At 38.0% G+C, this 288,358-nt stretch overlaps 5 protein-coding genes across 18 annotated transcripts; 3 read left to right on the forward strand and 2 right to left on the reverse strand.

Annotated features, from left to right (window-relative positions):
- Positions 1-1,528: 1,528 nt before the first annotated feature.
- TG (thyroglobulin) lies at positions 1,529-155,007 on the reverse strand. Its single transcript, XM_072034290.1, has 48 exons — positions 154,848-155,007; positions 152,987-153,095; positions 151,813-151,910; positions 151,133-151,336; positions 150,689-150,848; positions 146,118-146,224; positions 144,483-144,626; positions 142,645-142,830; positions 138,936-140,000; positions 136,674-137,261; positions 134,877-135,119; positions 134,410-134,547; positions 133,736-133,813; positions 133,241-133,353; positions 132,461-132,572; positions 130,303-130,503; positions 126,345-126,554; positions 123,953-124,107; positions 123,372-123,528; positions 119,010-119,234; positions 113,644-113,793; positions 111,573-111,743; positions 107,309-107,431; positions 105,664-105,779; positions 104,901-105,009; positions 103,455-103,652; positions 101,587-101,748; positions 100,990-101,055; positions 100,171-100,251; positions 97,967-98,104; positions 96,557-96,733; positions 95,443-95,554; positions 94,821-94,900; positions 93,327-93,470; positions 90,154-90,219; positions 81,143-81,277; positions 79,880-80,044; positions 78,122-78,344; positions 74,529-74,622; positions 68,760-68,919; positions 63,264-63,463; positions 28,825-28,989; positions 27,881-28,048; positions 20,335-20,516; positions 16,565-16,672; positions 7,829-7,969; positions 6,866-7,056; positions 1,529-1,887 (listed from the first exon to the last, which is right to left on the reverse strand). Exons 1-48 carry the CDS (start codon positions 154,930-154,932, stop codon positions 1,772-1,774), a joined length of 8,319 nt encoding a protein of 2,772 aa, XP_071890391.1. The 5' UTR covers positions 154,933-155,007; the 3' UTR covers positions 1,529-1,771.
- Positions 36,975-58,015, forward strand: SLA (Src like adaptor). The gene is made up of 8 exons (XM_005010564.6): positions 36,975-37,192; positions 42,438-42,526; positions 48,161-48,260; positions 51,264-51,350; positions 52,707-52,810; positions 53,499-53,630; positions 54,994-55,126; positions 56,071-58,015. The coding sequence occupies exons 2-8, from the start codon at positions 42,466-42,468 to the stop codon at positions 56,288-56,290; spliced, it is 837 nt and encodes a 278-aa protein (XP_005010621.1). The 5' UTR covers positions 36,975-37,192; positions 42,438-42,465; the 3' UTR covers positions 56,291-58,015.
- An 8,886-nt stretch (positions 155,008-163,893) lies between the features above and the next one.
- On the reverse strand, positions 163,894-218,899 carry PHF20L1 (PHD finger protein 20 like 1). 12 transcript variants are annotated; one of them, XM_072034294.1, is made up of 23 exons: positions 218,876-218,899; positions 217,526-217,631; positions 208,569-208,740; positions 208,336-208,420; positions 207,439-207,527; positions 204,655-204,717; positions 200,961-201,168; positions 200,172-200,300; positions 195,303-195,385; positions 191,501-191,753; positions 189,340-189,525; positions 188,926-189,132; positions 181,632-181,850; positions 181,380-181,436; positions 179,989-180,093; positions 175,972-176,136; positions 175,366-175,547; positions 173,339-173,438; positions 172,086-172,172; positions 170,978-171,173; positions 170,214-170,583; positions 166,738-166,903; positions 163,894-165,586 (listed from the first exon to the last, which is right to left on the reverse strand). In XM_072034294.1, the coding sequence occupies exons 2-23, from the start codon at positions 217,606-217,608 to the stop codon at positions 165,444-165,446; spliced, it is 3,348 nt and encodes a 1,115-aa protein (XP_071890395.1). In that variant the 5' UTR covers positions 217,609-217,631; positions 218,876-218,899; the 3' UTR covers positions 163,894-165,443. The 12 variants fall into 12 exon arrangements, with proteins under 12 accessions (XP_071890395.1, XP_071890394.1, XP_071890396.1 ...); XM_072034293.1 differs by having other exon boundaries at positions 218,843-218,877; XM_072034295.1 differs by lacking the exon at positions 218,876-218,899 and adding an exon at positions 218,815-218,838.
- A 10,520-nt stretch (positions 218,900-229,419) lies between these two features.
- TMEM71 (transmembrane protein 71) lies at positions 229,420-243,051 on the forward strand. The gene is made up of 11 exons (XM_005010567.6): positions 229,420-229,559; positions 231,122-231,207; positions 232,668-232,725; positions 233,439-233,651; positions 234,437-234,606; positions 235,113-235,292; positions 235,823-235,898; positions 236,413-236,462; positions 236,646-236,718; positions 237,977-238,001; positions 239,432-243,051. The coding sequence occupies exons 2-10, from the start codon at positions 231,153-231,155 to the stop codon at positions 237,984-237,986; spliced, it is 885 nt and encodes a 294-aa protein (XP_005010624.2). The 5' UTR covers positions 229,420-229,559; positions 231,122-231,152; the 3' UTR covers positions 237,987-238,001; positions 239,432-243,051.
- A 3,223-nt stretch (positions 243,052-246,274) lies between these two features.
- Positions 246,275-276,445, forward strand: DNAAF11 (dynein axonemal assembly factor 11). 3 transcript variants are annotated; one of them, XR_011807332.1, is made up of 13 exons: positions 246,278-246,663; positions 250,153-250,320; positions 254,484-254,561; positions 256,975-257,147; positions 258,065-258,264; positions 259,400-259,588; positions 259,693-259,770; positions 262,227-262,292; positions 263,131-263,200; positions 264,042-264,137; positions 269,241-269,320; positions 272,227-272,369; positions 276,121-276,244. XR_011807332.1 is itself a non-coding variant. In XM_027452722.3 (12 exons), exons 1-12 carry the CDS (start codon positions 246,321-246,323, stop codon positions 276,305-276,307), a joined length of 1,728 nt encoding a protein of 575 aa, XP_027308523.3. In that variant the 5' UTR covers positions 246,279-246,320; the 3' UTR covers positions 276,308-276,445. The 3 variants fall into 3 exon arrangements, 2 of the variants coding, with proteins under 2 accessions (XP_071890402.1, XP_027308523.3); XM_027452722.3 differs by lacking the exon at positions 272,227-272,369 and having other exon boundaries at positions 246,279-246,663; positions 276,121-276,445; XM_072034301.1 differs by lacking the exons at positions 264,042-264,137; positions 272,227-272,369 and having other exon boundaries at positions 246,275-246,663; positions 276,121-276,445.
- Positions 276,446-288,358: the final 11,913 nt, after the last annotated feature.

Raw genomic sequence — 288,358 nt, forward strand, 5'->3', positions numbered from 1 at the left:
AGTTATAATGCATCTGTTTAATGGATGAAAAAGAAATTTTAATATTTGCTGAAGATTAAATATATGTATATCAATAAGCATGATATCAGTAAATATTCATAGAACTCTTAGGGTTAAGCTGAGGGATGCTGATGCTGTAAAAATTAGCTAAGAGTACTGGAGAGATCCACAGTTCTTTTACCCATGTTATCGTTAAATAAATATGAAAAACTCGAACTCGGCTCTGGGTCTTTTCAAGGCTGGAGATGTGTGCATGACTGCATATGTGAACGTATGCAAATTTATACCTGTTATTAATATAAGAGGTTTTGGCAGGGTACGGTAAGTTTTAAATAGAATCTGTCAGGCATCCATTTCCAGGAGCAGCCACAAAAGAGGAAAAAGTAAACCAGCCTTGGCCAAGGAATAAGAACTGCAGCATCTATAGTTACTGGAAAGAAAGTATGCACTGTTGAGCTAGATGATTAAGATCTGGGCTTTTTAAAAAGGCCTTAAATCTTTTCTTTTTTCCTTGCCTGTTAGCTATCATATAAAAAGATAACAATGGGCAACATAGTTTAATTGCCCCATCTTTACTTTTTTATACTGAACTAGTTAACAGGCTCCTTGATTCTTCTGTTCTTTTTAATTGTTTAATTGTTTATTGAACAGGGTGCAAGTATAAGAACTATGAGTGTTATACAGTTGTTTTTTTTTTCTAACTAGGTAAAATCCTTGGAAACCTGGATACATGGTAGGCAGCAGTAACTTTTCATGCACTGGCAAAAGTCCCAAGCAGCAAACAAAACCTTATGAGTTGTTTTATTAAATCCTTTCAACACTGCAGAAGAAATTTGTGTCCTGCTGAAATCAATGGGAATTTTGCTCTTAGATTGAGGGCAGATGTAACTTCATTTCTTCTTAAATATTATGAACAAGTGTGTGATATACTGCCAACTAAGGATTATCTATTGCCAAATGATCCTAGTAGTGGATTAACAACCTAACCCAAACTACCTTCAGAGCTTTTAGAGATACCCATCAATATGCTTTTCCTTTCCCTTCCAAAACTATTCTTTATCTCACATTCCCTTTATGAAAGATAAATGTTCCAAGGACAGGATGTTCTAAGCTTTAGTTGAAGTTTTGCGTTATCTCTGTTGTGTGCTGTGCTTTACCCAAATGGTCTTATACATATTTCCACAAGTGTTCATGAGCTGAATATAGCATGTGCATGCATCTGACTTCATGAGAACATTGTCAATTCACTCTCTTGAGTCTCTCTTACATCCTTCTTTCCTGAACCAACCCATCCCTATTCTGAAGCTTTTCCATCTTCTGCAGTGTCAAACCATGTTCCCACTCATATCCACAGCTTGTGATAGATATGATGAAAAAAAGGGAACATGTCAGATATGACACAGATATGAGCAAATTTAATCCTTATCAGGAGAGGGAATTCTCAGAGTTTCAAAGTTCATCCTTTTCTGGCTGGTGGTACTACAATGTATAGGCATTTGTGTGTGGTCAAGAAATAGAGTCCAAGAACTTTTGTTTAATTTTTGCAGCTTTTATTGATATGCCATTTTGCAAATTAGTTTCTTCTGAACTAAAATAATATCCGTTGGGCTTATTTTGTGCCATATTCAAAAGTTTTCTTGAAAGGCTACTTTCTTGAAAGGTCTACTTTATTTGTTCAGAGTGTTAATTAAAGAAGTTTGTTTATCTGGTGTGACACAGTTGCATGGATGTACAATTACATGGCAAACTCATCCAATAGGACTGTGACCATCTATCTGCTGTAAGCCACCTTGTCTCCCACTTGCTGGCTCTCCTGGGGGGTAACTCCTTCACTAGGGGCTTCACTGGAGCTGTTTTCTGAAGATTGTTCTCCATTACTTGCACTTCCTGCAAAGACAATATAATTAAGATTCAAATATATGTAGCATCTTTTATGCAGCAAGCTAGAAGGTATATGTGTTATTAATGGCACTTTAATAAGAACCTTTTTTATGCAGCTGTAAATGTTCAGGAACCTATATTTCTCAGTTGCAGTCCACTTGCAAAATGCTTTAGGGTAACGACAGATCACCTAATGGTAATTTGGTAATTAATTATCATGCTTCCAGCATGCTTTAAGTAACTGTCACTGAAAATAGTTTGCACTACACCTGTGCATGTCTAGTTTTCTTTTATTATTATTATTAATAATAATAATTATTACTATTATTATTATTATTATTTTGTTTATCTCATACTTACCTACCAGGCAGGAATTGTGGGGAGCATAATTTATTTTTTTTTTTTGGCCATCTGGAATGCATAAAACCCCAAGGACTCATCTCTAATAGACCTCTTCTTCCTTATTCTTTACCTTCAGTGATTTCAGTCTTCCACCCTATTTCAGAAGTGTAGTTGCCTCTACAAGACCAAACTGTGCCCAGAAAGTGTACCGATGGTGTTTATTAAATGTAAACTAGCCAGAGTGCTCTCTGTGCTGCACAGATGTCCCTCAGACTAAAGGAATCTGTTTTCTAGAGGAGATTTCCAAAAAGAAGGTGTGAATAAAATGAGTAAAAGATGAATGCTAACCACAACATTCCTGATTCGGTCTTGACTGAAGTCTGAACTATGAATACTGTTGCTTTGTTTGGACTCTTGCATGGCTACACATAGTGTCTCAGAGCTAATGGAGAAGTCTTTGGTTTTGTTAACCTCTGAATTTTCTAAATGTACAGGTGTGGTCAAATCTGGCTAATTTATACACAGATGTCTACATTTAGGCACATGCATTAGGCAGACAAGATTTCACTTTGGAGGCACTAAAGGTATCTCCTTCTCCACGGTGACATCATTGCTTATACAGGCACTTATTTTAGTAGGACTCGTTCTGCTTAGATACTATTTAGATGAGTAAGGGATATGGATTGGATCCCTGCTAACCTGCTTGGGATGCAGTGAAAGGTCCCTTGTAAAGTGACTCACTGTTATGCAGTGCAGTCCACCACACTATGCAAGGGGAATTTTTGCATTCAGACATACTGTCTGAGTATCCATAAACACTCTAGAGTTCCTGTTTTTAACTGAATTTCAAGTTGTTAACACATTCCCTGGAAAAAGACATCCACAGCTTTTTTCCACAATGGCCACTCTTCTTGTTTCTGGTTTTGATCATCCCCATGGAAACCATCATGATTTAGAATATAAATCATGTCTTTGGATTCATGCTGAAATGCAACCATGGGAACTCCACTTACTAAATCCAAACCTTTTCAAGCACTATCACTTTCATAATTCTCCAGGTGAACTGCCCCCCAAATTGCCAAATTTGCAAACTGGCTTCAGACAAAATTTCAACAGATTTATAAAACATCTGCAATGAAACAGAATCAAACTTTTCCCCATAACTTGTTAAGTCACTGCCAGAAAATACAATGAAGAATCATTGCATTTTTGGAATTACTTTTGGTAAATTATCTTCAATTACAACAACATCCATTTCAATTATAAGCCAGGAATAAATGACACATTCCATCATTAAATATTACAGTCTTATTGCATAATGAAACACCTACTTAACTTTGAACAATATTTTTACATAATGGAAATAAAATTACAGGTAACACTTTTGCTGGATATATATATATACAACAGAATCTAGATCTAGCAGTGAATAACCTAAAAACCATGTAACTTCATCTGTACAAGAGATTCTAAATAATAGAGGTTCTATTCCAGATACCTGAATTTAGGAGTTTGGGTGTAGCTCACTTTTCTATTGGACTGATGCCTAGGGACTAAGATATGGTGCTTTTAGCTTTAATCATCCCTTATTTGTCATTTTTAAGTCAAGGCATTTCACATGGATTCTAAATAAAGGATCAAGAAAAGTTTTTGAAACATCAATTGCAGTTATATTTTATGGCTACTGGCTCATCCATTTAATCACCATTTTACTGAAATATATGTATATATAAACATATATATTTTTCTTATAAATTACAGGAAATATATGAAGCTAGAAAGATGTTGATTTGAAGGAAGTGGTGAAATGGAAAAAACAGAAATCATCACAGTTGGTTGAGACTGCATCAGAACAGACTCTACAGCTTTGCACTCGGATGTGAAACCTGGATTGTTTTATTAGCAATGCCTCATCCTGCCATGCTTGTGAACTCCATCTATTTGGCATGAGACCACAAATTGCAACCTACAACAACTGGGTCTCAGTGGTCATACTGGACAGTGTATTATGCAGCCCAAAACACTATCACAGAGATTTAGAAATATAGAAAGGCTCTTTTTTCCCCATATGTGTTAGGTTGGATCTCACAGTAGCTGACTGCTGAATAGTTCCCCCTCAGGACAGAGTGCCAAATGCATCAGACAGAAATGGTTTGCAGCATTGCTGTCTCTGATCTATCATCAAACATAAAGGAAGGATCCCATATGATGGCCTGGCAGCTCTCCAGGAACAGAAAGTCTGGAGCAGTCATGTAAAGACAGAATGCAGTTCATCAGCTCTGAAGGGAGGTAGAGCAAGCTACCCCTTGTACAGGAAAATGATGCTTAGTGATTTAAAATAATTATAATAATAAAAATCTGAAGACCTTATTTCTCTTGACTGAACTGATCTGGACACATTTTACAGTCCTATTTGTCCATTCCTGCTGAGTGTGATTTATAGGATCAATGCAAGTGATCCCATATTTGCATACTGATAGGCTGACACAGCTTTGACATGCATTTCAGCACAACCTCCTCTCAAATGAAGTTGAGGGTGTTCAACAATCAGCATCATGCAAAGTTCATACAATTCTGATAGCTGAACTGATGGACATTAGGAGTTGTTTTTTAATAGGGAATTGGGCTTGAAGTATTACCCAAATGCCCACATCAGGAGTTTCTTTAAGTCCCCATCTTGTACTGAGGTCTTGAGCTGAAGTGTACTTGATGAGATGCCTATTTAAATAGAACTCATAGGAGAAGTTTCAGTATTTCAGGGCAAGATAAGATTGAAGATGACTATAGAAGCAAGGTGACAAGCCAACATTACTATGAGATGGAATTTAATAGAAGTGAACTGTGTAGCTGCATTACCATGGAGCTGAGGCCAAGCAAACACTGGCTTGAAGAGCAGGCAGGGCGTACTCACTTCTGCTTGCAGGATAACATGTTGACATGTACTTTCTAAACCTTCTCCTTGACAATGTGTAGTCCATAAATCTCACTGTATGTGTTCTTTTCCAAAATTTGACTCATCTTTGCAAGATTTTTCAGAATTTTTGTTTTCTCTCCGTCTCTCAATGTTTATGTTTAAGTATTTGGCTTTGGTTACTGACAAGGGAAGGATACTGAGCCAGACAGACCTTTGGACTGTCCCATATACAAATGTTGTTGTGTTCTCATGCCAGTTTGGACAGTTTTAAATTTTCTAGTTCTCAACAACAGTCTTCCCTGGTAGATATTTTCCCACCGTTGGTGGGATTTCCTGTAAAGGCTGAGAGTAGCCTCTGTCCGTGGTGCTCAGTGACTTCAACTTGAACTAGCATTACACAAGCAGAATGCTGGAAAATTAAGTCCCAAAAGATCTAGATGCTCTACTCAGGGCATCAGAACAAAATTTCAACCTTGCTTAACGCTAATAATCAGAGTCAAGGTATACAACCTAGGAATATCTTGACCAGCAAAAAGCCGTTGGAGAGATCAAAATGGTCCCTCTGAATTTGAAAGACACTGAAGGATACCAAGAAACTGATGAAAAGGCCTGCAGTAAAACGTTTAGTCCACTTTTGAAGAAAGACCAGAAGTGATGATTTAGGCTGTCCCTTGAAAAATAACATTTATTCTTTATGTTTGTATAGGAAGCACTAATTTGATGGTTCTGAGACGTTATAGTTTTATGTCACTTAAATATCATTCTCAGTCCATTTGAGATGATTCAGAGATAGCCTGGACAGCTCAGTGTCTTCAAGAGAACATTTTGTTCACCAAAATGCAACTGCCCTCCCAAATCAGAAAGGATCTGGACTGCGTTCACTGTAAAGATGAGTCCTTAGGACAAAAAAAACACTTGTAAGCTTGCAGAACAGCTCAAAAAATCTGAGCCTGCCAAAAAAGGGATAGTTTTGTTTGCTTTTCTTGAGGCTATCCAAATTTATTAACAACACACACAGTCATGAAGAGAAGTTTAGTTACCAAAATAAATTGAGAGTTCAGTACAGGGCAGCAGACTGAAATCTCAACTGAGTCCTACTGTTCTGAGAAATAAGAAAAAAATGGAGGAAAAATCTCACAGCTGCATGGGAATTTATGAATACAAAGGAGAACTACAAGGGGTGTAACCAGCACAACTATAAAAAAAAAAAAATCCAAAGGAATTTAGTGTGAAGTCAAGACATGCAGAATCCGTATTTCCATATTAAGACATATCTAAAGCCTCAGTTACAACTTAGCAGTGTATATAAGTTATTGTGCTCCTTCTCAGTTATCTAATTCTCACCACTCTTGTGTTACCTGCTTCCAGTAGACAAAAGAGGCCAGTCTTCTGGTTTAGGCAATGTCTATATTATGACTGCAAGTAGGGAGCAAACTATAAAGTATGGCTTCATCATTATAATCACTGCAGGAAGACTTCTTTCATTCTAACACCAGGACAATGAAACTTTATTACAGACTAACTACTGTGAAAGAAATATGTTCAATATTGCATGCTTTCCATGTTAGTATAATCCCGTACATATACCCTGGACAGTGTAAGATGTTTCATCTCTGAAAAGTCTTTTTCATGCTGACGTAACTATAGTATAAGTCTGGGGATCCAGACAAAAGAAAACACTAAACAAATAATTGATATTTATTTAATGATGGAAAACACTTTGCTCACCTGTGGATTCTTTCAGTCTTCTGATATAATCAGACCAAAAAGAACAGTCCTCTTTTTTTAATCCTTTAAGAGTTGGCAAGGAAGCAGTGAATTCTTTGTAGTTATCACCATCATCATTTGGCAGAAACATTGGCCAGAGTGGCATCAACCCTGACATTCTTCTCGAGAAACTGTGAGGGTAGTTTGGATTTCTAAGGGAAGGGGAGAAATGACTATTAGAAAACAATGATGTGAACAGTAGAAGGCAGAAAGACATCAGCGGGGTCAAAGAAATGTGTAACCAGTCTCTCTGACCAACAGGCTTCAGATTCAGCCCTGACTGCTGAATTGTTCATAGTGTCTCCTTTGACAGCCTTTTGTTAGTTTGGTTCACTTCCTAAAAACAGGTACACAAAGCCTGTATAGACACAGGATCATCAGCACCCTCAACAGCCCTCAGTCACAGAGCATCCCAAGGTCGTCAAAAGAGCATGTAAAGTTGTAGTTCCCACCATAGCTTTTTAGAGATACTGCTTATTCACATGTATGGCCATAACTCAATAAAGCTGAGGGTTACTCTCAGGGTAGTTGGCAAAGTGGTCACTGTGTCTTCATGTGCTTTCCTCCTTTTGGGAATAAGGGAACTCTCAGCCCAGATCCTTCAGAAATGTGGTCCCAAAACTAGGCTCTGTAAACAACATTGAGGCCTTTGTGGGCCGCAAATATATTTAAGTAGAATTTGCATGTGCTCCATGGAAATAAATTTCCTATTACTTCTAGCTACAAAACATACTACAAATCTTCAGTACCTGCTTGACATCTTGGCCATGACTTTCCAATAATGTTAACCAAAGATTCCTCAGTGGGGGTACAAATTGCTAAAGGAAATGGAGACTACCTGAATGAGGGCAGAAGGTGACCTATATTCTCTCTACTCTTTTCCCCCTCCCCAACCATAGCAACTCTTAAATGTCATATACTTACCCAGAGTTTACAAAATTGGAGATGTACTGCATAATTTGCAAGGAAAGGCGCTTTTCATCCAGAGTAAATCGTTCTTCATACTTTGGGTAGAAAGGCAGTCCAAATGCATACTGAACATCAAGCAAGAGCTCCAGACCTGAACTAAAAAAATATATTTATATAAAGATAATTCAAACCATCAGTTATGTATTTGGGGGAGAAACAGAGATAATTTAATTCAAAGAATAAAGCAGAGTTTAAATAATTAATAACCATTAATTACAATGTTCTGAACTGTGGGGCTTCTTCAAACCAAAACAAAAAAGAAGAACTATCAATAACATGGAGAATTTGCTGTAAAGGGTCTCTAACATATGCTATAAGAGGAAATTTTGGACAGCAGGGCACCTTTGATGAATTAACTAGGCATGTAACCTAAAGTGATAGAGCTAAAAAGTCACTTGGTATTCAGATTTTGGTTGTACTTGGTTATACAGATTTTCACTAAAATTAAATTCAAAAAGCAGAAGTAAATGGTGACATGGAATCTGGCAGCCATGATGGAAGGTTAATTATGGTTTATTTCACAAACTTGGAATTAAATCTTGGCCCTTCTTAATGGTAATTGGAGTTTTTCCATTGATTTCATTGGGGCCAGGATTCTGCCCCAAGTCTTTGGATAAGGAAAGATGTAATAGGAGATGTTTATGAAGATTTCTCTTAGAGGTACTTTTAATCTAATTTCTGTGGTGGCTGGGAGGGTGGTTTTAGTTCACGCAGTCTGTTCTCTCCAAGTTTTATATGGCAGTCAAGTCAAACCAGCTTGAAATAATTGCCTGGTTCAGATTTAAGAAAGAACCATTGTTGTTTACTTCCAGCTAATGATTAACACAAATAGTAAGTAATATTTTAACAATTCAAAGACTGGCCAAGCAAGACAACAACCTTTGCAGGACATAGTAGCAAAGGTTATAATAATACATGTCCTGCAGAAAAACAGCAGTCAACTTCTGATAATAAAATTAAAACTACAGTATGCTCAACATATAGCTTTTCGCCACAACTCAGAGCAAGATATTTGTGGTCTGGAGTCCAATTGTGTTGTTGGTATCATGCAATTAAACAAAGGTCCAATTCACTTGGTTAAATGCTGCAGGAAGGCAGACAGGGCCAGGGGACCTGGGAGAAGGAACAGATGTCTGTAAGGCAGAGACAAACAAATCCCAGATCCACTCAAAAGGATTTCATCTGCAGTGGCTGCAGAGGTTGTTGTTGAAAGGTGGCACAACTGAAACTATTTTATGTTTGGACATGAAATGCAACAGCATTGATATAATCCACATAGTGCTTCTCAGAGAACAAGGCTTGTATTTCAAGCCATCATGGTCAGGTGGACTGGAACCAAGGTGACTCCTTCACATTATACGAGTGGTGGGACTACCCTATCCTCAAAGCCTCTATTTTGAAAAACAAACACACAACCCTCTAAATGAAATACATCTTTGGTAGTATTTTCCTTAGTCTTATCATAATACCTCAGTAATACTTTGCATCTGGAAAGTGAATTATTCACAGATTATTCACCAAAAAAATGCAGAACTGAAACAAGATTAAAGCATATTTTTCTTCCCCAAATGTTTATAGAAGGATTAAGCAAGATCATAGTTTAATAATTTTTCTTTAAAAATAATTTGCTTGGCCCAATATATTACAGCAATATTTAACATCAGCATTGCAGCAAAGGTATTATGTACTTAAAGGAGCTATTATCTTTTCAATAAAAAGTCACTTTTGAATAGAAAGATGACATGAAATTAGTTGAGATGGATGGAATGAAGGGACAAACCTATCCATTTAAGGAAGTCACATGAAGGGTGACTTTAAATCTAAATCAAGTAAGGGTGTTCACCCAAATGCAATTGTGTTTTCAGCCCTCATGTTCCTAGAGGTAAAATCTTATAACGTTACGGCACAGATTAAAATTCTGCTAACTCTTGTACTGAGATCTTAATAGGAATAAAATTATTTGTACAACTATAGTGGATTTGATACAGAACACAAAGTGGTACAATCTGATGGGCTGCTTTCGATATACCTGGTTGGTGGTACCATATCCTGGCCAGTATCAGTAGTAAGAGAATGAGAAAGAAAACACAAGCCTAAGAGTGGAAAGAGGCACATGTATGCATGCACAGATCAGCAACAAAGTTAAGACAGCTGTGAAAGATTTAAATAGCAGCTAGATGGAAAATATCAGGGGAACTTTTCTGATCATCATCTATTAGTACCAGAGGGGAGGGCAAAGTGGCCCAAAACAAACATTTTGCCCTAAGCCCAAAACAAACACACAAAGTGGCCCAAACAAAGATTTTGAGTAGCATGTAGGATTTCTGAGCAGACAGAGAGATCTCAAGGTAGCATCAGGTAGTGACAGTGTTTTCACTGGAATGGAAGAAATAGAGAAGTGACAGATAAGCATGTCTAGCTTAGCTGTGGTACCCTGATAGCTCTGCATGGAGGCTGTTCTTTCCTAAGCTGCTCTAAACTGCACTCCCAATACTCCAGGGTGCCACGTAGTTGACTCATCGGTGTCAACTCTAAATGGGGAAATGCAGAGTCTAATGACTGATGGAGGACAGTTTGGTAAAGGGAAGGTCTGCAAAGACAGTGGGAAAAGGGATTTCTTAAGTGTTTCTAAGTAATAAAAACTTATATCAACTAAGAAAGTCACTTTTCAAGCAACAGATCTCTTTAGTAAGAACAGTGAATGTAATTACATGTAAGGATCTATTCTTGGTTTTGGTGACTTCATGGAGCTAGTACTTAATGCAAAAGATATTGCTTCAAATCTTCTGTGTATATATAAATATGTATATAAAAGGATGTCATAATTTTTAGAAACAGTTTGACAGTTCTGATGTGGCGCAGTGACTGATAAGGTAAAGCATGGAGAAGCTGAGAGCAAGACCCTGCCATTTTGCTCACACTAAAGTGAGTTCCCTTTGAAGGAGAATTATTACTTCACTTCAGGAGTCACTACTGCAGGTCAGTTATCCAGTGTACAGCAAACAGGTGACAAAATCCAAAACTCTGAAATTCATAGACAACAATTTAACATCAGACCCTGCTGTTGTGCTCAGATAAATTCTTCTCCTATTAATACTAGCAGATTTGCAGATAGAGATCGAGTATCAAGAGCTTTTAACAGGTACCATCTCAGCAACGTCAGGAGGAGCAGCCTGCCAACACTGCAGTGCCCTTTGCCTGGACTGAAATGTTCATTTTGAAGATAAGCAAAAATATTAAAGAATAAATTATATATAACCACCCATCTTAGAAAATGAAATGGTACATGATTGCAGGGTGAAAAAATACATATCACAGGATAGCTGGATATTTATAGAAATCTAATGAGCCAGTGTAAGGCCTGGTGTGAACTCTGCAGTTCTGGGGATACATTCAGTTCATTGTGTCTCCTCACATTACAAAGTCCTGCCAGACAAATGGGGGAAAGCATGTGAAAAACAGATGAACACTTTTCTTTCTTTCCTTCTTCTTTTCAGGAAAATCAGGGCATATGGAAAAAGCTTAACTCCTAGTGGTATTAAACTGCCAAGTTTATCCCCTTTTGTACCAAAAACGTCCTATAGATACGTGTTACTTGCAAAAGTATCCTGGAGTTTGCTGTCTCTTTTCCACTTGGTTTATTCCCAATACACGCAAAGTTCTACTTTGCGCTATGGCTGTGCCAATGGAAGAAAATAAAACTGAGGCAGCAGACAATAAATTCAAGATTCTGAAATCTCACACTAAATGAAAAAAATACACATATATCATTGATCTTAATAAAGGAAGGAAGCATTGTTATCATCTCAGAACTCCTAAATAACACATTACAGAATTTTGCTAGTGAATTACTGTATTAAAAAGCTAGCAATATGGATGTGTTCTTCTGAAGCCCCGGAGCAATACAGAAGGTCTCTCTACGTATATGGACTGTGGGCTTATCTGCTAGATTACATTTTCTGGAAACAGCCTATCCCATTGCAGCACGTGCAGTTCCAAAAAGAGCTTTGTACTTTTCTGAATTTTGATTAACATAAAGCTGATTTCTGATGCTTCTGAGTTTGGTGCTTTGTACATTTATGTCTAACTTCCAAGATCAGATCCAAGTACTAAAAAATCTGCTGAATGATAAAGGCCACTAAGCCACTCTGTGGGAGGAAAAAACAAGTTGTCTAGACTTCAAAACTTCAGCAACACAGATGCTGTCTACAGACATAAGAATGGCGTGATGTGGTTGATTTAGCGAGTGTTTTCATAGCTGCAGCAGGCATAATGCAACAGATAAAACCAGAAGGATGACAGGCAATTCCACCAAGAACAGAAAAACAACTTTTTCAGGGATGAGAGGGAGGACAGCTTTATAAACAGTGACAAGCTGTTGTTGCAGCAAGTTTACTACCTAAGGACATTGTGTTGCCTGCCCACGCATGGAAGCAGCAGGCATCGTAGCTATGCTTGTTACCACCTCTCTAGTGCCTCACCTGCCCTCTGTGGTTAGGTGAGTTCCTCTGAAGCCCAGAGACCTGATCTGTGCCTTTCTGTCTGCCTCCACAGCACCCTGATTAACAGTGGTCCTCCATACTACAAGGTGTTGCTACTCATGGACTAATAGCCACAGTCATGGGGAGAGTGTCGAGTGGACAATAGGTGGAGGCCAGATTAAAGGACTGCAGAGTAATCTGCCAGGGTTATGTTCATTATGAAAGCAGAAGAGATCTCCTTTAATTAAAGTGATATTAAGAGAATCCAGAACTAGTTTAGCATAACAGCAAATTAAAAAAATGAAAATACTTCACATAGTTAATGGATTTATACACATTTTTTTGTCAGTCAGGAGTTCTCATCTTCAGAATTACAGATTCATATAACGTGTAACCGCAATCCAGCCAGTTATGTTCACCTTGGCATGGAGCAGTCTTTTAACAGCTCACAATAACACACATAAGAGTGCATAGTCAGGAGGTGAAGACAGCCCTAACCAAAATGATTCAAAATAGACAGCAGCTCATTAATAGAGGAATCTGTACAGTGCACAAGAGTTTGAGTTTTGTAAAAGCTTTTGTGACAATTATGATGGTAATATTAATAAGATAGAGCCTCTTTAACTCTCAGGTTAGACTTCTCCATTGATAATAATGATGTTTTGCTGTCCTATGCAGCTGATGGTCTGGTCTCCTTAGTGAGGAGAGCACTGAATTTTATCCATCATCAAATTTAAGACAGCACATCTGGTGCCACAGTGTGACTTGGAAACTATGCTGGCCCAGAAAACAGTGCTACTTCATATATCAGTAGCATACAAAAATCACCCAGAAACCTCCTCAAGGGTTAACAAGGCGAATCTTTGTATAGTTCATAATATTATCTCTCAAAACATACTTTCTTCTATCACATTTCTTTACTATAACTAAAACTGTACCCCAGCCCTTCCCACTAATCCTAGGCAATGCTGAGCACTCACATTCCTCCTGCATTGTTTACAGTAAGTGTTTACTCCAAGGCCTAAGTGTTCTCAGAAAGAGAGTGACAAAATGGCATCTGGACTACATATATTTTTGCCACAGATCATTAATGCAGGAGCTGGCGACGCATCTCACTTCATTCAAAGAGGAACTGAAGAGTAAAGCAGACACTGTGCCACGCCAGGCTTGGGAGAATGCTACCACGTGGACGAGGATAGCTTGCTTGCTCTCTGCAAGATCAATTTATCTATATGACAACTGTCCGTTTATGGTTTTATGTGATTTTCCATGTATGCCATAGACTTCAGTCTAGAGTGGGATGTTTAGTCCTGTCCTTGCATCTGTTCATGTCTGAGTGTGTGTGTTTATTTTAGAGACATCCAGTTGTCACACAGGCTTTTGCTAATTGATTTGTACTGCTAAAAGTTCCTCTCTGTTTAAGAAATTTTTGTCTACTTTGCATCATTGCAGTTGGGTCTGTCTTTACTGGCTGACTTCTCCCTCCCTTTTGTTTATCTTGCTGTGAATTATTAAGGGACTGCTCCCTGTGAAAAAAGAGGAAATACCAGTACTTTTTCATCTCTGCATTTTAACCCTGTCTTCTGTCACACATTTGGGGGGGACACACATAAAGTAGGAGAGAGGTGACAGAGTAGAAATGTGTTGCTATACTGTGCAGTCGCCTAATTAGTGAATGGCCTTTTCCACACTCGGAATATTTTATGTAAGCGTAAATAGTTTTCCATTGTTATAATTATTATTTTAATGTATCCATTCCAGTACCCCTGTGAGGTTGTTAGCAGTAGTCATTATAGATATTATAGGTATTACTATCATCTTTATGATATAGGCAAAAAACACAAAGAGCAAAAGGCCCATATCCTGTGTAAACCGAGGTTTCTTGCAAATTTTAGCCACTGTCCCATGTGAAGCTCCTAGCTTCACAGTGTTGCTGCTTTGGCTTGCAGGGAGGCTGCTGGGCAGCTTGCAATGCATGTATGCTGTACGGAGGGGGAATGCCATAGGGAAATTGAGGGAGGGAGGTCACATGGCAGAAATGGGATGGAGAATAAGAAAGGCTTCATTTAAGAATGAACAACAATAATGTTTAAACAAAAAAACTTGGAGTATATTCAGCAACAGACCTAGTGGGAGGTCTTCAGGAAAGTTGTGAAACAGAGGCCTTATGGAAAACAAGGGTATAATTTCATAAATAGTCCTGTGATACTGTGAAAAGATGTCTGTAGGTATATGCACAAGGTGAATTCTGCAATTATTTTTTTTAAATGCTTGGATTTGCAACCTAAACAACATTATTTTAGCAATATTTGCAAGTGGCCTAGCCTACAGCATTTGAGCTTCTGCCTTATGTTCCCACAACACATTTTAGACAGTGGACTGGCTCTATTGTATGTTTGTTTGTTTTTAAAGAGGGTTATGTGAAAAGTAAACTAGCAAGTTCAGTACCAAAATTTAAATTAGCTTGGAAGATCACTGACAACATAAATTTTACTGAAATGTGTAGCTAAGTTCTATGTAAACTATTATTGTCCTGGAGAGTGTGAGGAGACGTAAATAACAGGAGCATGAGAAATATTTTTAATAGGATTAGATAAAAGAGGAAATTCACATTAATTTAAAATCACTGCCTCAAAACCAGTGACTCTAAATTGTAAAAGGACTATTTCATCTACATTCAAATAAGATGTTATCATAGATGACTGGGTCACAGTCATTCTCCAAAGCAAGAGAAAACTTGCTAGCTTTTTTTTGCGAATACTTCTTTCTGTGTGGTTAGATGTTTGGCATTCCATGGCTTGGCTCTTTTTGGAGCCTTGTAAAAGTCACTTATCTCAGCCTCTCGGTAGCCAAACAGAGCACTGTGAACATTCCCACTGGAGCTGCCAGCGAAATAATGGCTCCCAGAGGACTGAGTTCTCCACTAAAAAGAAAGCCAGCCTGTGTTACCACAGCATAATAGCCTTCATCTGTAACCTAGATCTTGGCTGGCTTCTTTCAAATGCTTTTTCACTATGCTATCAGGAAAGGAAAGAAATACACAGTATACAGGCAACTTCTCAGTATCAAATGGTGCCAGTAGGAGCATGCTGGCCCCCACCTTCCTAAGGTCTTCCAAACAATTTTGGCCCCTCATCTCTCCAGAGTACATCTCAGAAGGCAGAAAGGGTCTCAAAAATAATCTTGTTTGGACAGATAAATAGGGAAATACAGGGTGCAGGGGGCAAACACTGCTACTGTGTAAGGAAATGGCAGATCCCTCATGTCAAGCATCCCTGCGGGCTTTTTGCTGCCCTGATGTGTGGCTCCAGGGGACAGGAGAGGCTGCTGTCACTGCAGCTTCCGTGCACTCAGGCTGCGAAAGGAAGGGACCAGGAGCTACTGTGCTGTGTCACATAGCAGCACAAAGTGCTAACCACTGCCCACAGACCTCGATGTCTCCTCTAGACTTCTAGGAGGAGCTGGGTTTAAATAAAGCAAAAAAAAACCACCACCTTAATAGTCTCTGCCTACCAGCTTGTTCTAAGCCCAACAGAACAACTCATTTACACCTCTCACTAGCATTTAAACCTTTCCGTCTATATGATGCAACTTCTGAAAATTTTCCAAGCAAGCTGCTTGAAATGTGAAGGATGACATAGATCATCAGGCTGCAAATGCTCGCATGCAAAAATATTTTTCCTCCCACGAGACAGTCTGCCAGCTGATCAGCAGTCATGATGCTAGAGAGGGAAGGAATAAAACCCAGACCCTGACCACAATGAAGACCAGGCAGTGCAACTGTGATGCAACTGCAGTGACCTCAAAAGGGGGCAGTGTTAAATTAATGTTCAGTCCTTAGAAAATTTTACCCCACTTACCTTGAGAACTGTGAACTCATGTGACTTAGACAACATTCTGGTTTGTTGTTAAGGATTTATCAGATACAGAGAAGAAATCTAAAGTTCTAACTAAAACTGGCAAAGGTATGAAAGTTGGAAAAGTGAAGCCCAACTTAGACATCTTACTTGAAGTGCATCAGTTGAGAAAAGCTTTCCTATACAGTCAACAAAGAGGAATAATTTATCAGAGCCTGACACTTCCTTTGCAAACATAAATTGTTCATTTGAGGTATATGTATCTACCCATTTACTCCACAAGGTGCCGAAAGAAGCAGCCATGTTTCTGCAAACTGTAAATCTGAGAAAAACAATGAAACATATCTCCTTACCTGCTCTGTGCGGAGCTTTCAGGTACGTGGTACATGAAGACATTTCCTCTGGAGTTAGCAGCCCAGTGATTTGCCATGTTTATGATGGGACATGTTATAAACTGGTCACTGATAAAAGAGGAGGAGTAGGGAACAGGCAGTCACATTAAAGTAAAAGAAGACTCAAAAACAAAAATAAAAACACAACTATCAGGCATCTCTCTGCACTGGCAGCTTTCTTTAAGTCTTCCAGAACAGCTCATATCTCTGTCTTCAAGTGAACTGAAAGAAACCACATGCACTGTGTGAACCCTGTACATTTTAGAATTCAGTACAGTTTATCCATGGTTACAGTTTTATGGAGTGTTGAACAACGGGAATACTAAATACATAGAATCTGTCATGAAAGGAACATCCTGGACAAAAGCAGCCCCTTTTTAGTCTAGTTGATGGGGGCTCAGGCTTGTAATATTAGAAAGTTCCTTCCTCTGGCACTGGTTGGTTGCAACCATATCCAGTAAAAAGATTTAGATATTTCTGGGTTAAGGATCAATGCTATCACTTCAGTAATTAGATCTGTGTGATTTTTTGCAAAGTTTCCAGAGCTGGCAGAGGGAGGTAAGAGACCACTTTTGGAGATGTCCTGCAGGGCTTCTGGCAGGGCTCTGCAATACGGAACAGCTGCTGCAGCTGCATGTCTGGGAGAGAAAGGTTAAACAAGAGTGTAAGGAAGTAGATCAGTTCATCATTATGTGTTGCAATACAAAGGTATGAGCGAAGCAAATACATCCAAAACTTCCTAGCTGCCATTGCCTCAAAAAAAGAGGCTGGAAGTCTGGAAAGTGGGATAAGTGGTAGCTGGAAAGAGCACAAGAAGTTCAAGAGGGGCAGGAAGACAGCAAGACACATTACTGCGTGATATCTCATCATGACTCCTCAAGGCAATATCTTACATACAAAAATGTATCACCACTTCTCATTTTAAATGCACATCAGGACCCTCTTTGGGTGTTTATATATCCATAACATGAGCACACAAATGTATCTGCTGCAGAAGTGGGAGGTTTCATTTCTCAGTCGAGTGACTCTGAAACACTAGCTGCTCCTTCAAATTTGGTGGATAAAAAAAGAATGACTGGTGGCAAGAAGTACCAGAGAAGCATAAAAACATGTTGCTATATTTAACTAATATGATTCTGAAAACCACTGTTTGGGTAGCTATCTTGGTTCAGCAGAGTTTATTTTAAGCCCATCTCTGAGACCACAAGCTATGGGCCGACTGACCACAATGTTCTTTGACGGTTATGGTTGACAACACCCATACGAAATGAAAATTACCATTCTTCGCATACCTAGCAGCATGAGGTTTTACAGGAGCAGATGGCCTTTGAATACTTGGGAATCTATGGAGAGCATTAGTTCTCAAGAAATATTTTGAGATACATTCACTATTTTAAACTGTTTCTCATTTGGTGTTATGAGGGTAAAAAAAAAAAATAAATAAGGTCAACTATTCTGGGCAAATTTAAAAAAAAAAAGCACAAAAATGAAATGTCTGTTTCTTATAGGCATGGGGTACCAGAGTTTTTAAAAGAAAAAAGAAAAAAGAAAGGAAAAAGAAAGTGAAACTAATTTTATACCTAGGAAAAATATCAGAGAATTGTGGCTAAAAGTGGAAATGTTTTTAAACCATAAAATATGCATAATATATGTAATTTATAACAACTACTTATGTTGCTTTCCTCTTAAACTTCTTAAATTCGTTAAAACTTGAGCAACTAATAACTTCCCCACACAAAACTTTTCTGAGATTAAATATCTATGCTAGTGGTAAGCTTTTTGTTAAAAACAGAAACAAAACTATTTTGTCTATTCTGTACATAATACTGATGTAGGTGACTGTAATTCTGTAACTGCTGTCTCCAATCCTGCTATAGCTGAAGTTATTTCCAAATCATTTACAGAAAAAAAAAAAAAAAAAAAAAAAGTGTTATCTTCAGATGTCGTGGTTTCACTTCTAATCCTCCTGCTTGTTTGGAGTGACTCTTTAAGCTAATCACTTCTTTTCCTAGCAAAGTTATTTCCTTCATGCTGTAAATAAGCAGGTAATTAGGTAATTCCTACATCCATGAGGCTGCTGTGGGGCACTTACAGGCTCAGAGTCAGAAGAGCTCTTTGTATAGCACATCCTTGCTGCAAACAAGTGGTGTGCTACCTGCTGTAGCTTTGCAAAGGTCATCACTTGCACCACACTGAGCCCTGGGATGAACACGGATGACCAAATGTGGCAGCCCTGGCTTGTAACAGCTCCTTATAGAGGTAAGCTCTAGATGGGAAGATCACACTGCAGAGACTGGTGTCCTGTCCCTGGGCAAACGTGGCACAGTGCAGGACTTGAGAAATGGCACACAGCTCAACCCACAGCCTCCTGGGCTTGTTTACTCTCTGACCACAGTCCACTAGCACACCTGGACCACCCAGAAGACTTCCCAAACAGATTTAGTCACTGCTGTCTTAGATCAGATGTTTCCAAGTGACTCTTGGCTCCTATTCATCTTCCACTCCCCGAGGCTCCCCTGGAGCAACCGCTTGTGATTCTCATGGAGGACAAAGGCCTACTGAAAGGAAAGCCTCGTCTCTGAAGTCCCGTGGAGAGGCCCTTGGTGTGCCAGAAAGCTGTAATGCTGAGAGGACAGATACTGGGAGCTTGTAGATGTGGTGCCGCACTTGAAAACAGAGGTGAAATGGATTGGGTTCAGATCACCAGATTATAAAACACACCACCTTAGAAATGGAAAGAGTTTTTGTAACTAATCTGCATGCGAAACAGAGAAAAGAATGAGGAAAGTGTTTTCTATTTTTTTTTTTTTTTCTGAAGATCTGTTCCAGTTAAACATTCAGCCCCAGAGTTTGCACAGAGGCAGGAAAAAGGAGGTAAGATTTCCTCTCAGTTTGCCTCCTTTCAGAGAAATGATCTGAGACTACTTGGTAGCTCTCCACCTGCTGCTGGGTAAAGCATATCAAAGCCACTATGTGACCCAATATATTCTTCTGCTATGGGTAAAATGGAGATTAGCAAGAGGCAGAATTGTGCTGAGAGCCTATTTTCTGCACATTCACAAAGTGCTTTATGTTGGAGACTAATCTGCAGAAAGCCTAACATTTTGAAGAAATGTATTTTCCAAGTTTCATAATATAAGCCTTCACACAATTGTTGAAATCAAAATTTTCAAACTTGACCGCCAAACAAACAAACAAAAAACAGTAGCACATACCTAAACAAGCACTTAAAATAATAAAAAAAAAGTACTGTTTCTCAATATTTTTTTTTTCTGCAGTCTATAACAGCAAGTGTCATGTCTCCAAATTTCAAAAAAGTAGGAAAAAACAGCAAAATGTGTAGTTGGGTCATTGCTTTTGAACAAAAGCCAGTTTAAAGAAGGCTCAGGGAAAATTTGATGCAGAGTGTGCATACTACCAAGACATCTTTGATATGAAAGAGTGTAAAAAAGAAGCATTAGTAATTTGAATCCAACATATGGTTCAGGAAAACCAACTCAAACTTTTCACAAAGGATAAAAATTACTTCAGTTTCTGTTTAACAATGACTTTGGAAGACTTATAGAAAATGAAATCATGTTCCTTATTTTCTGTGCATTTGCATAAAAATTTCTCAAATTATTCAGAATACTAATGCACACGGAAGATCAGCAAAACAAACCTTTCTTAACCCTAATCATACAATTGCATGATTGCATATCATACAGTCATACATAGGATGAGTTTCTTACCGGGTGGCATTTTCCAAAGCTCTGGAAAAAGAAGAATAATCATCGGTTGAGTGTTCAAGGGAGTAATACCATGTAGCTGCATCTTCAATGAACTTATTAGAGTCTTCGCCTCCAAGAGAATTTTGCAGAGCTTGATAAAAGGCTGTTTTGCTGTTGGCTCTTCCTTGACTTTCTTCAAATTTCTGAGAACAAAACACATGGAATTTGCAAACAAAATAAACCCTTTTGTATGGAAAAATGCAGGCTCAGATCTCCCTTTGCTGGAATGAGTCCTCTGTATCATGACCTCTGATTTAGGGGAGGAAATAGGTGACATTCCTACATTTGCTTTCCCAAGATTTTCATGAGACAGCAGGATTGGCTTCCTCAAAACATACTATGGGTAAAACCACCACACTGACTCCCTAAGCAGATAAACCCAAATTTTAGGTGCAGCGCTGTGATGATATAGCTCTAATACTACAGAAACTCAACTGACTTTCACAGAAATAGTCCACAGAGATAGTTCCTTGGTGGAGATGTGCCCAACGTTGTCCTGAGGACTCATGCAGGAAACCTAAAGGGAAGACAGGGAGATATTTCTCCTTTCCTTTGGAAATTCGAGTGCTATCAGATGGGGATATCACTCTTCAGTAAACACCTACAAAGAAATGTGTTTTGTTTATTGGGGACATTTTTTAGGTCTCTCCTGGAATACTATCTGCCTTAGCCTTTGAAGAGAAAACCCACTCCTCTAAAACCCATTGCAAGTAGCAGACATGATCTTCAAAAATCATAACCCCCTACTGCTTTCAGTGAGTGAAATGCCCTATTCATTACTTTGAGAGACTGAAACTGTTCTTGACATAAAGGCATTTCCCACAGAGCAGGACACGTCACTGCAGAATTATTGATAGCAGGGGGACCATTTCCTATGCCAAACTGTTTATCTGACCCTGTTTTTACCAAAGTTAAAGACTGTGGGAAGTTTTCAGCACATCTTTCTCTAAGGAAGCTTTTTTTATTATTATTTTATCAATTCAGACTCTTAAATTTATTTATTTATTTAAAGAGATTTTATTTCAAGTTCAGAAACAGAGCAACTTCCTTAGAAAGAAACGAAACTGTAGCCTGAATGTTCCTGTGGATCAAGTCCTTTCTAAAGAGAGCACCTTACAGGTGAACACTGGATGAAATTTGATATTAGAGCTCCAGAGAGAAAGATCTAATAAACCATTTATATTATTTTGGGCAGCCAGTCTGAAACAAAATAGGCCAGTGTCTGCCCAGTTCGGTTAGCAGAGATGCTTTATTGAGTATATTATTTTGATGGTCCACAGCTGGTTTTCATCATGTGGAAGGTCTTTCCACAACCCTACACAGAAAGTACAGAGGGAATAATTACTTTTCAACAGATTCACAGAAACGAAAGATGGAAAATAAGTCCCCCACTGCTGATGCCTAGGCCTGTCTTTACTGATGCGCTCTAATGTTTTGTGCAGTGTGATTAAATGACTTTACAAGGGATTTCAAAACACTACCAAAAATCCCAATGCCCAAAAAGATCTTGGCAAGTTTCTTTGTAATAAATAATTCTTTTGCTACATTTTGGCCCATGCAAACTGAAGAGTCATGTAGTGCCAGTTTTAGTAGCATGGCTGTACTCCGAAAAAGGTCTGCAACTCAGAGCTGATACGGTATTTCAAGTGCACAAAAGCCACATATGAAACTGCATTATACACTTGCCTGCAAAATCATTCAGTTTGCATATGGCATGGACACATATATTTTTCTGCAAGAAATGGAAATTATCTCTGAAGACCTGACTGCAAATTCACTGATTTCAGAAGCAACTTTTTCATTGGCTTTGGTAGATTTTAAATCATGCTACTAACCACTGGAACATTGCTGCTGTCTAATCTGGAATCTTTCATTTGGTGATTGGGGCTGGTGGATTTGACTAGCAACTATAGTCAAAAAGACATGCTTTTCTGTGTCATTATAGAAACCAAGATTATAAATGTAAAGCATTTTTCATGAAATTTCATGTTTTAAAGCAATTTTCATGCTTTCATTTTGTTTGTTGGTTTTTATTTCTGTTTGTTTGTTTTTAAAGGATTTGCTACCTTTTTTTTTCTATACCTGTAATGGATAATTAAAACAGAGAGAGAAAGAAAGAAGAAAATAATTGAGATTATTGATTATGTATCGTAGGAACTGATCATTCACTGCCTCATCAACTGCTAAGCATCAAATAAACAATATGGTTGAAAAACAGAGAGGAAGGAGACAGATAGTCTGTCAGTGCATGGTTAAGCTGAGGAACTCTTTACCACATGGTGTTGGGGATATCAAAACTGGTGAAGATGAAGTCTCATGAGGAAGTTTACGGGGAAAAAAAAAAAAAAAAAAAAAAGAATCAGTTGATGGTTATTAAATATGGAGAGACCGATTCAGGTTAGGAAGTCGCTAAGCTACAAAGTTTACAGGTTCAGTGAGCATTTACCAAAAGTATCATATTTGCTTGCCCTATTCTTACAAACATCCAAGTCTTAGCCACTGCTGAAAACAGTGTTCTGTGCTAAATGGGCCTTTGATCTGACTCAGTGCGGTCGCTTTTAGGTTTTTAGTGTGCCTATGTACTAGTTTCTGTGATCTTCAAAATGCCCCAAAAATTCTGGTGACCTTTCTTAGCAATCTTTAACTGAGTGGGGTCCATGCAATGTGATTAGTCAGCTGGAAAAGGACTCAACAGGCAGAGCTGGATGAAAAACAGAACTGGCATTTTTAAGACATTTTGAGATTTTCTTCCCAACCAGCACTAACACTGCACATTCTGAAATATGATGTTTCAATGTGTGTTGCTTTTGATACTATACGATGTAATATAAACATCTGAATTTAACGTGATATCACCAATCAAAGCAATACAGTCAAAATAAAATCCATGAAACATTAAAAAGACAAACCATTTTAACTGTTCAGAAATTGTTTTGATTTGACCAATTTTCCATGTCCAACAAATGTTTCCCCTTTGAAACTATACAACCCAGGAACAGTTTTCAAGCAGATGCAACAGCTACTACCAGATTAGTAGAAACAGCTGCACATTATGTAAAATAATTTACACTCTGCTAACCTTTAAAGAGGTATGAACAACAGACCTCATAGTTATAATTGGGTTTTATATATTTTTTTAGAAAGTAGGTAAGAAAATAATTAAAGTCAGCAGGCACATTGCTTTTCACTGCTCTGGTTATGCAAAACAGTCATAAACACCCAAATAATGAGCTAAATAATGTTTACTGTTCTTGTGGCTGCAGGATGGCTTCTGGAGCATATGAGTGAATCTGGTACAGTGTTTTATTTTAAAAGAAAGTGTAGCAGTTTGGTAAATAGATGTTTACATTTTCCAAGGGGCATAACATGCTTTTCTGAGAAATTGGAATAGTGATAACACTAACACAGTATGTAAAGGTGTTAGGTCTTAAGTGTTTTTTTCTAATGTCATCACAAAAGATGCTGAAAAATCCTGCTAGCCATTCAGCAAAGTGTTTCAGTTACTCCAGCTAGTTGCAATATGAAGTAAAGAGCTGATATCAACCCATTCTCTTCACTGATGGAATTTATCAGAACACTGTTCCCCAGGTCATTACAGCTGATATATACACATCTGCCATCTGTTGAATACCTTTACCCATAAAGAAATTAACTGACAGTACTATAGTACAGGATAGAAGATCTGGTCTGCATAGATCTATTTGCTTACATGGGGTAAATGAACTGTACATGTATTTTTGTCGATCCACTCCCTTATGTCCTGGTTCTGGGTGCTGCAGCCAACTAGATTTGTACTAGGGTGAGAAATAAAACACACACACTGCAAACTTAGTCTTCCAGCTAAAAAGTATGTCAACAATCTTTGCAATATGGAGATTATGTTGAAGGTACAGAACATATGGAGGACATAAACAGGGCCATACTAACTTACATGCATATTCAGACAATCAGAGATATAGATCAACATGAGAGAATCTGTACATATAATGCCAATGGGAACTATTATATTCTCTCACCTGAGCATCACATTTAGCACAGTGGCAAAATTTTGCCCAGATGGGAATTTAAATAAATATTTTTAGAGTTTTCTGCTCAGCTGTCCTAATCTATGACTGTACACCACTAATATCCCTGAAGGTCTGCCATGGGAATTGTGATAACAGGTTAAGGCTTAACTGCTCTATATGCCACATAATAATGCATTATGGTACCACTTGCTGTTCCCTAAACAACCATTGTTTTGCTTCTCACTTAGTCTTAACTATCAGATGGCTATACTGGGGATGAGTACAACATGCTCCAGGAAGTGGTAAATCTATCTCAGTTCACATGAAGAAGTGTTTAAGTGAATGCCGTAAAACAGTCACTTCCATGGGCAAGATATTAGGCATGAATATTCAGCATACTCTCTGATACGTGCATCATCAAGTGACCTCAGCTTTCAATTAATATATATATATATATAGAGAGAGAGAGAGAAGGGCATTCTAGAAAACTTGAGTTTTGCTAGCACATAACTGGTTTCTCACATACCTTCTGTCATTCTTATTCATTTTTAATACTAGAGGTCTTACCAGTCATAAGTGTAGTCTTACAGCAGGAGTACAGATGCACACAACACAACCAAATGCCAGTAAGACCCCACAGAACAACACGGTGCCAACTGTGTTTCTCATCTTCAGGTCTAGTTGCAGTCTAGAGGTTTAAGTCTCACTCCTAAGACTTGACTGCTAGCAGTTTCTAAAACTTGCGTGCAACTTAAATCTGAGGTGATAAGATTTGCATCTTGTCTCAAGCTTGTTTGCATCTAAATGGGTAAAAGCGTCTCTTTAAAGAAAGATGATTAAAGAAATCATCCTAAAACAGATGGAAAAGAAGGACTTTGCCAATTCCATACACCTGCCACAGTACCCTTTATCTGTGACTTTTATCTGCCCAAATAAATGCACGGTTATTTTCACTATGTTATTGGAGCACATTCACAGTCACAGGTGGATTTTCTCCTTGTTGCAATATTGATTGATAAGAAGGGATGGCTTTACCCCAGAGACGTTTGATCCCCTCTTTATAGAATAGCTTGAATAACTTTGTTGTAGTCAGAGGTAAACTAGGATCAATGTCTTGGTTACCTGAGTTGAGCCTAATGGTTACCATTAGCCAAGCCACCCCACCTTCCTTAGCATATCAGTGAAAAAAGCTTTGGGTGTTCCCAGAGAGATGCAAGTCAGACTGACATCAAGGGAAGCCTCCAAATTTATAAAGTAGAAGAGTAGGACACAGTGTGGGTAGTCTCAAATCCTTCTTTTTGGTCTATTGTTGGAAGAGATGTTGGCACAGATGAAGGATCCCATTTGACATTATGACAGAGGAAACAAAGCACAAACTTCTCAGTAACAACCACCACCTGCACCAGTTTTTTTTCACTGTAGCTAAATGTGTTTGTGGCCTACTCAGGATTTTGTCATCTGACTTTGGTTGCAACCATGCATGGTCATAGCTATGATGTAGCAATGCTCAAATAGCTCAGCGATGCAGGAAATTTAAAAATTTCCTAACAATTAATAAAGTGCATGCACTAGGGAAAAATCAGGAATTTTTAACCTCACTGCATATCTTTAAGTAAAAATCTGAAGATAGAAAGACAGACCATTCAAAACAGTCATATTCCCTAAAGCCCTCAAAACATGAAGACACAGGAAGATAGAACTAGAGGAAAACGTGGCTTAAAAATTCAGCAATTTTCAGTAACAAGAAAAGAGCTTAAGGAAGTCAAAATGGAGAAAACAATATATAACGGCCTACCATGAATATTGTGATTTTTTTTGGAGCAGAGATGGAATCTGACTTACAGCAGTAAACCAAATAAGGCATGTAATATTATAATAGCCAGTAAAGAAGCTAACTATCCTTCTAAGTAAGGATAGTTAAACACTTTCCAAGGGAGATCAGGGGATCTCCAACAGTAAGAGATTTTAAAACAGGTCTCTTGGGTTAAGGTAGTCAACCATTTCTTAAGGCTGAGCTGCACCAACTTTGAGTACCCTTTCAAAATTATTTTCTGCAAGCCTTTAAAATAAAAAGATACTCTCGATTCTCTTTTTTGAAAGGCAACATTTTACTGTTGAGCTCTGATTAAAGTTGTTTTTTTCTGCTTTTCATTTCAATGTGACAGTGCTGGATGTTCGCAGTTGTGGGTTTCTTTAACGCCATGATTTGCTGCCTGACTTCCAGTACACCAAGGAATTTCATTTCTGTTTTACAAACAACTGTTACATGTGGAAGTAGTGGTAAAGGAAAGAATTTCACTTCCTAATCTTCTCACAGGACTTGTACTTGGCTTACTGAGGTTTATTGCTCTTTTACAGGGTCTAGATCAGTATCTGCAGCCTCAAGGATCACAGTCCATTTCCTCTGCCTGACTTCCACTTTTAATTAGTTTCAAGAGAGAATACATGAAACAACAGCAGAAAACTTCTGATGGAGACAAAACAATCAATATCAACTTTCTTCATATTGATCAAAAATGCTTTCTGTCACAGGGGCAATTTTGTCATTAATCCTGAAGTAAATTGGTCTATGTGCTACTGATTACCAGGAAAGAGAAGCTAGGATTGACCTTTCATTGAGAGAGGGATTAAATCCCCAGTGTTATAGAAAGATAGCAACAGATTTGCAGTTCATTTAGATAACCTTTAAAATAATCCCAGCCATGTTACGTTCTCCTATTGATTTCTTAACATATATCTGAGCATTTTTTGTCATTTAATTTAATTTAATAACGTTAAATGGGAAATGCTACAGTTCCCATTGTAGAGATATGCAAGTAAATTAGAAGAGGTTGATATGCTGTCTCAAGAACAGATAGTGACAAAGGGTTCACAATAAGTGCAATTCCTCCAGGAAGAACTTCAAGCTTTTGAGCACTTATGTCCAAAGTACAGCTTGGTAAGTACCAATTATTTTTTATTTCACCAGCTTATGGCCTGAAATCTCAGCTCTTATATATCAGTCGAGTGCTTTTCTTAGCTATACCTAGTCCTTATTCAGAAGCACCTTTACAAGAGAGCGTATATCTTATGGACAATGGAGAAAAAAGGTTATCACTGAAAAAGGTTGGCATGGAACAGATTGACTTAGCTGTGTTCCTTACTGAGGAACCTACAAAATAAGTTTAACATGAGCCTGCTTTCTTCTTAGTCTGGTACAACTGACATTGCAATACTAATAGGATTTTAGAGACACTAAAACATACTGCTCCATATAAATACATGTTAAATCATTGCTGATTTCTCATATTTTCGTATCTCCCCCAGAAGCATTTATCAACAAACATTATAATTCATTTAATCCATCTAAAGACTGGCTGGAGATGGACAATACCTTCACATATTTCCATAGAGTATAACTCACAAACTGTAGAAGCCAAAAAGCAGCTGTCCTGGCTGCATATGATTATTGTCATCACTAAAATAATAGCAATACCATCAGCTTCTTAGTCTCTTCCTACCTTAATTGCCTTAGCTCTGCTGATCAGCCCATCTTGCTGAGCACTTCCAATGAGAAGATCTACTTTCCGAAGTTGAGAGCGCTGCAGGGCTTTAGCTAAAGGTTCCCGGAGGTAAACTCCATCCATCACTGGACCCCAGTACTGGAATGGGCCGCTTATCGCTAAGAGCTAGGTTAGCAAAAATAATAATAATAATAATAAAAAATAATAATAATAATAATAATAATACAGTTAAATTAGCTTACCCTGGTCATTTCTGTTTTAATTATGTTTCAGAGAACTGAGCTGATAGCCTCAAAGTGAACATGTGATGTATTAATGTAAGCACAAACTCATCACTGCAAGAAGCAATACTTTTACTGACAGACTCAGTAGGTAAAATGAGCTGAAATAGGCCAAGAGAATTCATGGTCTTATAGTCATAGAAATAGTATTTCAAATTAGGGATTGGCTCTCCACTGGTCCTGATTGAGTAATGTATTGTCAGTGGGTGTTTTAATCTGTGGGTAAAGGACCCATCTCTGGAATTGCTTGTACTGCAGCTTTCACAAGCCTCCCACTTAAGACACAGCACAGATATCCCTCCCCCCTTCCTTTTCTGCAAGAACTGAGCTGCAGAAACATGATTCTTCTCCAGAGTAACACCCATGGGAAGATTAGAGGAGACTGAAAGAAGGAAAAAACTGTACTGGGATTAATTTTGGAAGACATGTAGTCTTCCAAGTAGAGTAAAAGGATTTCAATCTGAAGGAGAACTAAGCTGTGAGTATTCATAGGTCAGAGACAGATGTCATGGACATCACCACCACTCCACCAAAGCCAGTACGGTTCCTCTTTCACAAGGATTCAGCCCAATTTATATTTTTAGGTTCCTCAATGCTTTATGTCAGTGGAAACTTCTTGTTGATTCCTTATATGATTGCATATGTATTGCTGTGGTGTACCTTAGTCTGTGCATCATTGAGGACACGAGCAGGCAACTGGCGAAGGCAGGCTACAATTTCCCCATTTGTGGACGAAGAGCATCCCACTTCCTCAGCCAGGACTGCTGCTTGGGTCTGGGCTCTTCTTTTAGTAATAATGGATGATGGAGAAAAAGCTGAACCTCCCTGGAAAAGAAAGACAGTATCAGTCAATACATCCTGACAAAACACCTGGTTCCCTGGTGAGGGTAAGAAAGATGAAGAGTAAAATCTACTCGGTTGTAGAATGCAAAACACCGGTATTTGAAAAATAAGGAGCAAGTTCTAACGATGAAGAGGGGAAAGGAGAGGTTTGGCTGTTTCTCAGCTCTGTCATGGTCATTTCAGAGGATCTTTGAAAAGGCTGTCTTATTATGGCTATAACCAAGTTACACATCATCTGTGCAATAATTTTCTGAAAACTTTGCTGGAAGGAGACACATTCAGACAGGAACAGATAAAAAGGAGGTACTATGAGGCACATCAGAGAATGGAGAGCCCGTCTTACAAGAGGAGACTGAAGAATTCGACTTGCTTAGCTTTTAAAAACAAGGACTGAGAGATATTGAGCATGATCTTTATAAATGAACCAGTGAAGAAGAGTTACTTATAGCTTAGGACAATGCAGGTAAAAGACCAAATGGTCACTGAGTTATTCATATTGACTGTAAATAAATTTAGTCTAGGAACTCTAAGGTAGCTAATTCAAGGAGGAGTGAGGATCTAGAAGAGCTGTAAACAGAGGTAGCAGGATCAAAAGCCTAACTCATTTTACACTTGGACTTGAAGACATCAATAAAGTCAGTATTTGACATGGTATCAACATTACCCAGAAACTGGACCCAGCAACTGGAACCCATCTGGTTCCATGTTTCCATGAATTTATTATTTACTTATACTATGGCCAGACCTTTCACTGACTATGAAATATGCTGATTATTGTGACACGCCATGCAAACTTCATATGTGGCTACCAAATATCTTTCCAGACCTTACATTTTAATTCCACTGTTGTTTTTTTTTATATTGCTCAGCAACCCAGTTAGTTACATAAAAGGAAAGTGAACTTGTATGCTTTACTTACACTGCTTTTTTTTTTTTAAAAAAAAAAAAAAAAAAAAAAACAAAGAAAGAATAGAGTTTGATCTTCACATCTTAGGCTGAGCTTCCAGGACTATTAACAGAAGGACACTTTTTGGTAATTTATAGCTAGATCTTGACTTCAAGCTGCAGAAAATCAATCAGAGCACATTGAAATCAGAGCACATGGCTACAGTCCAATCTCCATCCCAGACTCTTCTCCTATCCTTCCTACAGCTGTGACAACGTGGGAAAGGAAATGATGGTCTAACATTGCTGAGTAACAAAAGTATTTATTAAAAATGCAAATTAATTAGCATAAATCTGATAAGATTTGACCTAGAACAGAAAGGCTGGAATAGTTCTGACATGGTTCAAATGACTAATTTCCAGACATTTACATCAGTTCACTATGCTAACTGCTAAGATGAGCTTCCGTCTTCTAAAAAAAACTTAGATTTATGATATGAAAGACCCTGATCTATTCAACCGATTAACTTATTTTTTACTGAATCTGCTCAAACTGTAACTATTAGTCTGAAAAAGCATAAAAACAGAAGCAAGTAAAAAAGAAATAGAAAACAAGTGGTAAAGCCTCAGTTTGAAATAGTCTCAAATCTCCAAGCCAGGAGATCACTCAGGATGTTTTTTACACTTTGAACAAGCAGACCCATTGATACTAACAGGACACCATAGCTCACAACTGTAGAAATTGGTTTAAAAAATAATTAATTAAATAAAATAAATAAAAGAGGTTATTGTTTTGATGCAGAGACAGTGGTTTTAGTTCACAATATGCAAGTGTTACTGCCTTCCTGAAAGGTTTCTCTTCCTTTTTAAGGGATCAGGGAAACAAGCAGTTATTTATTAGCTTAATTACTGAGTTGCAGAAGGTTTCAGATGAGCAAAAGAAAAAGCTAAGACTGTCAGTCCTACAGCACTAGAAGAGCCATCTCTGGTTTTAAGAGAACAGAAGGACTGAAAAAGAAGGAAAAAACAACACTTAGTCTTATTCTTCACTTCTGCCCACAATTTAGATTAGAACTTGAGTGAGCAATGGGCTTTATTCTCACATGGGACTTGTGGTGGCCTATTTTGTGTTTGTAAGGCATGATATTAGCCAGCTGCTGACTAGGTGCACTGACTCAGTTGATCATGAGAGAGAACGAAAAATATCCTTGATGAGAGCATCTGTGTGTGTGGGTGTGTCCCAAAGATGCAGAATGAGAATATTGTTTCTGTGCCTGGCCTTCGGAAGAGCATGTTCACCAGAACTGGGATGGGTGAAACTAGAAAAGGGATAACACTCTCCCCACATTGGCAGAAAAAAAATTTCCCCCAGAAAAGCAGATTCCTTACTTTCCTTGTTTGGAACAAGGAATTGCATGCCTCCTTGGTAGAGCAGTGAAATCACATCTAGGATTACACAGAACTCATCCATGAACTTTGCAAATGTATTACTTAATACTGAATCTGAAAGTGCTCAGCATGTTTTATCAAGTACCCAGTATCTCTAAGTAGCATTCAGGAAAAAAAAATAAAAAAATAGAGGGCTTTAGTTCCCAAATTCTTAAAATGGAAATAGTTGCTAAGTTAATAGATAAAGTGAGCACTGAGAGCAGATGACACACAGAGTCCAAAAACTCATAGGGACTAAGCGAAGATTTCTAGTGAATGCTTAGTTCTGAACTTGTCAAGGACTTTATAAGCTATGCAGAACTCTCCTCCTCTCAGATCTCCACAAACCAAAAGACTGCCCTTGGGTCAAGTACTGAGTCAAACAGCGATTGATAGAAGCATCCCACAAGTCACAGAACTGCAGAATCACACAAAGGTTTGGGTTGGAAGGGACCTGAAAGATCATCTAGTTCCAGCCCCATGCCATGGGCAGGGAACCTTCCACTAGATCAAGTTGCTCAAAACCCCAACCAACCTGGCCTCTCTGTGGAGGGAGAACTAAAAGCCTGGGCAGGCAAATCTTTGACTGGACATCTATGGAGTTCCATTAGATATGGCCCAAGCTCTACAGGTAAAAGAAAAATGCAAAATGTCTGTGAATATGTTTGCAGGATGAGGGGAATTCAAGAGGAATAGGGCTTGTTTAGAACCTTATTCTAGCTGTGGGTGTTTTCCCTTCTTTGTGTGAGTGGTTAGAACAAGCTTACAAGCTCTACTTTTTTTTTTTCATCTATTTTCCATGGTGATGGCCACTTCCTCCGTTTGCTTTTTTTGATAACATCCACATTCAGGAAGAATGTCTTGCATTCAGGGTTTGAAAGAGATGTGGTTTCCAACTACTGTTATTCATATTTATTTTGTATTGTGACTGGACACAGGCAGTAGAGAAGCTTGGGGCATCACTCAAGCAGTACTTGGAAGCAATAGCATTATGTTCCCCCCACCCCAATGCATCTGAAATGCTTTTCATGCTCTGGAAACAAGGCTTCTAGTACCGCAGAATTTAAGTAAGCAAAGCTGTACAAGTTGCCTGACTAACAAATTCATATCACAATTCAGGCTCGTTGTTTCCTGATCCTCATCAAAGCTAAAAGTCAGCCAAACAAAGAAATGACTCAGGAACAAATAAGTGAGAGCAGAAGCTGGATACTGCCCAGAATTAAATGTTTTCCTTTTTGAGTCAACAGTTTTTACATTAAGCAGAAATCTTCCCTAAATATGGGAGCCACATTAGAGGCAAGATCGGACACAGATGACAACACAGTTGCACTTAGAATTTCTTTTGGTTTCTTTCTCTATAAAACTATTTTTTGTGTGTGTGTGATTAGTCCTAGTAACCAATATTAAAGGAGTTGTGTGCTTAAAAAAACAACACTTTAGACAGAAGCAAAAAAAGTGGAGGGACTGTTCATTTCTATTACATGACACCCATATTACCACCAACATGACAGAATCATGAATCAGGAAACCAAAACTCATGAGATCAGCTCAAAAAAAAAAAAAAAAAAAAAAGGAAAAAAAACAAACAAACAAAAAAAAAACCACTGTGTTCTTTTTGTTGGTTCTCTTCTTTTTAACTCTTGGGAATTCTCTTGTACCTATAAAAACAAGAACTAAATTTTACATTTAAATTCAACAGCTGAGATCCTCACATAATACTGCAGAGCAGTTTTTATAAAGTAAACCTCTAAACAATAAAAAATATACAGTAAAATTGTGAAAAATAGCCATCATATCACCTTCGGGTACTTCCTATCTCAGCACCCCTTGACCCTGTGGAGGGGGCTCCATGGAATTTGACACATGCATAACTCTCGTTTCGGTTGTCCTTGCAGACTGACCCTCTACCATCAGAGGAAATTCTGATGACATTTTTGACAGTGACCAGAGGAAAGCACTCAGTACTGAACTGCTGAAAATGTAGCTGCAGCTATCTTGTGCAATCCCAAACAGCAATATTACGCTCTTCCTCGAAATTTATAGATTACTGGGAACATTGCAGAGAGTGTTGGGCAACAGAACATAGTGTAGCAAGCAATGACATTGCAAAAGGAAGGCAAAGTTTTCAGTACTGTTTAGTTTAGGGACCAGCAGCTTTACAAGCATTCTCTTTCCATGATTAGAGGTTCAGCTGGACAGAAGAAATTGAGATGCAAAGAAACGCTGCAGCTTACAGTGGTGAAAAGCTGATGAATCAAACCAGTATCACATGAAGACTAGTCCTTGCTTTGATGTTAGGCTGTGATCAGCTGAGCGGAGGCTGGTGTCTCTTGCAAACCGCTCTCTTGGGACATTGCAGCTCACAGATCTGCACAGATACTATCCCATCCTGCCACTTGTTGAGCACATCTAACTACTCCTGTCTAGGCAAGCCAAGTTTTCTGCTTTGGTTTTCTGACAGTTCAGGGACTTTTACTTAAATAGCACCCCTTGCCGCTATTCAGATGAGATTATAAATAAAAATAAATAGCCCACTACTGTGAAGATGTACCTCTGTCTCCCAACATACTGGGAAAAGAATATTCCCATACGTGCTGCAGAGCTGAACCTCTTTTAATTCCTCATTTACTCTGGAAACTCACTTCTGCAAAGTTTTTCAAAACTGATTCACAACAGATCAAATGATTAGAAACTTTACTGCAACTAGTTATCACCCACACTCTGTAAACCCCAAACCTTCTTCCTCTCCTCACATCATGATCTCTGCAAACTCTGCTTGAGCCAGGTTCATCTCTTTAATATGCCCTTCAAATTAACACAGTTCTGGTGCTTGTAACACTGCGGAGTCCTTTTGAAGCCCACTTCATTTTTGCCCAGAGGCATACTATGGACAATACAAATAGCAGTAACAGTTACATTACCCTAAAAGTTAGATTTAAATATATCTAATAAAAATAGTCAAACCAATGAAATGTCCCGATGCTTCTTCTTTCCTAAAAGGGTAAACTGTACAGCAATATTTTATTTGTTAAAGATTGTGTCCCCATACAGCTAGGCACTCTCCAGGCTCGGGTGCATGCAGTTCACAGCCAGAAGTATCTGTCAGACCATCTGCTTTGACCGCCGGGATGGCTGAAGCTCTTCCATTTCCTGGCTGCTGAGCTCAAGTGCTTCCTATCACTTAACACAAGGCTTACATTTGGCTAAAACCTGATCTTGCATAAGCTGGCTTCAGAGCCACCAAGAAATGGACACCACAATCTTCTCCTTTGCAGCTTGTGCCTGAAGATAATCACTCCATTGACAGAAAATGGCACCTTATTTATGTTTGAGGATGTCTTCAGTTTCAGTTAATAGCTTCTATTGCTTTCACTGACAGATTAAAGAGACTGTTTGTATCCTGTTTTTTTTGTTGTTTTTTTTTTTTTCTCCTGCAAAAATGAGCAAGTTGCAGCAAACTGACCACTAACTCTTTTTTCCATTTAGCTTTATAGATTGTTCTACAAAGACTAGATTTAAGGTATTTTCAGAAGTTGTTTTCAACTTGAGGCTTTTTTTTTGTTTTGTTTTGTTTTGTTTTTTCCTTGTAGGGTTGTATTTCAGCATCCTGCATTTCTCTTCTTTACACATCTAATTCTGCATGATGGCAGGTGCTCCAGAGCCACGCTTACAACACAGCCAGGTGGCAGGGCTGTATGTGAAGACATCAATGTCATTTTTTTCCAGGATTTCACACAAAGTCTGTCTTCAAGAATCTGGAGGAGTAGAAAACTTTGGGACTGACTCTGAGATCCTCTATCACAGCTAATGAACTATCTGGGAAAAATAACTGGCAGATGTGTGGCAAACACTACTGCACAAAGTGTGATAGGACATCAGCAGGTCAGTACAGCAATGGAAAGAGGAAATAAATATTTTCTTCCTCTATAGCCATCTATTGGCACAGTGAATTCCAGACTAAAAAGGGGGAAGGGGAGCAGGGAGGGAGTCTCTGTCTTTCATCAAAAATAACTTTTTGAAGATTTTCTTTTTTAGATATGATTCTTGCAAAATCCCTCTTTGCTGCAATAGGAGGGAGCCTTGCAAGCGCAATGCTCCCCTCTCTCAAGTGACTCACTGAGTGCCTGCCTAAGGTTAGTGACTTGAATAACAGGATATGAACACTTTTAAGATGATGCGTAAAGCCCCACTAAACTTACATCAAAACTTTCTTCCATTTAGATATAAACATTACCTTATCAATTATCTTATCATTTAAAATAAGGTAGCTGAATGCATCAGGAGTGTAAACTGGCTCCCATCACCCACAAAAGTAAATAGCTACCAGAAGCAGGCAGAAGTAAAAAGGAAATGGATAAATTTATTTACCATCCTTCACTGCAAACTCATCTGTTCCTCTAAGAGTTGGAAACAAACCACAGATGAGATTTATCACGTTTCTAATGGAGCACATTCTATTAAGCAAATCCAGCTTCTTTAGTGTGAGTGTCTCTTCCTCTCTTTTCTTCTGAGTTCTGCCCCACTTGTCAATGGATGGTGGCACATAACCTCACCCCTTGTAAAGGCACAAAGACCACAGAGACCACAGATATAGGTGAAAAGGTTCAGGAAAAGGCAGAGTTCTGCCCCAGCCTATTCCCATGTCTGGCACAAATGTCCCCCAACCCTTGCTCTTTTAGAAATTTCAGAGACATTAATACATCCACTCAGTGAACGCTGTTAGGGAAAGTGCATGCCGTATCTCTGGGATTTGAAGAAAGCAATAGGGTCCTAAACAAAGTTTAATTGGCTGGGATAGTGGTGTTACATTATGGTAAATCCATCTCCCCAGAGCACTGGCTATCACTTTTAGTTGTCGTCATCAAACAGACGGGCATTACAACGACCACTTGCTCAGAGCTGCTCCAGCATGAAGCAGGAACTCTACTTGTGTGTGTTGTTTTTGTTTGGTTGGTAGTTTATGCTTTTGTTAGTTTTTAATTTACTGTACAAAATAGCTTATATGAGTTTTTCAGAACATATCTAGATCATAACAGCAAAGGGCAAAACTCAATAAATTGCTCCGACTTTTTCATTCACATCTGCAATACTATATTCCCAGAAGGCTTTAGACATATTTGTATTTTGGTATCCCCACCTCAGACACTGAGATGAGAGAGGTCCTGGGGCTCCTGTTTCACTTTATACAACATTGATGTGAAAGTATGCTTCACATGGCTTTTAATCCATGTTCTGCCATTGCTGATATTGAGCTTCAATTACGTGCAGACAAGAGGTGTTTCAGGGTGTAGTGTAAAGAATAAAGCAAACCTTGGGTTCCCATTCAGGCTCAGTAAGAGTGAGAGACAAACTTTTTTGCCTCTTCCTGTCTGTCTGGGAAAAAAATAGTAATAATTAAAAAAAAAAATAGCAAAGCTACATAAAACAAAACCATTGGGAACTGAACATGACTGGATAAATAAACTTTGGAAAAGAGAAACAAGAAAGAAAAAATGCCTTTCTGTGTAAGTAAGGCAAAGCAGGTTATTTTGCTCATATATGTGTATATTTATATCTGATTAAACCAGTCCTGATGCAATATGCTGAAAACCTCCCTGTTTTCCTCAGCCCATGGCGTCTCGAGTAGTGACTTGCAACAGGAACCTCATCTGTTGCAAACACTTTGAGCCTTCCTTATTTCTCAGAGAGGAAGTATGTGGCCTGTTTGGCAAATGCTGCTCTACATGACAGCGTGAACTTCACAACACACTCATTCGCCCGGCTGCTCCTCGCCTTGATCAGCTAAACCTTGCTGGCAGCGTGAGAGCAGTATTATGACTACGGCTTTTTTGAGAAATACTGCAACCTGGAATATCATGCCCAGCATTTAAAGGTAATCATTCCTCTGATACATTTTAGATTATCTGTATATAGGACCAAATCTTCCAATGTTTATTTATGTAGAAGAGAGCTTTATTTCCTTAATAATGACAGCATTCAGACCATGGATTTCAAGTACCATCTAAGGTAGAAATAGAAAAGCCTGCCTTGATCCTTTTCACAAGGACTGGCACTAAGCATAGAAGGCAAAAGAAGTATTTCTGCTGAAAGCTGGCATTAAGAGACATGCATAGGACCTTCTTCTGAAGCAAACTGCAGCTCTCTGTAACACAAAACGTGAGAAATGTCTCAGACGGATTAATGGGCTTTTAATTCAAAGTGTTAAAAGTTTGCATAATGTGGCATTTGTGTTGTTTCACAGTACTCAGATTTTGCATGTGTCTGTGAATTACCTTGACTGCAACATTACCTTGCTCTTTCTAAGTGCAAAGATACAAGTGTCTCAAAGCTGAAAGGATGCTCATTTTGATTAATGACAAATTAAGGGAAATTCACCAAAAAGATACAATTTATTAAATCAAAACTGATTTTTTCCCCAAAATAAGAAATGACAGGCTGTTGGTGTTTACATTTTCAAGCTAAATGGGATTCAGATTTTACCTGTGAACATTACTAAGAACTAAATTTTAAGACCTTGAAGGTATAGATGTCAATGTCAGGTAGCAAAAATAAAATCAGGTATAACATCTCAGGAATGATAAATTTCCTCATTTTACTGGTCTGCAGTATTCTTTGTAGAATGTCTTTACTCGAGTGCTTATTTTGTCTTTTTATTTCTCATTATTTATGTTTCTTCAATATTTACTAATTTTAAGTCATTTGAAATAAAACTTTGACAAAGTTCTTATAAAGCAATGGAATTTCCTCTATGCCATGATATGTAAGTACTCCAGAATGACATTTTCTCAGAGAACAGATTCTGTGAGAGGAAATTATTGTTAGTGTGGTGCTTGCAGGAACGGAAGGTGTAAATTGTGCCACAGGTTTTGAGACACATGGTTTAGGTCAATGAGATTCCAGTCTTGAAAGGTGATGGGATCATATTTGCCGATAGCTCTGCCCCTGACAAATAGGACACAAAGCAGGATTGGGGCTGTAGATGTTTCCTCACCTTCCTTTTTTTTTTTTTTTTTTTTTTGGTAGCAAAAATAAAGTAGTAAAGATGACTAAATCCCAGTAGTTGTGGGTTTGCAAACAGTTATGGCAGCAGCAACCTGATTCCCTTAAATGTCATATGTGCAAATGGAAAGGGCCAAAGCTGGGGAGATTGCAAATGTGGCCTCAATGGTTAAAATCAAGTTTCCACACAAGCCTGAGGAGGTGGCCTGTAAACGGGCAAAGCTACCCTTACACCTATAGGTAGAACTGGGCTTGGTGTGCAGCCCAGCTGCTGCACTCCTCTGTACAACACCTGGGGTTTCTAAGACAAGATATCTATTACCTCACCTTAGTTCTTCCCAAATAGCCATCAGTGAACAGTTTTCTCAGGGTCTGGAGTAATTATCTGCTTGTACAACAGAGGATGCAACCTCTAATTGTATGCCAAACCCTGCGAACCCAGCAGATGTAAGTGAGACGCAGTCCCTGGAATAAACTCTCCATTTCAAAAGAATATCATCTATAAAACTGTCATTGTTCTTCTATTTACTGAAATGATTAAAAATGGGCTCAACCGCAAGATGCTTTACAGTTTCCTGTAAGTCTATTTTTGCAGAGTATCTCAAAATTTGATAAAGCCACCATACAGTTTATCGTATAACGATATAATGAATTTGGATTGTGTTGTCAATACCCACCACAAGCACAAGATACTTAAATGATCAAGATCTATCATGTACTTAACAGTCACGTGCAGTGTTGCTTTAGAAATACTTTGGACACTAATTCATACACTGTTACCCTAAAAACAGTGATATGAAATTGTCAGCGGGCAAGTACAACAAGCTTCTCGTCTGCCCCCCTTCAAACAAAACTTCACATTTCTTCCATTTCAATTCCACTTCCTAATATCTCAGAGTTAAGCCACACCTCAGGACATTCATTCCACCACCTTTGACTGGACTTTTATAAAAATTTAAAAATAAGCACTTTTACTCTGCCCAAATGCGTAATGACAAGTGTCCTTGATGGGAAAACCAAGTCGGACATGTCATTTTCCTTTTAATCTCTGGATTAGCAAATCAACAGCAGCAGTCACAGTTTTCTATTTGTCTTTCCTTTTTTTTTTTTTTTTTTAATTGAATACTTCTGCCTCGAGTCTAGAGAACATCTTAAAGCCTCTGCCACCTTCAAGATTTAATGCTGCCACCAATGGTAATTAGTGAGAGTGAAACTTGGCATGGAAAATGTTGTGAGGCAGAGCAAACTGTCTGTCACGCTAGTGACATCACAGTCCAAAATGCCATTGCTCTTCACTATTACTGTAAGCAACTTACAACATTTTTGTTTTCCATAAGTCAGATTCTTCCATCTCTAATGTAACAGCACTGAGCTGCGTGCTCCTTCATCTTGTTGACTTCAGAGGTCCTTTGAGGGGAGCAAGGTCATATAAAGCAACGATTTGTACAACAGAACTGAGCAGCTTAGTTTTGGATGTACTCTTCAAAAATACAAAGTAAGCACAAGGTTTTGTCCTGGACTTCTAGTCCTTCTGGTCTAGACAGCAAGCAGTTTAATTCCCAGCAGCATATCAGCAAACCTTCAAAAGCTTATCAGGTATTTTTAAAGCAACATTTAGAGTACAGACACTTAAATACCACCTAGGAAATGAAGGTGCCTTGCTCAAATGTGCCGTGCTTTTAGAAAGTCGGTAAGTACAAGGTAAAATTTTCAGAATTCTTTCCATCATGTACAAATGCTCCATCTCACTTTCCAACATGACTCAGGCACCCTTGAAAATGGTATCCACTGGATCTTAAGAGCATGAATAAAGCTTTTAAAAGCAGTCTGTCACAAGCCTGATCACTAATAGGATGTCTTGTTCTTCTGGCCCTCAAATACCAAGAAATCAGAATAAATGGGCACACAGAGGTAGGATTGCATTATTTTTATTTGTGTGTAGTTTTGTGACACAAAATGTAAGTGCTATTCTCATCTAGATAACAGTTGCATGTGTTAAAATTCTAATCAGGCGTAAGATATCCATGCGGCCATGCTTGGCACCTATCTGGAATTGCACAAGCCTTTAGTAACCGTGGCTTTGCGTCAGCTTAGCTAGAGCTGAACTGCCCTTTTAAGTACTGCAAAAATATGGTTACTACAGCACAGATCTCAGTGAAGGTTATCTGTCCAGGTATTTATTCCAGTTTTCTGGCTGAGCTTTTCATCCCTGCTGAGCTCTCTATTGTTGTGCCCAGGAAATTTTGCTGGCTAATTTGAAGATGCGTCATGAATGTCTATAAAACCATTCTATGATTATATCTGTAGCTACCGTATTGGCTACACTATTTCTGTCTGTACATGTTATTTTTAATGGTATATAACCGAGGAAAACATTGAAGAAATTAAAATTAATTCTTGTGAAAAAAGTATTCAGAGTTAGTTTGGGAAATTATAAGCCTGCAGGTAGACAGTGGCTACCAAAATGAATTCTCGGGTTAGTTTTCAAAACTCAGGTGTGTTTAAACGGAGAATAATTTAGTGTTTTATACCAAGGGAAGCCATTTATTATTTATCTAAATAGTTTATTTAAGGTCACTCTTGTAATATTATTCTAGATTTCCTATATCAAGCAACGGAAGAGGTTTTTATTCTTGTGAAAACAAATTTCAGGCATTTTTCAGAAAGACACTTGTACAGCTTTATCCTACAGATGTGTCACAAACTACTACCTGAATGCATACAGTGAAAAGGAGAATGAGCCCTTTGGTCAGCGAAATAGAGACTTTTAGTAAAGAAACTTTGGGAACAGAACTAAAAAGCTTGAAAACTGTATGAGGCAGAGTCAAACTGTGCGCTACCATCTGTTTTAGCACAGATCTACTTGAATTTGATAAGAGGCAAATTATTTTTTCTTTAGAAGAGTATTTTATTCTGTAGGGCATCTCCCTAAATTCTCACTAATATATGAAATATGTATTGTACTAAGGAATATACTCAGTTTTGCCAATCTTATTCCAAAAGACAATTAGTGATAAAGCATCACTGTTTTCAGCAGTACAGCTTCTCAAGCTAGACACCACTCTAACACCGCCAGGCTCTCGCCTATCATAAGTAAAGAAGAACATCCCAAAGACAGCAATCATCTTTGAAACATCTATGCTTAAAGAGACAGAAAGATAGAGATTACACCTGAGTTTAGTAGAAATGCACAGGATGCTGCCAGATCTCCTGTTATCATTTTCATGGGGCAAATAAAATAATCTTTAAAAAATCATTAGTTATTAGCTAGTGGTGTTGACTTTTTTGTTTTAAATTAAAATTTCAAATAGATACAGCTTATTTGCCTCTGCAAATATTCAATAGCATATGACAGCTTCCAATCCAAAGGCTACTTCTGCCTGTTCATGGACAATTAGGTTCATGGAGAATTAGGACAGGCAGAGGAGAATGAACTCTCCCTGGCAATATTTAATTTCATGACTGTCTGATGCTGCATTTCTTGTACATCCACCCTTTCCTTTGCAAGACACAATTCTGAAGAATTTGCACCACTCGATTGATGCAGGAGCGTTTTGAGATCAAACACTTTGAGGCAATGTGTTACTTTTAAGAAGGAAAAAAAAAAAAAAAAAGGAAAAACAGAGGGTGGGGGGAACATTGCCCACATTTGCTGAGATCTCAACTGCATCAGAAGAAAACCACTGAGCAACATTCTTACTGCTCGGCAATAAGGCAACACAGTACCCAGGGCTGAAAAACAGATACATCAATCTAATTAATTTCTTTGTACCTTAAGAGCTCCAAATGTTGTAAAGAACATTTTGTATCTAAAGTGACTGTACAGGCATGGCTTTGCTGTGACTTCCTATTGTGCTGAGGTACTGGTAATGGAAACTTTTACTACGCTGCGTTCTTCTGAGCAACTTCCCTAGCTGTGGTTTTCTGCTATTCCCCTGATAAAAGCACCAAAGTGGTGAGAGTTTAGCAAATATGTAAAACTCTCGCAAGAACTTGACAAAAGAGTTCTCAAAAACAAAACCATATAACATCGGAGACACCAAAACTGGGTCATTTCTTATGTGTTGGCACAGCAGGTGTTATTCTGAAGTTTAATTTCAATGTCTCCTTTGATTTAGTTCTGAAGAGCTTTGACAGAAGTGCACAATGGGAAATACTATGAAAATGACGAGAGCCTCTGCAGAAACAAATGTGGCGAGCCAAACAGGTAAGCACTTATTTAATTTCTTTCAAGAGAAAAAGATGTTCAAAATATATGGTACATTCATCTGTATGTCTTCCTTCATCTGCCTGACATAGAAAAAAAACAAGGGCATGACTTTGCTGTGGGAGAAGGAGGGCATCCTGTAGACAGTGTTTGTTTTTACAAATATTCCAGCGTGTTTTCTAAACACTTTAAGTAAAAAAATAAAATACTTTAAAACTATTATTTGCTGGTGCACCTTGAAAGATGCTCCTTCTGATTCAGAAAAAAAAAATGACATGCTTCGGAAACAAGAAGCACTGTATTTTGACAAACTTCCGTGTGATATTTTATACAGTTTTTCTTGAATTTTGGTTTTGCTTTTTTTTTTTTTTTTCTTAAGCTTAAAAGTCTTAATAATGTCATACTTGCACTGAACCTGAAATCCACTGTTAGACAGTTGTATTAAAATTAGCGTGCAACCAACTTTCCATGTCACTAGGTTTAAAAATAAAGGTTAAGGGAAATTATGCATTTTACAGGCCAAGCTTGCAAAGGGGCATCGAATACACTTGCCCCATGCATCCACACATGAAAAATATCATGCTGTACAGAATCCTGTGGGCTGGCAGAGATCATGTGTCTGAGTAGGAAAGCAAGAGAGTTTCATTGATCTTTTACTCCCAAACAGCGAGTAGGTGGAGAGTAAGCACAGCCTAAGATATCATACCTCAATTTGCCAGAGAGGTGGTAAAAGAGCTGCAATAAATCATTCCCGAGAGACGTGGAAGAGAACACAGTTTTTTCTTTTTTTTTTTTTTGTCTTTTTTTTTGTGTCTTTTATTTTTTTTTTTTAAAGGGTCAGGAGGAAGGTGTTAATCAAAATCTGTGGGTTCTCCATTAGGATGCTCCAGCTGTGCTTCCTGGTTTTGTAAGGATAGAGAATCAGGCTGGTTTCATCACTGCTTGAAGGAAATCCATCCCTGCTTATAGCATGGCCAAGATCTAGCTGACACAGGCAGCTGTATAGCCCTGGGTGCTAATAAAGCATAGACCAAACACCGATAATGACATATAACATGAACTGCCCATTAACTATTTATGTAGAGAACCTACGCTGATGTTCCTAACAACTGCCATCACAAATACCACAACCATCAAAACAGAGATATACATCCACTCAGAGCAGGACCTTGTAAGGGTATGAGGGCTTATTGCCATGGCCAAGATCTGAAGTTTGTTTTTTCCGTACCTGGTGCAAGTCATGATATAGCAGGACTAACGCCAACTGCTTCCCTTCCAATTACATAAATAAAACCTGTCTCTAAAAGGTAACTCAGTAAATGTTGGTAGCACAGTGATCTCATTGGGAAGTTACCAATACAGGAATTAAGAGCTCGATCTACTTGTGCTCTCCTACATGTCTGGCACTTGTAGAGAGTTGCTTTGTCAGATCTCACCCAACCTTCAGCTCTCCAGTATTAGTAACACCTGCTAAGGACACAGGGAGGTCTCAGACACTCTCACCCAGCTGAAATTGCACTGGATACTTACGTTTAATTAACCAAAGCCAGCTGCAAATGTCTGCAAAGGTCTTGTGATCTCTTAGTCTAGATCAGGCCAGTATCTTTCATAAGGGTTTAAATGTTGTAATTGAAGTCAGGCATAGAAGCATCAGTACTGTCATCCAAATCCAATGGAAACAGGTTTTTGAAACATAACACAGTACTAAAAGCATCTATTGTGGTTAATCAAATGATTTTGTATTTATTTGTCTCCCTGAGCAGATCAAACTACAAATCATATTGCCAAACACTGTTTCCCTTCAAAACCAGCCACCTTTTACTTTAAGAGAGGTAGAGGATCCAATTCACAGACTTACAACAGCAGCCCAAGCAGTTATTGGGAAAAGCAGGCTCATTTCAATAGAATGGAGGGGAAATAAAATAGAGGGGAAAATAAAAGAAATAATACAACACAAAGGAAGAGAATAGCAGATAATTGGAATTGACCCACAGTGTTAATGTACTTGTCAGACCCCTGCAAGTCCCTTGTGTGGTCTGAGAGCTGCACTAAAGGCATAACCTTGTGCTTTTCTCACCTCCACCACATCATTCTTGGTCATGGAAAAAAGAAAAAATGCATAACATGCTTTTCCTCAGGAGGTATCTGGACTCCAAATACGACTGCAATGCATCTGAAAGCACACTGTGTGGGCATCCCTGACATAACTGAGGTACAGACACCAGGGTAGTTGCAGCAGCAAGGCGTCATCAGGGGTTGTGTGCTCACCCCCTCATTTTTCCTCCCTTGGGACCCTGAATCAGGGGTCAATCCTTTTCTCAGCTGCATACGGCTGCACCTGCATAACTCTCAGTTCCTGAGCTGGCTGGTTTTGAACTAATTTTGGTACACGCCAATGCTACCCTGCAGCCACACCTTGTGGTTACTGCAGCACAGGCAACCACCCAGACACACATGAGTGCCCTCTTTTACCCTCTCTGGGATTCGCCATGCCATAAATCACAGCATTCACGCTGTGGGGCTACGCAGGGACCTGGGTTTGGATGCCATCCCGGTGCTCTCCCCTCCTCTCTAAAAGCGATTTGTAGCCCACTCACAGCTGGCCTCTGAATGTGTAATTTGGGGCATGCAGTATTCAGTCTCACACCTTTGCAAGACATCTACTACTTGCAGGTATCTAAAACTACTGTGTATTTCATATTCATCTTTTACTGCTCAAAAAAGAAAGGAAAAAAAAAAAAAAGAAAAAGAAAACTGATTCAGTTGAAATGATGGTATTTCAGTCTTTCCCTTCTAACTTTTATGCTGTTCCATTTTACCTGTAACATACACACTCAAAGTAGGGAGGAGAGGTTGTGTTAGAAAAAAACTCGGTCAATTCTTTTTTCCTTTGCAAGTTGAAAGTGTGGGGAGTTCATCAGACCAAAACTATCAGAAATTTAGATGTGGAGAAAGAGGGTAATTTGTCTAGTCCTTGCTTCGAGGCTTTTGTCTTTGAAAGAAGCTTGTATGAGTTTTGTGAAACATTGATGAGTGCAGTGGGGTATTTCACATGACCAAAAAACCCAGTGAGGTTTGATTTAAATACCAATTAAAATGAGGGCTTGTTTGTTGATTGGAAGACTTGAAAGGGTTTGGTTAGTACGTTTCCTCTAATATAAGTACACGCATTTTAAGAGGCAAGATTTGTATGGATGCTGCAGCCAACACTATGATTAATTCCTTCCTTTTCAGAACTACAAATTAACATGCAAAATTGAAACAAAAACAGACATAAAGATGAAAGTGTAAGCAAAATCGTGCGGATCTTCCTAGGGTAGAGAAAAAGTCATGTACCCCCCAGTGCATAATGAAATGCAAACCACCACATACACAAGGCAGAAAAAGTACTTGTTTTCCACACTTTCAGTATGGAAACAAAACATTTATAAATAAATAGCTTAAGTTTTGTTTCTTCGTTAAAAAAAAAAAAAAATCTAAATGCATTTTCATTAAGCTAAAAAACTAACATTGAATTGTACTACTCTCTAACAAACTGCAATGATAAATTAGATGATGGCACTTTATCCTCACTCTGCAGGTCTTAAAATGTACTTTCTGGCCTTTATGTCTTGTAGTTCTGGGAAAACAGATCACTATCTTGAAAAACATTCAGCACTACTACTGAGGTACCATAAGCCTCAGGTATTACAGTGCAGTTTCATAGACAGAAGATGTATAAGTGTTAGTGCATAACAGGAAAGCAATTAAAGACATATTTAGCATAGGATTTCTTCAAGATAGATGAACTAATTACAAACTGAGTTACAGTAGACTAAGCACATCAGCTAGCTGATTAATGTAAAGGTACTGGACTAGTTCTCTTTAATTCAGTGATGCTAATCAACTAAGAAAAACATGGTAATACTAATACAAAACACACTGACAAACTAATCCATGTCTACTCTAGACTCTACGCATCCATCTATCCATAAGGATGCTTGCTAACTGTATCATGAGACTACTTCCATGGACAACAGCCATCAAGACTAAACGTGCTTACAGTCATTTGGAATATGTATTAAATCATCTACTACATTGTATAACACTGGTTCCTACTTCATAACAATGAAAAACTACTCAAAATGAACTGAGAATATATTACTTTTTAGTACTTTTAAACCACAGATGTAGAATATTTGCCTTATCATATATTCTCACTATCACTACTGTAAGGATAGCTGGAAGTGTTAAAATTCTCATTTTGAAAATGTTCTCTGACTGTTTCCCTCAGCCTTTCATTATTATCATTATGAGTTACTTGTAAGGTCCTAGATGCTGGAAACACAGAGCCAGTCTCAGACTTAGTTCTAGATGTTTTTCCTCGATTTCACTTAAAAAAACAAACAAACAAACAAACAAAAAAACCTGACTTCCTTAAAAAAGGCAAGTTAATGAAATAGCTAAATTAAATGAGTAAATTAACAAGATAAAACGCATATCTATATCCCTAAGAAATTTCTTTATCTGCTCCCTTTAATTCATTCCTATTTTTGCACATGTTGAACTGCTCAGAGTGGGCAAAGACAGAGAGCTGTCCACCTCTGCAAATATACTGTTAGATGGTATTACTAAGGCATGGGAAGCTGATCCTGCTTGTGTCAGAAGGAAAGTTTTGTCTCCCCACATGGTGGTAGAAGGATGTATTTATTGCTCACCTCCAGCAATAAAAGTAGGCAGTACATTACACGAACCCTCTTGCCAGGACGGCCAAAAGCTCAAAACGCACAGCATCATACATTTCTGAATCTCCCACCCATCAGCCTTTCCTGGGTACCACAGGCTCCTGCTGGATGAGGAGCTCTTAAACATTTGATAGTCCAAGCTGTGTCCATTGCCCGAAGTACACTCCTCATCTCTTGGGATCCCAAGGGACTCGGTTCATGTCCTGTACAGTGTAGTGTGGCCCAGAGTCATCCCAAATGATGTAAAAGGCCTTATTATCTCTTTACTGCCCTCAGTTCTGCAAATTGCAGTTATACAATGATTAATTATATATTTTGTCTCTCATTAGTGGAAATGAGCATCAAGCAGTACCTCTAGAACAGTTTCCATACAAGGGGGGAGAATAAAGATCTGTCTGTTCATTAAACTGATGGCAAATGGGCAATAATAGCCATGCTCTCATTGACCTTAATCTGAAATAATTTCATACCTTCCAAAACTACCAGCAATGAACTGAAAAATTCAACATATATCTTTTCCTTAAAGGAAAGCATGGTTCAAAATTGTAGCTGGAGGCGTTTAGAGACAGGGACATTAATCAAACTAGGTTTCTTCCTGATACTATAAATACTTCCTCATTTTGATAGTTTCAAACTAAGTATGTCCTTTAAATATGGTAATTACTAGAAAAAGTGGTCTAAAATTATTTAGTTATAATTAGCCAAATGCCCTTTTTAAATTTCTAATATCTTTATATTCTTCTCCAAAGTTATAGGCTCATCTTTAGCTCTCTATGTTTACCAAGTGACATTTTAGTGAGATTTTTTCCCATATTACTTTCTATAAAATACAGCATAGACAATGAAAAATCTATTTCTGTTTCAGAACATTATCATCTTTGTAAGTGACATTTTCACCCTTCTTTAACAGGTCAGGAGAGTGATTTCCTTGCCGTCCTCTATGACTATCCCTCAGCAGACATAAGCCAACCTATATTTCATGTAGGAGAGAAACTGCGTGTGCTATCAGAGTAAGTTGATCCATTTTTTCAAATTAGGTTTTATTACAATTGATGCAAAGCTATGTTTTATGTAGCTTCTGGATACAGTTCAGCAAAACAGAGTTCAAACTCTGCAACAAAGGATGCTTAGCCATAGAGTAAATTTTCCTAGAGTCTAAAGATTTGGGATTTTAAATTTTTCTTAGATACTTGGATTCTTCTGAAATGTCTTCTCAAGCTGGATTCCTTAAAATAGGAATCAAAGCAGAATTCTGCTTTGATAAATGATTTTGAGCAAATAACCTCACATTAGTGGGAAACAGATTAAGAAAAAATAATTTGAATCAGGTAGAAAAGGAAAATGGTTCTGAGTTTCTTCACTTCAGGCCTCTCTGTCTTACCCTTTTCAATCTAATAGTTTCTTCATGATTAGGACCTTGAATTTTGCTTTACATTTGAGACACCTCTAATAAAATAAAATCAAATATATATTTTTAAATTCAATCTGCATTTTCTTAATGGGAATAAAAAAAATAAATGTTTTCCCAGCTGGTTCTGCTAAAAAAAACAATAATCCCAAAAGGAAGTAGGCTTAAGAACACTAGCTTAGACTGACCTTATGTACAGTATAAATACTGCCACACACAAGAATAAGCACACCTTCTAAAACAGAAGACAGTGGCCTTGATATTCTTTTATGCATAATTTGTATAAGCACACAGTGACCTCCTAGGAGTCACTCAGCCCCATGGCCCCTGTTTTTACAGCTTAAAAAGAAATGAGAGATTTCATTTTTGCAGCTGGCAAAGCAGATGGATTCAATGGGAGACCAAAGGCATTCATAGCAGAGATACCCTCTGAGGATTTCTAAATTAATGGCAAAAGTCTCTGGGGAAGTCAGAACATCAAAAGGCTGGAGGACAGAAGTACTTAAGAGAAATATCACAGATGCCTCATGAATTCTCAGTCTTCTCCAGACCACTGTGACCTCCTATGGCCTTTGTCAGCAACAAGACACAGAGCTATATGGACTCAGAGTGCCTGAATTTATGTTCTGCTGACATGCTGCTTTTCCTAAACCTGGAGATCACAAGATCTCGCAATACCACCAGAAGATTTTATTTTGCTGATGAGAGCTTCCCTAAATCTGGGGTGTTCTGTTCCAGTAATTTCTAGCCAATTAAACCTTGCTTATGCTTGTGTAACATTTAAGACATGGTACAATTGCCTTACCTTGGAAATCCCAGCTTAAAGCCTCACTCCTGACTTTCATCAGCTGTGGCCCCTCATAACACCACAGAACTACATCTACCCATGTCGTTGTGAATGATACATGCTGCATATCATGCGCATACATGTGGTGTATAGTATGACCTGCTGGACATACAGCTTCTAAAAGAACTAGGCTTTTGCAGCTGCAGTTTTTATCATGTTTGTCTGTGGTGCAGCTATCAAGAACTTCTGGTAGTGAACAAAGACCAAAGTAAGCCTGGATGGGAGTTTTCCTGATTTTGACCAGCTTGTGCACAGAAGAAAAGATGCTTCAATGCTCAATGCAAAGCACAGTATCCTATTCAAGGGCCTGTTCTGCCCAGCTGGTGTATGCACCAGTGTTAACGGGAACTATTTGCATACAGGCTCTTGCTGTACGTAAGCTGTGGTGTAATTTTTCTCCCAAGTCATTCAAAGAAGCAAAATACAGTGGAAGAGAAGAGCACCATGTCAATACCAGATGTACAACTGGATTTAGCTTGCACTAGTTGGACCTGCTGTTTGATGGACCAGCTCCAGTGATGTGCCCCAATCTACATAATTTCTGGGGCTTCTTCCCCAGAAGCCACTCTGGGACTTTTAATAATCACAAGGATTTTAGAGCATTAGTAGTATTAGAATTTGTAAGAAGGTAGATGCTGAGTATCTCAGATTTTTTGTTCTTCCAGTTCTTGTTTCTGGCTGGGAGAGTTGTGGGGAAAAAAATGGGGGGTATGGGGGGGGAGGGAGGGAGAGCGGAAGAAGGGGGCAAACAAAATGACATAAACTTCTTATGGGTTATTTCAAGTCAGCTAGAAAGCTGCAAACAAAACTTGCATGGCCTGAAATTTCCAGCTCAGTCTTCTCCTTTTCCCTCAGCACATACATTCTTGACCACAGAGCCAGCCACTATAAGCCAGGAAGTATAATTTAAGTGTTTCCAACTCAGCTGCCTTGACCTAATCTAACCAAGCATTGGGTCTGTTGTGTAGGAATTATTTGGGAGCATTAACTGCCACAAAATGAGTATTTAAACACTACTATTTGAATTCAAACCCTTAAAGAAAAAGGTGGAGAAAAAGCCACCAGTTATTGTAGTTGATCATTGCCATAACACCCTTTCACTAGTCACTAGAGCGCTGCAACATCCCTGTGAAAATTCTTGTTACCCTGCCCTCCCAAGGGACTCAAAAGCGAAAGCCAGTACTCAATTCAGCAAGAGCCTAAGATAGATCAATGAAAAAGATATGCCTGGTCACCTACTTTCAGCTATGAGGTCTTTTTTATTGGAGCTTGGTCAGCAACTGAATTAAAAGGGAAAGAAACTCATGAAGTAGTTACATTAGATTAAAAACCTGTTTGCAGGCAGAGTTCATTTGCTGATAATACAGGGGAATTACAGGGTTGCCTAGACACAGCATACTCAGCCACCATCTGAATGATTTGGATACCAAAGAAGTCTAGCTGTGGGAAGACAGAGCACAGCATGGCTTAACCACTGAGTATTTACCCTTCTTCTTTTAACTACAGAAAAAATATTTTATTACTTATGCAATTGAAATAGAACAAAAGCAGCTTATTTCTGTGTCCAAATTTAATCCTAATGTAGGATTAGAAGTGGAACTACTCTAAGTGAAAGAAACTCAGGTCCATTTCTGAATATGCAGATTCAAAAACACAGACAAAAGTCTACAGCCTAGGCTGTAGGTCTTAACTCATTTCTAAAATGAGGACAAGCTCTGAAAAACATCTGAAAATATCTATTCTCTTGCTTTCACACAGTGAAGGAGGTTGGTGGAGAGTCCATTCCCTTACAACAGGTCGAGAAAACTATATTCCAGGAAAATATGTAGCAAAGGTTTATCACGGGTAAGTAAATGCATTTCCTTTAGCCTTCCAACACTACTTTTGTACATATACCACACTGATTAGTGCTATTTGGTGTCATAATAAAAACAACACCAAGAATGAGTAGGCTGAAATTTTATTTGATAGCCTAATATAATTACCCACATCTCAATTCCCTTGAAAACTGATAACAAAGTAATATATAAGTTTAGAATATATGAAAATGAAAATCCTCGTTTTGAATAACTGGAAAAATCAAAAAGACCTCTGATGTCATACAAGATACTCAAAATACTTCTGCTGTGTGGACTGGTCTTTAATTTTAAGGCCATGGATAAAGAAATTCTGTTTACAAAGAACCTTTAATATTGACAAAAAGTATATTTCTAAGCCACAAATGCTTGTTAAAAAAAAAAAAAAAAAAGACCAATAATCTTTCAATCTTTCAAGAACATAAACTCTCACACAGGAAGAGCTAGGACTCGTTCAAAGGTTTCATGTTGCCCTAGACACCAGTCCGGAAGAAAAACATTAAAGCATACACTTAAAGCTTTTCTGGAAAAAGGTTTTAATAGCTGTTTAATTTTAAGCATATGAACTGTGAACTTCACTGGAATTTATACATGTGTTTAATTTTTAATATATTCTATATCCTGTTGGAATAGAGATGCTTTCCAAATTTTGGGGCACAGATATGGTTGTGGAAAAATACTGTCTGTTGTTTTCCCAAGACCAGATCAAACAAAACAAAGGAACTATTTTATTTTAAAGTACTAGTAACTCCTACACCAGCATGGCAAGCTCAGCTACATCATTACTCACTAGCTGTGGCAAAACACAGTGGTGCACTAAGTTATGAAGTAAAATCAGTAGGACTAATGCCACTTCCCTTTATCCAGAAATCCAATTAATTTAGAAGATTAGACTGTACCCTAAAATAATTTTATTTTATTTGCGGTATATAAATATATAAAATACAATTAAAACAATACAATAGAAGTTGCTTAAATGAAAGAGGGGGATTGAACTCAAGTATCTGTAATGCCACAGATATGCCATCAACATACCACATGGATATGTCCCTACCAATCTAGATAAAGGCATCTTGAAAAATTTCCTTTCCCCTAGTAAGTCTAAACCTTATTCGTTCTCGTCATAGTCTCACAAAAGTTATTCAAACTCAGTACATGAAAAAGGAGAGCAAGATTTTCTCCATAAACTGAGGAAATATGCCTGGACATAGTTGAGAGAAAACTACAGAAAGCACAGTGTTATTTTTGCAGTCACTTTCCTGGCTAATGCTGCACTTTCATGGCCACATGCTGCTCTGCTTCACTTGTGCCCAAATTTCAGAACTTGTGTTTTCCTGCTTCACAGCTGGTTATTTGAAGGGCTGGGAAGAGAAAAAGCAGAGGAACTTCTACAGCTTCCCAACACCAAGGTTGGCTCCTTCATGATCAGAGAGAGTGAAACTAGGAAAGGTGAGAAATATTTTTCCCCTTGATCTCAGGCATTAACAGTTTTATAACCTTTAATTCTCTCCCTATCCTGCTCCATGTGGATCACCTCAGATCCTTAAAAATGTATGTAATAGGAAGGCAAAGGCACTCAGTGCAGCATGCCAATCTTTCACCAGTCACCTATGGCACAAACAGTGCCGTAAGCTGGGTTGATGGCCATGGAAAGTTCCACAGGCACCAGCACAAACAAGACACAGTTGTTTAAACATTGTTATTTACTTTGGTTGCATGCAAAGTTTATTAAGCAGTGGGACTTTTCAAATGGAGGAAAAGTCGTAGCTTTGCCTTGGTCTACAAAAAATTGGCTGAAGAAGCCATAAAATACACACAAAGCAGAGACTATGTAAACAGGTAGTTCTTTCACGCACATTTCAAAAATTATGTCTAATATTATCAGGGTTGCTTTCAATCCATTTTCCACCCAGGCTGTATTTGCTCTTATGATTGCCCCAGTCCAGGAGCAGGACCTTGCATTTGGCCTTGTTATATCTCACAACATTCAACTAGAATGGCCTCTCTGTTTTGTCAGATCTTTCTAGGTTCTTTTGGATCACTGTACCACATCTGAAAGATACATTGGTTATGCTCACCACTTGACATGCAGAATTAGGACCCTACTTTGTTGTAATCAGTTCTCGTGTTTTTCCAGGATTATATTCCCTGTCAGTGCGGCACAGGGAAGTGAAGCATTACAGGATCTTCCGCCTCCCAAACAACTGGTATTATATCTCTCCACGGCAAACCTTTCAGTGCCTTGAAGACCTTGTGAATCACTACTCAGGTAAAAACTACTGCAACTGCAGAACAAATATATTTTCCACTGGAAACTTGAAAACTATATATCAAAGGTCCAGAACATGAAGTTTTCTTTATGCCAAAGACTTGCAGCTACTACTATAGAAAAAGTTTAAATCTAGATGCAGCTGTCATTTATACCAATATCAGTCTAGTGGATGGCACCTGTTTTAATGATTGTTTTCTGGATTTATGGCATTCTAACCTGTGCCAGAGATATGTTGGCAAACAACACAATTAAGTGGCTGCAGTTACCGTACATTAAAATGAGAAAATTGTAAGATGAAAGAGGAAGAACTGCAATAAATTAGTTGTATAAAAGTTACAAGAGAACAATAGGTTCTGTTTTAATTAGTAATTTAAAAAGTGTAAAGCCACAATGTTTGCATGTTTCAGGGGTAAATGAAAAAGCATGTTGGCCAAAGAGTATGCTTATAAACTGGAAAGAAAAAAAAAAGGGGGGGGGGGGAACATACTCACTTGCAAAATGCACAAAAGGAAATTTCAAGTCCAGTGATATAAAGTGAGGAGTAAGAATTGAAACAGGATAATATTTTTCTATACATTTCAGTTACCTGACACCTTTCTCCATTTAGAAAGAAGCAAACGATCAAACCCTATGATTCTCAAAGAAAAACACTCAACAATTTACATTTTTAATTGAGTTATATCTTTAAGAGCTGACATAGTGAAATTCAGCTCTCCTCATTCCCTCACCATTAGCTGATGCAGCATCTCACCCTGAAATAAGGCTAAGAGGTCTAAAACATCAGCAGTTGCCATAACATTCTCTACTTGGGCAGAAGAACATAATGTAATGTTTCTAGTGGGACAAGGAGGAGAGAATAGAGAGATGAAATACAGATGAATGCAATCTGAATGTAACATGAACACACAAACTTTGATTCATTTCATAGCCATGTTCCAAAGTAAAGTAGGTACACATACAATCCAATCTCAGTGGTTGCATCTTGCATCTATTTTGTACTCTGTTTGCATGACTATGATGATGGAAAGCAAAAGCAGAACTCACAAAGTACTCAAGAAACTTGGTTTTAAGTCCCTGCTCTGTCATAAACTTCCTTCTAGATTTTTGGCCAGTCACTTAATCTTTCTGTGTTTCAGTTCCTCAGTCATGTGGGAAACAGATTCCTTGTTAAATTAAAAGGGAAAGGTATGAGGAAGAGAAGTTAAGGCTGTGTTATAGTGTCCTTCCTGAGAATACACATTTTATTGATTACTACTACTAGTGTCCAGAGGTGTTTACTTGAGCACACACCAGGGAAGTAAAACAACAAAGAGAACAATGAGCAAGGATTAACTTTATGTGTATTCATTTCCCCATTCAGAAGTTGCTGATGGCCTCTGCTGTGTCCTTACAACACCCTGTCTTACCCAGTGCACTAACAACAACAGCGTAATGAATCAAGTTCCTCCTGTGGTCATGCGGAATAAAAACTTCAACTGGAGAAGCATTCACAGGTACCACAATGAACACAGACTGCCATAAACAACAAAGTCTTTTTCCAGCCTTGTATGTACTAGCACTTACAACACAGGAGAAACAGCCGTTTGCTTCTCCTAAAACCAGTTTCAAATATTCAAAGTTGCTGGTAGCATATGAACCCATGAGATTTGGATGTCCAACTCTCTGATAATCTTAGTGCTCTAACTTTTGGAAGTACAGTTAACATTAAATAATTTCTCCTATCTGGACATTACTATGGCTGTATATGCAGTCCCACTGGGACTTCTATGTACTCTCCACTACAGGGGCAGGAGTTAGAGGCAGGCCATAATCCCTTGTCAGATCCACCACTAAAGGCATACAAGCCCCTGTAATCAGAATTTTTTTCTGCCTTGTTCACCTGGTGGCCATACACAAAGCAACAGAATTGTAATGAACGCATTGTCACATCTTTCCTGTTGCCTCTCATTTCACACACAGCCCAAATGAAGGTTCATGAGATTTTTTTTTATGTCTTGACTGCAACTAGAGAAAATAGGTCAGGTTTCAGAAGCTGGTGAAATAACCACTTTCAGAAACAAAAATACCTCTTCCTTCTGAAGTGTAAACTTCCATCCATTGCCCTTCATTCACAAAGCGTTTTCATTTGCATACAAATGCAGGATTTTTTTTTTGCAGTATTGAGGCCTTTTTTTCCTACAAATTAAGAAACTATATACATGTTATTTTCCTTGCCGATGCTCAAAAACATTCAGATGCTACTGTTGTACTGTTTCAGAAAATCACTGAGACAGAAATGTCGGGTGACTTATGAGCCGGGAAATTCTTATACAAAATTAACATTGTTTGGTTTAAAAATTTTTAGTATTAGACTAGTTAGTTAGTATTAGACTAGAATAGTTAGTATTAGACTCTGTTTAAGTAGCTAAAACAGTAATTAAACTTTATTCTTTTAAAGGCTGGAGATGACTGAAGATACTGAAAACACACTGGCATCAATAGATGATTCTTGTCTCAGCTACGGCCTGAGGGAAAGCATCGCTTCCTACCTCTCCTTGACAGGGGATGACAACTCTTCTTTTGTGAGTGCCAGAAAGAAGAAAGCCCAGTCTCTTATATACACGGGGAGCAAGCATAAGAGTGCCCTTCACTTGCCACCTACATACTACGAAGACTGAATCTAGAGGGGTAAATAAAAACTGAGGGATTAAAAACAAACAACAACCAGAGCACCCTGTGGTCTTGCAGTCCTTCAACAGCTGAGAGATACAAGTGCACCAGCTGATGATCAAACGCTGATTATGCTTCTGCATTTACTCTTCTGAACATTAACCAGAGACCTTCCTAAAGGCACCATCTTAGTCATGGCAAATGCTAGGAGTGTGCCCAGCGCACCTGAAATATGACCTTGTTCATAAGCAAGACAAACTGAGACAAACTCTAAGTCTGGAGTCAAGTGAGGCAGAGGACTCTTCAGTAACGGTGATGCCCACCACTGTACAATGATGACTGCATAGGAAAGGACTATCTACAGCTCAATACCTTAATTTAAGTCTTAGTCTGGTATTTTCCACGAGGCTAAACCATGTTTACAGAACCTGAGAGAAAGACCTTTTTCTTCTTCACATGTAATCGTTCATTACTAGTGATGTTGGGTTGGAAAGTCTCCAAGAAAATATCAAATAATGGGCATCCAAGGGACACTTCATTACATTGACTCGATACATAATTTTTACATATATGTGTATACATCTGTCATTTTTACCTTCTAGGAGAAAAATGAAAAGTTATTGAATCTCCAAGTGGCTTTTAATTCAACTGGTGGGAATGGCCTGCAGTGTCACCAAAAGGTCACAAAATGAAAAAAAGACTTAACTCACAGAGAAAAGCAGTTCCTGCTTAGCCCTGAGATGGGAGTACAGGCATATCCAAAAGCAGAATTTATCTGGTCATAGTCTAGCAAATATTTGTCAAAGAATAAAGTGGTTTTTGTTTGTTTAAGTGAAAAGTAAAAGTTCTTAATATCATACCTACCTGCAAGGGTAGGCTTGCAGAAGTGTGACCTTTGAAAAAAGAACAAGACTTTAACATGATCTCCTGAAGGCACCCCGTATTTATGTATAATATTTATATTAATATCAGATTTTTAAATAATTAAACTAAGTGAGCAAATCAGAAATACTGGATGTTAAATAGTTTTCTGAATTTCTTGTCTGAAGAGAGTTATGTGAAATAGTAATGACATTTCATCAAATTGCTTAAAGACTTCTTTAGGCAACTGGGTCGATTAAAATCTTATAGATTATAACTTTATATATATATATGTACCCTTTGTTAAATTAAAAAGAAGAACAATGCATGGCCCTTTGAACTTCATTTGTGATTGCTTTCTAAATCAAGTAGTCACTCACACCTGGGGGTATAAGATGCTACAATTTATATACCTGAGTGGAGATCTTTTCAATCCATTGCTCTGCTATACCATTTTGCACAAATCTGAGTTTAGAGACATAGCCAATTGGGTATGTGTGTATATATTTATATATATATTTCTTCTGTAAATATATTTCATCGCAAATGTGTGCTATACAGATCTTATAATAGATCATTTGCACTAGCAAGAGAGCAAGAGAAGTTCAGAGATCAAAACAGTTCACAGCCTATTTAAACGTTTTTCAGAATTTAAAGGATGAATGTAATTTGGCTGATAAACCTTGAACAAAAGGTTTGAACACAAAGCAAAATGAACTCAGGAACTCTAGATGTTTGTATAATCTCTTTACTATTACTGATTATTAATCTGTTATTGTGGCAAGTGTATTTTAACCAGTGAAATGTATATGGGGAGCATTACAGATTTCCAAGTCACAACTTGTATTTATTCATTAAAATAATATCTAGTAGTTACTTTGTCTTGCTTTTAGAAAATCAGAAACCTGGCAGAAAACTGTTACAATCTCCCAGTCTTGCAATGATACACCAACAAGATATCTTTGATAGAACACAACAGAAGAATCCAAGAGTCCATGTAACCAGACAGCACTTTGAAAACACTCAGTCTCTACTCTGTAGGAAGGGGATAAGATGTGTTCTGATGACAGGTACACAGACTCACAGAATGGTTAAGGTTGGAAAGGACATGAAAAGGTCATCTGGTCCAAGCCCCGGCTCAAACAGGGCCACCTGGTTGCCCAGAGCAGGTTGCCCAGCTCCACGTCCAGGTGGCTTCTGAATATCTCCAAGGAGAGAGACTCCACAACCTCTCTGGGCAACCTCTTCCAGTGCTCTGTCACCCTCACAGTAAAAAGAGTGCTTTCTGATGTTTAGACAGAACTTCTTGTGTTCTAGTTTGTGCCCGCTGCCTCTTGTCTTGTTACTGGGCACCACTGAAAAGAATCACAGAATCACAGAATTGTCTAGGTTGGAAGAGACCTCAAGATCATCGAGTCCAACCTCTGACCTAACACTAATAAGTCCTCCACTAAACCATATCACTAAGTTCAACATCTAAACATCTTTTAAAGACCTCAAGGGATGGTGGCTTCACTACTTCCCTGGGCAGCCCATTCCAATGCCTAACAACCCTCTCAGTAAAGTTCTTCCTAATATCCCACCTAAAACACCCCCGGCACAACTTTAGCCCATTCCCCCTCGTCCTGTCACCAGGCACATGGGAAAATAGATCAACCCCCACCTCACTACAGCCTCCTTTAATGTACTTATAGAGAGTGATAAGGTTGCCCCTGAGCCTTCTTTTCTCCAGGCTGAACAACCCCAGCTCCCTCAGCCACTCCTTGTAAGAGCCTGGCTCCATCTTCTTTGCACCACCCTTTCAAGTGTTCGTAGACATTGACAAGATCTCCCCTGAAGCTTCTCTTCTCTAAACTGAACAGTCCCAACCTTTCTTCATAGCAGAAATGATCTAGTCCCTTAATCATTTTTGTGGCCTTTCATTGAACTCTCTCCAGTAGACCATGTCCCTCAGGGACTGGGGAGCCCAGATGCAGACAGCACACCAACTAGATTAACTAGACTTTTCTGGCTAGAAATAAAGTAGATTAATTCTGTAATCCTTGGCGTAATAGTGTCTACATACAGCCTAGATATACATCTAGATACATGTCTAGCTGTATATTCACAAACTTAAGGGTCCCTTCCAACTCAGGATATTCTATGATTCTATGAATTTTTCCACATTTATGTGAGATTGTACCAGTGTGAGTTTTAGGATGAAAATGCATATTTTTGATTATTTTACAGGTACCTGTCCAGCAATACAGGACAGCATACATGTTTGAGTTAATCACATGCTCTAGGGTACACATGCACTCATGTAATAACTAAAACAGGATTTATGTGGCAGAGGGTACATGCACTTTGATTGCGTGATGACCATTTATACAATCACTGTGTACAGGAGAGACTGGTGTGTGGGGGGCAGCTGGCAGACAGCAAGCTGCAGATTACTGGTACAGTACACTTGGGTTACTTTCCTTTTCAGAGCATGGTTTGAGGTATTCTTGAGTAAAGTAGTAGAAAGAATGGACCTTAGCCAGATGAATTTTCCTAGCAGGTAAGCCAACTGAATACAAAAATGTAATTAAATATCAACAGAAGACATGCTAAAGATTTCTCCTTTACTCAATCTAGGAAGGACTAATGTCACCTAGTCTGATCCTGACATACTTCTAGCTTGTTTCTGAAAGCTTCCAGTCATGACATTGCAATTGCAGGCAGATTCCTGGGCTGCTTCTAAGACCCCAGCCAAAGATTAACACAACTATAAAGAACATGATTAAATATGGCACATGGCATGAGAAACTGCCGGATATAAGTAACATATAACAAGATATTGGGGACCTTTCAGGAAGCACAGTCTTGCAAGGCCAACAGCACCTAGATGATTCCATATGTGTCTGACATTTCCTTAAAAAAAAATCAGAAATACTAAACTTGGGTATGGATGTAGCATGGATGTAGCAAAACTGGGACTAACGGAGAAAAATTAATCAGAAGAGGTTGGTTTCTCTGGGAGGGAATGAGGCTGATAAAATAAAAGAAAGGAAATAGGAAAATGAAGATGAATCATAGAATCATAAAATATTCTCAGCTGGAAAGGACCCAAAAGGATTATCAAGTCCAATTCCTGACTCTGCACAGGACCACCCAAAAATCAGACCAGATGTCTACAAGCATTGTCCAAATGCTTCGTGTACTCCTGCAGATTTGGTGCTGTGACCACTGCCCTGGGGAGCCTGTCCCAGTGCCTGACAGCCTCTGGGTGCAGAACCTTTCCCTAACCCCCAGCCTGACCCTCCCCTGTCCCAGCTCCATGCCGTTCCCTCAGGTCCTGTCGCTGTCCCCAGAGAGCAGAGCTCAGCGCCTGCCCCTCTGCTCCCCTTGTGAGGGAGCTGCAGGCCGCCATGAGGCCTACACTTGGCCTGCTCTGCTCTGGGCTGAACAAACCAAGAGACATCAGTCATTCATCTTGCCCTCCAGATCCTTTACCATCTTTGTAAACCTCCTTTGGAGGCTACCTAACAATTTCATGTCCTTCTTGTACTGTGGTGCCCAGAACTGCACACAGCACTTAAGGTGAGGCTGCACCAACACAAAGGAGAGCGGAACAATCAATTCCCTCAACCGACTAGCAATGCTGTGCTTGATGCACCTCAGGATATGGTTGGACCTTCTGGCTGCCAGGGCACACTGTTGATTCATATTCAACTTGCCATTGACTAGATATTTAATATATTTTTCAAGAGAAGAGAATGAACTGTTAATTGAAGCCTAGGATTAGGTAGAGACGAGGAGAATCAGGCGATTTCATCCTATTTTCAGATATGACACATGCTTCCAAATACAAAAGTCCCATAGTAAGTCAACAGCCCACCCAACAGCTTTTTTTTTAATATAAAAATTGTACTCGTATATAAATCAATTAATCAAAAGATGAAGTCAAAGCATGTTAATATTCTTATATTCTTAATTTGATTTAAATCAAGGCCATAATCATTAAGACTACTAAAAAAAATAATACTAATGAAAGATGAAATAATTTATTAAAGAAGCAACTCCTAGACAGTTATGTATTGATTTTGTACAATCTATTTTCAGATGAGTTCAAAAACAAAAACCATTACAGGACAGGTATAGGAAACTCAAAGACCTTTTGCTATTTCAGGTGCATCTCTTCCTGTTGGCAAAGCTTCCTAAGTCACACCTTTCTGCATACTAAGATGCAGTATCAAGGTTTTATTAGGCAAGACAAAGAACTGGAAAGGAGCACAAAATTATCTTCCACAGAAAAACTGTATTGATTCATGGGATTTTCCCTCAGGGAATCTATATCTGTTATATTTTCTCAGTTTCATAATTTGTTGTCTGTGTGCATCTCCTTTTCTACAGTAAAATTAGAATTTTTTGTCATCTTGAAAAAAACAAATAAAACAAGACATCCATTTACAGGAGGTCTAGTTGAGAAATTTGAGTAAATCAAAAGTTGCTTTATGCATCATTACATTAAAAAAAGTACATAGCTGAGCTGCTGCTATCATTTTTACTTTTTATTTTATCAGTATATTTCACAACTAAATCCATTGTGACACTGCATGGATTAACTCTTAATAGTACCTTAAAATAAATGGGCAATCCTGCTTTTGCTGAGACAATGGTCTTCACAGTTTCAGAAAGAAAATTGCTTTTGCAGACACTTAATCTATGGAAAGGATTGATATATCTGCCTGCTTGCCACTGTTTTTTACTGTTTTCAATGTTCAATATCGTGCTGAAGAGAAAGAAGTTCAAAACTTATTTTATAAAAAAAGAAAAGACGTAATGTGGAACTCCAGCGATAGTGTTAAGCAAAGAAGTCCTTGCAGTTCCCTTTCATCAACTGCTCAACTTGTAAATTCCACTACATCCTGTTACAACACTTACCAGGACCACATCACAGCCTGTTTTAAATAAAGGGGTTTTGACTTCAGAGAAAGAGTAGGATGGAACTGTATCCTGAGAGAAAAGGACTCTACTAGCAAATTACCTGCTATGCTAAGAGACGAGTAAAAATCTATGAACTGTGTGAGGAGTTACCTGAGACTGACATTAAAAAATAAAATAAAATAAAATAAATAAAATAAAATAAAATAAAATAAAATAAAATAAAATAAAATAAAATAAAATAAAATAAAATAAAATAAAAACTCAGCTGCTACTGTACTGTAATTTTTAACAATTTCCCTTGTTTTCCCAACTAATGATGTAATTAAAATGATCTTGTAGAGACATATAGATGAAAAAGGCAAGATATACTTCCTGGAGCAAAGGCACACTGACAAGAAATCAAGTAATAAATAGAGACATCATTATTTTCAAGGCAAGATTTTAATAAATTAGGCTATATGTTTCCTGGACTAAGAATTCTTTTCTTCTGCTCACATTTCCAAGTAAAGACTACAAGCAGATAGATCATTTTGTCCATGTACAGTTTCTGCTGAATATATAAAAATCTACTGAAGATTAACCTTCAGTTCACAGCACACGACTCTCATTTGAGGCTGTAAAGATCAATGGTAATACTGAAGCTGATTGAGCTGACCTATAGTCCTGAAATTTAGCATGAGAAGGGCTGTAAAAGTAGAGAACACTTGGGGTAGCTGTGAAAAAGACCTGAGCTAGCAGCAAACCCGTGGGTGAACAGATTTTTGAGTCTCTGAAACTTGCATTTTCTTTTAAACAAGATTTAGCATGTGTCATGAGATCAGATAAAGACTGGATACTTTAAACTTGCGGATGTTTGGCTCATCAGTTCTAGAGTCTAAAAACTGCTGATAAACAACTGTATTTATGGAATAGAAACTACTGTTGTCCCTGTAAGTTATGAAACAAGACTATTTATATAACATAAAAAACCACAGTGACGAAAAAAAGATTCTTAATATGACTAAATCAATCATTGAGTTGCATCTCTTGTACATCCTTGTGAAACACATAGCTCCTGGAGATAGCAATCACAGGTGAGAGGAAAAATAACTACAGCAACAACAGTTATATTAGTGCTGCCAAGGTATGAATGAAATAAAAGCAGCATCGCCGTTCTACATCGTCCTTACTTGTGTAACAACATGCTTTCAAAATGAATTTGAAGCTTACCATCAACAATGCCCTCCTGAAGAGATCCATATCGGCTGTATCTGTGAGTAGGTGAATGCTGACAACGTCCGCTCCACTGCGGTCAGCTCCTATAGACACACGGTTTGCATCTCCTCCAAAGCTAGCAATGTTCTGCTGCACCCACTTCAGAGCTGCCAACTGATCCAAAAGGCCAGCATTTCCACTCGCCTCAGAAGAGCCTGTTGTGGGAAATAAATAAATATGAGAAGAAATTAACCTAAAAACATTTGATTTTTTCATTAATGTTACATTTTTAGCAGCTCTTGCAGCTGGACCTTGATACCAGAGCATAAGAGGATGGCCTAGTCTCTTCCATAGTTTAAAAGTCTATAGAGATCTCTTCCAAGGTCACAGATGCATTTATTTATTTATTTATTTATTTATTTATTTATTTATTTTACAAACAAACAAAAAATCTCAACAAAACAAAAAGCTCTCCATGCTAGCATACAATGCTCTGGGCCTTGTTCAGTTAAGATACACATCTGGTACAGATCTGGTGAAAGTGAGAGATGATAGATGCCAGAACTGTAAACTTAAAATTTGAACTCATCTACCAAACTAAGGGTAGTTAACCATGCTTCTTTATTTGTTAAACCACTGAAATAATCATTGCTCCAGTTTTTAAGCTTCATTTAGATGCCTCATAGGAGGAGACATGAATCCAGGCTCAGGCTTAAAATGAATTAAAACCAAGCAAAAATCAGTGTTTGCTAAATTCATTTGACTATTTCTCTGGAGTACATCTTATTGCATCTTTCCTGTATCTCTTATGCACCTAGCCTGTCTTTTATGTCATTTATGTCACATCATCTTTGATTTCTTTAACCATACTTACAAGTAATACCTCTAATTTATAATATCTCAGTATGTATACTTTGAGATTGACCTATGTCCAACTGATAGAGGTATGAAGTGTAAGTATTCATATTTTTGTTCCCATTAAAATGAAAAATAATTGTATATTGTTAATATTTAGCCATCACCACTGAAAAGACTATCTTCTTTTCAACACCACCCAGTGGTAAACTGATATTTCAATTAATAGAAAACTAATGTTGAAAACATCTGGTTATGTAACCTCCCTAGTCCAGCTGAAGTTTATTTCAATAAAAGCAGAAAAAAAAAAAATTCCTACACGGTCTCTAAGAAAGGAAGACAGAATGATTATTCATTCACTATCTACTTCTTTTTAATCCACAATGAACCATTCATTCCTAATGATTCAAAATGATCCACATCTAAAACTAGAAAAAAAGCCAAGAGAAGACAGAAAAGTCAGGAATAGAAGCATAACTCAAACTATTTGTTTATTCCATTGCCAAGATCAAATAGCACACTTTTAAGGAGTAAACTCAAAGACCCAGTACACTAGGGAAGAGAAAGTACAGATAGTGGAATGAAAAGCTGAACCTTGGTGGACAGTTAACCCTTTCTTAGGTTAAGAATGATTGAAAGCATACATCCTGTAGAAGATATCCACACAACTACTGTAATGAATTACTGAGATATCACAGACTAATTTAGACTAGAATACAGAGGAGACCAGATGATTGATATCCTTGCAGTTCTTAAAGATACCCATATCACAGTAGCTGTCGCTATAATTGTCCTTTCAGGAGGACAGACGAAGTGAATAAATGGGAACTGCAACCTTCTGCCTATAGTCATAGTTTCAACTGATTAAGCCAAGCCACAGCAGTTAAACAATGGAGGAAATACTTTCCTTGCCTTAGTGCTTAGGGTTTTTTTTGAGTTTGTTCTGCCCACAGTGATCAGTTCCCACAGTTCTCAGTCCAGCAACGAAGCCACCCTGTGCTGTTAAAAAAAAACCAACTCATTTCAAGGGCTTGCTGCAGGCCTCACAAGAACTCCCCAGAGGAAGTGAAATCCATGTAAATGTTTTAGCCATATTTTGCCTCGCTACCAGTAGGCTAAACAGCAAGACCAAGGAGGGAAATATAAATAGTTCCTTCTGGTTCTGGAGAAAAAAGCACAGGTTGTGATATGTACCATGCTGGGGAACTGATGCATGCACTGGCATTCACAGTAGTTAGAGCAAAAGAAATGTATCTTTACATCTCAAGTGAATCATTTTTGTTCCTAGAGAGATAGCCTTGGATATAAATCTCTTTTTGCAGGAAAATATTACATTCCTGGGACCACAGGAGAATGAAAAGAAACTGGTATTCAGAAGGAAGCAGACAATGTCAAACACATGCATTTCTGTTATCACCAAACTGGAGAAAAACAATAGTGCTAAACTGAAGCAAGAAGATCCTGTTTTATATGACATCATGGACTCTTTTACAAGAAGTAGGCCTAAAAATGTGACCACACTCTCTATACCCTTGCCATCCAAATCACTGGCAACTCACCTTAGCTTTTCTGGATACAAAGCTAGAGGTAAAAACACTAGTAAGAATGTGACTAGTAGAATAGTAGAACTATTTGCAGCATTAATGGGTGACAGGAAATTAAATTAAACTCTCAGTATATTTAAAAGAATAAGTGAGTTTTAACTCCCTGTAAAAAACATGTCAATAGGAGGCCAAAACCACTACAGACATAAAAAAAATCAAACAAACAAAAATGAAATCTGTTGTGTTTTTTTTTTTTTTTTTTCACTATCCTTTCTCCCCAAAAACCTCAATTTAAACCCTTCATTTCCAGTTTTGCAATTTATGGCAAGTCAAATGGGAAGATTCAGCACTTTGTTTAGTTGGACAATGAAATCTATATCACTTAGAGGACCATAACTTTTGTTTGTAGTTTCAGGACCTTCTAACAGCCCTGTTCCTAATGTCCCCACAATCTTAAGTGTGAACTCCTTCCCCTTTGAAAATTGTAGCAAAGCCTCCAAAGGTCCAGGATTCACCCAAGATTTTAAGCAAAAATGAAAACATCCCTGGAATATCATAAAGAGTTTGGTTTCAATCTTGAGATTTGACCCAGCTTGATAAATTTCATTGAAAATCCCCAGTGGGTACTATTCATGTCCAGAGAAGAAGTTAGTGATACTCCATCAGCCTGCAGTGGAGCAAAGAATAAAAATTGCAGTGGGAGCACTACTTGCTGGAATTGGTATGACTGAAAATCCACATTGACTATGAGCCTGGTACAGATATATCTAACCCTCATGGACTAAAGGGAACATGGGGAGGCTGGAGTGTGACACTGAAAGAACGTTTAGGGCTTCCCATGAATGTGGTGCCTAGCCTGTTCCTTGAAAACTGTCACCTTGTTTGCTCCACTTCCCTCAGGACCAACAGGATTTTCCTAAATGCACACCAAGGATTTCCCATGGGGGAAGAGGACAAAAGACTGCACTTGTTCCTGGCCCCACCTCAAGAGTTCAAAGGAGAATGTTCCTGAATACTCCTACCCAACGCATGGTCCAAAGCTGCTGTAGCAAGCCACCTGTGAAATGGAGGTTGGAAAATTCCTCCTGCTCCCTATATTATGGACTTCAATATAAATGCTGCTATGAAATATTCAGCCCAGCTAGCAGTTTCCACTTAGAAAGAAAGCTAGGTGAGATTCACAAGGTTGAAAGAGGTTAGTGAGTAACGCGTGGGCAGTGCTGCGTAATGGAAGCTTGCAAAACATATATCCACACTTCATTTGGCTCTAGCCAGAACGTAGCCACAGTATCACTTTCATAAGCATCCGCTTTGCAGTGATGAAAACTGTGATTCTTTCCCCAGATACACCTATTACCAGCTTCATATCTAAATGACTAAGGAGTTTGTAGTTCCAGGTCTCTAGATACTGAATGAAGAACAGGCTTTGCTGGGAGTGAGCTTCGAACAAAAAAGGACAACAGAAAAGGGAAACATTGGCAAATAGCTGTATCAATAACCCCAAACAAGGCAAAATTCACCCAGTGTCACCAACAGTGGATATTCAAAAGAATTATGCTGCAAACTATGCTGCATGTATGCAAAGTATGCATGATTCGCAAGCATGGAAAAAATAAACTGCTAAAGGTTACAAAGCTACTAAAGTGTCTACTGGAGAGAAAAAGGATTGCCTGCCACACTGAGGAAGTCAAGCTCCTCTTGCAACTGTTGCATTTTCCCACTATGGTTCTTTACCTTATATTCCCCTTCCCTAGCCAGAACTAAAAAATGGTAGAAAGAAAAGCATTCCTACCTGCTTAAACAAGCATATCTAATAAAAGACACACACAAACACAAACACACACACACAAACCACACACACAAAGACCAGACATCACCACCAAAAAGGTTTAAGGAAATGTGAATATGCATTTTCATGTGAGCGTACCTCTTTGCACAATACAAAATACCCTGTACAATGGGAATTTGTATATATATATATTTTTAATAGCAATTGGCATATTATTTATATGCCAATATAATATATGCCAATAGCTATAGAATAGCAATTATTTTAGCAGATAACAGGACAGCAAAAGTGTCCTTTATACTGGATTATAGGAAAAGGGATGGAAACATAGAAACTGTGGATTTGCAGTCATATCTGTGACAGTAAAAGGGGCTAACAGAATTCTTATACAGAAAGTCCTTCAGAGGAGACACGAGGGTGCTAAATATGAGTACAATATACCGGAAGCACCGTGCTCAGCTCTGGGGCCCCAGCACAAGAAGGAAATGGATGTATTAGAATGAGTCCAGAGAAGGGGCCATGAAGTACCTCAGGGGGTTGGAGCACCTTTCCTTTGAAAACAGGCTGAGGGAGTTGGGGTTGTTCAGCCTGAAGAAGAGAAGACTCCAGGAAGACCTTACAGTGCCCTGCCAGTGCCTAAAGGGGCCTACAGGAAAGCTGGGAAAGGTTCAGTGATAGGACAAGGAGTAATGGCTTTAATCTAAAAGAGGTAAAATATAGATTAGATATAAGGAAGAAATTATTTCCTCTGAGAGTAGTGAGGCATTGGCACAGGTTGCCCAGAGAAGCTGTGGATACCCTATCCGTGGAGGTGTTCAAGGCCAGGCTGGATGGGGCTTTGGGCAACCTGGTCTGGTGGCAAGTGTCCCTACCCAGGGCAGAGGGGTTGGAAATGTATGGACTTTAAGGTCCCTTCCAGCCCAAACCATTCTGTGATTCTGTGATAAAGCATTAGCATAACGTTGTGGATGGAAAAGCTGAAAGTCAGAAACCTTGAAAACCACATCCACAGTAACACACCACTGAAATTATAAGTAAATGTAATACATAACCTATTTCAGTGTGTCTCCACAATACCTGGTATCCACAGTTTCATTTGCAAACAGAAGTCTAGCTCGATATAGATGTTTATTCTTGTCTCTTTGCCTCTTTGTCTCCATCCTCTCTTCTTTCTCTTCTGATCAAGTTCCCATAATTCCCCCCCCCCCAGTAAAGCCAAAGCCAAAGACTTTTCAAGTCTTAACCTTTTTTTTTTTTTTTTTAACAGAGGCGTCTAAGAACATAATTTAGCCCACAGTTGCGTTCTAGAAATCCATCACTTACCTGTACTGAGGAAGCCAAAAACCCCAACCCTGTAGCTTGCTGTTACAACAATGGTGTTACTGATTGCAGCGAGGTATGAGCCATCTATGGTTGTCTTTCCTGCTTCAGTGTTGCCACTCCCTCCGTTGTGGAAGAACAACAGCACCGACATGTTTTTGACCTGTAGTGATAAACAATCAGGTTGGTATCTCCTTTTGCAGGTGACTGATGAGAACACCATCTTCCCCTTAAAATTATCTTAGCCATTCATAACTCTTTGAGTGCAATGAGAGGATATTTGGCCATCTATCTGTAACTCGAGGATGTAACTGTCCACAATGAACTGCACACCATTTAAGAGCACCCTGAATCCTATGCCCAGTATAAAGAAGACCTAATGGCACAACTGTGTTGTTCCAATAAACTGCTCTACCAGGTTAGCTCAAGGCAAACCATCCCTTAACTGGCCACTGAACATTTGGTAGACTTATCTTTGCAGTAACATTTCTTTACAGAAACACTCATGACAAGTTCAGACAACTGGGAAACCTGAGAAGGAAAAGACCTGTTGGGTAGATCCTTTGTGTGCAGGACCAACTCAATACCTTTGCAGGGCTGCTTTCTCCTCTCCGGTCTTCAGCACTCAAACATTCAGCCTAGTCTCAAAAATCTCACTTGACAAGACCCTAGCCTTGTCCCTTCATAATTCCCCATGTAGACTTTCCCTTCCTAGATATACAGATGGATCCTGCAGGGAGGACTTGTGCCTGCACTAGAGAGATTCATGCCTGCACTGGAGGGTTTTCTGCACTGAGACAACCCAGCAGCACTACCAGCATGGGAAGGAGCTATAATGGGCTGCTGCTCCTTGCAGAGCTAACCGATTTCCCTCAGAAACAGAGGATTTTTCCCAAAGCAGGGCCACATCAGTGTGCACCCTTCTGTCATGGTTCCGCTCGAGTGGGCAGCTAAGCTCCACCACAGCCGCTCTCTCACTCCTCCTCCTCTAAGAGGAATGGGGAGAAAATATGTGAAAAGAGCTCAAAGATTGAGATAAGGATGAGAAAATCAGGCAGTAATTATTGTAACGGGCAAAACAGACTCGGCATAAGGAGATAGTAAGATTTATTGCTTATTACTAACAAGCTAGAGAAGTGAGAAACAAAGGAAAGAAACCAAAAGCACCTCCCCCCCCATCCACCCTCTTTCACCTCCTCCCCCCGAGCGGCACAGGGGAACGGGGAGATGGGGGTTATGGTCAGTCTATAGCGCTTCTTCTCTGCCACTCCTTCTCGGTCACTCTCGTCCCCTGTACTGTGGGGTCCTTGATGAACTGATCCGGCGTGGGCTTCCCACAGGCAGCAGCTCTTCCAGAGCTGCTCCAGATATGGGTCCGTACCACGGGGTCCATCCCTCAGGAGAAAACTGCTCCAACCTGGCTCCCCTACGGGCAGCAGCTCCTGCCAGATCACCTGCTCCTGCGTGGTCTCCTCTCCACGGGCTACAGGTCCGGCCCGGGGCCTGCTCCGGCAGGGGTCTTCCACAGGCGGCAGCCTCCGTCGGTGCAGGGCCACCTGCTCCACCATGGTCTCCTCCACGGGCTGCAGCGTGGAACCCTGCTCCACCGTGGTACTCCATGTGCTGCAGGGGGACATCCTGCTTCACCATGGTCCTCACCACAGGCCACAGGGGACTTCTGCTCCAGTGCCTGGAGCATCTCTCCACCTCCTTCTTCACTGACCTTACCGCCTGCAAGGCTGTTCCTCACCCCTTTCACTCTCCCAGCTGCTGTGTGGCGCAGCGTTTTTTCCCTGTCTTAAATCTGCTCTCACAGAGGCACAAAACAACATCGCTTATTGGCTCAGCTCTGGAAAACAATGGGGCCCTTCCCAAACATGGGGCAGCTTCTAGATCCTTCTCACAGAAACCACACCTATGGCCCCCTACTACCAAAACCTTGCCACGTAAACTCACTACACCTTCTCAACACATGCAGCTGGGCTGCTGCTGCATGACCAGCACAGCAGCAGAGCTGCCCAGAAGGCTCCACCAGATTACAGATCCACCAAGATGACACTCAGAAGAAATACCAGTGAAACATCCTAAATTTTACATCCAGCACTTTCAACCCCTATTGCCCTCTTTAGAACCATCCTGAAGGAGGCTCCTCTGCTCAGCAGCACCATCACACACATGTACACACATCCTGCTTCTTGCTTTGGCAGCTGGTGGTGTTTTTCAGAGAAGGGCTGGTGGCCCCTGCAGCAGCATCAAAGTACATCTGAGGTTTGTTTTTCCCTGCAGCTAGAAGGCACTGAGCTCTGCTGTCATTTTCTGGATGGAACTTAGCTAAATACAGCAATCCTGTCTGCTCTGGCAAAGGAGGTTTCCAGCAAAAACACGACTGGCTGTACAGGAACAGGAGCAGCAGAGAAGAGATGGTTGCAGCCTCCTGCAAAAGTACATGAGACAAGCTGTCCTCAGCTGCCCTTAATTTGTCACAATTCTGTGTGCTGAAATGGCATCCCTACCTCTCCTCACTCGTCTAGCTGGGTAGTTATTTCAGAGGCATCTTATGAACTCCATAATGTTACCAAGAAACCCCACAAAATTGCAAGCACTGAAATGTGCTGTTCTCAGGAACTTCTGATTCTGAAGAGAAGTTGCCTCATTCACTGCACCTTGCCACTGGTTCCCATTTCTGCACAGCACACAGTATGGACAAAAAGTAAAGATGAATGAAATGGGGAAGCAAAGATGAAAGAACTTGTTTTCACATGGAAATTCATTCTAAAATGCAATCACATCGAGCCACATCAGCGGAGTGGTCAAATGTGATGTCAAGCCTGCTCTGTCCCCCCAGCTCACCACTGTTAAGCCTGAGTTTGGAAATAGGCATTTCCTGTATGTCCTCATCCTGCATAACACCCTGACCTCCAGCTGCCTTGTAAGGCATATATTACAATATGCCAGGCAACTTTACTCAACACTGTACTGAAGAAAAGATAAGAAAGCTGAAAACAAGAGAAAAAAGTTAGAGGGCAAAACAAAGCCTGCTGCAACATATATGGAGCAATTTAGGGGAAGATGCAGCACAAGGTCTGTGCCCTGTGTTTGGAAGTAGCATCCCCATTTTTAGTTTGCATGAAGCAATGACAGACCCCTCTCCTACATAAAGGTAAATTTTCATGAAAAATAATTTGAGCTTTAATCCCAAGGGACTGCAGTCTCAGATCTCATGAATTTGGGCATTTGTGATGAAGGCTTTTAAAAATGACTGCCTTCCCAGTTCTTGTTAGGCTTTTTAACAGCATAGCACAAGTATTTTTACGCTGTAATTGAACTATGCTTCAGACAATGAAACAATTGATATCATCTCTCCGTACATATTTGGTAGCCTATATATACACATATTTACATATTTACTATACGTTAGCTGCTGGATAATTTATTTTGAATGCAAGTAGATTTCCCCCAGGTTCTCAACCAAAATTCAAGCAAGCACTGCAGTTAAATCCATGAGGTGGATAAGCTATCAAGGCAGAAGAAACCCATGGCTTTAATTAAAGCCTACTGACTTCTGCTGCAGCTTCTTCACCCACCATCACTTGATTGCTAACTCAGATGGAGCACCACTAGTGACAGTTCAAGGCTCCAGCAAGGCCCACTGGCCTCTGGGATGAGCAGGACCACCACATTCCTCACAGACAGGCCACAGTTGCCACATGGCTACTGCTCAGCACAGGGTTTTGCATGGTACTTAGCAATGAAATGCAGACGGATGCACTTTGAGACGTAAAATCTGTGCAAAGACTTCCAGCTGGGACACGGTCAGATGCCTCCTGCTTGCTTAGCTAGCAGGGGATTTCTTCTGGGGAAACCAGAAGCTCTGCTGTGGTCCCGTGCCTGCAAGGGCTTAGGCTACACGTGCTACCCCTCAATGGGGAGAAAGGCTGCAAGTCATCTCTAAATCTTTAGACTAAGGCTTTATGACATTCAGAACCATCTTCTCTGTCCTTCTATAGAACACTTAATGAGTGATAATTAATGCAGGGATCGATATGAACCAGGCAACCTGCAGTGCTTTTAACAGCCTACAGTATCGCTCTGTAAGGAATTGAGTACACAAGAGAAGATGCAATAAGGATGGGCATAACATGTGAGGTGGACAAGATAAGGGGAGAGGTTATGGTTTCTCTTCTTATTTAGTGAAGAGTTTCAAGCTTTAATCTTGTATTTTAAGCCTTTGCACATCAAGCTGAAATGCAGCTTTGCTCTAATAGTGTGACAGGTGGTAATGGTTATAGGCGGAAAAAAGTACCTCAGGAGTGCCAGTTTTATTTGGAAGGTTGTGTGGTACACGTAGCTATGGAGGCAAAATGAGGTGATGTCATTTGTCTTCTCCAGGGCTTGACACTTAAAGAGTCCTTCGGTGGCAGGAACTAGTGCCCAGACTGCGCTCTTGCTTAGGCTCAAAATGCTACTGAATGACCTCTGCGTTTGCTGCTCTCCAGGAGATTTTATATTTGATATTTACTAGCAATTTAACTTTCCATGGTCTGAAAATATGAAATTATAGCTCTCCATATGCGAGTTAAAAATGAAGCTCACCACAAAAAGAAACAGGAAAATGCCATGCCTTTTGCTCCCAGCTACTTCTGCAAAAACAGAGGTTTTGGTTCTCTCTTAGGCTAGACTTACGCATGTGAAACAGTGACTTGACCAGACCTGCTTCTACCTCACAACAGTACAAAAGAGAGGAGGGATTAAGTCCACATCACTGGTAACGAGAACAGAAATGCCTATTTATTCTATCAGATGGTAGAAAATACAGTGCTTTCAAATAAGCTAAATGGAGATGGCAAACTGCCTGGGACAGCAACCTGATGTTTTCAATAAGCAGTGACTGCACTCGACACAAAATGACAGTCTGGGACTGCAGGGAGAAAATACTTGGTCTTTCTAGTGATAAATGGGTCTTCACAGGACTGTGTGCTCCGCTGTCAGCTCAGTAGCTAGACCAGCTCTTTCCAGACGCATAGTATGACAGTCACAAATTTCTGTCACCTTCCGAAAATGAATGCTACTGCAGAAATAAAAACCCCATTCCTGTACTCTGGGCCCGCTCTTCAATGGGATTCACATGTTACTCAGTGTCATTCTTCCCAGCCCTCAGGGATTTGGCCGATCATCTAAGTCTGGCTCTAACTTGAAATTTTATTTTATATTTGTTTAGAATGAGAAATCCAAGAGTGACAATTTCTCAGATTGCATCATTAACCCAGTCGTCTTTTAAAGCTCTGTTTTTATGCTATGTGGGCAGGACACAAATTAAGCATTGCTTGCTACCCTCATTCCTTACCAGAGCCCCCATGGATGCAAACAGGGAATGGTAAAGATGAGGAGAAAAACCACCTTGTGCTGCTGCTCAACTGGTGGTAAGCATTGGTGTGATGAGTTGTGTTATCATCCACAGGACAAACTGCGTAATTTCAGGACATTTCTGTCCCTTCTTTCTTCTCCTTTGCTGCCACTTTCCTCTTGTGTTTTGTTTCCTTTTTTGTCTCTCATTTCTAGCCTTTTAATTTTCTACCCTTCTCATTACTCAACGCAGCTAAGTGAAAGCCCATAGGGAATAAGTTTACACCAGTAAAAACATCAGAGTGTTTAATTTAACTGTGCAGTGCTTTGTGAACATCCCATGAAAAACAATCATTCGTGCCAATCAAAAGTGCTCTGAAAAGGCACAATGCTTAGCTACAAAAATAATTCAACTCGTCTCCTACTTACTGTGGTGACAGGAACGAAGACATTAAGATATAAGCAGTCTTCACTGACAAAGTATGACGGCACCTCTCCATCCCCTGGTTGCCAGCAAGTTGACCTACAGAAACAGATTGAGAAAATTTCAACAAAAAGTCTTGTACTATTTTTCCACTGCTGCTATTTCCTTATATTTTGATGGATTGTTTAAATTTACAAAAAAATCTTTAACTCTGTAATTAACTTTAACTCAATCACATTTAAAATTATGCCCCCTACACCTCAGTAAGAAATAGGCAGGTTTGCAAACATATGTACAAATGCAAATCAAACAACCAACATCAAAAAAGACATCATATTTTTATGACCATAATCCTTCCCTAGGAAATCAGAACCATTTTTAAAAATTAGGACTATAAAATTACCTCCAGAAAGAGAAGTTCTGCTGAGGTAGACTGCACACCTATGCAATCCAGTCTTTTGCTGCAATGCTTTTTTTTTTTTTTTTTCCCTAATGTTCTGTGGCATACGTATGTAAAAATATGGTAAGAATAAAATTTTAAATCATTTTAAAAAATCTGTTTGTCTAGCAATGTTAAAATAGCCTTTCAATAGGAATTCAGCCAGCTGGCCACATGCAGAAAATCATTTTCCAGCCACCATCCATATGATATTCATATACTCAAGATCGCTATGATATTCATATACTCAAGATCGCTCCACAGCACGAAGCAAGTGGATGACTTCTGCAGTTCAAATGCAAGCTATTTTGAAGCCAGTTCCATCTCATTCACAGACGTATTTATATCATATAATGAATCATGTAAAAGTGTCATAAATTATTAGGGAAGGAGCTAACAAGAGGCTATGGAAAAGACAGTAATATCTCGCAGAATTATTTCTAATCGTTATTTTTGGCTCCCTTGTAAAATGTCATACTGAAGGTGAAATTTAATTAAAAATTACAAGGAAAAGGACAAGCATTAGTTTAATTCTACAAAGTCTTCCATAAGGGAGATTCTCCCTAAGGTGATGTTACTCAACATCTCTCATACTGCCATAGATAAGCACATATCTCCAACCAAAACTTCTCAAGTCATTTTAGGCAGACAAAAAACAAATCCTCAGGTAGAACCCCAGCTAGGATTACCAGCACAGTGTTCCACAGTGCAGCAGAACTCACCACCCATGCTTACAGCTATTTCTTTAATTTTTGGTATCTCATCAGGAGTCCCAGCACCACCAGCTCCAGGACCAACTCATGCCAAGACTGACTCCGAGGAAAGGCTGCTACCTGCTGAGGCAGGTCCACAGCAATTCCAGCAGCTGGACATTTTAATTTTTATTTTTTGGAAGTCTTTGATCAGGTTCAGGTTGATAAATATTTCTCTTTGGCAATATTCTAATGTGAATTTATTGTATAAAAATATTGTGCAACACCAATATACTAAGAAATATATTTGTCAATACTTTTTGTATACATGGAGGTTGAAGCGCCTGTAATTCTCCAAGCTAAGCTCAAATATATACATATATATTTAATCTTAAATAAATAATGCAAGGTAATAGTAAAGCATTCCACTGGCCTAAGGAAGCACTGAGAATTCAAAGGATAGAAGCTGACTAACCAAGGTCCCTATACTGCTCCTCACTGCAACACCAGGCATTGTCTTCAAAGAGAGGCAATGTAGGCAGATGAGTCTTACCAAAATCCTGGCAGACACTATTGTGTGTCTGCATGCACAAAGAGCGGATGGTGCATGTGTTAACATCACCATGCAGCTGAAGAAACAAAAGGCCACGATCTCACCAGATCCCTCCAACGTACACAGGTCTGTGTGCCTACTGTGGTTATGCTGTTAACACCCCCACAACTCAGGTGCAACCTGAAGGATGAGACCACCAAAGGGCAAATGCTCTTTCAGCTCCCCACGATAAGGCTGTAGGTCTTTTCACTTAGTCTCAGGATTTAACTAGAAACTTCTGGTGACAAGTCCTGAGTAGTGGAGGGACCAAACAGCTTCCACGTCTCTTAAATTTGTAGTTTCCTCAGGATGTGTTTCTACCAAAGTAGCAGTGGGTGATTTATATCAAGTCTGCAGAGTGCCACCCTCCCTCCAAGCTCCCTTGCAAAATCTCTCTCTTCTTAAGCATGTAAGCTTTTGGCCAGATCTGCTAGCTCATGTAGCTTGTCACTGATTATGTACACATGCCTCTCGGTACAGGGATTTGAGCAGGACTGCATGGCCAGCTGTGGCCAGGAGGATAACACAGAATCTCAGTAGACCTCAGGTTAGTATTCACTGTCTTGGAAGCACTTTGGTCAACAAAGCTCAGTTCTTAGCCCTAACTTCTGGAATCCCCTCTAAAAAATGTTCACCAAATTCTTCCATCTGCTTCTCTCCTTTTCACTGTTTTTCTCTTCTTTTCACTGTTCAGTCTGCAGTCTTGTTTTTTTTTTTTTTTTTTTTTTTTTTGTTTTTGTTTTTGTTTTTGTTTGTTGTTGTTGTTGTTGTTTTGTTTTTTTTTTTATCATTTTTTTTTCCTTACAGATCTTCAATCTTCCTGCCTGCTAGGGAACAGTCAGCTTTTTAACCGATAGGAATGTGATGAGCTATCAGCTTTCTTGTATCAACTTCCTGTGTACGTGCACAGCATAGCTTGCTCAGGAGTGTTTTGTATGCTCTGTATTTTGCTTTCTATGAGGTGCACTATGAGAAAGACCCTTGTTCCTAGCTATTGCCACATTTCTATTTGCTGGTTTTTTTTGTTTGTTTGTTTGTTTTTTAAATCCACAGTCCCTAGACATTCCACAGTGGATATATTCTTAGTAGTGTCACTCAAACCCTGTTTTCTTTCATCAAGGAATACACAGTCACAACTTGTTATTTCAGTTTACCAAAGCAGTGGCATTCAGACCCATATCATAAGACTAAATGAAACACAAACATGCACACAAATGCCATTTCCATAATATGTCTCCAACATAAACTTCGTAAACCTACTGAGCAGTGGTGTCAGCCCTGAAAGGCAGAGCTAACCACCAGGAAACATTAGACATAGGGACTTTGAAAAAATTTAGCCCATCCGCTAATGTGGTTCCTATGTCTTGTTTCCCCTTAATGCATTACATAAAATGTTCAGAGCTTCAGTACTTCCAGCCGTTTTTGGACAGAAAAGCCTATTTGAGTCCTGACCTAGATAAAACAAGGCTGAGAATACCTTCATTAGACCACAGCTTCTGGTTAAACCAGCATTAAAGTGCCCATTTGATCCAATATTCTACAAATTTATAGCTTAGCAGGAACAAAATATTATTCTTTGAATATAATACGTACTCAGAATTAAATTAGATTGACAGTATACAGTATGTATGGAGTTATTAATAGATTCAAGGGAATGTACTGAAAGTTGCCTTTTTTCTTCGGTTGCTTGCATGTGTTACCATATAGATAGAGAAATTATTATTTTTGCTAAACATAGTCCCAAAGTTCTATTTATCTGTATGCTACAGGTTCTTTTTGCAAGAAAGAACATGAATAACTTGCTCATGACTCCAGCTACTTTCCTACACCTGGGTGAAACAATTACTTCTGTGGATGCTCACAGGACTTCCTTACCGAGCCACAGTAGCGTTCCAGGTTTCCACCCAAGCAAATGGCTCTGGAGGATTGAAGCGTCTCTCTGCAAGGGGAGGTGCAGCGTAGGGAATCCCAAGGAACTGGCTGATATTTCTCCACTCTGAGCCGATGCGCACCACCTGGGATTTGCCGATCAAGTCTCCATGGGATGGAATGTACATGGATGGGGTTAAATCCGATTCAGAGATGGGCAGGAATAAATCTGTTGGATAGTGGGGAGGAACAAAGGAAAAATCATTTTCTTATTTAAGTTAGCATCATTTTATAAATGAAAATAAACAGTTATAAATTCAGGCAAATGGAATTAAGTGTCTAATTCATTTCTGTAAATGGAAGACAGATAGATTTATGTTGTTCTCTCCCTGTAAAATACTTCATACTGTGCTACATGCTAGCTACTGGATACAAACATGTAACTAATGTGCTTTCTAAACACGTTCTCAAACATTTCTTTCAGATTAGATATAACATTAGAATATACACATAAGAATTTTTACAAAAAAAAAAAAAAAAAAAAAAAGGTGATTTTCAGATTCTTCCCCACTCCCAACTCTAAAAAGCAAGACACTAAAACTCCAAATATTTATTTCAGGTCAGAGAGAAGAAAGGTTATTATTCATTTGGGCTGTCACCAGGACAGATTTGCATTTCAGTCTCCTTAATTTTAATTGCAGAAAATTAAGAAATATTCCTCAGTTTCATCTATTTTGTTTTGTTTTTAATATATGGATATCAACCATTGTCCATATATACAAATATAAAAATAAAGTTTTCGATAATGCCTTTTATTAAAACAAAGCTAAGTGATACCTGGTATTATTCCACTTTCAAAACAATTATTTGATAGGCAGGAACCAAATTTGAAAGCACAGGACTAAAGACAAAGCTGTTTTCATAAATACACCCAAGCTAGCTTTTGCAACTCAGTCTGTGATTTTGTTTCATTTGATAATGATAAATCCCTTTTTCTCTCATTGAGTTTGAACCTAGAAGCTTCTCATTGATTGTCAGTTCTTCACAGAAACCTTGGTGAGCAGAAAGAAAATATTTCTCCTGTGTCCCCTTATTGTTACCTGGTTTCTCATAAAAGAAATAATCAGTGCTATACCAGAAAAAAGCATTAAAAAAAAAAAAAAAAAAAAAAAAAAAAAACAGAACGAACTTTGAGCTCCAAATACGTACATTGCTAAACAACAAAACATTTAGCATTCCACACAACTTCTATTTTTCTCTGAAACTATTTTCAGTCATGTAAAAATGTTAGATGAACTTGATTTTTTGGGGGGTGTTGTTGTTTTTTGTTTTCCTCTAGAAATGGTCTTTAAGACTTTCAATTAACAGTGGGTTTTCAACATTATTTGTGTTATTCACAGCTTTTTGAAAGGAAGAACGTAAAGAAACAGCTACTGCAGATGACAAGGGAGGAGCCTGATTTTCATTAATTATTTTTTTTTGGTTGGATGGCTGGTTTTACCATTCTCCACTTTCCAAAACCTCTTGTATAGACTAAACTATTTTATGCTTCAGTGAGTAACGTTTTTTTTTTTAATAAAATCTATCCAGGGACAATTTTCCAACCTGTTTGGCTATAATTCCACTAAAACAGCAATGGACACCTGTCCAGGAGACTTCCATAATTCTTTATGTTTACTGAGTATTTCCTTACACTCCCATTCACAAGAATTGTGCTCGGGCCACCACCATTGAGTTCCTTCCATAACCTTAACCTGCTCTTACCTTGTCTCCTGTAGATGTACGTAGCTGGCTCTTTGAGTAAAACCTGACAGTTGTGCCCTTGCAGGCCATGTAAACATATCTGTGTGTCAGGGTAAAAAAGGCATCTTATTGCTGAAGGCTTGATTTCCAGTGTAACAACTGTACACGTCTGGTTCTTTGAACATGCTGTGAGGTGAAACATGAAGAGACAGAGCAAATAAAATGTGTTCTCAAAGTGTTTTGTATGACATTTATGAGATGCTTAAAAGAAAGGTTTCACAACAGGTCATGCAACAAGGATATGACTAAATTCTAAACTATAGCAATGGGAGATAAAATGTCCCCATAATTCCCAAATGTTTTCCAAAATAGCCAGAGGTTATATTGGCTTTAAAATTGAGCATTACTGCAAGAGAACTGCTTTCATGTGTTTTAAGAGAAAAAAAAAATCTTCTAATAAAGTACTGAGAATCTCAACTGAATTCTTACTGTCTCCAGGGAGCCCCCAGTGAAGGTTCAGGATCAGAAAAGTGACCCTCTTGCTCAACCTACTTTGTACTTGGTTAATGGAAAAGAAAAAAAAAAAAAGTCACACTGCTCACCCTCATAAGATGAGGACCATTTACTGCAGAATGTGATATTATGAGTATGATCTTCACAGAACTCTCTTCTGTACTACATGGGAACAATAACTTGACTTTTTCTTGTTTCTATCCTTCTGCAGCATTTGAGGATTTGCCATTTATAAACAGCTACAGTGCTTTGCTCTTTAGCCAAACTCCTGATTAAAGAAACTCCCTTTGCTGTTACTGCAGTCCAACTCCTGCTTCATCCCAGCTCTCAGTTAACCTGCCCTCACGCACTATAGCTACAAGTATTATATATACATTATTTAATGGTAGATGGTTCCACCATCTGCCTCACTCATGTCCAGTTACACAACAGTACCCCTTAACCCTTTAAAAAAATAATGGCATCATCCCTTAATTTGCTATTGTATTCTCCCAATTGCCCAATGACTGAAAGAGAGGTCTCTGCGCCCAAGAGGTTTTAAAAATTATCCAACCACTGTATGGCATTTTATGTTTATTGTAACTTTCATTAGATAAACTGTTTAAGTTCCTATCCTAAAATTCAAAACCACTTTGACAGTCTTTAAAATAAATAAAATGAATATACCTATGTTGGTACGGGGTTGAGGGAAAAGAGGAGTAAGGAAGGAAACATTCTTAGTGTTCCATTCTCATGAACCAACATGCCCAGTTATGGTGATTCATTTCTTACCAGATAGACAAAAGTCTTTGGCAGTGGTGAAGTCATTGGATATATCCCTGCTTACTTGCACAACTTCAAAGTTGGAGATAGATGAATCCATGAGAACAGAGGATGCATTTAAGGGTTGCCATATATCCAAATAGTCTGTAAAATGAATTGTAAAAAAAAATAACTAGAAAATTAATAAAAAACAAACAAACAAACAAACAAAAAAGAGGAAAATAATATAGAAGTAAAAGCACTGGGATGTTCTCTAATGAGAGATTTTCACCTTCATTTGCATCAACTGGGAATAAAATAAATATAAAATTAAATGGCTTCTGATTGACTAGATGATCCAGTCACATTTGCAGAAGTCATGTACAGTTAGGTACAAAGGTATTCAGTTACTAAGGAGGTAAACTGGGAGCAGTTCTGTCCAGGTCTTAGGCATGCAATTCCCAGTGATTTAAATAAAAGGTATCTGATCAAAACTTACAGGTATAATTACATTAAAGGGCACAGGTCCTAATGCTGCCACACAAGTGCCTGAGCACGCATAGTACCTAACTCCTCTGAAAACAAGTAGACATCCAGCATGTGACAGGACACTACCAGAACCTCAAGCAGACATCCAGGTCTACATCTAAAACAGGAGATTGTGTCCTAAGGTAATCTTAGTCTTAATCACCTACAATTTAAGTGTCTACATCTTAGTTAATTACACAAGACTCCTTTTATTGTGAGGTGGAACAGCTAGTTTTAGGATACAATATCTCCATCCTGGTTCAGATGTCCATGATGTCTGTAGAGGGAAACTCACTTTAATAGCTGAACAGAGATGTCTGCATTGCCTGTATAAATCTACATTCAAACAGCAAGTCCTGACCTTACAGACTAAGTGAAAATAAGACAAGAGTTTTTGCAAATGTTATAGTTCATATTTTCTTCCTTTACAAACGATCAGCAAAACTCCCAGAAAAGGAAATGCAATTTTCACAGATTTACAGGTGTTTCTTTTTAAAGCCACAAGGATTGTTTTGATCATTTTAGTTGGATTTCCTAGACAGTTAAATTAAATTTTATGAACTGTTCTAATGTCACATAAAAGCTACATAATTAAAAATTCATTCAATTTTACGCAGATATGTTTATACACACGTATTTATATACAGACATGCTTATTCACATATACATATATACATATGAATATATATGAACATACAGATTGACACTAGTATTCTTCAAATTCATCATATTCTGACTCACAATGAATTTCAAAAAAAAAAGCAGAGCACATTTTCTCATACACAAACAGATGAAAATATCTACAAGCTGTCAATTTTGCATACATAAGTTTAAAAAAAAAAAAAAAAAAAAAAAAAAAAGCTCAGAAAAGAATGTCTTTAATTATTTTAGTTCCTCTCATTTCAATGTATTTTAAAAGCCAAAGGGCCCTCTGCTGAGTCCTAAACAGGAGGCTGGCATTACCCTCTGTGTAATTGTAGGATGAGGACAGAGCTTAGTCAGCTACTACCTTGCTATTCTTGGTAAGCAGACCTTGTCCTGTTGCTTCAGTTCATTTACCACACAGATGCAACAGTTACGATGGTTCATTTCATTAAAGATTTCTTTTAGTCCTGTGAAAAACGGGTAACTTGCAAAGTTTCCTTCCTCTCCTTGCAGAGACAGCTGCTACCATGCCACTCAACACCAAATCTGAAGCTGGGGTCTCACAGAAGCAACCCTTGCAACCTCCTACTATCCATGTGATCTTTCTATTCATTTGCACTCTCGCTCCTGGAGGGAGCACTCAATCTCTGACCAGATTCATACTGATGACTTCTAGTATTGCCCCTTTCCAATCCTCTGCCCCACTGAACCCAGATGCAGATAAATGCAGAAAGACTAATGCTTGTTTTGATATAGAGCAGGACTCTGATGCAGAGCCATCCATGGCACCACCGGGGGCAGATATTTGTTGCAAGAAGACATTTTACCCATCGGTTGTTTCCTTCCTCCCTTTCCCCCATCTAGCAGCAGATACAGCAATGCCCACAGGCCACGCACACCCACTTCATTATGTGGACAAAACAGAGCTTTCTACATAGCTGACCTAAACTTGCCTCATCTAGAATTTGCTTTCACAAGGTATACAGCTTCAGCCTGGCACTGCCATACTGAAAATATATAATGCACCTGATGGGCTGGAACACATTTCTGGTTTATATATAGGTTCAGCTCTGCCTTTCCAAACCACATTTTGGCAATTGCTTTGATTGGATAATTGCAGTACTCTGAATCCAGCCAGCCCTGTAACTTTTATTGCAAAATTATAAATGTCCCATAAAGAGAACTTCTCTCTTCCAGATGTTCTTGTTTGGATAGGCAAGGTTTAAGACTGGATTTGCAAAAGGTCTCACACTGGTCTTACTCTCTTCCCACTCAAGTCAGAGGATCACAAGACTGAAATAGATTTCCTGGGGGCACAGAGTCCAGCCTCCCACTGTCACAAGCAATTACATTATAAAATCCCCTTCATAAAGTCAGCAAAACTTCCATCACTGACTGAAGTGAAGGCAAAGAGGGGTCAGTTCTCAGTTTGCTGGAAAATCTGACATTTCATACAAGGAAACAGAGATACAGAAGTGCAATAACAAAAGTTAAATTTAGAAGAAAATTCATAAATGTGAGGAGATACGTAAGTCAGACTAGGTTAACATGAAATTAAGGAGGTACATAAATCAGATTTTTTTGGTCCACTATGCCTGATTTATTTTTGAAGATAAATTCTGATTTTAATTCTGAAGTTCATAAGCCATATTTAATAGCCCAGACTCAAGTAAAAAACGTGCTCACAGACTGAACTCAGTGCTTCATATCCTTAGAAATCAGTAGTTTTTTTTGTTTGCTTTTTTTTTTTTTTTTTTTTCCCTTTCCGATGAAGGCTGTGACCCTGCCTGTTTAGCAACTATCTCTGGAAAACATGCATTGCCAACTCAGAGTGGACCTGCAGACAATGTAATTTTAACATACAGTCACTTCCCATTTTTGTCAGTCCACTGAGATTTGAATAATTCAAAAGGAACCATTTTCTTAAAACTACCGCATAATAACTATAATCACACTTCAGACAAGCATGTTCAGAACTAACAAATGAGTTATTTATGGCCTTTAGCAGTGAGCAATTGTGCTATGCTGATGTGAAATGCAAACTTTCTGCCTCCTTTGATACTGCCAATTATAGCAAAATGGTATAGAACAGTAATGTAATAATATAACTGTACCATATACTTATCTAGGTTTAAAATAACCTTTTAAAAAAGGTTAAAATCCTCTTGGTTACAAACAATTAAAACAAATTTAAGACCAAAGATAATAATTCTACACCAGAGTTCCAATACGTTGTACATAGGCACAGCAGACCAGTTTCTAGGAATGGATGAAAAAGGCTGTCTGTGTTTCAACACCAAAGATCCCTCTGATACATTCTCAATATCGTAGGGAAAACAGAAAAACAAATAATGCTATTAATCGTCATCCATATCCATACTTGTTAGGAAAAAAAAAAAAAAAAGAGAGAGAGAGAGAGATTTCTTAGTCTCACAAGCAAGACACAAGTTTCTGGGAAAGGTAGTCAAGTACAGGGATCTTCACCTTAACTGCAAGCAGCTTTCAGATGTTAACCCAAAGAACAATATTCGTCTTTGAAGCTTTCAGACTGCTCCAGAGTTCTGCTTCTCTAGGCAGCAGTTGGTCACAAATGTACTTGTGGTCTCAAGAAAGCCACAGGGAAAAAAATGAATGGAAATCTGTTGTTCTAACCCCCTCCAAGCTTTCCATTGTCCTCCATCACCTCACTGAGACTGGTATGGATCTTCAGGGAAAGTTCAGTTCAGCTGACTGCATGCTACAGCACCTATACTACTGTGAGCATCCCTGTTGAGACTGGAAATACCTTATGTGCTGAAATATCCTGATGGGAAATTTATTGCCATGTGGGAAAATTCTGTAGCCACTGCTCAGTCCTGCATTGAGGGAATTATGATAATCATTGAGGGATCACAGAAGGAAGAAACAGGAAGGATCTAACAGATCATGACTTCCATATATCTTGGTGGTTTCTCAATAAATTACTTAATTTGGGTGGAGTGGAAACTGAGCCGATATGATCCCTCCACATGTTTCGGTATACATTCTCTGGTCACGTGCAGAGACCAACAGTCATAATCTACTAGCAGTTGCCAGATCAAAGAAAAGTAGCTCTATCCTATTTAAAACTGAAGAATCTGAAGATGCAAAGAGTCATTAAAGTTTAGATAAAATCTGATAATAAAATACAAAAGCAGAAATTATACAACAGTCCCATTTCTCCCTTCTGCATACTCATGAATATTTGCAGGCTCTTCATTTTAAGTACAAGTAATTTTCTAAAAATCCAGGTAAGAAAGTTCATAGACCCTTTACTTCTTTCAGTCTTAGTTATAAAGAAAAAAATTTTCTTCAGCTCAAACACCTCTGCCAAAATTGTTTGAATAACAGTACTATACAACTGTGGGATACCAAGTAATATAAGATTTATCTAGAAAAAAAAAAAATAATTCTTATCTTTCTGTATCTTCAAGTGACTGCAGAAAGTTCCATCTCACATCTAATTATGAGACCTGGCTATTTTCTCAATTACTATAACATTTCTCCATATTCACAGGACTCAGCAGAGTTCTTAAATACTAGCATCAGTAAACCAAGACCGCAACATGACTATCTTAGCATTTTCAGCATGGGCAATCTAAAATAATAGCTGTCCTCCCATCTTTAAAGGTCACAGATCATACCTGAAACTAGCCACAGATGGTTCCATACTTACTGTCATCACAGCACATTAGCTTCTTCAGGGGAAAAAATGTTCCAAATGTAACAAGTAGGACTTTCCCAGTTCGTTCAATATATGTATTTTTCAAGCATTATTTCTCAGCCAACAGAAAATGTGCAGTAATCATAACACAAGAGCCAGAGCATGCTCTGCTCCATATGATACAGAAATCAAATATACAAAACTAATATTTATTATTTAGTTAAATATAACACATTCTGTGAGATATACCACAGATTAATGATGAAGGTGACTTGGAGAATTAATCCTGATGTCAAAAAGGGTATTGAAAGAAGATAAACAGACAAAGAATAAGGAAGCAATAGCAAAAAAATCAGGCAAAAGGCACAAACCAAACCTCAGTGTACACCTTGTCTGCCTCCTGGCAGATAACACTGACTTTTGGGCCATAAACATTTCTTTTAAGGAGTGTTCTCTAGCCTGGCTATTCAAGGGAAAAGATGAACAATTTTGACAGTTTTTTGTTTGTTTGTTTGTTTTAATCTAAGAATGACACTTTAACATCTCCAGGGAAAGGAGATTCCACTAGCTTTCCAGTGATGCTCAAATTTGAAGTGACATCCTTCCATAAGGGTAGAAATGGAGAAACTGATATTCAACAATGTTGCCTCTGGTGGGATATCCAGAATTCCTCGAAATACCTTACAGATACATAAGCCAGCAAACCACCAAAGTAAAGACAGCAAAGGAGCAAATAGTCCTATTAATTTGAGCTAGAAAAGATGAGGCATGTGTGAATGTGAGAGACCTTTTTTTTCCAGGATGAGTGTTAAAACAGCTTTTTTGTACAAGAAGGTCCTAGCCAGTTTTCAGATAGATCTAAAAGACAACTTGATAAAAAAAAGACAGTTTTGATCCAAGATGCAAGTCTGCCCATTTCTGCAGCCTGTTGAGGTCCCTCTGAATGCTAGCACACCCACCTGGCACCTGGTCTGTAATCCATGTTTCCAAGCTTTTTATTACCTAAAAACTCACTGCAAAACTCAAAAAAAAGACACCCTCATTCACTCTGACCAAATGTCCAGGTCATCACTGAAGATGTTAAACAACATGTTATGTGAGATTGCATTGACAGCCTTGCTGAAGTCAAGATCAAGAGTGTCCACTGCTCTCCCTTCATCCACTTAGACACTACGTGATCATAGAAGACCATCTGGTTGGTCAGGCATGATCTACCTCTCATACAACCACACTGACTACTCTTAAGCACTTTCCTATTTTTCACTTATCTGGAAATAATTTCCAGGATCTGTTGCTCTATCATCTTTCCAGGGACTGGGGTGAGGCTAACTGGCCTATAGTTCACTGGGTACTCCTTGCCCTTCTTGAAGACAGGAGTTTGCTCATCTCCTGGCCTCAGAAACCTCTCCCCATCACCAGGATTTTTCAAAGAGAATGGCCTCCCAATTACATCAACTAGCTCCATCAGCACACTTGGATTCATCCCATCAGGCCCCACGGGCTTGTATGTCCAGCTTGTTCCCTAACCTGATCTTACCATGCTAAGGGTAACTCTTCCTTGCTTCAGTCTTTCCCCCTGGTCTCAGATTGGGATTGCTGAAGCTTTGACTTACCAGGAAAGATTGATGTTAAGAAAAAACAAAGTACTTCACCCTTTTCCATATTCCTTGCCTTCAGATCCCATTCAACATCAGACCTTCATTTTTCCTACTCTTTACACTGCCCATAACACTTGTAGAAGTCCTTCTACAAGGCTATTTCCATTGTTCTATGTTCCTTCATGCCATTAACCCTCTATCAAGAAGAAAGATGAATAAAACAAGTGAAGCATGTACTTCCCATGAGACCGAAAATAAGCCTGCTAATTTGGGTATCTTTATAATATGTCAGATGCTGAAAACATGACAGATTTGGAATGGAGTAATGCTCTGTACCCCGACTCCAAATGTGAGGAAGCAAAGTGCTGGAAACTCTGTCCTGAGCACTGCAAGTTGGGTAGCAAGAAAGGGAGGTAGCCAAATGCATTAACTGTCCTTTAAAATATAGGCTTTACCTGGGTTTCAGTAAACTTGGACTCTACATCGAATATAATATTAACTTAGCTATTTCACAGAACCTTCTGGAAAAGTATTCAAGTATCTTTCTGATCTTTTGATGAAAAGTTCTCTCTCTCTATATATATGTGCTTTAATGCACACGCAAAACATGCACACAAGAATGTCATTGGGCAACGATATTTTCTCATGCTCATCATCTGGCTACCACACTCACAGGGACAGTAACAGGGACAACCACCTGCCTCTTCAAGAAAAATCTCTGTTCACTTGGTTGGTTACACAGACTTCTGCAAACCACAGACTTCACAAGTTGCTTTGTATTTGGAAATATGACCTGGAAATGGGTGTGAGAGAAAGAAGGTTTTTACTAAGGGTAAGATGAATACCTAACTTGCTGTGGTTAAGTTCTGGACAGCGTGGAGTGAAAATCAGATGACTGATAAAGGTTAATTTCCTTCAGTGTTGCTTAGTTCATTATTTTCCTACTTAAACACACACACACACACCAATAAATAAATAAATAAATAAATAAATAAATAAATAAATAAATCACAAAATGTGTACTAAACAGAGAGGGAAGAACAAAGCTTTATTAAAATAGGTTTCTGTTTTTCCCCGACTTTGCAAAGGAATAAAATTGTCCTACCTACGTGCTACCCCACTAGCTTTTCCCAGCATTTCTCTCACACACAAAAAGCTTTCTGCCTACTTATAAGAATAGGGGTTTTCCTTTTGCTACATTAAAGAGATCATTAAAAAATCATAAATTCTACTAACAAATACGAATTTTCTGAACACAAGCATAACTGGTAATCATAGATAAGACGATAAAATAGTTAATAATAAATTCTGAACTTGATGTTGAAAATGTTTTGCAAATATTAACCACGTAAGGCCTGTTGCAGCTGGTTTAAGGAAAAGTGGAAAAACAAGAAAATCAGTAAATTAAAAGATTTGTTCATGATAAACAGGTAATCAAGGGCAGAGAGATGGATGAGACTTTGCAATTTCAGTCTAACCCAAAGATTAAATCAAGTTGTATAATGACTAGTCAACCTGCTTCCTTTCTGTTAAACACAGCATTTAGTAGATATGCTGTGTATTTATGGAAAGGATGCATCAGGGAAGCATGTAGCTCTTGACAATTTGCATATGTTTTTAGGGTGCAATAAACACACAGCCCTGAAACACAGTGGTTAAGTTTCATTTATTAAGAGGATCCGCCCACTTTTAAAATAACACATGCAAGTATCATAAGATTTACTGCAAGACTGAAATAACTTTTCTTCCTCATAAAAAAAAACAGTACCATAGCACTTTACAGCATCTCTTAAAAAGTGGGACCCAACACATATCTGAAATACGACATTTCTTGATATCCAGTTCTGAATAAACTTTGAGATAATATTCTCACCCTTGTGGAAAACTGTAAGCAATGGCTGGAATTTATCATTCTTCTACATAAATTCTAAATGAATTTTTCGTGTCATTCTCTTGTTTTTTAAACAAAAAGCTTTAAAGGGGAAAACTAGATTTAGATTTTCTTTGCATCCCTATTGCAATTGTTTGCATTCCTCTGAAAACTCATTGTCACTCCTCACATTCAGGAAAATCTTCAGCACATATTTACAGCAACTTATGACAATTTGTCTAATCTGGCATTCTGCCCTTGCCATCCTGGTAAGCACCAGATGCTTCAGGGAAAGTGCTAGAAACCCCACAGCAGTCAACAATAACGCAATAACCAGCTTTTTAGGAGGTTTCCCTTGACAGAGCATTTCTGCATTGGCCACTGAGCTACAGTGTGAACACTCACATCCATTGAAAGTCACTCGACAACTGCATATATAAATGACAAATTTCTTTGTCAATCCTGCCAAATATTTTAGCTTAGTGACCTTGTGGCAGTAACCTTGAGATATATTAAACCAGCAGTCAGGCTGGAAAAAATTCTTCCCTATAAATGATACATGACTAATAAAAAGAATACATACAGCACCTGAATGAATAAACTCATGGGAAAAACAACCACCACTTCATTATAGTCTGATTTTTTTTAGGAAAACATACAAAGTAGATAATGTTTCCTTGTTTGTTTGTTTTTTGACTTAATACAGGAATTCACTTACCAGTTTCTGGCCTGAAAGGTAAACTAACAGATGGACACAGGTTTGGGACGGCATTCGCCAAGTCAACTAAAAGTAAAAAAAATAAATATATATATATATATATATATACATGAACAAAATTACACTTGAAGATTTAAAATGTAATCAATACCTCAGTATTTCCCATATCATTTCTGAGATCTGAATGTTGCATCTTCTCACCTTAAGCACCAAGAATAAGAATCTGAGCCTATTCTGCAATCTCACCCTTTTTGGTTTGTACATGAAATCAGACATCCCCCAATTTATGTATTTATAAACATTGCTACAAACACTTTGCAAAATGCAGTTATTTATGAATAACTCATTTCAGTAGTTTTGCTTTTTTTTCCATGCCCCACTCTGTATTTGGTTTCTTGAATCGGAAGAGACATGATATTTTCTGTTTCCTGATTAGCAAACTGGAATTTCTCAAAAGGAGAATTAGGAACAAGACACTTTCCAGCAGGAAATTTTTCAAATTAAAATTCAAATAATCATTCACATTTTCCACATATGAAGCTTCTCAGTTGCTAACATTTTCCTTAAACATTTTGCAATCTTAAGTAACAAATAATATCTTGCCCTCATGCAACCATATTATGCAAAACACTTCAACTAATCAAATGAGTTATAAATCCTCTACTATTACCATGCAACAGATGCTGAAGATGAATCTGATTTTTCGCTTCTTCCACTTTGTATTGTCCATGCATGCAACCAATACAAATGTCTAAATGCTCACAATTTTTACCACTCTCATTGACATTAGGATCCTGCATATAGCCCTAATTCTTCACTATCTCTTTAAAATGCTACTGTGCATACACCATTTACTGAACTGCAACCATGACTGTACATACCTAGATACATTGCTCACGAGCAGAGCTTTACACATGTAAACATATTATGAAATGCGGAGACACGAGCACTTTCCTACAAGCAGAAGATGGGGAATAAAACTAAAGACCCCACCTCGTAATAAGTTCCCACTACATACTGTAAATTCCTCCTTCAGATTTCACTCATTCTCCCTTTCAGCCTGAGTCTTCTTGTTCCTCTTCCTGGTTCCCAGACCCCCAACACACCAGCACAACTGATACAAATTTTTGTCTGCAAATATCTTTATTTGCATACACATCTGTGCCTTGGTCTGTGTTATGGTGGAAAAACATCTGAAGCTTCCTCACTACATAAGGAAACATCACCGTTTCTCCTAACGCTCTCCCTTTTGCATATGCCATGGCCTTCTCTTCATCATTCCTCTGTCTGTGAAGCAAGAAGCATCCTTTATTTTTAGATGTTTCTTTATCAGTGAGAGAAAAAAGTATTCCAAGAAGTGCAAGTGTATCTACGTGTCTGCCGACTCATCCTCTTCTCTTTGCCTTTCTACTGCTTTTCACTCTGCTCTCCTAGTTGCGTCTCAGCTCTTCGTGCCCACAGGCTCCTGACACTGTCTACCTAATCTGGGCTATTGTTTCCCTCCTATCATGCTAAACCCTCAGACTGCCCTCCGCAAGCCCACACACCGAGAATTTAACAAATCCTGTGAGCTTTCATGACAGTTCCTCAACTCTGTGCTGCATCTTCTCTTTAGCAAGGGTTGCACCACTAGAGGAAGAAACTGATGTTCTAGTGGGCAGAGTGCCACCGTGGGGCTTCAAATGTTCCAGAGCAAGTTCATATTTCAGACTTCCAGTGAGAATTAGGGTTTTATTTAAGTTACCAACACTGAAAAAATGAAGTGCGTTACAAGGACATCTGATTTAGCTCTAAAGGAGATGTACTGGGCATTATATACCCACACTGTATGCCTTCCCTTTCTACTCAGATATCAAAATCCTTCTCGACTCTACAACAAATCAGGGAATTTAAAAGCAGTAAAAAAAAAAAAAAAAAAAAAAAAAGCTCCTAATTACTGTCATTTGGCTCAAATTGTTTCCCTGATTCTGCCAATATCACAAGACCTGACCTCATGTGGCCTATAAGAAGTAGGAAGTCCAGTGTCGTTCAGTGGACTGTCCAGCCAACCAAAGCTTTCCATGCATTTCTTCTCTGATCTCTACAGAACTCATTCCTCTCAGTGTTTTAGACCAGAGACATTTCAGGATTTATGAAATTTTTCCTCTAAATCATCATATTGATGTTCCAAAATGTCTCCCACAAAAACTAAATAATATTCTCTTATGCCAGATTAGGCCAAATATAGATTCTGAAGAAAAAAATAAATAAATAAATCCAAAAAATAGGATCTGATGTGATACAGACCTTCACTAACTTTTGCAGCCCTCTTCAGAATACCAATTATCTTAATGAATAGTTAAATAGCTGCTCTGAAATGCACATTGCCTCCACCCTATGCTTTGCAAGATGCTACAATGTTTGTTATGAACTATTCTTTCACATCAGAGAAACAATAAGATATTTTGCTTTGTAAACTTCTTTCCTTTTCTTCACCCAGTTCACAAAAGATGTTAATCATTAGAATAGTAACTCTAAAAATCGTAAGTGAAAGCCATTTAGACATTTGCTGTCCATGGAGGTGTTAGCTAGAGAGGACAGGAAAATAAAATTTGCACTTCATCCAAAAATGACCATTCTACAGTGGCATGGTTACTACTATGGGCAGTCTTCAGTTTGTGCTCAGTTCCAACATGGAATGTGATGAATTTTATATAGGTATATATATATTGTTCTACTAGCACAGATGAAATAATGTCTTTTCCTATACTGAGATATGATAAAAGATATTTTCATGATAGCTGTCAGCTTAAAATTCTGTAACAAAACCAAACCTTTGAAGCAACCCATCCACACACATTGTTAAACCATAAGCCAAGCAGAGAGAAACAAAGAATGATTTCTTGACCAGGACTGTGAAACAGAACAGAGTATGTTTGGAATTGGAAGAATTGGCCACAATTCTCCCATTCAACCTGAGAAATTCTATAAAGGTATTCCTATTCCTTATCTTTAATATTTGAGATTAAAATATACTTTTCTTTCCCTCATACATACTTGTCTGCCTTGTCTGTTTTATGTGTTTGCAAATGGGTCTGTCACCTGAAAGCTGAAGCTTCTGTGCATTGAAGCTAATTAAGAGGATCCGACATGCAGATACCAGCTGGCAGGGCCACATGCTCTGCAATACTTACCAGGCTTTTGATACCAGCCAAATGGATGTATTCTGACTTCAGCATCTGGCAAACTACAACCTGAAATTTGCCAAGCACTTCTTGATTCCTCAGCACATGTCTGAATTCCTAGGCTGTTCAGAGTCAGGCACACAATCTTCCCTTCTGCCAAGGAAATAAATAGTTATAGAAATGAGGAGGAAAAATTCCCATGTTAACAATTTGCATGTTAAAAGAAATTCCACTGACTTGGAAATTAAATGGAAATACCTAAAACAGGCAACATTTTACTATTAGTGAAAATCCTGTCCCAAAGTCATAGTCTTTTCTTTTGAGCAAGCAGTCCATTCTGATTAATTCAATCTTGAAAATTAAAAATCTGTATGTATATTGAAACATAGCTCCTACTTAAATCAAAGATCAAAATTATGCCTTTAAAAGAGCTAATACAAATATTTTTCTACCAAAGAATTTTTGGCTTTGAAACACAAAGTTTCATTTAAGATTTATTCTAATTCATGTGAAAATTGCAACTGAAATTCATATTGAGTACAGCACTAGATGTCTGAAATGCTATAGATAATAAATATTAATCAGATTAACAAAAAGGTGTCAATTTAACTATGTTTAATGCTTTACAATCCTTAATTTATTTTTAGAACTATTTAAAGAAACTTAAACTTGTACTCAAGTGGAGAGAAAGAAAAGTGTCTCTAGAATAGATCTTAGATAACCAAAGCCTTTAATGATTCTATAAGTTGTGTTTATGTATGCCTCTGCTGACTATAGAAAGAGCATAGGTCAACAGTACCCTTAACTTAGCCATCTCAGGTAAACAAAATATGCTTGTTTGAGTTTTCGGAGACTCTCAGGTCACACACATTATTAAAGATTTATTCCATCTAATAGAAATGCTAACTTATGTTACCTAGATGTCTTAAGACTTAAGATAGCTTAAATACTAAGGGGTTGAGTACAAGCAAATTGCAACCCTCCCCAACCACTCTTCCTCACATAGAGAAACAAAATTTGGAAGAAGAAAAGTTCAGAAATATAAGAAAACCAAAAGTCTAAGCTCCCCAAAGTGCCCATGGACACTGTGTGCTTAACCTGCATTTAAACTCAGAGATATTTAGGTTTCTTATTGAGCTATCTTAGGCCTTAAAAAGAAATAATAAAACAACAGAAAATTTCACTAAAAGAAGTTGACCAGTATAATTGGAGAGGTGCTGATAAATAAGAAATAGCAGTTTCCTACAGTTTTATCAATTTGAGCATCATGCTTTTGGAACTGCCCCCTCTTAAGGACTCATTTTCCTAGTAATTTCTGCTATGGTGAATGTGTCATTGGGCTGAACTTCTAAGGAACAGTTGAGATCACTAAAAAATATGTTAGAAAGGGTTGGGTAAGATCTGCAAGGGTTTTTAAAGTTGCAGCTCATAGGAAAAGGATGGTAAAGTTTGTAATACTGAAGATTTTAAATATTTATTACAGTAATAATAGTGAATAAATACCTGACAACTGGGAGTCATTAAAAAAGCTGAATCCTGTGCAACAGGGGTCAGCATCACACCAACGCTCACACTCAGAAAAACTGGGAATAGAAAAACATTATTACTTTTTGTATCATTAATAATTTTTCTCTGTCCCAGAGAAGGGGAGATAGGATATTGCATAGGGGAGAAACACCAAGAACCTGTAGAGATGCTCTGCATGATAAGACTGCCTCATGTTTCTTCATACTGCATAGACACTTCCACGGATTTCCATTTTTTAGATGAAATTACATTCAATTAGTATACATCTACCAGACTACATCTAATAATTTACATGAATATTTTGATAACTGCCCTAAAAGTATCAGCATAAATTTATTTTCTTCTAAGAGATTTAACTGGCCAAGCAGCAATTTATGAGAAGTACTAAATCACACAAATATAATTCATAATTACACACCTTATTACTTATACCTCAGTTATAAATTTCCTTTAAATCATATGCCACTTTTTTTTTTGTTAATTATTCTCACATAATGCTGTTTTTGGAACATCTGATCCTGTTCATCTGCATCCCATTGCCTTGGTATTTCAGGCATCATTAAAATGCAGTAAAAGAAAAGAAATAGTCATGTCATACCCATCTGAAACTGCTTTTCTGCTCATGTCAGTCTTATTCCTCACTGAGATCCCCATTACTTTCTGGAATGGTACACGTGTGTAGAAGCTCTTCACAGAACTTTTCAGAGTGACTGGACAAGAAAAGAAAACCAAAATCAGGAAAAAATCACCTTTTCTTTCTAATTTACGTATACTGGTCAAGTAATGACATGGTAAGTATAAACAGTAAACATTGGATAGTTAAGCCTAAAGATGAACAAAATTCCAAGTGAAGTCTCTAAAACTTGAGCAAAGTACTCTGCCAAGGAAAGACTTCTAACTAAGGACTTCAGTTTTGGATCTGTATTGGCATTAATACATTGTTTTGGTACAAAAACTGGATCACAGCTCCAGATGGGAAGAGTCTAAGGTGTATGCTCATGTATTATTTAACCTGTGCTGTACTTTTGGCTCCCCCAAAAGGCACTGTTTAATCACCGAATTCAGTGGATCTCTACTTTTTTTTTTTTTTTTCCAGCAAATGTATAGCTTCCTGAACAGTGATAACAGGTTTATTTGTCTCAGTTTCCTCATGTGAGCTATATAAGAAAACTGCTGAAGTTCCCACACATTCTAAGAGTGGAGGTTAGAATCCTTGTCTATAACACTGGATTTCTTTTTTTTTAATAAAAAATAAAAATATACACTCAACAAGAATACATTTAGATAAATATACTTGCTGTATTGCTTAACTACCATGGAAATTTTGATGGTAGAAAATGGAATTTTTGTCATCCCTATCACTGTCTGGTTTTACCCACATTATAAAAACACCTAATACCTGAGACACAGATTATTTGAGCTACACTTGTCCTCTCTCAACTGGGAATATCCAAGGCAGAGAATTAAACTTGTAGTTAACATCACTGAAGTGAAATCACCAGCACTTTGAAGAAGACACCACTCAAAGAACTGCTAAATGCAGAAATGAAAAGTCACACCAGAACACCCTGGCCTTCACTTGCAACATCATTTCCCAGCACTAATTTATACATTCAGACTCTTTTTTTTATTTCCCCTCAGAGTCAAGAGTCAAAATACCAGCTTGCATTGCCAAGGTTACAGCACACATACATACAAATCCCATAACCTACCTATTTTTTGATACAATGCCTGTGGTTGCCAGGGTAGGATGATACGACAGTTTTCCGGTATTTGATCAATGCTGCCATCACAAATTTGTGCTGCTGGATACAAGGTACACACAAAGTATGTGTCTGCGGCATTCTGAAGATCTGCCATTTGACAAAATTCATCTTCTTGTGCACAACCTAGGAGGCAAAGTCACTAAACTTTAGACACAACAGGGTTTCCTTCCTCTCTCTTCAGTGTACTTAATGCTATCAATCAACAAACAACTAAAAGTGAAAATTTCAATTATTATTCTATTAAAGTGCAAGAGAAATGGGAACAGATTCTGTTTCTAGTTACAATGAAGAGCAAATTTACTTGGAGAGCACAGAAAAGGAGCTATACCACAGCTGATTGGAAAGATATCTTCTTCAGCTGTGACAAGCGTTAGTTCAGTCTATTGGTGTCACTGACACTGTGACTTGAAGATCTGTATTTTTTTTTTCTTTTTAGTAAATTCAACATACAAATTGTATAATCAAGAAAATCTCTGTATCACTTGTTGATCTCTTACTTTAAAGAATAAAAAGGACAATAAAGTTATTTATTTTCTAAAATGTTTTATGAATTGTTTGCAAACAATTCCTGAAATGTTCATACATAACAAAAATAAATATAACTTTTCCAGAATTGACTGTTCAATGCATTTGCTTGCAAAAATTTGCATTGAAATTTGCTCCAAGGTAATAAGGCGCTTTCAGAAAAGAAACAGAGTAGTCAAACCCATTTCTTAATTGCTGTGGCAATGACTTCTGTAAGCATGCGTGTCAATGATTAATTTTAGACAGGCATATCTCTACTGACTTCTTACAGTGATCTTTGTGCACTGTATAGTGCTCTCACTTCTGCCTTCCTGGTAATCAGAGCTCGAAATTCTTCTCCATTTATCATGGCAAAATATATATCATTAACCCCAAAACATCTGTATTTTTCCACTAGTTGGAAAATTATATTTCAAGAATAGAAAAGTATTGCCTATGCTGCCTCATCTTCTACTACTCTTTCCCATAACATATTTATAGAATATTAATAATTATTATAGAATCTATTATAGATTCATAGAACCATAAAGGTTGGAAAAAGACCTTCAAGATCACCTAGTCCAACCATGAATGATGGGTACCCTTTCTGCCACAGTGGATGATAATCATGAGGTGGCCCCAATAGCAAATTCAAACAAGGTGACTTCCACGAACATTTTGTGGTTTTCCCCTGAAAAATATCTAAGTCTAGAGTTTATTATTATAATTATTATATTAGAATTATTATAATTACTATTATTAGAATTATTATAATACCAGTAAGGAGATAATTAGCTGAAATCTTTCTATAGAATACTATCCTACAGAATAACTATCTGCAAGATATCTTACGTGTGAGACACCAAAGCACCGCTTCCTCCGCTGAGTACTTCTGCCTGAAAACCCAGTACTGCTGGTAAGGAATGGAATAGTTTGGGTTGCTTCGTATCTGGCTGTTGTCCATTAGGTAGAAAAGATCCTTTGTAGAATCTGAGATTCAAACAAACAAACAGCTCAAGTCCACAAAAATAAACTGAGTTATGGTCTGGAATAAATTAAATTTATTTACATATAAAATTTTGTCTTTCTTTCAAGTAAAGCAGCTGCAACCATTTTGTAATGACAACATCACCAAAGGTTCCAACCTTTGGTGGAATAGTCCAACCACAATTACTGATGTCTGTGTGGGCAATGCTTCCTTGTCAAACTGCACCGAACAACATAGCATTGCCAGAATAGTTCCACCACCAAAAATAAATAAATAAATAAATAAATAAATAAATAAATAAATAAATAAATAAATAAATAGAAATCACAGCTCCTAGAAATAAGGCGGCTCTACTCTGTCATGCAACACATCCGTCTAACAATGAAGTATGGTTTCTCAGAAGACGTTTATCATATCTTGATCAATCTAGCGTTATTTATCCAAAATGCAGCAGTTTTCTAAGTTTCCTTATATTTCCTTGGGAAGCTATTACACCTCTCAGTTACAAGTTTTCTTAACAAGCTTATTATCTATTTCAGGTATTTAATTGTATTTCTCCTCATTTATGTTCCCACTGACGATATTAAATAACTCCTTTGTCTTCTGCCTGTGATCTTTAAACATGTATACACTGCTCTGCATCTCTTCTGCTCTCTCTGAAACAATCACAGGTAGTTCAGGCTGTTGTAAAATTAATCCTTTTAAATAAGGGTCCTACAACAATATTCAGAGATATGGACACTCTTCACTGATCTCTTGCAGATTTCTTCACAAACACCTTTCTATTTATGAAATGTCATCAGCAGGTCTCATCACCAGGTATTTTCTGGTACTCCAGCATTGTGAGAGTTTCTTGCTGTTTAGCCATAGGTGAAATTGAAACAGCCAGACAAAAACGAATACAGAAAATCAAAGACATATAACTGCAGCTGAAATACTGAAGAATGTACTGACATGCTATAAGTGCACAATCATTTTGCATTTCTATCAGAAAACAGAAAAGAAACATTACCATTTGCTCTAAGCACAATCACCAAGTAATTAAACATTCTGTAGCCATTTTCCTAAATGTATCCATAACTTTTCTGAGAAGGTGATTTATAAGTCTCGTTACCTTTCAAAGTTCAACTTCAACCTTCAGTTTCCCTTAAAACTATTTTTGTCATGACTAAGCTTAAAGCATGGAGAAAGAAGATGCATACCTTGCATAACCTCAAGTTTTAATGATATCATCAGCCACAGAAAGAAAAAGGAGAGCCCTGAGGGCTCTGCTCATGCCTTGGCAGGTAAGTGCAAAAGAATTTCACCTACTGTATTAAGTGCAGTTATTTCTCATGTTGAAGTCTAGACTTTAAAAATACCTCTGATTGTATAGGAATGCCACTAGTTAAACAGACATTTTTGTTTACCTTCCATTCAAATTACAGGTGTATTTTCCATTCAAATTTACCTTCAATTCAAATTACAAAATAATCAATTCACTTTGTGCAATGATTTTACGTGTAATAAGCCATATGCTCAGGCATCCGTCAAGGCTGAAGGCCCAGAGGAATGCTATTAAAGTAATACAAATTATTTTGTACATACAAATCACTTAGTATAACCATGAGCAGACCCTGGAATAACAGAGTCTCTAGCTTTGAAGAAAGACTTGTGATTGCAATTTTGTCCTCACTTCCTCTAAGTGTCACATTTACAGTCATATCACCAACAGCAGTAGATATGCCCATGTACCTAGGCTAAGGATTTGATCCCTGGATTTATGCCTTTTTTTTCCTTGTCCAAATAATATTTCCCATGTCTTTACAGTTAATGAATCTAAGAAGATTTTAATTCTTTCTCATTTCTGGCCTGTGAAAGTAGAAAACCAGAAAGACAGGAGGTCCTTGCAGGAGGCACACTTTTCAAATATCATTCCCCAAAAATGTATCAGATTTTCTACCTAAAAGAAGTACTTTGTACTTAAATACCTACGTCATTACAGTACATATATGAAAATAAATTACATTCTTTGGTTAAATTCTGCACCTCCGTCTGCTATCTTCTCTATCTGTCCTTACTATAATACCTGATAATGTTAGATCATTCTCTGTCTTCAAAGGAGTAGCATCACACACAGAGGTTTTAGGCCGAGTGACCATATCGGAGCCTGAAATGCAACAGGAATTAAAGAACACAATAATTCAGTTCACCTTTCTTCCACAAGACAAGCCCATCCTTGGTTCCCTAACTTTATCAAACATTTTAGAGTAAAGCGTTCCACTTAGGTAAACTCCTTACGTAGTTTCTCCAACCAATGAATCATAAATGAATAACAGCATCTGCTTGTAACTCTATAGGCAGAACTTAACCTAAAATACCCTGTTTGGAGGATAAAAGCAAATGCCATACCCACAATCACTATGCATCAGCATTCAGATGCTGTGTGTGTTTCTAGAGCATTAGCCCAAATAATTTGTGCAGGTCCTGCTATGTATGCTGTGACATTCATAAAGTAAATTAACAATAACAAAAACAAAAACACATACATATTAATCATGTTAACAAAGGTAATCTGTACAGTTACTTGTAAAGGTCCAAATTATTGTGGTACCTTGGACACTTGGAGGTCAAAGGCGAGTGTTTCCACAATGTCATTTTTCACAGGCATTAAAAGCAATAAAACATATCCTCAGACAGAGGAATTTACCTAAATTTCATGAAAGCTACAGTAGTAGAATTACTCTAGATTACACCCTACTACTGGAAAAGATTTCCAAGTAGTGTTTCATTCTGGACAATACAAAATAAAGCAAGGCACTTCCAGTTTAAACAAGTGGTATTCATAGAACAGACAGCTACTACTGCCATTATAAGCTTTTGTAACAAGCCCTGTGAGATAACTCACCTCTCCACAGATAAACTTGTTGAAAAGTGGTAAAATTTCTCTCTTCCTCTTCTGCCAGTTTAGAAGCTAATAAAGAAAAAAAAAATGTGTCTTAGAACAGTTGTTAAATAGGTAGCACTGAATTGCTCAGAAATTACATTAAAAACATACCACTAGACTACATTTCACCTTATTTACAGTGCAAGACCCTAAGAAGGATGCAGTTGTCTGCATGCTAATCTGAGTCATGGGAACCAAGGCTTTATCTTGTTTTCTATCATTGCTTTTTGTGTGCAATGTTGGGCATATCTCTTTCCATCTTTGCTCCATGGTTTATGTTTCTCTAAGATAATGTACTTCAATCTGCCTAAGTTAAATGCTGGAAGTGTTACAGAGTAGAAGCAACACATTCTTGACTTTCCTTAATATTGCCACAGAGAAGTGTAAGAGGTCCTTCTAACAATGCACCTTATTAGGGAAGTCTTATACTCTTATGGTTGTACAGGCATGGATTTACTTGAGAAAAAAAGCACTGAAGTACAAGAGCAGGCTGGTGGAACAGGAAGACTCAGTAAAACAATTAAATGAAATGTAAATTGAGTAAATTCATTGACATACTTCCACTAAACACTTGCCCTCCCAGGGTGAAGGAAAACATCATCTCTTTTTTGTCATAGGTCATGCCTTTGCACATCCCTTCTCCAACAGGCGTTGGATTCCAGCTATTTTCATTGCAGATCAGCACATCTGGGGAGCTCATCAAACTACACAAAATGGTACCTAGGTTCAGAGGAAGAGAGAATTGTGTCACTGTCTTAAAACTGTGCATCTACACAGAAATTTTCATCCAAGCATCCCGATACTTTCTCTAAATGCCAATTGAACCTGCATCACTGAGAGAGCTACTCATTAATATTGACAACTAAAAACTGAAAATCAAAACCATGCTTTCAATTTGGGGTTCAAAGGTCAGCTATTCATACCTAAAACTAACATTTATAGCCTGTGTTCCATATAGTTCAAGCACGTACTATTATCACATAATAAAATATTACTATTATCTGATAATACCCAACAGGGTTGTCAGCACTTTGAGGCACCACAGAGACATGTTCAATCCTTTGGCAGTCTTACAGTCTTGGGCTCTGAACCAAGAAAGTTCTTCATTAGTATCTTTTTACTGGGATGTTTTCCTGGTTTGGTGCCTGAATTCAATCCGTACAGCCTGAGTATCCCCCAGCATCGCAGCACAAGTCAGGAGGACCAACACATTCAGAGATGAGGTTTTCTGGTTATGATCTGTCTGTCACCATAACATCTAGACAATACTCAACCCTTGCTTTGTTCTTCCTGACACAGCTTATAATGCAGTGTTGTTGGGTTTTATTTTTTATCAGCTGGGTACTTGAGATATTGAATTTTTGTGCTTTTTGTTGTTGCTGTTCGTTGTTTATGAAATGCTACTTCAACTAATGCATTCACCTGTATTATTGATCCAACTCTATAACATTTATCTTTCCACACCTCATTCTATGCTCACAAGAAGGGACGCTACAAGCATTTGATGGTAACTGTGTAGAAGAACATAACATTACAAGATCAGATAGAATATTTTGACGTAAACAAATATGAGATGTCAAAATGGAAAACATTTTCCTGAAAATAAATCCATGATTAGCTGCCACACAGAACTAAAAGAAGTACTTGCCACATAGCAGCCAGTAGCAGATGTTTGGGTTTGTAAGAGCCCATCTAAAAACTTGAGAAAATTAGAATGTCACCTTGGGACAATTAGAACTTCACCTTTTCTACAACAAATGCCCCTCCAGTAGGAAAGCTGTATGATCTAGAAAAGAAGCTACAAAAAGTAGGCACTGAAATTAAGTGCTTAAATCTGCTGGCAGAAATCTGGGCTCTGCCTAGGTCCCATCTCTGCCAGACTCTGTCCATGCAACTCCCACTTGCTCTGTATCTTAACTAGACACATTGATTTAGGAGATTATAGCTTTTCTGCATACAGTAACTTGACATAATGCTCTGTTTAGCATCCTATTTTCCTGCTGTAAAAGGGAAGCTGATTTACATTTACACTACAAGCACCTTGTAGGCACCATATTAATTCTCCCACCAGCTGAAAGGCACTAACTCTCAGCAACAACGCTGTATGAAGTAAGGAGAGAGGCATTTTCAAAATGATTTATCTCATCTTAATACAGATGCCTAAAGCAGGTCAAAAGAATTATCATTTCAAAATGTTCATTTCTCTCCAAGAGCAGCTTACTACTTCAGGACTTTATCTGTACTGCTCCAGGCCAAGTCCTGAGCATTACTCAAATCTGCCAACAACAACAAAAATGTGATGCACAGGCATGTGTGGAGCATTCAAAAATGAGCTCTACCCAGTGTTGGTTGATTGTTTTTTAACCTACTTGTCTGTGTTGGTTTTCTATTGCAGAATTTTTAATTTTGCAGTGTTTAGACAATACCTCCTTCAAGTGCAATCTGACTCAAGATGAAGCCGTCACAGCAAGAGTCCCTGCTGCAAGTCTGCTGGCAGAAGAGCTGAGCGTCCGTCAGAGATGTGCTGGCTGCTGAGAGCGCCATGGACTGATACACACCAGAAAGCACGTTCTGAAAACTAGTTCTTTCAAAGGTTTTGAGTCCCGATGAGTTAAATTCTTGTGCTGGATAGACAGAAGAGGAAAGAAATGTTCAAAAGAGCTCAGGAAGAGCCGGTTTCAGATTGCCTGCTGACTGGAGTTGGTTGAAAGTTTTATAATAAAAGCTCTGCCTTAAAAATCCTGTTCTGTACTTTGAGTTTCAAATGCAAGATAACATTACCAAACAGTTTGGTGCAATTACAGTTGTGAAGCTAGCCAGAATATATTGCCATTGAGGAATTGTACCAGAAAAGGTCTCCTAAATTCCTAAATCAATGTACAAAATAACGTTGGCAATACTCCAATTTCAGGCATTATATTAATAACTCCCAGGTATAAATGAAACAGACTTATCTGGGTAAAAATGTAGACTGGTATTTCACCAGTAGACCTAAATCTGCAATTAAGGCTTCTGCTGAAAAGTCACATATGTAAGAGGACAACTCATTTTATCCTGAACTTAACTAGCAATATCAACAGAAACATAAAGACCTAGTATCAATAGATTATGTTGATTATAACAAGCTCAGAGGACTTGTCTTGTTTCCGGTGACACTTAGCTCTCTACTCATACTAATAAATGACAACTCAGAGATCTGGATAGCAGTAAGAAGAAACCAGTGACAGCAGAGAGTTCTGACTCAATCCCTACCACATCCTGCATTCTGTTGTTTTGTTTCAATTTTGGCATGAAGCTCAAAGCTGGACAAAGATGAGATTGGATATGCAAAGATATCAATCACACATATATGAAAAAAACATGCATTGTCACTTTGATTATTTCAGATGAATCACTGAGATTTTACTGGAAAGCAGGGTGTATTAGGCTGGTGTATTAGTAAGACAATTTATAATAAAAATGAATGTAAATCGTTATTGATATACAAGCTGGTCAGTAATAATGCCTTACATAGTTAAGAAAGAAAATGTTCAGTAAATAATACATATATAATTAGTGCAGTTGATTTATACAATACAAATAATTAGTACAATGATTTATAATAGAATAACATATTGGATATTCAACTTTTTGTGGGACTCTCTGCTGAAAAGCCATCAAATCAACTTTCAAAAACTACATGCCTTATTTCTAGGGACCAAGCCATGAAGGAAAGATTTACTGAGTTTTTCTGGCTACCACTTAGTGTTAAGCTTTGAACAGAATGATGTCATCTTGAACAAAGATGTTCCTCCATGCCATCATGATTCTACACAGAACTACAAGCCTTGGCACAGCAGTCTAACATCAGATCACCGATTTGCATCTGGTACCTTTCTTCAAATAGACTGTCACTGTATCTCCTTCTGGATTTCTGATATAAAGCATGCAGCTGAGACGACCAACACGAGTGGCAGCAGGGTTCCCCAAAACACCTTGCACCTGGGACAAAACAGACATGCACAATAAATGCAACAGGACCTGTTTCCTCTACCAAAACACATTTTTCTTAGTTGTAAACAGAAGGAGGAATTAGCACACAGAGTTTATAACCACCACAGCTTGCTGTGGCCCAGTGTGGATGCTTTTCAGTCTGTAAAACTAAAACCTCAGCTCATCTTCAGTACCACTTCCCTGTGTTTAGATAGCAGTGAGTATGAAGCTGTTAAAGTGATGAAGAGCATATGACTTAAAACCTTGACAAGTGGAAAGGACTGAGAAATGATGACTGTCTCAGGTGACCTGGATTACTGACCTGGATATTACTGACCTGGATACTTCTAGTTTTGACTATTCAGATAAAATCCATTTTAAGTTACCCTGACTTCCAGACTGTGGGTGCTCAGCAGGTTTTAAGAACTGTTTGGTGTTTCATGCAAATACTGAGGCATTCAGATGCCACTTTAAGGAACATATAGGTGTAGCTTATTTATAAACTTTCAGAAAAGTTTTTTTTTCAAAAAAATAAACTGCCACAACGAATAACAATGTACTAGTAGTCAGGTAACCCTCTGCCTTTCTTCTATGACGTCTTCCAATTATATTGAACCTATAGTACTGTGACAAACACAGATATTTAAATATCATCATTTTTACCAATCCAGAGGTGGTACAATTGAAGTTGACTTCAGAGGCACTGTATAATTCACACACAGCTTCAGAACCAGCAGGGGTTACAGTCACGAAACTGCATGCTTCTTCCTTCTCACAGTCTGAAAAGCAAGAAATAAACCTTAAGTTTCCTGGCATTTCATCTGTATAATTTCTGTGCTGAATTCCTCTGTTTAGTGCATTTTACCCAATTTTTCATACCTCTATCAGATGGCAAGCACGTGAATATCATTAGCCAGATGAACCTTAACTTATAATTATTTTAGTATAGATTAGATTTTTAAGTTATATGCTGCAAAAACTTTTTTGGGCATTCTTCACCTCCTGATACAAACAGCTGAGTCAAGTCTAACCACCTATCCAAACACTTAATGTCTGCTGGATAATTTTGCCTGAGGAGGGCAGGGAAGACTCATACAAAACACTTAACATATATGCTCAAGACAGTAACTGCAAGGCAAAGAGGTTGTGATCAATATTGGCGTGATAGGAAGGAGGGAAACACTGAATTCTGAAATCATGCTGACAAGTGTAGGGGACCAAGCTGCCATCCCTTTCTATGGTTAGGACTGGTTGAAGATCCTTCTGGCCATACACTTATCGCCCCAACACCACTAATGCGCTCCCGAAGCTCTGCTCCTAAAACAGGAGGCAAAACTGTTTCCTTTATCTATGAAATAAAGATGTTACCTTTAGTATAAACTCCCTAAGTTCATGCCTGGAGTGCCTTGTTCACTGGCTTGCTTTTAAGGGTGTCCAGTTTCAAAGGAAGATGCAAAAAAACTTACACTAACTAGCTAGGAGATGATCTGGTGGATGAAAATCATTCTAGTAACACACACAAGGCTTTACAAATTCACCTCTTGGTGTGAAAGATGACTGATGGAACTAGACCAAGGCATGTTATACAAAGCCAGTGACTATCAAATATCTGTGGTATTTGCCCAGGCCACCTGTAGTATTACAGCCAGGGTGTTTTTATTTCGAATGCAACACCTCTGCCTCTCTTGACAGGTCTGAAGCACTAGGAGACACAAGGCAAGGCACCCTGACAGCAGTGCACTGATTCCCTGTAGTTTTAGATGAGAGTTTGAAAGACTAAATTTTGAATTAATACAAACCAATAATATGATGTGTCCAAATGCATACAGTACATGCACTGTAAGAATTGACAGAGGAATACTTTTGCACTGCTTACTATATCCTCCTGATGAAAGCAAGGGTGATTATTCCTCTTTTATATGCCAATCAGTTAATTTGGAAAGAAGCAAAGATCTTGGTTTTCACATGTGCTGAACACCTAATCCTTTTTTGTCTGCACATCTGGAAAATCTGATCAATGTTTCCTGGTCTGAATCTTGGCTCTCATCCATATCGTAAACTTGATTTAAACTCAGATGACTTGCCTAAAGTGGTACATAAAGTCAGAAGACTTCTTTTAGAAGAAAGAGCAACCTCTTGACTGAACCAAGGTTAGCAAAAGTTGTAAATACTCTGCAGTGAATTTGCACTGAACTGCAAGAGACATAGTTCATCTAGGAACATAATAATAAGTCCATCATACAAAAGGATTATAATTTTCTTTGGGGGTTTCTGTTTTTGGTACCGATTTTCTGAGAGTTTTCCTCACCTGAAATGCATTGAAAAGCTGGACCTGGCAGGTCTCTCCTGAGTGACTGAGGCTGAAGAATTTGAACATCTTCTGACCCATAAAGAAGTTTGGAAGCAGGAACTCTCTCAAATTTTCTGAGCACTAGAAGAAAAAAAAATATCCATGATGCAGAGATATAAAGAGAATTTACCTAGAAATGAAAATTCAAGTGTTTTATACGGAAAGGTGTTTGCTCATAAAATGATGTACCCAAACTCCAAAGATAACACAGGAAGCAGTAGGACTGAGGATATAATTTCTATTCCGCAAAAACAATATCACAAGATCTTTCAAAACCTGTTAGCCAGAAGTGGCCTGGGAGTTTATATTCAAGTGAGACTTCTCAGCCAACAGCAGACTCGTTATCTCCCATCTCCTATTACTTGTTCACGGCACAAATCCAACTACTGAGTCAACAGGGGAACCAATTTTCTGCAAATCAGTCACTGAAATAAGAGACAGATCTGACAGAACTTGCCTAGAAAGGAAATCTAGGAGCTTATTATTCGTGTAGAGGAGCACAACATCAGTGTTCTCCCCTAACTTTAAGCTCAGGGATGCGTCCCAGGTAATATAGCCAGCATGCTCCTTTTTGACTCCCTCACTGAACATTTAACTCTGGACTGTCGCTTGACTTTACTCTCTCTGACTTGGATCCACTGCACATGAGTGTAAAGAAGTCCAACAAGAAACACTGTTCACAAACTGGGAAAAGCTCATGAGGTCTAGTGATGAGAAATCCAAAGGTCACCAAATGGGGCAAGGTATCTAATTTAAGCTCCAGAAGGGCTTTGTCTGTGCCCTCAAGAAGATTACAGCTTAGTGAAGGGACACAGAGTAGCATCACCACCATCCTGCTCAGGTTTATATTACCTGTATTAGCAATGTTTTTTGGTACAGTGTGTCCTCCAGCTGAAAAATTAATACCTTTCCAATGTGCACAATATACGAAGGAGAAGGGAACAATGTGGTGACTTAGCTTCAACCCTGTATTGTCCAGGCTTCTGTTCAAAATGTCCCAAAATCATGAAGCCATAGAATCATCTAAGTCAGAACAGATCTTCAAGATCATCAACTCCAACCATCAACCTTACCTACCAAGTCCTACCACAAAACCATTTCCCTAAGTGCCACGTCCATATGTCTCTTAAATACCTTCAGGGGTGGGGACACCACCACTTCCCTGGGCAGCCCAACCTAAACGTCCCCTGGTGCAAAGTGAGACATTTTGCTCACGTCCCACCGCTCGTCACTTCAGAAAAGGGACCAACATCCTCCTTACTGCAAACTCCTTTCAGGTAATAGTAGAAAAGGATGGTGTCTTCCCTTCAGTCTCCTTTTCTCCAGACTAATCAAATCAATGCAGACCTCTGGCTCATTGCAATTAACACCTGGGCTAGACCTTAAAGAGATAAGAAACAGGAGTTTCTGATCTCAGCCTACTGGAGATGTCTGCTGGAGGCTCAGACCTTCACTTCCCTGACCACATGGGTGCAGAGACTCAGCCATAGGATCCCAGGCCTTTCTCCTTGATGTGTCCGGATAAACCGCAAAATAAAAGTCAGAGATAAGTTCTTAGAACAATCATTTGTACTCCTACAGCTAAACAGTCAGACTAAATCAGAAGCAAATGTCCACAGTTGTCAGGGCTGAGTCAGCAGGTGCTTTTGATAAAACCATCATTTCTGCTCAGAAAGAACATGAGGGCAAGCCAAACACAAAAAGTTCTTGCACTCCAGCTTAGCTGGGGAGAGGGGTGAATGATTGTATAAACAGCACTCCAGCTTAGCTGGGGAGAGGGGTGAATGATTGTATAAACAATCATTCTTCCTATGAATACAAAAGACCAAAATATAAGTAATAGTATTATTTTGCATTAAACTGAGTTCCTTCTACCTCTGCAACCTTCAGTGATGTCCAGTTGAGAACAGAGTTCACATATTTTCATAAAACTGAAAAGCCATATTTTTGTGCTGTTCACTGCCCTCATTTCTAATGAAAAATTGCAAACATTTTAAATGCTTTTCTTTTCTTCTGCTTTTTGGTTTGTTTTTAAATCCAAATACTCCATCATCCTATCCCTCCATTTTCCCTCTTTCAATAATATGGGAGAAAAGTAGAGAAGAGATAGAATGTGTAAGTAAACATTAAGCTGAAAACACTGCTAAACTGAACGGTTTCCTTTTTTTTTTTTTTTTGATTCTTGAATTTTTTGTCTTAACAGGAAATAAGAGGAAACAAGAAATGTGCTCATAAAACTATTTTATCAAAAATACGTAGCTGTTTGATGAAAAATATTCTACCAGCTTGCATTTTCACAAACTTGTTACTTGACATTGCCCTCTTCCCAACAGGCATATAAGTACTCATTTCACAAGCTCAGTGTGTGGCAGAAATTCTCCTTCATCTCACACATCACTAGAGAGTAAAGCTCTAGATCCCATCCCTGCTATTGCAACAAAGGTTAAGTGTGGCTTAAAATATAACAAGAACGAGAACAAGAATGAACACGTGCTGTTAAGGCTTATTACTGTGCATTGATAAAAGGAAATTCTTTCTCCCACTGCAGCCTTGAAAAAACAAAGAATAGTCAGATTATTTACTGACCCATCCCAATTGCCAACCTCCTGTCAAAGCAAGATCAGCCTTCAGACCCTTCTGTCTTGTAGCATCCTGAATTCATTTAAGGGAAATAGAAGAGACGGGAAAGTAAACTTAGAAATAATTGGTTTCAGTTTAAATAGTGCTTTCTGGGAATGCAGAAGGAAAAAAATGAAATTAAATCAGCCTTTCAGTTACCATAAAACAGGATTTCTTTGGAGTTTGTTGTTTTTTATTATTTTTTTTAACTCTAAAATTGTCAAGACTTACAACATTATCTATCTATTTTTAATGATCTCTTCTATTATGATCCATCAAAATAAGCACAGAAATCTGCAACCACTCCTTCCTGGACCAAGTCAGAAATGCTCATGCAGAATTGCTCAAGGTAAGTAACAGCTGCTTAATTCTTCTGTCGGTGAGCCCTCTGCCCAGAGAAACATCCCAATTACCCAGTGACAAAGTACTACAGGCTAACACTTCATGTTCATACCTACAATCAGTTTCCAAGTATACTTGGAGAAAAAATAGCTAGTTTTACTGAAAATAGTTTTGCAACCTCTTTACGAACAAGGGCTTTCATTTCACACTCCTTCCATTGATCACACTTGTCTGATTCAGAGCACACCATGACATCAGTTTCTAAAATGAATATTTCATAGAATTTGATACCAATTGTATAATGAGTAATAAAACCTTCTGGAAGGGTAATTTTTGGGCAAGGCAAAAGCTTTGGGGCTGAGAAGCATAATTAGACCTTACTGCGGGCAGTCTGGGGATTATTTGATAGATGACTTCTGTGATAGATCGCTAATGTATGCTTACATGTACTATACCCAGCTTGCTGAAGCACTTACTTTGTATCACTCTTTCTTTGGACTTTCAACAAATTGTTCTCTACCTTGACTTTGTGCCAACTGTTTTATTTCATTTTGTCTGAAGCCCAGTTCCACTGTTCCAAAGGCTCCCCCAGAAGTACTGAAGTAGTAAGGAAATGCTTTTAAGCAATTTCTAAGAATATTGTGGTTGGTTGTGTTTGTTTTTTTTGTCATTGTTTTTGTTTACATATATATATATATATATATATATTTACTTTGAGGGATTTTTTGCTGTTGTTGTTTTGTTTTCTACATTATTTATCTTTGGGAACTAGCACTTCACAATTGTCTTCAAGCAGAAGTAAGTTCTCTCAGTTTACAAGGATATGTTCACCAAATCAGATACCATACAGTAGGAGCCCAGACGGTGACATTATGCCACAGCTATGAGGTCATTGTAAAACAGTCTGTTTCACAGGAACACACTGACGAGTGATAATTTTACAAGGAAATTCATCATTCTGCTTCTTTCCCATTAGCCCACTCATTATTCTTGTTGGGTTTCCAAGCAGAGAGCAGGAGAGCAGCAAATGCTAAAAGCTGCCAGCCATCTGAGAGCACAAGAAAACTGTCTCTCTTCCCTTACAGGAAACAACTTCCATAGTGCAGTCAAGAAAAACAAAAGTAAGGAGGAATGTGGCTTAAGGCAGAGGCCACAATTGTGGGAAAGTAAGCTGGCAAGCCAGCTGTGGAGCATTGAGTCTTTTCATAAGCAGATTTCGCTTATGATGGATGACAACATATCCAAGTATTCTGGCACTTACATAGGCACTGGTTGTCTGTAAGGAGATCATCTGTTTCAGTCCATTCCAGTGCTGTTCCAAGGTCATCGACACAGAAGGATTTCTTACTGTCAGGGTCTTGCTGGGAAGGTTTGTACTGGCCTTCTTCATCACACTGCAAACCCTGCTTGTTGCCTTGACAGTAAGTGATACCTGTTATGAGTAAACAGGGAAAAAGAAGGAAGCCTGATGACACTGTCACTGGATTTCAGCGTACCAATAGGACAAAAAGCTCTAAGTACAGCAGAGACTTCACTGAAAATTAATTTTCATAGTATTTCATGCTTTGAAACATGCTAATTTCACTTCCTTGTTGTTACTGTAATTCGCATGCCAAGCATTTTTAGGATTTTCTGCCATGGAACCAATCTGCCTTGATCTAAGAATAGAAAAAAAAAAAAGAAAAAAAAAAAAAAAAAGAAAAAAAAGTAAAACAAAGTAACACACAGAAGAAACTATATTTTCATATCGGTTTGTTTAATGCCTGTTGTAAAGGATTCCTGAAATGTAATGAAGAACAGCACAAGAGCCATCACATCCATTTATCTACTAATAAAAATAAAAATAAAAAAATCTCTCTTTCAGTGGAAAGTATTGTCCTCACTCTATATTCTTAGAAAAAGAAAGAATTAATCACTTTGATTTTAATTAGCAGCATCTTTCCAACCACTTTTCAACATAGTTTATGATTTAGAAACTTTTAGTTACCAGGTATCTGGTCTTTGTAGGTAAAGAAACCTGTAAATTTGAGCAACATCAAAGGCAGCAGCAGAAAATCCCAGGTGGACTAAATCTGGCAGGCTTAGTTTACCAGTTTCATGCCCTGCATGTTATTTGGAGATGCTACTGGAGCAAGGGTGGATTATCTGTGTACAAAGCAACCACCAGAGACCAGAGACCAGTTATCAAAACGTGCCAGCATCAGCACTATTTCACTTCAATATATTGAGCTAAGAGCTAAGGTAGTTTAGGAAACACTTCTCATGCAGCTCAGGCATTCTTACCACAGAGGCATAATCTCTGGGAGAAAAATAGGGTAATAAGCAGAAAGGGAAACACACCTGTTCTCCAGTCTTCCTGTGCTATGTTTGCGAGTCAATATTTTATTTATTTATTTATTTATTTATTTATTTATTTATTTTTAATCTGACTGTTAATTCAGTAAACTCTTCAGGTTTTGCATGAAAACAGCAAAGAAAGAAGTAGAGAAGAAACTAAATGTGTACTATATAGCCCTTTGCAAAGGGCTGAGACTCAGCACACAGGTAAGATGAATACTGGGCAGGGGCTTGGCTTTCTCCAGACACTTGCAGTAAAGAAAACTACACCTAAGGAGTAAACTATAAAGCACCTGAGACCAATACCTACACTAGGAACACAGATATGCAAGTGAAAACTGACTACACAGCCCGATGTCTTCTTTAGGCAAAAACTAATTCATGTCAGGGTGCATTAACATAAATCTGTATTTTTATGTCACCCAAGAGAATGCATGGATTGAAATAAAACAAAGCAGTTCTGGTAGTCACCCATATAACCATGAAACTCATTCTTACTACTTACTTTTTATTTTTATCCATGAGCTTAACAAGTAATTTTCTTTATGGAACTGCATCCAAAAGTAAGTAATTTAAAATAAATACACCGACTTTAGTGAACATATCAACAGTTGCTCCAAGAAGTATTTATACTAAAACAGGGTCTTGAAAAAGCTGGACAAAACTTCTTTAGTCTTCATGAAAATGCCAATAAATGAACTATACGAGATGTTTCTCACTGACTGAATACCCAGATATAATTCTTCAGGACAATGAACACATTTTAAGGAACCACAACATCCTGGATGATATTGACCACTCATTTCTCATGCATTTTGGGTCAAAACACCAGACAGTTTGTTCTGTCCTTGAAAAATGTCTTCAAATGTATGCAGAAGGGATCATATTCATATAATATTTTTTTTAATTATTTTTTTTTAAATTTACAGATGAAAAATCCATTATTTATTTGAAGGCAGGATACAGAGAACAAGGACAAAATTAGCTCAACTTACAGTGATCAATGCTGAATGCCCCATAAGAGCTGGTAGTTTTACCCATTGGACACTTGATACAAGAGGAACGTCCTGTCTGGTACTGGTAGTAACCAAGAGGGCAGGGAATGCATTCACCATTCTGGAAATGACTGCCTGAAGGACAAACAACTGCAAAGAGAAGAACATCATTATTCTTTTGGAATTCAATCACTTCAGGCTTTTGCACACCCCTGTGTGCAAACACCATGTGTATATCAGGCTGCTGGTCTTGCCAAGACTTCAAGCTTTCAATATCTGTATTTCTAAGTGGGATAATACAGGTAAACACTCCTTAAACATTTATTAAACTCACTGATGACTGGAATATGGCTGAATACTGTCAAATCCATTTGTAATAAGATAACACGCTTTGTGGATGGGTCATGAAAGAAAACAAAGGAACCCAAGCTACAAATAGAGGAACTTCTAGAAACACTACAGACAGAAACAGAAAGACTCCAATGAGCATGAATTCCCAGAACATCATACATAAACTTACGGCATGGTAACACTTTCATTCAGAATGCCTGGAAATGAAATTTTTCGTAAGTGCTTCCAAGCTAAATAATAATGGCTGGATTAAAAGCCACTAGTTGTGCACATGACAACTCAAATACAAAACAAAAAGATATTCTTAGACTGAAAATACAATTATTCTGAAAATATAATTTTCAGAACAAATCAGAAATAATATTTCCAGATGACCTGTTACATATTGCAGAAAAAACCTCTTCGTCTTCTGGAAGGTCATGCAATACTGTCTTTCTATCCAGATCATTCAGATGATCATTAAAGCAGAAGACACAGACACGGTTGCAGGACAATACCTTTAGTTGTTATTTCACAGCTGTTTTCCAGACACAGATTTCCTTCAAAACACTATCAAATGTATATTTTGGAACTTTGACAACGTACAAAACTTCATGTTTGTTCTTGCCCTACGTCTTGACAGCAGTTTAAGCTTGTCTTAGAGAGAAACCATAATGGAAAATTGGCCGTCTCCACTACAACCCATATGATGAATTGCTGCTCTGGCCAGCACACTGGAATGTAAATTAATATAACTTAGTGGAGCACCTAATTTTAATGGACTAAAAATAGATCTAGGATAAAAATGATCATATCTTCTTTCACCTGCTCTAAATGGTCCAATGGGAAAGTCTAGGATGAGGCTACAGAGAGACTGAAATTTTCCTCCCAGATAGATATCAAGGCAATTGCTCTAAGTATAAAACATCTAAAATCCATTACAAAACCAAGAAAGAAAAAAAGAAAAAGAAAAAAAAAAGAAAAAAAAAAAAAACAGAGACAGGATTCCCATGCATATTACCTAATACCCAAGCGTGTCTGATACATTTTAAAGACATTTTCCAACCCATGGAAGAAAGATCATAAGCATTGCAAATGAACAGCAGTACAAGAAATTAAAATGAAATGAGTAATACATGCCTAAATTGAAGGCAAACTACAAAGGATGAGAGAGACTAATTAAGCAATTGAAGTTTTAAAAGGAGGAAATCAAGTGTTTCAAAGCACCTTCCTCTTTTTGTAGTTACAATCATGATGCAAATATAATAGCTGTATCTCCTATCCTCTGTCCTTTTCCTTAATGAAGTAAGATTGCCTTTTGTGCCTTTTGTTTCACACATTAAGTTAACAAAAGGACACAAAGAATAGCAAAAAATATGGTGCAGGGAACCATGTTTTATAGAATCTGTAACTCTTGAAGGCATGTGTCACATCAGCTATACATTACACTCAACACAAGTATGGGTAGATTAAGTTTGGCTCTGGAAGTCAGACAAACCATCAAGCTCAACTCTTTCAGGCTTTCATTTGCTTTAACTAGGTAAGAAACTGGAGGATAGCCACTAGGCAAAATCTCAGAGCTAACAACCAGATCCATACTTAATTTTCCTAAAATAACAAGGGGGGAAAGGAATAAAATTAGAATAATACAATAAAATTAATAACATTTAAATTAAATATAAATATATCTATTAAAAATAAAAATCTCCAAAAATAAATCCCCGGATGCTGCACGTGAGCATCACACTAAGCATGCTAAGAAAGTGTTGCAACTGGACATTACCTAATGCTTGCACTACTCTTTCCTCCCATCAGATACTGGAAACTTTTGGAATATCACATTATTGATTCAAATAATTACTAATGAAGTCTTGAGCTGCCAGTGTGACTATAAATCTAGCATTGTATTTGGTTTGGGTTATGTTCTGCTCAAAGCACTCCTGATAGAATTTACCCAGACTTCCAAATCATAAAAGAAACAAGCATAAAAAATATAGTAAAACAAAGGTAACTCACAAGCAGCCTTCAGGTTTTCCTCGTGAACTAAACAGGGGGAGAGGGGAGGAAAAGAAGAGAAACAGACCAAGACAGGATAGAAGACCCGATTATGTACACATTTACACATACAGAATGCATACAATAAAACTAAACCAAACAAAAAACCTGCATCACAGAGGAACCAGAAGCAGAATTCTTAAATGCCATGTTTAGATTAAAAACCATGGTCCTACAACATAAAACAGCATTCAGCAGTATGTCCATCATGGCATCTTTGAATAGGAAATCTCTGCCAAAATGTGAAGCAGGAACATCCTCCTTTCCACTTTCCTATGTCTGTTTTACTGAGTGCCTTCCTCTAAAGCTAGCTGATGCAAATGTCTATGAACTAACAAACAAGGCAAATTAATGCACTGCTTCCTAGAGGCCTCTATCCCTGGCAGGAAATATTTGGCACAAAGATCCAGTTCACTGCAAGTTCTTTTGCCCTGAGTGATGGATTCTGCTTACTAAATAATGATGCCTTAAATTAGTACAACAGTACATCTTGGTAAGTAACTAAAAGTTGTTACATGTTCTCAGTAGGAGTTAATCTTTTTCTGCATGGTGTGTATAAACAACCAAAATCTGAAGTGTTTCAGACCATGGAGATGAGCTGAAACTGCAGACAACTTACACTGAACGGTCTGACTTGAAAAGAGCAGCAGTTCAGAACTGATTCATGGGCAAGGACTTTGAAGCCCTTGCCTTAAAAGCATATGTTCAAAGCTGAAGGAAAGAAAAAAAGATATACCAACAAAATCTCCTGTCCAGTTTTCAATCTTTGCCTGCCCAGAAAGATGCGCCTGATAAAAGGCAAAGCAGCTCATCATTCAACCTGGTTAGACTCCCGCCTCTAAATTCAGGTGTTACCAAATTAAGCACAGCACACACCAACCTTCATATCTGCTACTGTTTTTCTCTTCTAGCAAATTCACATTAGTTAGAAATTACATCATTACATCATTTAATGCAAATCCACAAAATTCAGACATTTGGATGTATGGGAAGATGATTTAACCACTCCACAGAATTACTCATTCTCCTATCAATGGACCTAGAAGGCACCTCAGAAATCGTACAGCTAAACCCACAACAGGTATCATACTCATTCTCCTGAGGGAAAGAGAAAAAGCAGAGAGGCTGAGCACAGACATGTTCTTAGACTAGGGGGCTTCCATCTCAGCATCTTTTATCAGGATTCAAGTCACATAATATTTCAAAAAGCAAAGAAGCAAGTTTGCCAATATCCCTGCTGTTAGCAAGGTAAGATCTTCAATGCTTCACTGCACTATTACTTTTTGTGTTTCTTTTCTTCTCCTTTTTAACATATAAGAATCAAGAGAGATGACTTGTTTGGGAATTAAAAAAAAATAAAAAATAAAAAACTTGTTCTTATTCCAGCTACCAAATTAGAGTCATAAGGTACTATTATTTCATTTTTAATAATGTTAAACAGAACAATATGATGGCAAAACCAAGGGAAGGTATTCTCAGTGGTATTTTCTTTAGGAATAAATAACACTGTCACTTTTTTTTATGCTGTTCTCTCTGAGATCATTCCTACAAAGTAATAATAAAAATGACAGCTGAAGAAAGGTGCCACTGAGCTTTGAAAATAAGATCTCCTACATGATGGTTCTCCTCTGTAACCCTTTTCCTCCAACAGGAGCCTTCAAAGACTTTTTGGTGGAAACCAGACAGCATGCAGTGGCTTATGCACAAAGCGGTAATTTCACTTTGGGTACATCAGCATTTCAGCCACAATAATTGTACTGGAGTTTGAAAACGTATGAGTTGTTTTTATGCTCGCTTTCTGTTAACTGAATTGATATGTACATGAATGTAGTTGCAAGATCCACAAACATATATGAGCTCAAGCTGAGTTTCCCTAAATTGCTGCTAGCACTTAACCCAGTTGGTTTTAAGTTTACAGAAATACTTTTAAGCCAAAGAATAGGTCTTTCCTCTTTTCATTATTATTCAGATCCTTTGATGGCAGCAGTTGAAAATCATCTATTTTTTCTCTTGCAATCAGCTAAGCATCAGAATGCTCTCCTAACTTGAAGAGAACCACTGTACCAAGTAAAGAGCTAAATTCTTTTCAGGTGCTTTGAGTTTTCCTTAGAATCTCTCTAACCGATTAGTGTTGAAGGTTTACCTATCTGAAAATATTCCTTTTTGGGGAAAACTTACTCCATACTTGTTGCTCTGATACGTAGAACTGGCTCTTCTATTCCCCAAAATCTCAAAATGACATCAGAAAGGCACAGAATCACTCATTGGCTCATTGGGCCAACAAGGACAACCAGGGTTGCACTATCAGAGGGTTGATGTAGATAGAAGTAAGAGTGGGGAGGTCAAAGCAAAGGCTTTTTGGCAGCATGACCTGTACACAGCAGTGCCAGGCACAGCCCCAGGGATCCTGTGAAGAGGCAGGCTTGGCAGCCCTGAGCAGGATGTTGACAGAAAGACAGCCCATTCCAGGGAAGCAGACTAAACAGAAGGAAAGATTATGAAAAGAGGGCAGAATTTCAATCAGGTCTGGGTGTTGGCCAGCAAGGAGAAAGCTTCTGCATGAGCTGGATCAGACTTGGCCCAAGAATTGACAATCTCAGGACTTTTGACATTTTTGTAGCTAGGTTTCTATCCCGGGTGATGTAACATCATACAAAGTACTGGCTACATTATCTTTGCAGAATCTTCTTATCAAGTATCATGTATAATATTGAAAGACCGTCTAATACCAGACAGATCTAAAAAATCCCAAGAAATGTTTACGAAACCTTCCATTTAATGTCAGTGTCATGATGCCTACTCTATCTGCAATGAAATGACTGAACAGAAAGCAAAGCAGTAATTTCCATCTCTCTCAGATTTTTCCATTCACATCAATGCTTTATGCCTTTCACCTATTAAGCATAAGTTCACTAATGATTTTCTAACTTTATATTAATTCCTAACATCATCAAAGAAGGGAAAGATAAAGTGAGGCATACCACATCCTTGTGCATTTGGGATGGTTTTTCCAGGAGATGAAGTTCTTCGAAAACCACTTCTACATCCTAGCTGCACGCTCGGGGACAGATCAAATTCTTCATCCCGAGGAAAATCAATGAGCGAATCTGCTATGAACTGTTTGGAGTCCAAATACAGCAGAAATCCACCATCCTCAATCTCTTTAATAAATGCTCCAATGAGATTTTCTCCAACAATTGCTTTTTCTAAAGGGAGAAATAATACAGCAAAATAATATGAGATTTCTAATAGGGAAATGGACAATGACATAAAGACTGGTGAAGTTTAAATTAAAAACATGGGTGGATACAAATACAAAATACAAGGAAGTCAACAAACAATGGATGAGAATGAATCTGTACAGTGTCTATAAGATTAAAGTACTAATCTTAGCATATGTGGAGGGTGCTAAAGAAACAGTCATAAAATCACAGAGTATCCCAAGTTCATGGTTTCATGGGACCCCTGAGGATCATTGAGTCCAACTCCTAGCTCCACACAGCAGGACCCAAAAATCAAGCCATATGTCTGAGAGCATTGTCCAAATGCTTCTTGAACTTTGACAGGCTTATAGAATCATGGAATGGTTTGGGTTGGAAGGGACCTTTAAAGAACATCTCCCAGCTCCCCAGTGATGTGTGCAAACAAAATATAGTAAATTCAAAAATTAAAGCATTGAAGAATAAAATATGATATCTGTGTTAGAAACATTTAGCAGATTGATTGTCTGACATTCGGATTTGCTCCTCTTGTTTCAGTGGGTATCACTGAGTTCTTGTTTAGCATTTTATATACTTGGTTTTGAAGGCATCTGTAACTACATAATAACCAGCTTCTGTCACACTAATGATATTGAACATACCCACCTACCCAACAGACACTCTCTCCACAGCTGCTGAAGCTGGTGTTTAAAGCTGGAAAATAAGTGAGGACCTTTGCTACTTTCTATACCCTTAGTTGCCCAGGCAGCTTCTCCTTCTGATGACTTGCTCCAGAACAGTTTTCAGCATTAGAGAAAGAACAAATTCCTCAGTTTGGCTGCACCAGAAATGGTACAAGAAACAGTATTCCCAGAGGATTTTTTTTTTGTTATCATGTTCTGTTTATCCCTGCAGGCTTTATGGCATAGAACTAACTGTTGGTATGGTTTATGAGGACCTCTGGCAGCTACAGATGACGTACAGCCCAGCAAATGGGAAGCCCTGCATGCTATGTACTTCAGGTTTTGCAAGCACACCGATGACCTTGGATGTTGAATTTTCACAGGGAGGATGTTAAATACGTAAAGAGAATGCGAGGAATGTTACACCTTGCACACTGCACAAAGCTTATTTATGCTGTGACTGATGTGTCCAAGGCAAATAGATGAGCATACTGCTGCACTGTCACGTGGCAAGTTTCCCAACTTTGCTCTGAAGCCCGTGGGCAGTTTCTCACTTCTCAGAGCAAGGACAGAATTTCACAGCTAGGTACCAGGCTCTGACTACACAGTGCTGCCCACCAGCCTGGGCTGAACAGACCACAGCCCTACCGTGCTTTTCCTGAAAGATTATTCCAAACTTCTAGCACAGACAGTGCAGGTGCCCTCTCTGTCTGAATGTTGGTCTGTAGCTGCTTGCTGTCATGCAGATGTTGTTTCCCTCTTGGCAAAGGAGGAACTTGAGGCTTTTACACTTACGGACTAAAGAAGTGAACAGATCTTGTGTATAAGCAGACATCTGTGTCCTCGTGTTCTCAGTTCTCTGTTTTCTTCAGCTTTAAGCAATTTACCCTTCTGCTGCACTGGCACATAATACAATCAACAAAATAGCATTCCATTTTGTTCAAACCCAGGCCAAAATGATACTTAGCTCCTGAGGAAGTAATTGGAGATTACCACATAACCCATAACTCTTTGCAAAGGTTTTACCAGAAATTTTCTTGTAACTGGAAGCAGGAATAAGTAGATTAGCCTTTTATTCAAGCAAATACCCTTCTGAATTTTCTAGCTGTAAAAGAAGCAAAAATAACCTAGAAATGGCAGCTGGAGGGAATTCACGTGTAGAAAACAAGCAAAGAGTCAAGCCAGCAAGAACCCACTGAAGGAACTGAAGTTCTTTTAGTTAAGGATATTTCCCTGTGTTAAAATATTCTTAACACTGTCACTAAATATGACTCTCCTGTGAGGGTTGTGTTATGTGTCTATGTCTATACGGTGTCCATTGCAGGCAGCATATAATAACAAGTGTTTAGCTACAGTAAACATGTTCATATACAGCAAGCAGACAGGTAAATCTTGGAACTGTTCTCACGAGAGAGCAATCCAGCACTGTGGCAGACATCCCAGCCACAGACTAGCTGGTAATGTCATACACATATCAACCAGAGCCAGGAAAGAAGTCCTGAGCTGTGTCCCAGGTGCAGCACAGCTGCCTTGGTTCAACCCTTCCAGCAAGGCTGGCCAGCTTGGGGCCATGCTTACTGCCTGACGTGGGACCTGGCAGTAAATGAAAAGCTTCCTGGGACACAGCATACTGTAAAGCATGGCAGTGCTTCCCTGGTTTTGTTCCTTTGTTCCTTCTTTGCTGCACCATTTTGGCAATTTAAACTACTAAGTGTCTCATACTTCATTGCAAGAATACATAGGAAAAAAAAAAAAGAAGCTTAAAGTTTTGGCTGTATAAGGGACAGGGATTCATCTAATCTCACTGATAGGAACTGTTTACTATATGTTCATCCAGCAAAAGTTCACTTTTATAATCATTAGTATTTTTGTTTGTTGAACAGAAAAGAGAGAAATTTCTGTAAGTGCTCCTCAAATTTTTTAGAACTGAGGTCTAAGCTATCAAGCCAAACAGCATAAGATCCCTCAGGAAGGGATTTCCATAACCTCCGAATTTAATACATGAAAATATCTGTGAGAAAAAAAAATGTAACAAAGAAATCATGAATTATTTAGATTTAATGTTCTTCGTTGGAAACGTATGCGTGCTGTCCTTCTGTTTAGCAATTAGCAATTTTTTTTTCTCAGCTTCTTCACTGGGGAAAACACACACACACACATGAGACCTACTGGCCTATCCCTTATCCATAGAGAAGCTAGGAAAAGATCTAAGCAATTTTAATAATGCAGATTTTCAACTGAGAGAGCAAATTTACTCACTCATTGTGTACATACACCAGTGATGATGCAGACAATAACTCAAACAGAAAGACCCAAAGCTGTTTTAAAAGTAATGGAAGTTAATGGTGCCAAGAGTATACAGACGGCGTGTTTACAGTTGTCTGATCTCCCCAGACTAGACTTATACTACCTCTTCTGAAACCACACAGTCATTCCCTGAAAAGCAATTTTAAATACTGTGGGAAAATTATAGTGTGGAGAGGGTCAAAAATGCAGCGTCCTCAATGCAGAATGGTTTCAGAAGTAAACTGCTATATAAACCCAGAAAAACTTGCACTTTGATCCACCTTCTACAAACCACTTAATATCCATGTTTTCTTTATGATCTGGTACAACTGAATGGAAGTAAACACAAACAGACACTATAGCCAGGAACCACATGACCACTGCACACTCTGTTCAGGTCCTGAAGACTTTTGAACTTGGTTCTGATCAGGCTGTAGGGCACAACTCTCCATGCCTCAAAATCAGAGGGAAGAACATGTGCAGGCAGAGTTATTTATATTTAGCGCTGGGAACATCATTGCAAAGCTTTGTAACTAGAGAAAAGCTGGCATAAAGGACATTTCAACTTGGGATATGTCTTTTACTTCTTTTATTTTAAAGGGAAATTCCAAGTGTTTTGAAAGTTATTTACACTGTCTCTAACTCATTTTAAACCACAGTGAAGATTTACCAGTCAATGGACTCTGCATCTTTGCTCTAGGACTTACAAGGTAAAGGTAATTCTTTAGTGTCAAAGGTAATGTAATAAAAAGAAAAAGGAACAAAACCAAGAAAACCACATTTTTGAAGAAATTACTTATCTTTTTGGCACTATGTGAATTGTGTTTCTCTGAGTACAACGCAATAAGGAACACAATCTGCCCACTGGAAATTAACCTCCAGGACAGTTCAGCTCCTGACAGATAAAGTAATTTTCAGTGACAGTTAAAGAAGCTGGGAGAGCCAGTGCTATCTGAAAGCAATACTCAATTTTATCTGCTTTTCACACTGCAGTCACAGCCTGAAAAATATAACACCAAAGGTTCAGAAACACACCTCCAGTGTTATAAAGAAAGACCCTGTCAGTGAGCATTTGTGCTGCCTTTTTAGTGCCTCCCAAGAGCAGGCGGGGGGAAACCAAACTGTTAGGAAGCAAAGCAGGTTTGTTTCACAGAAACATTGGAGATAAACTTACCAATATAATGTAAGTCAGGGAGAGAACTTGCTGGGATGTTTTCCAGCTGAGTCCTCCACGTGACATTCACTCCCAGGCGGTCCACACTCAGACATTCAACATAGACAGAGGAATTGTCACAGACAGGAACTGAGATGGTATTTCCAAATGCATCTACCTTTAATTCAATATTAAATGAAATTAAGGTTAGTCAAACTTAGAGTCTTCTAGTTCTTGTCTTTCCATGCTCATTTGCACTGTGCTATGCTCAAGGCAACATTTTCAAAAGGTCCAGTAAGAACAGAAATAGAATTAGGAGAATATAACTTTAGCAGGTTATTTACTCACTATAAGAAGAGTCAAAATGTTCACTTTGATCAAAACATATTTTAATAAATATTGGACTGATGTGATATGACTTCTATGGCTACAATTAAACTGATCCGCCAATGTGGGGCAGTGAGTCTGAACATTGTACTTTCCTAGTCATCCATATAAGAGATTTCATAGTATTTTCTGCTCTTCTTTCTCTTTCGAAGATGCAAAGTTCTATTCTGTGTCTCAACATTTATTTATTTATTGAATAACAGAACTGAAATTACCTGGAGGTGACAGAAACCACGAGCCTTCAACTCATCTAAAATAAGTATCTGGAATGCCTCAAGTAATCCAGAATAGTCAGAACTACAAGTCTTCTGAGGAGGTAGCAGTAATTGAAAGTGTGTTTGAGCTTGGACTGTCTGAAATAATTGGAGCTCTAAAAAATAAATAGAAGGGCATTTATTAGCCTCACTATTTAACATAAAAACTGACTTCTGAAGTTACTTTGAGGAAAAGATGACATTGATTTGCATTTTTATCTTTCATCAATAACATCTCACCATTACTAGGTGAAAACAGTGGAGTTGTCCACAGTGAATAATAAGCAGAAAGAGTGCTTGATAAATATATATTTTGTGCACTAGAGAAAAAAAAAAAAAAAAAAAAAGACAATATATATAATACAGATACATTTTACACCGGAGCAGTCACTCACAGAAGGATACGGAAAGATTTGGACCACTAATGATGATTTATTACAAGCCTTGGCAGATACGAACATACAGAGAACTAGATGAAAGCTGGCATTATGTCAATAATCAGAAAAGAAACAGAAAAACAGGAATTATTGGTCTGTCAACCTTCATTTCTCTCAGCTAAAATCAGGAAAGAGCTGATACAGGACTTCTATTTAAAAAGAAAATGAATGGTTACAGCAATTAATACTAATTCAAACAGGCTTTCAGAAACCTAGCCTGTTAAATTAACTTGGAATCAAGCTTTGGGAGAGAATAAATTTAATTGCAGAATAACAGCTTTGACATGGATATCTGAGAAGGGCCTTCTGATTTTTTGAGAGCAAACCAGAGTGACTCAAATCACACAAACCACTGAGAGACCTGTGAAGTCAATCTCAAAATGAAAACCTATTAAAACAGTAGTTAGACAGGAGGGGAAAACAAAAACAAACAAAGTGAAAATTCTTGTCTGAGTTATACTGATCACAGGCTTCTCAAAGAGTTTGTTCTCTCAGATTCGGCACAGCGTATCCACCAGCCTGGAGAAGTGGCAGAGCTCTCCCCTGCTCCCTAGTTCTACAGAGCCTCACTACAGCACGCACAAGCATCATTGCTGGAGCACAATTCCCACTCCCTTGCTCCCAAAATGACTGTGGAAAGTCTGAAGAGAGTCCAAGGAGAGTGGTTGTAAGGACCAAAAGACATAAAAGCCTGCTTCTTCCTGAAAGGCACAAAGCCCTTTATCTGTTTAGTTTATCGTAGAGTAATTAAGAGCTGACTTAACCACAATCTCTAAGTGTACACATAAGGAACATGAAATAAGGTTTTTAAAAGTTAGGGTAATTATCCATTGGAACAAATTGTTAAGTGGTGTGGTGAATTCTCTATTACTGTGACATTCATTGAATGACCATCAGATGTCTTTTTTCCCCCTCTTCTATTTCAAAAACAAATTGCTGAGGGAAGTCTCTTAGCTTGCGTTAAACAGAAGCTTGTATTAGGTTGCCACACACTCCCCTCTGGCCTTATAAACAGTTAATCGAGCATAACAGGCAAGCATGAAAATTACCTCATAGTATGGTATAAATATGTACCAAATATGTTTAAGGGCAAACAAAAGCCTCAATCTGAAATTCAAGTTTCAAATTGTTTACATTGAGAATAGAAAGCTTTGGATATGAGTAGAGATGTGTTAATACAGGAGTTTCTAGAAAACATGTGTAGCCCATTCTGGAGATGAAGATCTGTTGCAGACAGACAATGAATTGACAGACTTTTCATCAAGATCTGCATTTCTCAGAGTTAGGCAGTGCTATGAAGTTGCTGTATTGATTGGAACTTATCTCTGTTTGAAATAATTGAAAAGACCGACATTAAATCTCAATTACACGCATTCTGAATAGACAACTGATTCTTCCAAGATTTAAAGGGTGTGTTTGTTTGCTTTTTTTCTTGAAAGAAAAATGGTTTGAAAAACACTACAAGCCATCTAACTGAGAGAATAATCCTAAAGAACAGATTGCTACAGAAAGATGCAGAAGTAACAGTGACTTGATTATGCAAATAAACATACAGGTTCTGCCAAATTCAAACATCTGGTGCTCATCTGTTCCTCTAGGGCTAAGTGTTTCCATCAGAACCGCTTCATGGTGCCAACATCTTCTAACTTGCAAAGGAAAATCTGCATATAGATTGAATAACTATTTATAACTATGCTGTTACAGAAAAATGGGACTGTTTCTGGCATAACCAGTCAAAAGACAGCGATGAAGATGGCAGAAGACAGGACTAATCTACTGCACCTTAATTTAGAAACTCCCATATAACTGTGTCCTATCGTTATAACTCATAATATAGCTTCATGATGAAGGAGGATTTTTGAACACCCATTTACATTGCTCTGTGCCCTTCCCAACCCATGGCAGTTCAGACGTACTTTGGCAGGCCTGGTAGAGCGGGGCAGCTGAGACCCATCGGTGCTGCAGCAAATCACACTGAAACGACGTGCTGGAGTAAGCGCTGTGGAAGCCTTGGCGACATATCAGACGGCACTGCTGAACGCCTGACATTTGCTCAGAAACCTTTTCGCAAATCACAGCTCCGTTGAGAATAGATGAGGCACCAAATGGCAGAGCACACTGGGGATCTTTAGGCAGGGGAGGAAAGAGATATATTAGGAGCATACTGCGAAACAGTTCTACTAAAATGTCCTCATAACCCCCACATAAACAAAGATAACCTAGAGAGCATTTCCTATGTATATCAACTTAGATCTGGTTCGACATCACCGTGGTCCAGTTTACTAATGCTGATGAAAAGACTTGTACTCATTTTGATGGGTAATGCACTGGGTACAGAAAGCTACGTGCATGGTTTTTAATAACAAATAAATTTTAAACAGTCATGAATAGATTTAAGCAGAAAATGAGAAGAAGGGTTCTTACCATCAACCTTCACAAAAGATATCCAGTGGAAACAGGCAGGGCCAAAAAAAAAATATCTGAGTTTACTTTAGAGTGGAATTTCAAGATCAAGAACTCATTATTATGGTGTCTTCAATAGCACCAGGATGTTTATGGTGACCCAGCAGATCCCTAGCTGTGATACACAGCTAGGAATTAGAGTGCAAAATCTACCCTGTCAACTCACTCTGTATCAACATAGTCATTTCAAACCTGCTAGCCCACTATAACAAACTATAGGCTAACTAACATAATTGTTAACTTCTACTAACCAGTACAAACCAACTGCTTTGTTCAATATTAGCCAGATCCCAACCTACTTCCTGAATATATCTAGTAATACTTAAGCACACTTCTCAGTTCCAGAACTACAAAACATAAAGAAAAAAAAAAGAAGAAAAAAAAAAAAAGACTACCTCAATTAAAAATAAAGAAATAAAGTTCTCATATCCTACAATTCATTGGTTTGGTGTACATATGGACTATTTTCCAAACAACAATGCCCAGAGCTGTCCCAACCTCCCTAGTTTCTGGAGGGCTAATATTTCTCTAATAACTCTGTAAGTGGAGACTCTATTCTCTTCCTCTTCACTCCTTGAATCTCGATCCAATCTTTTTTTTTTTTTCTTAGTAAAGATGGAAACCTGTCATTCTTCCTTTATGAATATGAAGTTTTAATAACTCTCCAGAGATTTTAGGACTAAAAGATATCACTGTAAGAAATAGGGATACTTATCCTGACCAATGCAAACTACATCCACTTCCTGTAAATTACATTATCTTTTTATTCAAAATTAATAATAAATATTAAAAATCATTCTGTGATCTCCTTGTTATTCTAACACCTTTTCTTTTCTTTTCTTTCTTTCTTTTTTTTTTTTTTAAACCCAGAAAATCAAATCCAGTCTCAGACATAAGCTGCTACAGTCTTGTACTGTCTGTCTCAGTAAGAGTTGGTCTGTAAACTAAAGAAAAAGAGAGTCCACCAAACACATAAAGGGGATGGATTATTTCCTGGTTTAGTTCACGAGTTTCAGTTCAAATCCCTCATCAACCAGTCAAGACAATTGGTAGTTTGTTCATTTATCCCTCTACAGTTATCACCTCCCTTATTATCATTATCAAGCCATTTTGTCATTCTATTTCTGCTTCAACTTCTTGGTCCTGTGGGAATGAACCAGAGTCAGGTTAAATATTGGCACTTCATTCACAGGTGTTTCTAAAGATTTCCAGAAGGAAAGTACTTTCTCTAGATGCTCTCCCCTCCTCTATCTCCACTCAGCGAAGTGGAAAGTAGGCCTGAGGATGGGAGGTGCATGTGGGGACTGCTAGGATATTTGGCATCAGTTCTCTGGTGTCTGTCAACTAGAAGAGCTTGGATTCTATCTCTGATGGAAATGATTAATCTAATGAAAAACTCATTGCAAGCTCTGGGCACTCTGAAGTTACTACTTGCTATTTACAGCTGTCTCTTCAGATGTTGCAGGAGAAGTTTATTGTACTCTCCCACCACAACAGCTTCTTTTGTTGACAGACAAGATATCCAAGATAGTGAAATAATACTCCCTTTTCTTTTTCCTGAACAATTATTAGTAGTTTCCAGGATGAGGCTGGACAGACTGAGGGGAAAAATAACTTTTTCTTCTTTATTCTTATCCTGTAAGTAAATTGTTTAGCATGAAAAAGTTCCACTGCTTTTTCAAAATCCAGAAAAATCATTAAAGATTATTTCAGTGGTATATATATGTGCAAAATAACAAATGGTTCCCAGTAAAGCCAAGTTTCCACTAAATTTTTGAAGCAGGTATCTCTCTCTCTCAGTTCAATCTTTTAAACATTCAAGGTAGTTAATCATTCAGTCACTACTTCCTCTAGGAAAATTACAGCATTACAGGGTCCCAAGAAACAGCAAATGTCCAAGCAGAATGCAAAATCGTCTGAGGGCCCTATCTCATTGTACGCCTACACCTTCCTTAGATCATATTTCATAAGAATCTCTTGGAATTTAGGAGGAAATCCAGAAAATGAGCTTTTGTGAAAATGAGAAGATATGAAAGACTCACATTTAAAATTAATTCTGACTTTTCTCTGGCATACTACAATCTCTTCCACTTTTCTCTGTTCATTTTCAGAGTTTGTCAGAAAGTCAGCCTGCTCTATGGAGTGTCATGCATCAAAGTGATTTCCTCCACCTGGTCCAAACAAATAGGTAAATAGCTATTACACAGTCCAGTGCGCCACAGAAGTCCTAGCCCTTAATCTGAAGGCAGGACAGCTGCAGCACTACATTTGTTAGACTAATAAGCTCTGCTTCTCCGAAAAGCTAGAAAGCTGCACGTGACTGCACTGCCCTAGCTCTGGAGTTCATTTCTTCAGAGCTTTGTTGGGCAACTCCATATAATACTACACTGTATGGGGCAGATATAACCCTGTGATCTCCCTGTGGCTTCTCAAACAATCATGTCCTCAAAGTTGTCTATTGGTACAAGAGGGTTCAAAGAAAATGATGTTGTAGGCTGTTTCCAAATTGGCTGAGGAGTTATCTAATTGATTGAAATGCTTTACAGAGAGTTAGGCTGACACCATCAGCTTGAGAAGCACATTTTGCTCATTATATAGCATAATCACAGAAGGAAACCTAAGCAATTTCTTATTATGTGGCCTCATTTTCCAAAATCTACCAACAGCTCTCATTTAAAAAAATGTAGGAACTATGGAAACAGTGGTGTCCTGCAGGCACTGGCTCTTGAAGGTTTTCTTTTTACATCTTTAGTTTCAATTAATCATTGCACTTTGGAGCATGGCCTTGTAGAAAATTTCATTTGTTCTGCTTCACTTCAGTGATGGGGAGATATATAAAGACCATTGGAAATAAAAGTTATCCAAATATCTGCCGTTTGGACATCTCACTGGAAACCATGAGTGAAATCCAGTACTCTGCAGCTCTCATAACACAGGAAATACTCTGTGAATATGTAGTGTTTTGGCACATCCTTTTCACAATTCTGACCACTAGCCAAGAGTAGGAATGGCAGAAGCATACATTTTTAAAATTTTATTTTAGTCAGTTGAATGGCTTTTAATCCCAGAGCCAGCTCACACTGGAACAGGTTCAAGTTTGCATCAAACTGTTCAGGTGGACTTTTAACAAAGTTTAACAGCCCTTTGATTTATCCAATTTTATGAACAAGGAAATGTCAAAGATCTAGACCCTCCTCCTTCTCCATGACAAAGTACTTGAATAAAATGGGATATCATGCCCAGATAGGTCTGAAATCTGCTATAATACAAAAATAATCATACTAACAGCAAAAATATAATGGTCCGATCGAAGAAGCTTAAATACAACTAAATACCGGAAAAAGTTAGCATCTGAGTCTAGTTCCAGACCTGAACTTGCACGGAAGCAAAATGCCTCAAGCATCAACTCACTTTCACATGCAGGTCTTCCTCTGCTTACTCGTGTCCCAGGCACCTCTTCTCCATTGTCAAACACACACCAGCAGCTTTCTCCATCCCGGCTGCACTGCACGGGTGAGAACACCCCCTTGTCTCCTTCACACTGTGGGATGTAGCCTTTACCAGCTTCTCGTAAACTAGTTTTGGACTTCAACATATTACAGTAACTAGGACCTTTAAAGAGAGGAAAATCATTGCAAGATGAAGAACAGAAGACAGCAAACTGAAGTACAAAATTGTCTAGACACTTCAACAATAGTGCTTTTAGTACTGCTAAAAATAAAAATATAAGGGAATACAAAATCACAATGTGTATCATTACAGAAATGTGTGAAATTTTAGTTCCACTAGGAAACATTTTGTTTGTTTCTTTTGTTTTGTAAAGACTAAAGTGCATGATATATGAGTTTGCACCAAGAAAATGGAGGAAAAACTACAAAATACAATATTGATTTATTTTGTGTTAACATCCTTTCTTGCCATAAACTTGACAGTGCATCACTTATAGGCTCACATTTTAAATTTAAACAAAACAAAACAAAATAAAATAAAATAAACATTCTGTTTAGTAAGAATTTTTGAGCAAGGTCATTTGAAATATAGTAATACTATGATTATTTAACATTTTAAAATAGTCCAAATGTCCCAGTTTAGTACCTTTGGAACACAACTCTATACATATGCAAAATCACACAAACCAGCAGTATTTATGGTTTTTAAAAAAAAAAAAAAAAAAAAGAAAAGAAAAAAAGACAAGGACATGTGCTTGAGGAACTATCCACACACAAGAAGATCCAAAAAAGTTCAACCCCCAGCTTGCATTTACTAATTTTGTTCATCCACAAATGCTGGAGTAAACTTTTAAACCTGCATGGTGATTCAGGGAACCAATGTACAATTGTCAATTCCTGAGTGAGAGTGCAGTTACTTATCCCCAGTCAGGTCTGCTGCTTGTCTTTGCCATACTTGTGTCATTAGACCATCAGCAAGCAGAGAAGAGCAGATTTGCTGGGTCAGACCAAGGCACCATCTAAGCTTGTTATCCTATCTGAAGAAGTGAAGAAATGAGCAATGCAGGCTCTGTAGCTGCCTGTACTACTCAATATAGCAGAGCCAGGGCCTTAGCTCCAATCTGGCACTACAATTTCTATAAGCAGGAGTTCTTCAATCTTTTGGAGGAACCATCTCTGTTGAGACCTCAGCAGTACTCTGTCTTTATTTGAAGGCGATATGAAGATAATATAGATTTAATCACGCTCCATAGAACAGTTGTGGACTATGTAAAATGTCCACATTCTGTTTCAGGCTTCACATAGTTCTGCCCAGCTTCCTGTAACAGTTACCTGTCTCACTCAGTAGCTCCTCAAAGACTAGCTTTAGGCATGAGAGCTTGTTTTCCTAAATGCTTTCTTTAGCTATGTCTGTCCCTGTCAGTTGAAGGGAGACATGTTCTTAAAAAATAATTAATTTAGGTCCCAAAACTTAATTCATACCACTGCTTGTCAGTGCTAGGTTAGAGGTTGGACTAGATGATATCAGAAATGCTTTCCAACCTGGATGATACTGTGCTTCTCTGACTCCCTTATTGCAAGTGGCTCAGTTGCTACAGCTCAGAAATCACCCTGAAAACTCATCCATGAGCCCAAAGCTATCACTTTGTGTAGACTTTGTTTCTGGTGTTGTGAAAGTAAAGGGTAATTATTTTCAGCTAGCCTTGTAAAGGTATGTGCTTGCACTTGTCACTGGAAAGTTAAACCCATGTTTCCATGTTCATTATTCCTTTTTTCTTTTTTTTTTTTTTTTCACTCAGGTAGATAATGATAGGACAAAGTGGGTGGTATTAAACTAGAAGAGAGGAGATTTAGATCAGATGTTGGGAGGAAACTCTTCACTCAGAGGGTGGTGAGGCACTGGCACAGGTTGCCCACAGAAGTTGTGGATGCCCCATACCTGGAGGTGTTCAAGGCCAAGGATGGGGCCTTAAGCAACCTCATCTATGGGGAGATGTCCCTGCCTATGGCAGGGGGGTTGGAGTTAGATGATCTTTAAGGTCCCTTCCAGCCCAAGCCATTCTATGATTCCATAAGATGCTACAACTGCCACAACAGGCTGCAAGTAAAGCATTACTCACATTCAGGATTGCCATCTGAATCTATGCTGCCACGCTGAAATACTTCTCCTGACAGAGGATCTACACACCAAATGTCCGTGTAGGATCTCTGTAGCACAGCATATTCTCCTGTCTAAGAAAAATCAATTACACGTCACTGCATAGCAATCGATATTAACAAAGACACTCAGAAATCCATATCCCAAAAGTGTGGTTAAAATATTTATTATATATACATTTGTCCATTATAATACATGTTAATGAGAAAAATGAAATGTTAAAATATAGGTTACCTAGTATAAGACTGAAACCACACCCTGAGAGAGAGTATGTAGACTGAAAGATGGGTATAACCTTGATTTGAAGTGTCTTTTTCTTGCCCATCTCAGGGCTCTACCCTGCTCAATGCCATGTTTCAAACATCATGGACCCCATTTTGGGATACCCGTATCCATCTCCCTCTCATCCTCACATTATTTCATACCTCAGAAAGCAAAAGTCTCCCAAAAGTCAGTTAATTGTGCCTTTTAAACTCAGCCCTGTGTAAGGCCTAAGCAGTTCCACCCTGCAGGAGGGAAGTGCAGGCAGGAACAGAGCTTCCTGTTCCTCGTCTTCATCTCAGAACTGTTTAAACTCTGCTTTATGGAGGGCATAGCCCCCTTTATGTTTTGTCTAACACCTTTCTTTCAGGTTAATAAGAATGCACAGGGGATATTTAGTGAGCACAGGCTGAAATACTATTGTCCTTTTAGCAAAACCAGGAAGGTTTTGTTTCTTCTTCCTTCATCCATGCTAAATTACCTCAAGGCAGTAGGGGACAAACAGATATGCTGCAGAAGCATCCACCTTCGAGCCACTCTGTCTCCAGCTGGAAATTAAGGCATTGGCTCGAGATCTCTGACATGATGTCTGGCCTGTAAGAGAAAATAAAACAAACAAACAAACAAACAAATAAACATACATGTATATTAAAATAAAATTGAGTTCTCAAAGCTAACCTAGAGAAAGATGGGTCTTTCTATCTCCTTCACACATCTACATGATAGAGCATCAGGCAGGGAACACCTGACTGGTGTTTGATAACAACAGTAGAGGGTTTGTTCCCAAATCATGTAAATTGAATTCATAAGAACTGAAATGAAACACACGAGCAAAACAAGCATAAAAGGCTCCTTTCTATTTTCTTGCAATGGTTCAAAACAAGACATGTTTCTTGCATATCTTACTAGAATTTTCAATAATTAATTTTTTTAAGAACAAGTAAATACAGACATTTAAGAAGAAAAAACAACTGACATTTAGGAAGTTCTGCTGAACGTGAGACCAAGGAATCCATAACATAATGTCCTCTTTCATCCACACACCAGCAATGACCTGCCCAGGGAAGAAAAGCAGACTTATTGTAGATGTTGTATTGCAGTATTCCTAGTAAACTTTGTTGCATTCTTGGAGGATTTTAATCCCCTGCAAGTGGTCAGTAAGTCTAAGACACAGTTAACTCTGGTTTCCAGAGATAAGTAGACCATACTTTGGAACTGTGATGCAAATGGAAATGTAGCAGCTCTGGTGAGAGTCCTCCATTGCAAGCTCTGTTATGTGGTGTATCACCTATTCCCATCAATTTAGTATAATCCACAAAGTTGCTGAGAGTGTGCTCTGGTCTCATTGCCCTGGTCATTAACAAAAGCATGAAATAATTTCCAGCCCCCCAAAATGACCTCTTAGGACCACTACTAGCAGCAAGCAATTCATCATCGATCAATTTTTGAGCCTTTATGAGCTGTCACTTGAGTCCCTCACTCCAGTCAATAAATATTTCACCCATCATGGAAGCCCACCTATCTATCTCTCTCCAGTTTGACTACAAGAATATAGGTTTTATTTTAAAAATAAATAAATAAATAAATAAAAATAATTCTTAGATTTTCTGTGTTCAGACAATGTGGAGTATTTTTCTGGTGACTGCTCACCTGTGCTCTCATAGCACTGAGTTGGCTCCCAGTTTCCCAGGCCATCGCACTGTGGGATGTAGGGATGAAATCCCAGCTGTGTTGCTTCTCCAGCAGAACCCTTCACAGCAAAGTGACTCCGCCAGTAGAAATGCAAGACTGTAAAAAAAAAAAGTAAGAGAAGATATTGGTGGCCAATACCAGAAGAGATATTTTAAAAGTACATGTTTACAAACATCTGATTTTTCCTTGTACTTTAGAAAGGAAAATAAACACTGCAGATGTATATCTGACCTATGCAGGGATCCATACATACAGAAAATCTGAAATCAACTGAAATCAGATCTTGGCTTAGGTTACATTACACTAATAAGTAACACCTGCTGAGTTGCACCTATCTTTCAGGAAAGCTGAGTTCCTTGTAAAGTACCCTTGCACAGATCCTGGGCATTAATCTCTTTAATTAAAATCATCTCCATTTCACTTACCCGATCGTGCAGCCAGTTGGAGGGAATAGTCACTGCTTGATAACAACTTTTCGGAGACCATCACCTCTGGCTCATAGAGCTGAGCAGAACGTAGGAGGTCACTGTCTGTGAGCTGTATTCCCTTTGCCATCAAGAAACTCTCTCCAAAAGGGAAATGGGAAGTGTTTGATGCTCGGATGAGTTGCTCTGCTTCCTCCATAAATTTAATGGCTTCTTGCTTAACACCTTCACATACCCCAGGACCTAGAGAAGGCATAGGAAAGCTGACACTTGGCCAGTCCTTACATACATCTGCAGGATTGGACATGGAAGTTCAACACACAGAACCAACCCAGCTAAAACTTTTCTGCTAGAATAACTGTTAATCTGCTTTATCCTCTCTATTTCCCATTTGCTCACAGAACAGGCTTCTCCAGTGCTCCTTACCCATTTGGGAGTTTGCAATTCATTGTTCTGCCTTTTCCTTCCAGCTAGAAAATTATGATGTGACAAGAATGGTTTTAGAGACTACATTTACAATATAATTAATCTGCTGAAATAACCCAAAGAAGACCCAATAGCTTTAGTGGAGATGCTCTAGACAGAGGGCTTACCACCAAACTCTAGTGCTGGCCTCACTCTTGTCCTAGTGACCTGTTGGGGATATCTGTTACTCTTGACTGAATAATAACAAACAGTAAAGCAAATTCCTCCTGCATCATTTTAAGGTGTTCTTGAAAGTCATTTACATCAGTTACTGTAACTGAATTTCCCACAAAAATCTTTACAAGACTGCTTCTAGCTTTAAAGTGTCCTTTGGTGTCTGGCTAAGTAGCTTCTGAAAAAACATTATATGTCCGTGGTCCAAATTATAAAGTCTACACAACCTTGTCATAGAACTTTATTCTTCCATACTTCCAAAGCTGAAACACTACTTGTTTTCCAAAAATGAGTTTCCCTGCCTGTGGTGGCTGGTGACAATGGCAGTATGGAATAATTAATGGAGGTGATATGTTGAGATGAAAGGTATGCCCAAATCTTAAGAGAAGGAAAACTGAGGAAAATTCCAGGGTGAAATGCAGTAGACATGCAAGGAATCTGTTCCATGATAGTCCCCTTGGTAACATAACCTACAGCCTTAGATATTGGCAATACCAGGGGAGCTTGGTGTGCTGACTCCAAGTGAAATAGCACAGAGGGTGGAGCAGGGTGGAAACACCATGGCCAGGCTCTGTGATATCTCTGCAGGGATGGGAACTTGATGGTACTATGGAACCGATAGACTGCATCGCCGTTACCCTAAGCAAGCCCTGAGTTGAACTGATAAACTGCATAGCCAGCCCTGAGCTGGCAGTTTTCCATTTTCTGTTGAAATCATGTCCTCTGGGTGAACTTTATATTATAACCTCATAATATTGCCAAAATCCATCCCGAAGGCTGTCTGTCTTCAAGGTATGATCACTCCTCACTGAGTACACACTCTGAATTTCTCTCAGCCTATAAAGCCTCTCACACCAGTCTTTAATCTACTAGACTGATGGTGTATCTTGCTATTTGTGCATCCATGATTGTAGTAGTTCAATGTATTGAATGTGGTTGGACTTGTAGTACAAATTAGGCATCACTCAGAATCTAAGACCAGATGCTCCAGCCCCTCTGATATCTGAGGACAAGCTGAAACAGCTTGGGTTTACTTCCTGCCAAACTTTACCCTTTAACACAACAGGCATTATCAATGATCTTTCCCCAAGCCATTATCTGCTATCTCATTGCACTTAAAAGTACTTTTTTTCCTGTGCCAGCAATTCTGCTACTTACATTTTGGAACCTGGTTCACTTCTGCCCTTGTTCCTTGCAGCTCTTCTCCTTTGTTATCAACACACCAACAATCACGAAGTTCAAAGTTGCTTAATGGAGTGCTGAAATCAGTGTAGGGTCCTGGGTAATAGGTCAGCTGCTCATTCAGAAGCTGCCAGAATGTATACGGATCCAATAAAATGTTCCCAGATGCATAGGTCACATTTCCTTCCAGCACCTCAGGTGGAAGATCAGCGAAGGAGGAATAGGTGGTGAAAGCTGGGAACACATTCTGGTGCCCAGCCTCATACAAAGCTTTAATAAAACCTGAAAAGCCTTTGGAAGAGGCATTTTTATAAACAGTTATGATGTTCAATAGATCAGAAACAGGCAGAGGTTTGCCTTCATTGTTCTCTGTCATCCACCTTTCATACCACTCAAAGGCTTGCTCAGGAGGACCGCTGCACTGCACCTGCCTCCAGGCACCGTCATCATTGCACTGGGGCACATAAATGCTGGAGGGCTGAGACAGGACACTTGGATCTGACAACAGGACTTTCACACTCTTTAGAAACTCCTGACCGGCTGTTACTTGGCAAGCACTGGGGCCTGGGGAAAATAAAAACATGCATACCACATCTTATGAATGCACTGAAGACATACAACACCCCTAACCTAAACATTCTTGCTATTATACTAACACCGTTTTTATTTCCCATTGGACTTCACCAGAATTTTCAGTTTATGTTGTTCTCCCTTCCTACCCTGTAATGAATATTGCAGCTGGATATAAAAATACCATCCTACAAGATGTAGGAGTGAGTGAATTTTCTTTTGGAAGCTTTTTCTGACACCTTCAGAGCCAAATCTTGTTTTGCCACCAAGCAGTTCTACAAACAGAGCAAAACATAGGAGCTCACCTCCTTCTGCACACCACAGCATTATGAACCTGTTTGTTTTTGACTGCACTCCAGATGGGTTGGTAGGAATAAATCCCTTACCAATTTAGAGCAGTGATGAATTCTCCAGTGCTTCTTAAACTGCTGCTCAGAAGAGCTCCTTTCCTATGTACCATGTACCTATGTACTTCCTATGTAGCTGGATACCCTGCTAAAATGAGAAGCAGGTTCTTCTTTTGGCCTGTTCCTACTGTTAACGTGTTGTTTTCAGTTCACAGAACCATAAAAGACAAATATCCCCAGCCTGCGTGCTGCCTTCTTCATTTGTATAACATTAATAGAAGAGCAGAAGAGGCATTCCATAGAACCATTGAATTACTTAGGTTGGAAAAGACCGCTAAGGTCATCGAGTCCAATCTATAACCTAGCACTACCAAGTCTACCACTGCACCATGTCTCTAAGTATCACATCCACAAGTCTTTTGAATACTTCTGGGGATGGTGACTCAACTAATTCCCCTGGGCAGCCTGTGAAGTGAAGAAATTCTTCAGTGAAGAAATTTTTCCCTAATATCCAACCTAAACCTTCCCTGGTGCAACTTGAGGCCATTTGCTCTTGCCCTATCACTTGTTGCTTGGGAGAAGAGACCGACCCCTACCCTGCTACAACCTCCTTTGAGGTAGTTGTAGAGCGTGATAAGGCTCCCCTGAGCCTCCTTTTCTCTAGGCTAAATAATCCCAGTTCCTGCAAAATGCAATGCCAAATTGCATCTGACAAGTCATTTGTGACTCACAAGACCTTTATGAGAAACCCATCAGTCTTTGAATCCATCTTCTATGTTCAGTCTCCTGTGATGGCCTACCAAGTTGAGGATATATTCTTGAGCTAAAAGACTAAAAGTCCAAGACTAAAAGACACTGAAGCTCTTCAGTTCTCAGAACAAGAATGAGCCAGTGACTGCCCAGGTTACTTGGTCCTGGAAGCAAAAGAGCTTTTTCAATTGGCAAGGGCACACAGATGCTCCAGGTCTCATGGGCACCAGCGATGTTATATATCCTTTACTACACATTTAAGTAAGACAGATGTCAATGACGTAGTCATTAACAAGGCAGGACCTCAGGGTCCTCTGTTGTGAATGTACCTACCCCATATACTGAAAGAAAAGGGGACTGTTTTTAAGACTTAGGATACCAACGTTTATGTACACTGTATTTCCCACTATTCCCCTGCACCTGTAGGGCTGACATTCTTATCTGTTAGGGGATAATATTGTTTGTATACATCATCCACACATTTCCAGAAATAACCAGATATGAAGAATTAAATCATGAAATTCCAACATAATAAGGAAGCATCTCTACATTCCCAGTTCCTGGAACTTACATTGCATGGGTTTTCCAGTATTTCCTCTTATTCCTGGAATAGTCTTGCCATTCAAGTCAACACAGAAACAATTTGTCCCATAACACTGGAGTGGCAGGAAGTCTCCATCCTTGGTACAAGAGGGAATAAAAAGATCTGATCCTGCAGGCAGGCTTTGTTTCAAATTCTGCAGGTTTCTCCTTTGCTTCTCACACTCAGTGGGACACCTTGGACGTTCACCTCGAACTCTTGAGCCTGGAACTTCCTTACCTGAAGTGTCCAAACACCAGCACTCTCCTGCATAGCACTGAACTTCCTCATACCTCCCCTCCGTGGTGCATGTTGGAACAAATAGGTCCTTTGCCTCCTCACCACAGTCTTTGGATCCCAGTGCTATTTTCACCACTTCACCTAAATCTTCAGCAATGCTTCTGGGGACAGAAATCACTTGTTGAAGAAAGGTAAAGAATGCTGGTAGTTCCAGGACAGAGGAAAGGAATTTCATCATATTCTGATTGTCCTGAAGAGTTACTGTGCGGCCAAAGCTGCCTACAAGAGGTTGGATCAAAATGGAGCTCCCCCTTGATACTTCCAATCCAAATGCTTCAGCTGATTCCAGAAGGCCTTGGCCATTATCCCTCCCTGTCACATTTTCCTCTTGGAAAAACCGACCAATGCTGTATTTGCCACTAGTGCCAAGTGCCCCTGTGAAGTTGAACTGGATCATATTCTTCAAGAACTTTCCTCCAAAGAGATTTTCTTGGAAGCGCTTTGGATTGGCCGTAAATTGCAATGCCACTTGAGCCAGTCCCCTTGATGGGAATATTCCTCTGATGGCTTCACTAAGGATGGATTCTAGCCCGGAAATCTGGCTGGCGTATGGGCTTTGCATGACTGGGGATGACAGTCCAGAGACCTGAAACAGCTCCTTGATGAAGGGAGGGCAGGGTCTTGAGTAGCCAGCTATTTTCTCTGACTGCACATCTGGTGTGGAAAATAAATCAGGCTGACTGAAGTACCCGGCAGGGCCATAAAAGATCCTTGACAATGCCTGTCGTCTCTCAGAGATGCATATTTGTTCTTCACCTAAACAAAAAGTAAAAAGTACAAACTTCAGAACCTCCAAAACATGCTATTTTAAGGACACCTTTCAATCAGTCTCAGCAGAAACCACTGAGTGTATTTCAATTTGTCTCTAGTTCCCTAACTAAGCATCAGGCACACTGATAAGGAAACTTAAACTGTTGCTGAGTGTAACCTATAAACTTCTTGTTGCTGAGTGTAAGAGTAAACTTCTCTATTCAAGACACAAACTGAATGGATACTTCCTCCAGTATGTCTGAATTTACTGCTCTGTGACCTTTTTCTAAATCTATTGTTTTCCAGTGCAAATCCCCATTCCTCTTCCTATGGTTGAAAGTATGAACAAAGTCTTTTTCAAACACATTCTCTGGTACGATGCCTGCTTCTAATGAAAAGCCCAGATGATCCAGGCGCAATATGTGAACACAAGAAAGGGAAACAGATTACAGAAAAAAAGAAATAGTCATTTTCACCAGTGCTCTCTAACGGAAAACTTATGGAGGCTTCCTACGCAGGCCACCCACATCCTGGGGCAAGCTATGCCATAGGTGTGCCTGTTTCCAGTCCAGTCTCTGTACATTCATACAAAGACATCAGAAAATGAAAGACTTCATAGATATAAAGACTTAGATATAAAGACATAGATATAAATGACTTCCTTAAGAAATGCTGAACGCAAGGACCTGGGTTCAACCTCCAGTTTGGGGATTGCATAGCCCGCAGGCAACAGGAGGACATATGAAAGAATCACTCTGCATTTCCCGTGTTTTTCACACTTTCTCCTCAAGCACCACTGTCATCCCTGATGGGGACAGGATGGTGGATGACTAGCTTTGATCTGTTTCATCATAGCATCCAGTGGGCTGACCCCCATCTCCATCCATTCTACTTCCAGGCAATATAATAAAACAGTCCTGAACCCTGCTAACAGTGAGGATAAAAGCTGGAAATCCTAAAAGCTTCTCAAATAGGGTAACAAGTAATCTGAGGCTCTGTGCTCAGCATCTTGCTCACTCCTCCTTTAGAACCCTTTCCCGCTCCACATTTCCTGGCATGCACTCAGGTCCCTCACAGTGGTTCCTTCGTGAAGGCATTTTCTGTAGGATGGGCCCCTTCTGTGTTTAGTGTTGGCTCTTGGTAACAGAGATGAAGAACATCGGTTTACACTAACTTATTGGTCCCTAGAGCACAATCCACAAGTATACAAATCCAAAACAAATGTAGGATCACAGACGTTGAATGCTCTCCCCTCCTACTCATTGTTGAATCAAAACGAAGTAGAGTGAGAAGGAAAAAAAATAAATTAATCAAAAACCAGAAAAGCACTGCTGGGGTGAATTTACTCTAGTATTTGTAAAGGAGCACATCCCCATCTGAACTGCCTGGTGCTCCAAGTCACATGAAAACCCAAGATACCCCTCACACCTACACCTCTGCCTCCTCCAGCATGAACATTGGTGGGGTAAGAGCTGAAGAAATCAAACAGAAATAAAACAGAGCAGCAGAGCAGGAGAAGCACATGGCACGTATCTGGCTGGCCACAGGCTCCAGCTATATCCTCATGGAATACCTTATTGGGAGTTAGTCTGCAAAACCCCCACAGAAATTTTCCCTGCTTAAATTTCCTGAGTCTGCCAATAAAAGCTGCAAGCAGCCTCATGTCACACCTCCCAAAAAATTATCAGGAAGGCTCAGAAAAGCACCCACAAAAAAACAACCAGTCCCAACACAGGGTGAGGCCTTCCAGAAGCTCACTTTCAATATCGCTTGGTGATCAGCCTTGGAGTCATGCAAACTTTTTCATTCAGTAAGCTTGTCTGTGCCTGGGGCACACTGAGTGACTTGGAACCATGACACCCAGGGTAGATTCCTCCCTTCTTTATCTGCATGGTACAACTGTGTCTTGTAGACAGAAAAATGAACTCCCCTGAAGGCATCTTTCCTTAAGACCTCATGCCCCAGCCCTCCAGTGCAATCCTGAATATTTAGGTAGTGCACTTTGGAGTCAAAGTTTTTAAACTTTCCTCCTCCCCTCTGGCCCTTTGACATTTCTGCTGTCATTTCCATTTGGGGCACAGATCTGATGGTGTTTACTTAATGAAAGCTCTCTCAAAGTGCAAACCCAGACACCTTCCCTGAATTGTTTTCTACCAAGTATGCACTGAAAGAAATGCAGGGGAAAAAAACATTCAGGATGAGAGAGAGGACATCTTTGAAGCTTGGCTTCTTCTGCATTTCAGCAGAAGAAGGTGGTAAAAACCCCAAAACTCCATCACCAGCTTTCTTACATTATCCCAGGTATTGTGAATTGATGCCCAGCTCCTGGAATCAAGACATAAATATTATGGCTGCAAAGGAAAGCCTCACCACCTGAAAAACTGAAAGGCTAAAGGCAGATTATAAAGGAAATTAATATAATATTTATTTTTTTTATATTTAATATTTTATTCAAATGTGGTTTTTAACTCCACAGAGGCTTTTGGATCCTGGTCCTTTAGGATTTGTTTGTTTACCAAAGACAAAATTCCCACGGCAGATGAAGGGTTTGGAGAGGGAAGGTGAAAGGACCTGGCTTGAACTGGAAGTGTACATGAATGTACAAGGCAGTGGTATTTGCCAGCATTTTTCCCTTTTACTTAACACATACCGCAGGCTGGAGGCTGTCCTCGTCTCTTGGTGCCCTGGACCTCTCTCCCTTTGGTGTCCACACACCAGCACTGCCCTCCCTGCTGACACTGCACTGGTGTGTAGCCCCCATCAGGGTCACAGGACGGCACGTAGGCATGCTGGTAGCGCACGGCTGCATATCGCTCAACCTCACATTTTGAGGGGCCTGGAAAAAAAAAACAGGAGGGAAAAGTTTCAGAGCCATCTCCACTTGATCCCATCATTTGCCTATTTTTGAGAAACCTGGAAGAAAAAAAAAAAAAAAAAGGTTTAATTTCCTGAAACTTCAAGCACCAGCCCAAGGTTAAAATTCTCCATCCTCTTTCACCTAAGGGAAGTGGTCCCATGGTTTTCTTCTGTAGGTACTTGTTTCTGAAAACTGAAAAGAAAATAAACCTAAACTCATTTTTCAGCTGTAGCCATGGGTAGCGATAAACAGAGTTTCTGACTCAATGAGCTGTTCCAGCGGCTAGGTGAGCTCTGGTCCTTAATGGAAATGCAAAAGTGACCAACAGAGAAATGTGATACAGTGTTTCTGGTGAGAAGAGGTGTTGCTCCTGCAAAAGGCTCCACATCTGGCTGCAGAGATTTGGTCTGGGACCACAAATTTCTTTGGCATCCTTCAGCGAGGAACATAAGACCCCATTCCTGTCAAACTGGCCAGAACTGATGAAGAATCTAAAACTCCACAATGCAAATTTTCTGAGCTATGACTTCTCCCATATTAGATTCAACCCTTGTGACAGAAGTTTTCCCTGTTTATATAACCTACAGTCCCACAGCCTAAATTTTTCTCACCTTCCACAGCATTCCAGCTTCATTCAGCCAAGAGACGGGGGCAGCAAGAGCATTGCATCAGAAACCCTTAGCACCTAGCATGCATGGCTTCAGGTGATGGGTAACTCACCCCAGTCACTGCCAGTGGCTAAGGAGCGTGATCGTGTCTCCATCTTGTGGCTGTTAAAGCTTCATCTCTGCTGACAGACACTGCCTCTATTTGCAGTCAGAGCCTGTTTCACAGCACTGTGCAGTGGGAAGGGAAAGATGCTTTCCAGACCCCCCTAAAACGATCAGCTCTTCCCAGAAACAGAGAAACTGTGTGACCTGTGTGACTGGAAGACTTGCATTGGTATCTGCTTAATATCTCTGGTGACGTAGCTCCTCTGCAAGGGTCAGATACCAACGTCAGAGTTTGGATAGGAGAATGAAGAATCACAACAAACTTCCCTAGCCAATTCTCCTAATCTCTGGCGTATGAGAAGGAAACACCTTACCTACTGTCCTGCAGAGTTCATTGCCCATAGGCTGAGAAACACATCCCATTTTCCTGCCCTCATCAGGGAGGGAACAGACCCAAGGGCAGATCCAGGAGTTCAGCCTTGCTGGCTCAGGCACTACAACCTCTTGTATAGTCTCCTGGGGATGGAATGGGCTGTGGCCAATGTAAGATCCTTCTTATTTCTGACTACTGTCGGAAATTAGGGAGCATTTTCTCAGGCTTTTAATACAATAAATCATCAGATCCATCTCCAGAATCTCAAAGCAAAAGATAGAGAGAATTCACAGGCTTTCAACTAACACAAACCTCAAGTGCATGGGAAGTTTTCATCGGAGGATAGGTACACTCTGCTGCTAAAAGTCTACAGCCCAAAGACTAAAAGTCAGCTGCAATGGAGGGACCTTAATTCTTGCACCAAAACTGCGATATTATAAGCTTTTAGTACAGGAGACTATTAAAACAACTCTCCACAATAGCAGCTGTCATAAAGATCTGAAATTATCATTCCATTTGCAGGGAATCACCTGGGTGCTACTTACATCTGAACCGGCCAGAGGTAGCCAGCTGCACACCCAGAAACCTCCTCTGCAGGATCCGATAAATGCTGGTCTCTGTGAACGTGCGGGCAGGCTCCAGTGCTGAGAAAATTGTGTCGTAAACTTCATCAAGCAGCAGCTCCAAGCCTGAGAAAGAGAGACTTTTAGCCCAGAGTCTGATTTTAAGACAGAAGTCATCTTCTTTGCACCAGAGGAGTGGAATTGGAAACCTACCTTGAAAAAGAAAACCAAGTCCTCTAAACTGGCCCAAGTGTGAACTTATACCACATAACCCAAATGCCCTGTACCATAAACCCTGCTGCTGAGTGCCCCCTGTCATTGGCTTTGCACTTTGACATGCACCAAAATGAGCAGAAGGAGCATCCAGTAACCCAGCACTGGGCTGTGGTTGCGTTAGGTTCAGTTTGCAGTAGTGCCATTGATACTGTGCAATTATATCACTGCCTAGTGTTTCCAAAGACCAATTCCTAACCATTTTGTTTGTATAACAAGTAAATGAAAAGTGCAGTCATTCCTCTGAGCACACAGATTTTTGGAGAATTTCTCTTAGGAACTAAATACAAAAGTTCTCATCTACCATGTAAATTTTAAGCCATCATGCTCTGCATTTTTCCCACGCTATTTGTTTGTTTGTTTGTTTTGTTTTGTTTTGTTTATTTTTGGCTTTATTTTTTAAGCAGCAGTATCTAAGGAAGAGGATCTGGAAGTGTTCTACCTCCTCTTTTTTGGGGAGCAACAACAAAAAAGAACAAAAAAACAGTCCTTTCCTTTCCTTTCCTTTCCTTTCCTTTCCTTTCCTTTCCTTTCCTTTCCTTTCCTTTCCTTTCCTTTCCTTTCCTTTCCTTTCCTTTCCTTTCCTTTCCTTTCCTTTCCTTTCCTTTCCTTTCCTTTCCTTTCCTTTCCTTTCCTTTCCTTTCCTTTCCTTTCCTTTCCTTTCCTTTCCTTTCCTTTCCTTTCCTTTCCCTTCCCTTCCCTTCCCTTCCTTTCCTTTCCTTTCCTTTCCTTTCCTTTCCTTTCCTTTCCTTTCCTTTCCTTTCCTTTCCTTTCCTTTCCTTTCCTTTCCTTTCCTTTCCTTTCCTTTCCTTTCCTTTCCTTTCCTTTCCTTTCCTTTCCTTTCCTTTCCTTTCCTTTCCCAAAAATGTCCCATCAACCATTAACATGCCTGAAAGGTAACCTTAGGCTACGACAGAATAGGAGGACCACCAGAATAGGATGACCACCTAAGCAAGAAGAAAATAGCTCAGCCTCCAGGTCCTTTATATTCCCCTGCATTTTCTGATTGGACATTGAATAGGATTCAGCTTTCAAAGGTGGACAGAAGGTGGACATTCCAAAATCTTATTGACCATTCCAAAACGGACAGGGTTAGTTCCTAGGCAGCGGCTCCTGCTGGAGCTCTGCTCCGAAGGGTGGGGTTCACATTGTGTGAGCAAGTGTCATGAGAGCACACCAGCCTTTCCCATACACTGGTCACATCAGCTGCTCTGTGCCCTTACATCTTGCAGAAATAAACCTGGAGTCCCAAACGAAGCTAAACACTGACACTTTTTACCTGTCCTTCTCCTTGGGAGTTCAAAGCTGCTGAAGTTGACATGTGAGGTGCAGGGAGGTACTCACCAGTGTCTGCTAGCTCTCTCCCCAGGCTGTCCGAGCAGTAGCAGTACCCAGAGACCTCCGGGAATGTCTCCCGCAAGGAGCTGAAGGTTTGGAAAGCTGCCGGGAGCCTGGAAGAAAAACAACCTCCTGTGAAAGGCTCAGGGAGGCCCATTGACAACAACAACAAAGCATTTGAGCTTCCCTCCCAGATTTGTATGGCAAGGATGTCTGCCCAGCACAAAGCCTTTGTGCAATCCTTCGGTCTGCTAGAGTCAGCCAGACTCTGACATGACCCAAATCAGCTATTCCATAGGGTAACAGGTCTCATGAGTTCCTTTTAACTATACAGGGCAATATCTCCCTTCAGACAGATTTTGGATCCTTCCTATGCACATACCCCGTCTCTAACATTCATTTTCAGTTCTGCTCCTACCCTTGAAAGCCTGCCAAAGAGTGTAAAATAGAGGCACATTGGCCTAATGTTATTACAATAGCAGTTCATTAACTCCTTCCACAAGTCTGCACAGGATGGCAGAGTGCCTAAACAAACAGGTTGCTTCCTCTCCCTGCCACGCTATGTATACTTTTTGCACTGAATTAAGCACAAAAGCTGATAGAAACCTCACTAATCTTTTTCGTTCAGAGAGCATGGCTCAACGGATTAAAGAGAAAAGGTTTTTAAACACATTACAACCAAGACTGACTTCCTACTTCTGGAGATCAAAGAGTTGCTAGTTCCCAGTGTAATGTTCTAGGGAGTGACAACAGCCAGATTCTAGCAAAGCAATCATTTAGGAAGGAAATTTATTAATGTCAGAGTTGAAAAGAAAAAAAAAATGTAATAAATGTGATCTTAACTGACAGACATTCCAGGGCTCCTGCAAACAAATACATTTTGTTTTCTGGATTGAGGCAATATGGCCAGTGGGACACGTTCATTCACCATGTTGCAAAATCATGTATTATTTTACAAATACATACCCTTAACCCTGAATTACGATAAAGGCCTGATGTCCCAGCTGCATGCGGCTTATTTGGAAATATCTAGTCAAAGGTAAGTGCCATCCCCTGCCAGGAGAGCTGGAGTGGTTGCTGCTACCTCAGTACTTGGAAGCACACCCTAAGGTAGCTCAGGGACACGTAGCAAGCCCTAGCAAAGGAAAGGACTGGCAACCTCTGGGGTCTCAGCAGCACTCCTGTCCCACAGCCTGCACATCACTACATACTGCTGCTCCTCTCTGGTACTTTCCCACATCTGCAAACTAAACACCTACTGACTCCCTCCACTTTGGATGGCCAAATCCAAATCCTGCTCCGCTGTTTTCATTGGTGTGCTAAAAGCAATCAAAATGTCATACTTCAGAACACAAAGAGACTCATGTCAGCATTAAAACAATGCAATTTTAGCTATAAACAACTAAATAACATCTTCCTATGGTCCTCTGTGGATATAAAGGGCTTAGTGGATTTCAAGAGCTTTCTGATACCCCTGAATTATGCACTGGTCATTGCTCAATCAGGGATACGATCTTGTCTCTTAGCAGAGCAGTGCCCCTACAGACTCAAAGGTAGCATCTTACACCACCCATGTCCTTGAAGCTCACCCCCTCAGCATCTTGACATCCAGCTTAGTGACACAGGTTGCCATGCAAAATAAATAAATAAACAACATCAAATGACAAAAAAAAATAAAAATCTGCATGCTTCCTTCTTTTACCCTCAATGTTAAGATGCCATATGCATAATTATACCACTTTTGTATGAGACAGATGTGCAGTCATACCCTGTCGTCCTGGTTACTTTTGTTCTAAGTAGGGAGTATAGCTAAATAAAGTGCAAAAGGATATAAATTAGGCCCACACAAACAAGAGGATAGAACTTCATCCATCATGCTTGGAAAACTCACACCTCACTGCTCCTTTTCTTTTTCTCAGACTCCTTATAATCACAGCCCTAGAGGTGAGAAGTCGTAACTCAGAAGTCCTCGTCTATCAGGCCCTGTCCAAAAAGAAGTGGCTGAAGCAGGGATGACTGTTTAAGTTGTGGATAAATTTATTGTGTATCCAGGTATTTCAAGAAGAGTGCTTGCACTTAAAAAAAGAAGTAGATACATGCATGGTTGCTGACCTTTTCCTCCAGCTGTGTCCCTGCTCTTGGCATCCAGCAAAGGTAACTCATTACTGATCTTCAATAGCAGGTTTGCAAATCACCCTTCTGTGCTCTGTCTGTGCAGCTGAACTCACAGCTGCCTTTCTCACTGACTACTCAGAAGTGGAGGGAGAATATCAAAACATGTTTTTTACACTACCAAAAAAAACAACACATGGGACATAAAACTGTTAGATAGTGTCCAAAGGAGGGCTACAAAGATGGTGAAGGGTCTAGAGGGGAAGACGTATGAGGAGCAGCTGAGGTGCCTTGGTTTGCTGAACCCGGGGCAGAGCAGGCCGAGGGGAGGCCTCATGGTGGCCTGCAGCTCCCTCACAAGGGGAGCGGAGGGGCAGGCGCTGAGCTCTGCTCTCTGGGGACAGCGACAGGACCCGAGAGAACGGCATGGAGCTGGGACAGGGGAGGGTCAGGCTGGGGGTTAGGGAAAGGTTCTGCACCCAGAGATGGTTGGGCACTGGGACAGGCTCCCCAGGGAAGTGGTCATGGCACTGAGCCTGCAGAAGTTAAGAAGTGTTTGGACAACGCTCCCAGACACATGGTCTGGTTTTTGGGTGGTCCTGTGTGGAGCCAGGGGTTGAACTGGATGATCCTTATGGGTCCCTTCTAACTCAGGATATATTTTGGTTCTAATCTAACACATAATAGGGCAAAACCTCCAGTGAGCTGACCAAGGTCTTTAGTCTGATGAATATTATAGCAAGAAAGTTAAAAAAGTTTGAGTTCTAGGTCTCTCCTTCACTATCTGCTATAGGGCTTTCTATATGGCTGCCTATCCAAGCAGGACCTGGGCACAGTCTGTATAAAAGAACAAACAGTAGTCCGGTCAAGTATTAGGGTAAGGCAGGAAATTTGGGCTTGCTTTCTTTGCAAAAGTCTTCCCCTTGGTAAAGTCTTAGGCTTTATTAATTTTTAATAAATAAATAAATAAATAAAATTTATTTATTATTTTCTCCATTATTTTTAACATATTTATTTTGGAATCATTGTAAAGGTATGGGGAAATGATATGGGAAGGGAGTTAAGTGACACATTTAGATTTCAAAAAACAGTCCACAGAGCCAAGAAATGTTTTCCCAATGGTAAGAACATGGACCCAAACCTTTAAAAAAGGGGGTTTAATCCCTATTTTGCCACCGTTCTTCACTGTGAAACTCATCACTTAGACTCTGCATTCTGGCCTCATGCTTATAGGAAAGGATAATGATAAACCAGGCAGTAATACTGTAAAAAATAAATATATTAATGATCTAAGATACTCAAATCATATGGTTATGGATTAAGTCTATGCCATAATTAGAGAGGTAGACAGCTGGGAGTGAAATGGTCCTGCTGTGATTAATTACATGACATAGACACAAGAAAAGGCCAATCTTGCAGACCTTTTCCAGACAAACCTCTCAGTGGGAGGGGAAAAATGGTAATTTAAAGCATTGCTTTCTTCTCTGTAATTTTTCTTTTAGAATTTCCACACTCCACAGGCAAACAAACAATATAGCCAGACTATTTTGCTCTTGCCAAAATAACCTCTCCCAAAGCTCTGACAAATCTGTACTGAGCATCTGGGCCTGCCTTTCAGTTTTGCTTAAATTAAAGAAGAAAACCCTCGAAATAGCAAAATTGACACTTACAATAAAATGCCTTTGCTGCTATAGAGCCAAGTCAGAACAAGACATTACATTTACTCCACTGCCCTCCTCTGGAGAAATGTGCTGATTGAGATGCCAAAACAAATGCACTTCTCAAGACATGAACCCTTTCTTCTGCAGTTCTCCTTTTCCAGCCCTTATTTCTCCATGTGAGCATTAATTCCTGATTCCTCCAAAGGACAATGCCTTTCTGATCCCACTGACAAGCATTTGATCCAGCATTTTGAAATCTTCCCCAGCCTACTCCAACCCATCAGCAGCTGGCCTGTACACCACATCCCACATCACTTGCTGGCTCCCCTGTGTGAGCAACTCTGACACTGAGTAGACGAAAAAAGTTTTCCCACTGTCACACAGAACTTGCTCTTCCTGTTGCCACTTGTCTCTCTGTCCTTCTGTTCTCATATTCCAAATGGAATCATCTTTCTTACCTTATATATACATCTGAATTTCTCTTCCTTTTGCACTGATCTGCTGTTTGGTGCCCGAAAGGTTTCCCTTGCTACTTTTCCAAATACAGATTCCAATTTGGTAACCACTACCACTACTGAGCAAAGGCACACTGATTAGAGCGCAGGGATTTTCTAGAAGAGTAAATTTAATTTAGGAAAAAAAAAGTTTTTGGGGGGGTTTATTTGTTTGTTTGTTTTTTACTTGGTCCATAGCAAGAAATAATATCAGACAGGGTCACAGAAAATGTGGAAAAAAATGCATTAAGATCCTGACTTGAAGCAGTGTCCAGCACTATCTCCCAGTTTCAGAAGCCTACACTCCTACCTGTTGTAATTATGAACGAGATCAAAAAACATCATGTCTGTAGTGTTGACAAACTTGCACTGGACAGGCAGAAACTCTCCATCTGCTGAGCACTGAGGTGGGCTCTTCTCCCCAACCCCATGCAGAATGCGACGGTCTCGGATCTCACAGGTCCCCGGACCTGACAAAAAAAGAAGTAATATTGATTAGTGCTTAACTTCCCACAAACCAGGCCATGGCTATGAAGAGGCTTAGACTCATTATGTTGAACGTGCAAATCTAGGTGCCTCATATTGTCTTTAAAACCAAACGAAATAGCCACTTAATTTAAATTTCTCAGTTAAGCACTTATACTTCTATAGCATAAGTGTAGGCTGCAGTGTCCAAGCTCCTGATCTACCACCTTTCATTCATACCAAACCTTCTGTCCCCACAAAACTTACCATTTTCTTGAATCTTACTTACACTGTGTTGGCTTTCCTCTCTGCCTGGTCCCATAAATCTCCATTCCTTCTGAATCTACACACCAGCACTGCCCCAGCTCCATGTCGCACTGCACCACATCAAATGCCCCTGAATCCGTGCACTGAGGGATGTAGGAGATGCTACTGCTGTTGATGTAGCGACTCACCAAGATCCTCTGCTTTTGCAGCTGGCAGAAGGATAAGCCTGTAGTACCAGAGCAGGCAGTGTTAGAGGAAAGTACTTTTTGGACACTAAATCATTTATTTTTTTAAGACAACAGCTGAGTTTTCTCAGATGGGGGAGTTCTGATTCTGCCACCCAGGTGGCATCATAACATTGATCATAACATTGATCGTTTTGAGGTCAGTAAAACTGGTATACAGAAACCCTCCAGAGCTGCGGTTGAGGATCTCCAACTTAAAGGTGAATACAATCAGTTTAGCTTACATTCATGATTTACATTATTGTGACCTTCATGAATACAGAGCATTCAAGTGTATCATGTTTCCATGATCAGCTTCAAAGAAACTCCAGAAATTCAGCTAGAAAGACACAGTAAATTACAACAAAATAGAGTCCACCTAATCCTGGGACAAACACATTCATGATTTCAACAGTTCAACTGAAGATTTAAATGGCTTTTTGTCCACTCTGAACAACAGTGGAAACATTTGACTTACAAGATATGGGATATCCATCCTGTTTGCTGCCAGGTACCTCGATGCCATTCTCATCCACACACCAACAGGAGAGACCATTTCTACTGCACTGAACTGTCCTGAAGCAGAACACGAGTAAGACATTTTATTGTTAGCTCCAGAATCCTCAGTCAGCATGGGACATAAACTATAGCAAGCAGGTTCAAGTATTTTATTACTGCAAATAATGGAACCATAGAGGGCTTTGTTTTGGGTGGCTCTAAATCATTTGGGTCTACCCGATGAGAAATCTTAATTTTAGTAATTTTCTGGAGTCTTCAGAAGTTGCCAATAACTGACTTGAAATCATTCAAGAGGCAAGTAATTTGCACAGAATACTGATACTTGGTATCTGAGATTTACCTTACGTTTTGAGATCTTTTCTAACTCAAATCTAGCATGATCTAGGTCCCTTATCCAAGGCAACAAAAGCAAGATATTAGTGAACATTACAATTTGTGCTTCCCCTCAGCTTTAACTTATTATCTTCTTGCCTCTTCAAGCAATGTGCTGTTTTCTAAACCACTGTTGTCCATGTGTTTTTTATTTCCTTTACTGCATTTAGGAGAAAACTCAACTGTGCTACTTAAAGCAGTGTGAATAACTTCTCCAAGTCAGCTTGGATGAACTATGTCAGCTGGCGTGCTGATCAAAGGTCTCATGCCTATGAGTGTGAATAGGAAGACAGCATTTGCATTACACAACATTACACAACCTCTATCAAGTATTCAATATGCAAATGATGCTACCACAATTATCCTATTAGTCTTAGATTAAATTGTAAACACAGAAATTAATTCCAGTAACAGGGAAGTAACCCAGAGAAGCTGTGGATGCCCCATCCCCGGAGGTGTTCAAGGCCAGGCTGGTTGGGGCTTTCAGCAGCCCAGTCTGGTGCAAGGTATCCTGCCCATGGCAGGGGGTTGGAGTTAGATGGTCTTTAAGGTCCCTTCCAACTCAAAAGGAAATTCTATGAATTCACTCAAGAGAGGCTGAATCTGAAACATAGCTCAATGAAGTCCATTCAGTCCAGTCCCCTGTGCCACTCATCCTCCGGTCTACTGATAGGAAGGCTCTTCAAAGCTGAAGCTAAACATTTAAATACTAGGGAAAAGTCACGGAGTAAACCAGCAGAATCAGAGCAGGGATGAATTACCTGAACTGGCCGTCTTCTGAGCACTGAGGAACATAGGTGTCTCCTCCTGCAAAAGCCTTTTCCCTCTGAAGCTCACATGGACGCAGTGGCTGGGAATCTGTCTGATATTCTGAAAGCATCAAGAAGGTAAATGCTAAATGCAGTTTCACTGTGAGCCTGTTTGTATCAAAACCCTGTTAAATGCCAGTGCTGTACAGTGAAAGTCCCAGGTTCATGAGCCCTCCATGCATTTCTACACAGGACAGCACTGAACAGACAAGCTGGGCTGCCAGATGTGGGATAAGCATGTGACGGAGGTCTTTCCCAGGCCTGTATTTAATTATCAGCTCTGTTCTGTACTAATACAGCATAATTTTCTGATATCTGAGTAGTTTTCTTAGAGTTAGCTGTGTTTACCTCCACAAAACAGTGTTTTGCCATAACCACAACTATTTCTCACAGGGAGGAACATCACTGATATTGTTTCTGTGAACAAATAAAGCTAAATAATTACTATTCAATCAAAAGGAAAGGTATTTACTCTTAATCTCATGAAAGACTTCTTCTTAAAATACCTTCTTAATCTCATGAATTCTTTAAAGGAATCAATGCCTAGCAGGTAGTGTCAGACTATGAGTCTTAATTTACTACTTCTTAATTTTTTTACCAGTACAAGTGGTTAGGTACGGAAGCCACCAAGCAAGAGGACAGTTTGCTCTTCAGTTCTTAATGCATTCAAAACCAAATTTTTAAGGAGTTTTAGGAGAACAATGAAATTCAGTAGTGATTTTTTAAAAATAATTTATTATTATTATTATTAATTATTATTATTATTATTATTATTATTATTATTATTATTATTTTCACAGAACAGATTAGTTGATCTGACAGATTCCCTGTCCTCAAAATCTGAGGAATATCATGCTTTTAATTCTGTTGAACAGTTCTAAAATAAATAAATAAATAAATAAATGCAGTAAACAAAGCCATAAATGCAGATTTAGACCATCGATTCACTAAGTGCAATATTTGATTTGAGTGCAACCATATGTATAGCAGTGTAAATACTTCATAAGTTTTCTGAATACTTTCAGCCTCTGATTTGCAGCTCTGGGACTTGAGCCAGAGGTGTTTTTTGTGCACTTCAGAACTCTCAATCACTTTTATCTGTGATTTTTTTTCTGTGTCCCCTTAAGCCCATGTAAAAATTGCCACGAGACTCTAAAGGTTTTTTAGGTTAGATCACCTATAGATATCTATATGCTGACAAACCTCACACCATTCTCAAACGCGACTCACGCAGTTTCTGTAGGGTGTGTGGAGATCCCTTTGTACAGTGCCAGAGGCAGCCTACTGAGGCACCTGAGTTAAAATGTTAATGGGTGGCTCAAACTGCTTATCATGCAGGACTAGCAAACTTGTTTTTTTTTTAAGCAGAACGAAGAGAGTTGGTGACAGCATTCAGACTATTCAATATCTTAAATTGGTGATACAGCCTAAATTAGATGATGGGACACATGAGCAGAAGATATAACCTGATGAACCTTAGCTTTGCTGTAGCAGCACCCTTTCCTGTCCAAGCTTCTCTACTCCAGCCTGTTCTTCCAGAAGACTTTGTTTTTCCACCCAGAGTCCAGGTGGACTTGAACTCAGACTACTCTAATCACAGTTAAATCCTCACAGCTCAGGATTTAACCTAGAGCTCAAACTCAGTCTGCACAGCACACAATAATCGCATGCCAACAACTCAAGATTATTATCTACATCTACCAATGATTCAAGATCAATACCTACTTAGTTGGATTAACGCAAAGAGCATCACAAAGATCACAGGAGCTGTCACTACTGGACATGAGCAAAGGAAAAGGACAAGCATACTTACCAAATATATTGGCTGCTGCTATGTTAATAAAGCAAAGAAGGGCGCAAACTGGGATGGAGCCCATCTTGCGATGGGAGGGCTCCATTCCCTGGTGTCACTGCGACAGCCCTGCACACTACATGTAGCCCTCGCCTGCCTTTTTATAGCAACCACTGTTCCAATAAATTCACTTATGTGCTGGTAGACTGGCCATGGAGCTGGGCGAGTGACGCATGTGATACTTCTGAGAAAACCACAAGGGGCCCCTTCACCTGGAGCTGCCCTCGTGGTTTCCATCAGCAAGCCCTCACCCCTCTGTAGGGAGCACTCCTGAGCCCAGTCACTGGAAAGGAGAATGAGCAGCAGCAGGCAAAGGGGGTGCCTGGGGGGACTTCGTTAAATTGCCACGCACATTGAGCAGATTGACATTGCCCTGGCCAAAGATCCTCTTGTCACCTGTGCAACCATTTGCACTGAGTTAGAGCTTTAAGTACGATATTTTGACTTTATTAAGACTTTGTGCCCCTTATTAGAAGCACATTTTTGGGGAGATTTCTAGAAAGCCTAGATGGCTTCTAGAAAGCCAGTATGGGGACAGGCAAGATGGAGGCTTCCAAACAGGGCAGCGCTATGAGCAAATACACCTCGTGGTTCAGTTGTTAAGTGAGAAGCGGGATAGATGAAGCTCCACTGATTATGAAGGGAATTGAGGGTCAGAGTCAAATGCATTCAACCTTCAGCTTCCACTTGCACCAAGCGCTTTATGCTGCCAAATATTTGGCTGGAAGTAGCTTAGCTTCTGAGGCTTCATCTTCTAGGTGTTATACGTGTATGACAATTAAGCATGTTAACACAAATCATTTCTTCTGGGAACTTATTACATGCAAGATCCTCAACCTAAAACAATTCAGAACTATTACTTCCTTGGTTCCAGAGTATCATTTCTTACTTGTCCACCTCTTATGACTCTTAGTAGCATCTACCTGCAAGAGAAATTATAAGAACTCACATTCACCTAAAGCTAGCTGGACAACCAGGCCCAGAAGAATTAGCTAAATAATAACAGAAGCACACGTTTGAGGTTGGAATTAGGCTGATTTCATGAAAAAAAAGTGACAGCAGCACTCTTATTAGTTACCCATGGGTACTGGAGAGTCTAGAAAGAATTCCATCGATACCCTCTTACAGACCATGACTGTGCCTATGCTAACAGTGATTCAAGCATCTTTCTGTCTGGGCTGTAGACCTCTTAAGTGCTACAGCATTTGATATATATAGTAAATGTGACCTCAAACAGCTGTACAAGCTTGCTTTACCAGGATTAGTCTTTTTCAAATGAGTGGGGCTATATTTGGACTTCATTTTCAAGCAGTCTATTCTGGTTTTAAGTCAGTAGTCAGCAGAAAGATCAAGCTAGGAAACAACGAAAAACATGTCCAGTGTAGAGGGCAGGCTGAAAAAGGCACCTTCAAAGGCATAAAGAAAATTTCTGTAACAGCCTGGATTAAGCAGACACAAAAAGAAAATGAATTTCTGGATTAGTGCAGCGTATGTAGGGAAATACACATGCAGATCAAAGCCCTCACACCAAACAAAGAACAGAATTAGCACTAGGGGGGTTGAATTGTAAAAGATTTTAAGTCTGACCATGAAATACATTCCACACTTTTCTGGATATTTGCTTCAAGAGTCTCAGGTTTGTGTCTGACCACCACTCCAGTGGGGCAGTTACAGAGGAGCAACAAGAGCCAGCACAGCTCCATGCCATGGGCTCTCCAGGGGCAGCAGGTTCTGTGCTTACATGTAAAACAATGGGGTAAAGGGGGAGCAATGCATTTATTTAATCCATTTTCTAAAGTTAGTCCAAAACTGTTATTCAGGCAATTGCTTTCAGGCAATCCTTGCACAGCAAATGGGGAGAGAGAGGCTTTTTATGGTAAATGTTCACTTTCCTCCTCCTCCTTTGCTGACTACCAAAGGTCATTAGTAGTTATAATGGAATAATGCAGACAGGAAACCAAGGCGGTCTCAAAGGGCTGTTATTAAGAGAAAGGAGCACAAATCTACAGTATCTGCATACTGTTGTTTCCCAAGACTGCTTTTTATTTCCTTCAAAAACACTCAGAAAACAACCTCTGAACTATGCAAGTGGGAAGGGCAGCCAAGTCTTAAAAGTCTCTTCAAAAGCCAAGTGTGAGAGAGTGCTGGCAATCCGTATCACTTAAACCACTTCTAGATGTGCATCACACCGCGATGGGCATTTTGGTACATGCAAGTTCAGTGGGATGCAATAGCCCATGGATCAAAAAAAAAAAAAAAAAAAAGTAGTTTACAGAGCAATATATGCAATCCACATTCTTTAGAGGAAAAAGAAAAAAAAGACACATGATCTGTGGCTGGTGAGACAAATTAAGAAAAAGCTCAGTGCATAACATTCCCTTCAGTAAAGGGACAACGGCATTGAGCTCTATTTTTAGCACTTGGGAAAAGATGGAAAAATATCTCAAATTAGCTCATCACTGATGGTAAGCAAAGAAGCAAGTGGAAAAGGTCCCTGCAGCTAATATGGCCTGAAAAGTAGTTTGTCTTCAAAATCATTGCTTTAGTGCTGTAAATGAAGGTTTTATTTGTTGTATGCAGTGTCAAAAATCAACTCAATCTAGATTATAGTTGATTGGGAAAAAGAAAAAATGTCAGCATGATGATACATGCTGTTGAAATCCCAGACCTTAAGGGAGAAGCAGTGATTTATCCAGTGTTCCAGTTTTGCATTTACTTTTTTTAGCAGAAAAATTGCACAGATTTGTGTAAGTGTCATGATTACATAGCAGAAAGGCTAAGTGCTACCTGTATAGGTATACATAAACATCTATATCCACAGAAAAGTTGCTTTCACACAAATAAAGCTTGAGCCTGAGAAACCTTATATTAATGAAAGATCTTAAAGAAGTCTCCTGAACATGGCAGCAAATTGGAAGTAAAAATTTTAAGAATGGCACTCTTTGTCACCCTATGCCCATACCATGTATTTAATTTACTTTTTAAATAACTGCTTTTCTGTTTTAAATAGGAAACAAATAGCGGCCCATCCTCTCCCACATTTTAAGAAAACCATGCAGAATCATAGACTCGTGCTATTCCTTAGTGGCTTAGCTTTCCTTTGTGAGCACAAAATATTTCATGTTTGGGACATTTCTTCTCAAGCATGAGACTCTTTCCCAGCTTCTTCACATGATCTTGGTGTAGATAACAATAACTAGATCTTGTGAAGCACTTGTTAGCTCTAATTTAATCCTCAAAAAAGGACACAAATGTCAAAGTGTGACAAAATTAAAAGATGAAAAGCATAGCCCCACCAGATAATACGAGTTCCAGTCACTTCACACTTTGTGTTCTTCAGATTGAAAGAATGATGGGGAAGCAGCTGAACACTAAAGTTAGCTGAGTCAGAAAAGTAGGCAGAAGACTTCTCAAATTATTATTATTATTATTATTATTATTATTATTATTATTATTATTATTATTATTATTATTATTATTATTATTATTATTTTTTGTACTATCATTCACCAGTTGGCAAAGTGCCTTTGGTGACAGAAGAACCTAAAGAAGCCCACTTAACAAAACTTGAATTTATTTTTACCTCTCCAGAAACAAACCATTCCTAGGATAGATGAAATGGCTTTTTTTTTTTTTTTCTTACATATTCTTATGTAAGAAACAAATCTTACATATTTTCTTACATAGCTAACAGGAGATAGCACGATTTTCCTCTAAGGATGTCTAACCTTGTCAATAGAAGGTACAAAAACATTTATCTTAATCTTATAGCATCTGGAACACAGACAGTTTTGAACCCCCAAGCAGAATTCTGCTCTGCAGTCAGCAGTGGAGTGATGGATGGATCTGCGTGCTTCGTAGATTCAGTATCTGGCAACTGCAAACTAATGCACGTGAGAAGAGACATCCCTAGTCACACAAGGATATCAACAAAGTGCTGAATGTCTGGTGTTTGTAGGACAAAATTATCTTTGGTCTTTTTGACAATGCGATACTTAGCCTTCTTTGAAATGAATGCAACAGTGTATATATAGCTCATGAAGACAGATTTCTCCTTGAACTTGCTTTTTAAGTCCTGCTGCCACACAAGGAAGCTGTGGAATTCATTATGCCACCTGAGGGTGGTGGAGGTATAAAAGACAGAAATTAATGAAAAATGATGGATTAAACAAACTCATGGAGAAGAAATCTATCAGCAACCAATAAAACTGATACATCTTCATAAAGATTTTGTTTGAGGTAACATTTGTTTTCCAGAACTGAAAGCTACATTAAAGGAAATACCAACTTGCACTGAGCCTTTATAGTCAATAGATTTCTGTGGATGCTCAACATTATGCTTCTGCCTAACATAAGGTACTGGATGGCTAGATCTTCGGTCTGATTCAGGGCTAGAAAAAAGTGTTTTAGATATTGCTCCAAGATCTGAATTTGGTCATCTCTCTTCAGTTTCAGAGAGCATTTTGAGATGGTGTCTTCAATAATGAAGAAAACATCTACATCAGAGTAACATTTTTTTTTTTTAAATATGTTCAAGATCATAGCAATTTTTGCTATGTGAACAACTAAACTATTTCTGTGTATTAGTGACTTGTTTAAACACTGCCTGATTTCATTTTTGCCCCAGTCCACAAGAGGGCTAGGACAGGAATATTCTCAGCATTGTTGGCTCATTTCCTACTACAGCACAATCCTGAACAACCATTTGTAGGCAATATTACAATACAAGAAATCATTAAAATAACCTTAAGTTGTTTTGTAATGACACCACACGCAGACACAAAACTAGATAAATGCTCTTAGAAGGCAGGCATCAGCCCACAAAGAGATACCACTGCAACTAAGTTGTCAAAAGACCCTTTCAAGAACCAAGTGCATTGCAAAACTCAACACTTGAAACTGTTAAAACACCAAAGCAATTCAGGAACAGAAAGTCTTCTGATTACTTCATTGCGCAGTAAGAGAGCATTTGTTACTGCAAATAATTTATTGTTTATATAATTCAGCTACAGGGTAAAATACAACTGAAGATCCCCTAAGGTTTTGAGATGTACACAGATAAAGATTATCCATCACTGTATGTAGTTTATTGACCACAGGCTAAACACGAGTGAAGTTTCCCTACTGCTTTAAAACAAAATAAAAAATATAAAAGCAAATGCTCACCAACTCACTAAAACTAAAGTCCACTGAATGGAAGCCCAGGCACATCATCTCAACAGACCTTTATTGTATTAGAATGCAGTCAACATTATTGCTATTATTAAAAAAAAAAAAATCACAAAAGAAAGTACTTTGCGTCTCTCGTAGATGTCATCCTAGTGCACTGCTGCCTCTCTCGGCGTGGTTAGTGACAATACACTGACGCACAGGGCTACAGCTGAACACGGCGGCTCTCACCAGTCTTACAGAAGAGGAAGCTGCTGTTTGAGCAATCAGCAGTTGAACTGGCTTCAGGTATTCACGGCTGGCTCGTCTACAGCTTACACAGCCCAGTGTGCGCATAAAGGGAAATCCACTCCCAAATAATTTTTCATGCTAGTTCGTTTTCTCCACACGCTCTCCAATTTTTCATTTGGGTTGTTCAGGCTGGTGCAGAGTGGCCGCCGAGTGCTCACTCTACTCTTTGCGCAGTGCATTTTCACAGTTGTTACATGCTCCGTATTTATTTTCCATATATAAACAGACATACACACAGTGTATAATAGTTATTGCTAAAGACAGATCCCTATAACTGATGCTGAGGACGTAACAGTATAATAAAAATCATTACTGAAGTATTTCAAAAACTTTGTAAAGTGATCACCTATAGCCACATAGTCTCAGTATAATGGAAAATTAGTAGCAGCTAATCAAATGCAAAGAGAGCAATGGATTAGAGCCTCTGGTTTTAATAAGCACTGTGAAATTAAGGCCGACAGACTGCAACATTTGTAAGCAGTAGAGAGAACACACAAGGTTCCAGTCTTTTAAATTGACACGGCAAAGGTGATTCCCATTCACAATGAGTGGCATAATTGCAAGACCCCCTTCACCCATCAGCACCTCCAGAGAGCTGGTAATAAGGCGAGGATCTCAAGATGGATGAGCTGCCCACTTCTTGTTACAAAGCTCCTGCTTGCAGTGCTTCTTGTCTCTGATTTTGTGGCTGATTTTAACATCACACTCTGGTTATCTCAGTGCAGGATCTGTTTTCTGTCTTTTAAAGTCTCAGTGAAAAATATTTGCAGTTTTCCTTCAAATACAGAGGAAAAACATTCTGTTTTGCAAGCATTAAAATACCTCTATAAATTCACAGCAAAGTCTAAGTGACTCCTGTACATGAAAACCTCCTTCTTGGTAAGTAGCTGGAGCCCAACAGAGCTAATGTGTAGGTTTTTTGTTTGGCTGTTTTGTTTTTGCAGAATTATTTTGAGCCCAGCTAAACTAGAAGCCAGATGGGAGCAGGAAGAGATCAACATTTGCACGATATCAGATGTGTACTAGAGGAAGGCAGCAAAACCATCTAAAGATTTTGTTGTGGTACACAAAATCTGACTGTACACGGCTTGTAGAACACTTAAGACATAAGAGAAGAGCAGAGGAGCCCTTTCCCTATAATCCCTTCCCCCAACAACCAGAAAAAAAAAATAATGGGCAGGATTGAAACCCTCCTGGCATCATGAAACAGGACAGAGTGCAGAAAACTGAAGAACAAAATGAGAAACAGATGCCAAGGTGGAAAACAGACAAAGAGCACATGTAGAAACTTAGATATCACATGAAGAGACAGGAGGATGTCAGCTCTACAAGAGGACTGCACCCCTGGAAGAACAGCTCCAATTCTCTGCAAGCCAGCAAAGAAAACCCATCAGAAAACCGAAACTCATCTTCTAAATAGGGTTATGGACTTCTGTGGCTGCAAATTACTCTATACTTGAACAAAGGTCTATGCATCTAAGGCCAGAATATCCAAAATATGGGCATTTCCTCCCTACAGCCACCCAAAAACAGTTAGTAGGAAGTATCTGCCAACCCATTCCCTGCCGTACAATTTCATGCAACTCTCATTTTAGAACTGAAACATAGGTGGCCCCTCATACACGTTATCTGATAACGCCACCGTTTCCCTTATGACTGTAATAAGGATGTCCTGCTGCCACCACTGCAACTGAAAACACAGTTTCTGATGTGGATGGCTATGTTACGGGCACTGGAAAAAAGGTTTGAAGCAACTCATTCCTGATACTCTCCATAAGAAAAAACAGTGTGGATGAAATCCAGACAAAAAGCTAGGCATTTAAAGGCTCCACAAGTTTGTCATTTAGCCTTGTGGAATCACAAGTATAATGTCACTTCCCTTTTATTACTTAAAAGTTAAAAGGTGGCTGCAAACTTAAAAAAAAAATAATATATGTATTTTACCTTCCTGAGCACAAGCATCAAAAACAGTTATTACAGCACCACATACTATTATTCCCTCCTTGAAGACAGCCTCCTTTGTCATACAGCACAAGAAAGTGCAATTCATAGCCAGGTAAGTGATGTTGCTAAGAGACTGTGTATAGATCCCTGGATTATTTATTGAGGAAGCAGGAAGACAGATGGAAAATGATGCCTACAGAACAACAAAAAAGATTCCCTTGATGTCAGCTAGACTTAATAGTATGAACCAGAACACATCAGGTTTGACTGGCACATGAGCAAAGCATTCAACTGTAGGTTATACTCTGTGCAAAACACTTGGCCTTTTATGGCACTTGACTTGTAAGTGTTCAAAAAAAAAACTTTCTCAAGTACTCAGATGTATGGGATGCTTTTGAAACCGGGGCCAAAACTAACATACATGTGTCACAGACTAACGTCACAATTTGAGAAAGTAAACCAAGACAAGTTTGTGAAGCATTCGGGCAACGCAAAATGAATGTATCATAACACTCTCCTTAAGAAAACTAGGATTATATTTTTTTTACAAGATATGATTGCTTGCAAGATTTTTTTCCTCTATTTATAATGATTGACTACACAAGAAATGAAGGTAAAAAATAAATATTAAACAGATTATTTGTTTTTGTTAGCACAGTCCATGCTGAATAAGGTAAGATCCTGAGGGATAAGGTTATGTACTCATGTAAATTTAGAGACTGCTGCAAAGAGCTGCAAGGACAACTCCAAGTCTGTCCTCATGACGTCCTTTTCAGGAAATTCCTCCATCCCTGCACTTCCCTTTCTCCCACCTGGAATCTCTCCGAACACCTCCACCTTCAGTAACATTTACAGTTATATTACATCACACACATGCACACACATTGCATAATATCGCTACAGTGTATGCTGTATAAATTAGGTAAATACACTCCACTTTGTTTCAAAGTAATTCACCAGGATTTACACTTCTGTTATACAGTACACACAGTACCACATTCAGGGATATGCAGCAAGTGAATAATATGAGTCTCACATATCAAAAAGCAAGTAGGTCACTCAGCTGTTCATATTGGTTTAAGCGGTAATTTAAGCATCCAACTATATAACACAGAGTACTTTATTTATTAACAGTTGCTATAAAAATGTCAACAACCCCTCAGCTGCTGTATTCTTCCTGTATTAGGAAGTTGCCGATCACGGTGCTATAATTGACTTCCATGTTATCATACAGATCTGTAATATCTCCTATAAGCTTGACATGGTAAGACTTCTTAAATAGCAACCACTCTGTAACACAGGCTTACATTTTGTTTTCGACATCAAGAGTGATAACTTACTTCAGACATGACAGACAGACAGGAGATGTCAGGGTAGGTATGTTTTAGCAATGAACCAGCCACGCTACTTTCTCAATTATGGTTTTATCATGAAAGTTCAATGCACAGGTTGCAAAGTCTTTCCCAGATAATCCATCTTTGGCACATTTTTTCAATTTAAAGAATCAAAAGGCAGTCCAGGAATTTTTGATTTTTGATGGTCTGTACATTATTGTAATCACATTTTACACTTATATGTAGATCAGGAAGAAAAATGGAAAATGTAGAGTATGCAGAATAGTTTTAATAAACAGTTTTACATACAGTACCTTACATATAGAACAGTGTGTTTGCAAATTTAAATAATTTTTGAATGTACAGTGGCTTGTACTCTTATCAAAAGGTAAATTCAAGTTTACCGTCTATCGGTTCTAAAATGCATTTATACAGATAACTAGAACTGATAAACAGATGCGAGGCATAAAATGTTCAAGTATCTTAATGTCATCAGTTAAATAGCCTCCTTTTAACAGTCATATTTTACAAATTTCAAAACCTGTACATACATTATTTTCAATTTTAGAAACTGCTTGTTAAAAGGTAACATTTCATGTTAACCACCAGTTCTTATAGTCTATTGTAATAAAACTAGACATGTAGATATAAATGTATATAGTATGTATATATGTACATGTGTATCTATACACATATACATACACATACAAGTATGTATGTAGCACTGGGTACAGCGGCAACTTAACAGCACAGGGAAAGTCCTGGGCTCAAAAACCAGCAAGAGCTAACAGAGCAACTAGGTTGCCTTTGGTTTCATGATGTTTCATTCACTGAAGCTGGACATTTTTATAAAAAAATGTGTAATGTATCTTGCAATATTTATCCTAGTGGTTTAGTATATTCACAGCCACAGACAGTTTTGCTTCTCTTGTCATTCCTCATCCCAGCTGAGGATGGTAAAGTTTTAGAGGGCACAAACCAGAATAGAGCTATCCAGGACCAAAAGGGTACTTTGAACTCTGAATACTGCCATATAACATTTAAAAAAAAATAAAAATAAAAACAAAAACCCACCTACATACAATTTGGGGTGGATTGCTGGCACCAAGTAGGACTTTGGAAAAAAACCTTCATGTAAGCCATAATAAAAATCTCATCCCAGTGGTTGTAAATATTATTTGGCACATCTGACCACTATTTGCCACTTATGTTTTAAAGGAGCCTAAGGGTGCTGTAATAAGGATTTCTATTTAAAAAAATACTTTAAAAAGGAGGCCATGACAAGTAGTTTCTTTCAAAATCAAAGCTAGTATGCTCATTTTCCTGAACATTCATGAGAGAAGGAAATAATCTATAAATTTTCTTGTAGAGAGGATACAGATCTCTCTGTGTCTATCTTTCACTAGCAAGATAAGAGGAATTAATTGAAAATACAGTTCTCAATAACTTTTAGTCAGTGGAATACTGAATTTAGAATTTTCTGCCAAAGGTTTCAAAATAGTAGCATTGTTCTTCGCAGAGTGTTTGTTCAGCTTTCTTGTACACAGAAGTTTCCTTGTTTATCATGTTAAGATCAAATCAAATTTTTCAGTGTGTAATACATTACATTTTGAGGTTTGGACATTGAATATTCAGATTTTCAGTACAACAGATTTCTTACTCTAGATTTCCTCTCCTTTCTCTAAAGCTTCAGGCTATTAATGTAATCAGCAAAGAACTATATAAATGCTCAGCTTTTTGCTGTCTTCCTGTCAGTCTTGTGGCTAGTAAGAAAATTCACCGTAGAGAACCTATTTTCATTCCTTTATTCTTCCTTTTGTCATACAGAGCAAAGCGTTGCTATTTGCTGTACTTTCCCCATGTCAATTAAGAGCTGTTTGATACGCCTCTTGAGCTGAGGCAATCTTGCCAGAGGATCTGGTGGCTCCAGTTCTCCAGTGAAATCCAACCAGCTTTCTAAAACTACAGAAGTAAAATAGAGAAGAAATTGGTTAGAATGAGTCTCTGATAAATAATTCTCATAAAAATTAAACTTTTCTTTCTATCTTATCTTTAATAAGAAGGGAAAAATATACTTAGGCTGTGATTTCTATTTAACAGAAGAAAACAGGGAAACGACCACTAATTCAGTGTTTCACTCAAACAATCCAAACATATCTTCTAATCTGATTATTATAAAAAATGTGCCTGGGAGAAAATTATACCCTTAGCTGACAACTTACTGTCTACACACACACACAAAAGAAACATCAAATTCAAAGCCTTCTTGCTATGACAGATCTGCAACAGTAAATGTAATCCTTGACACAAGGATCAGAGAAATTCTAGGCTCACTTCTGTCACTTTTACATGTTCCTAGTTGCAAGGTTCAGACTACAGAACAGCTTTCCAGTCTTCAAACAAATGTTTTTGAAATAATTTTTATGCTTCTAGAGACAGACTAGGGAAAATCTCTCTAATTCTAGAAATACTGCCTGGTATGAGCAGAAATACTGAAGGTAAAACTGCAGATAGGAGTAAGATGACTATTTGTCAGAAGATAATTATGGACTCCTATGGCTACACTCAAACTCCTCTCATTTGTAAGTTTCTACAACTGGTGAGTAAACTCTTGCGCTGTAATATTTACACCCATACTACAATCTCATGCATCTCATGCATGTTTTCCCATGAAACCAATTTATCTTCCTGAAACAAATTACGTGCTAATACAGCAAACCAAAGATGAAAGCAAAATGAACACACTTTTCCTTAATACTGTCAAGTACTAGAACAATCAGTCCAAAAACCTTCCAGCTGCACAAAAATCCATCAAATTTATGATCCGTATCTGGACAAAGACTAGGCAAATTATCAAAGCTTTCTAAAGGCTAATATCACAGACTTGAGCTAAATTGTCAGGGGTCCTGAGCACTTAAGCTACTTTGATGGACAGTAAGAAGCTTTGGAAGAGACCTGAGGAACCATGGGTGCAAGCTCTCGTTATAACTTTAGGTGCCAAAATTTGAATACAATACTCAAAAGTGTCAATCCTCAGCCTCTCATATCACCATCAACACATACTATGAAAGAAGCTGCTACTAGTATTAACAAATATCTGTAAATACAGTTACCATCAACTTCCTTTTCAATCAGGTCCATTCTGCTGGTGACTTCGTTCTGTACATTCTCTATATGGGTAAGGAGATTTAGCTGCCATTGAAGATGCGTGTCCACTTGTTCCTCTGAGCCTTTTCTTTCATTACAAAGAAACACAGTGTTTCCTTCAGCAGAACTCTTCTTCATAGGTGCAACAGAAAGAAAAAAATTGCCATTTAAGAGTGTCTATTTAATTTCTGGTGTTGATTTTGACACTTGAATCATGATACACTATGCTGTCTCAGAACTGTACTTCTGTCTACTTGACAAAAAGCATATTCAAAATCCATGTACCATGACACACCAATAGACTAAACCAAACAAAATGCAAATTCCATACAAATGAGCACATATAGCACTGGGGGAGTGAGAGGAGGTAAAGTTTACCAGCTCGAGCACTTTGTTTAATGCAGTAAGATAGACTGCATTTCTGCACCCTCTTAATACAAATCATGAGTCAATTCATGAAGTGCTGAAATGCGTCAGTGTACCATCACCAAAAATATGAAAAACCCTAAGATTTGTTTCAAATTTATCCAGAGAACGAAGGAATACTGCCTAAAATACACTAATACCCAAGATGTCAAAAGTAATTTTTGCATTAGTCACATGGTCATTCAACTGCAGATTAAAACAGAAGACTGCTTCCTACCACTGCTGTGATTCCCTGTAACTTACCACCACGGGTTCTGGCCAGAATTAAGTGTGTTTGGGATGGTTACAGGGGGTAACGTCCAGAGTTGTGCAAACATGTTATGCAACATAATATCTGAAGAAGATAATTTTTGGAATAATGAGTTTTTTCATTGTAAGTCAGAGATGGCACAGAGGCACCTCATCTTCCAGCTAATGGAAATGACCAAAGTAAGCACACCAGATTGAACACGTTAACTGAAGTGTTCGGTATCTTTGTTAATTAACAGGATTTGCAGTTTCAATTTTATACCCATTATGAATTCACATCTGATGAAGTTATTTCACTACTGATAATTCTATTTTAGGGATTTAATTTAAGGAAAATTCTGGATACACGTGCTCATAAATGTCACATGTCACAAATGTCACTCATGGCAAATGTCAGATCAAGGAGTGAATTTTATCATTTTAATACACTGGCTTGATGAAATGTTCAGTTGAAGTTCTTTCCTTGTCACTGACAGATCTTTAAGTCACTTCTTCAGCAAAAAATTAACTGTTTCTTTTGAAGACTTCACAAAAAAAAATCAAATCAAACTTAGACCATCCTTCTGGTAGCTTTGTGCGCAAGTCCTGGTGGACAAGTATTCACAATATTAATTAATATTCACAATATTCGTTAGAGAAGTTATTTACCAAAGATAAGTTTTTGAAAGTCATAAAAGCCTCTCAGCTCTAACACTTTACAGATATAATTTTTCACCTTGTCAGACATCAGGTTTGCCTCTTTAGTGCTTTCGCTACTCAAATTACATCACTAATCTTTATATAGGACATTTCCAATGTAAATGCTCCCTTTCTGACAACTTTCAGACTCTTGTACACCTACAAGAATGTTGCTTTTCCCTTGCTGTATGAGGACCTAAGTGCACAATTCTGAAGTCAAGATTATCTGTTACATGAACTCTTCACACTCCTATGACAGTGAGAGAAAACTAAGGGAAAATTATAGATGCTCTAAGAATTTTTTTTCTCCCTAAATATATTATAAAATATATTCTTCCTTTTTTTTTTTTTATGACCTCTGTATTTATTCAAATAGCCTATCCTCTTTCAAAAATAAGTTAAAAACATGATCAAACAGGTTCTCCTCTAAGCTGAGACCAGGAAGACAGATCAACACAGACTGTATCAGGGAGTGCTGGAAGAGGTGGTGAGAGAAGCACAGTACAGGACAGAGCTTCTGAAGGAGAAATAAACAGGACAGTCAGGCAGGGCAGGCTCATGCTTTCAGAAGCAGGAACAAGGAAACTGAAAAATGTTAATGATAATGTACAGTCCAAAAAGGAACCTGATAATAGTCAATCTGGACATTGGTTATAAGAGTAAAGAAAATCTGCAATGGAATCGTAGATTAGGAAAAGGCAAACCAATATGGAGGACCAAAATATTCAAGTCTCTGTGGGAAGATAGAAGGGAAAATATAAAGTCCTAACCAGAAGTTTGACAAGAAGCAGCAAAGAAGGCACCTTACAGAGAAACCAATTCATGCAAGAACACTGCTGCTGTCTTAAGATAAGCACAAACTAGCTCATGGAGAAACCAAAGAACACTTTTTAATACATGCTAAGCCTTAATATTACTCTGAAACCACAGTTAACTACTGACAATGACGAGCTAAGACGTCCCAAAGCAAAGAGGACCCTGAAACTGTCTCAACAGATTTCTTCCTGGTTTAGAGAGAGCACCTATTTTTTTTCCTTCGGAGACTAAATCATATATCTAAACATTGATTTCGTTTCACTGCTCACATATTTTCTTCTTAATTCTAAATATATTTATTATATTTAAAGTGACAATTTAAGGTTTGGTTGGAAGGAAAGTGTCTTTCACTGTTGCATGTCTCCTTACTATACAAGCTGAGTAGAATAATGTGATTTAGCACAGTTATTTCTAAATAGAATGAGCCAAAATTTTCCATTCAGAACATATAGTTTACATGAAATATTTAGAACTAGAATTAGAAGAAAAAGACATCTTACTTCTTCCACACCGCAAACTGTACCTCAAAAGGGGGATGAGTTGGGTGATTTATTCTCATGTTTGATATTGTAGAGAACAAAGGGTTGGTTCAGGTGTTTTTTTTTTTTCTAACTAATACAAAGCTAAAAAGTTTCAGCCTCTTTCCACGACGTAATAGGTTCAAACACTTAATGCAAAACTAAGAAAGAGATGTTTACATTGCTGAATATAATCCTGACTAGAAGTCTGGGAAAAAAAATAATTAGAAGAAATATGAAATATAAGACTGAAAAGAAGTTGCACACAACTTTTAGCTTAGTTAATCTGTAAACCATTACTTACGGAATTCTAGTTAGTATTGATATTAAAAGAAGAGTAGAGTAAAATAAAAAACACTATTACAAATCTCAGTTTAACAACAATTAAAAAACACAAATAGAAAACAGAATTGAGAGAAAAAAGGAAATTTGCCCTGTTTTCCTCACCTCTCAAAAAACACTGAAGTTCTGTTTCAAGACACCACATTTTAAGCATAGGACTTTTTTTTTTCCCTTTGAAACATTGGAAAGGAGCAAATACAAACAGTTTTAGCATAGGCAGTACTTTAACCATATTTTTCATTTCCTTCACCTATCCAAATACATACCGTTTACCTGAAACTATTTCAGCAATCCAACTTTGCTCTTAGTGATTTCTACTGACGTATTTGAAAAATACTTTTATGTACTTGAGCTTTATAAGATTGAACATACTCTTCTAATTTAGAAACTTCCCAGATGAAGAATCTACTTACCTGCTCATTCATGCCATCATCTTTAAAAGAATACTGTAAACAGTTTTTATTCTCTGAACAAAATTCCTGGTCTTCATCAAAACTACTCGTATCTTCATCATCCGAGCTCATAGGGTCAGTGACTGCTTTGCAGTCTTGACCAAAACTCTGTGGTTTTTGGTAACTGTGCTCACTTGTGATGTATGTTTCCTCCATCTTCTGGGGTAAACTAGGTGTCTCTTTATGGTTTTGACTGTGACACGTCCTTTCAGTCAGATTAACAGCATCTGGCAAAGTCACTATCTTTTTCTCTACCCCAAGAGTTATTTGTTCCTGTTCTTTCCGCATCCCTGAATAAGCCCAGAGATGAAGGTCTGGGTGATGTTTATTTCTACAATAAAGGGGAGAAAAAAAAGCACATTTATATAGAACTACCTCTTACAGCACTGTACTATCAAGCATCCACTTCAGCTAGACCATAACTTTTGATAAGTACCATTATCCAACATGTAAGTGAATATTCCTAGGTTACTTATCAATTCAAGATAAATCTAGAATGCCCATTTAACACAAAGTCAGCTATTAAAAAAAAAAAAAAAACACCAATAATAGATAGCGGATCTGCTGAGCACCTAACTCTACTGCAGCTGAGGGTAATCTACATGTTGCAATGGAACTATGTGAAATATTTGATATGATTATTATTTTTTAATATGATAGTATAATTCATACGGGAACGGGAATGTACAAAATGTATTGAGAACAGACCCTGGACCAATACTTACTTCAATATCCCAATCTTCAGCTGTAGTCCATGCAGTATTTCTGTTACACCATATACATCAGCCAGTAGGTGATGAGTTGACACAATCTTTTTGGCATTAAGATGAGAGTAGTTTTCTTTCAAAAATGATAATCCGCACATGTGTCCGTTGTTTAGCCAGTCTTTATCATAAAGATATTTGGCACTCCACCTCTGACCTGGGTGTAAGCAATAAACAAATTGAGGACCATATAAAGCCATAGTGCAATTGTATTTTTAAAACTAGAGTGCTATAATTATAAGCTCTACTCTCCCCTAAACACCTAATATCCATGAGAGAATGATTCAATACCTTGTTATTTTATTGAGATTTTAAAACTTAGTTTGCATGGATTTAAAACGGAACACATCATTTGAAAACAAAAGTAAAGCTGAAATCTCATAACCTATGTAGATAGCATTTGAAATGAAATATTACCTTTGCAATTAGAGTATGGGATATAAAAAAAGTTTAGCGTTGTCAATCTAACCACAGAAAAATCAGTTTAAATTGACATTTTAGCTTTCCAGTTTAAGTAAGCTCTGAGAGTTAAAAAGTAACTACAATACTGATAGAAATCTTATACAGTGGATTTTATATGGCTATATCCAAAAGGCCTACTTTGTTTTTGAAAAGCCAACAAATATTTTGTTTTAACGATGAATTCAGTATCTATTTATTGGAAGCCAGGAGAAGGCTTCATGAAAAGCTTATATCTCAAAGCCTTCATGAAAAGTAAACATCTCAAAGCTATCTGACAGCAGAGTTCTTACCCTCTCCTTTGAAGGGTCTTTCACCAGACACTACTAGACAGGATATCAGAGTGAGCGGGCCTTAGGTCTCCCACACTATGGTAACAGCTACAGTTTTAACCCAAGAGGTGTTAATAACTACTTCGCTAATGCTTCTACAGTAACTTAATTATGGAAAAAAAAAAAAAGAGACATTTACTACTTATTCCAATATTACTGTTTACAATGAGGTACCCAGACAAACAAACTGACTAAGATCGCAATATCTTACACTAAATTTCATATCAGACTATCATCATATACAGAACAAAGAACGGGTTGATGGAAGCCCTTCATACCTTTCAGGAGAATACCCTGTCTATCTCCTTTCTGCCCATTATCCCAATACACTTTAAAATACTGACATTGTGAATGACCTTTTTCTCCTGACATAGAAAGAAAAGAAGTAATGGTTAGGAAGGGAGAGAAGATAAAAATTAGGGACACAGTCTCCGTATAGCATGGGATAACGAAGTACCTAGTACAGTGCAGGGAAAGAACACAAGACAAATTAGTTGTTTTTAATAAGAAAAGGCTTGACTACTTAAAGAGTACACCACACAAGGAATTATCAGACATGACTTTCTACCATCATTTAGGTTCAGATTTGGGCAAATGGAAAAAGTCACATCTGTCCAGCTCTAATTTCTCAACTGGCTTCTCAAAATAATTAAAGAAAACTTATTTTTTAACTCTACATACAGTCTTTAGATTTAACTTCCTAAATTCAGAATGAAAGTAAATTTGGGGTTGTGGTCTCATGGCTCTCTTGAAAGAGCTAACTGTTAGATAAATAATCAGAAGACATATATATGAATTTGTATCAATTGTTGACAAATATTAAAAACTTTCCAAACCATATGGTTTTCCTTCAAATAACCAGTACGAAAAAGGGGCTTATGGAAAAAAAAACAAAACATTTTAAATCAACAGCTTTCTAATCAAATATATTCAGTTCATAAGTAAATAAAGTTATCTTATTTATTTTCTGTTTCAAAATTACCCTAATAATCTTAAGTTCAAAATGTGCTGTTTGTACACTATTGTTTAACATTAAGTGCTAGGTTTTGGCAAAGATTTTACATATTCAATCCACCTTTATTTATGCTATTCTTAGAAAAGACAAAGACTATGAAATCACAATTAATGTGAAATGACATCCACAGTATATTCCAGTGTAATGTGGTAAGTCCTTTTTCTCTAAAAGAATATTTAAATGAACAGATGTGATTCCAAGTATATGGAAAACAGATCACTGAACAAGAATGTTTAGTTTACAAAGACTTTTTAGAGTATAATGACATTAAAGGTTTGAGGGCATTAATTTTCATCAACTAAAGTTATGGTAATTTAAATAATGTAGAAGATTTAGCATAGCTGAACAAGACATTACTGACAGGAAAGTAAGTCTCTGCTCAGGGCAAGTCTTTTCCCAAAGAACTGTAACATATAAACACAAAACAGACAGAACTTTAACAGTTTAAGCAACGTATCACATCTCTGCTTAAAAATCCCAAGCAGACAGCCACAGATAAAGGAGGTTTACTCATACCTGGTGGGTCTCTGCAGATATAACAGATGTACTGCTCTGGAATGCTGTCCTCTAACAATCCCATGCATACACTGTGCTGCCAACACAAGCACTCTTCACACTGACATCAGAAAAACAAAAGCGAAAACTAGAACTAAGATAATCATATTCAAAAACCAGAAGCTCTCTCTTGTATCATCAAAATTCAAAGGGCAGTTCAACTTAAGTAACTGGCAAGAGTAAAACAATTTTATTTGGGCGATTTATGTTCGGGTAGGCAAAGACCTCAAGCTAATAAGTAGCTTTAGTTCTGAAAGTTACCTCAACCACAAATTCCAGACTGGAGAAAAAAAATGAAGACGCAATATTTAATAGTATTTTATTACAATATTATAACAATTTAGCACCTAAATATTTAGTAGTGTAACATAAGACAGGAGTATAATATTACAGTAAAGTAGAAAGATAATGTAATACATTACAGCATAACAGTGAAAAGTAGAAAACTCTTCAGTTTAATTATTTATATTTACAAAGCATCTCTCCAGTGCGCTAGAAAGATGTGTTTTTAATATCGCACCAATGGAAAATCTAAAAGAAAAAGAAAATGAAGAGTAAATGAAAGGAGAAATAAGAGAACAGGAGAGCAAAATAGAAGTGGTAAGACATGAAGGCCTAGAAACAGTAAACTGGTTGCTCTCAATGAGACGATGCACGAAGAGGAGGTAAGTGATCAACTTTAGCTGTCATTGGACTTTAGAAATGGGCAGCAAACTACCACTTCTAAGTACATTTTCCTCCTTTCCCAGCTCAGTGTTTGCCTATTTTCTAAATATCTGCTGTTTTACTATTGAAAATCTTTCCTCTGTTTTGACATGCATTTTGAACATCAACATATTCAGAACACTGAAGCTGCCTTTCCTCTTGTCACACCACGATAGCCACAGTTTCCTCTACTCTCTCCAAAAATTTCTACACCAGTCCATTTTTTCCATGTTATTATCGTTGCTGAATTCTTCCAACACAGCACTGCATTTCAGTAATGCATTCCCAGGGACAGTTTGTGTACTTGTTTTTCAGATCTTTCTTTCGTTTCCAAAAGACTATTAACAAGTCCATTAACAAGGCAGCTGACCCTTGCTTCCTTCAAATCTCAATTAAAATGGCTCTGTATTTTCAACAGAAACTGTACCACATTGATAGCTGAATACAAACCTGTCCTTTGAGTCCAAAAACCACAGGAAGTTCATCATCTGTTTTAAGTTATTGACAACTGACTTCCTCACTTGTGCTTGCATCTGATCTAATTGCACAAATTCCTTGAGACAATGACTTTAAATTATTCATTACTAGATGAAAGATGCTTCTTTCACTGCAGTACAAATACATAAGCAGCAGCAGCTGTAGTTTGTCAGCAGCTGACACCAAGTATTCTTCAAATGGCAAGTTTTCTCCTTTTTTTCCCCTATTCCAAATAATATTTAAACTCTTAGCAGCTTCTAAAATGAGCTAATCATTTCTCGTTTGAGAACTGCTCTTCTGAAGATGAAGCACGCGCATCACAACACAAAGATACTGACAATATTAACATCTGTATGGCAGAGAACTATATCAAGATGCACCAATCTTGGATAGAGTTGAGGTAAATTTACAGCAAGTAAAGTGGTGTCTACAAATAATATACTGTGAAGCACAAGGACCATACCAGAAGTGCTTGTATAATTGGAATGGCCTTTAGACAGAAAACAATGATTTGTGTGTGGAAAAGCATACATCTTTCCAATTTTATCAACTGTCTATAATGAAAAAGGTTACTTTTCCTTACAAACCTGTTCTACATAGCAAATTGTCAGCGGAAAACTATCTCAAAGAAAAAGTTCTGCATACGCTGGAGAGAATCACATGAAGTGCAGAACATAAAAATATTTTGTTATTATTAGTCATGTCTATTTACAACTCTCTACTTAACTTCAGTCTCCAACACCTTAGAAGAATATCTTCCCACGCACAAAATTCACATGGAAAATACACCCCCTCAATTTCTTTACCTGAATCATAAAGCCATTTTCTTCATCCAGTTCACAAATGCATCTAACAATTTCATTGAGAGCATCATCTTCATCCTGAGACTCTTCAAAGTTAGTTGAATCAAAATCCTGATTGTATTCATCACCACTAAGTAACAAACTCTCTGTAGAGGAATCATCCAGGAACTCAACATCTGAAAGATCTAGTAAAAAAAAAAAAAAAGTGAAATTGTGAGTGCAAAACATACAATTTTTAAAAAACCAAAAACTATTCTATCAATTAAAAGTCTTAACCTGAATATACCAAAAAAATCACCCTCAAATGTACTACTAGTATTTTATAATTTCTTTATGACCTCTGCAAAATGCCTTTAAATGTAATGTGATGGCATCAGAAGCAGAGTAGCAATCTTTAACCAAAGCAAGCACAATGCAGAACAGCTTGAGGAGTGCAAACATTTTGATTTAAATAGATGAAGCATAAATTAGCCACCATATTTATAGCTACAATCAAAAACTTAAGATGCTTTAAAAAAATCAAAGATTTTATAGCTAAAACCAATTTATTTATTATCTTTCCTACAAAACTAAACCTACAAACTGAAAGCTCTCACTCAGTCAACCTACTTTCTCCACTAAGGTCAACAGACAAGATAGCTCTTGGATACTGGTACGATGTATTCTTCTCTGAGAACATGCTGCGCAAAGTCAGAGAGCTTCCTGAGGACCGCGTTAATGGAGAAGAGCACCTGTCCAAGTACTCAACAGAACTATCTTCATAATCCGAATAATCTGAAAAGTTAACAACAGGATTAGCTGATGTTACAAAAATTTGTGACAAATGCAAAAAAAATTAAGAAAACAACATTATATTCAGATGTAAAGAACATCAACACTGAGGTATTAGGATGATAAAACCGAACATGAAATAGCAAATTTCTTCAAGACAGTTTTTCCAGAAATTTCCAGTAAGAACCATAATGAACCACAATGTATATTTATATATTCTCACTTGCAGACCTCCATCCTGGCTCAACCAGAGAGGAGAGCTGGATGAGGCTGTTGGTTATGTGTGTTCGTGTGAGCACTCCGTGTGCTTATACCCAGTGGTAATGCATTTTCAGCCTTGCTACTGATCGAATTTGGGGACAGGGAGCTGCAGCAACCTTGCCTCTCACCGGTGGCCAGAAGCAGCATGATCTGTTTTTCTCTAACATATAGCCTATTTGCAACAGTCTCTAGGAATGTTTCTTATGTTCCTTAGCACAGTGACTGAAGAATGCACCCACGTAAGCCCAATGGTAAGTAAGAGTAGCTATCCATTTCCTCCTCTTAAAACTTTGAATATAAGTGGTCATATTTCTGCATCTTCATCATTCTGTAGAAGCACTACTGCTACCACCTGTGTTCTAGCATTGAGTTCCACAATATACTGCTCTCCTCAATACTTTCCATTAAGCCACTGTTAATATTTTTCTCTGTCAAAACCACACTATCACATTTCCTTAAGCATTGAGAAGTCAGGAACAGATATGAAAGTATGCAGTATTCTAGCCCACTCGTTGAGTTGATTACATTGTACTTCAACTTCACTGACAAAAAGCAGAAATTACCTACTTTCCACAGGCTTTATATGAACGAGTGTGCGAGTGTGACTGAAAAGGCATATCAGTATTTGCAAAAAGACAACAGGAAATGCTAAGTACACAAAAGAAAACAAAAAATAAGCAGTCCTGGCTACTTCAGCTATAGCTCGTTATTAAAACATGACAGATTTACAGATTTAATATGCAGTTTTCAATGTGCCATCACTTTCTGTACAGCAATGTAAGTCATGTGTATACTAGGTGAAAAATTTTTTTTTTTTTTTTTTTTTTAAGAAGACCTGCACAATATTCATCTGAAGCACATATTGTGCCTCCACCCTCATCTTCCCGTAAATGCCTTAGTTTGACTTGAAAGGCACAGAACGTGCCTCACACACTTTCATTTCTGCCCATACCATGAAAGCAGGGTAAGCTAGTCCTGGAGAAAGAGAATATTGCTTCTTGTGATGGATCATTTTTCAGTGAGCTTTTTCAGGGTCAGACACTAGAGTCAGAACCTGCCAAAGCATTTTTCTTTCCTCTCAGTGAAAAAATCCAGACAGGATGCCTCTGGATTGCTTGCAACATTTTTTCTTGACATAAATTTGCATGGAAGAAAATGTTCAAGTTCTATTCACACTGCCTTTTGCAACTGGTTTTAAGATCTGTTTGTTGGGACACTGGGAGGTACATAGTTTTCTTTTAATATTTACAAGCATTGGATATGGCCCCTAAAAGCTGAAACCTAATCGTGCTATCTTTGTTAAGCTTATCTTTGTTAAGAATCACGACAAATTAGAAAAAAAAAACACCAAACAAACAAAGCAATAAAAAGAGAGAAACGAACAAAAACCTTACAACCTCCAGATGGTAAAACAAAAGAAGAATACTGGGGACAAGAACATGGCTCTGATTTAAATTTGCAAGAGGTACTATATCTCAATCAGTTTGAATCAATAAGGTTTTCAGAAACCACTGCACGTTGGAACTGTATGGAACCAAAGAAACACACATACCCCCGAACAGTGAGAAGCTGAGGAGTATCTCAAGCACATCCCTTTGCAAAGCTGCAAAGTATCACATGCTCACAGGAGCAAAATCAGTCTGACCAACTCCTCAAACATTTTATATTGTACACCACATCAGCTTCTTTTGTTGATTCACCTTAATTCTAGTATTCAACATCAAAAATGTCAGAACTTCTCTGCTTAACTTTCTTTGGAAATATCTGAAACAGAAGGTTCAGGGAAATACTATGTGGAAGTTCTTCAGCTACAGAAAATATATTTATAGTTTTAAACGCAGTTCAAATCTGTAGCTTATCTTGGTAGCTGACTATTAAATCAGTTCTGTTCCAAACACCTGTCAAATGCTGCAAGCATTATTTTGTTTACTTTCCAAAGACTTTTATAACAACACACAGTCTGCCATATACTCAGAGAACAGGAGAGCATATAAAAACATTTTTCTTACTCTTAATCAGGAGTGCTCCTAAGGATATTGACCTACACAAGGTACTGACACATTCCTTTTAAGTATCTTCTAAAAAATGGAACCTATGGAAAGCATTGACTTAATTTGCCATGTTGTAATACCCACAGATGAAACAGACCGAACTGATAAGGTGTTGGATTTTTCCCCCCCCCTTTGGCATTTGCATACCTAGATTTTCCTAGAGTCTTTTTGAAAATACTTAGATACTTCTCCAGCATAGGTAAAGGAATTCCCAATAGTATTCAGGTAAAATAAGCAACCAAAGTTTATAGTTGAAAATTATGTTACTCCAATACCAAGATGGTAAAGTATTTGAAGCCTAGATTACTCAGTTCAAGTACTGCATTACAGTACAGGTTTTAGATAAACAAAACTTTTAATCACTCTAGAGATAGGTAAAGCATCTTTATAGTCTGTGGTCAGAAGCTCCTGTTAACACCTAAGATTCTTCTACAGGCTTTTGAGGAATAGTTTATAGAAAAATCCATTTAATAAGTTTTCAATTTTCACCTTCTCATATTTTAAGAAATTTAAATTAAAGTTTCAACTGATACCTATTAAAACCCTCTCAAGGTACACAAAAGTAGAGCCAATTGGATAAGCACAGTAAGTGTACATTTTGGAATAAAGATGTTAAAAAAACAAAACAAAACACAACAAAAGAGAGAACATCACAGAGAAAAACAAGTAGTTTAAGACCTGAAACACTTTTTGAGGCAAACAGGTGTAGAACACAAAAAATAAAGTTTAGTCTTCGGCTAGAAGACAGAATGAGCCTGTATTTGCCCATGCAGTTATTCACATTGTCATGATTCTGCAGCCAAGGCTACGCTGAAATGCAAAAGATTTTATGGGAGATGAAAAGAACCAAAGGAGAGAAAGAAAACAGGAATAAAATACAAGAAGGGAAAGAAATGTGATAAAAGAGCCAATACTCGACACATTTTTTTTTTTTTAATAAGATAAACTGTCCAGTTTTTCCACAAGAATCACACCAAGGACAGTTACAGAAAGGATGGTGTCAAAACTTTTAACCTCATTCTTATGGGTGTTTCAAGGAAAGCACCCATAGAGGTGTTTTCCTCTCACCCATGAGAGGTTTTCCCTCTCAACCAACAAGAAAAAAATGTCTTAAAGATTTGTTTTTTACCGCAAAAAAATAAATTGTACTTTACAAATGTACAAACTGTTATGGATTCATTATTAAGAAGAGACTGCAACAGGCTTAATACTAGAATAACTGTAATGTCCAAACAAGACAAGGATTTTACAGAGCTTCAGATGAAGAGTCTAAAGAGACTAAATGCAAAAGCATTATTATCTGCATACCCTTTCAAGAATAAAGGTCTATGAAATGTCTAGGTCCATCATATGGACCATATACATATGGCCATAAATACAGAAATGAAGTCAGACTCTTGTCCTTTCAACATTAAGGACAAAATCTATTCACTGAAATTTATAAATTTTGTAATTATATTGTTGAGAAACAAATTTTAATATCTTATCCCTAAAATATGTCAAGTGGTTTGGCTCACTTTCAAAAAATGCAGATTGAACTCACCGTGCTGTTTAGATTTCTTCTTTTTTTTCTTCTTCTTTTTCTGTTTTGATTTATGATCTTTCTCCTTTTTCTCTTTTTTCTCCTTTTCCTTTTCTTTCTTTTTACCTAAAGTACAAATTGAACATCTCAAAACAACAGTGCCACTCCAAAATACTTGCTTCATTTGGCTTACCATAGAACATGACATTTAAATCCAAGCTATTCCTGTGGCCTAGCAAGATTCACAATTCAATTAATTTCTTGATATGTTGGGTGTGTCTCTTATTAGCTGATGGCAGAACACTTCAAATAACTGAGTCTTTCTCAACAATTTTAGGTATTTTCACATAAGATATCAGAGAAGAAGGTACAACAAAGCACATGAAATAGGTGATGTCATTTCAACAATTTATAACAGCTATTTAACTTACAGTTTATGACAAAAAGATATGGGCATGAGAGAAAGCTTTCAGGAGCGCAAGATTCCAAACAAAGATAATGTCATCTTAAGTCACTTTCTATAAGGGTGAAACATGTTTAAAGTAAATTTCAGTGTCACAAAACTCAAAACTGCTGATGCTGTCAGCACTTTCTACTGCACAGAGGCACCCTCATAGAAAACTGTTTCTGACTGAAGTTTATGGTATGTTTTTTATGCTGCAGTTCACTTACAAGCACTGTTGACATATGCATGAGGATAAGTATTTTGTTTTAGAAAAATTCTATTTATCCAATTAATTGTCCCCAGAGAAAATGTATCCCACAGCAATGTCATGCCATAATTATTTTATAAGCAACATAGCAAGCAATCACGGTAAGTAATGAGGAAGTTGACTTGTTATGGAAAACTTACGATTTAAGTTTTCACTTACGATTCAGTGTTTAAGAATTATTTCCTAAACATATATTGAATCTTACCTTCTTGTGGAGTACAAAAGCACAGTTTTTCCCCTCATGGAAAACACAAGGCAAATTCACATGTGAATTCTAGTCTGTCTATAATCATAATTTTTAAACCAGGAAAAATGAAAGTCCCCTTCCTTCCGATTTTTTTTTCAAGAATTAACTAATGTTTTGTTAGTAACACTTATGTTTTTTTTCCCCACTTTCTCAGCAGTCAATGCAAGGAAATAAATGCAGGATCGCTAATTCAACTGAAATAAAAGTTTTGGCTTGGGCTTCTCACAGGTACTATCTAAATCCTTGTTACAGGAACTTTAATTTTATTCTCTTTTAGTTATATCTTTACTGACATATATATGACAAGTTTATATATACAAATGGCTTTTAAGATCTAAACAAAGGAAATTAAGGTGGGCCCTAGAAATGCTTTACACTTATATCTGTACTTCAGAGACAGCAAGCAAAGACTTTTCCTTTTTTTCATAAAAATATCACTGCTCTGTACATACCATATGTTGTGGAACTCTTCTCTTCCAGTTTTCCTTTTCTTTCTATTCTCATCGCACCTGTAAGTTTAAGAAGAACACGAGACATTAGTGCAATGTTTGGCTGATGACCCACTATCTTGTAAAAGTCATTAGACTGTAAAGAGTTCTACTAGTATAAAATAAGAAACATACAAGCAATACAATGATTTTAATGTCACTTTACGGTTACTTTTATTCTCTAAAGCACTGGAAACAAAAAGCATTGTAGTTTACCAACTTCTGAATGCTTGTCCTTCTCAATCACGTTCTTTAATATTTTCTCCTTCAGACTCTCAAAACATTTCTCCTTTATGGGCACAGAGTACTGTATCTCTGTCCCTTCAGAGCTCACTGATGTGGAAGACCTCTTTTTTTTACTACTCCCTTTGGGTAACTTTAGACTATTGGTTAAAGGCATTTCCAGATGTAAGGCATGTACATGGGACGAGGGTGCTGAAAATAAGAAGACAGATTTACTAGGCATTCGGTAATGATTGCAGCCAGTGATCTGACCCACTAGCTGGGTCAGATCACTGAAACATCAAGTATTGGTAATAATATCATCACACTTAACACGTAATTACTGCATATGAATGCCTAGACCATAGTCTTACATACAAGATGATACATGCCACAGCTTTGTCTATTTTGAAACTTGCATTCACTTTTCAACTATTTTTATTGCTTAAAACATACTTTTGCTGCTATTTTTAAGCCTTTTTGTTTCCTTTCATTCCACTGTAATAGAAAACCATGTCAACACTAAGGGTAAAAGTGCTAATGTCGTCAACATTATTTAAGTTACCAGTCTATTATGTGAACAGAGAATCTATGTTCTCAAACATTTTTAGCACTATGTATTTACACTTTATTACATTTTTCATTGATTCTAGTAATATTTAAATTATTTAGTCTTTCATGCTTTTGATACATGTTTGAATTACATGCAAGTTACTACACTGGAAATCAGAATTATATACTGACAATTCTTATTGTAAGGTTTACTGATTAGTGGCAGATATTTAGGTGCCAGTTTCTTTACCTCTGTAGATTCAAATGAGGAAATAAACAACAAAGCTCTATAATTATAATTTCATTGCTGATATTTATAATCCAATAGGATAATGTAATTTTCAGATAACTCGAATACAAATGTTAGTTGTAAAGAACATTACTGGTATTGCAAAAACCTCTGTATTACTGCAGAGTAAGTAATTCATCAATATTGTGAGAGTGTTAAGTCTCATCTAACCATAATTAGGAAAGCCTAATCTTCATCAGGACACTGAGAATATTTGAGGACAATGCTGTACAAAAACACAGCTCTTCAAAATCTTAAGGGGCTTAATCTCCCTCCTCCTCCTCCAAAAAAGTCCTGAAGGAGACATGCTAGTAGTCAGGATGTTAAGCCAGGTAAAGTACAAAGCTGAGCTGATAGGTTCTCTGAGTTTTCTGCACTGCCTTTTTTTTTTTTTTTTAAGAAAAAAATATTCGGGTTTAAAAAAAAAAGCATTTAAACATTTTTTAAAACAACTTAGTAAATTTCATCAGTTATAATTCTGTGGGTAGTTAACAGCTTGGTGGTGGCTCCAAAAAGCTGCTTTCTAGGTTCGGACAAACCAACCCAATTGGTCTTACACTTTACATGAAACTTTCTCCAGCTCCTATGCAGTCTTCCCCAGGAAAACAGCCAAAATGCCACAGAGTGGGAAACTTGCAGGAGGAGCAAAAGCAATAGCAAGCAAAATCAGACCACACAGCATTTTTAACTGCCAGATGTTGCCAGCTGTAAGAGGTAAGACTTCACTATGCTATGTATTTTAGCAAGCAGCCAAAAGCAGCTGCTCAATTGCGTGCTGTTTTTGAACACAAGACACGAGCTGCACGACTACTACCTGAGCCTTTCCAGTAGCTTCAACCATCTCACGTGAGGCCATAATCCGTTTTAGTCTGGTCTACCAGCTAAGCTTTGTCCTCCTCTATTTCCAAGGCACTTAGCTCAGTGGCACATGCAAAACACTGTACCAAGTATTCCTTCCTTTGGTTTCCTAGTAAGCATTTCTCTCTGCTGCAGGACTGAACTGGTTTGCCACCTGTCACCAGTGAATACATTTTAGCACCTCAGTAAAGGACAGAAGTGGCACTTCCCCACATCGTGATGCTATCACCGTCTGGTCTCCTTTCTAAATGGAACACAAAAGGATCGCCCAAATGCACATAATTTGATTAGGTCACTGTTATTTTGATGAAAAGTTCAGCTCAGCTCCCTCTGAACAATTTCAAAGGAAAATTTAGTGCCAGATTGTACACTTTGAATAATTTAGTATTTAATTTTCATTATTGAAAAAGAAACCCTGATCTCAGAAAATCAAACGTGCTCTGATATTCCTAGCCACAAATTTTAGTATCTCGACTTTCAGCTCAGACATGTCTGAGAAAGTAGTCAGCTAGTAATTAAATAACTGTTTGAGGGAATATTCACAATGGGCAGAAATCTGCTAGTCACACAAATATCCACCTCGATGACACAGCTCTCTAAACTGCCTTTCTATAGTTGTCTGAAAAGAGAAATTATTATTATGCCTGCATACATATATGTATATTATTCCAGTCTTTTGCTTATACTAATATTACAGAAATCATGAATTGAGAATTCCTAGTTTCCAAATCCTAACGAAATGTTAAGGGTTTTGCAAACTCATTTGTAACCATGTCATTATTATGCCTTACAAATAACTACAAAATTAGACAAAGGCAATCATAGTCTGAAGGGCAAGTAACAAACAGAACATGGCAAATACGTGTTTATAAAAAAATGTCCCTTCAGTGGATGTTACGGTATATTTTTTAACTGTTATTTTTAATTGCCATTTTATCCCTGTTCAGGAGTCTAGTCAGGCACCTCCCACACAAGTGAAGCGTGGGAGGCCTGCAATTAACAGCAGAGAGAAAGATACTTCGAGATGAGACTCGCCAAACTAATGATTATGTCGTTGCTCTAAGATTGCAAGAAGACTGATTTCAGATGAAGAAGAAATGCAAACCACAGCTATTTCCAGATTGCTTTTCAACACGCCTCCGATGCTACTTCTCCTAGGCTAGCATGGTAAAAGCAGCACAAGCCTCGCTAGTGAGCGCAGGCAGAGAACAGAATGCAGTGGTACAAACGCAGCAGCACACAAGTGCTTAGTGGTGCTGCTTTTGTCTGTCCAGCAAATTAAAATAAATTAGACCTACGTGAAGCAACTTATTTTGTTGCGTGATATTCCAATGTGTGGCTTGTGATGTTTCAACTTTCCTGGCAACAAAAATACCAACATCTGCATTGATATGCAACTGAAATCGTACCATGGCCAACATAATTCATGGTTCTATTGCAGGCAGTTTCATGGTTTGAACTTCCAGTGCATAGGATGCTGAAGCTGATATCAAACTACACTTTACAATACAATAGATAATATAAAACCCTGCAGAAAACAATCCCTCTGGGAAGGATGTGGATGCAAGTGTTCTTGCCTTCACACAGCTACCCCAAAGAACCAGCTGGGAGCTCCAGGGCAGCGAGAATGGCAGAAGTCCACACTAAGGAGCAAAACTGACTGACAGTGGATATTTGGAATAAAACAAACACTAGGTACTTCTTAAAAGCAGCATAACCAAGAACACTGGCAAGAGTTTTAATTAAAAGTGACATCTTTTTTCTGAGAATTACACATATTTGTACCTTCTTGTTCCTACTGCAGTGAACATATTAATAAAAACATACAGAAGTATAGTGTTTTCTTTTTGGGGTGGGGTGGTGGATTTTTCCGATACAGTGGACCTAATGCTACCCTGAGAGCAAAGTCACCTAGCCTTAGCTACAACAAGGAGTAACAGACAACAACATTGTTATATTAAGACTGTTGTATTGATGTGTGTAACAATTTTTCTTCAGTGTAAGAACTGAAATCCAGATTGCTTTTTTAAAATATGTTTCCTCAGTATGTAACAGGTGAACTAATACGAAAAGGCACAAAGCTACAAAAAATATCACAATGAATTTAAAGAAAACTGGCATCTGTAAAATGATCTGAACTTCATGTAGTCAGAACTGGAATACCACAGTATTTTGGTTCTATGCAGACTGACTGTGAATATAAAGTCTTTTATAGACTAAGACAAAAAGTGAGTTAGCTACAGTTAGCTGGCAGACTGTCAAATGAAAGAAAAGATTCTTAATTGTGCGTGCACACTTGTAGGCAATCACAACTGGATCCATATACTATTTTAGCCAGTGCAGTACCTCAGTTTAAAAATTAAATAGTAGCATATCAGCTACTAAAGAACACAGCACTTTCGCGTAACCTAAAGACTGCAGGAATTGATCAGTTTTTGTGTTGCCTTTGTGAAATGGCAAGCTCTTCATTTTGAGCAATGACTTTGTGAAGGAATTTACATGTTAATACCATGAGTTTCCACTTCTGTTTCTGTATTTCACCATATCTCATCTCATCCCTCCCTATTATTTTGGTAATTTTTTTTTTCCTGTTTGCTTTTTTTTTTCTCTCTCTCTCTTCAGTTTGCTCAACTGATAGCCTTCATCAGATTTCTGAAATTCCAAAGTCACATCTCTGGGTCTAAACAGTACCTCCTTACGACTATGCTCAGAAGGGTCAGTTACCATAACAGGCTATTTCAGGCTAAACACTTACCTCCATAATTTCTGAAACTATTGTTATTTACCTCAGTTATTACACAGAACAGTAGATCCAACTTAAGCACAGTTTGCAAATTCCACACTACTGTCAAAATCTAGAAAACCAAATCTGTCCAGATTGCTTCAATATAATATAAACAGTAGAAACAACATAAAAGGACAGATTTAAAATAGTTCTTTCATGTTAAAAACCCCAAAAAATAGATAATTGCAGAGTAAACTGGATTTTACACCAGAGTTCTCAAACTGTATAGTCACAATATATATGGCTAAACAGTGTGATACATTAAATTACACTTATGCAGGCAGATGTTCTTGCATTATTCAAATGAACTTTGCTCAATACTTTAAAGCATCGCCTGAAATGATAAATGAAAGCTTTGGGAAAATTCTCCTTTATATATGAGATTGCTTAAAGGCTACAGGTGCTATAGCTTAAAGAGGTTCATTAGAAATGGAAAGGAAGCAGTAAGCAGGATAGACTCTATCCATTCTCTTGGAGCAGGAAAGAAATTAGTGTAATTGTGTGCTTAAGTAACATGAATTGAGAACCATTTAACAGTGCAAAGTTTAATTTCACAGGTTTCAAACCTGAACATAAAAACTACATTTGTTTTCATCTTCCTCTGAAAAGGGTATTAGAGAAATGAGTTTCACTGAGGCTAGAAGCCCAAGATGAACTCTAAATAAATATGAACTGCTTCTGTCAGTAGCAGCTCTAGAATTACCTTTTGTAACTGATCTCCAAAACTTCCTGTAAAAACTCTGAATTCAAGATACTAATTGCTTATATAAACCTTTCAGCCCACAAAGATTATACTGCTCAAGTGGCTGTCAGTTGTGTACTTTTCAAAGCTTTTAAACATTTGGACAGAATAATAAGTCCATGTGAAAGCTCAAGACAAAGTACTACTGCATGGAGAAAAACTACCAAAAATTTAAAAACACGTAGCTCTGTCTAGAAGACAGACAGGTAGCTGGGAAATCAGTTCCTTGAGAGCTTATAATTTTCAAAATTATGTAGAAATAGGACAAACTGTATCCCTCCAGCACATGTTGTAAATGCTTCCGTTTTCCCACTCTAGACTCAACTAGTACTATCAGAAGGTTGTGTCAGGCATGATTTTCTCTGACACAACATGCCAAAAAATATATGGACATGCCAAAAAGTTTTCAGCCATAAACGAAGGTGGCAACAACATAAATGCCAATCAGTATTACTAACTATGCATTAAATGATCCAAAAAACATGTCAGGCAAAAAAAATGCCAAGAATTTAAATTCCTAGTAACTGAAGCAAGTTCTTATGAATAACAAAGATAGTAGTTGGAAGTGGTTGGTTTCTTTTATGATCTTGTATGAGCGGTCAATTATACATCCACCAAAAGCATTTCTCCCTCTAGCCAAAGGCATGAGATTAAAAAGATCTTTGCAGAAGTAATTTTCGCAGGAACTCATGATTCTACCACTATACAATACGTCAAAGGCACACCAAGTTTGTCACAGGGTTTTCCCTGAGAAACTTAGTTTGTTTTTTTTAAAGCTTTAAAGATTTAAAAAAATTTTAAAGCAGTTCATTAGAAATTCCCATAGCACTCATTTTGACAAATTAGTTTAAGAGATTAATAGATTTTGTTGTTTGAAAGAGAGCGAGAGAGAGAGAGAAGGGATATTTATAACCACCTAATTTAATCTACCCAATATTGATCCAAGAATCGTACTCAGCCTTTTCTGCATCGGGTTAAGGAGTTATGCTGGAACTCAGGAAAGCAATCATCTTACACGGAGTCAATGGGCAGACACCCAGGAAGGGGCGTACATTAAACAAGATGTTTCACTGACCTAGAGTACCGCAGCTACACTGGTAGCTTAACACAAAGTTATTACGATTTATTTCTTCCCCTTAAACAAAGACAGTTATATTTTCAGAATGGCTTAATTATATACTTTATGGTCACAATGCCCCTCCTTTATTGATCACATTTACTAAGGAAGTTCTCCAAAAGTGCATAATTATTACTTTTTATTTAATTTCCCCACTTACTTTATAGATTAGTTTTCGCAGTAAAGTCATTTAGAACATGGTATCATACTCACCCATGTAAGAGGCTTGTTTATGAAAAAAACATATGGATACCTGACACACTGGATGAAAGGACTCATTTTTAGGGTCTGCAACTCACAATGCAATCCCTTCCCAAATCTCTTAATCTAAGTGATTTGAATAAACCACAGTGCCCACTAAATTGCTGAAGAGAGATGTAGCCCTTCGTTACAGCATTGGACTCTACAAAGGTGAACCAAATTTATATAAACTTTAGAGGATTTTCCAGACATATTTTCAATTAAAATCTCCTAGCAGGAAAATGACAAAATTTCTACTACAAAGAGAAGCAAAAGTAGAAAATAAAGACTACCTCTGAAAACTCTACTGTATTTAAAGCTGAAGCCACAACATAAATGAGTATGTATATATTTAGTATATATTAGTATGTTAGTAAACAACTGTATTATATATATATTATTATTAATATATATATATATTTTACAAGTTTTAATAATAGAAAATATTTTAGAAAAATACTATATCTTATATTCTATACTTCCTCTGTAGAGTTAAATCAGATCTACTTTAAGGCATGTTAAGAAAAAGTGCTAAAGCAGCTCAAAGATAGTGGAAGACAAAGAATATCCAGATGGATGGACCCCAGGAAGAGGCTTGCAAGCTTGCAGAAAGAAAGTTTATCCCCTCTTTTTGTGTGACTGAACACATGCATGTTTTAACCCTGCAACTGTAAGCCTAACTGGTTGGACACTGGATCTTTTTACCTGACGCTGTTGTAGCTACTCTTCCATCAGTTACTGCTTTGGAAGAAAGATATGTAATCATCTGAATATCTTCCTTGTCTTTACTGGGGTATTCATTACGGAAAGTGGATTCTGTGGATAATGGTGCTGAAACTTCCGAACTACGGCTTAAATCAAGAGGGAGACAGGGTCCACGCTTCTCAAGTGACATATGAGCAACATCGGGTACTACACAAAAGAAAGAATGTAATATTAAAAAAAGGTACAAAGGCCCAACAAACAACAGTTTGGGTTGCAGTGTTACATAACATACGAACAGCATTCAGCTTTAGCGACAATAAGTCAAAACGTCCCATTAGATGAAAACCATGAAAGGTCTAATTTTCATGATTCAATTTCTCTTGGGCAGTTCTTTATTAGATTAAGATACATTACCCTCCAATTTTGATGACTGTTGGTTTTGAGCACTGATGGAGAACACTTTTCCATCAGTAACTGAAGAGGGAGAAGAAACTTTTTCTACAGAATCATCAGGCAACGAGCAAGTGGCTAAACGTTGTGATCTTCTTCTCCGTTGACTATGTTTGTAGGATCTAGGGGAATTCAGTGGTTGTGATGGACCTAAAAAGAGATCTTTCAATGTTCATGAAGCAGAGAGAGATACGATCATCTTACCGCAGTATTTTAGAGTTCTAAAGATGGGAAGTGCTTTAAATAGCTCTTATCTGCAGAACTGGTAATCACAGCAGGACTTTTAAAAGTAATTAAAAACTGTGACTACCAGAAAAAGGTTATGCTTGAGACATGATTCTGCTTTTTGCTTATTCAACATTAATAGGGCGTCTACTTCCCCACTAATAAAGACTATTGTTTTAGGCAAACGGTGTATTTACCATAAGCAACTCCCCCATAGAAACCATGAGAGTAGGCTTATAAAGGAACTGAGTAACAGGATTTTACAGTAAACAGAACAAACGACCACAATTAAAAGATCTAAAAGTCACGGATACTAGTAACATAAAGCTTAAATAAAAAAGCAAAAGCAGTGGTTCATTTTATAACCCCTCTCCTGACCTGATATCAATACCCCAACTATCTTTAAAATGTTCATTGCCAATGCATGGCATAGTAAGAAGGCTCAAAAATCTCACACAAACAAAAACAAACAAAAAAGAATGGGGGAATTGATATAGGATAATATGGGCCTGATTCATTAAAAACAAAAAAAACCACACTCCCCTAAACTTCTTCACTTTAGTAAAGCTTTACAGACATTTGCCTTGGAAAAGACACATTCAAGTCATTACACTGTAAATCACCATTCTCTCTTTTTCTTTAACCATTTTTTCAAGTAAAAGGTTCACAAATTTAAAAATAAAGACACAAAAGACAAGACTTAAATTTCTCTCAGAGGTGGTAAAGACTTGGAAGCCAAAGATTGAAAGACAACACTAACAAGATCTAAACTTAAGTAACCAAATTTTAAATTGGTTCTTTATCCAACCATAATGCTAAGAACATCCTCAAAGAAAACTACTTACCATCTTGAGGGAAAGGGGAAGGAGAAGGGGAAAGACATGTCACAGTAATTTGTGGGGCAACTAGAGATACAATTTAAAGAAGTGTTCCCTGAATAAATAGATGGCTGAACTCGTACACCTTTCTCTCCCATTCACTTAAAGCTATCTGTGAGAAAATATTAGGAGAAACTATTCTCATAAGGGAAAACATCAAATGAATGTTAAGGAAAACATATGATGCAGGTATAGTCTTCCATTCTTAAGTCACTGTCCTAAAGCAAAAGAGGTACGAAGATTTTGATTTCCTATAGCCTGTACTTATTTTAACTCTTGACTCATCATTTAGTGTAAAACAGGCTGTTTGTTGCCTGAAGAACAAGGTCTGACCCTAAGCAGTAAAACCGTCTCTAAGAAATTAGAGAAATATTTCAACATCCACAAAAATTAGCATATTGAAGGAGGCATCGTAAATCTTTCCCTGTTCTGATGAACGGTATTCTAGTACTTTGCAAATCGATGCAACTGATGCATACATATTTCAGAGGCAATGAAAACTGAGTTATGTACTTTCCCACCCCAGATACTGAGCACATCATTGCTTTCATATTATATTTTCTGGGAAATAACACAAAAGGTGAAGAACGTCACCGCCAACAGGTATAGCACATCAGTCTGCCGAAGGCAACATTTCTCAGAGAAGGAAAGATCCACAACCCAAGTGGATGTCTTTTCTTTTTAATGAATCAGGCCCTTCAGAAGAGAGGTTCGACTTTTCCCTGTATCACTCCTAACACTAATGTGGAGATTTATGCTAGAGGGGAAGTCAGTCAACCATTAAAAGCTGTAACTCATACATAAATGTATTATTTCTTCTAGAGAAATTCATATGCCTTATTATCTAACTTGATTTTTTAAAAATAGTGAGCTACCCCTAATTCTCCCGTTTTGACTTTTTTTTTCCCTATTTTAAAAGCAGATTCATTTTTAAAATGCAATATCCATTTACAACGAAAAGTTATTTTATGTATATCTCTTAAAAGTAATTACGGTATGTTTTTTAAAATGTCTGTGCTCACTAGTTTTATTTATCACAGAAGAAGGAAGCTGAGAGACCAGCGTCAAATCCTCGACTTGTATTAATTCTGGGGAAAGTGGTGATTTAGGGGGCTTTATACACCCAGAAGAATCTCCAGATTCTTGTTTGCATTTCTTGCTGCGAGCCTTTCCTGAAGACAAAGTTGAGGATAACAGTGCAGGTTTCTGAATGTTGGCAGAACTGCTAATATCAGCTTCATTTTTTTTCTGACTTTGTGGTTTAGGTGAAATCTCCTGAATAAATAATAAAAAATTGATACTTTTATTTCAGTTTCTTCACTGTAGTTCTTGTATTCTATTTTGATCGTTTTAAAGCAACTTTAGTATTCAAAATACATTTTAAAGAAATGTTATTTTCAGTACAAATAAAAAAATATTTAAAATGCATCACATTAAACTTTTATTTTTAAAGGAGCATTATCAATTCTTTTCAGTATTCAGAACACCCTCATTCCTTACTATTTGAAATACCTGCAGAAAGACTGAAAATAAAACTGTTTCTCTGAATTCTCATTTCAAAATCCAAAGTCATTTTAGCTTGTCCCTTTTATCTTCAGCATACTGGGACCATGAAATGCATTATCACAGTGTAATTTGGAGAATACCTGTCATAAACTGGAATACATGCACCAATCTATGATGGTAACAGCAAATAATTTAACAGTTCCTTAGGATAACTGTCAAAATGAAACCTATTTTAAACAAAGAAGAATCTGAAAAAAGTTGACAATGCTCCCTTAAGGAAATGTCTGAAAACAAGAAAAAGTTTCCAAATACTGAACACACTCTCACAACCCCTTTCAGTGCTGGGAGTCTGGATTTCACCACATTATATGCTTGTGCAAACACATGAAGAAATCACAACTTCTAGCACCACAGGGTTAAATAGATTGCTAACTGTAGGAGGAAAAAAAAAATGAGCATATAGAGTTAAAACAGTTTTTGAAGAAAAATCGACGTATGATGCAGCTTTCCAAAATTATTAATTTTCACCCTTAGCACACGTATTTAAGTATTATTTTTAGGCAATTCACATGCATTGACAGACATTGTAGATTTTTAGTAGGAAGTACTTTCTGCATTACTGAATAAACTGTGCACGTGTTACACAACTTGCCCAATAAAGGCAAGTATCTGTACATTAACTTCTTAAACCTGTCCCCTCTCTCATCCCAGTTACAACACTCAGCACATTATCATCTAATAAAGCCATAATTATCAAAGTAGAAAGGTATTTCTAGAATGTGCACACCAGTTTATCCAAGCTAAAAAGAAATGTCACATCTCTGATTATTTGAGGGCTTTGGGTCTGTTTTTGTTTTTCTAAATAAAAAAATTACTTTCCACTGGAACGTGGAGAGTTCTAGTGGAAACAAACGTAAGTGCACATTTGATGCATGTAAAAGGGCACCCTTGAATGCTGTATCAATAGCTGGCTGCAAGTACCATGTAAAGATCCAGTGCAAAATGTCCCATTCAGCAGAAATCAGTTCTACCTTGAATAACTCCATAATACACATGTATTAAGTGCAGTTTTATTCATTTAAATAAAAAATTCCATGAACTGAAGAGTATACCTATGCTGGTTATGAGAGGTATTACCAGAAATTAATTAGAGTCGTAACTTGTAAATAAACAATTTTATTGTTCATCTTCACAGATGTGAAAGACATTAATTACTACAGCATCCATTACTTTCAAATTACAAAGTTATTTAAACAAGATTAAAAAAATTAAATTAATATTTTGATAAGGTGCTTAACCTCTTAACAGGACAAATTAACATTAAAAACCTTAATGAATTAATGTTATTCATCTAAGCAGATCTTGGTCAAAAGAAAATATAACATGACATACCCTAATACAGTTAAATAAACTACTGTATCTGCAACTAATTGTTTGAGGTTTTGGGTTTAAGACAATTGTAAACTAAAAATATATATATAAATATAAATAAAATATACTTCCATCAACAAAGTAAGTTTTCGGCTATTGGCCTGAATATTTCTACCATGTTCCGTATTACATTATTAAAAAACCCTAAAAGATATTTTACCCATTCAATTTTATAGCAGTAGCAGACAAAACCTCTCATTAAGGGGTGCCAGCTTTGCTATTGGAAAATCTTTTGGGGAGGTTTATAACTCGGCCATTTTAATTTGGATTTGGGCAGGAACTTTGTAAAACATAGCTTTATGCTCAAATTTTCCTCCCCTCAATCGTTTGAAAGCTTATGAGGTTTCTCTTTTTTGTTAGAAGTGAAGGCATATGACATTTTGGATTTTGATGCCTCTTTAAAAGAGCTTAACCAGTATTTAAAAAAATTATTATTTTTCAGACCATTAGCATGTAAACAATGACAGAGACATCCTTTTTTTTAATATCTAATCAACAAAACAGAAACAGCCGAGTTACTATGTCTAAGAAGTAACATTTTTTTTCTTTTTCTTTTTTTTTTTTTTTTTAGTAAATATGCACTGTAGTTTATACTGTTGCATACACAGTCTATGTAAACCACAAAGTCCCATTCATCTTAACGGGATTCTGCATGTTAAGATTTACATTGTAATGATTCTTCCAAAAAACAACATGCTGTAAGCCATTTCACAGTTTTTTGCACATTGAAGATATCACACACAGTAGCAGTAAAACCATAGCATATTTAATATGCAAAAATTTGAGAAATGGAATGTCATGTCAATACACTGTAAACCTTTCTGCAAAGTATCAGTCAATGCATTGGCACCGTAGTGGCTCGTACAGCCGTTACGGTGACAGCATTAAAAACAGAAAATCATGTTCCATTGACAAAATTCGCATCCAATGCAGCATCAATGGAAAAAACCACAGCAATGCAATTATGTTATCAGCTCTAAAGAACCAGTACAACCAAAATATCAAATAAATTTTGGGGTAGGGACTATTCAGAGTGTGCCGGGGCTTAAGAACAGAAGTGCTCTTTTAAGAAGTGAGGGCAGCAAGGCTATTTTATTCAAATACTACTTCTAAATGAAAATGAATACAAAAAAGCTGTATTAAAACTACATTAAGGCTCTGATTTAAAACCATTGGAAAGCAAAGATGTCCTGAATCAATACTACCGTTCATCCTTAGCTTGCTTTACCATGCTTAGGCATTCAGCCCTTTTAATGTGCAAGATAATGCACAACTCAGAGTCAAGCAATGCCTGAACAAAATGGAATAAGCCAAAGATAAAATGGCAGCTTTCAGGTCCTGCAAATATGCAGGTTTAAAAATCAGACCCTTAACATTATTTAAAATGTTTCTTTTTTGTATTTATTAAAATACACACCCTTGCAAAATGTATGGCTCATTGAGCAGTTCATAAAACACATACAAGCCTACAACACCAAATTCTTACAATATAAAATAAGCTTCTTATAAAAGAAGTTCTACTTGATGTCAAAAACCCTGTTTCAAACACAAATTGAATTTGTGTAAGGGCCTTCTCCTAAGCTAGTCACGGTTCCAGCTACAAATCTGGACCTCGGGATGCTGGCCTCCTAGCATTTGCTGCATGGAGGCCCCACTTATTTTTGTTGCAGAAAACTAACAGAATCTCATTGCTAAAATTAAGATTAACGCTGCATTTTGAGACAATTAACTTCCATACTTCTGGCTCTGCCAGAATTGTAAACATAAGGTCAATTTTCAGTTCCCTATTGTATCTGAAGGGGAAAATTTTAATGTTGTAAGTACTATATCTCCATGGCACACTCCAGTGGGAACCTTGCAAAAGAATCAAACTCTACCATTTCATACCTGCTCCAGGACTGGAGCTGTTTCTTTGTTGCCTTCCTTTTTTTCAGCACCATCTGCAACAACGGCTTTGGATGCCAATAAACCTTCGGAGAAAAATTGCAGAAATGTTTAGTTAGAAACTTGCAATAAGGATTTGTGGAAAACAGAGAAAAAATTATGAGACAAGAAATATGGTCTGCTTGTATCTACAACATAATTCTCCCCGAAACAGCTCAACACAAGGCTAAACGCTTTAATTAGAAGAAAACAGGTTGCTAACATGATGAAGTATTTCTCTGGCACTTCCACGAGGAAGATGAGTAGCAATCAATTGTAAAAATAACATCTCACCATCCACTTAAAGCCCAAGCGCTCGAGTTTTAAAACCATGGCTATGTTACTTAAACTTTGAAAGACCAAAATAATTTATAATCCTCTTCTACCTCTCTCTTTTCCAGTCTTTAAGAAATTCCCATCAGAATTTGTACTACATCTACTTAACTCTATTAAATGCATGCAAACCTTGCTTAGAATAGAATGAGAGATTCAGTTTCCAAATTAATATTCTTGGCAGTGGAGCTCTGAAGTTACCTCAGTAACAAAAACCATATTGGGAACAAATATATCAGCATACGATTATTTCCTTAATGAATTCCTATTTAGTATCACTACTACTGATAAAAGGGAAGTTAACATCAATATGAGAATAATTGTTAGAAATAAAACTGGTTAAAAATAAAATTGGCTACATAGAATCATAGAATATCCCAAGCTGGAAGGGACCCAGGAGAATCATTGAGTCCAACTCCTGGCACCACACAGGTCTACCCAAAAAATCAGACCATATGTCTGAGAGCAGTGTCCAAAAGCTTCTTAAACTCCGACAAGCTTGGTGCCGTGACTATGTCCCTGGGGAGCCTGTCCCAGTGCACAACAACCCTCTCAGTGAAGTGCCTCTTCCTGAGACCCAGCCCGAACCTGCCCTGCCTCAGCTTGACACCATTCCCATGGTTCCTATCACTGGTGACTAAAGAGAATGGATGGGCACCTGCCACTCCACTCCCCCTTGTGAGGAAACTGTAGGCCATGATGAGGCCTCCCCTCAGCCTCCTCTTTTCCAGGCTCAACAGGCCCAGTGACCTCAGCCGCTCCTCACATGTCTTCCTCTCTAGGCCCGTCACCATCTTTGTAGCCCGACACACGTAGGGGTAGCTAATTCTATTTCACACACTAACTTCAATTATTTGACTATAAGTGGAAAATTCTATGTCATAAGACAAAGCAGAACTGCTAAACATCTGAAAAATAAGAATATAAATTGAAGTTGCCATTATAATCCCTGGGAACATCAGTATTGGGGGGTGGAGGGTTTAAGTCCTCAAACTTGAGCTGAAAGATTCTAAGGGAGATAAGGAAGAAATTCTGTTGCATTCCGTGAAAAACTGGATATGCCCAAAATTAATTTACAAAATACAATGGCCAAGAAATTACACATTAGTGAAGCCAGGGTTCTCAGGAAATGTGCATGACACTGAAACGGGTTAGCTCTCTGCTGAAATACCATGCTGTTTTCTATGGACTTTTTTTTCCCCTAGTGTTCCACAAGAATAAAAGGCACTTCTTTTTCCTTCACTTTTTACATTCCATGAAGTCATGCTTTAGTGTGCTGAAAAGCAGTTATGTTCTAAATGAACTTTTCAGAACATTGTGTGTATAATAAGAGACACAAACCAATTGACTTTACCACTAAATAAGTTAACTGCAAAGTAGAAACTTTTTAGCTCCATTATATTAATGCAAACATTATCAGTTAAGATTTGACATTAGGCCTCACAAAAAACTTCGTAACCTTTCCAGAAAAAAGGAAAGAGATAATTATCCTTCATAACATACTACACACATCCTAAACCATTTGTAAATAGCTCCCTTTCATACAGTCTTTTTTTGATTTCTATGCCTGCCTTAACAGAAATACCCAAAGTATAAAAAACGTGTTTTTAAGAAAACTACTATTGCTCCAAATACTGTCCGTATCAATGTATCTGAAGACGGTTTCCTGTCTGACAGTGCTTAAACGTGTCAAAAGCAAGAATGACTCACATATATTATGCCATCATTTTTATTTCTAGCTAGATGCTCGGTGCCCAGCAAGTAAAGCCATGAAACCAACCTAAATTGTCAGACTTGTGAATGTATTTCCCTTATTTCCTTCTTCTCTATCCTATTAGGCATCTCTCTAACCAGTCACCAGGCCTGTGCAATGACAAAACAACTAACTCCAAAGCTTCTGGAGCAGCAGAACTAACTGCAAGTTCACCATCTTTGGTCAGTAACAACATGTACAAAAAAAAGTATGGAGGTGGCAGAAGTGTTTTGTTCTCACTGCAGATGTTCTTCTAGGTATCAGTACAGTAGCAGGAGAGGTGGAAGCAAGCACTCCAGAGGCAAAAACTAATTAGAGAAGACATTAATACATGTAATACAGAAGATTTCCTTCACCTTGGGGAAATGTAATTTCCCTCAGTAGTGAAAGAAAAAGAAGCATAGGGAACGATTTTATTTTGTTAAACAGTGAACAAAGAACACCAGGAACTGATGCAGCCCTTTGGGCAGACAGAGAGAACCTCCTGCAACAAATACTGACTGCTGAATTTAAATTTAAATCCAGAAAAAGAGTTCCTTTCAAGCAGCTGCTTACAGCCACTTCATTTGCTCTATGTTCCCAATGCAGTCACATAAGCCACTGTGTAAGGAATGTTTTCCTTTAGCTACTGTTTTATGATTCTTTTGTAGCCACTTTGATAGGTAGGCCAGCATAACCCAGAACCTTCCTTCAAATCATACACTAAAGCTCATCCCAGAGATCAATGACAACGTACAGATATTCAAGCACAGGAAATAAGCATGTAGGCAAGAGAAAATTTAGTCACCAATAGTCACATCTTCAATATGCTCCATTATAAGCAACAGTAAAAAAAACCACTATTACTGCAGAAGTGTGTTAACTATAGAACAGTTACACAGAGTAACTACCAAGCATGACAAATTTGATCTTGTAATTAAAGAATTAGTTCATTTTCATACAACAGTAATATTATCAACTGGAAGAGTACACTTTCACGGCAACAAACAGGAATTGCTTTGGAACTAATAAAGTCCATGGCAGTAAGGTGTATTCTGATTATTAAGTTCAGTCTGTATGCGTCCATTAAACTTCATTTTTTCCTCACAATGTTCCTTAGGAAAGGAAAACCTTTCCACTGGCACAGGAAAGTATCATTTCTAGAGCTACAGAAGTTTCAGCTAGTTTTGGTATCTTCTGCTACTAATGTTCCAAAGGCTATGGAAAGGAAATTTATCAGGGCTGTGTAATTCCATATATCCCTCTCTCTCTAGAGATAAAGAAGAGAGAGAGATAAAATGTAATATACCATTAGCACATAACATAGCCTTCTACTGCTCAGGGCAGCAATTAAATTGGGACTTGATTCAGTATGTACACCATATGGGCAAAGGAGCGCAGAAATGTGGTGGATCAATCAAGCATCCATTAACTAAACTCAGTACTAAATAAGAAGCTTTCCAGAAAAGGGAGTTCTGGAGGCTGAATATGAGTTTTTTTGAAGACCACTTCCTTTACACGTTCCATATCGGGCCATTTAATTTATTTACTCTTTTAGCTTAAAATATTGATTGAAAGACACTGAAATGGAACCATACTCATAAGGAAACTGACTAAATATCCTCAGCAGCTGACCTGTGAAAGGTTGCATCAACTAAAACAAGTTGAGAAAAACAAAAACAAAACACCCTCATCTTAGTTTAGTAAATCAGGTTAATTTTGCCTTTTCTTTAAATACAACTTTTTACATAAATGAGCTTGCCATAACTAACAAAAAACTTAAATCTCACCTGAAGCGTAGAACAGTTTGTCAGACTTCACACAAAATACTGTTTACTCAAAAAAACTGGAATGCATTTCTTGCCATCTGTCCAAGAGGCACTCTTAAGACAGGCTTCACAAATTTTTCACCTAGTTTTTGAATGTATTATGATACCTTCCCAGCCCAGGCACAAAGATATTACCTCATTCTAAATACTGACATAATCAATACTGGAAACACACTTTGCGTATGAAGAGGCCTAGGGAATGAGGCAAACAAATTGATATAATTTTTCTGTATTTAAGTTGATTTCCATTGAACTTTGGAAAAAAGATCATTTTTCAAATTTTAAAGATCAATTACCTAGTATTTGATTTCCTGTTGTATAAAATATTTTTATAACTATATGTTTTCCTTTAATTCCTTTCAGTAATAAAGTGCTTGCCTTAGGCATTGAAGAAAACCACAAAACCAAAAATTTAGCTCTTCATTGCTTCAGTTAGAACGTTACCATTGCATACTTTTACAGAACATACCGTAAACTTTACAGCAACAGTTTTACTTTATGGCAAAATGGATTATTCCACCCACTCTCCCCATCCCCACAAAAATTGTTAATTTTACAGTGGAGCTACGTTAACTCAAGAACACATTAAGAACTTGTACAAACACCAAATTCACCCGATAGTACAGAAAATGGTGTGGCTGGAATCAAAACAAATACACATGCTCAAGAAATTCAGAAGTTCAAAATGGTTACCTTTTCAAAAAGCTAAAATCACACACACCAGCTCAAGTCAGAGACCATACTCTCAATTTATGAACAAGGTAGATTTTTATTACTTTAGGTAATTACTTTAAAATTCAAAACAAGTAAAAAGACTGATGAATAACTGCCAGGTGGATATGCTTTTGTGGATCTACTTTAATACCATATATGGAAGCATTTGTATTTAACTACATTAAAACACACAAAAAAAAATATCAACAACAAAAAATATTTTACCAGTGATCTTGTTAAGACGAGCTCTCTTTGCCTGAAATGAGTTTCCTAGATTACTTTTCCTCTTGTGTGATAACGTGCTCTCTGCCTGTACAAAGGCCATCTTTGGAACATCCACTACAGGAAATCCTACTTTTAAACATAAAGAGAAATCTAAAACACACATTTCATTAACATGCAACCAAACACAGAATATTTAATATTTCAGAACTGGTATTAGAATTAGAATATTGGAATTAAGAACCCTTACAGCTATTAGAAAATTGAAACTGGCATATTCTAAAGATTTAGTATTATACACTGATTCATTGGATGTGGATTTGTCATTTTTACTCATTTTTGTAAGAAATGTAGTAATTAAAGACTTAAAATAAACAGATTCTTATCAAACCAGAAATCATTTCAGCCTTTCCTGCATATGGATAAATCATCAATACTGGATTTTTATTTATTTATTTTTTTAAACAGTATTGAGGGTTCTCTCACAAGTAACAGAAGATCCAGGTACATGAACCAGAGCACACAAAGCCATTCAAAAGCCTGCGTTGTCCTCATTAGAGGTGGTCAGAATTTGTGCGCAAGGGATAAGTGTTGACCTAACTTGAGTTAACTGATAAAAATTATTTCTTAACTGATTAACACTGGGTATCATTCCTAGCATCCTACTAATAAATGATACATACTCCTCTAGAAATACTAGAAATAAATACTTTATTGCAAAATTAAGAATGTGAACTCTAACTCAATGGTACCAAAAAAATCAACCTTATCTTTTAAAGAATCTCTTTTTACCAAATGTGTCACTAGATGTAGGCTCCTCTTCCTTTTTTTGGACTTCCTGCATGATTGTAGAGGTTGAGGTTTCTTCCTTTTTTGAAGGAACTTTTAGCCATTTTCGATCCTCTTTATCCTTATTGCTGTTTGCGCTGGTTCTAGGTTTACTTCCTGCTTTGTTCTTGGCTGCTGCTGCAGCAGCAGCTTTGACCAAAGCTATCCAATCCTCCAAAAAGGAAAAAATAGTTTAATAAGTATTAAAAAGTGTCTTAGACTTCAATAGAAAATACTTATAAACCCCGTGGAACTTCATTTAGAAGTGTTCGTGAACAGTTGAATATATTATTGCTACTACTCAAGGAGTGGTAAAAATTAGCTTCCCAAATTGCCTAAATAAACCTGAAGTATTATCAGTATATCAATATGCCACATAGATAAAAAAGCAAAAAGAAAAATACCTTCAAAAGAACGTTGCATAGGAATACTGGCTGCCGGTATTCTCTGCTACCTATTTTGTGTATCATAGCTTTAGAAACCCAGGAGCTCCCACACCCTAAACACTGCCCTTTTTCTGATACCTCCAGGTATGAAATACACCATTGCTATTGTTGCTCAAATTTATGTTATTCAAAACTGAACTTGACTCAAAGCATAGTCCAGCCAGTTCCAGAACTGGACAGAGCTCTTCCTGAATTACACAGATAAAGCAAGGACAAGTCTTTACTAACTGTATCTGCATTTCCAGAGTAGCTGTGGACAGCGCTCTTTTTGTATTACAAGTTTCATTCAGTAATTTCAATGCGCTATAATACAACTGAATTTTAGAATCCATTTCTAAAGGTAATAAAGTATGATTTTGGATAATGTCTTATCTGACCATATACAAACATCTAATGAATGAACAGCAGAAGTTGCAGTCCAAATTCATCTACCTTCCAGCATGTATATGAAGTCGTTACCCTATAGTCAACGGAGAGAACCCCCAAGGCCCAGGCAGCTCTTTCCATTAGTCTGAAGTGATCAGACTTCTGTCCTCTGTCTCCTGAGTGTCAGGGATCAATCTGATTGCAAAAATTGTGTGTTTATCTTCATTAAGAAAGTACTCGTAGAAATATTTTAACATCAAGGTATAGAGTTTTTCCATGGAGAAATGATGTGAAATGAAAATCAATAGCAATGTTCATCCTCTACCAGTAAGTATTATGCATATGAATGCAGTTTGAACATTGATGATTTACTACATTGCTACAAGAGCATTTTCAGATTTGCACTGACAAATATAAAAAAAACGATAAGGATTTTTTGTCTTTTTCCCCATGAGTTTTACAAATAGTAGCACTTTTCTTCCAACTTTAAATTAACCGTATTTTACTCTGGAATGTTTCCTTGTTAACATATGAGGCACCCAATGCATCTTGACTTTTGCAAATCAATCTCATTTCAATGCAACTTTTCTGTACTACTGAGGTTTGTCTTCTTTGATGTACAAGAGCACAACACAAATTACTAAAAGCATTAATTTTGCTTGTGTTACATTCTTCCTTCGCCATAACTTCGTATGTACGTCATTGCATGTTACGCATTGTGTCAAGCTTAAACACCAGGAGGTTCGATGCCTCCAAAAATAGTCTTCCACAACTGAACTGCCAATGCAAGATGCATACACTCAATCTAGATAGTAGCAGAATAGTTTGGAAGCACTTTAGCAATGCTTGCAAAAAACAGGCAGCTACCAAAGCCATTTGGTGACATGCCAGCCACAAAGAGCATCTCAACTGCCAGCTGCGTACTCAATCAAAGACACACATACCTCTTTTTTGGCCAGGCAAAAAAAGCACACACATTAGCTCCAGTCCATCCAGAGCCTTGCCCATCCAGCAGGACAAAGAAACGATTGAGCTATTTGTGCTGGTGAGGAGTTAGAAGACCTGAGAGTGGAAGTCTTACACTGTACTCTGGCCAAGGGATGAAGAGGATCAGTAAAATGGTTGGAGCTTGGATCTTACGATGAAAGTGCATGAAAATAGCTTCTAAACTCCTTTCATTTCCAGTCAAGCTAAAGCACCCTGAAATCAGAAACTTTCCAAAGATTTCAAGCTTCGAGGACCACACTGGCTAAGTAACCTGTTTTAATGGTAGCTGTTCTAGTGCAACACGAAAGGCTTTTGTTTTTTTATTTCATTATTCGGTTACTTTCCTTAAGACACAGAGCTTACAAAGGATGGCAGGACACAACTATGAAACAAACAAAGCTTAAACATTCAGAAGCCACAGCAGACATTAGTTGTGGTGATACGTATTTTTACAGGTTAGTATTTAAAGATGAAACTCAGTGGAGAGAATCTTGAAAGGGGGAGTGGAAAAGGTGATCACAAGAGGTCCCCTCCAACCTCAATTTTGTGATTTAGAACTGGCTGAAGCTCAGTGAGTTCATTTTTTATTTTGGCTCTGCAGTACACATAAGCACTGAAGCGACACAGGCAATTCCTGTGTTTTGTTTTTTTAACCTTGAACTCCATCTGAGCTGCACCTGTTAGGACTACCTAAACATCTGAGATGCTAAAGGTGACCATTTCTTTTGAATAGCACAGTAATTACAAACATCTTCTTGAAGCAGTATCTTTTTCAGACTTTTTAAGAGAAAACAAACAGTGAGAGCCTAAAGCAGAGTGCATTCTGATATCTGTCTCAAGGCTGTCGTAAAGCAACTACTGTCAATCACAAGAGGAGAACAAGACGTACCATAGATATCACACGCTAGTCACCAAATTTTAATAGCAGGACTTGCTCTTGGAGCCTTCAGTTATACACAAAGCCAAAGATCCAAACAAGAATATATATTATAAATGAATAAATAAGCTCCTCCCAAAAAAAGTTTTTTCTACTTGTCTATGGTGTCCTGATTTTGTCATTTTACAAGCTATGGTTTGGAACTGCACCATCCAGCCTGATTTCCCATTTCCCATGGTATCTCACTCAAGTAAATGTTTTTCACTTACATATATTTTTGAAAAACTTATATTTCCTTTTTTTATTCTAAGATTCATCTTTCAAGCAAGCTGAGACAACTGCAGGAGAGAAGTAACGGGACACTGTAGTTAGAAGAAAAACCAGTACTTTATCACTAATGAGAAAAACTGTCATTATACTAATTGGATTCACTGAATCAAAGCACAGGAAATTGCACAATCAAGAAATATGTTAGTAGAAGTTACCCAACAGCCTTGCATATTAATTGGCTAGAACGCTTGCATTTTAAAGTATTCCCTTGCATAATCTTAAACCTGCAAAAGCGGGAATTCAAAAACAGAATCACTTCTAAAATCCAACCTTTGTGCCAGTAACAATTCACATACATCACTCTCTCTTCGCCCACCTACAGCCTAGGTGTAGCCTTCTCTGTAGTCCTACAAATTCAGCTGTTTTCCCTCTCCTGACACGCCACAATTCCCAGCTGCCACGCATTCATACATACACATACATAAAACACCATCAACCTATTGACTGGCTGATTCCAAAGCAAGACTGGATTCCTTACCCTCACCTTTCAGATTCTAAAGGGTCTGCCCCACCTAGATCTTGGCTCACATTGTCTCCTGTCATATCTTCTTTTTTCCTCTGTCCCAATTGCAAATCCATGCTTTTTCCTCAGCTTCCTCTTCCTGTGTGCCAAGTCCCCTCCCTCTCCTTCAAACCCCTCCTCAAAACTCACTTCTTTTGGTTCGATTTCCGTCACTAATCTCAGCTCCGGCGCTATCTGCTCCCTCTCGCGCGCCTAATTACATCAAAGATAAAACAAAAAACATGAAACAGAAAAAGTAAGTTATCTGAATACTTTATATGTGCTCTAACAAGGGCAGTCTTAATATTCCCATCTTTTTTTTTTCTTTTATTTTCCTCTTTATGTTTCTTTATCCACAATTCTGTGTGATTTCAATAGATTTGAGCTTCTCTGCAGAACCCAACCTACAGTCTCATAGCATGGAACTACACAAATACTTCCCACTCTTCTTTGAAAACACTGTCTTTCCAGCCTCACAGCTAAGTCTTATGAAACACAAACATGTACTATAGCTTAAAAATGGCGTATGAGCATTAGTGTTTACAGACTCTTACTTTAAGACATGCCAAGCTCAAATAAAACTAGGTTTCTTGCTTTTGAAAATAGTATACCGCTACTGGCACCAACACACTTAAAATTACTGAAAGAATAAGTGTGCTGGATTAAGCATTTGCTTCTGAAGAGGATAACCACTGTTCCTGTTCTGGTTTTGTTCAGTCACACACTTTTAGTTAGACAAAGAACTAAAATATTTAAGAGTAATATTCACATAAAAATGGATCTTTAATATCTTCTTATAAGTACATTCTACCATGAATATTCACTTGCAAAGAATTTGATAGTCCTTATCTCTTTTCCTCCATCTAATCCAAATTCTGTGTGCTTAGCATACACATTCCAAATGGATCTTATATTTGTTAGACTTGCTAATGTTCTAGATCTTAAAGTAGTATCTCAAGCATCTGCTTGCCTCCTGAAATGAAACTTCTCTTTGGAAAAAGACAAAAAACATAGGTTTACATTAAGCATGAAGTGTTGAGTCTGCCAACTCCTTTATGTTCCAAATCAAAATCTATTCCTGATTTTTTCTTTTAAACCTAAATCACTTCCAATAAATGTCATCTAAAAATATGTAATGCATAAAATCAAAAGTATTCATTAAAAGTTCTAAGCCTAGACAAAACTTGGTTTCAGATTATTAAATTTAAAGAACTTAGATCACATTTATCTTCTTATATACCACAAAAATATCGCAAAAGAAACATTTTTGTCATAGCACAATGATGAAATAGACGTTGTGGAAAGTTACTTTTGCCTTCAAAAGCTACAGCTTCATGCCTACCTTGAATTTTGCAAAATAAAATACTAGAACTACAATCAACTAGCAGTACAGAAAGCTTGCTTGTGTTGTTCTTACTTCAAGATAGCTTTTAAAATTCTTAATCTTTCTTAAGAAGCATGAGTTTAGCTCACTTATTCTTTCTGAAGACTTCACTGAAGCCACCTACTACTGAGATGCATGAGACTGACACCTTAAGTTTCAACCATTACGCAAAATTAGAGATAACAAATGAGCTGGACCAACACTACGCATGTCTGGACACCAAAGTGGTTGCTAATCAGCATCTGTAAGGAACTGATTTTAAGTTTTTTTTAAACTGAAAATGTCTAGTGGTAGTAACCTGTGACTAGACATGGCTCCTAGGATAAAGTGCAGGATCGAGTAAGAGACTTTATCACTGTCGAAGGACTGTTTTAGTTCAGTCAAAACCACATTATCCACGTTTGCCTTTTTATGAAGGAAAATGAAATACTCTAGCTTCCTAACTTAGTATCATATTGATTATTATTATTATTTTTAATATTTACATAGAGCTACAGTAGTTATTGCAACACTACAGCAAGAAACCAGTGGTAGCGTGCCCATGGATTTCAGTTTAATCTCTTTAAGGAAAAGTACTTTAAATGGTACAAGTGTTGCCATCACAATGTTACAATATTCTGTGTAGAGATGATCAACTCAAGTATACATCCACCTGCAACACCTAGGCCAGAAATACAGAAACGTTTTCAGGCCAATTATATTATCTATCTGCCTTTATCACGTGAGCAAAATACAGATAGTTACAAGAGTAATTATGAAATATTGAATCGTATTCCTCAAGTTAAAAGTTATAGTCTGAAGAAAATTGGGAGTAAATAAGAACAATCTTTCTATATTTTTTTTAAATCTCAAATCGTTTCAGTGGAGTAATTTATCATTAAGGATGAGAACACAAGATAAACCCAATATCATTTCCACTGAAAGCATGCATCAGTTTTTGATGCTGTTTTTCTTTTTTGAGTTAAGATATGCCTAGTTACTCAATCATATCCTCTGCTTCACAGCCTTCCTCTGCTTCTGCTCAGCATCTCTACTTCAACAGTGACAGGGCACTGCTCAGAGATAAAGAAATATTTATCTGTTTGAACCCCTAAACGTTTTGATACAGGGGGAAAAAAAGTACTAAAAAGTCATGTTAATAAGAACATGTGGGCAAAAGTCTACCACTGTAGCAAACAACAGGGTAAAAAATAATTAAAAAATAAATCACCAGCACAAACCACTGACAAGTAAAAGCTTTTTTTTCCTGAAAGGCCACAAGACAAAGGAGAATGTCTCTGGATGTCCCTGCTTTTGTGAACCATGCAAGACAAAACTCTGGGAACAGATTAGTCAACAACAGAGTGTACAGCAGCTAGACGTATCAGATAAAGGCATGACTATGTGAGCAGCACATTCTGATATATCATCCATAAAATGGTGAAGCAAGACAGCAAAGGCCCTAGAATAAATATTAATTTAAAACTTGTTGTGCTAGACAACGTTCTTACGATCTCAAGATGTAAAAAAATCACTATGAAACCTAACAAAAAGACGCCTAATATTCTTACCTGCCCTTTTGCATCCTCTGGCATAGATTTGATATGCATCCTCTTAAGACATCGAATAACACCATCATAGAACTGTACTGTGAACGTTCCTAGAAGAGGATTGATGGAATCACTATGAGTAGTTGAGAAACAGACAACTCATTACTATAAAAGCTTTATCAAAATACTTTGCAGACTATATGAAAAAGGTAACTAAATGTTATCTACAGGCTTAATCAAGAGTTTTAAGAAAAATAAGACCCAAGCCCAATGAAAACCTGCTTTTACATTGCCACTCTTTGTCCACTTAGACGCTTTCAACCACATTTATGCTAACACAACACTTTTGCTTATAATTCATTGAAAGAATCAGGTAATATTTAAGCTGCCACACTGAGGTAAAAAAATCAATTCACAATCAAATCCTCATCTGACTTTTACTTATGTTCACTAGAGATATTACCCTATTAAGAAGTACTGCATATAAATTAATTTGTTCTACTTCCCAATTCCCATTATTTTTACCTCATCAATTGAACTTTAAAAAGACCATTTCCTGAAACAATTAAGAAAATTTAAATCTGTCGAGAGTAGCCCAAATCAGCACCAAGTACACTATAACAATAGCACTATGCAAAAGATGTTTTGCCCAGCACTGAACAAGCATTGAGCATTTTATCTTCCAGGATAAATTTCAATATTCTAATCTCAGATGGATAAAAGATGAACATATTACCTTTGACAGAATAGAAACATTTTCACCAGAATATTGAGGCAGTGAGGAAAACTTTACATGCATAGCTTTTTATTGTTGATTTTGTGTTTGGCTTTTTTGTTCATTCTGTTTTTAAGTTGACCACAGCAATGGTATAGCACATGTAAACAGTCCTTACCAGTGGACCAGAAATGAATACATACCCTCTTTATTAATTGCTTCAATCTTTGCTGGGTAATATCGACAGTCTGTCCAACGAGCTAGGACTTCTTCTCCAGGTTTAAAATCCTATTTTAAACAAATGGTATTAATATTTTGAACCTTTAGATTTTTTTCCAAAGAAGACAAACATTTAATGCTAGACAGATTTAATGCAGGAAATCAAGCAGGACAGCTTACCAAAATGAGTCAAAAACAAAATACACGTGCCACTTACAACAAATTCTTCATCATCTTTCAGCCCTTCTTTCCTTAATGCCGGTCGCTCCAAGGGTCGCAACCTGTTGCTGTCCCAGTAAATCCACTCATCGTAGCGATGACTCCAACGTTCAAAATGGACTAACATCTTCCCCTCCTCATAATCTATCTTCTCTATACGAGATGGATACCTTGAACAACAAGCGCACAATGGTAAATTCAGAATTTTTTTACAGGTTTGTTTTTTTTTGTTCTTGTTTTTTTTTTCTCCCCTGTTTATTTTTCTTTATGCATACATCAGTGCTTAAATGACCATTCAAGAATTTATATTAACACCTTGCACTGGGAAATCCCCAAGCCTGAAAAAGACCACGATACTAAGCTACATGCCATCCTACTATCAGTTTAAGAGCAATCTATACACATTAGTGATATCATCAGCTTTATCACAGATGTAAACCTGAAACACCCACACTGACTGAAGCGGGCATTAGCAGTTTGTGTTTTAACAATTCTAAAACCTGTGTTTATTTGAAGTGAATGCCTGTAGCAGTTTTTGTTAACTTGGGGATAGGTAGAACATAAAATTGTTTTTGAAGAGTACGTGCATTGCTTTTAACATATGAAGTGCTTCATTAAACTATCTGATTGATTTCAGACAAATCTGAGCAACTGATCAAACCCAGAGGTCAACAGAATACTTCTACCTAATGTAAGCTACTTATTAATTTGTAGATCAGCTTCAGTGATTGCTGCCATTAAATTTGATTCATATCAACTATGTTTTAGTAGTCATCTCTCTGCAACTGTGCATGCATTAAAATAAGTATGTCAGTTGAGGTATGGATCTTACTCTCAGCAAAGATGATATGTGCTCCGCAGAACTTACCAGGGCTGAGCTGCAAGTCTGAGGCATCTAATTTGGGGCATGGCAAAGATGCAACCTGAATTCTACTTTGTGAACCATAAAATTTGAGATTACATTTTAAGGAAAAAATGGTGAATTTCTCTAACTTCATCAACTACCATTCTGTCCATTTCTGTTTCACTGAAGTGATTTATTTAATAAAGCTGTAGTAGGGCAGGAAGTCACAAACTTACTACATTTTCCCCACCAAAAATCATTAGATTCCCTTACTTCCATTGTGAAACGCAGAGAAAACTGGAATGAGGCAGAATTCAGATCCTCCTACCCTTAACAAGAATATTGAAAGAGATTCAAAAGTGCAAAGAATCTGATGAAAAAAATGAATTTGTTTATCAAATTTTCTTCAGAGTTTATATTCTGGGTACCACAACAAAACAAGAAACAATTTCTTGTGTTCAAACAGCAAATATAATAGTAAAATAGAGGAAGTTACAGATGGCATAAAGGTAATAAAAAATGCATTGAAAAGAAAGGCCACGGCAAAAGGACAGCTGCCTTCCACTTTCATTAAGATGCAACCTGTTTTTCCAAACAAAATGCTGCTGTTGAGCAATAATAAAAGGGCAGAGCTTGAGCAACCAATTTCCAGTGCTACTGCACATTCCATTAGCCAGAAACGCATCTGACAGATACAGGAACCCTGACAACATTTTCCATTTCAAATATTTCTCTCCTAAACACTAAGGATGCTGATAAAGGAATGTTTAACACCATGTTCCAATTAAATATGGACATTTTCAGAAAGTCCAGACTTTCCTTCTTTCCTGGTAACTACAAGGGAAAGGGCAGTTAAAGCATGTCAAACTCAATTTGCTCCTTCAGCTTACTCATTTCTCCAGCCCTACTTTCTCAGCTGCACCAATACATACAGCTTCCCAACATCTAAACTTCTCAAAAGTGCAGAAAAAAGAAAACTCTGATTTTCTAGGTTATCACTGCAACTACTTCAGCTACATCTTCCTCTCAGATCAGAATGTATGGACTGTCAAACATCTTGTTGCATCTGTCTCATCCACACATTTCAGAAATGCAAAATATTTTCAGAGCCATCTCTCCAAGCTCCTAACATAGTTTTGCTAAAAAAACAACACCAAGATCTTAGCTTTAAACTTCAGACTCATTTCCCACCCCACTAACAAAAATCTTTTCACTGATAAGAAAAGAATTCTATTGGATATCTTTCAGAGGAGCAACGTGATCAGCCTCCTTTCACCTATAAAGTAGGTTGACAACAGTCAAAAAAGAGCAGTGAAACTGGAAACATATTTTATCAAAGCAGAAAGCAAAACCCATAGGTCAAAATAGGATGCCATTAGGGTTTAAGGAACTTCATTATGGTAAACTAGCATTCTGGTTTAACTTTTCTCTTCTTGAAGCCATGTTCAAAGCCAGCCACAAGACAGTTTCTCTGAGCCCTGACTGCTGACACTTCCATCTCCCAAAGACCTCCAAGGAAGAGACCCCACAACCTCTCTGGGCAGCTTGTGCCAGTGCTCTGTCACCTGCAGAGCACAGAAGTACTCCCTGAGGTTCATGTCGAAGCTGCTGTGTCTCACTTCGTGCCCACTGCCTCCTGTCCTGGCACTGGGCACCACTGGAAAGAGCCTGGCTCTGTAATTTCTAAGGCAATTTATAGTTACCACAAGAAATGCGTGAGTGACAACGTTACCTGAGACAGTTCAGCATAGAAGTAAAAGATGATATAGGAAGTATTTAATAGACTGAAGGAAGGAAAAACCCTTGAAAAGAGGACAGGGAGATCCCTTTGTAGGGAAAAGAGCTGAAGCACACAAGCCCTGAAGCTGCAGCAGTGACACAGCAGACACAACACTGGCGCTCTCACTCTACAGTCCAAAATCTCATGTTTACCAAATGCCAGCAAGAAGGGGATGCAGAACTATGGTTATGAAATTCAGCGACCATCAGCCAAAAGTCCGAATTCTCCTTTTTCTAGGCACGTGCACAGTAATAATTCCGTTATGGCACCGTGCTACAGCAGTTCTATTGCTGTATTTTTTGTATGGCCACTAAGTTTAAATGGTCATCAGCAGTAAAACTGTCACTCCAAACCCTGTGAGCAGACTGTGAGTAGACAAAAACTGTGAGGATAAACAAGCATAATATTGTATACTGTCCTGGAAAGAGAAAACTGGTTATGAGGGAGGAAGCAAAACCCAGAATATAGTTTAGAGACAAATATATAAGACTGAAGATAGTTTTAAGGAAAAATCAGCAAGCCAAGCATCAAAAGACTATTTTTATTTTACCTCCCTGTCTCTCCAATATATTAAAGGACAGCAAAGCTATCATCAGTTAATAAACAAAAGAATGCAAAATATAAAGCCTCATTAGAGATCACTCAGCAGAGAAAATCCAGGACCAGGTCTGTTCATCTTTAAGAAATATATTTTTTCCTAACAAAGACTTCTAAAAAACAGCTTTGCACTTAAGTCCACAATATTGGTTTTACATACCTAAAACTTCTAATAATCATACTACCATATGGTGACTTTATTCCAATAATTTATGCTTCTTCAATGTATGCTAGGATCATAGGATCATAGAATGGCTTGGGTTGGAAGGGACCTTAAAGATCATTCTGTTCCAACCCCCTGCCATGGGCAGGGACACCTCCCACCAGCCCAGGTTGCCCAAAGCCCCATCCAGCCCAGCCCTGAACACCTCCAGGGATGGGGCATCCACAGCTTCTCTGGGCAACTTGTTCCAATGCCTCACCACCCTCACAGTGAAGAATTTCCTTCTCATATCTAATCTAAATCTCCACTCTTTTTAGTTTAAAGCCATTCCCCCTTGTCACTATACCCCCTGACAATGAGTCCCTCTCCAGCTTTCCTGTAGGCCCCCTTTAGGCACTGGAAGGTTTTTATAAGGTCTCCCCGGAGCCTTCTTCAGGCTGAAGAACCCCAACTCCCTCAGCCTGTCTTCGCAGGCGAGGTGCTCCAACGCTCTGAGCATCCTTATGCTCCGGACTCATTCTAGTATGTCCGTGTTCTTCTGGTGCTGGGGACCCCACAGCTGAATGCAGGGCTCAAGGTGGGGTCTCACGAGAGCAGAGTACAGGAGGAGAATCCCCCCCTCACCCTGCTGGCCACAATTAGTGGTTTCAAGCTGAATAAATCCAAAACCTGCATTCAACTCCAGCCCTCAGAGATGGAAGATTTAGCAAATCTCTGAACTACTCAAGCTATGTATGATTGGTCATTAGGCAAACCAAAAATAACTTCGGATGGATTTAGCAACAAGACACTATCCTTGATATTCACTAAATTTAGCCACACAATGTGCCACACGTGTAGAAACAGAAATATTTCACAATGCTGATCCCATAGTGGAAAAAAAAAAACAAAACAAAGAGCATACAAGTTACAGAATTTACTATTGCACGTTTTATGCTGCACAGAAAGAGTCTTCTGGCATTACAGTTTTTGTACTTTTACTGAAAAAATAAACCCCCAAATTATATAAGTGTTTCGAAGGCAAGTATGTGTTTCCTGCCCATAAGAGACAAAATGGCAGCAACATTTTCAATACCAGGTTTTTAAAGCACGTACTCCACACCAAGGGATCAGAATGAATTTGATATACAGGGCAGATTTGCCAAAATTCATCCAGAACAAACTGTAAGAGTGCAACTGAACTGCAGAATACACTCAAATATTGAGAAAGTGGTCTTTATTTTTACGTAAAAACCACTACCACGCTCCAGCTCATTAATGAAAGTGTTGTTCCTGTAGTAAGGAATAATCTGCAAGGCTTGTTGGTTGGTTGTTTTTTTTAAAATAACGTGCAGGCATGCTGGAAGTAGCATTTCATAATCCCAAATAAAGTTTTATCCAATTATTTTTGTTTTCATTTTTTAAAAGACAGAGCAGGAAAACCATTACCACCTAACGACCTCTGCACAGTTTATATATTGCATGTTCTCCAGGCTCAGGTTCCAGAGATTCCACCTTGTAGGAACTCCCTAACATTTCTGTAAAGCTGTTAAACTTATATGGCTTATAAAATTTACAGTATGAAGCACAGGAGAGAAAACAATAATGCTCCAACATCCAAATATGAATAAGTAATGGGAAAACTCCCAGTTTTCATTTCCTGACGGTATAAAAATTCCCATTTTTTCCAATCCACCCAACACATCAGTGGCCACAAGGGCAGTGGTTTTCATTTTTCTATCATCTTCCTTTTGACTCTTCAGAAGTGACCAACAAGCAGCAAATTACCCTGAGAGGTGACAAAACTGTTATTCCCCACCATAAATCTGGATGTAAAAATACTGTGTAATTTGCCTAAGTTAAGTTACTTAAAGAAAGTCTAGAAACAGACACATACTTCCTGCCTTCACAATAATGGTATAAAAAGTGTTTCCTTCTGCCTCATCGAGGATAAAATAGCAAATGTGCTCCATTCTGACCTCTCCACAAATAGTCTTCCTGCATCTGAAAAGTCTGCAAAGCCTATTTCTACCTCCCCAGCTTCTAGCCTACATTATGGCAATACAAAGCAGAGCCTTCAGTCCTTTCAAATACCCCAAATACCCCAGTCAACTGAAATCCAAAGCAAGGACTGAAAAATAAGATTTCTCAAAGCCTTACAGGCAAAGACCTTCGTACTGGGGGAAGTAAATGAAGGAAAGTAAAAATAAAAGAAATAATGAAACATACCAAGTCAGATTGCTGTTATTCTGATAACTGACCTATCCTGGTGAGCTGTTTCCATTCCAGGTCTGCTGAAAGGGCCTATTCTACCTTCTTTACCTAACTTACGACTTAGATTTTTACACAAAATTAACGGAAATTACTGTCTCAGAAAAATAACTTTTTCAAAGCAATACCTGGCATTTACAGGACAACCAGTAAAGAGCTGAAGGAACAGAATTCACAAGAATACAAAGATAGAACTATCTTTAAATACATCAACTTTACACATACTGTGTCCTACTCACAGGAGGTGACAGCTTAAGAACCATTCTCACAGGTAGGAACATACAGAGCGGCAGTTTTACTGCTGTGCCATTTGTCTCGGCTGTGAGAAGTGCAGAGCACTTGTCCACATCTCACTATTTATACGGGTTTGTAGGATAACTCAAGATGTAAGGAACCTCATAATTCTCCAGTCCAACCACCCACTTGAGGCAGGGTGAGATACGGCATCCCAAAAGGTTGACCAGAGCTTTATCCAGCCTTGAAAACCTCCAACCCTAAAGACTACACAGGCGCTTTGGGCAACCTGCTCCACTGCCTGAATGCCCTAGTGGGGGAAGAATATTCTCCTTGTACCTAGGCTGAAACTTGAAGTGAGAGTTGTCTCTTGTTTTCTCACCTCCCCCTACTGTGGAGAGCTTGGCTAAATCCTCTTGATGATCTGTGTAGGTCCAGAAAGGCTGGCAGTGGGTCTCCTGAAGCCTTCTATTCTCCAACTTGAACATGCCCACGTTCCTCACCTTATCCTCCAGGTCCCTGATTACCTTTCATCTATCTAATAATTTTCTATTGACAGCCAATTCCATCTCACTTACTACTTGCCAACAGATGCTCACGTGGATTTTGTTTAGAGCTGCATTTCAGAGCTTGCTTTGCCAAATCCAAATTTAACAAGTGGTACAAACTCATTATCTCAGGTGACCTCCCCTGAAACAGCATACCGTGTTTTTTGGTTTCTAAGGAAGCAACTGCAGTTACCTCCAAAATGAAGCAAAACACCACCAAAAACACGCTCACTGACAGGCTGCCTTTGTTGATTTTTTTCCCCATGCTTTCCCCTGCTTGGTACTTGCACATGCCAAATGACATCACTGACCCAAACACTTCTTCATGTAAAGGTGCCTTTTTTTTTTTTAAGCAATACATAGTCCAGGTACACAAGATCATCTCCAAAATTTAAGAAATTCAAGCAGAACACTAGATTTCATGAGGTGAATTTAAGCAACTTCTGAAAATTTACCACCTGCAAAAATGTCTCAAAAAGCAAAACTCATATAGCAAAACTTTACTAATTCTGTTTCTCTACAAGCATTTCTTGATTAACGTTTAAAATTTATTATTATGGACATCAGGTCTTTACATGACAGAAGGCTTTACGAAAAATGAAAAGAATGAAACCCCTTTTATATGCTATTTTTGAGCAAGTGTTTATCTCACTTTGCTGCTTGTACAAAGAAGAAGGAGCTAAGCTACATTATTGCTCTTCATTTTCTGCTTTGTTAAAAAAAAACACAATGATTTCATGTACGCCAAGCAACTTTGTTTTCTTTGGAGTATGTTCTATTTCTGCATGCAGATGAGGGGACCGCATACAGCTTATATATAGAAAGGATTTAAAAAACATCCACCACCCCCTTATGCAACAGTTAAACAGCTAAGAGTGTGTCACCCTAATAACAACGCGACAGTAAGCCTTCTCTAGCAAGCTCTTTGGTTATGTGCATGAATGTTATTTCAGTTGACAAAGAGCCCTGTTTTAATTGCTACTGTAACTGCAAAAAATTAATATTAACTTCCTGCTCCCATGGCATCACAGATGTTTACACACACGTAAAACCTGGCCTGCCTACCTACTGGTCCAGATGGCAAATCGGTTCCTAGAAAGTTCAGAATAAATCCTACTCTGCCTGAAAATAGCAGGCACTCAGCTGTTTACCACAGGTCTGCCACATGGTCATACAAACCATGCACAAAAGTACTCCAGAACTGACTTGGGACCCTTCCTTGTGGAAGAGCTGGACAGATCTAATATGAACTATACGCTGGGGATATTCTGCATCTACCTTTGATACAACCAAGCTGAAGCTCTTTCTACATACTAACATTTGTTACCTTGTTATATTAGCCAGTTGCTTTTGTCACAGGAGGTTTTAAAAAAGGATCTAATAAAGTTATATTCTTTTTATACCACTATTCAGTTTCCTGATCTTGGCATTCAGTTAAAGAATCAGTCATTTGAACCCACCCTCCCCCCCACAGCAACAAATAAGAACAAGAACTGTTCTTTAAATCATATTTTCCTTTAGAAACTGCTTAGTAAAACAAATGCTTCTGCTGTAATTAAAGCCCTACAAATAAATGTTTACTCCAGTAGTTACATGCTCTGTATAAAAAAGTTGGGTTAAACGTGTAAATTATACACATTTCTGTCACATACTTTGGAGTTAGCAGGATCAGATATTTACATGAACATGAGAATCCTCAATTCTCCAAAATCTTTTCATCAGAGAAGTGGGGCCAGTCTCTCACATCTCCTAGCACTGATCAGTATTGACAGCAGCTAACAAAAAACTTCTGTATAAACTCCCAGTGTCATTAACTTTAACCAAGCCAGAGTTTTTTTTCAGACTGAAATAGAATGGCCAGCACATCATGAAACTTGCATTAAGTAAAGTTTGGCTAAGAATTTGTCTTTCAAAACAATGACTCCTTTGACAATACATGTGCCATGTAGTGGGTCCTCGTTCCCCACTATTGTGTGTCCTACATTTCCATTTTATACTCTTGGCTTTTACAAAATGCCTGGATGGTGCAGAGGCTCAGTTCTAAGCACGTTATTCCTCCAGCTGACTAATACAAATACAATCATACTTTACCTGTTCCATTAACTCTGTTTAAGGATTTTTTTCTTTTTTTTTTTTTAGGCTATATGAAGTACAATAACTGAACATGAAAATTCACTTGTATGCCCTCAAACTTAAAACAAAGCAAGCCTTTAGTGACAGAAGTTTGCCACATTAACACACAGGATCACGTTGTACACAACCCTGGCATTCCATGCTATGCTGGAAATGCTCTATGATTACTACGGCCACATAAGCAACTAAAAACAAACAAAATAAACAAACAAACAGAGATGTTTTGTTTGATTTCTGAAGAGAGGATATTTTCCTAAAGCCCAGTAGTTCTAAACAAAATACTCAGTCATAAAGTTCATATGCGAAACAGGCAATTATTAGGTGCATCATTTAGATAGGCATTAAAATATACAGTGTAAACAAAATAATTTTCCTCTTAACAAATACTGTGCAAGGTCTTCCATACCATTTTTGTAAATAATCCAGTGCCTCCAAACGAGCACCAATCTCAAATGTGATTCCAGGACGATTTGGAGGCTTTTTACTCATCTTGATACTTTCTTTTTCACTACCTTCAGAGGGAAAAAAAATATATATTAAAGTATGTACTGTTGTTTAAAATATGTCACTGACAACAAACACATGGCAGAAGTTGGAAACAGATGTGAAATTTGCATCCTGAGTTTCCATTAACTCACTTGGTTTTCAGAAGTGCAATCAAGTATGACAGAAAGCATTTAAAAAATTCCCTTTTATTCAGATTTCTCCCCTCCCCTAAAAATAATCATCAACTTTAAGTCTAACTTAATAATAATAATAATTTTGTCCATCTCTGAAGTGGTACTGCACTGTAATTTCTTGCTGTGTTTTTTGGAGCTTATCAATTACATAGAGTCTGCAGGGAAAATGACAAAGTTCACGGGGAATGCATATGGAAAGATAAACACGGCCTAAAAGATGAGATCAAAGTCGCAAAAAAAAACCACCAAAAATAATTAAAAAAGGGACGGGGGAGAGAAGCTATCTTCAACCTTTTTATACCATCTTGAGTGTTGTCCTTACCGCTACGTAAGTTTCCCTCGCAACTGCCTTTTAGTATTTCTGACAGCTCTGTCACTACTAGGAAATGTTTTTCTGCCCGACTGCTGTCGTTGTTATCGCGACTCCCCAAGCTCACTGCTTTCAAGACCAGGCTGGACAGGGCCTTGGCCAACCCGCTCTGGCGTGTGGCATCCCTGCCTGTGACAGGGGGCTGGAGTTAGAAGACCTTTAAGGCCCCTTCCACCCCACACCACCCCATTACTTATTACCACGGAGCAGCAGCCGGCGGGGAGGCAGCCTCCTGAGGGCTGCCAGCCTGCAGGGCCGGACCCCCCTGAGCTCCCCCCTCAGCAGGGGGACCCGGGGCTGGGGGGGGATCCCTGGCGCTGCAGGCACAAAGGGGGCTCGGCAGGGCGGGCCGGGGATGGAAAGAGCTGAGGGAAGGGAAGGGAAGGGAAGGGAAGGGAAGGGAAGGGAAGGGAAGGGCCGCCGTGAGGGGCCCGCAGGAGCCCTGCGCCCCCCCCCCCCCTCCTTACCGCCTCCTCCGAGCCCCGAGGCAGCCGGCGGGGCTCCGGCGCCGTCCCCCTCAGGCCTCGCCCCCCGCCGAGGTGTCCGGAGCAGCGGCGGCAGCCGCCCTCACCCTCGCCCTCCCGCCCTCCTCTGCCTCCCTCACGGCCCCAGCCCCATCCTCCCCGCGCCCCGCCGCCGCGTCACCGCTCCGCGACGGCACCGCGAAGCTCGCCTGGGCGCCGCCATCTGCAACCCCCGCCCCTACCCCCGGCACGTGATCAAGGAGCAGCCACCGCCGCCTGACGAGGGAGGGGAGACAAAGGGAAGGAGCCGCGCGCATGCGCGGAGGTGGCGTGGGGGGGGGTGGTGATTGACAGCTCGCTGCTGCCCCCCCCCCTTGAAGGGAGGCAGCGGGGGGAGGCTGGGGGTTGAGGCTGGGGGTGTGCTCTCCTAACTCACCTTTTTTTTCCCCATTTTTTCCCCTTTTTCCGTTCGACTTTTTAACTTTTTTCTTCTCTCCCCGTCCCACTGGGGTGGGTGCTTGGCTGCTGATGGCACCGACCCACCACAACGCCCGCCATGAGGCTGGGGAGGCTCGAGGCAATGGTACATGGGAGCCTGCCCGGCTGGATTTATACCCAATAAAGCTGGATTTGTACCCAGTAAAGCTGGATTTGTACCCAATAAAGCTGTTTCTTGCCAGTGCTGGTCGCAGCACTGACTTAGTCTCTTGCTTTCATGGTGTGTGTTAAACTACAGGGCTGCTGCTCAGAGCCTCTTGACAGCCAGTGCTGTGTTGCTTATCAATTTGTTTTGCTTTGCCTGGGAGGCCACTGATAAAAGCCCCGGCCTTGGGGCACGCCTGGCATTAGGGTCCTGTGTTGGTGCTGCCCCAGTGCTCCTGGAACCATCCTGGGGAGACAAATCAGCAGTTCCACCTTCCTCCTCTGCTCTGGGCTCACAGAATGACAATGGCTGAGGCTGGCAGGGCCCCCCGGGGTCCATCTGGTCCAGCCTCCTACACAACCAGGGCTACCTACAGCAGGTCACTTAGGCCCACAGCCAGGATGGTTTTTAAGATCTCCAAGGATGCAGACTCTACAACCTCTTTGGGCAGCCTGTGCCAGAGCTCTGTCACCCACACAGCTCAGAAGTGCTGCCTGGTGTTTGCAGGGAGCCTCCTGTGTGCCAGTTTGTGCCCATTGCCTCCTGTCCTGGCACTGGGCAGCACTGGAAAGAGCCTGGTTCCATCTACTTTGCACCTTCCCTTCAGTATTTTTTTCAGTATTTATACTTTCCTGTCCGAGCCTTCTCTTCTCATGGCTGAGCAGTCCCTGCTCTCACAGCCTCTCCCCGTAGGAGATGTGCTCAAGTCTCTTCATCCTCCTGGTGGCCCTCTGTTGGACTCCTTCCGATATGTCAATGTTTTTCTTGTACTGGGAGGCCCAGAACTGGACACAGCGCTCCACCTGCAACTTCTCCAGTGCTGAGCAGAGCAGAAGGATCACCTTTCCTGACCTGCTGGCGATACTTTACCTAATGCAGTCAAGAATACTGTAGTCTTCTTTGTGACAAGGTCACACTGCTGATTCATGTTCAACTTGGTGTCCACCAGGACTCCCAGGTCCTTCTCCGCAGAGCTGCTTTCCACCCAGCCTGTCCTGGTCCCTGGGGTTGTTCCTCCCCAGGTGCAGGACTTTGTTTCTGGGCTTGTTGCAATGGCAAAATCAGCATCACCGTGTACCTGTTGGTGTAACTTTCATATAATAGCTGTGTTCCCACAAGCTAACAAAAAAAAAGAAACACATACTTTCCTAGGCACATTTGAATAGATCAAATGGGAGATAGTTTGTGCAGCAGGCCTTGGGCCCATCAAGATGGGACCAGCTGTAAGAAACATCTCAATACCACAGCCAGGAAGCATGGGTCACCTGGAACTTCAGCAGAAAACACCTGGAGAGACGTGAAGTCTACCTCTAGGATTTTGGAGCTGGAATATAGAGGGGTTTGGGCTACTTCAGAAATAGTTGGCACAGAAGCCCAGCTCCTCTTGGCACCGTGATTATCTGTGGTGTAGTAGATGCTCATAGGACAGATCATACTCACTCCATATAGTGCAACATATACTACATGGAGTGAGTTGGTCATTAAATGGGCTCAGATGGGAACCCCAGCTGCCCATGAATCCTGGAAGAAACGGTGGTCTGTTCAGAAGGCAAATATTCCAAATATTCCAGAGCATTGCCTGAGGAGATGGCTCATGCCTAAGAGGCCCTACTGTATAATAAATAATCAGAAAGTGGAAGTCCATATGCTGTGTTTGTCAGTGGATCCTGTTGTGCTATGTGAAACCATCAGAAATGGAAAGCTTCTGGGTGGAGCACAAATCATGGACTAAATGAGCTCTAATGAACTCATTCAACTTATATGAACAATTGTAGATGGCCCATACATTAAAGGGATTATATTTCTGTATATGTCAAGGGATGAGAAGGGGGGTGGTGACGGATGGGGAGGTGTTGGATAGCGTGGGACCTGAGTATGGTACAAATAGTATGGTATGGAATAAGGGGGGGAGATTGTACTGGGTCTGGCTGGAAAGGAGCTCATTTCCTTCACAGCAAAACACAACACAGTGCTGTGTTTTGGATTTGTGGCTAAAGCAGTGCTGATAACACACCGGTGTTTTGGCTGTTGCCAAACAGTGCTTACACAGCACCAAGGCTTTTCATTTTATTTTATTTTTTTCTTATATATATGTATATTATTTTTTTTCCCCACTCTCCCCTAAGCATGTGGGCTCTGGGTGGGCAAGAGACTGGGAGGGGACCCAAGCAGGGGAGCTGACTTGAATTGGCCAAAGGGATATTGCCCCCCATATAACGTCAACTTCAAAAATAAAACCTGGGGCAGAGGAAGAAGAATGTTGGGGCTTTTGTCTTCTGGAGTGGCTGCTACAGGGAGACTGGCTGGGTCTGCTGGTGGGAGGTGATGAGTGATTGCCTTTGCAGTGCTCGTTTCTTGCTGTTGATTTTCATTCTTTTTCCTTCTTTTATTAAATGTGGGTCATCTTGACCCACAAACTTTATTGCTTTTGTTCGTCCTATTATCTCCCCTGTCCTGCTGCAGGGGGAAGTGAATGAGAGGCTGCATGCGTGCTTGGCTGCTGACTGGGGTCAACCACCAGCTTTGCTCAGTGCTTGTGAAGCTGCCTCCTATTTTAAGAGTTCAGAGAAGGGCTATGAAGATGGTGAAGGGCCTGGAACACAAGTCCTGTAAGGAGCAGCTGAGGGAACTGGGGTTGTTTAGTCTGGGGAACAGAAGGCTCAGGGGAGACCTTATTGCTCTCTGCATCCGCCTGAAAGAAAGCTGTGGGGAGCTGGGGTCAGCCTCTTCTCACAGGTTACTGATAGGACTAGAGGGAATGGCCTCAAGTTGTGCTAGGGGAGGTTCAGGTTGGAAATGAGGAGACATTTCTGCTCAGAAAGAGCAGTCAGGCACTGGGACGGGTTGCCCAGGGAGGTGGAGTCCCCGTCCCTGGGGGTGTTCAAGAAAAGGTTGGACGTGGTGCTTGGGGACATGTTTTAGTGGGTGACATTGGTGGTAGGGGGATGCTCGGACCAGGTGGTCTTGGAGGGCTTTTCCAACCTTAATAATTCTATGATGCTATGGTTCTATGCTGTGCCTCTGGGCATCCAGACCCTGGGGGCAACCTGGGCCTGCCCTAACACCCCAGAGGGTCCCCCTGGGGCTCCCAGCCATTGCTGTGCCCTGACAGTGCCCGCAAACAGTCAGAGAGATGTCCTGCGGGGACCAGCAGTGTCCCTTTGGTGGGGTCTTCCTGTAATAAGGTGAGGACGATGGAAAGGGGACCCAACTCTCCATCCCATCTGAGCCAGCGTGTCACCCAGAGGAGGCTCCTCAGCTTGTAAAGCCAACAAAATCCACTAGTGTGTTCCTCCATAAAGCCAATGCAGAGTACGGCCAAGACCTTTTTTATTTTAGCACAAAAAATGTCTCAGATATTTAGTCTTGTCTGTTAGGAAAATGGAGCTGACGTGTCTGTGTTGTCTGCTTTCCCTTTCTCCTTTTACTTCTGAAACTTCTACCTTACTTCAAGCTCGGCAGAGGGACAGAGAACTCATTTTATCATACTACCCCAACTTGTTTTGTTGAAATGGGCAGGGAAGAACAACTGTATTGACCTCTCTGTGACAGAGAGGCTTGGTGCCTACACTCCTTCAGACACCAGAACATCACAAGGCAGAGGGACGCACAACGGTGGATTTCATTATTTCTGCTCCTGACAAAATTTGGTGTTCGATCTTTTTCACAAGGCACATCGCTAGCATGGTGAATATTATACAGGAACTGGAAGCCAAACTGGATAGGAAATTTTATCTTGCCAGTCAGTGACTCACAGACTTGGAGGGGGAAGAGAGGATTTCATAATCAGCTGAGCATGAGCTCATGGTGTGCTGTTGATGCTAAAAAGACTAATGCAGCTTTTGCAAAGCACATGCACATGGAAATACTGTGTAGGAGTAGAGAGGTGACTTTATCTATGTACTTGTCACCAATATATTGTTATTAAAATAACCTACTGCTTTGAAAAGCCATCCTAAAACTGGAAGGGTACAGAAAAGATGTGGAAGAATGAGCAAACATCTGGAAAAAAAAATATGTTACAGTGAGAGACACAGACATCAGGTTATTTATTTTACCATCTATTTTACATGTGGGCAATTGATTAGTCCATAAAAGAATTGCCTTAAATATCAGATATTGCAATCACAAGGTGATAGACAATGGAATAAAACTTCATCTTTGTTTTTACCCTTATTATTTTACCTAAGACATGTTTAAAGTGACTGCTGGTGCTTCTATTTTAATGGTGCTTGCATGGCTCCAGTCTAGCAAACCTGCAGCAATACCACTGCCCCCTCTATTCATTTGTGTAGGTGGCTTAGTTGTAGCCTAGCTCTGCTCTGTCATCATCTGTCCCTTTTCTGCCACTTCTTTTGCCCATTTTAATACCGTCTGTAATTAGTTACTCTGTCGTCTTCAATTTCTCTGTCATTTTTATTTCATCCCAGAGGCGCCCCCCTCTCCAGAAATTCCTCCTTCATTTTGTGAAGATTTCCACTATCTCATCAACCATATCTTCTTTTTTTCCTCTTAAAGCCCTAAATTTTCCAGATGCTAGGAAGTAGGTGGCTGTTTTGGAGCACCTGACCTTGTATGAGAAAAGAAAGTTGCCAGCAGCCATTGCCATGGACACCAAACAAAATAGTAACTCCATGAGTCTGGACACCAAACCCAGTCTTTTCCATTTTTTCAAGACATTGAAGCTGGAATTATTTATTTATTTTTCTCCTCAATTGCTCTCTTGTTCTTTGCAGAACATACGTAATTCAATAAATTATTTCTCCCAGAGATCTGGCTATTTGCTGTACAGGTATTGCAGCCACAACACTGTATTTTTGTGCATGTTGGAGTGAAGCTATAAGCCAGGAATCATGTTCCCTTGTAGTAATACTGTATGTGAAATATGGTAAAGCTGAGGATGCTCAGGAGTGAGTACTGCTAAGGCGAGGTTAGTAACAAAATTTGAGGTCATGCATGTAGTAGTAACTTGAGTGAGAATCCCAAATCCACAGAAAGAGAGAAAAGAAAGAACAAACACTGGCTGTTGGTGGAGGATAAGGGAAAACCTGGGAGGCAGGTGTGGGTGGAAGGGAGCAGCTCTGGGTGATGGCAGCTTTGCTGAGGTACATTACATCCCAGCTGAAGCACTCTCTGTGCATCTGTTTGATGTTTCTTGTGGGCACACTCAACATTCGCTGTGCTCTGAATATTGTTTTGCAATGAATGTTAGACCTCTTGAGATTTAATTGTGTTTGTGCCTGGGAAGCAGTGCTGTGCAATGTGTTGCTTACTTCTGCCTTACATATTGCAGCCATATGTTTGGGGCTCTGTTATGGTTTTGGCGGGGCCTATAGATTGGAACACATCAATAAATATTGTATTGAACTTTGTGAAAGCGTTGGTAAGAACTGTACTTAATGGAAACTGTGCTAATACCTGCTCTGATTGTACATTGATTTCCTAGGTTATTTCACTGTGAGATTGAAATTCAGCGTATAATTTGTGGTGGATGAGCGGAGCACTTGACTCACAAGCATATCCCAGTGGTAAATTTGTCATGGTCTGCCATTTCTGAGAGTTGACCTCATGATGGGTGAGGGAAAGGGACAGAAGGAATGTCCTGCCAGGACAATGACTGTATTGGAGTCACTGAGGGCTCAGCAGCTGGATTTTTATCTCAGTCATGAAGACATTGGGGAGTGCTGTAAAAGAAAAGGAGAGATGGCTAAGTCACAGCAAAACGTGCAGAGAGAATTTGCAAGTTGGAGCAAAGTAAGGTATAACTCCAAAACTCACATCTGTCCAACCAGGTGGAGGCTGGCACTGAGAATGAAAACAAATATGCCACATCTGCCAGCATGCAGTACTGGTCGCTTTGTAACACTGATGGGATGTTTTCCTCTCTCCTTTGTAGTCCTGGGGTGTCTGTAGGGGCAGAAGGATGGTTGCCAACCCAACGACTAGCCCAGATTGTCCAACGCTGCCTCTAAATTCTTGTAAAACATTTGTTTATGGGAGAATTTTCTTGATACTTGGCCATTAGGGCTATTCTGGCATCCCATGGACATGTTCCTGGGAGTTCTGGTCTCTGTCCTCAGTTGCCTACTAGGTCACATTCAAATTCTTGATTTTATGCAGTGCTGGAAAGCTTCCAACCTGCAAACCCACTTCACCTTTAGTGTACTGTGATCCTCCATGGCATACCAAGCCTGCATGTACCTTTTCCTCTCCCTAGCAGTCCAGGACAGCACTTTGAATTCAGCTGGAAATGTGACAAGTAAGTACGGCACAGCTGGAAAGATTGCAGACAGTTCCAGAAAGTCCTGTATGTTCTCTGTACAAGCTTCACAAATTTAGATTTTGCTTAAATACAGGCAAAAAGGGACTCCGTCACCATCATTCTGCAGTGGTTATTTACATATAAATAGACAACTGGTAAGGGTGCTGTGTAAGCCACCATGTAAGACAGGCATTTTAAAGAACATTATTAGAGTAACACTGCCAGTTGCTATCTGTCTTCATTTGAGCATTCACCAGTACAATTTGTTATTGAAAGAACCATGACATCAGTAATGTGAGTAATTTGTCAGTGTCCATGCCTTAAGAACCAGTGGTACTGATACCTTCTCAACTACATATTTTCAGTATACACTGAGATTACTAAACCCTTTTGAATTATATGATGTCCAGAAGACTTCACTGCACAGCAGTGACCTTCCCCTATTATTCTGTTCCGATCACATTTTTGTGACAAGACTGTCACAAAAAACAGCCAGGAGCTCAGGTACACAGATCAGCGATACATCACCACCTCCAGAGAAACATTCATTTTCACTGTGGGACTCATCAAGCAGCAAGGAAACTTCCTACCAAAGGTTTAGATTGTATCTGTCTAGATGGAGCACCTAGGTGGTACTCCAAAGATGTGCTTATCTAGGTAACCTGTTCAGCTTTCAGACACCAAGATGCCACTACACATTTGGTCTGTCCACCATTACCCAAGGAGATGTGGAAAACAAGGAATGAAGGCAATCGAGCCTTAACCACCTCTCTAGGTATCTTCCTACTTTATGTACTTTCATAATCCTCAATAAAATTAAATCAGCCAAATGTTAGCAAAGATTTGTTTGTTCATTACCTGCCTGTTCAGCAATGGTCACTGCTCTTGGTAGATGGTACCCTTCTTGTAAGGAAGTTTACAAAGAAGTCTAATGAGGAACTGTAACTTCTTTTAGGGATGTCAACTAAACGCTGCTTTGACTGATGGATTTGAGTATTAGCCTTTCTCTGTTAAAATAGTTGTTAAAGAATCAGTATTTTTGGTTGCAAGGGGAGTTGCAGATGCTTACGGAAGAGCTTCTCTTCTCCCCATGTATGCTTTTCCACTGCTCTTGTATATTGAAGTGATATTGTAATAAGTTCCTCTCAATAGTATTTCTGTATCTGCATCAAGTTACATATCAACTAAACTTACTTGTGATACCATAAAATCAAAGAGCAAGGAGATGCAGCACGGACTAGTCATGGCTTTGCACAGAGAAGTATTATTGTGCATTAAAGGTTTGATAGATTTGAATCCTTTGTAATCCCTTTTTTTTTTTTTTTTTTTCTACCTGGACTCTTTGTGTAGGATAATACAAAAGTAACTGGCAGGTAAGCACATGTTGAGATCCAAGCAGTGTGGATGTATCAGCAAGCTCAGAGCAAATGTATGCGTTGTACTCCACCATGAAAATAGGAATGCTCTTTTTTTGCATGTATAGCAGAAGTGACTAAGCTAAAAGAACTAAGCTGGAAAAAAAGAAGAAAAAAAAAATCAAGCCTGAAAGCAAAGTTTTTAGTTAGGTAGTGTGGGATTTCCATCTGATAAAACTAAAAATGAATTTGTTCCTCTTTTCAAGCAAATTACTAAAGTCATATATAATGTGACATTTCTGTAAACTGCAGTGAAACTCTAGTTTTATGAAGGAACAGCCTTCTCTTAAAACTGAAATAAGATAGCTGGATTTGTGAGAATTAGGTTTTTCAATTACCAGGACAGTTCAGACATTGCTAATTGGTTCTACTGCATAAAGCAATACACTTAGCTTAAAAGGTGATGATTTACAAAGGTGAATTAAAATGAGTCTCAGTTTTCTCTACAGCAAGCATACAGACAGGAAGAGTTTCAGGGAAAGGTGTAAATTCTCATCCTGCTCCTTACACTACGTGTCTGCTTTTGGTGCCTGTGGGTGACAGGATAGTGAGCAAGATTGACCTTCAGTTGGACCCAATGTAGCTGCTCTGTGATTTTCTTTACCACCCAATCCTCTCCTAGTTTTCTGAATGTTTCAATTAGTTCTTAGATATCTCAGAATCTTTTTTGCTTGTTGAATACTCTATAAAGGGCATTATCGAAGAGCTGTGATTTGGGACAAATGGTTTGATATGAGGGTCACTGAAGCTGGAAAATCTGAACGTTGTGAACTTCACATTAAATCAATAATTGCCCTACACCCTCCACCACATTTACTTAATTCACTCTACTGGGCACTTCACTGCTAAAATACCCTTTCTGAGAGGAGGGCGGGTGAGAACATGAAGTGAGGACTCAGAAGAAGGGACATAGGAAAATGCAATGGTAAAGATATTAGAAGGGCTGTCTGATAGTAAACTCTCTGCTGGTCAGTATGCTGGTCTGACCATGCCCTGCGTCTGATCAGCACGGTCTGTTCTGTCTCCCTAATAAACTCTTTCCTCAAAAAGGGACTCGACTCTGCAGGTGTGTGGGGTGTGAGTACAGCAACAGCAACTGGGGAAACTGGGACCCAGGGGCAGCTACTGAGTAGACTGAGGGCCTGAGCCCTGCAGGTGGAGGCCTCCCACGGGCTGTCAGACCCAGCGTGATGTGTTTTCTGCTGGCAGTATGTTTCATACTGTATTTGTAGTGTTGTCAAAGGTACAGTAAGTGTAGGAGAAGAGTAGAAATGTATGTGGTACTTAGTGTTGTAATTTCTCGTTTCCTTCCTTTTGTGGGTTAAACTTGCAATGTATGCAACTGACCTGAAACTACTGCACTGAAACTACTGCACTGCAGACTGTTGGCATATTCATTTCCTTATAATTTATACTTACAAGGCTGAGATGCAGCTGGGGTGGGGTAGGTATTTTGAGGAACAACAGGGAGGGCAATAAATAAGCTATATATAAAGTTATATACCATATAACCATAAACCATAAACCATAGGCTAGCACCTACCTGTAAAATATTCACCAGTGCACGAAGTTCGTGCATCAAAAGCCTGTGGGATAGTGGCTTTCAGATATGAATGCTACTGAGAATTCTCCATTACTTTGCTATCAGTGGAAATATTTTTCCTTCTCCAAAGAGAAAGCGGTCATTAAAGCACATCAGTCATTCTTTACTAGATTTATGGTTTCTTTTTGTCAGTGATGCATGCACACATCAGGAGAGATGCATACCAGCATCTTTGTCTGTTTTTCTGCAGATGAAGTTTTTCTCCCTACAGCTGTATAGTTCATAGGTGTAGAGCAGTCTGGTTTAAATTACTTCTGTATGTAACAGTTCTGCAGCCAATCATTTTGAGTGCCAGGCCATCTTAGAAAATTCCCTTTTTCAAAGGAATTTATCTTAACATTGCATGATCTATATTTGCAATAATGTTTTTGACCATGGAACTTAAACAACTGTGAACTCTTACTAAATGCTTCTTCTGTACAATAACACTTTTGCAACGTATCTTGTTACTGTGCATGGATTTTGTGGCAGTTGTCTCACTTTCCTACATCAAACAAAGCCCGTCAGGCTCACAAGTGAGCTCACTGGCTCTTTCACTGGTCTGACTTGGTTATACCACTGAAGTTTTCTGAGTACGATAGAAAAGTAAAGCTGAAATTAAAATCTGTGCCACTTTGCTGTATGAGAAAAGGTTTTGTCTTTCTTCTCCATGTCATAACTGGAAAGAAATGTTATTTATCATCCGTCTGCCTGTGTTTCACAACGGTCTGCAAGTGTGTTCCCCCAGCTAATCTTAATCTTCAGTTTGCTCTTCAAAATGAATGCTTCTGGTGTGAGGCTACTTTACAGGAAGCATGACCTCATTCTGCCTCTGTGCTGCTGATTGCACGGGCTGTTTTCAAAAGGAAACAAGGGACTTCATAGACCTGCCTTTCCGAAGACCCAGTGCCATTCTGCGCCAGGAAGCTGCAGAAAGAGCACCCTACACTTACGTCTCAGAGGCTCTGGTGTTGATGAGAAACTTTTTTGCATGCATTTGTTAATAGTGAAATGGATTTTCCAGGTTTGGAAGATTTTACAAGTATTTATCTCTTAATACTTTTGTCAGCTGAGAAATAATTAAGCTTCAGAATCATTTATATGCTGCTCTTCGGGAAGTTTTGTATTTTTCTGAATGTTTTTATCATTACTTGCAGGGAGAGAAGACTAAAATGCTCTTCAGTAATGACTGATTTGTGTGAACAAATAAAAATATTTTTGTAGACACTTATCTTTGGTAGGTAATACAGAATAAAACTGGTTGCCTGGACTTCAACTATTCTACTAGTTAGCTCTGTATTTTGGTACATCCTAATGTAAATATTTACAGTGTAAACATGCACAAGGGCTTGCTGGCTATCAGTTCAGGACATAGTTGGTTTAAAGATTAATTTAATTTGGGGAGGGAAAGGTTTGGTTTGCACAGTGACTTTTTCTTTATATTATGACACGCGCTTGCAGGTGTTTTGAAATTCAAGAGGGTGTTGCCTTAAACTTCAATTTGGATTCTTGCCATTGTTTATTGCTATGTTCATCTTAGATTCACTTTCAGTGAATTTTCTTAAAGCTGTTGGCCTTTTCTCATGCTGCTAAAGGTTCTATATGGATGATCATTTTGTGATTTACATGTACTGCTGCTTCATTGTACAGTGGTGGTTCAAATGCTTTGTTTTGGCTTGCTTGTGTTGTTACTCTAGCTGCTCACACTGTTAATAGCCCACAAATGGAACTGAATATTAAATACAGCTAGGACTCTGTGCAGCATTGCCTACAACATGATGTTTACGTGCTTTCTCCAGCATTGAGCTAATTATGACATTCAAGAGCCCTCTTCACTAATGCATAAGCCACAGATTTTCATGATAGTGAGTGGAGAAAAAATTTGTTGGACTCCCTTTTACATGACTGTTTATAGAAGCTTGACATTATCATAACTTAAAATGGGTTAAAAGCAAATTACAATTGCTCAGAAACTGTTCTTTAAAAGAGAGAAAGTCATCGCTTCCCCAGTAATGTATTTACATGTGTATAGCTCTCACACTGTGTTATAAGCATATATTTATACACTATATTTTACCTGAAGATTGCCTTCAGTGGAAGCTTGCAGTCCTGCAGAGCCATACCTCACACACCTCACAAATTTATGAAGTAATCCAAATTAGCAGCAGCAGAATTGTGGTTTGCTCTGCTGCTTTCTTCAGTTTGTGTCAAAGCTTTCTAATGACAGCACTATCCGTATGTAAGCCACTATCCTTACAGTTGTTCTTTGTTAGTGGCTGCTACTCTGTGTTAGCATAAGTGAGAAAATCAAGTGCAATACAACCGTGATATGGCTGTCAGTTGCTGGAAAGAAGTTTTGCTGTCAGATTATTAGAGAATTGTAATAGATTTAGTTGATGCAGTTATTCCTTTCTATCCCTTTTCAAACACATTTGCACTACAACCAATCAGTTTTGTCTTAGTGAGAATATTCAGTGGACTGTATTATAACTAATACTGTGATATATGTTCACGATGGTATCCTTCCTGATTTTAAAACAAAGTAAAACAAAACATTCCTCTCTTTCTTTTTAAACTCTTTAACAGATAATCTATATTACCTGTTATCCCAAGGTGTATGAACTTTTCCAAGATGTATGGAATATCACATGTTGCATCAACACCAAGAGCAAGTAAGTTTGTGCATTTTTGCCTGTGCAAAAACAACCTGGTCTGGAGGCAATCCTGGGAGAGTGACAAAATTTGGGATTTAGCCTTTTTTAGTTTACATCCAGGTCTACTAACCACGTGTTGATTTTTTATTTTTTTTCTTTTAGTGTTCAGACAGATTTCTTTTTTTTTTTAGTACAATATTTTTGCATAATTGAGTATCATGATTGTAAGCATGATTTTGCCTAAAGTAAGAGAAGTTCTTTCAGACGCTGGTTGTGTGTGAAAAAGTAGGTCTACAACATGTAAGTCAGTAAAACACACATAACATTCATTTTGGGACATTTTGCTGTGTGACAATCTGACTGATGTTGCTTGACATCTTGTACCTCCACCAAGTTTCTACCAGTTGTCTCTCTGTAAGTTGTTTTTGCCAGGGTTAGAGCATAATTTTCCCCACAGTAAAGTGAAATGTGTTTGTTGGTGTTTTTTTTTTTTTTTTTTTTTTTATGTCAGAGAAACAGTATCTATGGGAGTAGGATAATAGGACTAATTTGCAAAAAATACCCCAGAAAGTTTTACTTCCCTCTTTGGCAACTCTGCTGGCTCCCAAGGCTCAGTATCCAGGCTGTGACTGACAACCCAGCTCCAAATGAGGGTAAACAACATTACCAAAGTAGGAACACTGACCTTAATGTCTTTCCCTTGCTTCAGCTCAAAATTGAACATTAAAAAAAAAGAAAAAAAAATCCTCTTAGGCCTATCTTCTCTCATAGGTGAGTGACAGGCATTTAATAACAGTGTTGTAAGAATGATGCTCTAAAGACACTTTTAGGTAAGGTTCTATAGGGAAAGGTCATATCTTTTATGATTCTATGTAACAACGGATATAAATTCTCCCTATGGATAACCATTGCTTGCATTTCATAAGATTGATTCTGGCAGCTGCTGAACATCTGGCAGTACTTTGCAAACTTCAGCCGTAATAATCCAGACAAATCCTATTTATTTCCTTAATTTTCTGCCACAGTATTATTGTCATTTTTTTTGGCCATGGTCTCTTTCCCCATGCCTGCTGTGCCATGTCTGCAAATTTTATCCAAAAAATGTGTTGCAATGATAATGGTGGCCCTTCCTTTCTACTCTGTAATGCGTACTATTTTCAGCATGAACCAGATTTATGGAAAAATACCATTAAAATTACTAATAACCTGTGCAAGTGTTTGATTATGGTTGTCTCTGATTCTATGTTGTCCTGGTTGACGTGATATTAAACAGTATTCCTGTAGTCACCTCATCTTTCCTATGCTCTTTTATTTTATTTTTTTTTAACCTCTTTCAACCTCTCTCTTAATTAATTTTTCATTTTGTTTAACTTCTTTTCTGATTTACACAAAGTACCTGTCAGTGACGACCTGTCAGCTGTTTAAGCTGTCAGTGGATACGATAACAACTCCTTCTTACTTGGCCTTTGCCTCTGCAGGTTCAACAGCGTTTGATGGAGAACACAGACGCAGCCTCTCAGAACATATTTTGCGGAGGTATTGAGGAAAATTATACTTGTTTAATTTTGTTTTTATTTTGTTGGAGATTTTGTAAAATCCCCCTTGGCCAGACAGAATTCAAGTGCTGATACTAATTTAATTACTAATTTAAAGAGAAATTAGAAGTACTGCACTGGAGCATTAGAAGCAATAGCTTTGCAATTATGAGGTTTTAGAACACCTCCAGTCCACTTTCTTCCCCCCCCTAATGAAATCATTCTCCCCCTCTGTCACATTGTGTATGGGATACTGAAACCTGCTGCTGAAGCCTATTTCAACCACTCAGTCAATACAATGTCTTTCTTTTCTTTCATGGATGTCACTGCATGGCCACTTGGAAAGTCAAGTTGTTGAGGAGAAAGGGCTCACCATAAGTAAAAATAAAAAAAAAAAGAGTAAAATTCCTACCACAGAAAAACCTCTACAACATTTTGATTCTTCTACCCATGTCACTACTCACTCCATACTTAAAAGATTTTATTTCCTGTAATCTGAAGCTCTGGAAAGCGTGAGGCAGTCACACCGTAGTTGGCTGAAGCCTCCTAGGTCCAGAAGTAAAAGCATTATCTGCATATTTTAAATCCATCTCTCATTGCCAGCTCCCATTAACTGAGAGTTGATGGCATATGTAAATTTGCTATTATTAAATCATGCTTTTGCACTGTCTAGACATTCACTTAATTGGAGGTTTGGGTTTCTCTCCTTTTCAGTTATGCTTGTGCCTTTCTGGCTGATGACACTGCCTGCGGGTATTGTTCCACCGACCCTCTCAGAGGCTCCCTTTTCACATGTCGCCGCAGCCCCCGACTGCTTTCTAACGGTTATTACATTTTGACAGAAGACAGTTTTCTGTCTGATGAAGAGGGCAACATAACACTGACACCATCCCAGACAAGTGTTACATACAAAGAGAACTTAGTTCGGTAAGTGAACTACAGGCAGGTTTTACTCCAGGCTGGCAGTTGGCTCAACATCTCTGCGCTTATCTGGAGATACCTGCATGGCTGCCTACGTTTTGGTTGGCTTAAGATTTCTTATTTTTTTCCTTTATTTATATATATATTAGTGTTGTTTCTTAATGGGAGTATCTAAATTGATCTAGTTTGCAGAGTGCAGTGATTAAAATCATTTAATTTTCAGTCATAACTAATTTTACTACCCCAAAACCGTTCAGTGTACAGTTGCTATAATTGGAGTTGTGTGAAATAAAGAAAAATAAGGGTTACAACTGATTTTGCCAGTGGGGTGTTATCATGATAAGGAATAAAATAATTAAAAAAAAAATAATAATAATAATAAAAACGTCTGGTCCTAGCATTCCTCATTGGGAAAACTCCCTCTCAATTTCAGAAAAAACATTGATCTAGGATGGGATATAAAATGCAGTCCAAAAAAGTACAAAGTACAGTGGATCTGGGGATCCAGGCTATATCACATGAAACTTATGGGGAGCATGAGAACACTGGGAGTACTGTCAAAGTCTGTCAACAGTAGTATCATTTGGCACCACAATACCCAACATCACAGTAGCCCAATACATTACCATGCTGCTGATACATCCTTGGTGACATGCCCAGGGTCAACAATGGAGCTGGGAACCATTTCCAAACCTGGTTCTTGCATCTCAGTTCTGCAAGCTTCAGAGCTCTGTCCCTGTTCATTAAGACTAATTAATTCTATCCCTCGACAATGTGTCTTTTCTTTCTAGCATATTCAGGCGGAGGAAGAAAATCCGCCGCTCTCTTGCCAGCTTGTTCAGTCTCAGTGCCTCCAGCTCATGGCTCAGCAGCACTGTCCTCAGCAATACAGAGTCCTCCCATGGGGATGATCCCTGGTCTGATGGATGCAGTAAACTAGAGGCCAGTCAGGCTGATATTGGTAAGCTCTGACCAGCTACAATATTATAGCCTATATTTTCTGGGAATTTCTTAGCTCCTTCTATAGGTTTTGTTTGGGTTGTCTCCCAAAATGTGCAGGTAAAGGTTAGATGAACAATGGAATTATAAGTGGTGAGTTGAGCTCTTGGCATTAAAGTTCATGGAATGTGAGTCCACAAAGACCTTTGTGTCAAAAGGACATTTTTAGACTGAGCTTGAATACAAAGACATCACCAGTGACATTTATCCCGGTGCAATTAATATCTGGAGCTGGCTGCTTTCACCTGGCTCTTTTAATAACATCATTGTGTTATGCTCTATGCAGCCTTGTCTTTGCTCTGAATATTTTCTTTTGCATACATTGAACCTGTCAATTGCCTACTCCTAAGAATCTGAAAACCTCCCTATGATTAAGTATTGTGTGTGTGTGTGTGTATAAAATCTATTACCACAAATTCTCAAAGCTCATCTTTTGTGTGGTCTCATTTACATATGCACTGTTGGCAGGCGATTCAGACTTTTCCTCTGAATATGATAGCCATGTTCCACAAGGGCAAACTCCAGCATCGCTTGGAGCTTCTCTCACCAAAGATGAGGAGTTTATCCAGCCTGGGAAACCATTTTGTGCTTCAGCGTCCTACTCTCAGTTCATGATAAATGCAAATGAAGAGACATTGATCAAGGCAGGTATGTTACACTCTTATCCTAAGATACTGCATTTTTAGAGTAAACCAAAAATACACACATTAAAAATGTTGATATAGATCCTTGAAGAACAAAATTTATTCCAAAAACATGCATTTTAAATGACTCCTTAATAAAATCTTGAAATCAGCATTGTTCACTTCTCCCTGCTCACATCTTTTCCCCTCCTATTTTCAGTGACAAATGTAAAAAGAAAAAAAAAGTGAAGAGGAAAATAGAGGAAAGGGCATGGGAATAAAAACTGAAAAGGGCAATTATTCCGAAACGTTTGTTTCCTGCAAGCATTGAAGGGCACAGTGTCTCTATGGTCGTGGGGGAGAAAGACTCCTGAGAGACACCCAGAGCATGAAAATTAGGTTTCTGCTTTGAATCACTCTAAGTGAACTCTTAAAAACAGAGAGAAACTGAAGAGACTGCCCTTATGGGCTGAAGACAGTCTTTGCAAACACCTCCTACCATGTATTTATTTTCCTTAAAACTCATGAGAATTATTTTCCATACTTTTGTTTTAGAATCCAGCACAGTGCGAAATGTTCTTGCTCAGATGGCTGCACTGATCTTGTGTTTAATCATTTCAATATGTACAAGGTAATTCTTTTTTTGTTATTATTATGTGTTGTTTATGTTAATACTTACTCCATTTTACCTGGTTAATAAAAGATAAAATAAGGGTCTAGTTTTCAAAGCTAAATGTATCTTACTGTGAAAATGTATTTTCACATTGATAGCTGATGCAGACAAGCATCTCAGCTTTGTAGGTATGCAACAAAATAAGAAATCTGTATGCAGATGAGGCACCTACTTGGTCAAGTGTGTTTGGACAAGGGTCATGGAAGCCTGAGAAGAACCAGAATGGATCCATGTCCTTCCAAATGACCAATATGGGTGTTTCTCTCAGTCAGGAAATGTTGAGATCTTTATTTCTAGGACATTATCCACAATAGCTTAAGGAACTTAAAGTTTCAAATTGCAGTTCACCTAGGATAGTTTTGTTGGTTCATCTGCAAGAACCTTCTGTTCTCCTCGCACCCAGTCTTCACCTCTGTTACCCCAATATGCGTTCCTTGCCTCTTTCTAAACTTTATGGGTATTATATTCTCAGGTATTTTCTGGGAGGATTGTCTGCCATTTTGTTGCTGATAATTTTAGTTTGTAAGTACAAACTTTCTTTCTACTTAACACATAATCTTTTACTAAGTCACATATGAGGACAAAAAAGTGTCCTTAGATGTAAATCTGCGGCTCTTATTGATGCTGATAAGAGCAATATGTGGGCATATGGGGACAGAATGTAGCCTTCAATCAATTACAGGATTTTGCATTTAAACTTCACAGTTCTTTTGTCCCAAGATGCTGCTCTGTCATCTTTTTTCGGTCTTGTCACATCTTTCAAAACAGCTAAGTTTTGGTAAGTAGCAATAACGTCATGTGATAAATAGAAAAATTTAGGAATTTTATATTGAGAGGAAGGAGAGATTCCTTCTGTTGTTTTCATGTCAAAATATAGAAGGCATGATATGAATTTTTTGATAGGGATTTGGCTTCTCCTGTTACTGATTTGTATTCACAGAAAATTTCCATTTATTTTGAAAAACTGACTTTTAATAATGTGCAATAAATTTTGTAACAGTTAACTGTTCACAGAAAAGGAAGATGAACCTAATACGCTATAATATGAACACGCAGAGACATGAACATAAGACATGCCCCACTAACCCAATGCACCATTAGGTTCAGCACAGAGCTTTGCCTTTGGCTCATACTTTAGTCTGATAAATGTTTTAGAAATATTAAATCTGATGAGTTGAAGAATGGTGCTAATGTGGCTCTGTTTCAGACTGCTTTATTTAAAAGTTTTGCACAGAGTTGTAGCTTCTAAATCCTTCTGGAGAAAAATACTTGCAGCATCATAGATCTGAATTACTACTTCAGAACAGCTCATGCATAGGCCTCTGTACTGCAAGCATGTGCTTGATTGATGAATTATTATTCTTTCACCTTCTATGCAGCAGAAAATTCTTCTGAATGTGTCTAAAATGCTGCTAATACTAAAAATATTTGGGCTTATCTGAATACGTGGTGAAAGTGAAGCTCAAAAGGACACTGTTTGTTTCTGATACTGTGTCAGAGTTCAAGATTTTAATGTATCCCAAGGGCAACAGGACAAATCTGGCAGATTTGCAGCATTTGAATTGAGTAAATGGGAAGCTAGGAAGTAGGCAAAGCCTGGAGAGCGATATTGCAGTGATAGCCTCAGATTTTGATCAACCAAGGGTCTTAGCACAACACCTCAAGTATCCAAGGATAGTATATTACACTTTGTCACTATGTCCTTATTCCAAATAAAATCAAGGCCACCAAGTTAGGACTAGCATGTTGCAAAGTACAGTTTTCAGACTTCCTGAATAGTTTAGTCCTGAGTCATAAACAAAGCTGTTCCTCACAAGAGGCAAACAAACACACTCTGAGAGCTTTCCATTTACTGGGGTACAAAGAATACCTCTTTTACCCTCAACACAAAAGAAAATATACCTGTTCAAACAAGTAATCCAACAGCATAAGGAAATGTGGCAAAGCAGAACCTACACAATATATTGAACATAATGAACTGTTTGAATCAGGACATACAAAAACATACACATTTTATTTTTATTTCCCCCCCACAGGAACAACTGAAAAGCAGGAATATTGGTGAGTATATGTTTAAGATTGAAAGAATTCCACACATTTCTGGGAGAGCACCGTTATGAAATAGGGTTCAAGCACAACAGAAGAGTTCCCTGAGCTTTTCATTAAAAGCAGGTTTAGCTGTAGGACTTTTGCCAGTTTCCACAGTGAATTATTCCACTTTGCTGTCTAAAACTCCTCTTTGATTTTATGTGGATGAAATATTTGTTATTGTTTGACAATAGGTGTTAAGCTGTTAAACAGCCACTTTGCTTTATCCCAGGGAAAAAAAAAAAAAATATATATATATATATATATATATATATATATATATATTTTCAATAGTGGGCAAAGTAAGTCCTCTTCAGTTTAAACTGAACAGTAGGGCCAGGTGCTGTACTGCTCTAGTCTGATACCACTCAACGAGTGAAGCAGCATCAACCTGTATCTGTCCAAAACATTTGAAAAACCCGTATAGTTTCTTCTCTTCCTTAATATTTTTCAGTCAAGTTTTATTCTCAGTCCCCAGTTTTTGTTTATCAAGCATTTCAAAGTCTTGGTATAGCTCTGAGCCCTTAAAACAGGAGCACTCACTTCCTTCTACTGTAAGTTGGCCATCCCAGTCCTGGTTCATTGTTTCTTTCATTTCTCTAAGTTGAAAAGCAAAAAATGAAAAGAAGAACCTAAGTGGAGCTGTGCCCAGGAGCTGTGTTCCTTGTAGAGTGGATAAAACAGCCTTGTTCATCAGTTCTTGGATGAGTGCAGCTCAGCTTCTGAGATCTAAGGGCAGCTGCACAGCTGCAGGTGCAACCTTGGAGTCATTCCTCAGAAAGAGGTTGTTCATCCTGAGAACAAAGCATTTTAGAACTGCGTGTAGGCACTTGATCACTTTGCAGAGTGTGAAAGTCTATGATGAAAAATGCATACTGCTCATCCACAGCCACGCAGTGGACACTAGATATGGCACTTCCTACAGTCAGTGGGACTATTTATCCATGGCTACAACTCCAGAGGTTTAAAGCTTACTGATTTTGAAAGACAGCATCAATATTAACCAAAGCAGGTACTACAGGATGGAAGGGAGAACTTGGGACTTGTTGCCTAGCAGAAGTGAAATACAGGTTGGTCCAGGACACTGGAGATAGCATGACAGCATTTCAAAACAAGCTCTTCTCCTGCCTTCCACAGGAACTTAAAGTCAGGGTGTTTACTTCTATATATTTCACTATCAGTTCACCAGCAGTTTTCATTTTTCTTCCTCCTCAAATTTGTTTTCCTCAGCATCAAACTACTAGATACTTCCTTGTGGCACTGTTACACATTTTCCCAAGGAACAAACAAACAAAAACAAACAAACAACAACAACAACAAAATCAAGACGATCAGAATTATTGGTGTTCTTCCTTTAGAATACGATTCATTTTAGCTTTATTTTTGTTCTGGTCAAACTACAGGTGATGCCATACTTCTTGGTGAACTTCTGCAAGCAGTAATGCAAAAAGATTGTGGTACCTCTAGTCTCATGTCAAGGAAGTCCTGCGTAAGCATGAATCTTACAAGCACTTTGATAGTAAACCAATGGTGAAAGTGTTTAGCAATCCCCATTAATTTTGCTTTTGGTAAATAGCTGATGTCTTCAAATACTTTATATGTATTAATTTCTTGTAATGATATGCTGTCAACAATAATTGGTTTGGATAATGAGTACATGTGGTAATATTTCAGAAGCATTATTGTATCATGTGTGCACATTGTTTTTTGGCAGTTATACCTAGCACTGTAAAAAGAGAAAAAAGGAAGAAAGAAACATCACAAAAAATATAAATAAATGATGACAAATCAGTGCCAAGTTATTAGAAGGAAGGGATTCTTCAGAAAACCAGCAGTCAGTATGTGGAAAAGCAATAATTACTCTGAATTACCTGGGTTATGATACAAAACAAAACAAAGAAACAGAAACAAACAAACAAAAAACACCCTGCAGCTAGTAACTGTAATTTGGAAACATTGAGCCTTATTTTTCAACTTGTATCTTTGCTACCACAGAGACTATATTACACATGGATCCTGTGGGTAACCAAAAACTGCTGTCTTGTGACTCCAAGCTTTTAATAATCTGCTACTTTAAATATCTCCCTATATGCCAGTTTAGCTAGGACAGAATGCATTTCATCTTCCTGTGCAACAAAATGATGATAATGTGCAAGCAAGCACACTCTTGACCACCAAATCATTCTATAACTAGTGCTACTTCTAGTCTACTTGTCCCCTGTTGTGCTAAAAGTGATGTTAGCACAGCCCCAGCTGGTAAATCAGATGTGAAATACTGGCTGTGGGAGAGCTAGGTCTGCTGACGGGATACAAACAGGCTGGCAGGCATAATGACTGGGATTTCAAAACTGCAATGAAAGCACATACATTAAAGGTTCTGGTGGAAAAAAGAATCTACAAAACTGAAACACCACTGTCTGTCCAATTCTATGTCCAAGCCAAGATCAAGCACATTGTAGCCATATTTCTAGCATCAAAAATCCAAAGAAATGAGGCAATGAAGTAAAGTGTACTTACAGCAATTTAATATGTATGTTTCTCTTAAAAAGGGTAAATAAATATATGCTAGTAATATTTTGAAGCGAAGCATCAATAGCTCAACATTAAGAGCTCAAACAGGGAAATTTCACCCAAATTAGCAATTTATGATAGTAATTTACATTTGCTCAGATCATTACATTGGTCTTACATGAAGGCAGACTATCCGATGTAAAAAAACTTGGGTTTGCAGTTTCAGTAAAAGGTGACAAGGGAATGTTCTTTTTCATAAAACTTGTTTAGTTGTAGTTAATGCACTTGAGTATTTTTGTCAGTATTATTCTGCTTTATTTTGTTAAACTATAAAGAGCACTGAGAGTCTCATAGTGTAATATTTATAAATATGCTGTGTTATCTATTTTATTGGTAGTTATACCAGATCCTTTACTAAACAATTTTTTTATTTTTTATTTTTTTAAGAGGATTAAAAGATCTTTAGTATTTAAATAATTTCCTGGAAGAATAATCTGGAAGAATAATATCCTGTACTGAGACAAAAGTCTAAGACTGCAATTACTCTGCAGTTACAGAAGTGATACACTGAAAAGCAAGAAAGCTTAAATTCACTGTAAGCTAGTTGGTCAACATACAACAGCAAGTTAAGAAGAAGCTGATTTAGCTTGCTAAAAGTTTAGTGTAATATGAATTGCTTTAATCTGTCTATGAAAAAATAAAAGCTGTAAATTATGAGTGTTCTTATCAGGAGAGGGCGAAGCTCTGGAACAATTTTGTAATTGGAGTTCAAGGCTAAAAATAAGATGCGTGGGATCTGCTAAGAGATGCCCTCTGTGATATTCATTAACGTTGAATTAACTAAGTTCTCTTCAGTTACCAGACTGATTGCCTTTGACAGTTCCCTGCAGTATATTCCAATGGACAGGAAAGCAAACCTTATATTGTTTCCCTGAAAAGAGGCACAATACTGTGCTAAGTTCAATCCCATCAGAAGAAAAATTGAAGTCAAAATCTATCTGATGAAAAACTGAAGACAACATTTTCTAATCTAAATGATTAAATCTGGACTGTCAGATGTAATTAGTATTTGCAATTTCTGTTAACTAGGGAATAAAGCCTAGAATAATTTTGAACAGTAATTCTCATCAAGTAAAATCATTTGTTGGGCAGTGATTAACCAACGCATCTACAAAGAGTGAGGATTCCTAGAATTTTCTTTCTGTCCTCAGCGATTAAAGTGATTAAACTCAGTTCTAATATAGCACATTATATATATATATCAAAAAAAAGGAAATCAAAGAAGAAATTCAAGATAGAGATTTATAAATCCCTGTACATTATCTGATACCTTTCCTTACAATTATTTTTTATCATTATGACTTGTCTTATATTTCTTGGTGTGTTCAGCAGAATTTCAAGGTCATTCTTGATTATATATCACATAGTGCTTAATAGTGTGGATGTTCATGTTGAAGTGAACAGCAGCAAGCAGAATTATAATAGTTATGGAGTCCCTTAGCTTATAATGTTCCTAATGTGTGATCAAGTCTGTTTTGTATTTCTCCTGGAAGTATTACAAATAGAACTCAAACCATATGGACTAAGATTAACATTTTGACTTAAATGGTATTGAATAAACCATGGTGATACAGGAAATAGGTATCGCCATTCAGCCTAGTTGTTCCTTTGTGTATTTTTTTGTGAATTAGCTGCAGAGTTTTGTAAACATCTTTGTATATTTTAATATATTCTGAGCAAAACTGCTAGTTCATTTCATATTATTCTTTTTGTACAATTTCTTATGCTGCCTTTTGCTTGTCCTCTTTATCATTTACTTTTATAGTTAAGTTGTTCTTGTTTACATTTTTCCTATATTTATGAGTGTCATCAGTACTGAAATTGTTTATTAGGAATTGCATATATTATGATTAATTTGTTATTTGCCTTTTTCTGTCTTGCCCTGTAGGTTATGTGCTCTTTGGACAGGATTTATTGGTACTTTGGTATGAAAATGAAAGCCTAATTTCATTACAGTTAGTTACTAAGTAACTGTTAACACCATAGAATATAATGATAATGATAATAGTAACAACAAAACTAACAACCGTAGAATCAAAGAATCATAGAATCACAGAATGTTTTGGGTTAGAAGGGACCTTAAAGATCATCTAATTCCAACCCTCTACCATGGGCAGGGGTGCCACCCACTAGAGCAGGTTGCCCAGGGCCTCAATTAAATAAGAAATAAATAGAAAGACATAGTTCCAGATTCTGAGTGCGTATCAGTCAGTTGATTTCCATCTAAACTTCTGATTTGCAGAATTTTAGCAGCTAAAATTTATCCATGGACTTCAATTCTCTAGGGCTATAGCACCTTACATGAGTATATTCTCATGGAGTGAGCACATATTCAAGATATTTCTTATGCACTGTGATGATAATGCTGTAAAACTTATTTTGTTATGACACAGAATGGTATTTTATATTGTACTGTTTTATGCATTTAGAAATAAACATGTAATGTATTAAAGCAGTAAAGTGAGTTTATCCAGGGAATTAATTCCAGATGGGACTCTTGTTCTTAGTCAAGACCATTCTCCTGTTTGTAATGTGGTTTATTACATTATTTGTGCCATGGACATTGTCTCACGCTAAGAATGCAGATTTGCATTACTTGAAGCTCTTAGTACATAATTAGAGTAAAAAATAACTCATAAAATAATGAACACAATAAGTGCTGTAACCTCCAAATTACATTTTTAAAAATATGTACATTGTGTTAATGTCCTACAGATGGCAAATATTTTGTTGCATGAAGCATATAGTAAGAAGTAATCCATGTTCTGAAGAGCCTGCAGTTTTAATGAAGACAAGAAAGTCCCCAGTGTGATTATCCTAGTTCAGCATCTAGAATTAACCTATGTGTGCTAAGTAACATAGTAGTCAAAAAAGCCAATGTTCTGTGCAGTTAAGCAATCCTTTCAGGTTATGGGATACAAAGCTGACCTCCACAACAAAGAAGCTTGGAGGCAGGAGGCACAAGAACAGTGCCAGAGCCCCATTAACAGAGACACGAGTCCTTGCCCCAACCCCTGCCAGGGCTGTCCCAGAAGAGCTTTGGTCCTGGGGACTGTGCATCATCAGAGCAATCTTCTCATTAAATCCCATTTCTAACTCCTTCTGGTTGAAGGCCTCTCTATTGGTAAGCATATATGTGTATGGGGAGTCCGAGTGCAGCAACTGGAGTGAGACCAGGGGTCACACGACAACTGGAGAGAATGAGGGTGCTCCAGCATCAGCAGGAGTCTCAAGGCAGACCAGCCAGCAAGAAATTGAAATGTCTCCCAGGAGCTGGGCGTGCATGTGTGATTCTCTCTGAGAGCGAGATTCTCTGAGAGCTTCACTTGTGCATGGAGGAGTTGGCTCCCGGAGGGACCTGCTTGGTCCTCTGTGCCTGCTGGAAATATATGCTCAGCCTCACTATTGTTTGGACAGGGGGGCTGTAGCAGCCTTGCAATGTCCCCTCTGTAAAACTGACAAAGTTGGCAACCCCCCAAAAAATTACAAGATAACTGCATTAATGGAAAAGTAACAGAAAATCAAAATGAAAAACAACGTGGTATAGACAGAGGAAAGCATCTTCTGTAATTTTACCCTAACTCACAAAGTCACCTCTTTGGATCCATTTCTGCCTTATTTACTGGTGAGTTACTTCAGGATTTGAAATACTCTCAAGAAATCCACTTCAGCACTTCTACTTCCACAAAGATCTTGCTAGACCACCTCTTTGCAATCCCCCATTTCTATTTGCTGCTGTGCCCTGGCTAGCAGCTGGACTCCCACCCAGCCAATCTCTCACGCCTCCTCCCCAGCAGGACAGGAGGATAAAATAGCATGAGAAAGCCTATGTAAGATAAAGACACTTACTAAGTAGTGTCTTACAAACACTTACTAAGTGATAAAGATCACTTACTAATTATTGTCAGAGGCAAAACAGATTCAAACTGGGCAAAAATGAATTTATTGACAATTGAAATTCATTCACGTATAAGAAACAATGACAAAAAACATCCATAGGTAGCATTTCAGAGCATGGTCATCTCTGGTTATTACTCTCATTTACAGGAAGACACACACCCATCCAGTGCTCAACATTTATTGATAACATAAGAAGATAGTAGAGACCAGTTCTAGAGCTGCATAGATCTGCTCTGATATAGGGTATTTAACTAGCGTTCATATAGACAATTAAAATATTGGAAATGAAAGGAATTAAAGGATCCATCAGACTACTAACAAAGTGAAAAAATTGCTGTCTACATCAGCTTCAGGTAAAACAGGCCTCACCATTTCAGCAGTGGAAATAAAGGTGCTGGCCTGGTTGGTCACCAGCTGGGGCCTCCCAGGTGTGTCACCACCACACAGCCCAAAACCTAACCTAGCAATCCAGCACAGATTTGGCAGAGTTTTAATCACATCTGCATGTAATTCACTCTCCTCTCCTCTGCAAAGACAGACTTTCTGGTCCTAGGCTTATTAAGCAGTGAGCATCCTTTGATCTCTGTTGAAGCCATTTAATTTTGCATAAAATGAGTACATTTTCATTGCTAAGAATGAACTTGGATATTCTTTTCCTTAAATGAATACATGAACTTTAAAGCTTTTAATCCAAAGCAATATTAATCACTTAGACATATGGAACAAGGGGCACAGGAGACGCTAAACTGTCCTGATATGATTTCTCCTTCCTACACCCATGTAGCTTGTAAAAGACTACTTGAGGTCTTCCTCCAGGGCACGAAGGTATTTATTCTGAATCTTTAGGCTCTGGATGAAGCTTGTATCTTGCTGCTTCCTTTCAGATCTGGCTTTAACCAGGTACTGAGAGTGCAGAAGCCAATCTGTTTTCCCAATATATCAGCTGGTATGTGAAGAGATAACAACTATTTAAAAAAAAAACAAAAAAAAAAAAACTTGTTTCTATGTTAAAAAAGGATAGAAATTTCGCAAATCCTGTTTTTCTTTTAGGGTAGAACTTGACCTGGCATTGATCAAACCGTCTTAATTTTCTGCACAGAGATCATGAAATAAATGTTTCCCTTTAGTATATTGCAATTTAATCCATTGAACATTTTAATTTCATTTCTTCAGAACTATCAGATAGACTCTCTGCAAAAGGATGAAAGAACAGGATTTCAGCATAACAAAATAATGGGTATTTCTGGGCAGTACAATGAAGACACAGTACTTAAAATATTGAACATAGCAAGAATGAGCTATCTCTTCTTGACATTGATTAGCTTGATTGTGAGTTGTACTCTCAAGTCAGAAATTAATAGTCCTAGTAAAAGGATCATCTATAAAAGTCATCATTTGAAGGGGCCTTCAATTTAATACAAAATAAATGAGTAGATAGCAGAAGGCCTCGCCCCCAGCCTCATCTCTGTGGCTTTGTAGTGCGGGTTTGAGCCACAAGGTGGTGCCGTGCAACCAGCTCTGTCAGCATCTTTGTCCTCAGCGTGGGCTGGTGACTGCCACAGGCAGAGGACAAATACAGGGGGGTTATAAAGTGCATAAACTATTTTGTATCTCGTAATTGCCACAGAATTTATTAGTTTTAACTCAATGATACCTTCTTACTCCTATCCCCTAAACAGCAAGTACATTAGAAAGCTACACAGTGTTCTATATTTTAATGAATTACATCCTAGGTAAATGACTTAGTAAATCAACATTTCCAATAGATTCCCATGGTCTTTTTTTATTCTTATAAAATACGTGTGAATTTTCTGGTAGTAGATGACCTTTAGGTTTGATCGAGCCTTGAAACACACAAACAACCTCCCCAAACCCTTTATGGCACGCTTCCCAGTGGAACAGGGCAGCAGCCGGAGTCTTTGGTGGAAGGGGGAATCCCCAGCCCTGTGGGTGGCAGCCCCTGGCCGTGCTGAGGGGAGCAGGGCAGGAACCTGGCAGCACCCTGGGGTGCGGGGACCACCCCTCGGGGACCCGGAGCCCCTCAGCCCAGAGCCGAGCTTAGGGGCACCCTGGCTGCCATGTCCCTCCAGGCCCCGTTGCCATGGCAGAGCAGCAGCGTCCTGTAATGGCGGCGGCGTGAAGCGGAGGGCAGCCATGGTGCGGAGTGAGTGTCACCAAGAGCCGCTTTGCTTCGCTTCCCTTCCCTCCCCAGGACCCCGTCCCTCCTCTCCACGACTTGACCCGCTCCCCAGCTCCCATATTTCCCCTCCCCATGCTTGCCACCCCTTCCCTACCCCTTCTCCATGCCCTGGCAGCCAGCCTCTCCCCCCACTTCCCTCGCTCTTATTTACCCAGCTGCATTAATTAGCTCCCTGGGAGTAACAACCCATATTATTTTACCAAGCACAGCACCTTGTCCCTCTGAGAAGCCCGGCAGCTGCACAGCCCAGGCAGGGACCCCTCCATGTTAGGGATGTCCTGCTGCAAGGGGAGATGCTTGGCGGGATGGTTTGTGTTAGGAGTTAGAGCTGTAAGCCCAGTTCTTACCCTGTAATTACGAATTTTCAATTCTGCATTGATTTTTTTTTTTTAATATTTTTTTAGGTAGAGGTAGCCAAAGCAAGTACTTTATCAAAGTTGTAAAACAAAACAAAACAGAAGTGTTGAATAAGGTTAATATCTACCATACCGTTACTTACGAATCTGTAATCTTTTAGAGGTAAAGCAGTGTGACCTAAAAGGCCGTGTGCTCGTACATATCACTCAGGAAAAAAGCTACTGAGGAATTCCGTTCCTCTGTGATTTTCCCTGTGATCTATTTTGATTGTATACCATCACAGGACCGCCAGTCCCTTGCTGGGCTAAAATAATGCTTTGGAAAGCAAATCCTTATCTCTGCATGAAGTTGGCAGATGACTGCTTTGAGCAGGCACTGCCTGAAGGAGAATGGCTTTATCTCCTCAGCAGCATGGTATGAAATGAGTCTTAAAATAATGGTTGAATACTTCACTTCTCTGAAATGCCGTTTTCCCATATTATTTCTTAATATAACTGCTTATTCTATCAATTTATTTAAAGCTTTCCTTTTTATCTGCTAAATCTTGAATAAAACAATTTCCAGAAGCCCAGCTGCAAGATCTTCAAGATCTGTTTTATCTCCTGTCTACTGATGTCCTCCCCTTAATTCCTCCTGTGTTCATGGGAATGTGAGAGTAGCTGTGATCTCTCAGGTCTCTGGTCCACTCTTCTGTTATAGCACACAGCAACATCAGATAATCTAGTTAATATAATTTTCATCAAAAACTGTTGTTGCAATGTGATTTGTCAGTGCCTGGAAAAAAATCAGATTAATTGTTTTCTCTTGCAAGTTTGTTTCCCTCATTCCTCTTAAATGCAGTAGGTAGCATACAAAATGTCAAACGTTCGCTCATTTCCCTACAGCAGCCCCAAAACAGGTCAATAAAACCCCACTGTAGCTTCTATTGGGAATTATTGTTTCTACCTTACAAACCATCTGGTAATGAAAATTAGCATCTTTGCATAATCATTGCAACAATCAGTTCAAGTTTCTTTTCATCAGCAAATGGAAATCTGACTGTAATAAAACTGTCAAGAATAGTTCATATGAATTCCTTTTGTATAAAGAAAGGGCATAAAGCATAATGCTGTCTCCAAAGTGTAAGTCTGCAGATTGTGGAATATTGTGCTCTTGCTCAGAAATACCAGTTTGCACTGGAAATACGGTCACTAAAAGATCTGTCACTAAAAACATTAGTAAGTATTCTTACTTAAGAATTCTTCTTACTTAATAATACTTACTAAACACTTACTAAGTCATTATTTCTGTTATACCAGCATATTTGCAAAGTACTTTATTAGAAATGGTGATTTATTATTTTTTTTCATATTTTCTGTGAAGACTAAATTATTTAGTCGTGGTTATTGCCATAGTTCTATTTTCTCTAATAATTTATTCAGGTTTAATCAGTAGCCTGTTGAAAAGAAGATGGTTGTTCAGATATAGGAAACCAACCCACAATGACTGAGAAATAAAAAGACACCTTTCCCAATATGCTTTGTATGCAGACAGGATCTACACTCCATCAGTATCAGTACCACTATTACACAATTCTGTTAATCAGACAAAACTTGGGTGAACAGATGGGAAATTTATTCCTGTTCATCTGAAAATAATATAACATACATATAAAGCCTGTTTCACACCTTTCCCAGAGGCTGTGGATTGACAAACTACACTGACATGCACATGTATGGACTGTATTGGTGTGTGGATTACCCAGCTTTTACCAGCCCAGACCACAAGAATACATGCAGCAATTCCAGGACCAGTAACAAAAAACAGATGATTTGAGAAAATCTCCCTGAGATAAAGGAGCAATTAAATATATCTTTCATTATTGCTTGTCAGGACCAACTTCTTTTCATAGCATCATAGAATGGCTTGGGTTGGAAGGAACCTTAAAGATCACCTAGTTCCAACCCCCCCTGCCATAGGCAGAGTTGCCACCCACTAGATCAGGTTGCTTAGGGCCCCATCCTACCTGGTCTTGAACACCTCCAGGGATGTTTTCATTGATCTCTGCATTTATTTTATTTATTTATTTTTTAATTATTTTTCTTCAGAGAATTTTTGAAAAGCTTGCTAGGCTTCTTTAGGTTTTTGCAGCCATGAAAACACCTATGCTTATTTGATAAAATACAATTTTTTAATCAGTACCTCACTGTAGTTCACTGCTTATCAAGGAGATGAGAATGCCAGTGTTTTTTTGGTGCAGTGGGCTGGAAACAAATAAAAACATCTAGCTCAAGAGTGAGTACTGGTTCTCATAGAATTTCTTTAGCTTCATTATACAGAGCCTTTTCACTGTTTGAAAGATTGCCTGGCATTAAATATTAGTACATGAAGATCTTTAACCCCAGATTCTGGTGAGTTTCAGCCACTGAAACTCTTTCACTTGCTTTTGATGAACTGTTAGTGCCTAATAAATACCCAGGATTAATTTCATCCCACCATAAACATTTATAAGCATGCATTAGTTATGGATTTGCCTCAAGCATGGAAAAAGTAGAAAATATCTGTCCACTTTCAACATTGATCCTGCATATTTCTCAGCACACTGTGCTGGCAGAAGAATATGATGAGAGTGTAGCTAGTTTACTTTTTTTTTTTTTTTTCCTGGTACCTCTGATGTGAACAAGTGTCACCAGGAAATAAAAGAGTATAAAACACTCCATTGCTTGTCTTCATGAATCACTTTGCAATCTAAGCTATGCCAAAAACAATGCATGATGGATTCATTTTTGCAAGGTTTGCATTACATTTTTACAAAAGACTCAGCAGTTTTTGTATGTATTTTTCTAAATGTTACAGGTGATGTGACTGTGTTTTACAAATCATGTTTACAGTGGCAGAGCGAGCTGATGTTACTTGGCATTTGTTGTCTTTTGTAGCAGATTCTCTTTTTGTTGCTGTTCATACTAGATATCTATTTTGTACGGTGGAACAAAAGACTTTAATGATTCTCTAAGTTGTTCATAAACCAGGTGGAGAATATCTTGAAGGTCTTTTCCAACCTTAATGATTCTATGATTCTGTGATATATTTTCCAATGACTTCAAATATTTCTTTCAGTCACCGAAGATCTTGTTCGAAGACGTGCAGAACATAATAACTGTGAAATTTTTTCACTGGAAGAAATCTCTTTACATCAGCAAGAAATAGAAAAACTAGAATATCTTGACAAATGGTGTCGAGATTTGAAAATTCTCTATCTTCAGAATAATCTAATTCCCAAAATTGGTAAGTGTTTTCTGGATATGTTTCTTATTACATGGAATTGCATGCGTAATCAGAAACAAAAATAAACAAACAAAATAAATCTTTTGTATTATACTTTTGGGGAATGTGCAGTAAGTAACCACAGAACAGTTCTTTGTGAATCTGATCCTACAAGCTTTTCTTTCCCTCTTATGGAAGTAGATTTCTAAAAAGCTCAGAAATTTGTAAGATAAATTTTAAATGAAAAACATAGATAGTGCTGAGATACAAGATGTGAGATACACTCACTAGAATATGAGTGCAGAACACCTTTTTATTAATTTAAATCTCCTGTGTCAAGATACAACTCATATATCGTATTTTCATGGTATAAGACAGTTTAACAGTTCAAACAGAGAGATAGTTTAATGCATACCATGGACTGTGACATGAGAAGACTAGCTATCCTCATGCTTGCTTTTCAATTCAATTTTTATAAGGTAGCTTTTAACAGTAGCTTTTTTAACATTGAAATAATTTTCATTCATACACAATTATTGCTTTTGTGCATAAAGACAAGTTTTTACAGAGGAATCTCAATGATCTTGTACCACAGGAGAAGATACAATTCCATATGATCTATGTTTTGTGGTGTTACGGTGTAGCTTTAAGTTTGCTAGGTACACAGAAAGACATGACATCAGGCCTTGGGCTGGAAAAGCTTAGACGCTATGGATACTGTGTAGGATAGGATAGGATAGGATAGGATAGGATAGGATAGGATAGGATAGGATAGGATAGGATAGGATAGGATAGGATAGGATAGGATAGGATAGGATAGTTTGGTTAGGACTCCTTCAAAGATCATCTAGTCCAACTACCTGACCTCTTCAGAGCTAACCAAAGGTTAAAACATATTATTAAGGGCTTTATAAAGGCTGGAAAATCAGAAATGCTCAGGAATGATATTAGCATGTTCTTTGAAGTTCCTTGAAAGGTAGAAAAAAATCTAAGGTTTTAGGATGAAATAATGTGCTTAGGATCTGTAGGCAATGGCTTTAAGTCCTTTCAACTCTGTCTTACCCTGAAGGGTCTTGTCAGGGATTTCCCAGGGAGTATTTGTATCGATAAAATCTGCATTTCTTAGAGAGGATAAATATTTTCTAAGAGAGAATACTTTTTTTTTTTTTTTTAACAAAAACAAAAACTTCTTTATGCTGATCTATTCTATCAAAATGGTACCAAAATAAGTTGTTTTTCTCACTGTTACCGTGTCCTTAAGGCAAAAGATTTCATCCCATTTTTTGTCAGCTGTCATTAAAGAAATACCTTAGGAGAAATGTACAGCCACAACTAAACTGCATGAGTCCTTGCTGAGAAATTCATTTCATCATCTGTTTGTGAATTACAAAACTCTCTCTCCAAGGTCTTAGTAAGCTAAGTGGTAGAATTCATGTCACCTAACTTTTAGACATTCATATCTTAGCCAGTTACTGTAGCCTCCCTTATGAAGAAAGAATATTTGAGCATGATTTAGTTCACTGGTTTTAGACAGCCAATTTAAGGTAAGACAAATTGCACCTTGAAGAACCTATTTCTCTTTATTGATTATAGAGGAGCCTAGAAAAGTAGCTCAGCCGTAGACATGATCTGTGTGTGTTAGATGAATGCTTGAATTTTCTTGTTTGTCTCTGCAGGGAAAGTATGTACAACAGTTAATCAGTGCAGCTTGTAAATTAGACTGTGTGGTAAACTTTTTGACTTCATCAGATAGGTTTCCCAGTCAAATCTTCAAAAAATGTGGTGAATGGGGAAAATTTGGTGAACTGTATCATGAGTTACACTGTGTATCTTGTATCATATTTGTGTCTCAGTCACATCTCAAATGACATTTGCATTTTCCAGTCACTTTTGGGACAGCTGAAGTTTGTTTACTGCCCTATTCCCTCTTCATCTCCTTTGTGTATTCAAAGGAAGAAATGCTAGCCGTTCTGACAGAACAAACCCAGTCACTGTGGACATGCACATTTCAATAGATCATGGTGAAAATAAAACATTTTAGATCCTAGATTATAGAATGCTCCTATCCTTGGCTGAGAGCTGCCTGCTATCTTTTGTTTGGCCTATACAGTCTAGTAGTGTTCTTGGCCTAGAACAGTCTAGTAGATTTAAATAAGTCATTTTAGGTATTCTGGTTACATCACGGTGATATTAAGGGTAAACTTGGATCACTGTATTTTAAAAAAGAGAATCCTCACTCATTTTTTTCTTTCAAACGGTCTTAATTGATCAGAGATTATTCCTGAAAATATTATCTACTAAATTTATTCCTACCTTGAAGCAAAACAATGTAGTTCCTCCCCTTGTGCCCTGTGTACTACTCCATTTTAACCATTCTTCTCTCTGGCACATTTTCTATGATTAAAGCAAATTTCTAATTCTGTTCTCCTCTTAGAATAAACATCAAGCAGTATTGCACTCCTTCCACGATTTACACTCTGAAAAAAAAGTGCATTAGTTAACATCAGGTGATGTTTAGATTTTACATAATGCTTTCCTGTAAAGAAAGCCCAAAACTAGTACAAAATTATATAAAAGAAAGCCTAAAATTAGTGTAAATTGATTCTTGCCTAACTAATATTTCAGAAACCAGGAAAGAAATTCTCCCATACAGCAACAGTAACAGAGCTGTGAATACTTTTGACACAAAGCGTGATCATCTCAGAGATCCCTGTGTCCTCATGGTTTGCCAGCACCATTTATCTGGGCGAGCTAGGCCTCTCTGAAGAAGTAGGCAAACATTTAGGATCTTGACCCTTCAGTGTTGCAGATGTTTTGTTCCTCTGCAAATGGCTTTACCTTCCAGCTCCCAAGCCACTAGCCATCTATACAATCGTGTGACTTTTTCATTATTTACTTACCTCTACTGTGCCTCTGTAGTATGCGAACTAATGTTACCTACTATGGCACTTCCACTCAGTACACGGACATATAACACCACAAAGCTTGAACAATGTATTATGGGAGGAAGAGCTGCAGTGAAGGACTGTGTGACTGGCACAAACACAGCACTACCAAACTTTCTAGTGCAGAAACATGAGCCCTGAGGAATGAAACTGCTAGATAAATTTTGTATCCCAGAATGCTAGTGCACGCCTCAAGGTTGTTTTTCACTTTTACAGCACAAAAACAGATTAGTTTGAAGTTGCTTATTATTGCACCATTACTTTTGTTACAATTGTGTGTTCATATATTCACTATGACACTAGTAAAAAAGAAAAAACACAAAAGGTAATAACTAACCCATAACTGTGGGCCATCCCCCTCCTGCTTTCTCAACTGATCATGTATATTTGAAAATTCTGGTTGAAAATGACATTTTCACATCTAATTTCTTAATTTCTCCTTTACTTCCTAATATTAGAAATTTAAATAAATCTTAAGGTTGGTTTGTTTTTGTTGTTGTTGTTTTTTAAAACAATTTTCAGAAAAAGTCAGTTACCACAAAAATTCCAGAAGAAAAGGAAGTTTCCTAGACCACATCTGTGCCAGAATACACCCATACCATTTTATAGACAACGCATACATTGTGTACATTGCTTACATTGTGTAAGCAAGTCTGTGTTACATAAAAGAATAGTTCTAGGCTTTATTTCAAAACAGCATAAATTCTGCCAAATGTAATACAGTATGGATTTATTGATTATTTAAGTTTCTTGTATTAACCCTGTAGATAGAATATCTTTAAAAATTGAATATATACTAAAAGTATACTAAAAATATATACCCAAAACCCACCAACGAGCTTTTCTATATAAGTGAGTGTAAAACTCAAATTTTATAAAGCTTGACAAAGTATGGTCTGAGCATTCATGACTTTCATGATGAAAGGAATATTTCACCATGCTTTTTGGCCAGTCCTCTTGCATTTTATATTTTTGTTATGGAACTTTTGATAAAATGTGTTTATAGCCTTCCCTATTTTACTATATACTATTTTCATTTCAATTTATGCTTTGCAGAGAATTTCTGTTTTAATCTTTTTATTAGTATTAAAATATTAATGTCTGATAGTCTATTACATATTCAGGTTTGTCCTTCCAATTTTTCTGCTTTATTGTTTGTTCATAGTCAAGTGAGCAAGTAAAATAATAATGCCCTTCCCATGAGGGAAACTGAAATAATGGATCTGTGTTTTGTTACAGAGAACGTGGGTAAGTTAAAGAAGCTGGAATATTTAAACTTAGCTTTGAACAACATTGAAAAAATTGAAAATCTGGAAGGTAAGGTTTTTAAATGAACGATTTTGCCTTTTCTTATTGCAACACTTGAGTTTTAAATGAATATAGATTAAGTATAAGGGTGGAAGCTATTGATTATGCCCACCAATAAATGTCGATCTGCTCGAGGGTAGGAAGGCTCTGCAGAAGGATCTGGATAGGCTGCACCGATGGGCTGAGGTCAACTGTATGAAGTTCAACAAGGCCAAGTGCCGGGTCCTGCACCTGGGGCGCAATAACTCCAAGCAGAGCTACAGGCTGGGAGATGAGTGGTTGGAGAGCTGCCAGGCAGAGAAGGACCTGGGAGTGATGGTGGACAGTCGGCTGAATATGAGCCAGCAGTGTGCTCAGGTGGCCAAGAAGGCCAACAGCATCCTGGCTTGCATAAGAAGCAGTGTGGCCAGCAGGGCTAGGGAGGTGATCGTCCCCCTGTACTCGGCTCTGGTGAGGCCGCACCTGGAGTACTGTGTTCAGTTTTGGGCCCCTCGCTACAAGAAGGACATCGAGGTGCTTGAGCGGGTCCAGAGAAGGGTGATGAAGCTGGTGAGGGGCCTGGAGAAAAAAGTCCTACGAGGAGCAGCTGAGGGAGCTGGGCTTGTTCAGCCTGGAGAAGGGGAGGCTCAGGGGCGACCTTATCGCTCTTTACAGATACCTTAAAGGAGGCTGTAGTGAGGTGGGGGTTGGCCTGTTCTCCCACGTGCCTGGTGACAGGATGAGGGGGAATGGGCTTAAGTTGCGCCAGGGGAGGTTTAGGTTGGATATTAGGAAGAACTTCTTTACCGAAAGGGTTGTTAGGCACTGGAACAGGCTGCCCAGGGAGGTGGTGGAGTCACCATCCCTGGAGGTCTTTAAAAGACATTTAGATGTAGAGCTTAAGGATATGGTTTAGTGGGGACTGTTAGTGTTAGGTCAGAGGTTGGACTTGAGGTCTCTTCCAACCTAGAAATTCTGTGATTCTGTGATTCTGTACTTTATTGATTGTCAGAAGAAGAAGCCAACTTCTGTGCAGTGTTTCAAGTGGTTCCTACTGCTGAAGTTCTGTCACTGCAGTTTCTTAAGTGCATTTTAACTTGATTTTTACATATTCTCTTACCAGTGTTGTCAGCTATGACAGCTCTATTCTTTAATATTTTGCAAAATAGGAGATCGAAATTTTCAGGAAACCCATAGAGAATTGGTATTTCCTCACTGTAAAGTTAAGATGATCTGCTAGGTAGGTTAGCTAGAGCAATGCAATATTTTTTGATGCTGATGCTATGCGGAATGTAAAGAGTGTCTCTTGTAATGGTTCAGCAGTCATCTTCAGCAATCAAAAGTCTCACAAAGAAGGCTCTACACTGTGCACAAGTTGCATTGTCAGTCTGGAGAATTTTTATAGTTTTTCAGGTGATTCTTTTTTCTGTCATTACATGAAGTCTTGTCTATCTTATCTATGTTTAACCATTTATCTTGACATGATAATTGCATGTGCAAAGATCAAATCCTAAGACTTAAAGCCATGCATAAACACATTCCATATTTTCTGAATAAAATCTGACTTTTGACTTATTTCATTATTTTTCTCGCGTAGGCAAGTTGCTGAATATATAAAATGTCCACCTTGGCAACAGAACAATAAAAAAAAGCTGATTTGTTTTGTTTAAACAGTGTGCAAGATGTTTTAGGAGGATGGTTTAAATCAAACAGAAAAATAAACAAATAGGCTAAACAGAAATTTGTAAAAGTTGAAGAAATATGTAGTACATTACCTATTTGGCAATTTGCTAAGAAACTTACATCTGTTTTCATGCCAGTAAATTTTAAGTTTCTCTATCAGGCTGCATTATTTATTACTGTGATTTGTCATTTACTTAGAAGTCAGAACCTTTGGGAATTAGCCGTGCAAAAATTGAGGTTATTTAAATCCCCTAATAAATCATTTTGTGTTGTTTATGCTCTTTCAGTTCCATTATGAATAAAATACTTGCCAAATAGACCTGCAAAGGAAAAGAAGTGATTAAAATGATGAGCACAGAAGTTGAGCTTGCTCTTATCTGAACTTTTTTACTCTTGGAATCAAGGTTATGACTCATGGACATATTATGATAAAAAGAGTGGCTAATGAATTCTGGATCCAAATTTCCCAGAGCATTTTCTTAGCAAATTTAGTGTTTCTGTTTATAATGAATTCTTCTGGTTAACATACAATTTTCTCACCAATATTAACAATTTAACCAGTAATAAAATCAATGTTAGTGAAGATTTAAGTTACAAAGAAATGAAATCCATCAGGATTCTGCTCTCCTGAAGCAATTAGACACTCTTTAGCCACATGGAGTACCCACATTGAATGATGTTTGTTTGTTTGTTTGTTTTCTTTTGTTTTATTTATTTATTTATTTATTTATTTATTTATTTATTTATTTATGTCAAACAGGCTGTGAAGATCTGAAGAAACTTGACCTGACAGCAAATTTCATTGGTGAACTTTCCAGTATTGAAACCCTAAAATATAATATACATCTGAAGGAACTGTTTCTAGTGGGTAACCCATGTACTGAATTTCAAGGTTATAGACAATTTGTAGTGGCAACACTTCATCAATTGAAAGTAAGATTTTTAATGTTAAATTAATGTCCAAATCAATAACCAGCTTTGTTGACTGAACATAGTAATTCAAAACAATTAAGTGCTTGTGGTAGGAAAATTAGGAATATTTTTCTTACTGTCCACAGAAAATTAAATTCTGTTCTGAATAGGTGACTGTATTAAGTAACGTGATAATAAATAATTATAGTAAGCCACATGCATTTGTTAACTTTTCTGTCATTTTCATTGGAGATCCTTAAACAAAGTTCTGAAAAGATAAATACATGGTGCAGTTCTGGCTTTTAGCTTTATATATGTGTGTGTATATATATACACACAGTGTATTTTTAAATTATTACTATGATTTTAGAAAGTTACCAGGTCATTGGTAATGTACCAACAATATGTACCATACCAACAACACAAGGCAGGAAAACAGTAGAAATTGATGTGAAAATGCTCTATATTGTAGATAGATACTCTGAGATGGAGGTTTTGTACAGTGACTGATCTAACGATTTTCTGTCATTGAAAGAGGCAGTCAGAATCCTGAAATATGCTCTTCCAATTTCTCTTGGAGAAGCACAGACACTTGCTTAACTTCTTAAGAGTAGATTCAACTCATTTTTGAGTTAAATGAACATATCTAAAGAAATATTTTTGTAATAGTTTTATGAGCTTAATAAAAGGCAGACAAATATCAGAAATGGCTGAAGGGACTCTTTCTACTACATAGCAATATGACTAACTAAAATCCCAGGAAAATGCAAAAGGCAGCTCTCAGACACACAAACATTTTCAGATCTGAATAGCAACTTACTGTTAATTATTTTAATGCAGTACAACTTATGTTATGCTTTAATTGATGTATTGATTTGAATATGTTTTACATTTCTCATATATTTAATTTTTTTTTTTTCTTTTTTCCTTTTGGGAAGTATTTGGATAGTAAAGAAATAGAACGTTCAGAGAGGATTCAAGCTCTTCAAAACTATCCAGAAGTGAAACAGAAAATTAAAGAACAGGAACAATCTTACCTTCTCAAAAGAGCCAAAGAAAAAGAAGAGGCTCAAAGAAGGATGCATGAAAGAAAGGATAGGAAAGAGAAACAAGTGGAAGCTAAGCTTGGATTTGATAGGTAAGAGTAGGCAGCAGCAGTTTGTAAGTAAGTATCACTCGTCTCTTTCTTCACTAAGAATTTTGTTTTTCCTTGTTCAATGTTGTTAATATAATTCCACTTAAAGTCTTCTGTTTGTCTTCATTGCTGATTCTAGCAGGATTCTAGCATTTCAGCTATGGTCTCTAATGAAAAACATACTTAATTATAAACGTTATTAACTACTAACCTGTAGTCAGTACAACAGAAGTTCTGTCCAAGAACTCCAAACTAAATTTTCTAGGTTCCAAAGTGGTGTGATTGATAGCTTCTTTCAGGACAGCTGGAAATTGTTATTTAAGGCAGTACAGTGGTTTCAGAGACAGCAGATGTTCATATATCATTTCTTTTGCTTCAGACGCAATATATATTAAGAAAGGCATAGTATTTGCAGATCTTTTGAGATGTAAATGGCTAAGGAATGTTAACTCCAACACTTCTTCTACCTAATACTACTAAGATTATTTAGTTAGCAGAAGGATTTTTCCCTTATGTCATCTTATACTGTACATGTCATTTAACAATTTTTTAGATCAATAGAGTCCAAGTTCCATGGAGAACATGGTTATGGAACTTTTTTCCACACAGATCACAGCTGTATAACAAATCTAGTTTTCATTTTATATAGCTAGAGACTTTCTGAACATTACAGAAGTTTAGGTCTAGGGGAAAATTTATTTGGGTTCTAAAATGGCACTTGAGGATATGTGTAAGTAAAAAGTTGCTATCTTAAAATTTCTAACCTGCTGCTCTCTGACTTTGGGAATACTTAAACTTAAGAGGGACTGAAGGTTTTCTTTCACCTGAAGGTTGTAAGGGCATTTGAAAATTCTGCTCCTGAAATTAAATCTGTCAGGGTTTTCAGACATCTAAGCAAAACCATAGTATAACTTCTTAGTTAAATAAATGAAAAGTATTCTGTTGAAAAATGTTTTAATGATTGATGAAAGTTGCAGAACAGACTAAATTATTCAAATCTGTAAATTATTATTCTCTGTAGGAATTACGCAACTATTGGTATTGAAGTACAAAAAATAAATTATTGCAAGAATACATTTTCAATACAGTTACTCTTCATTCATTTCATTAAAATAACATTTCTTGTGATCTTGTGTAGCCCAGGCTCCCTACAGAACAAAGAAAACCATCAGTCAGAAGGAGAAACAGAAAAAGAAACATGGAGGACAGTTGAAGATGATGAAGAAGACAGAAGATTTTGGGAGGAGCCTACACCTTATACTCCAGAATCTAGATTAGAAACTCACAGGTATATTGAAGAAAAACGGAAAGCAAAAGACAATATAAGGTATACTTAACTTCTTGCCATCTTCTTTCTTTTTTATTTTACCTATACAGCAGAAAATATGAGAATGACAAATTATAAAACATTTTTCTTTCTGTCTTGTTAAGGGAGCCAAAAAAGAGAGAGAAGCTTCTTCCAACACTGGTGACTGCAGAAGGAAAAGTTCTAAATGTCAATGTGCCAAAGTATGTAAGGAAGCAATGTTGTGGTTAACTTCTTTATAGTTGATTTGAGCCACTATTTGGATATACAGGATGATAATAAGAGAACTGACAAGTTCTCATGTGTAGTATTATATTCCTGATGGTGAAACTGACTCCTGAAATTATATTCTGATGCTGGAAAAATAATTAATTACTTTTCAGTAAGTTAAGTGTTGAAAGTTGTATAACTTAATATCTTGGTGTTTGATGATAGAAGAATTTGTTTTTCTGTAAATGACATAAGATACTTTACTCTTATTACCTTCCATGGTAAGACTCTTTCTTAGAGCATCTTGCTAATAGTGGAAAACAAATAGTGAAAGCTTGACTGCTGAAGATAAATGTGTACAAGTATCTACTTTAAATGTGGGAAAATATGTCCAAGTAGTATTTCTAGTCAAAATCATTCTGTCCTCTCATAACAGATGTAAACCTGGCAGAACTGACAAAGTGACAGAAAAGCAAAAGAATGATTTTTTAGTTCAAAGAAGACAAGCCTTAAATAGTTTAAATCTTACATTAATAGAATGTAATTATGCCTCTAAAAAGCAGAGACATTCAGAACAAAGCTCTAGCTATCTTTGTTTAAGCAGTATAGTCACCTTGAGTTCACTGTTTGTAGCAATCCTGTTCATATCACCTGAGTTTTCTGGATTAGAATTTACTGTGTGGATGTGCTCAAGTAAAGTCAGATCACTGAGCAGTTTTTGTCATTATGGCTTCAGCAAGAATATCATAGCTCTTCACTGAAAAGAGTTGCTCTTCACTGAAAGAGTTGCTAATAGACAGGTGGTGCTCTCCAAAGTTACTGTTTTATTGAAAAACTCTAGTATCTAATGCAATGTCCAAATTTATCTAAGGTTCTTTTCGAACATTGGTTATTGAGAGGAATAGCAACATACTGCTGAGAAAAGACTATTTCTGCTCCTTGATTCTGTTCAAGCTTTCACCTAGAAAATTTTACAATTCTCTTTTTTACTGTTAATGTTTTAGTGAATTCTCAAATTTTGTGGTGTAGTAAAATAAAGAAGTGTGTATAGGAAAGAAAGCTGTTTTGTATCATTTGCAGTTTACCATTCAAAAATATCCATTAACCTAAAGTTCTCTAAGCTTTCTTCCAAGTTGATGGTATCAGAAAACAAGAGAGCAAGGAGTTATAAAATGTATCTGACAGATGTTTTTATTGCTGAAAGAATGTATACAAATTTGAGCTTCTTTCTATTATATAAAATATTCTATTCTATTCTTTCTATTATATAAAATATCTAGGTGTTTTAATGTCACTGAAAGGTGACATCTAGGTGTTTTATTGTACCAGATAAATTAAATGAAGCCAAACCCTCTCATTTTAAACTTATACCTAATTTATAAAATCATCTCATTTATAGGTGGGTTTTATTTTGTCTTTTCTCTACTTTAATACTTGGGAATATTTGAGAGTATGAGTAGGGCTAGTAAGTCTAGAATAGATCTCCTTATTCAAGATTTGTTCAAAAATTTTAGAACTCAGCCACCAGATCACAAACACACAGCTAATGTACTCTCATTTTTAATAAATATTACAGAATCACAGAATCATCTAGGCTGGAAGAGTCCTCCAAGATCACTGAGTCCAACCTCAGACCTAACACTAACAAGCCCTCCACTAAACCATATCCCTAAGCTCTACATCTAAATGTCTTTTAAAGACCTCCAGGGATGGTGACTCAACCACTTCCCTGGGCAGTCCATTCCAATGCCTAACAACCCTTTCAGTAAAGAAGTTCTTCCTAATATCCAACCTAAACCTCCCCTGGCGCAACTTAAGCCCATTCTTCCTCTTCCTGTCACCAGGCACATGGGAGAATAGACCAACCCCCACCTCACTACAGCATTGAATCAAGAATATTAAGCAAATCTTTATCTTTTTTTTTTTTTTTCTTTTTTACTTTGGAAATGCACATGTAGATATTTATGCTACAGGGAACTTAATTGCTGTGAACAAGCATGCATTTTTTTTTCTTTTTTTTTTTTTTTTACAAATGATGAAGTTAGAATCACTGTTTTTCAGGCCGTCTGTGCTTTTCATGTACTGTTTTTCTTAACTGCGAAGACATCAACAGATCAGACACTTTGCCAGCAGATGTCTCTCTCTCTGCACTGACAGACTGATCTTAATTTTAACTGACCTTCAGCACTATTTTTAATTCTGTTTCTTGAGTGTTGGGTGGAGAGAATAGAAAACAAATGTTGAATGACTCTAGCTCAAACGTTAGTAATTTTTCCTGTTCATGAGGAAAAGTGCAACTGTTTCTAAAATGATCATGTGATTTTGTCTAAAGGGTATTTGTGTTAAATCTAAAATTGCTAGCAGTTGAATTTGAAATATGCCATAATGTTTGTTTTTTTTTCACCCCAATTATGTTGATCCTGGAGATGTTTCTTGTCCTTATTATTAGGCTTCATTTCTCCTTGAAAGACGATGAAGAAAACAACCAGTTCATTTTGGATCTTTCTGTTTACAGGTCAGAAATATTATTTATTTTTCCACTTCATTTTTGCCATTCAGAAGTTCTAATATGCAGAATTTCAATTGTTTTCCTCCTTGTAAATGGGGAGTTTTCAAGTGGAAGAAAAATAATGTAGGGATTGATATAATAAATCTTGAAGCCTCTGCCAAAGAAACGGAAATGTATAAAATAAAGATACTTTGGGTTGTTCTGTTACTCCTAAACAAGCAGCGTGTCTCAGTAGTCCTTTTTTGAATTGATGATTTCTGCAGTCCACAGGCAGGTTTCTTCCAGTGCTGTCCCCTTATATTTACATAAAATATTTTCCATTCTTCATTAGTTGGTTAGGATTGTAGGGAGTGGGGTTTTATGTCTATTCTCTGTCCCTAGAAGTGCTCCAGTACAATTCATATCCTTGTATAGTTAAATTCTTCTTGAAACAGAGTAGGGCAACCTTGTCCATAGTGCTTAATGGAAGGAGTCTATGGTCTGTCCTATTTCCTAAACTACAACAGAGCATTACCTGGAAGAAATGTGGATGAAACATGCCAAAAAATGACAAGAAGATTTTATAACTCTTATAAGTTAAATTATAACTTAATTTGTAACTACTAAGCACAACAGTGCCCTTGCTTATGGTTCGAAAAGGGGTTAGAAATCCACAAGCTTTTTCAGCTCTGATAGGAATTAGTTAAAGTTGGAATGCTAATAATATTTCATTTAACCTAATACCTGAAATTGAAGCTGTATTTTACAAACTGTGAAGTCGTAATAAAATAATTGAGTAGTCTTAAATGTTTATATACTGGACTGTATAATAGATTGATTCATTTGTTCATATTTTGTTTCAAAGACATCTGGACACATCTCTGCTTGATGTTGATGTTCAGACGACTTACATACGAGTACTGGTGAAGGGAAAGGTTAGTGTTTTCCTACTACATTAATTTCAAATCAAGACTAAAAGTTTACGATGGTTATTCAGTGAACACTGGAGCTTTCACAGATTATGAAATTCCATGCACCCATGCAGAAAAACCATTATTTCATACTTGCATTATTCTGAACCACATATATGCTGTTGAAGTCCTAACCAGAAGAGGTGTAAAGCCTGAAATGAAATTCCATTCTCTGTTTCACTCCTTATTTCTTCTTATTCCCTCAAAACAATGTACAATAAATCACTGAGGAAAGGAACTTGTTAGTTACCCTAGGCTAGAACTTAGTAATTTCACAATCTGGAATTCATAGTAGACAGAAACAAGTGGATGTATAGTCTTTTGAAAGGGTGTTTAAAATTCAAGTTTACTTCTTTCTCAGTGGTTATAATTTTATCATCAAATTTTTGAAAAATTCTTAGTACTTAAATGGTAAACCAAAATCTGCATTTATGACTGTAACAACTGCATAAATAAAACTTGAAAATTATGTTTAAAATAGACTAGATAATCTTTCTCATTTAATTGCTAATATAAGTCAAGCATCATTTTATAACCTTCTTTAGAAATGTCACTTCAGAAATGACAGCAATTCAGGAATATACATATAACCATACTTCTAAGTAAAAGCTGTTTAGCATGTTAATCATTTATTAGGATTAGTAATACTGTATTTATAGTGATAGGATTTAGACTCATACTGTTCTATAGATCAAAGGAAGTGATAGTTATATTTCTGCATGTGTTCTGTCTAGGTCAAATAAATAAATAAATAAATAGATAGATATTTTATCATGATATACTTCAACTCCTTATTTTGTCATAGCCATTCCAGCTTGTGCTCCCTGAGGAAGTGAAACCAGATAGCAGCTCTGCTAAAAGATCACAAACAACCGGTCATTTAGTTGTCAGCATGCCAAAGGTATGTTACATAATCTGAGGAGGCATTATAGAAAGGTATTTAAAATATTGTAAGTACTGTGAGAATATTTCTGAGTTACAGGTAACACTTGACTAGCTAGTTATTCAGGCTAGCCTTTCCCATTAGGATGTATTTCTCAAAGAAAGAAGGAACATTCCAGAATGACAATTTAATCATAGAGCCAAACCATTGGATTTAGGATTCCTTTAAAGGAACACTATGGAAAACAATATTAATGGAACTGTTTCTATTTCCTATATTTTCAATAGAAACAGCTTTTTATACATGAAAATATCCTCTGCAAAACCTGCCATATTGTGCAACAATATAAGATGTATTTTTAAAAGAACTGAAAATAAACAGTTTTTCTACCTATAACAGAAACAAATCAGTTTTTCAAAATTGGTGTGGCACACACCTGTATGAAAATTATATTATGGTTCAAGGATAGGCATTATGTACTACCACTCTCACATCTCAGGTGATCAGAACAAGAGTTGCTTAAATCACTTTCCCTTCATGCTTTCCCTATCAACTGATCAACTCTACCAAGTATGTGTAGTCACAGAGTAAGAGAGTTGTGGCAACATGGTGCTTCAACTGAGAAATGCTACACAGCAGGCCTCAGTACTTAAAGAAGCCTGGGCAGAAGTCATATTCCCCTAATATTCCTAACTCTGTGTTCTGTCTCACTTGTGCTCTGATTGCCTGCATGGAGTCATGCTGTCCTTTGTGGCACTAAGGGATGTGGTGGTTTAGTGGCAGGACTCAGTTGGTCCCTGCAGGGACAACCTCTGATTAAATCACAAGCTGTCATTTTAGCATCAAGCATACAGTTTCACCACGAGTTTGAGGAATGCTGAAAACTGTACTCATTTGATTAAGATCCATATTTAATTAATATTCAAAATTTACTGATACGAGAATTTACACTTTCCTACACTTATTTATTTGAAACTGAGGCCTTGACATTTGCCATTTTGGATAATGTTATTTTCAAATGCTTTTGAACAGAGTTTCTATTAGACTTTAATAGCATTTTTGTGGATGAGCAGCGCCCTAGAAAACATAAATATTTCAAGGAGCCTCTGTGTACATTCAAATCTGCTGGCTTCCAAGAAAGCAGTACCTACATGAGCAACATGAATATTTCCTCTTTCTATTGTGATTAAGAATTGCCTTTATTCCATGATTAAATTCATTTTTTACCCATGTTTCACCTATCTTGATATTTTACCTACACCTATATATTTTACCTAGACTGAGGGTCTTGAGCCTACCTCATCTCAGAATGTCATGGTTCAGAGATACTTGTGAGACCTGAGGAGGTCTCTACAGAATAACCAAGGTCATGTTGTTCAACCTAGAGAAGAGAAAGCTCAAAAGGGTCTTAATTGACTGGGGTGGGGTTGTGGTGGTGAAGGGGGAGTAATGATGGAGCCAAGCTCTTTCCATAGGTGCGTAATGACAGGGCAAGAGGCAATAAGTACAAAGAGAAACACCAGAATGCTCTGTCTAACATAAGGAAACATATTTTAATGGTGAGAGTGATCAAACACTGGCACAGGTTGCTCAAAGAGGTCATGGATTCTTCACCCTTGACGATCTTCAAAAGCCACCTGGATGTGGTCCTGGGCAACTGGCTCCAGGAGGCAGTGCCTGAGCAGGGGTTTGGACTAAATATCCTGCAGAGGTCCATTCCAACTTCAACTGTTTTATGATTCTGAGATATGTCAAGTTTTGTGGATTTGTTGAGCAAAGATGGATCTGTGCTACTTTGCAGCAATTCCACTTGGCAGGTGCAAAAGAATTGTTCTGTGTTACAGTCATGCAATCTCTTCCCTTCCTTCAGAACTAAATTGGAGTGCACAAGCTATATTTTGAGGGATACATATCATTTTCAGATGTCCTCTATCCATACATATTGTATTGATATTAACAGGATGTATTCTAGGAAGCTAAGTATAATGAATAAAGGTTAGCAGTAAGTGGAATGCCAATAGTTATTTTTCCTTGAGAACATTATGGCTGAAGTTATCAACAATATTTGACATTATTAATTTTATATCATCAACTTAATATAAATTCCTTTTTATAAGATGATAGGAATAACAGAATTCATGCAACTTCTTTTCAGTTTATATCAGTGATGAGACAAACGTAATGACTATATTGTGCTGTTTAACCTTTGTGTTCCTGATAAATAATTATTCTCAAAATAAAATTATTTGCAACTAGATAAATGACTTAGCACATTCTTTAAGTAACTGACATTCTAAGAATACTATTAATCAAAAAAGTAAACTTCTGCAGTAGGGTTCTTGCAATAGTGTCCTGAAAATACCTCTGTCTTCTCAGGAAGGGAACAGAAAACAAACTGAATTCAGTGTTTTTCATTTGCTTTAGGGAGTTTCTGATCAGGTTGCTAAACTTTTCAGCATATATCTTCCAGCCTGTTCATAGTTCCCTAGCCTTTAAAATGAAAAGTAAAACCTCTTCAGTTGCATCTCTGATAGCCTTGCCATACCACAGATGTTAGAGATAGTAAATTCCACATAAAGGAAAGAAAGTAAATCATTTTCACCATCTTTTCAGATTTTTTTTTTAAATGTACTGTTTATTGCACAGCAAATCATTGTAAAAAGGGTGTCTTTCTAAGGCTCTGTCTACCAACAGATTTGGAAGGTCATCAAAACAAATTTGAAGGACACAACATTCAGTGAATTGTGACACTTTTCAAGTGTGGTGTTTATACTGTAATAACCTTAATCGTCTGTACAGAGATTCTGTATGAGTAAGGGGTTGATAGCAAGTACATTGTAATGCTTCATTTTCTGGGAAAAATATTTGTGACATGAAGCTTTTCAACCTTTCAGCCTCTATGCTCTGGCAGTGTCATCTTTGCAGATGATGCAGGAAAGTAAAAAACTGAATGTTTCTTTATTGGCTTTGACCAAAATTGGCATATTAAATCAGTGATCTTGCAAAATGCCATCCATAGATTACACCAGCAGCATGTTAATTACTGTCTGAGAAACAGCATCAAAACCAGTGTTATTACCAAACAGTTTTTATTTAGGGTTCTGAGACATTCTGTGTCATGTTTTAATAGTTGACTTTCCTTATTTTAGTGAATCAGAGAAGAAAATTTTGACTTTTTGATTAATCCTTTATTATATAAGCAGTAAAAAATTAATTCTGACAGCTTTTTATAGCCTGAGTCTTCGAAATCATTTAGAAACTTAAAGATCAATGAGAGTTAGATTCCTTAATTAATTTAAAAATAGAGGGGTATATATTATGCATGTCAGTGTAAGGGTTATTTGATGGAATTTCATTATAAAATTCTCACTTTTCTAGGTGTGGCAAATGCAGTAATATTTCATTACTGTCAAAGGCATATGGAGACATACAGCTGTGAAACCTCAGAAATCTTTTTTTCCTTCAAAATAAATGTGTTTCAGGGAAACTCTGTTACTCAGTGGAATTCATGTTGCAGAAGAAGAAAGACATGGCAGGAATAAATTGTAGGCTGAAAAGATGACTCAGCTTAAAAATATTGTTTTCACAAATTCCATCTGTTTTCTCAAATATATTCCAGATTCTATTTAACACATCAATTTCTAGACTTCTCTGCTGTCTGTGCTTCTCTGTTCCTTTCTTTTCTGATTTCTGATTACACTAATTACTAGCAATAGGTTCATAGAATTACTTGCAGAAAGCTTTGTTATATTCAATTAGTCCCTCTTCCTGTATATTATAGAGTTTAAATTTCATTCAATGAACTTGCTACTGAGCCCAAAGTCTTATATTTGTCCACAGCTGAAGCAGTGGCTGTTCCATTTTCCAGATCATTTGTCCTAACTTGATTGGCATCTCTGAGAGATCAATATGCGATCACTGTCCTGGTGAAGTTCATGTGTCATTGTTACACATTGTTTCAAAAAAAAAGAAAAAAGAGAATATCACTTAAGATTTTTCTTGAACAGAGGTAGGAGGATGTCTTTTGAGTAAAGGATCTTTTGAGTCAAATGATATTTGACAATAATAGATGCTCCGGTACGCAATTCCTAACCCTTCCCTAATTTGAAAGCCCCTTGACAGAATCACAACCCATCAAGGAGACATTTCTGTTGATTGCAGAATCAGCAATTTTCCTCACCATCCTTGATGATGTGCCCTGAGGGCAAAGCAAGGAACCTTAGCTTCAGATGGATCAACAGAATGAATTACTGAAGAACAGAACACCGTACAGCCTACTGAGAAGAGGGAAAGTTCAAAGAAAAAGAATTTTCTTCACTAGAGGATATATAGAGTCAGAAAGGATCAGCCCTTTGACAATGCATTTCAGAAATGAATGATAGAAGCCACGAGATCTGTCTTATTTCTTGAACATTTTAGAGCAGGTCTGGAACAGCATGTTTTCAAACCAATGTCAATAGAAAATACTTGATACTCTTTGTCATAGCTCCTGTTTATCTCCTTCCTTTCAAACTTTAAGGGGTCCCTCTCCCTTGATGTCACTAAGTAGGGAATGAGGAATTCCTTTTGCCATAAGAAATAACATACATGTCCTCCAAAAAATGGTATTTTCCTTGAGAAAGGGAATTTACCTTGTCTTCAATCTTGAGATTCTGTTTTCAGCAAAGTTGCTGAGGGAGTTTGTGGACATTTGTCCCTTTTAAAAAGAATGAGAAGTCCAGAGGGCAGCAGATTCTTTAATAAAAATATCTGAACTAGCACATGGACACTAAGACTGAAATATAAGGAGACACATCATGAACAGCTACAGAGAATATCAGTAATGTGCATTATTAGCATTGTACCAAAAAAATACAGCACATACATATATATATGTATATATTTAAATATTTAAAGATATATAAACTCATATATATAATTGAATATAATTCCATTCAGATCATTTGGTTAAAAGGGCTTTATGCATGTTTCACACTGAGTGAAGAGTGTTAAAATCTAACATAAAAGTCACATGAGAAAATTTATTTACACCTTCTTAATTTTTTTTTGATAGATTATTTAGATGCTTTTTAGCATAAATAACTTTTGTGGGACTTATTTTTCTGTATATTTGTATTTTAGGCTAAAGAAATAATCCTGGCTAAGAAAAAATTATCAACTTCAATCAAACCTTCTGACACAATGCAAAAAAATGCAAGAAGGTAATTCCTTTTTTATTTCACATTAGTGTTATTTATTTATTTATTTATTTGATACATTAGTTATTCACTTGTCAGAATATATGTTTTTTATTGAGTATCTTATTGTGGAAAGTATGAAAATATTGATTTGTATAGAGTAAAACTATGTATGAAAGCTTTAGACTAATGGCCTGTCTGGTGCTGTTTATAAAGTGATCTGCTCCAATGGCAGAGCCAAAAAAGCACTTATTTCCGCAGATCGGTTCTGTTTCATCAGCTCATTCAGATATTGATCTAGTATACACTAAAACCAAATCACCTACTGAGAATTGCCTCTGCAGAGCTCCTTGCTACATAGTCTAGGTCTCAAAACCATTTAGAAAGCAATGATTTTGAACATCTCATGAATGTATTTGCACAGTGATACAGTATACGTATTGAGCTACTGCACTAATAAGTAGTTTCAAAAAGCAGTTCTTCAAGGTTTTATAACATAGCTCCATCCTGTTACATGTGATGTAAACTCCAGCTCTTAAACTCTTTCAGTTAGTGACTGCCAGTAAGAAGTAAATACCAGGGCTGCACTATTTTTTGCTTTTCCTCTTACCAAGTGTTACTAGCCATTATGATAGGCAGACAGTAGGGCTCATAGCCACTTGGACTTACTAAGTGATGCCACAATATGTATTAAACTATTTTGCTTTTCCTCTTGTTATAGGCAGCAATGTTCACAGCATTATGAGATATGGTAACAGCAAAGTTTGTTAAGCATCTTACCTGTTTGTATTTTAATTGTTATATTTGTTTCCTTGTGTGTTTTCATTGTGATAACATGTTGATGGAAACACTAAGCAGTTAGTAAAAATTAGCATTATTGATCACAACTGTTCTTCTTGCTCTCGATATTTAGGACATTGTTCAAATGGCACCACAAGAGTTACTGATGTCATTATTTCTGCTTTTTATTTTGTAATTTTAATAAGGATTGGTTGTGTCTTTTCTTGAGTGGCCTGCCTAATGAGAAGACAATGGGGTGACTGCAAAACTTTGTTAAGATTCCTAATGAGCCACAACCACTGCACCCTTACTTTAGGCAGCAGTGCATCTTCTTAATTACTGAGTATTTCCATAATTTTTCTTTAAAAGGTCCAAGCCAAATGGCGCAAAAGCGATGGTTCTTGTCAGCAGAAGCACAGCTAAAGCCTTAGAAACATTAAAAGAAATCAGTTAAAAGAAATGTCTGAACTTTTCTCCGGGATAAAACTAGATCTTCCTTCTGTGGATACCTGATGTTATCTCTCATCTTGATTCTGCCAAACAGCAAAAGAGCTAGCAACTATGGGGTTAATAATACATACGTACTTAGAGCTCTCTGTGTGTATTTAGTTTTGGCTACACACTAAGTGATTAAATAGCCATAATGGGGAGTTGTCCCCTTCCCTGCCAATTGATGAACTAAAGGTGCCCCATGGCATAACAAAAGTTTAAGAAGTTGTGTTTGATTTCGTACAGCTTTAAGTAATTATGAAAATGCTTACTGAATATTTTGAAGGAAAAATACAAATTTTACTGTTAATATATTACCGGAATATGTATTGCAAAAACAGAAGTAGGAAAGAAGTGTTCTGAATTACAGCTCTTACTACAAATAGTAAATTTTGACCTCTTTGGTTGAAAAATTGCTGACTAGCCAGATGTTAAAAATTTGCTGAATAGTTCTCTTAGATTACAGAAGAACATTCATTACAGTGATTACACTTGACAGCTACAGATGTCTTAGCTAAATTCTGTCAGACAATCTTCTACACTGTGGTATAGTGCTTTAAATCTCTTAACTTGTTAGCTAGATTGCATGATGATACTATTATTACTTCTGCCACATAGGAGAAATTTCTTCTGTGACTGTATACAAAACTATACTTCAAACCTTCAAAGAGATAAGTTTCCACAGCAGGAATTTGACATATTTATTTATTATGCATCCAAAATATCTATTAATATAGTAGCTGAGTATGTCAGTCTTTACTGTGACTGACCTCATTCATCTATGAGAAACAGAAGTTGCGTTTTTCGCAATTGCATAAATGAAGTATATATATAGGTAGAAATAAAGTCATACGATAATTTTTAAGAGTAACAGTTACAAAAGTAACATACGCTCAGCTTGAGACTGTTCCTCCTATGTCATTGTAAAAGAGAAAAAAAAAAAAAATAATAAAATAAAAGAAAACTCAAAATGTCTCTAGATGTTAATATACACATACCTGAAATCTTCCAGTAAAGGATGGAGGAATACATGGAAGATTCCCTATTCTTTGATTTGTACTGTAGTTCTTTATGTACAGAAGTAGAGAAATACAGCCAGAGAATAGGTCCATTTAAAGAGGCGAAGGAACGGAGCATCAAATTCTATAATACTTCACAACATAGAATTAAAAACAAAACAACAAATTCAAACATTAAAATATCAATTACATTGTTCACAATGAAATAAGGAATGTAAAGTAAAGGTTACCTTTTCTACCTAACTAGTTCAAACATTGCAAATCCTACTACCTTTTAGCTGAGTACAATTGCACTATTGCACTGGTTAACTAAGTATTATTTGTTTTTCTCATCTGGATTCTTGAGAGGAAAAACAAAAGAAAAGCATATGCTGCTGGAGTATCCACCACTATTTGCTAGTGCACTCATAAATGCTTTTGAACAGGTTATCTAATGCCAGCCAAATTTGACTTGTTGGCAGATACATCAGATGCATAAAATGTTTGTAAGTTTTGTTGAACTATAGGCCAAGAGATCTTGGATATTTTAAATCACTGCATTGTATTTTAATTCCACCCTTTTTCTAGCAAACGTTATCATAAGTAAGGAGTCCTAATCTGAATCCTTGAAAGAATCCTTGCAACACCCTCTCCTTTCCATAGACTTAATGGCTGAAGATCTCACACAATAAATTTCTAAAGTTCACAGAGAGACATAGAGGTGTGACAACTTGGAAAGGAAAGAAATTCATGTTGTAAAGAGAAATACAGTAGAACAAAATTAATTTCCAGTCTGGGAATGTGAGGTAAGATGAGGCCTGAAGTTGAATGGATCCATAGACAAACTAACCTGAAGGAATTGCAAGAGGATTTATGCGTTTTTTCAAAACCCAGATTCACTATCATTTCTGCTCCTAAACCAAGAACAAATATTTTAGCTAAGAGATAGGTAAGTGCAGCTCTGGTCTGGCTTGCATAAGAGATGAATATATGTATGAAAAGATCAAACATAGCAAATCAGGTATCAGTTCTACCAAGATGTCATGTGTGCCATCTACAGAGACCTAGGAGTAGATCACAAATTTAGAGTTAAATAGATTTGCAGAAATAATATTTTCAGGCAACATAGTTTGATAGCTTTTATGTAGATATTGAGAATTCTTGCTCTCACTTCAAGTTATGTTGTCTGGAATAGGAAGAATTACAGGAGTTCAATTGACTTTTTAAACAGAATATAGATCAGGTATAACTAAGCAATATTAAAAACAAAACAAAACAAAACAAACAAACAAAATAAAACAAAACAAAACAACAACAACAACAACAAACACAAAAACAAACAAACAAACAAACAAACAAAAAAAAACCACTTTTTATCCCAGATAAGGTTAAAGTATGGATTGAATTGCGTTCTCATGAAGACCTGGAGCTAGAAGACTGGAAAAAGTGGCTCCTCAAAGCTGTTGCTCATACCTTGTAAATATCTTTGGACATGTTGATGCCAAAAAGGAAACTTTCAACCATGTCAGAATGTCAGAGAGTGCATTTTCTGGATAAGAAGTATGAGAAATGTTTGGCAATCTAAACTTTTATTGAAATTCAAAAGTTGAAACAAGGAAATGTAACTGTCATACCATTAAAATATCAAATATGGGGATTAAGAACTGTGTGAACAAAAGTGTAAATTACAAAAAAATATCAAATTATCAGATAAGTGTTCTGTCACACACCAGATTGTTCAGCAGGCTGCTATAGTTATGTAAAATTGAAGGACTGACTATCATTTTTTTTTATAATGAACTCTTTATTTTCTTTTTTTTTAAAACATTGTTGAACTATGTAGAGATAGAAGTAGCCTTTCTAAGGGAAAGGAATGTCAGAAAAAAATAATAGTTTTTTTTAAAAACAAACAAACAAACAACAAAACAAAACAAAACAAAACAAAACAAACAAACAAAAAACATTTAATTCAATATTATCTATTTTGTATAGTCATCTAATCTTTACACCATAATTTTCCCCTGAGTAGAGACTGCTCAGCAGCAGGTAGCAGTGCCCAAAACAGTGAACTTATTTATTTATTTATTTTACCTGAATTTGAAATCATTTGCAATTATTGGGGTTTACAGATGTGCTGTAGTTGGTCCTGCAATTGTCTTCATCACTATTGTTTTACTATTGCTCGTGGAACTGCATTAGCAACAAGATTATTTTTATTCCTCTAAGTAGATTTACAGGGAAAAAAATCTTTAGGTGACCTAAAACTCTAATTTTCTTCTTATTATTTCTTCTCTAATTTTCTTCCAAAACTCTAATTTTTCTTCCAAAAATTTTTAGGTAGTTAGTCTTGACATCATCAATACTCAGCTCTTTTTGCACAGATTACATGATCAGAAGAGCATATTCCCATGAGATTAATGCATGATAGCTACACTGACTATCACAACTGTCTTGTCACCGGTCAAATACATGTATCATAATAGTTGAGATAGTATCATGAGGTTTACTGAACAAATATAGAATATTGCACCATGCATATTTAAGTACATAAAAATCTACTTCCTTTTTGGAAAGAAAAAAATCATCTGTACTTGATTCTATTTTCCCTATTGTTCATTGCTAATAGATACTTGTAGATAGCATGTGCTGATTAATTTTTGAGAATGACTGATGTTTATAATCCCTTCATAGCTTGCTGATGTGGACAGTTAATTATGACACTCACTGTTAATTAGTTAGTGTATTGAAGTTTATTCTGCTACTAAGCAATAAATTATTCAAACTCCGTAGAATTTACTATATTTTCATGACTAGTAATTTGTACAATTTTAGAGCTGTTGAACAAATGTAAATTACCACTACTAATTAAAATACATCAAATCAAGGAAAATCTTTTCTACTATGTGAACAAAGCACATGCTGAGGTTAATTAATTTTCATACTTATGATTTTTAGCTTTTTCTGAGGTACTTCAAATCAGTGATTAGTCATTAGCAATTAGATTAGGATTCTGGACAGGTGGTGCTCTTTTTGGAATCTCCCCAGTGGCTACAAATAGAATCACTCAAGGTCACAGCACATTTCACAAATCACAAAAGAGATAAAAATGTTTCTTACCTCTTGGGGTTGAACATTTTCTGAAGTGTTGCCACACAGCACACCACTTTTGTTTCAAAAAAATGTGTAATATCATTAAAAATCTAGCCTTATAAAGTGAAGAACATTAAAGGTGAAGAAATAAAAGTTTTCTTGTATGATCCCTCATTATCCATAAAATTCTCTTCTGAGTAGTTTTTGATTGTGCCACTTGCAGGGAAAGTTTTTTTTGGATTCTTAAGGCAGCAGAAAATGAGCTCAGGTAAATGAGCAAATAATTCCTAAGAAACTCCCAAGAAAAACCTAGAGGCATAAGGCTGAAAGAAGTGGGTAAGCTGACTAACACCTCTTCTGTTATTGCTTTCCTCGGCAGAGGAGAGGAAGAAACCTGCCATGAATCCCTCTGCACTTCTCCTTTACACGTACAGAGATCTTACACAAAGAAGTGAGCTGGGAATGTCTGCTCAGGCCCCTCAGGAGCCTTGATGGCGAAACAGGCTTTGGCAGCTCATTGGCAAAATGAGCTGTATTTTTAACAAGTAAAAATGGTGTATTTTCAGTTTAAAATCATCTAATGTACTTTATTTACATATTTTCATTACCTACATTGTCATCAAAACAATGCATTCTTTCATCCAGTGGCTTTATTACTTTTTCCTTTGTTCTAGTCCTAATAAGTCTTTCTGATCTCCTGGGTAAGCAGGTAGTTTTCTCACATCTTTGAAGACTGATGTACTGTCATCTGTAATGCTGAGCTTGGAACTTAGACCCAAAGTGCCATTCAGTTTAAAAGGAAAATTTGTTCAAAGATGTAAAAATCATGTTGGAATATGCAGAAATTAGAACATCATTGAACAATTACCTTTCCGTTTTGCCTTTTTTTTTTGCTGTAAACTGTTACAAATTACTTGAAAACAAGCTAGATTTTTTCCAGTTAAATATTTAGTTTCTTTAGTAGAAAAACAAACAAACAAACAAAAATCAACAAAATGCCTTCCAATGCTGCAAGACAGAAATTATAGGAGTATTTCAAATCTTTGATCATCATGTCATTGCTTGGTTGCCTTAATGCATGGATTGTACACATTTCTAAGCGTGATCTAAAAGAATTACCTTAATAGTGAATGAATCTGGAAATTCTGTTATACCCCAGACATTTCTTGTATATCTTTTTTTTTTTTTTCTTTTCATAATACAAATATGGTTAGGATTCATATTGACAAAACATGAGTTAGGTGATATAAGCTGATATAAGCAAATATGTTATTACAAATAACAAGAACTCAATCTTCATTTAATTGTAAATTGTAAATGAATTTTAAAAAAAATGAAATAAATAAATAAATTTAGTACCGAGTCTCACTTAGAAGTCATCAGGTTTATAAACAGTGTCCCTGAATTGTGGTATTTGACACTGAAATGATTTTTTTTTTTTTTTCATTTGCTTTCTTCTTGTTTCAGGAGTGGACAAGTTGAGAAGTTAGAAGTGGATCCTAGTAAATATTCATTCCCTGATGTGACAAAAATAATCCAAGAAAAGGAACGAATTGGACAGGGACCTATTAGGCTACAAGCAGAGAAGATTACAGAGACTAAGAAGAATTATATTGATTTTGAAGATAATGAAGACGTTCCTCCCTTAATTTGAAATGTTCTTAAGTAGTCCCTCTATATGTGGCTTGTATATCTGAGTGGTTTTCATGAACCTATGTGTAAAGTAAATATAATATAGCTGAAGTTGGAAATATTATTTACAGTTCTTATCATAAACTTTGTTATGCCTCTGTTTTCTGCTGTGTTTTCTGTTAGAATATTGCTTCTATAAATTCTTTCTTTTTCTGGATTTTTTATGCAGTAAATCCCAAATCAGAATGGGAGCCATATAAGTGAAATACTGTCATTTCTTCAAATGATGTATTGTTTAGCTTAAAAGATGTCATATTACTGAAAAAAAAAAAAAAAAGAGAAGGAAGGAGAAAAAGCATTTGTACAAGATTTGTGATTATTCTAACTGTCCTAAAGATAACAGAAATCTCTATGTATTATTGCAATGTTTTCTTTTTCATGAAGGACAACAGTAAAAGAAAGCAATGCATTCTGGAGATGAGAGACATTGCTGTAATCTACCATAAGTGACTGAATTTTTAAGCATAAGGCAGAGCTCCAGGATTCTGGAGCTGGTATAGCAATACCACTCCTTGAAAATGTTGTGAGAGGATATCACTGAACAAGTTATCTCATACATGTGGCACTGTGGGGCAGCTGAGAGAAATCACTAAGGCCATTCTTGGTCCTCTAAATGCAGCTGATCTAGACAGTTCCAAGTTTTTCAGAGTCCCTTACAAATACCAAGGTTAATTTTTAGCTGTGATTAGCCTTGGGATCAAAGAAGCGTGGACAGGAGGAATAGGATGAGCTATTCCTTCCCTATGTTTTAGCCCGTTTTTAGCAACCAGAGACTCCATTATCTTATTTTCCCTCAGCTTTTCAATTGCCCTAGAAGTGCAACAGGCAGCATCAAAGAACAAATGTATGCTAGGTTACCATTTCATTATTGAAAATTATTGCAATTTGGTAAGACCAAATTTGCTTTCCTCCCCCTTGTTTCATAGGAAAACAAGGCTCATGTTATTGTTATCTCAGTTCTGCTTTCAAAAGTCATTTTGGTTATTATTACCCTATTTGACAGCAGAAAAAGGTCACAGAAATATTCAGATCCTCTAAATTTAGTAAAAATCATCACTGACTAGTAAAAAGGGATTCTCTGGACACCTCCACTGCTGGGAAGACAACTCAGCCACTACTTATTTGGACAGTAGCTACTCAGTTAATCAATATGTCAGTAACTCTGTGTGCATGTTATCATTCTTGCTTAGGCAGTAGTTAAAGTAGGAGTCATGATGTAGGGGCTCTGGGAACCTGGGGGAAAGTCAAGGGAAGTGTGGGAAGTATTCAGGAAATATGCTTAGACCTTGAGTAACTATGGAAAGAAATAGTATTGAGAAGGCAACGAAATTTTGTAGAGGGAAGATCACAGAAAATGTTTTTAGGTTGGGGGATTGCTGAAGTGAGGAATACACAGGGGACATTTGACAAAATCACAGGAAACCAAGCCTCATTAGCTCCATTGTCTACCAAATGATTTAAGAATGTATGTGCCTGAACGCCTCGTTTGTCTTTTAGTTGGGGAATTAGCATCTGATTCTATACTGAAAATTAATACTTTTTTTTTTTTTTGTACACTGATTTTAAAGACATTTTTATTAAAACAAATGAACAAACAAACAAAGAAGGGAAACTCCAGACAAATAAATAAACAAATAAGAAAATAAAAACCTAGTGTTCTAGAAGATTACCTTGCTAATGAATCCAAAACTTTCTCTGTAAAGGAAGGCTTCATTTAGACCTGCAAAAAGAAAATGCTTCTGTTTCAAAACAGCTTTTTCTTCCAGACAAATTGGATATAAGGAACAAAAGCAACTCTGAAAGTATCAGAGGGTATTTTGTGGTTGGATCTTGTTTTCATTTTTAACATAGAAAACTAAAAAGCTGCACTTATAACTGAAACATTAAAACTGCACTTAAAATGTTTATTTAAGTAGCAATATAGGTTCAGATAATGCCTATCTATGATATTGGTCAGTACATCATAAACTTCCTGATACATTCTTTGAAAGTGCTACATCCCTAATTGTGAAAAACAGAATGTAAAAATAAAATAAAATAAAATAAAATAAAATAAAATAAAATAAAATAAAATAAAATAAAATAAATCAGTGATTAAAAAGAAAACATTGCTATTGAATTCCACCTTTTTTAGCCTCTCTAAAATGCTTTATGGTTCTCCATAGATGTTAATGTAAGATAAGGATAGTCTTTTTTTAAAGAGTTCTGGAAAGAAGCAGAATAAATCCATCAGTTTAGGCTGATGGGTTGAATTGATGCTTTTTCTTCAGTTGCAATCTAAAATGGATATAAAATAAAATAAAAAAAGGAGTTTCATACTAATGCTACATACACAGAGAGATGAAAAGAAAATGTATGTAATCACAAAGGCATTAGCTAAGGTTGAATTTGCACATATTTATCTATTATAGTATCATCTTGAATAGTTTTTTCCTGTCTTGGATATTGACTTGATTTTTCTAGTTCCTGAGTAAATTATTCCATGATCCAAGCCTCTCAGCCCTGAAATCTACTTAATCAGCTCTACCCTGGTAGCTGGGATATATAAAAACATTAACTTGTTTTGCAATATATCCTCATTGTCTTTGAATTCTAAATCATGCCTACTGACTGAACTATGAAAAAGAATTATGTTTTACTTCTTGGTGTCACAGAATTGATATGTCCATACAGATGAGAATGGATCACTTCCTGGTTTGCACATAAAACCAGCTACACTTGAGACTGTACAGGGTGCCCATGCCCAGGTGCTGGCCAGAGGCTGCAGGGCCTCTGTGGTGGCTCCAATGGCCCCATGGCAGGGCCCAGCTGAGCCCAGCCCCAAGCTGGTGGCACCTCAGGGAAAACAGATTTCCAAAAGGGCAGAGCGGGCACAGGCCGAGGAGGAGGCCCAGGGTGAGGGAGAAGCGGCAGAGGGCCCAGGCCCCAGGATGGGGAGGGCAAGAGAGGCTAAAAGGAAACATAGAAATTGGAAATGGAAATAAAAACACCTGTGCAATAAGGATCAGAAGTATTTTGCCTGCAGGGCTGATGCAGACATAACATCCATATACTGCTTTGAACTTATTGAAAAGCAGCTTTTCACACAGAGATGTAATTCTGCTTTTGTGGTTGAAAACTAATCATAACGGCTGATATCTAGCCACCAATCTAATTATATGTACTCCCTTTGTAAGGCATGGAGCTTTGGCATGAGTGCTGACCATCCATTGACTTGGATTTAGAAGAGTCTCATTTCCAAAAGCTGCTTGTGTTAGTGGGCTAGATGGAGTGTAGGGCCTGAATGCCAAATCTCTGGGCCCAAAAGACAAGGTAGATGAATAGCAGTAAATGTCTGGAGTTGTACAATCCTTTCCCTTACCCTTCAGCACTTAGATCCTGTTAGTCGTCATTTAGCCGTAAATGATTTGGTAACAGATGTATTTCTTCTGGTATAAAATCATTAGCAGCAGGTTGAAACTTATTGTTCTCATTCACATGTTGCTGACTTGGTATACTGCTGTCTCCTTCCACCTCTGATACACTCAAAATATCAATAAAATATCACTAAAAGCCCGGGAAAACTGAAAGACAAGAAAGCATCTTAAAATGCTTGTAGATGAAAGGTAAGACACCATTTTAGAAAATAGAGCCTTCTGTGAGAGCGACAGTTTGTTTTGCATTTTAAAAAGCAGAAATGACTATTAATAGCTGTAGCGCTGCTATTAGTTGACATTAATGTGCTGAAACTATCCAATAGCTAGGACTTTGGGAACTATCTAACTGGGATGTCTCTGGGATGGGTTTTGTGCAACCCATTCTTGCACCAAACATCTTACAGTCAGAGAATTTTAATAACCATGTAGTACATACCTCAAAACTCTTTATTGTATTGGTTTCAGAATCGCCATGAATTAGCTGAGCTGGTTTTAAAATTTATTAAAATTAGATGATGATGCAACCATTGGACGTGCTACTTCTGTTCCTTGTTTCTTTTAACATGAAGTCAAGTAGACAGATTGGACTTCATCTCTTCTGCTTTTTTGCCTTACAAGTCCTTTCTTGTAGACAGCAGCAATCACATAATTCCACACAGAAGAATGTCTCATCAGAAGCCTTCAATGTGAGCCACATGGTCAGTTACAAAGACTTTACCCCTGCTAATCCTGTATAAAAATAGTACTGACTAGGTGGGAACTGGCCAGGGATCAAGAATCAAAAATCTGCTCATTCAAAGAGGGGATATAGTACAGGACGAGCCGTACTTTGTCTAGATGTTGGTACAATAACTTGCCTTTGGATGAGCTCAGATCTGCACATAGTAGCAGTTTTTTGCATGCATGGAGGTATCTCAACCTGTAAGAGACTTTTTTACTATTTGACAACACCTTTTCTAGCATGAAGCACAGGAATACTGTAATAAGCAAGTTACACTGGACTTTTACTACTGTTACTGGGAATACAACGTTTGGTGCAGTACTGCCTTAGCATCTAGGGAAAAAAAAAAAAATTCTCTGAAGTTACAAAGTAGAAACACTTAAAAGCTCCATGGTTATAAACATCATTCTCCCCAAAAACTTCACAGAAAATATGTGTATAGAAGACGAGACTGGTGAACATTTGGTTAGAAAGATGTGAGCTGTGGCTATGCTTTGACCCCTGCTTTTGTGCTCTCAGTGCTAACCATCTGTAAGTCTACTGGCAGCATAATTATGCCTGTTTTACAGTGTACATAAATTAGTGTTGGCTCCTCTGGTGTTGCAACCAGGCAGGCAGCCATCTGACTTTTTAATTAAAGATTTCACTGAGATTGATAATAAATTTCCAATATGCTTCCAGATTTAAATGAAAGTGCACCAGCACTATAAAAAAAAATCAAAGGGAAAAACATCCACAGAGATTTTTCAGTCACCTGTGAAGTATAGCTAAAGTGAAGCAAGCCATCAGCTCTGAAAGAAATCCAGGCTTACCGGATCTGCACAGAACTTCATTCTGCAGTGGAAATCATCTAAGGGAATCTTTTTTTATTATTATTATTATTATTATTTTTTGTTTTTATTTTTAACTCATTCTATTTTAATTTCAATGAACCTGAGACTTTCTATTAGTCTTTTGAACACATAAATATACTGATATCCTACAGAATTCTCAGAACTTCCTGTGTGTTTATCCTCAGCATTGAATTACATCTTCAGATGTATGAGTACCCTCCCTTATGTCTACAGGAAAAGATGCATTTATTCCACTAAAATTATTCTAAATAAACACATGTTTGTTTCAATTTATGCTTACAGTTTTGCTCAATCTGGTAATTCACGTATAAAATTATGTCATTTTCAAACATTAATAAAATTTTCTTCAAATCTGTCTCCAGTACAGGTCTATAATATTTTAGGTCAATCAATTAAACTTCCTCAATTTCCTTCCCACAAATCTTGAGATTTGGTTTGAACATTCTCAAAGTGGTAGTGAAGTGTCAAAGGCTCCTGAGATGTGTTAGTGTGTCCCTTTTAGATATGAATATATAGGCAGATTACTCTGTGCTAACTGTGTTGGGGTGATTTCTGTGGGGCTGAAGGTAATTTTTCACTCTTTATCAGCTGTGATGAGACACATAATTACATGTCTGTGATCCCTAAAGCAAATTTTCTCCCCTTATCACTGTTTGACAGTGGACATTTAACAACCTGGCTAATCAAAACCAGATTATACTGTTAGAATTAATGAGGCAGTGAAAGGGTTTAATGACTAATGGAAGCTTTTTAAAGCTTGTTCCAAAGGGATTACTTAGCTTAATATTTTCTTCCAAGTAGTAGAGAAATATTTGGCATGGAAGTTGTACTTATTCTGTCAAATTATTTTCCCTGGGTCAACTAAACTCGGATATCTCATCATTGAAATCTTAGATCTACTTCACATTCTTTTGATAGATAAAAATACTCTTTCTTCTTACCCATTGCATCAGTTCAGGATTCAAAGTCAGGTGGCAAAAATGATCGTTTAAATCAGGGACATTACTGTTAAGAATAAGCTGGCTATAATATCTGAAACTCAAGATTAAAGCAAATTACTACATACTATTAGAGACAGAGAAGTCTGTCTTTTATATAAGGCACTGAATTAATTTCAGCACCTGTTAACGCCCGAATTACCAGACCTTAAATTTGTAACTTGTCCCTTGAATCAAGAAAGAAGCACATACTTTGACCAGATAGATTGAGATTCCAGATTTCCCTACTTGGCTCTAAAGATTTTATGTAGTGTTCTTGACCTGGAGCTTTTCTCAGAATGGAAGAAAGAACCCAAGACTTTGTTTAGTCTGTTCAGATGGTTCTATGAATCTGTTGCATTAAATAAATAAAAATAAATAAATAAAAATAAATAAATCCTTGCCATCTATTTTATTTTTAAAAAGAAAGTGACAAAAATTCGTAACGATACCTCTAATTTCACTTCAAAGCAGGTGGTTCCTGCTGAGCTAAATACAGCTTAGGCTTTGAGAATATTAAGAACATGAATAAGACGCAAAACACATCAAACCTAGATCACCCAGGAAGACTGCTAGCAGACTGCTGCTCTACCTTGCTTTTTTAGAGATGATGCTTGTAGCTATTTTCACCATGTTCCTTAGACTGAGCAGGGCTCAAGTAGACCTGCAGTCACACCCAGATGCTTCATCACCATTTGATTTCTGTCTCATACAGAGTCATTAATGACCCTCATCCCACCTCACCCTGTGCATGGACTATGGTGATGTTTGCTGATGTCTGGTTCACTGATTCAAACCCTTGTTTCACCACTAGCAGTAAATGGCATTAGATCCACTCCACAGTCTTGTTTTCATCCCAAAGGAGTCACTTTGCATACCCCAAGGTTGCTGGCAATGCAAGCAAGGGCACAGCAAATGGAAACCAACAGGAGACCCACTTCAAAATTACCATCCATTTCTGGACTAAAACTCTGATGTAGACAGATTTGACCAGTTCATTTCCAATTGTCTGTTGCTTGTGTATGTGGTGACATTTTATAACTTTCATGCTGATTTTGGAGTTCTTGTTTTATGCTCACAGGAGCTTGCCATTTGCTTTTGAAAAAGGAATTTGAATAAACAGCCTCATGTATAAAGTAACTCTAAAATTCTGCAGAGAGTATGGCATAAAGTCAAGATCAGACTCACTTAAGGTAAAATTCCTTTGCAATAAGAAATCCTCAGCCCTCAGATGCACAGGTCTTTTGCTCCCATATGTCAAATTTGAGAGATTCCCAGAAAGATCCGAGATTTACTGTTTTATCTAACCCCTGCTAGCTTCCTGAGGAGTCCTAGAAGCTTTCCACATGTAGCTGAGCTTCACTGACTTTGAAATTAATGGTGAACCAAGAGTAAAAGGTGGGAAAAGATCTTTATCCTCATCTCACAGGTGAACACATGAAGGATCTGATATAAAGTAATGCTTAGCCACTCAATTCCAGCAGTGGCAGAGCTGAGGATATAGCTCAGAAGCCTATTATTTGAGCACAAGAAGAACAAACACACTGATAAATTTCTTAGCCCAAGATGTGACTTGATACCAAAGAGGATGTGTTGAAGGCCTGCAAAATGTAGGGAATGGCACCATACCCACAGATCTGATGGGCTGTGTGACTACCCCTCCACACCTCGTAGCCCTCCAGGTTGGCAGGACCGATGCAGAGGCTATTTTGGACACTCTAGCCCAGCCTAGTCTCTTCTCACTCCTTCTATGGGAAGCAAAATTCAATTTTACATACCCTGCTGGGAAGCACTGAATATTGAGAGTAGTGATCCTTGCCTGATAAAATCCCAGATAGTCAGCAATTGTAGGATATCCTGACCTAAGGGCTAACAGGCAATTATCTTCAATGGCACACTGCTCCATGTATCCATGTAGTCATTTTTTTTCATACTAGCTATTCTTATAACCCTCTATTCTGTATCCTGTGGCTACAGGTTTTGTGCTTTAATTATGTGTTTTGTAAATATTGGGCTTTGTTTATTTTAAGCCTATCAACATATCTCTGGGGATTTCTAGTTCCTCTGATCTTCGCTGCCATCTTTCTCTGAAGTTTTTCTACTTTACATCCAGGAATGACTAGGACAATATACAAGAAACGAGTACTCTGTGGTTTTCCAAAGGGAAAACTTACATCTTGCTTTTCTATAGGTTCTTAACGGTATTTTATCTTCTGAACACTGTCAAACACTGATCCCACATATTTCTAAAACTCTCTACAGGGATCTCAAATTTTGTTTCCTGATTTTCGATAGCTAGACAAGCACCTGCCACTATGTACTGATAGATCGAGCTGTTTTAGGAAGAGTTATTTTTCCTTTTGCATTTAGAAACATCGAAATATGGTTTCATTCAATCACCTGTCCACTTAGGATTTTCACTTTTTTTTTGTACTCTTCTCAGTCAGTTTGAGATGTGACTACTCCAAGTCATTTTATCACTTCAAATTTATCTCAGCAAATGCTATCATCTCACTATCCATCTCTTTTTCTTTACCATTTTGGACGATGTTGAGCAGCTCAACTTTGAGCACAGGTCTCTCTGGGGATCTACAGATAATCCCCTTAGATTGTGAAAACTGACCATTTATCCTACTCTATTTGCTGTCATTAAGCAATTCTTAAACCTTGAGATGACCTTCCTTCTTATCCTATGACAGCTGAGTTCCCTTCATAATCTTTCAACCTTGTCAAAAGCTTTTTGAAACAAAACAAAACAAAACAAAACATTCTTTGAGTGCATTATATCAACTAGGACATCCTTTCCACATGCTCACTAAAATATTTTAATTTTAATTGAAATGTTGACACTAAAGTTTTCAAGTGACTAGTGATTTCAGTTGTTTCCATTGTTAATATCTAATCCGAGATGCCATAAGTGGGCAGTAATTTTCCTCTTTTTTTGAAAAGCACTGAGTTTAACATATGGGATGATCAGTTCCTGCTTAAAAACTTTATTTGGCTACGTGGAAATACATGAACAAATAGAATATAGCAGCATTTCAGATTATGCTCAGGACATAAGATGGTCACAAGACAAAACAGCAAGGAATTTTTAAAAAAGGTGTCATCTAAAAATTGACACTTCTTTCTTCCCATCTGATTTTATTGGTTTAACAAAAAATAAATGAACAAGCGAGTTTTTGTTTTTTTTTTCTTCCTCATGCTGGCAGGTAGGATGTGGAAAGGTGCTGCCAGTTCCAGAGAAAGCAGGTACAAGAGCTAGGGTGCTCTCATGTTTTGGAGGGGAGATGAGGGGGAGGCAGAACATACTGAAACATAATGAGATACCCTGAAGCAACAAAGTGCAAAAAACCTTCTAGCACTTTTGTCCATGTCACTGCCTGACAGTAAATTCCTGGGACCTTTGCCAGTAGGTACCATACAACTGCCATCTTTGTTTTCAATAAGAACTGGCAGTAATATGTTTTTCAAAATTGACATTTTCAACTGGAAAGTCATTCCAGAAAAAAAGTTCTCCAACAGATGGTAGTGCAAATTTTTAATTTTACTTTTAGGAACCCATTTTCAAGTTGTTCCCCCCTCCTCCCCCCGCCCTCCCTCCCTCCACACCCTTTTTTTCCCCAAACTTAATGAACTCTTATTCTGCACTGGAGCTGGAAATAACTGAATGTTCTCTTGATCCTTTTCGACTTGAAAGAACATATGATTTGCATGTCAATAGTCTTTAGTTGATCCACTTTGTACATCATTTGCATGCATTTGACTGCATGACAATTAACAAATGAATATCTGCATATGACGTATCTTTCTTGGAAATGATAAGACGTCGGTGAGAAGTTTTATTCATCATATTCATTGCCATTTCAGAGAGAAGCAATTACAGTAGCTCCACTAAATTTATTGCTGCATTCTGTCGGGTGTGCAGAATTTGACAATTTCCCCTTAGATACTCTGATAGTTTAATATAGAGATATGGTAGACTATAAAAATGCAAAAGTTTTTTAAATGTTAGTTAAGAAACTCACTGTGAATTTCATTGTAAATAATTCTGGAGTGAAGTCTGTCTCTGGAGTCTAAACATAATCTTTCAAGTGGCAGTAGTGAATACATCAGTGAGAACATCAGTCAGGAGAAAGAGTTGTGGTCTGCATACAGGATCTGCAAACAGTTGCCAACCCTTCTTTCACTATGAGCTTGGGCAGTTTTCATTTGTCTCTTCCTCCATTCTGTCATTTCAAATTAAGAAATTCTGTGCATTCAAAAATCCAACTGTATCATCATGCATAGGTTTTGCATCCTTGGAAATAAGATCTAATACAAATATGTGCAGTGCTTATGCATGCCACTGACGCACCACAAATTAGTGCTAAGTGTGCATGTGTTTAACCCATCATTAATAGGACATTGGGCCTTAATCCTGTCCCATGACATAAAGCAAAATTTCTCAGCTGGTGATTCAGAATTCTGCAAAAAGTATTGAGAAGACTAGAACTTGCAGCCCTGGCAAAACAAATTCTCCGTCTGTCCTCTCTGCTTGCCTATGGACCATGAAGGTAGGAAACTCTCCTGTCTATGTTTCAAAGCACACCCCATCCACAGTGTTGCAGTCAGGCTTGGCTCTTGATGGCATCTTAGTTGAGAGCTCACCCATTTAAATCAATCTGAGGAAAACAAGAGGCCCAGATGGAACGGGAGGTGAAGCCATAGCAGGAGCAGATGAGGAAAAACAAAACAACCTTCCTCATCTGAAGAGTAGTTTCATTCTTTCTCATAGATTCGTTTTGAGTTTAACTGAGGACAGCAGCTTTACCCTGTGCCAGATTAAAGAAATAAAATCCAGCCTGCAGAAGTGAATTCAATCTTTCTGTGATAGATGGGGCCCTGCCATCTTGGCCTGCTTTTGCTCTCATATCTCAAAAGTTGAGCAAGCCAAGAGAGGCAACGCCAGCAAGCCTCCTCCTCCAGTCTGCAGCTGCAGTCCTTCCTAGCCATGACTTGGTGACAAATGTGTTTTTTTTGTTGCCTTTTTTTTTTTTTTTTTCCATCATGCTTGAGACAAACAACATCTTAATAACAAGTATTGCTGTTGCTGTCTCAGATTTATTGCCTTATTCATCACATTGCCCATCAAGTGATTAATTTGACCCTTAATGAGGCCTGGAAAGGAGAGGACTGCTGACTTTCTCCAACAGGACACTCTTCCCTTCTCCTGACTTGTCCACCCAACCAGCAGAGCTGCTTGAGGCCCTGTCACCTGCATCTCAAATCTCATCCGCATCCCTCAGGTCTGTGCAGAATGGTGGTGCTTGCAGAACCCTAGGCATTGCAGAGGAAGGCACCCATGCAGAGCTGACTGATTCTGTAACATCTTCAATCTGCTCTTTGTTCTGGTATTCTGGTAGCATAGCCTTTGCCTTGTCCACAAGTCAAAGTAAAACTCTAATTGTATGGTTTTATCTCAAACTTTTCTGGTCTTGGGAGATTTCACTTGCTGAAAATTATGGGTTTCACTTCAAAACTGAGGAGGGTGTGCACAACCTCACCAAAATGCCTTGCTGGAAGGCTGGTGATGTTTTGGAGCTGTGCACCAAAAGCAGTAGTAAGGACACAGTGGCTCAGGAGTTACCAGCCTGCTGCCAGGAAACCTGAATTCCTGCAGCCTGGCTCCCATTCACAGCCCTTAGCCATGGCAAAGCTGGCAAAGCTTTGTTGTGCAAAGCACCAAATTTGGACCTTTCTGCATGATTTCAGAATTGACTTATTGCCCGAACCACTCTCCCTGTGCAAGACAGTAAGTGCTTTCTTTTTCAAAGAACTCGACAGGTGAAAATGTGAAGTGTTATCATGTACTTAAGCAGCTTCATGTGAAAATGCATGCCTTTTAAAAAATTGTCAGAGCCCTCTCTTCTCCATCACAAGCTTTGCTACTTCTGTGATTCTGTGACTGCATGATAGGGTCTCAGCTCTCTGCCTTGCCCTTGCTCCAATCTGATTTCTGGCATTGTTTTCAGACTCTGACAATGTGGCCTTGCTGAAAGGGTT

This window comes from Anas platyrhynchos, chromosome 2 (genome assembly GCF_047663525.1).
Source record: "Anas platyrhynchos isolate ZD024472 breed Pekin duck chromosome 2, IASCAAS_PekinDuck_T2T, whole genome shotgun sequence".
NCBI lineage: Eukaryota > Metazoa > Chordata > Aves > Anseriformes > Anatidae > Anas > Anas platyrhynchos.

What these genes read in the sequence shown, in the direction of transcription:
- DNAAF11 (XM_027452722.3), top strand. Translation starts at nt 246,321, where the DNA reads ATGACCTTTAGGTTTGATCGAGCCTTGAAACACACAAACAACCTCCCC. An exon ending in GCTAAGCTTGGATTTGATAG is followed by an intron (nt 258,265 to 259,399) that starts GTAAGAGTAGGC and finishes GATCTTGTGTAG; the next exon opens with CCCAGGCTCCCTACAGAACA. An exon ending in TAGTTGTCAGCATGCCAAAG is followed by an intron (nt 264,138 to 269,240) that starts GTATGTTACATA and finishes TTTGTATTTTAG; the next exon opens with GCTAAAGAAATAATCCTGGC.
- TG (XM_072034290.1), bottom strand. Translation starts at nt 154,932, where the DNA reads ATGGAGCCCTCCCATCGCAAGATGGGCTCCATCCCAGTTTGCGCCCTT. An exon ending in TACTGGAAAACCCATGCAAT is followed by an intron (nt 137,262 to 138,935) that starts GTAAGTTCCAGG and finishes TATTTTCCCCAG; the next exon opens with GCCCCAGTGCTTGCCAAGTA. An exon ending in TGGAACGCTACTGTGGCTCG is followed by an intron (nt 74,623 to 78,121) that starts GTAAGGAAGTCC and finishes CTGTTTCTGTAG; the next exon opens with GTCAACTTGCTGGCAACCAG.
- TMEM71 (XM_005010567.6), top strand. Translation starts at nt 231,153, where the DNA reads ATGAACTTTTCCAAGATGTATGGAATATCACATGTTGCATCAACACCA. An exon ending in TGCATCAACACCAAGAGCAA is followed by an intron (nt 231,208 to 232,667) that starts GTAAGTTTGTGC and finishes TTGCCTCTGCAG; the next exon opens with GTTCAACAGCGTTTGATGGA. An exon ending in ATCATTTCAATATGTACAAG is followed by an intron (nt 235,899 to 236,412) that starts GTAATTCTTTTT and finishes TTATATTCTCAG; the next exon opens with GTATTTTCTGGGAGGATTGT.
- PHF20L1 (XM_072034294.1), bottom strand. Translation starts at nt 217,608, where the DNA reads ATGAGTAAAAAGCCTCCAAATCGTCCTGGAATCACATTTGAGATTGGT. An exon ending in TCGTCTTAACAAGATCACTG is followed by an intron (nt 195,386 to 200,171) that starts GTAAAATATTTT and finishes TTTTCTCCGAAG; the next exon opens with GTTTATTGGCATCCAAAGCC. An exon ending in GATTGAAAAGGAAGTTGATG is followed by an intron (nt 165,587 to 166,737) that starts GTAACTGTATTT and finishes TTACTTCTGTAG; the next exon opens with TTTTAGAAAGCTGGTTGGAT.
- SLA (XM_005010564.6), top strand. Translation starts at nt 42,466, where the DNA reads ATGGGAAATACTATGAAAATGACGAGAGCCTCTGCAGAAACAAATGTG. An exon ending in AAACTGCGTGTGCTATCAGA is followed by an intron (nt 48,261 to 51,263) that starts GTAAGTTGATCC and finishes GCTTTCACACAG; the next exon opens with TGAAGGAGGTTGGTGGAGAG. An exon ending in GTAGCAAAGGTTTATCACGG is followed by an intron (nt 51,351 to 52,706) that starts GTAAGTAAATGC and finishes CCTGCTTCACAG; the next exon opens with CTGGTTATTTGAAGGGCTGG.